This window comes from Triturus cristatus, chromosome 8, assembly GCF_964204655.1.
Source record: "Triturus cristatus chromosome 8, aTriCri1.1, whole genome shotgun sequence".
In the NCBI taxonomy this organism is placed as follows: domain Eukaryota; kingdom Metazoa; phylum Chordata; class Amphibia; order Caudata; family Salamandridae; genus Triturus; species Triturus cristatus.
In genome coordinates, this window is record NC_140591.1 from 992,646,517 (window position 1) to 992,934,874 (window position 288,358).

A 288,358-nucleotide genomic window follows, 5' to 3' on the forward strand; every position below is an offset into this window, starting at 1 on the left:
TTACCATTGCTGACCTTCTGAAGAAAGTTCGACAGGTCACGGGTCATCGTTTTTCATCGGAAAATTGATTTTTTGGACTGTAGAAAAATTGATTGAAAATGTCATTTGGATTGTGCCTCATGTTGAATAACTACTTTTCAATGCCTCAATGTGACCAAAATAGCCATTTTTACAGACTTTTTCTCCTACTCAGAAGCTTCTATTTCGACCAATTTCAGGCATTAAAATGACTCTAAACACACTTATTTTAGTTCCAAACATGATAATTCACATGCAATAGTCATTTACAGTCAAAAAACTTAAACATTAAAAAATTACCATTTCTGACCATCTGAAGAAAGTTCGACAGGTCACGGGTCATCGTTTTTCATCAGATAATTGATTTTTTGGACTGTAGAAAAATTGATTCAAAATTTCATTTGGATTGTGCCTCATGTTGAATAACTACTTTTCAATGCCTCAATGTGACCAAAATAGCCATTTTTACAGACTTTTTCTCCTACTCAGAAGCTTCTATTTTGACCAATTTCAGGCATTAAAACGACTCTAAAAACACTTATTTTAGTTCCAAACATGATCATTCACATGCAATAGTCATTTACAGTCAAAAAATTAAACATTAAAAAATTACCATTGCTGACCTTCTGAAGAAAGTTCGACAGGTCACGGGTCATCGTTTTTCATCGGAAAATTGATTTTTTGGACTGTAGAAAAATTGATTGAAAATGTCATTTGGATTGTGCCTCATGTTGAATAACTACTTTTCAATGCCTCAATGTGACCAAAATAGCCATTTTTACAGACTTTTTCTCCTACTCAGAAGCTTCTATTTCGACCAATTTCAGGCATTAAAATGACTCTAAACACACTTATTTTAGTTCCAAACATGATAATTCACATGCAATAGTCATTTACAGTCAAAAAACTTAAACACTAAAAAATTACCATTTCTGACCATCTGAAGAAAGTTCGACAGGTCACGGGTCATCGTTTTTCATCAGATAATTGATTTTTTGGACTGTAGAAAAATTGATTCAAAATTTCATTTGGATTGTGCCTCATGTTGAATAACTACTTTTCAATGCCTCAATGTGACCAAAATAGCCATTTTTACAGACTTTTTCTCCTACTCAGAAGCTTCTATTTCGACCAATTTCAGGCATTAAAACGACTCTAAAAACACTTATTTTAGTTCCAAACATGATCATTCACATGCAATAGTCATTTACAGTCAAAAAATTAAACATTAAAAAATTACCATTGCTGACCTTCTGAAGAAAGTTCGACAGGTCACGGGTCATCGTTTTTCATCAGAAAATTGATTTTTTGGACTGTAGAAAAATTGATTCAAAATGTCATTTGGATTGTGCCTCATGTTGAATAACTACTTTTCAATGCCTCAATATGACCAAAATAGCCATTTTTACAGACTTTTTCTCCTACTCAGAAGCTTCTATTTCGACCAATTTCAGGCATTAAAATGACTCTAACCACACTTATTTTAGTTCCAAACATGATAATTCACATGCAATAGTCATTTACAGTCAAAAAATTAAACATTAAAAAATTACCATTGCTGACCTTCTGAAGAAAGTTCGACAGGTCACGGGTCATCGTTTTTTATCAGAAAATTGATTTTTTTGGACTGTAGAAAAATTGATTCAAAATTTCATTTGGATTGTGCCTCATGTTGAATAACTACTTTTCCATGCCTCAATGTGACCAAAATAGCCATTTTTAGAGACTTTTTTCTCCTACTCAGAAGCTTCTATTTCGACCAATTTCAGGCATTAAAATGACTCTAAAAACACTTATTTTAGTTCCAAACATGATAATTCACATGCAATAGTCTTTTACAGTCAAAAAATTAAACATTAAAAAATTACCATTGCTGACCTTCTGAAGAAAGTTCGACAGGTCACGGGTCATCGTTTTTCATCAGAAAATTGATTTTTTTGACTGTAGAAAAATTGATTCAAAATGTCATTTGGATTGTGCCTCATGTTGAATAACTACTTTTCAATGCCTCAATATGACCAAAATAGCCATTTTTATACAGACTTTTTTTCCTACTCAGAAGCTTCTATTTCGACCAATTTCAGGCATTAAAATGACTCTGAACACACTTATTTTAGTTCCAAACATGATAATTCACATGCAATAGTCATTTACAGTCAAAAAATTGAACATTAAAAAATTAACATTTCTGACCATATGGAGAAAATTCGACAGGTCACGGGTCATCGTTTTTCATCAGAAAATTGATTTTTTGGACTGTAGAAAAATTGATTCAAAATTTCATTTGGATTGAGCCTCATGTTGAATAACTACTTTTCCATGCCTCAATGTGACCAAAATTGCCATTTTTATACAGACTTTTTTTCCTACTCAGAAGCTTCTATTTCGACCAATTTCAGGCATTAAAATGACTCTAAACACACTTATTTTAGTTCCAATCATGATAATTCACATGCAATAGTCATTTACAGTCAAAAAATTCAACATTAAAAAATTACCATTTCTGACCATCTGGAGAAAGTTCGACAGGTCACGGGTCATCGTATTTCATCAGAAAATTGATTTTTTGGACTGTAAAAAAATTGATTTAAAATGTCATTTGGATTGTGCCTCATGTTGAATAACTACTTTTCAATGCCTCAATATGACTAAAATAGCCATTTTTATACAGACTTTTTTTCCTACTCAGAAGCTTCTATTTCGACCAATTTCAGGCATTAAAATGACTCTGAACACACTTATTTTAGTTCCAAACATGATAATTCACATGCAATAGTCATTTACAGTCAAAAAATTGAACATTAAAAAATTAACATTTCTGACCATATGGAGAAAATTCGACAGGTCACGGGTCATCGTTTTTCATCAGAAAATTGATTTTTTGGACTGTAGAAAAATTGATTGAAAATGTCATTTGGATTGTGCCTCATGTTGAATAACTAGTTTTTAAGGCCTCAATATGACCAAAATTGCCATTTTTACAGACTTTTTCTCCTACTCAGAAGCTTCTATTTCGACCAATTTCAGGCATTAAAATGACTCTAAAAACACTTATTTTAGTTCCAAACATGATCATTCACATGCAATAGTCATTTACAGTCAAAAAATTAAACATTAAAAAATTACCATTGCTGACCTTCTGAAGAAAGTTCGACAGGTCACGGGTCATCGTTTTTCATCGGAAAATAGATTTTTTGGACTGTAGAAAAATTGATTGAAAATGTCATTTGGATTGTGCCTCATGTTGAATAACTACTTTTCAATGCCTCAATGTGACCAAAATAGCCATTTTTACAGACTTTTTCTCCTACTCAGAAGCTTCTATTTCGACCAATTTCAGGCATTAAAATGACTCTAAACACACTTATTTTAGTTCCAAACATGATAATTCACATGCAATAGTCATTTACAGTCAAAAAACTTAAACATTAAAAAATTACCATTTCTGACCATCTGAAGAAAGTTCGACAGGTCACGGGTCATCGTTTTTCATCAGATAATTGATTTTTTGGACTGTAGAAAAATTGATTCAAAATTTCATTTGGATTGTGCCTCATGTTGAATAACTACTTTTCAATGCCTCAATGTGACCAAAATAGCCATTTTTACAGACTTTTTCTCCTACTCAGAAGCTTCTATTTCGACCAATTTCAGGCATTAAAACGACTCTAAAAACACTTATTTTAGTTCCAAACATGATCATTCACATGCAATAGTCATTTACAGTCAAAAAATTAAACATTAAAAAATTACCATTGCTGACCTTCTGAAGAAAGTTCGACAGGTCACGGGTCATCGTTTTTCATCGGAAAATTGATTTTTTGGACTGTAGAAAAATTGATTGAAAATGTCATTTGGATTGTGCCTCATGTTGAATAACTACTTTTCAATGCCTCAATGTGACCAAAATAGCCATTTTTACAGACTTTTTCTCCTACTCAGAAGCTTCTATTTCGACCAATTTCAGGCATTAAAATGACTCTAAACACACTTATTTTAGTTCCAAACATGATAATTCACATGCAATAGTCATTTACAGTCAAAAAATTAAACATTAAAAAATTACCATTGCTGACCATCTGAAGAAAGTTCAACAGGTCACGGGTCATCGTTTTTCATCAGATAATTGATTTTTTGGACTGTAGAACAATTGATTCAAAATTTCATTTGGATTGTGCCTCATGTTGAATAACTACTTTTCCATGCCTCAATGTGACCAAAATTGCCATTTTTACAGACTTTTTCTCCTACTCAGAAGCTTCTATTGCGTCCAATTTCAGGCATTAAAATGACCCTAAACACACTTATTTTAGCTCCAAACATGATAATTCACATGCAATAGTCATTTACAGTCAAAAAATTAAACATTAAAAAATTACCATTGCTGACCTTCTGAAGAAAGTTCGACAGGTCACGGGTCATCGTTTTTCATCAGAAAATTGATTTTTTGGACTGTATAAAAATTGATTCAAAATATAATTTGGATTGTGCCTCATGTTGAATAACTACTTTTCAATGCCTCAATGTGACCAAAATAGCCATTTTTACAGACTTTTTCTCCTACTCAGAAGCTTCTATTTCGACCAATTTCAGGCATTAAAATGACTCTAAACACACTTATTTTAGTTCCAAACATGATAATTCACATGCAATAGTCATTTACAGTCAAAAAACTTAAACATTAAAAAATTACCATTTCTGACCATCTGAAGAAAGTTCGACAGGTCACGGGTCATCGTTTTTCATCAGATAATTGATTTTTTGGACTGTAGAAAAATTGATTCAAAATTTCATTTGGATTGTGCCTCATGTTGAATAACTACTTTTCAATGCCTCAATGTGACCAAAATAGCCATTTTTACAGACTTTTTCTCCTACTCAGAAGCTTCTATTTCGACCAATTTCAGGCATTAAAACGACTCTAAAAACACCTATTTTAGTTCCAAACATGATCATTCACATGCAATAGTCATTTACAGTCAAAAAATTACACATTAAAAAATTACCATTGCTGACCTTCTGAAGAAAATTCGACAGGTCACGGGTCATCGTTTTTCATCAGAAAATTGATTTTTTGGACTGTAGAAAAATTGATTCAAAATGTCATTTGGATTGTGCCTCATGTTGAATAACTACTTTTCCATGCCTCAATGTGACCAAAATAGCCATTTTTAGAGACTTTTTCTCCTACTCAGAAGCTTCTATTTCGACCAAATTCAGGCATTAAAATGACTCTAAAAACACTTATTTTAGTTCCAAACATGATAATTCACATGCAATAGTCATTTACAGTCAAAAAATTAAACATTAAAAAATTACCATTGCTGACCTTCTGAAGAAAGTTCGACAGGTCACGGGTCATCGTTTTTCATCAGAAAATTGATTTTTTTGACTGTAGAAAAATTGATTCAAAATGTCATTTGGATTGTGCCTCATGTTGAATAACTACTTTTCAATGCCTCAATGTGACCAAAATAGCCATTTTTACAGACTTTTTCTCCTACTCAGAAGCTTCTATTTCGACCAATTTCAGGCAATTAAATGACTCTGAACACACTTATTTTAGTTCCAAACATGATAATTCACATGCAATAGTCATTTACAGTCAAAAAATTGAACATTAAAAAATTAACATTTCTGACCATATGGAGAAAATTCGACAGGTCACGGGTCATCGTTTTTCATCAGAAAATTGATTTTTTGGACTGTAGAAAAATTGATTCAAAATTTCATTTGGATTGAGCCTCATGTTGAATAACTACTTTTCCATGCCTCAATGTGACCAAAATTGCCATTTTTATACAGACTTTTTTTCCTACTCAGAAGCTTCTATTTCGACCAATTTCAGGCATTAAAATGACTCTAAACACACTTATTTTAGTTCCAATCATGATAATTCACATGCAATAGTCATTTACAGTCAAAAAATTCAACATTAAAAAATTACCATTTCTGACCATCTGGAGAAAGTTCGACAGGTCACGGGTCATCGTATTTCATCAGAAAATTGATTTTTTGGACTGTAAAAAAATTGATTTAAAATGTCATTTGGATTGTGCCTCATGTTGAATAAATACTTTTCAATGCCTCAATGTGACCAAAATAGCCATTTTTACAGACTTTTTCTCCTACTCAGAAGCGTCTATTTCGACCAATTTCAGGAATTAAAATGACTCTAAAAACACTTATTTTAGTTCCAAACATGATCATTCACATGCAATAGTCATTTACAGTCAAAAAATTAAACATTAAAAAATTACCATTGCTGACCTTCTGAAGAAAGTTCGACAGGTCACGGGTCATCGTTTTTCATCAGAAAATTGATTTTTTGGACTGTAGAAAAATTGATTCAAAATGTCATTTGGATTGTTCCTCATGTTGAATAACTACTTTTCAATGCCTCAATGTGACCAAAATAGCCATTTTTACAGACTTTTTCTCCTACTCAGAAGCTTCTATTTCGACCAATTTCAGGCATTAAAATGACTCTAAACACACTTATTTTAGTTCCAAACATGATAATTCACATGCAATAGTCATTTACAGTAAAAAAACTTAAACATTAAAAAATTACCATTTCTGACCATCTGAAGAAAGTTCCACAGGTCACGGGTCATCGTTTTTCATCAGATAATTGATTTTTTGGACTGTAGAAAAATTGATTCAAAATATAATTTGGATTGTGCCTCATGTTGAATAACTACTATTCAATGCCTCAATGTGACCAAAATAGCCCTTTTTACAGACTTTTTCTCCTACTCAGAAGCTTCTATTTCGACCAATTTCAGGCATTAAAATGACTCTAAACATACTTATTTTAGTTCCAAACATGATAATTCACATGCAATAGTCATTTACAGTCAAAAAATTCAACATTAAAAAAGTTACCATTTCTGACCATCTGGAGAAAGTTCGACAGGTCACGGGTCATCGTTTTTCATAAGAAAACTGATTTTTTCGGACTGTAGAAAAATTGATTGAAAATGTCATTTGGATTGTGCCTCATGTTGAATAACTAGTTTTTAAGGCCTCAATGTGACCAAAATTGCCATTTTTACAGACTTTTTCTCCTACTCAGAAGCTTCTATTTCGACCAATTTCAGGCATTAACATGACTCTAAACACACTTCTTTTAGTTCCAAACATGATAATTCACATGCAATAGTAATTTACAGTCAAAAAATTAAACATTAAAAAATTACCATTTCTGACCATCTGAAGAAAGTTCGACAGGTCACGGGTCATCGTTTTTCATCAGATAATTGATTTTTTGGACTGTAGAAAAATTGATTGAAAATGTCATTTGGATTGTGCCTCATGTTGAATAACTACTTTTCAAGGCCTCAATGTGACCAAAATAGCCATTTTTACAGACTTTTTCTCCTACTCAGAAGCTTCTATTGCGACCAATTTCAGGCATTAAAATGACTCTAAACACACTTATTTTAGTTCCAAACATGATAATTCACATGCAATAGTCATTTACAGTCAAAAAATTAAACATTAAAAAATTAACATTTCTGACCATATGGAGAAAGTTCAACAGGTCACGGGTCATCGTTTTTCATCAGAAAATTGATTTTTTGGACTGTAGAAAAATTGATTCAAAATTTCATTTGGATTGTGCCTCATGTTGAATAACTACTTTTCCATGCCTCAATGTGACCAAAATAGCCATTTTTAGAGACTTTTTCTCCTACTCAGAAGCTTCTATTTCGACCAATTTCAGGCAATAAAATGACTCTAAACACTCTTATTTTAGTTCCAAACATGATCATTCACATGCAATAGTCATTTACAGTAAAAAAATTCAACATTAAAAAATTACCATTTCTGACCATCTGGAGAAAGTTCGACAGGTCACGGGTCATCGTTTTTCATCAGATAATTGATTTTTTGGACTGTAGAAAAATTGATTGAAAATGTCATTTGGATTGTGCCTCATGTTGAATAACTACTTTTCAATGCCTCAATATGACCAAAATAGCCATTTTTACAGACTTTTTCTCCTACTCAGAAGCTTCTATTTCGACCAATTTCAGGCATTAAAATGACTCTAAAAACACGTATTTTAGTTCCAAACATGATAATTCACATGCAATAGTCATTTACAGTCAAAAAATTAAACATTAAAAAATTACCATTGCTGACCTTCTGAAGAAAGTTCGACAGGTCACGGGTCATCGTTTTTCATCAGAAAATTGATTTTTTGGACTGTAGAAAAATTGATTCAAAATGTCATTTGGATTGTGCCTCATGTTGAATAACTACTTTTCAATGCCTCAATATGACCAAAATAGCCATTTTTATACAGACTTTTTTTCCTACTCAGAAGCTTCTATTTCGACCAATTTCAGGCATTAAAATGACTCTAAACACACTTATTTTAGTTCCAAACATGATAATTCACATGCAATAGTCATTTACAGTCAAAAAATTGAACATTAAAAAATTAACATTTCTTACCATATGGAGAAAATTCGACAGGTCACGGGTCATCGTTTTTCATCAGAAAATTGATTTTTTGGACTGTAGAAAAATTGATTCAAAATTTCATTTGGATTGAGCCTCAAGTTGAATAACTACTTTTCCATGCCTCAATGTGACCAAAATTGCCATTTTTATACAGACTTTTTTTCCTACTCAGAAGCTTCTATTTCGACCAATTTCAGGCATTAAAATGACTCTAAACACACTTATTTTAGTTCCAATCATGATAATTCACATGCAATAGTCATTTACAGTCAAAAAATGCAACATTAAAAAATTACCATTTCTGACCATCTGGAGAAAGTTCGACAGGTCACGGGTCATTGTATTTCATCAGAAAATTGATTTTTTGGACTGTAAAAAAAATTGATTTAAAATGTCATTTGGATTGTGCCTCATGTTGAATAAATACTTTTCAATGCCTCAATCTGACCAAAATAGCCATTTTTACAGACTTTTTCTCCTTCTCAGAAGCTTCTATTTCGACCAATTTCAGGCATTAAAATGACTCTAAAAACACTTATTTTAGTTCCAAACATGATCATTCACATGCAATAGTCATTTACAGTCACAAAATTAAACATTAAAAAATTACCATTGCTGACCTTCTGAAGAAAGTTCGACAGGTCACGGGTCATCGTTTTTCATCAGAAAATTGATTTTTTGGACTGTAGAAAAATTGATTCAAAATGTCATTTGGATTGTGCCTCATGTTGAATAACTACTTTTCAATGCCTCAATGTGACCAAAATAGCCATTTTTACAGACTTTTTCTCCTACTCAGAAGCTTCTATTTCGACCAATTTCAGGCATTAAAATGACTCTAAACACACTTATTTTAGTTCCAAACATGATAATTCACATGCAATAGTCATTTAGAGTAAAAAAATTAAACATTAAAAAAATTACCATTGCTGACCTTCTGAAGAAAGTTCGACAGGTCACGGGTCATCGTTTTTCATCAGAAAATTGATTTTTTGGACTGTATAAAAATTGATTCAAAATATAATTTGGATTGTGCCTCATGTTGAATAACTACTTTTCAATGCCTCAATGTGACCAAAATAGCCATTTTTACAGACTTTTTCTCCTACTCAGAAGCTTCTATTTCGACCAATTTCAGGCATTAAAATGACTCTAAGCACACTTATTTTAGTTCCAAACATGATAATTCACATGCAATAGTCATTTACAGTCAAAAAAATCAACGTTAAAAAAGTTACCATTTCTGACCATCTGGAGAAAGTTCGACAGGTCACGGGTCATCGTTTTTCATAAGAAAACTGATTTTTTCAGACTGTAGAAAAATTGATTGAAAATGTCATTTGGATTGTGCCTCATGTTGAATAACTAGTTTTTAAGGCCTCAATGTGACCAAAATTGCCATTTTTACAGACTTTTTCTCCTACTCAGAAGCTTCTATTTCGAGCAATTTCAGGCATTAAAATGACTCTAAAAACACTTATTTTAGTTCCAAACATGATCATTCACATGCAATAGTCATTTACAGTCAAAAAATTAAACATTAAAAAATTACCATTGCTGACCTTCTGAAGAAAGTTCGACAGGTCACGGGTCATCGTTTTTCATCGGAAAATAGATTTTTTGGACTGTAGAAAAATTGATTGAAAATGTCATTTGGATTGTGCCTCATGTTGAATAACTACTTTTCAATGCCTCAATGTGACCAAAATAGCCATTTTTACAGACTTTTTCTCATACTCAGAAGCTTCTATTTCGACCAATTTCAGGCATTAAAATGACTCTAAACACACTTATTTTAGTTCCAAACATGATAATTCACATGCAATAGTCATTTACAGTCAAAAAATTAAACATTAAAAAATTACCATTGCTGACCTTCTGAAGAAAGTTCGACAGGTCACGGGTCAACGTTTTTCATCAGAAAATTGATTTTTTGGACTGTAGAAAAATTGATTCAAAATTTCATTTGGATTGTGCCTCATGTTGAATAACTACTTTTCCATGCCTCAATGTGACCAAAATAGCCATTTTTAGAGACTTTTTCTCCTACTCAGAAGCTTCTATTTCGACCAAATTCAGGCATTAAAATGACTCTAAAAACACTTATTTTAGTTCCAAACATGATAATTCACATGCAATAGTCATTTACAGTCAAAAAATTAAACATTAAAAAATTACCATTGCTGACCTTCTGAAGAAAGTTCGACAGGTCACGGGGTCATCGTTTTTCATCAGAAAATTGATTTTTTGGACTGTATAAAAATTGATTCAAAATATAATTTGGATTGTGCCTCATGTTGAATAACTACTTTTCAATGCCTCAATGTGACCAAAATAGCCATTTTTACAGACTTTTTCTCCTACTCAGAAGCTTCTATTTCGACCAATTTCAGGCATTAAAATGACTCTAAGCACACTTATTTTAGTTCCAAACATGATAATTCACATGCAATAGTCATTTACAGTCAAAAAAATCAACGTTAAAAAAGTTACCATTTCTGACCATCTGGAGAAAGTTCGACAGGTCACGGGTCATCGTTTTTCATAAGAAAACTGATTTTTTCAGACTGTAGAAAAATTGATTGAAAATGTCATTTGGATTGTGCCTCATGTTGAATAACTAGTTTTTAAGGCCTCAATGTGACCAAAATTGCCATTTTTACAGACTTTTTCTCCTACTCAGAAGCTTCTATTTCGAGCAATTTCAGGCATTAAAATGACTCTAAAAACACTTATTTTAGTTCCAAACATGATCATTCACATGCAATAGTCATTTACAGTCAAAAAATTAAACATTAAAAAATTACCATTGCTGACCTTCTGAAGAAAGTTCGACAGGTCACGGGTCATCGTTTTTCATCGGAAAATAGATTTTTTGGACTGTAGAAAAATTGATTGAAAATGTCATTTGGATTGTGCCTCATGTTGAATAACTACTTTTCAATGCCTCAATGTGACCAAAATAGCCATTTTTACAGACTTTTTCTCATACTCAGAAGCTTCTATTTCGACCAATTTCAGGCATTAAAATGACTCTAAACACACTTATTTTAGTTCCAAACATGATAATTCACATGCAATAGTCATTTACAGTCAAAAAATTAAACATTAAAAAATTACCATTGCTGACCTTCTGAAGAAAGTTCGACAGGTCACGGGTCAACGTTTTTCATCAGAAAATTGATTTTTTGGACTGTAGAAAAATTGATTCAAAATTTCATTTGGATTGTGCCTCATGTTGAATAACTACTTTTCCATGCCTCAATGTGACCAAAATAGCCATTTTTAGAGACTTTTTCTCCTACTCAGAAGCTTCTATTTCGACCAAATTCAGGCATTAAAATGACTCTAAAAACACTTATTTTAGTTCCAAACATGATAATTCACATGCAATAGTCATTTACAGTCAAAAAATTAAACATTAAAAAATTACCATTGCTGACCTTCTGAAGAAAGTTCGACAGGTCACGGGGTCATCGTTTTTCATCAGAAAATTGATTTTTTTGACTGTAGAAAAATTGATTCAAAATGTCATTTGGATTGTGCCTCATGTTGAATAACTACTTTTCAATGCCTCAATGTGACCAAAATAGCCATTTTTACAGACTTTTTCTCCTACTCAGAAGCTTCTATTTCGACCAATTTCAGGCAATTAAATGACTCTGAACACACTTATTTTAGTTCCAAACATGATAATTCACATGCAATAGTCATTTACAGTCAAAAAATTGAACATTAAAAAATTAACATTTCTGACCATATGGAGAAAATTCGACAGGTCACGGGTCATCGTTTTTCATCAGAAAATTGATTTTTTGGACTGTAGAAAAATTGATTCAAAATTTCATTTGGATTGAGCCTCATGTTGAATAACTACTTTTCCATGCCTCAATGTGACCAAAATTGCCATTTTTATACAGACTTTTTTTCCTACTCAGAAGCTTCTATTTCGACCAATTTCAGGCATTAAAATGACTCTAAACACACTTATTTTAGTTCCAATCATGATAATTCACATGCAATAGTCATTTACAGTCAAAAAATTCAACATTAAAAAATTACCATTTCTGACCATCTGGAGAAAGTTCGACAGGTCACGGGTCATCGTATTTCATCAGAAAATTGATTTTTTGGACTGTAAAAAAATTGATTTAAAATGTCATTTGGATTGTGCCTCATGTTGAATAAATACTTTTCAATGCCTCAATGTGACCAAAATAGCCATTTTTACAGACTTTTTCTCCTACTCAGAAGCGTCTATTTCGACCAATTTCAGGAATTAAAATGACTCTAAAAACACTTATTTTAGTTCCAAACATGATCATTCACATGCAATAGTCATTTACAGTCAAAAAATTAAACATTAAAAAATTACCATTGCTGACCTTCTGAAGAAAGTTCGACAGGTCACGGGTCATCGTTTTTCATCAGAAAATTGATTTTTTGGACTGTAGAAAAATTGATTCAAAATGTCATTTGGATTGTTCCTCATGTTGAATAACTACTTTTCAATGCCTCAATGTGACCAAAATAGCCATTTTTACAGACTTTTTCTCCTACTCAGAAGCTTCTATTTCGACCAATTTCAGGCATTAAAATGACTCTAAACACACTTATTTTAGTTCCAAACATGATAATTCACATGCAATAGTCATTTACAGTAAAAAAACTTAAACATTAAAAAATTACCATTTCTGACCATCTGAAGAAAGTTCCACAGGTCACGGGTCATCGTTTTTCATCAGATAATTGATTTTTTGGACTGTAGAAAAATTGATTCAAAATATAATTTGGATTGTGCCTCATGTTGAATAACTACTATTCAATGCCTCAATGTGACCAAAATAGCCCTTTTTACAGACTTTTTCTCCTACTCAGAAGCTTCTATTTCGACCAATTTCAGGCATTAAAATGACTCTAAACATACTTATTTTAGTTCCAAACATGATAATTCACATGCAATAGTCATTTACAGTCAAAAAATTCAACATTAAAAAAGTTACCATTTCTGACCATCTGGAGAAAGTTCGACAGGTCACGGGTCATCGTTTTTCATAAGAAAACTGATTTTTTCGGACTGTAGAAAAATTGATTGAAAATGTCATTTGGATTGTGCCTCATGTTGAATAACTAGTTTTTAAGGCCTCAATGTGACCAAAATTGCCATTTTTACAGACTTTTTCTCCTACTCAGAAGCTTCTATTTCGACCAATTTCAGGCATTAACATGACTCTAAACACACTTCTTTTAGTTCCAAACATGATAATTCACATGCAATAGTAATTTACAGTCAAAAAATTAAACATTAAAAAATTACCATTTCTGACCATCTGAAGAAAGTTCGACAGGTCACGGGTCATCGTTTTTCATCAGATAATTGATTTTTTGGACTGTAGAAAAATTGATTGAAAATGTCATTTGGATTGTGCCTCATGTTGAATAACTACTTTTCAAGGCCTCAATGTGACCAAAATAGCCATTTTTACAGACTTTTTCTCCTACTCAGAAGCTTCTATTGCGACCAATTTCAGGCATTAAAATGACTCTAAACACACTTATTTTAGTTCCAAACATGATAATTCACATGCAATAGTCATTTACAGTCAAAAAATTAAACATTAAAAAATTAACATTTCTGACCATATGGAGAAAGTTCAACAGGTCACGGGTCATCGTTTTTCATCAGAAAATTGATTTTTTGGACTGTAGAAAAATTGATTCAAAATTTCATTTGGATTGTGCCTCATGTTGAATAACTACTTTTCCATGCCTCAATGTGACCAAAATAGCCATTTTTAGAGACTTTTTCTACTACTCAGAAGCTTCTATTTCGACCAATTTCAGGCATTAAAATGACTCTAAACACTCTTATTTTAGTTCCAAACATGATCATTCACATGCAATAGTCATTTACAGTAAAAAAATTCAACATTAAAAAATTACCATTTCTGACCATCTGGAGAAAGTTCGACAGGTCACGGGTCATCGTTTTTCATCAGATAATTGATTTTTTGGACTGTAGAAAAATTGATTGAAAATGTCATTTGGATTGTGCCTCATGTTGAATAACTACTTTTCAATGCCTCAATATGACCAAAATAGCCATTTTTACAGACTTTTTCTCCTACTCAGAAGCTTCTATTTCGACCAATTTCAGGCATTAAAATGACTCTAAAAACACGTATTTTAGTTCCAAACATGATAATTCACATGCAATAGTCATTTACAGTCAAAAAATTAAACATTAAAAAATTACCATTGCTGACCTTCTGAAGAAAGTTCGACAGGTCACGGGTCATCGTTTTTCATCAGAAAATTGATTTTTTGGACTGTAGAAAAATTGATTCAAAATGTCATTTGGATTGTGCCTCATGTTGAATAACTACTTTTCAATGCCTCAATATGACCAAAATAGCCATTTTTATACAGACTTTTTTTCCTACTCAGAAGCTTCTATTTCGACCAATTTCAGGCATTAAAATGACTCTAAACACACTTATTTTAGTTCCAAACATGATAATTCACATGCAATAGTCATTTACAGTCAAAAAATTGAACATTAAAAAATTAACATTTCTTACCATATGGAGAAAATTCGACAGGTCACGGGTCATCGTTTTTCATCAGAAAATTGATTTTTTGGACTGTAGAAAAATTGATTCAAAATTTCATTTGGATTGAGCCTCAAGTTGAATAACTACTTTTCCATGCCTCAATGTGACCAAAATTGCCATTTTTATACAGACTTTTTTTCCTACTCAGAAGCTTCTATTTCGACCAATTTCAGGCATTAAAATGACTCTAAACACACTTATTTTAGTTCCAATCATGATAATTCACATGCAATAGTCATTTACAGTCAAAAAATGCAACATTAAAAAATTACCATTTCTGACCATCTGGAGAAAGTTCGACAGGTCACGGGTCATTGTATTTCATCAGAAAATTGATTTTTTGGACTGTAAAAAAAATTGATTTAAAATGTCATTTGGATTGTGCCTCATGTTGAATAAATACTTTTCAATGCCTCAATCTGACCAAAATAGCCATTTTTACAGACTTTTTCTCCTTCTCAGAAGCTTCTATTTCGACCAATTTCAGGCATTAAAATGACTCTAAAAACACTTATTTTAGTTCCAAACATGATCATTCACATGCAATAGTCATTTACAGTCACAAAATTAAACATTAAAAAATTACCATTGCTGACCTTCTGAAGAAAGTTCGACAGGTCACGGGTCATCGTTTTTCATCAGAAAATTGATTTTTTGGACTGTAGAAAAATTGATTCAAAATGTCATTTGGATTGTGCCTCATGTTGAATAACTACTTTTCAATGCCTCAATGTGACCAAAATAGCCATTTTTACAGACTTTTTCTCCTACTCAGAAGCTTCTATTTCGACCAATTTCAGGCATTAAAATGACTCTAAACACACTTATTTTAGTTCCAAACATGATAATTCACATGCAATAGTCATTTAGAGTAAAAAAATTAAACATTAAAAAAATTACCATTGCTGACCTTCTGAAGAAAGTTCGACAGGTCACGGGTCATCGTTTTTCATCAGAAAATTGATTTTTTGGACTGTATAAAAATTGATTCAAAATATAATTTGGATTGTGCCTCATGTTGAATAACTACTTTTCAATGCCTCAATGTGACCAAAATAGCCATTTTTACAGACTTTTTCTCCTACTCAGAAGCTTCTATTTCGACCAATTTCAGGCATTAAAATGACTCTAAGCACACTTATTTTAGTTCCAAACATGATAATTCACATGCAATAGTCATTTACAGTCAAAAAAATCAACATTAAAAAAGTTACCATTTCTGACCATCTGGAGAAAGTTCGACAGGTCACGGGTCATCGTTTTTCATAAGAAAACTGATTTTTTCAGACTGTAGAAAAATTGATTGAAAATGTCATTTGGATTGTGCCTCATGTTGAATAACTAGTTTTTAAGGCCTCAATGTGACCAAAATTGCCATTTTTACAGACTTTTTCTCCTACTCAGAAGCTTCTATTTCGACCAATTTCAGGCATTAAAATGACTCTAAAAACACTTATTTTAGTTCCAAACATGATCATTCACATGCAATAGTCATTTACAGTCAAAAAATTAAACATTAAAAAATTACCATTGCTGACCTTCTGAAGAAAGTTCGACAGGTCACGGGTCATCGTTTTTCATCGGAAAATAGATTTTTTGGACTGTAGAAAAATTGATTGAAAATGTCATTTGGATTGTGCCTCATGTTGAATAACTACTTTTCAATGCCTCAATGTGACCAAAATAGCCATTTTTACAGACTTTTTCTCATACTCAGAAGCTTCTATTTCGACCAATTTCAGGCATTAAAATGACTCTAAACACACTTATTTTAGTTCCAAACATGATAATTCACATGCAATAGTCATTTACAGTCAAAAAACTTAAACATTAAAAAATTACCATTTCTGACCATCTGAAGAAAGTTCGACAGGTCACGGGTCATCGTTTTTCATCAGATAATTGATTTTTTGGACTGTAGAAAAATTGATTCAAAATTTCATTTGGATTGTGCCTCATGTTGAATAACTACTTTTCAATGCCTCAATGTGACCAAAATAGCCATTTTTACAGACTTTTTCTCCTACTCAGAAGCTTCTATTGCGACCAATTTCAGGCATTAAAATGACTCTAAACACACTTATTTTAGTTCCAAACATGATAATTCACATGCAATTGTCATTTACAGTCAAAAAATTAAACATTAAAAAATTAACATTTCTGACCATATGGAGAAAGTTCAACAGGTCACGGGTCATCGTTTTTCATCAGAAAATTGATTTTTTGGACTGTAGAAAAATTGATTCAAAATTTCATTTGGATTGTGCCTCATGTTGAATAACTACTTTTCCATGCCTCAATGTGACCAAAATTGCCATTTTTACAGACTTTTTCTCCTACTCAGAAGCTTCTATTGCGTCCAATTTCAGGCATTAAAATGACCCTAAACACACTTATTTTAGCTCCAAACATGATAATTCACATGCAATAGTCATTTACAGTCAAAAAATTAAACATTAAAAAATTACCATTGCTGACCTTCTGAAGAAAGTTCGACAGGTCACGGGTCATCGTTTTTCATCAGAAAATTGATTTTTTGGACTGTATAAAAATTGATTCAAAATATAATTTGGATTGTGCCTCATGTTGAATAACTACTTTTCAATGCCTCAATGTGACCAAAATAGCCATTTTTACAGACTTTTTCTCCTACTCAGAAGCTTCTATTTCGACCAATTTCAGGCATTAAAATGACTCTAAGCACACTTATTTTAGTTCCAAACATGATAATTCACATGCAATAGTCATTTACAGTCAAAAAAATCAACATTAAAAAAGTTACCATTTCTGACCATCTGGAGAAAGTTCGACAGGTCACGGGTCATCGTTTTTCATAAGAAAACTGATTTTTTCAGACTGTAGAAAAATTGATTGAAAATGTCATTTGGATTGTGCCTCATGTTGAATAACTAGTTTTTAAGGCCTCAATGTGACCAAAATTGCCATTTTTACAGACTTTTTCTCCTACTCAGAAGCTTCTATTTCGACCAATTTCAGGCATTAAAATGACTCTAAAAATACTTATTTTAGTTCCAAACATGATCATTCACATGCAATAGTCATTTACAGTCAAAAAATTAAACATTAAAAAATTACCATTGCTGACCTTCTGAAGAAAGTTCGACAGGTCACGGGTCATCGTTTTTCATCAGAAAATTGATTTTTTGGACTGTAGAAAAATTGATTCAAAATGTCATTTGGATTGTGCCTCATGTTGAATAACTACTTTTCAATGCCTCAATATGACCAAAATAGCCATTTTTACAGACTTTTTCTCCTACTCAGAAGCTTCTATTTCGACCAATTTCAGGCATTAAAATGACTCTAACCACACTTATTTTAGTTCCAAACATGATAATTCACATGCAATAGTCATTTACAGTCAAAAAATTAAACATTAAAAAATTACCATTGCTGACCTTCTGAAGAAAGTTCGACAGGTCACGGGTCATCGTTTTTCATCAGAAAATTGGTTTTTTGGACTGTAGAAAAATTGATTCAAAATTTCATTTGGATTGTGCCTCATGTTGAATAACTACTTTTCCATGCCTCAATGTGACCAAAATAGCCATTTTTAGAGACTTTTTCTCCTACTCAGAAGCTTCTATTTCGACCAATTTCAGGCATTAAAATGACTCTAAAAACACTTATTTTAGTTCCAAACATGATAATTCACATGCAATAGTCATTTACAGTCAAAAAATTAAACATTAAAAAATTACCATTGCTGACCTTCTGAAGAAAGTTCGACAGGTCACGGGTCATCGTTTTTCATCAGAAAATTGATTTTTTTGACTGTAGAAAAATTGATTCAAAATGTCATTTGGATTGTGCCTCATGTTGAATAACTACTTTTCAATGCCTCAATATGACCAAAATAGCCATTTTTATACAGACTTTTTTTCCTACTCAGAAGCTTCTATTTCGACCAATTTCAGGCATTAAAATGACTCTGAACACACTTATTTTAGTTCCAAACATGATAATTCACATGCAATAGTCATTTACAGTCAAAAAATTGAACATTAAAAAATTAACATTTCTGACCATATGGAGAAAATTCGACAGGTCACGGGTCATCGTTTTTCATCAGAAAATTGATTTTTTGGACTGTAGAAAAATTGATTCAAAATTTCATTTGGATTGAGCCTCATGTTGAATAACTACTTTTCCATGCCTCAATGTGACCAAAATTGCCATTTTTATACAGACTTTTTTTCCTACTCAGAAGCTTCTATTTCGACCAATTTCAGGCATTAAAATGACTCTAAACACACTTATTTTAGTTCCAATCATGATAATTCACATGCAATAGTCATTTACAGTCAAAAAATTCAACATTAAAAAATTACCATTTCTGACCATCTGGAGAAAGTTCGACAGGTCACGGGTCATCGTATTTCATCAGAAAATTGATTTTTTGTACTGTAAAAAAATTGATTTAAAATGTCATTTGGATTGTGCCTCATGTTGAATAAATACTTTTCAATGCCTCAATGTGACCAAAATAGCCATTTTTACAGACTTTTTCTCCTACTCAGAAGCGTCTATTTCGACCAATTTCAGGAATTAAAATGACTCTAAAAACACTTATTTTAGTTCCAAACATGATCATTCACATGCAATAGTCATTTACAGTCAAAAAATTAAACATTAAAAAATTACCATTGCTGACCATCTGAAGAAAGTTCGACAGGTCACGGGTCATCGTTTTTCATCAGAAAATTGATTTTTTGGACTGTAGAAAAATTGATTCAAAATGTCATTTGGATTGTGCCTCATGTTGAATAACTACTTTTCAATGCCTCAATGTGACCAAAATAGCCATTTTTACAGACTTTTTCTCCTACTCAGAAGCGTCTATTTCGACCAATTTCAGGAATTAAAATGACTCTAAAAACACTTATTTTAGTTCCAAACATGATCATTCACATGCAATAGTCATTTACAGTCAAAAAATTAAACATTAAAAAATTACCATTGCTGACCTTCTGAAGAAAGTTCGACAGGTCACGGGTCATCGTTTTTCATCAGAAAATTGATTTTTTGGACTGTAGAAAAATTGATTCAAAATGTCATTTGGATTGTGCCTCATGTTGAATAACTACTTTTCAATGCCTCAATGTGACCAAAATAGCCATTTTTACAGACTTTTTCTCCTACTCAGAAGCTTCTATTTCGAACAATTTCAGGCATTAAAATGACTCTAAACACACTTATTTTAGTTCCAAACATGATAATTCACATGCAATAGTCCTCTTCCCGCGTGAGCCGCGCCCCCTCACAGCGCCACGCCCCCAGCCAAAGCCCTTCAACTACTCGCGGCACCCGCTTCGCGGGTGCCACTCGTAACAGTCTGTCTTTCCTGCGCTGCTTTCGCCACGCTACAGGAGTAGCCCCACTCATCCACCCTGTGTTCTAGGAGCCGCTGGGACGCCGGAACTAATCGTGTAGCAGCAGAGGAGGGTGAGGCGCAGGCCCCGGGACTGCGAGGACCAGCATTCAACAGCTCCAGCTGGTCCTCTTCCCGCGTGAGCCGCGCCCCCTCACAGCGCCACGCCCCCACAATCTACCACACTCTAAAGAGCGCGCTCCGGACCGCGTAACGCGGGACGCGCGCGGGACGCAGCCCGGGGCGAAGACCGGGGCGAAGACCGGGCAAAGAGCGGGCCGTCAAAGAGCGGGCCGTTTGAGGCCGTTCGAGATCGTTAGAGCCCGGCCCGGCCCATCCTCCAAAGCTTTTTATCGAGGACATCCAATTGCAGGTATTTACTACTTCCGTGACTTGCTTCTGCTAATTTTATAGTTGTCCCATAAAATACCTCCTGTACCCATCCCGTCGAAAATGAACACGAGATCCAGCAAGTACAAAAAATCAAAAAAAAACGGGATAGGAGAGAAATTGTTAGGCCCAATGGATGACTTTCTCGCAAAAGCTAATACATTCATAGACCAAAGCTTAAGTCTAATTGAGGGGAGGGTCTCAACAGAACTTGCAATAGCACGTCGATCCTCAATGGGTCTATTAGCAACTGCAAGATCTCCGGTCATACAGCCCCGGATACCTCAAAGGGATACTGCTGCAAACAGACCTAGCCTCCCAAACACCGTAGACCTTTCAGCTTCTCAACTTAGTTTATCCCCTACAGAAAGCGACCTAGAAAAAACCCCAAACATTTTTCTTGATCCAACCCCCGAAGAAGTAAGGCAAAAGAGAGGGAGGAGGGAGGGGGCCATAAAGAAAAGAAACGTTAAGAAAAACTTAAATCAAACTGAAAAAATCAAATCAACTGACCATACAATTTTGGTCGGAGATACAGATTTACTCGAATTGCCCCATGACTCTGTCCCCCTAAATAACAACGTGATAGAAATTCACCAGCCACCACATGCCCTCCAAGATATTTCTACGCCAGATTCCCTAAGCCCACATCATCTAGGCAAAGAAAGAGACCTATCAAAACTAACTAAAGAAATAGCTTCCCTCTTAAATTCTTATATTCGCCCATTAGAAAGTAGACTGACCAACATCGAGAGTCAACTAACAAAAATCTCTGGCTCTATCAAATCTATATCCTCTCAAGCTCTTCTGAAACCAGTCTTAAATCCCACGACTGCTCTTCCTACACTTAACCAACCTGCAACTTTATCTCTTCCATACACCAAAAAACAACCTTTACTAAAACCCCCAACAGTACCAAACATTCTTACTTCACAAAATCCAATTCCCAAACCCTTGATTATCCCCTCACAAACTAATCCCCAACCTTTATCATTACTAAATACCCCAAGCATTAGTACACCTGCCCCCAAAAACCTAGCTACAACAAACACGCAGGCATCAAAAATCAAAGGACCCCTGAAAGGGACCACTGAGCAAAGACCCACCCTAAACATGCCACCTGAGGCATGTCCATATGTGGTAGTCATGACAGGGGTCCCGGAGCTTACAGGTGAGGGGACGGAACCAAACTGGTCATTGAAGAACAAGGTCCAGTATTGGCTGAACACAAACCGTCCGGTTCCGCCACCCTGGAAAGCCAGAATAGTATCAGTCAGTAGGACCTCGTGGGTGGGCCATAGAAAAAAAACTATTCGGGGAGACTGTGTCGTAATTACATTTGAGGACCCCACAATAGCTGAGTACATCTGCTCCTGGGAACATAATAACACCACAGGGGTGATCACTATAAGATCGTTGTCTTATTTTTACCCAAAAAGATCCAGTAATAATAACATCTTATACGACACTGATAATATCTGGCGGAAACCCATTCTACAGCCCTGGGAGTTAGAGGTTGTCGGTCCAAAACTCCCGCTACGACATTGTGACCCTCAAAACTCCTGGTGGCCAGTAAATCAGAATCTCCAGCAAAGAGAAGCCCCATGGCAGACTATGGGCCCACAAAATAGACCCAGAAATTGGGAGCAGTGGGAGAGACCACCCCACCAATTACATGGACTTAATTACAGAGACACCATCAAGGGGCAAAACTGGTTAGGCATACCGACCATGAATCGGTTCAGTGGTCTGGAAATGGTTGATTGACTAATGGCTAAATCTTTGGAGTCCCCACAAACAACCCCGGCACCATTTATCCCTATTTCAGCGGCTGTACAAACAAAAGCTATCGTTCCAGACTGCACTTCTTCACAGCTTTCTGTGATCTTTTGGAATGTGGCGGGTCTCCGAAACAAAACTGAGGACGGTTCTGCAGCAGATTTTTTGAAGGAGGCACAAATCATCTGCTTACAAGAAACCTGGTCAATTACACCTATACACTTCGAGGGATATAAAACATTCACATCCCCTGCCCTTCCTAGCACTTCAGGTAGACCTAAAGGGGGATTGGCCATCTACCTAGCAAACACAATCTCTGACCTGAAGATTACCAAGGTAGACCTCTTCTCAAACTTCCAGCTCCTTACGCTCAAAATAGGGAAAAAGCTCTCCGTAACATTAATCAACATCTATAATAATCTAACGGATGACAACTTTTTGAATGTTCTTTCCCAAATACAAGGAAAAATAAATGAACACAGGCATCCAAAGCAAATTACTGAATATGCTAATATAATTTGGGGTGGTGATTTTAACCTGCATCCCTGCCCCAAAAACGATATTTGTGGAATAGTGGACGAATTCGAGAACCCTTTAGCCCACTTTATCCACTCAAGCGTGGGATCAGCCATGAACAAATTATTTTCCGATCTGGACTTGAAAATTTTGAAAATCCCATTCAACAATCAAATAACAAACTGGAACCTACCTACAGAGGAAGGGGCCACAAGACCACTGTTGACTACATAATAACAACCGAATCCCTCAAAGAACAAATTAACAACTTTAAAATCCTGGAAAACATTTTGAGCGATCATTCCGCTTTAAAAATAAACTTCCAAACAAACCACCTAAGAACACATATGGTAAACATAGCAAAATCCTTAACACAGAACAGGATTGAACTGGGGAAAAAACGGATTTACCATAAAATGGGAAAAACTGGACCCCAATACCATTACAAAACAGTTAGTAGAATCCACTTATAATAACATCTTGATCTGCCTCGATCCCCATGCAGGGACGCACCAAATCGTCGAAAACTACAAGATAATAATAGAGCAAGTGAGAAAACTACTAACTAAAACACCTAAACGAAATAACATAAGCTCTACAGGTTGGTTTAACCAAGATTGTACCAAGGCACACACTAAGTTGAAAAAAGCTCTCGGAAACCCAATCAGAGACATTACTAATATTCAATCTCTTCGACGGGAGTATAACACCGCCAGAAAAATCAGGAAAAAAGAATTGAAACAATCTTTGTGGAAGGCTTTGCACAAAAGTGCATTCCAGAAAAACAGCCAGGCATTCTGGAAAATAGTCAAATCCCCTTTGTTAACGGAAAACAATGGCCCAAAAATAGATGTGGCCATTGACGAGGATGTGTGGGTAAATCATTTCTCAAAAATCTTCAAATTGACATCTACGAGCGAAGAACATCATTCCATTATCAATCCAGTTGTATATCCAATCTTAATGGAGGTCGAGCTGCAGGACATTGATACGGCGCTATCATTAAGTAAGAGTGGGAAAGCTCCAGGTCCTGACGGGGTCCCAGTAGATTTATTTAAACATCTTCCAGATCTCTGGGTACCAATTCTCACCAGAGTTTGCCTAGCAACAATGAAACTTGGGCTGTTAGAGTCATGGTCATCCTCTATCATGGTCCCAATTTTCAAGAAGGGGGACCGACAAGACACCAAGTGCTATAGACCAATTTCGCTCCTAGATTCTGTGGGCAAATTGGTTGGTAGAGTCCTTCTCGAAAAGTTACAGCAATGGGTAGAAGACAAAAACATTCTATCAGACTTACAGTTCGGGTTCAGGGAGGGCTTTGGAACCGTCGAACAAGCCTTAAATCTAAGCCTGTTAATATCAAAATATACCCATGCAAAACCTGGCTCCATTTATATGGTTTATGTGGACCTGTCCTCCGCATTCGACTGCGTCTCGCACGCAAGGCTCTGGTCACTGCTGAGTGAAATGGGGGTAGATCCCCCGCTCTTGGACTTTCTGAGAGAGCTATACAGCGAAGCCACGGCGACAGTGAGGTACGGGACACAAGGAGAACTGACATCACCATTTAGGGTAGAGCGGGGTGTGAGGCAAGGTTGCGTCCTTGCCCCCTTCCTCTTCTCTCTGTACACCAACGGCCTAGAAAAATCTATGCTGAGAGGAGGGAGAGACCTCCCAAGAGCAAAAGGTCGCTCGATCCCCGCTCTGCTCTACGCGGACGATGCAGTTATCTTAGCACGTACCCCCATTGAACTGCAGAAATCTCTATCTAAATATGCAGACTTCATGGGTGCCCTGGACCTCCACATAAATGTTAAAAAAACTTTTGTTATGGTAGTTGGCGGGTCAAGAAAAACAACAAAGTCCATCTTTTTAAAGGAACAAAGAATTGAAAAGACCTCACAGTATCCTTACCTAGGCATCATGATCGACGACGCCCTGAATTGGAAAGCGGCAGTAGAGGCCAGGAGACATCTTTTTAAACGAGCAATTATGGCACTGATGAAATTCTCCAACAAACTCGGCAAAAGACCATCAGTAGAATTGTTACAGATCTATGTTGCGAAATGTCAAGCCACTGCTCTATATGGCGCAGGGCTCTGGGGACATATACCTACCGGCCCCGTCCAAAAAGAGGAGAATATCTTCATGAGGTTCCTTTTATCAACTCCAAGAGGCACTTCCACCTATGCCTCACACATAGAACTTGGAATCCCATATATCGAAGACTTAATAAAAATCCAACCTATTTTGCTCTGGAGGCGAGTATGGGTATCAGAAAAAAACAGTCTGACTAAAACCATCTTACGCGACACTATGGATCTGGACCACGCTCATAAAATAGCCTGGCTCTCCTATGTAAGACACTTCTTCTGCGACCTGGGTCTAGAAAAATATTATCACACGCCGGAAGAAGTGAAGGAAATATCCAAAAAGGAATTGAAACTAGCTGCTTTGAGTCACCTGGAATCCCTTAGACTGACAACAGTGATCGCGAAAAAATCAGCTACTCATGCAATAATGACACAGCAGTCTCTGAAGATCCAGCTATATCTGACCATGGAGCTTACAACTTATGAAAAGATGCTCCTAACAAGGTTCAGAATGAATCTTTTTTTCAGACTAGTTTCATTTCCGGAAAAAAATAATTGGAAAACTCAGATGGAACCATGCCCATGTGACGATCTTTCACAACAGTCTACTATGCATACCCTACTGTTTTGCAAGTTCTTCCATACCCATCGAAAAATTTGGCTAATTCCTCTATTAAAGAAATGGGGCTATAGACAATGTCGTCCAGCTATGCTGGCTCTTCAAACTTTGGACTCTGAATGCACAGTGTATCATGTACTGAATTTTTTAAAGTGTATTATGAGGCACAGAAAAAACTTGTAAAATAGTGAAATAATTCTCATATTACTTAACTATTTACATGCTCTTTTTTAACTGTTTATCTAAACATATTTTTCTTAACAAATTTTACTATGAACATTTGTATGTTATGATATCTTTTATGGTTTTATAATGTCAAAAACCGAATAAAGATTATTATTATTATTATTACATGCAATAGTCATTTACAGTCAAAAAACTTAAACATTAAAAAATTACCATTTCTGACCATCTGAAGAAAGTTCCACAGGTCACGGGTCATCGTTTTTCATCAGATAATTGATTTTTTGGACTGTAGAAAAATTGATTCAAAATTTCATTTGGATTGTGCCTCATGTTGAATAACTACTTTTCAATGCCTCAATGTGACCAAAATAGCCATTTTTACAGACTTTTTCTCCTACTCAGAAGCTTCTATTTCGACCAATTTCAGGCATTAAAATGACTCTAAAAACACGTATTTTAGTTCCAAACATGATAATTCACATGCAATAGTCATTTACAGTCAAAAAATTAAACATTAAAAAATTACCATTGCTGACCTTCTGAAGAAAGTTTGACAGGTCACGGGTCATCGTTTTTCATCAGAAAATTGATTTTTTGGACTGTAGAAAAATTGATTCAAAATGTCATTTGGATTGTGCCTCATGTTGAATAACTACTTTTCAATGCCTCAATATGACCAAAATAGCCATTTTTATACAGACTTTTTTTCCTACTCAGAAGCTTCTATTTCGACCAATTTCAGGCATTAAAATGACTCTAAACACACTTATTTTAGTTCCAAACATGATAATTCACATGCAATAGTCATTTACAGTCAAAAAATTGAACATTAAAAAATTAACATTTCTGACCATATGGAGAAAATTCGACAGGTCACGGGTCATCGTTTTTCATCAGAAAATTGATTTTTTGGACTGTAGAAAAATTGATTCAAAATTTCATTTGGATTGAGCCTCAAGTTGAATAACTACTTTTCCATGCCTCAATGTGACCAAAATTGCCATTTTTATACAGACTTTTTTTCCTTCTCAGAAGCTTCTATTTCGACCAATTTCAGGCATTAAAATGACTCTAAACACACTTATTTTAGTTCCAATCATGATAATTCACATGCAATAGTCATTTACAGTCAAAAAATGCAACATTAAAAAATTACCATTTCTGACCATCTGGAGAAAGTTCGACAGGTCACGGGTCATCGTATTTCATCAGAAAATTGATTTTTTGGACTGTAAAAAAAATTGATTTAAAATGTCATTTGGATTGTGCCTCATGTTGAATAAATACTTTTCAATGCCTCAATGTGACCAAAATAGCCATTTTTACAGACTTTTTCTCCTACTCAGAAGCTTCTATTTCGACCAATTTCAGGCATTAAAATGACTCTAAAAACACTTATTTTAGTTCCAAACATGATCATTCACATGCAATAGTCATTTACAGTCACAAAATTAAACATTAAAAAATTACCATTGCTGACCTTCTGAAGAAAGTTCGACAGGTCACGGGTCATCGTTTTTCATCAGAAAATAGATTTTTTGGACTGTAGAAAAATTGATTCAAAATGTAATTTGGATTGTGCCTCATGTTGAATAACTACTTTTCAATGCCTCAATGTGACCAAAATAGCCATTTTTACAGACTTTTTCTCCTACTCAGAAGCTTCTATTTCGACCAATTTCAGGCATTAAAATGACTCTAAACACACTTATTTTAGTTCCAAACATGATAATTCACATGCAATAGTCATTTAGAGTAAAAAAATTAAACATTAAAAAATTACCATTTCTGACCATCTGAAGAAAGTTCGACAGGTCACGGGTCATCGTTTTTCATCAGAAAATAGATTTTTTGGACTGTAGAAAAATTGATTCAAAATGTAATTTGGATTGTGCCTCATGTTGAATAACTACTTTTCAATGCCTCAATGTGACCAAAATAGCCATTTTTACAGACTTTTTCTCCTACTCAGAAGCTTCTATTGCGACCAATTTCAGGCATTAAAATGACTCTAAACACACTTATTTTAGTTCCAAACATGATAATTCACATGCAATAGTCATTTACAGTCAAAAAATTAAACATTAAAAAATTAACATTTCTGACCATATGGAGAAAGTTCAACAGGTCACGGGTCATCGTTTTTCATCAGAAAATTGATTTTTTGGACTGTAGAAAAATTGATTCAAAATTTCATTTGGATTGTGCCTCATGTTGAATAACTACTTTTCCATGCCTCAATGTGACCAAAATTGCCATTTTTACAGACTTTTTCTCCTACTCAGAAGCTTCTATTGCGTCCAATTTCAGGCATTAAAATGACCCTAAACACACTTATTTTAGCTCCAAACATGATAATTCACATGCAATAGTCATTTACAGTCAAAAAATTAAACATTAAAAAATTACCATTGCTGACCTTCTGAAGAAAGTTCGACAGGTCACGGGTCATCGTTTTTCATCAGAAAATTGATTTTTTGGACTGTATAAAAATTGATTCAAAATATAATTTGGATTGTGCCTCATGTTGAATAACTACTTTTCAATGCCTCAATGTGACCAAAATAGCCATTTTTACAGACTTTTTCTCCTACTCAGAAGCTTCTATTTCGACCAATTTCAGGCATTAAAATGACTCTAAGCACACTTATTTTAGTTCCAAACATGATAATTCACATGCAATAGTCATTTACAGTCAAAAAAATCAACATTAAAAAAGTTACCATTTCTGACCATCTGGAGAAAGTTCGACAGGTCACGGGTCATCGTTTTTCATAAGAAAACTGATTTTTTCAGACTGTAGAAAAATTGATTGAAAATGTCATTTGGATTGTGCCTCATGTTGAATAACTAGTTTTTAAGGCCTCAATGTGACCAAAATTGCCATTTTTACAGACTTTTTCTCCTACTCAGAAGCTTCTATTTCGACCAATTTCAGGCATTAAAATGACTCTAAAAAAACTTATTTTAGTTCCAAACATGATCATTCACATGCAATAGTCATTTACAGTCAAAAAATTAAACATTAAAAAACTTACCATTGCTGACCTTCTGAAGAAAGTTCGACAGGTCACGGGTCATCGTTTTTCATCGGAAAATTGATTTTTTGGACTGTAGAAAAATTGATTGAAAATGTCATTTGGATTGTGCCTCATGTTGAATAACTACTTTTCAATGCCTCAATGTGACCAAAATAGCCATTTTTACAGACTTTTTCTCATACTCAGAAGCTTCTATTTCGACCAATTTCAGGCATTAAAATGACTCTAAACACACTTATTTTAGTTCCAAACATGATAATTCACATGCAATAGTCATTTACAGTCAAAAAACTTAAACATTAAAAAATTACGATTTCTGACCATCTGAAGAAAGTTCGACAGGTCACGGGTCATCGTTTTTCATCAGATAATTGATTTTTTGGACTGTAGAAAAATTGATTCAAAATTTCATTTGGATTGTGCCTCATGTTGAATAACTACTTTTCAATGCCTCAATGTGACCAAAAAAGCCATATTTACAGACTTTGTCTCCTACTCAGAAGCTTCTATTGCGACCAATTTCAGGCATTAAAATGACTCTAAACACACTTATTTTAGTTCCAAACATGATAATTCACATGCAATAGTCATTTACAGTCAAAAAATTAAACATTAAAAAATTAACATTTCTGACCATATGGAGAAAGTTCAACAGGTCACGGGTCATCGTTTTTCATCAGAAAATTGATTTTTTGGACTGTAGAAAAATTGATTCAAAATTTCATTTGGATTGTGCCTCATGTTGAATAACTACTTTTCCATGCCTCAATGTGACCAAAATTGCCATTTTTACAGACTTTTTCTCCTACTCAGAAGCTTCTATTGCGTCCAATTTCAGGCATTAAAATGACCCTAAACACACTTATTTTAGCTCCAAACATGATAATTCACATGCAATAGTCATTTACAGTCAAAAAATTAAACATTAAAAAATTACCATTGCTGACCTTCTGAAGAAAGTTCGACAGGTCACGGGTCATCGTTTTTCATCAGAAAATTGATTTTTTGGACTGTATAAAAATTGATTCAAAATATAATTTGGATTGTGCCTCATGTTGAATAACTACTTTTCAATGCCTCAATGTGACCAAAATAGCCATTTTTACAGACTTTTTCTCCTACTCAGAAGCTTCTATTTCGACCAATTTCAGGCATTAAAATGACTCTAAGCACACTTATTTTAGTTCCAAACATGATAATTCACATGCAATAGTCATTTACAGTCAAAAAAATCAACATTAAAAAAGTTACCATTTCTGACCATCTGGAGAAAGTTCGACAGGTCACGGGTCATCGTTTTTCATAAGAAAACTGATTTTTTCAGACTGTAGAAAAATTGATTGAAAATGTCATTTGGATTGTGCCTCATGTTGAATAACTAGTTTTTAAGGCCTCAATGTGACCAAAATTGCCATTTTTACAGACTTTTTCTCCTACTCAGAAGCTTCTATTTCGACCAATTTCAGGCATTAAAATGACTCTAAAAATACTTATTTTAGTTCCAAACATGATCATTCACATGCAATAGTCATTTACAGTCAAAAAATTAAACATTAAAAAATTACCATTGCTGACCTTCTGAAGAAAGTTCGACAGGTCACGGGTCATCGTTTTTCATCGGAAAATTGATTTTTTGGACTGTAGAAAAATTGATTGAAAATGTCATTTGGATTGTGCCTCATGTTGAATAACTACTTTTCAATGCCTCAATGTGACCAAAATAGCCATTTTTACAGACTTTTTCTCCTACTCAGAAGCTTCTATTTCGACCAATTTCAGGCATTAAAATGACTCTAAACACACTTATTTTAGTTCCAAACATGATAATTCACATGCAATAGTCATTTACAGTCAAAAAACTTAAACATTAAAAAATTACCATTTCTGACCATCTGAAGAAAGTTCGACAGGTCACGGGTCATCGTTTTTCATCAGATAATTGATTTTTTGGACTGTAGAAAAATTGATTCAAAATTTCATTTGGATTGTGCCTCATGTTGAATAACTACTTTTCAATGCCTCAATGTGACCAAAATAGCCATTTTTACAGACTTTTTCTCCTACTCAGAAGCTTCTATTTCGACCAATTTCAGGCATTAAAACGACTCTAAAAACACTTATTTTAGTTCCAAACATGATCATTCACATGCAATAGTCATTTACAGTCAAAAAATTAAACATTAAAAAATTACCATTGCTGACCTTCTGAAGAAAGTTCGACAGGTCACGGGTCATCGTTTTTCATCAGAAAATTGATTTTTTGGACTGTAGAAAAATTGATTCAAAATGTCATTTGGATTGTGCCTCATGTTGAATAACTACTTTTCAATGCCTCAATATGACCAAAATAGCCATTTTTACAGACTTTTTCTCCTACTCAGAAGCTTCTATTTCGACCAATTTCAGGCATTAAAATGACTCTAACCACACTTATTTTAGTTCCAAACATGATAATTCACATGCAATAGTCATTAACAGTCAAAAAATTAAACATTAAAAAATTACCATTGCTGACCTTCTGAAGAAAGTTCGACAGGTCACGGGTCATCGTTTTTCATCAGAAAATTGGTTTTTTGGACTGTAGAAAAATTGATTCAAAATTTCATTTGGATTGTGCCTCATGTTGAATAACTACTTTTCCATGCCTCAATGTGACCAAAATAGCCATTTTTAGAGACTTTTTCTCCTACTCAGAAGCTTCTATTTCGACCAATTTCAGGCATTAAAATGACTCTAAAAACACTTATTTTAGTTCCAAACATGATAATTCACATGCAATAGTCATTTACAGTCAAAAAATTAAACATTAAAAAATTACCATTGCTGACCTTCTGAAGAAAGTTCGACAGGTCACGGGTCATCGTTTTTCATCAGAAAATTGATTTTTTTGACTGTAGAAAAATTGATTCAAAATGTCATTTGGATTGTGCCTCATGTTGAATAACTACTTTTCAATGCCTCAATATGACCAAAATAGCCATTTTTATACAGACTTTTTTTCCTACTCAGAAGCTTCTATTTCGACCAATTTCAGGCATTAAAATGACTCTGAACACACTTATTTTAGTTCCAAACATGATAATTCACATGCAATAGTCATTTACAGTCAAAAAATTGAACATTAAAAAATTAACATTTCTGACCATATGGAGAAAATTCGACAGGTCACGGGTCATCGTTTTTCATCAGAAAATTGATTTTTTGGACTGTAGAAAAATTGATTCAAAATTTCATTTGGATTGAGCCTCATGTTGAATAACTACTTTTCCATGCCTCAATGTGACCAAAATTGCCATTTTTATACAGACTTTTTTTCCTACTCAGAAGCTTCTATTTCGACCAATTTCAGGCATTAAAATGACTCTAAACACACTTATTTTAGTTCCAATCATGATAATTCACATGCAATAGTCATTTACAGTCAAAAAATTCAACATTAAAAAATTACCATTTCTGACCATCTGGAGAAAGTTCGACAGGTCACGGGTCATCGTATTTCATCAGAAAATTGATGTTTTTGTACTGTAAAAAAATTGATTTAAAATGTCATTTGGATTGTGCCTCATGTTGAATAAATACTTTTCAATGCCTCAATGTGACCAAAATAGTCATTTTTACAGACTTTTTCTCCTACTCAGAAGCGTCTATTTCGACCAATTTCAGGAATTAAAATGACTCTAAAAACACTTATTTTAGTTCCAAACATGATCATTCACATGCAATAGTCATTTACAGTCAAAAAATTAAACATTAAAAAATTACCATTGCTGACCTTCTGAAGAAAGTTCGACAGGTCACGGGTCATCGTTTTTCATCAGAAAATTGATTTTTTGGACTGTAGAAAAATTGATTCAAAATGTCATTGGGATTGTGCCTCATGTTGAATAACTACTTTTCAATGCCTCAATGTGACCAAAATAGCCATTTTTACAGACTTTTTCTCCTACTCAGAAGCGTCTATTTCGACCAATTTCAGGAATTAAAATGACTCTAAAAACACTTATTTTAGTTCCAAACATGATCATTCACATGCAATAGTCATTTACAGTCAAAAAATTAAACATTAAAAAATGACCATTGCTGACCTTCTGAAGAAAGTTCGACAGGTCACGGGTCATCGTTTTTCATCAGAAAATTGATTTTTTGGACTGTAGAAAAATTGATTCAAAATGTCATTTGGATTGTGCCTCATGTTGAATAACTACTTTTCAATGCCTCAATGTGACCAAAATAGCCATTTTTACAGACTTTTTCTCCTACTCAGAAGCTTCTATTTCGAACAATTTCAGGCATTAAAATGACTCTAAACACACTTATTTTAGTTCCAAACATGATAATTCACATGCAATAGTCCTCTTCCCGCGTGAGCCGCGCCCCCTCACAGCGCCACGCCCCCAGCCAAAGCCCTTCAACTACTCGCGGCACCCGCTTCGCGGGTGCCACTCGTAACAGTCTGTCTTTCCTGCGCTGCTTTCGCCACACTACAGGAGTAGCCCCACTCATCCACCCTGTGTTCTAGGAGCCGCTGGGACGCCGGAACTAATCGTGTAGCAGCAGAGGAGGGTGAGGCGCAGGCCCCGGGACTGCGAGGACCAGCATTCAACAGCTCCAGCTGGTCCTCTTCCCGCGTGAGCCGCGCCCCCTCACAGCGCCACGCCCCCACAATCTACCACACTCTAAAGAGCGCGCTCCGGACCGCGTAACGCGGGACGCAGCCCGGGGCGAAGACCGGGGCGAAGACCGGGCAAAGAGCGGGCCGTCAAAGAGCGGGCCGTTTGAGGCCGTTCGAGATCGTTAGAGCCCGGCCCATCCTCCAAAGCTGTTTATCGAGGACATCCAATTGCAGGTATTTACTACTTCCGTGACTTGCTTCTGCTAATTTTATAGTTGTCCCATAAAATACCTCCTGTACCCATCCCGTCGAAAATGAACACGAGATCCAGCAAGTACAAAAAATAAAAAAAAAACGGGATAGGAGAGAAATTGTTAGGCCCAATGGATGACTTTCTCGCAAAAGCTAATACATTCATAGACCAAAGCTTAAGTCTAATTGAGAGGAGGGTCTCAACAGAACTTGCAATAGCACGTCGATCCTCAATGGGTCTATTAGCAACTGCAAGATCTCCGGTCATACAGCCCCGGATACCTCAAAGGGATACTGCTGCAAACAGACCTAGCCTCCCAAACACCGTAGACCTTTCAGCTTCTCAACTTAGTTTATCCCCTACAGAAAGCGACCTAGAAAAAACCCCAAACATTTTTCTTGATCCAACCCCCGAAGAAGTAAGGCAAAAGAGAGGGAGGAGGGAGGGGGCCATAAAGAAAAGAAACGTTAAGAAAAACTTAAATCAAACTGAAAAAATCAAATCAACTGACCATACAATTTTGGTCGGAGATACAGATTTACTCGAATTGCCCCATGACTCTGTCCCCCTAAATAACAACGTGATAGAAATTCACCAGCCACCACATGCCCTCCAAGATATTTCTACGCCAGATTCCCTAAGCCCACATCATCTAGGCAAAGAAAGAGACCTATCAAAACTAACTAAAGAAATAGCTTCCCTCTTAAATTCTTATATTCGCCCATTAGAAAGTAGACTGACCAACATCGAGAGTCAACTAACAAAAATCTCTGGCTCTATCAAATCTATATCCTCTCAAGCTCTTCTGAAACCAGTCTTAAATCCCACGACTGCTCTTCCTACACTTAACCAACCTGCAACTTTATCTCTTCCATACACCAAAAAACAACCTTTACTAAAACCCCCAACAGTACCAAACATTCTTACTTCACAAAATCCAATTCCCAAACCCTTGATTATCCCCTCACAAACTAATCCCCAACCTTTATCATTACTAAATACCCCAAGCATTAGTACACCTGCCCCCAAAAACCTAGCTACAACAAACACGCAGGCATCAAAAATCAAAGGACCCCTGAAAGGGACCACTGAGCAAAGACCCACCCTAAACATGCCACCTGAGGCATGTCCATATGTGGTAGTCATGACAGGGGTCCCGGAGCTTACAGGTGAGGGGACGGAACCAAACTGGTCATTGAAGAACAAGGTCCAGTATTGGCTGAACACAAACCGTCCGGTTCCGCCACCCTGGAAAGCCAGAATAGTATCAGTCAGTAGGACCTCGTGGGTGGGCCATAGAAAAAAAACTATTCGGGGAGACTGTGTCGTAATTACATTTGAGGACCCCACAATAGCTGAGTACATCTGCTCCTGGGAACATAATAACACCACAGGGGTGATCACTATAAGATCGTTGTCTTATTTTTACCCAAAAAGATCCAGTAATAATAACATCTTATACGACACTGATAATATCTGGCGGAAACCCATTCTACAGCCCTGGGAGTTAGAGGTTGTCGGTCCAAAACTCCCGCTACGACATTGTGACCCTCAAAACTCCTGGTGGCCAGTAAATCAGAATCTCCAGCAAAGAGAAGCCCCATGGCAGACTATGGGCCCACAAAATAGACCCAGAAATTGGGAGCAGTGGGAGAGACCACCCCACCAATTACATGGACTTAATTACAGAGACACCATCAAGGGGCAAAACTGGTTAGGCATACCGACCATGAATCGGTTCAGTGGTCTGGAAATGGTTGATTGACTAATGGCTAAATCTTTGGAGTCCCCACAAACAACCCCGGCACCATTTATCCCTATTTCAGCGGCTGTACAAACAAAAGCTATCGTTCCAGACTGCACTTCTTCACAGCTTTCTGTGATCTTTTGGAATGTGGCGGGTCTCCGAAACAAAACTGAGGACGGTTCTGCAGCAGATTTTTTGAAGGAGGCACAAATCATCTGCTTACAAGAAACCTGGTCAATTACACCTATACACTTCGAGGGATATAAAACATTCACATCCCCTGCCCTTCCTAGCACTTCAGGTAGACCTAAAGGGGGATTGGCCATCTACCTAGCAAACACAATCTCTGACCTGAAGATTACCAAGGTAGACCTCTTCTCAAACTTCCAGCTCCTTACGCTCAAAATAGGGAAAAAGCTCTCCGTAACATTAATCAACATCTATAATAATCTAACGGATGACAACTTTTTGAATGTTCTTTCCCAAATACAAGGAAAAATAAATGAACACAGGCATCCAAAGCAAATTACTGAATATGCTAATATAATTTGGGGTGGTGATTTTAACCTGCATCCCTGCCCCAAAAACGATATTTGTGGAATAGTGGACGAATTCGAGAACCCTTTAGCCCACTTTATCCACTCAAGCGTGGGATCAGCCATGAACAAATTATTTTCCGATCTGGACTTGAAAATTTTGAAAATCCCATTCAACAATCAAATAACAAACTGGAACCTACCTACAGAGGAAGGGGCCACAAGACCACTGTTGACTACATAATAACAACCGAATCCCTCAAAGAACAAATTAACAACTTTAAAATCCTGGAAAACATTTTGAGCGATCATTCCGCTTTAAAAATAAACTTCCAAACAAACCACCTAAGAACACATATGGTAAACATAGCAAAATCCTTAACACAGAACAGGATTGAACTGGGGAAAAAAACGGATTTACCATAAAATGGGAAAAACTGGACCCCAATACCATTACAAAACAGTTAGTAGAATCCACTTATAATAACATCTTGATCTGCCTCGATCCCCATGCAGGGACGCACCAAATCGTCGAAAACTACAAGATAATAATAGAGCAAGTGAGAAAACTACTAACTAAAACACCTAAACGAAATAACATAAGCTCTACAGGTTGGTTTAACCAAGATTGTACCAAGGCACACACTAAGTTGAAAAAAGCTCTCGGAAACCCAATCAGAGACATTACTAATATTCAATCTCTTCGACGGGAGTATAACACCGCCAGAAAAATCAGGAAAAAAGAATTGAAACAATCTTTGTGGAAGGCTTTGCACAAAAGTGCATTCCAGAAAAACAGCCAGGCATTCTGGAAAATAGTCAAATCCCCTTTGTTAACGGAAAACAATGGCCCAAAAATAGATGTGGCCATTGACGAGGATGTGTGGGTAAATCATTTCTCAAAAATCTTCAAATTGACATCTACGAGCGAAGAACATCATTCCATTATCAATCCAGTTGTATATCCAATCTTAATGGAGGTCGAGCTGCAGGACATTGATACGGCGCTATCATTAAGTAAGAGTGGGAAAGCTCCAGGTCCTGACGGGGTCCCAGTAGATTTATTTAAACATCTTCCAGATCTCTGGGTACCAATTCTCACCAGAGTTTGCCTAGCAACAATGAAACTTGGGCTGTTAGAGTCATGGTCATCCTCTATCATGGTCCCAATTTTCAAGAAGGGGGACCGACAAGACACCAAGTGCTATAGACCAATTTCGCTCCTAGATTCTGTGGGCAAATTGGTTGGTAGAGTCCTTCTCAAAAAGTTACAGCAATGGGTAGAAGACAAAAACATTCTATCAGACTTACAGTTCGGGTTCAGGGAGGGCTTTGGAACCGTCGAACAAGCCTTAAATCTAAGCCTGTTAATATCAAAATATACCCATGCAAAACCTGGCTCCATTTATATGGTTTATGTGGACCTGTCCTCCGCATTCGACTGCGTCTCGCACGCAAGGCTCTGGTCACTGCTGAGTGAAATGGGGGTAGATCCCCCGCTCTTGGACTTTCTGAGAGAGCTATACAGCGAAGCCACGGCGACAGTGAGGTACGGGACACAAGGAGAACTGACATCGCCATTTAGGGTAGAGCGGGGTGTGAGGCAAGGTTGCGTCCTTGCCCCCTTCCTCTTCTCTCTGTACACCAACGGCCTAGAAAAATCTATGCTGAGAGGAGGGAGAGACCTCCCAAGAGCAAAAGGTCGCTCGATCCCCGCTCTGCTCTACGCGGACGATGCAGTTATCTTAGCACGTACCCCCATTGAACTGCAGAAATCTCTATCTAAATATGCAGACTTCATGGGTGCCCTGGACCTCCACATAAATGTTAAAAAAACTTTTGTTATGGTAGTTGGCGGGTCAAGAAAAACAACAAAGTCCATCTTTTTAAAGGAACAAAGAATTGAAAAGACCTCACAGTATCCTTACCTAGGCATCATGATCGACGACGCCCTGAATTGGAAAGCGGCAGTAGAGGCCAGGAGACATCTTTTTAAACGAGCAATTATGGCACTGATGAAATTCTCCAACAAATTCGGCAAAAGACCATCAGTAGAATTGTTACAGATCTATGTTGCGAAATGTCAAGCCACTGCTCTATATGGCGCAGGGCTCTGGGGACATATACCTACCGGCCCCGTCCAAAAAGAGGAGAATATCTTCATGAGGTTCCTTTTATCAACTCCAAGAGGCACTTCCACCTATGCCTCACACATAGAACTTGGAATCCCATATATCGAAGACTTAATAAAAATCCAACCTATTTTGCTCTGGAGGCGAGTATGGGTATCAGAAAAAAACAGTCTGACTAAAACCATCTTACGCGACACTATGGATCTGGACCACGCTCATAAAATAGCCTGGCTCTCCTATGTAAGACACTTCTTCTGCGACCTGGGTCTAGAAAAATATTATCACACGCCGGAAGAAGTGAAGGAAATATCCAAAAAGGAATTGAAACTAGCTGCTTTGAGTCACCTGGAATCCCTTAGACTGACAACAGTGATCGCGAAAAAATCAGCTACTCATGCAATAATGACACAGCAGTCTCTGAAGATCCAGCTATATCTGACCATGGAGCTTACAACTTATGAAAAGATGCTCCTAACAAGGTTCAGAATGAATCTTTTTTTCAGACTAGTTTCATTTCCGGAAAAAAATAATTGGAAAACTCAGATGGAACGATCCATGTGACGATCTTTCACAACAGTCTACTATGCATACCCTACTGTTTTGCAAGTTCTTCCATACCCATCGAAAAATTTGGCTAATTCCTCTATTAAAGAAATGGGGCTATAGACAATGTCGTCCAGCTATGCTGGCTCTTCAAACTTTGGACTCTGAATGCACAGTGTATCATGTACTGAATTTTTTAAAGTGTATTATGAGGCACAGAAAAAACTTGTAAAATAGTGAAATAATTCTCATATTACTTAACTATTTACATGCTCTTTTTTAACTGTTTATCTAAACATATTTTTCTTAACAAATTTTACTATGAACATTTGTATGTTATGATATCTTTTATGGTTTTATAATGTCAAAAACCGAATAAAGATTATTATTATTATTATTACATGCAATAGTCATTTACAGTCAAAAAACTTAAACATTAAAAAATTACCATTTCTGACCATCTGAAGAAAGTTCCACAGGTCACGGGTCATCGTTTTTCATCAGATAATTGATTTTTTGGACTGTAGAAAAATTGATTCAAAATTTCATTTGGATTGTGCCTCATGTTGAATAACTACTTTTCAATGCCTCAATGTGACCAAAATTGCCATTTTTACAGACTTTTTCTCCTACTCAGAAGCTTCTATTGCGACCAATTTCAGGCATTAAAATGACCCTAAACACACTTATTTTAGCTCCAAACATGATAATTCACATGCAATAGTCATTTACAGTCAAAAAATTTAACATTAAAAAATTACCATTGCTGACATTTCTGAAGAAAGTTCGACAGGTCACGGGTCATCGTTTTTCATCAGAAAATTGATTTTTTGGACTGTATAAAAATTGATTCAAAATATAATTTGGATTGTGCCTCATGTTGAATAACTACTTTTCAATGCCTCAATGTGACCAAAATAGCCATTTTTACAGACTTTTTCTCCTACTCAGAAGCTTCTATTTCGACCAATTTCAGGCATTAAAATGACTCTAAACACACTTATTTTAGTTCCAAACATAATAATTCACATGCAATAGTCATTTACAGTCAAAAAATTCAACATTAAAAAAGTTACCATTGCTGACCTTCTGAAGAAAGTTCGACAGGTCACGGGTCATCGTTTTTCATCAGAAAATTGATTTTTTGGACTGTAGAAAAATTGATTCAAAATGTCATTTGGATTGTGCCTCATGTTGAATAACTACTTTTCAATGCCTCAATATGACCAAAATAGACATTTTTACAGACTTTTTCTCCTACTCAGAAGCTTCTAGTTCGACCAATTTCAGGCATTAAAAAGACTCTAACCACACTTATTTTAGTTCCAAACATGATAATTCACATGCAATAGTCATTTACAGTCAAAAAATTAAACATTAAAAAATTAACATTTCTAACCATATGGAGAAAGTTCGACAGGTCACGGGTCATCGTTTTTCATCAGAAAATTGATTTTTTGGACTGTAGAAAAATTGATTCAAAATTTCATTTGGATTGTGCCTCATGTTGAATAACTACTTTTCCATGCCTCAATGTGACCAAAATAGCCATTTTTAGAGACTTTTTCTCCTACTCAGAAGCGTCTATTTCGACCAATTTCAGGAATTAAAATGACTCTAAAAACACTTATTTTAGTTCCAAACATGATAATTCACATGCAATAGTCATTTACAGTCAAAAAACTTAAACATTAAAAAATTACCATTTCTGACCATCTGAAGAAAGTTCCACAGGTCACGGGTCATCGTTTTTCATCAGAAAATTGATTTTTTGGACTGTATAAAAATTGATTCAAAATATAATTTGGATTGTGCCTCATGTTGAATAACTACTTTTCAATGCCTCAATGTGACCAAAATAGCCATTTTTATAGACTTTTTCTCCTACTCAGAAGCTTCTATTTCGACCAATTTCAGGCATTAAAATGACTCTAAACACACTTATTTTAGTTCCAAACATGATAATTCACATGCAATAGTCATTTACAGTCAAAAAATTCAACATTAAAAAAGTTATCATTTCTGACCATCTGGAGAAAGTTCGACAGGTCACGGGTCATCGTTTTTCATAAGAAAACTGATTTTTTCGGACTGTAGAAAAATTGATTGAAAATGTCATTTGGATTGTGCCTCATGTTGAATAACTAGTTTTTAAGGCCTCAATGTGACCAAAATTGCCATTTTTACAGACTTTTTCTCCTACTCAGAAGCTTCTATTTCGACCAATTTCAGGCATTAAAATGACTCTAAACACTCTTCTTTTAGTTCCAAACATGATCATTCACATGCAATAGTCATTTACAGTAAAAAAATTCAACATTAAAAAATTACCATTTCTGACCATCTGGAGAAAGTTCGACAGGTCACGGGTCATCGTTTTTCATCAGATAATTGATTTTTTGGACTGTAGAAAAATTGATTGAAAATGTCATTTGGATTGTGCCTCATGTTGAATAACTACTTTTCAATGCCTCAATGTGACCAAAATAGCCATTTTTACAGACTTTTTCTCCTACTCAGAAGCTTCTATTTCGACCAATTTCAGGCATTAAAATGACTCAAAAAACACGTATTTTAGTTCCAAACATGATAATTCACATGCAATAGTCATTAACAGTCAAAAAATTAAACATTAAAAAATTACCATTGCTGACCTTCTGAAGAAAGTTCGACAGGTCACGGGTCATCGTTTTTCATCAGAAAATTGATTTTTTGGACAGTAGAAAAATTGATTCAAAATGTCATTTGGATTGTGCCTCATGTTGAATAACTACTTTTCAATGCCTCAATATGACCAAAATAGCCATTTTTATACAGACTTTTTTTCCTACTCAGAAGCTTCTATTTCGATCAATTTCAGGCATTAAAATGACTCTAAACACACTTATTTTAGTTCCAAACATGATAATTCACATGCAATAGTCATTTACAGTCAAAAAATTGAACATTAAAAAATTAACATTTCTGACCATATGGAGAAAATTCGACAGGTCACGGGTCATCGTTTTTCATCAGAAAATTGATTTTTTGGACTGTAGAAAAATTGATTCAAAATATAATTTGGATTGTGCCTCATGTTGAATAACTACTTTTCAATGCCTCAATGTGACCAAAATAGCCATTTTTACAGACTTTTTCTCCTACTCAGAAGCTTCTATTTCGACCAATTTCAGGCATTAAAATGACTCTAAACACACTTATTTTAGTTCCAAACATGATAATTCACATGCAATAGTCATTTACAGTCAAAAAATTCAACATTAAAAAAGTTACCATTTCTGACCATCTGGAGAAAGTTCGACAGGTCACGGGTCATCGTTTTTCATCAGATAATTGATTTTTTGGACTGTAGAAAATTGATTCAAAATTTCATTTGGATTGTGCCTCATGTTGAATAACTACTTTTCAATGCCTCAATGTGACCAAAATAGCCATTTTTACAGACTTTTTCTCCTACTCAGAAGCTTCTATTTCGACCAATTTCAGGCATTAAAACGACTCTAAAAACACTTATTTTAGTTCCAAACATGATCATTCACATGCAATAGTCATTTACAGTCAAAAAATTTAACATTAAAAAATTACCATTGCTGACCTTCTGAAGAAAGTTCGACAGGTCACGGGTCATCGTTTTTCATCAGAAAATTGATTTTTTGGACTGTAGAAAAATTTATTCAAAATGTCATTTGGATTGTGCCTCATGTTGAATAACTACTTTTCAATGCCTCAATATGACCAAAATAGCCATTTTTATACAGACTTTTTTTCCTACTCAGAAGCTTCTATTTCGACCAATTTCAGGCATTAAAATGACTCTAAACACACTTATTTTAGTTCCAAACATGATAATTCACATGCAATAGTCATTTACAGTCAAAAAATTGAACATTAAAAAATTAACATTTCTGACCATATGGAGAAAATTCGACAGGTCACGGGTCATCGTTTTTCATCAGAAAATTGATTTTTTGGACTGTAGAAAAATTGATTCAAAATTTCATTTGGATTGAGCCTCATGTTGAATAACTACTTTTCCATGCCTCAATGTGACCAAAATTGCCATTTTCATACAGACTTTTTTTCCTACTCAGAAGCTTCTATTTCGACCAATTTCAGGCATTAAAATGACTCTAAACACACTTATTTTAGTTCCAAACATGATAATTCACATGCAATAGTCATTTACAGTCAAAAAATGCAACATTAAAAAATTACCATTTCTGACCATCTGGAGAAAGTTCGACAGGTCACGGGTCATCGTATTTCATCAGAAAATTGATTTTTTGGACTGTAAAAAAAATTGATTTAAAATGTCATTTGGATTGTGCCTCATGTTGAATAAATACTTTTCAATGCCTCAATGTGACCAAAATAGCCATTTTTACAGACTTTTTCTCCTTCTCAGAAGCTTCTATTTCGACCAATTTCAGGCATTAAAATGACTCTAAAAACACTTATTTTAGTTCCAAACATGATCATTCACATGCAATAGTCATTTACAGTCAAAAAATTAAACATTAAAAAATTACCATTGCTGACCTTCTGAAGAAAGTTCGACAGGTCACGGGTCATCGTTTTTCATCAGAAAATTGATTTTTTGGACTGTAGAAAAATTGATTCAAAATGTCATTTGGATTGTGCCTCATGTTGAATAACTATTTTTCAATGCCTCAATGTGACCAAAATAGCCATTTTTACAGACTTTTTCTCCTACTCAGAAGCTTCTATTTCGACCAATTTCAGGCATTAAAATGACTCTAAACACACTTATTTTAGTTCCAAACATGATAATTCACATGCAATAGTCATTTAGAGTAAAAAAATTAAACATTAAAAAATTACCATTTCTGACCATCTGAAGAAAGTTCGACAGGTCACGGGTCATCGTATTTCATCAGAAAATTGATTTTTTGGACTGTAAAAAAAATTGATTCAAAATGTCATTTGGATTGTGCCTCATGTTGAATAACTACTTTTCAATGCCTCAATATGACCAAAATAGCCATTTTTATACAGACTTTTTTTCCTACTCAGAAGCTTCTATTTCGACCAATTTCAGGCATTAAAATGACTCTAAACACACTTATTTTAGTTCCAAACATGATAATTCACATGCAATAGTCATTTACAGTCAAAAAATTGAACATTAAAAAATTAACATTTCTGACCATATGGAGAAAATTCGACAGGTCACGGGTCATCGTTTTTCATCAGAAAATTGATTTTTTGGACTGTAGAAAAATTGATTCAAAATTTCATTTGGATTGAGCCTCATGTTGAATAACTACTTTTCCATGCCTCAATGTGACCAAAATTGCCATTTTCATACAGACTTTTTTTCCTACTCAGAAGCTTCTATTTCGACCAATTTCAGGCATTAAAATGACTCTAAACACACTTATTTTAGTTCCAAACATGATAATTCACATGCAATAGTCATTTACAGTCAAAAAATGCAACATTAAAAAATTACCATTTCTGACCATCTGGAGAAAGTTCGACAGGTCACGGGTCATCGTATTTCATCAGAAAATTGATTTTTTGGACTGTAAAAAAAATTGATTTAAAATGTCATTTGGATTGTGCCTCATGTTGAATAAATACTTTTCAATGCCTCAATGTGACCAAAATAGCCATTTTTACAGACTTTTTCTCCTTCTCAGAAGCTTCTATTTCGACCAATTTCAGGCATTAAAATGACTCTAAAAACACTTATTTTAGTTCCAAACATGATCATTCACATGCAATAGTCATTTACAGTCAAAAAATTAAACATTAAAAAATTACCATTGCTGACCTTCTGAAGAAAGTTCGACAGGTCACGGGTCATCGTTTTTCATCAGAAAATTGATTTTTTGGACTGTAGAAAAATTGATTCAAAATGTCATTTGGATTGTGCCTCATGTTGAATAACTATTTTTCAATGCCTCAATGTGACCAAAATAGCCATTTTTACAGACTTTTTCTCCTACTCAGAAGCTTCTATTTCGACCAATTTCAGGCATTAAAATGACTCTAAACACACTTATTTTAGTTCCAAACATGATAATTCACATGCAATAGTCATTTAGAGTAAAAAAATTAAACATTAAAAAATTACCATTTCTGACCATCTGAAGAAAGTTCGACAGGTCACGGGTCATCGTTTTTCATCAGAAAATAGATTTTTTGGACTGTAGAAAAATTGATTCAAAATGTAATTTGGATTGTGCCTCATGTTGAATAACTACTTTTCAATGCCTCAATGTGACCAAAATAGCCATTTTTACAGACTTTTTCTCCTACTCAGAAGCTTCTATAGCGACCAATTTCAGGCATTAAAATGACTCTAAACACACTTATTTTAGTTCCAAACATGATAATTCACATGCAATAGTCATTTACAGTCAAAAAATTAAACATTAAAAAATTAACATTTCTGACCATATGGAGAAAGTTCAACAGGTCACGGGTCATCGTTTTTCATCAGAAAATTGATTTTTTGAACTGTAGAAAAATTGATTCAAAATTTCATTTGGATTGTGCCTCATGTTGAATAACTACTTTTCCATGCCTCAATGTGACCAAAATTGCCATTTTTACAGACTTTTTCTCCTACTCAGAAGCTTCTATTGCGTCCAATTTCAGGCATTAAAATTACCCTAAACACACTTATTTTAGCTCCAAACATGATAATTCACATGCAATAGTCATTTACAGTCAAAAAATTAAACATTAAAAAATTACCATTGCTGACCTTCTGAAGAAAGTTCGACAGGTCACGGGTCATCGTTTTTCATCAGAAAATTGATTTTTTGGACTGTATAAAAATTGATTCAAAATATAATTTGGATTGTGCCTCATGTTGAATAACTACTTTTCAATGCCTCAATGTGACCAAAATAGCCATTTTTACAGACTTTTTCTCCTACTCAGAAGCTTCTATTTCGACCAATTTCAGGCATTAAAATGACTCTAAACACACTTATTTTAGTTCCAAACATGATAATTCACATGCAATAGTCATTTACAGTCAAAAAAATCAACATTAAAAAAGTTACCATTTCTGACCATCTGGAGAAAGTTCGACAGGTCACGGGTCATCGTTTTTCATAAGAAAACTGATTTTTTCAGACTGTAGAAAAATTGATTGAAAATGTCATTTGGATTGTGCCTCATGTTGAATAACTAGTTTTTAAGGCCTCAATGTGACCAAAATTGCCATTTTTACAGACTTTTTCTCCTACTCAGAAGCTTCTATTTCGACCAATTTCAGGCATTAAAATGACTCTAAAAACACGTATTTTAGTTCCAAACATGATCATTCACATGCAATAGTCATTTACAGTCAAAAAATTAAACATTAAAAAATTACCATTGCTGACCTTCTGAAGAAAGTTCGACAGGTCACGGGTCATCGTTTTTCATCGGAAAATTGATTTTTTGGACTGTAGAAAAATTGATTGAAAATGTCATTTGGATTGTGCCTCATGTTGAATAACTACTTTTCAATGCCTCAATGTGACCAAAATAGCCATTTTTACAGACTTTTTCTCCTACTCAGAAGCTTCTATTTCGACCAATTTCAGGCATTAAAATGACTCTAAACACACTTATTTTAGTTCCAAACATGATAATTCACATGCAATAGTCATTTACAGTCAAAAAACTTAAACATTAAAAAATAACCATTTCTGACCATCTGAAGAAAGTTCGACAGGTCACGGGTCATCGTTTTTCATCAGATAATTGATTTTTTGGACTGTAGAAAAATTGATTCAAAATTTCATTTGGATTGTGCCTCATGTTGAATAACTACTTTTCAATGCCTCAATGTGACCAAAATAGCTATTTTTACAGACTTTTTCTCCTACTCAGAAGCTTCTATTTCGACCAATTTCAGGCATTAAAACGACTCTAAAAACACTTATTTTAGTTCCAAACATGATCATTCACATGCAATAGTCATTTACAGTCAAAAAATTAAACATTAAAAAATTACCATTGCTGACCTTCTGAAGAAAGTTCGACAGGTCACGGGTCATCGTTTTTCATCAGAAAATTGATTTTTTGGACTGTAGAAAAATTGATTCAAAATGTCATTTGGATTGTGCCTCATGTTGAATAACTATTTTTCAATGCCTCAATATGACCAAAATAGCCATTTTTACAGACTTTTTCTCCTACTCAGAAGCTTCTATTTCGACCAATTTCAGGCATTAAAATGACTCTAACCACACTTATTTTAGTTCCAAACATGATAATTCACATGCAATAGTCATTTACAGTCAAAAAATTGAACATTAAAAAATTTACATTTCTGACCATATGGAGAAAATTCGACAGGTCACGGGTCATCGTTTTTCATCAGAAAATAGATTTTTTGGACTGTAGAAAAATTGATTCAAAATTTCATTTGGATTGAGCCTCATGTTGAATAACTACTTTTCCATGCCTCAATGTGACCAAAATTGCCATTTTTATACAGACTTTTTTTCCTACTCAGAAGCTTCTATTTCGACCAATTTCAGGCATTAAAATGACTCTAAACACACTTATTTTAGTTCCAATCATGATAATTCACATGCAATAGTCATTTACAGTCAAAAAATTCAACATTAAAAAATTACCATTTCTGACCATCTGGAGAAAGTTTGACAGGTCACGGGTCATCGTATTTCATCAGAAAATTGATTTTTTGGACTGTAAAAAAATTGATTTAAAATGTCATTTGGATTGTGCCTCATGTTGAATAAATACTTTTCAATGCCTCAATGTGACCAAAATAGCCATTTTTACAGACTTTTTCTCCTACTCAGAAGCGTCTATTTCGACCAATTTCAGGAATTAAAATGACTCTAAAAACACTTATTTTAGTTCCAAACATGATCATTCACATGCAATAGTCATTTACAGTCAAAAAATTAAACATTAAAAAATTACCATTGCTGACCTTCTGAAGAAAGTTCGACAGGTCACGGGTCATCGTTTTTCATCAGAAAATTGATTTTTTGGACTGTAGAAAAATTGATTCAAAATGTCATTTGGATTGTGCCTCATGTTGAATAACTACTTTTCAATGCCTCAATGTGACCAAAATAGCCATTTTTACAGACTTTTTCTCCTACTCAGAAGCTTCTATTTCGACCAATTTCAGGCATTAAAATGACTCTAAACACACTTATTTTAGTTCCAAACATGATAATTCACATGCAATAGTCATTTACAGTCAAAAAACTTAAACATTAAAAAATTACCATTTCTGACCATCTGAAGAAAGTTCCACAGGTCACGGGTCATCGTTTTTCATCAGATAATTGATTTTTTGGACTGTAGAAAAATTGATTCAAAATTTCATTTGGATTGTGCCTCATGTTGAATAACTACTTTTCAATGCCTCAATGTGACCAAAATGGCCATTTTTACAGACTTTTTCTCCTACTCAGAAGCTTCTATTGCGACCAATTTCAGGCATTAAAATGACCCTAAACACACTTATTTTAGCTCCAAACATGATAATTCACATGCAATAGTCATTTACAGTCAAAAAATTAAACATTAAAAAATTACCATTGCTGACCTTCTGAAGAAAGTTCGACAGGTCACGGGTCATCGTTTTTCATCAGAAAATTGATTTTTTGGACTGTATAAAAATTGATTCAAAATATAATTTGGATTGTGCCTCATGTTGAATAACTACTTTTCAATGCCTCAATGTGACCAAAATAGCCATTTTTACAGACTTTTTCTCCTACTCAGAAGCTTCTATTTCGACCAATTTCAGGCATTAAAATGACTCTAAACACACTTATTTTAGTTCCAAACATGATAATTCACATGCAATAGTCATTTACAGTCAAAAAATTCAACATTAAAAAAGTTACCATTTCTGACCATCTGGAGAAAGTCATCGTTTTTCATAAGAAAACTGATTTTTTCGGACTGTAGAAAAATTGATTGAAAATGTCATTTGGATTGTGCCTCATGTTGAATAACTACTTTTCAATGCCTCAATGTGACCAAAATAGCCATTTTTACAGACTTTTTATCCTACTCAGAAGCTTCTATTGCGACCAATTTCAGGCATTAAAATGACTCTAAACACACTTATTTTAGTTCCAAACATGATAATTCACATGCAATAGTCATTTACAGTCAAAAAATTAAACATTAAAAAATTAACATTTCTGACCATATGGAGAAAGTTCAACAGGTCACGGGTCATCGTTTTTCATCAGAAAATTGATTTTTTGGACTGTAGAAAAATTGATTCAAAATTTCATTTGGATTGTGCCTCATGTTGAATAACTACTTTTCCATGCCTCAATGTGACCAAAATAGTCATTTTTAGAGACTTTTTCTCCTACTCAGAAGCTTCTATTTCGACCAATTTCAGGCATTAAAATGACTCTAAACACTCCTATTTTAGTTCCAAACATGATCATTCACATGCAATAGTCATTTACAGTAAAAAAATTCAACATTAAAAAATTACCATTTCTGACCATCTGGAGAAAGTTCGACAGGTCACGGGTCATCGTTTTTCATCAGATAATTGATTTTTTGGACTGTAGAAAAATTGATTGAAAATGTCATTTGGATTGTGCCTCATGTTGAATAACTACTTTTCAATGCCTCAATATGACCAAAATAGCCATTTTTACAGACTTTTTCTCCTACTCAGAAGCTTCTATTTCGACCAATTTCAGGCATTAAAATGACTCTAAAAACACGTATTTTAGTTCCAAACATGATAATTCACATGCAATAGTCATTTACAGTCAAAAAATTAAACATTAAAAAATTACCATTGCTGACCTTCTGAAGAAAGTTCGACAGGTCACGGGTCATCGTTTTTCATCAGAAAATTGATTTTTTGGACTGTAGAAAAATTGATTCAAAATGTCATTTGGATTGTGCCTCATGTTGAATAACTACTTTTCAATGCCTCAATATGACCAAAATAGCCATTTTTATACAGACTTTTTTTCCTACTCAGAAGCTTCTATTTCGACCAATTTCAGGCATTAAAATGACTCTAAACACACTTATTTTAGTTCCAAACATGATAATTCACATGCAATAGTCATTTACAGTCAAAAAATTGAACATTAAAAAATTAACATTTCTGACCATATGGAGAAAATTCGACAGGTCACGGGTCATCGTTTTTCATTAGAAAATTGATTTTTTGGACTGTAGAAAAATTGATTCATAATTTCATTTGGATTGAGCCTCATGTTGAATAACTACTTTTCCATGCCTCAATGTGACCAAAATTGCCATTTTTATACAGACTTTTTTTCCTACTCAGAAGCTTCTATTTCGACCAATTTCAGGCATTAAAATGACTCTAAACACACTTATTTTAGTTCCAATCATGATAATTCACATGCAATAGTCATTTACAGTCAAAAAATGCAACATTAAAAAATTACCATTTCTGACCATCTGGAGAAAGTTCGACAGGTCACGGGTCATCGTATTTCATCAGAAAATTGATTTTTTGGACTGTAAAAAAAATTGATTTAAAATGTCATTTGGATTGTGCCTCATGTTGAATAAATACTTTTCAATGCCTCAATGTGACCAAAATAGCCATTTTTACAGACTTTTTCTCCTACTCAGAAGCTTCTATTTCGACCAATTTCAGGCATTAAAATGACTCTAAAAACACTTATTTTAGTTCCAAACATGATCATTCACATGCAATAGTCATTTACAGTCAAAAAATTAAACATTAAAAAATTACCATTGCTGACCTTCTAAAGAAAGTTCGACAGGTCACGGGTCATCGTTTTTCATCAGAAAATTGATTTTTTGGACTGTAGAAAAATTGATTCAAAATGTCATTTGGATTGTGCCTCATGTTGAATAACTACTTTTCAATGCCTCAATGTGACCAAAATAGCCATTTTTACAGACTTTTTCTCCTACTCAGAAGCTTCTATTTCGACCAATTTCAGGCATTAAAATGACTCTAAACACACTTATTTTAGTTCCAAACATGATAATTCACATGCAATAGTCATTTAGAGTAAAAAAATTAAACATTAAAAAATTACCATTTCTGACCATCTGAAGAAAGTTCGACAGGTCACGGGTCATCGTTTTTCATCAGAAAATAGATTTTTTGGACTGTAGAGAAATTGATTCAAAATGTAATTTGGATTGTGCCTCATGTTGAATAACTACTTTTCAATGCCTCAATGTGACCAAAATAGCCATTTTTACAGACTTTTTCTCCTACTCAGAAGCTTCTATTGCGACCAATTTCAGGCATTAAAATGACTCTAAACACACTTATTTTAGTTCCAAACATGATAATTCACATGCAATAGTCATTTACAGTCAAAAAATTAAACATTAAAAAATTAACATTTCTGACCATATGGAGAAAGTTCATCAGGTCACGGGTCATCGTTTTTCATCAGAAAATTGATTTTTTGGACTGTAGAAAAATTGATTCAAAATTTCATTTGGATTGTGCCTCATGTTGAATAACTACTTTTCAATGCCTCAATGTGACCAAAATAGCCATTTTTACAGACTTTTTCTCCTACTCAGAAGCTTCTATTTCGACCAATTTCAGGCATTAAAACGACTCTAAAAACACTTATTTTAGTTCCAAACATGATCATTCACATGCAATAGTCATTTACAGTCAAAAAATTAAACATTCAAAAATTACCATTGCTGACCATCTGAAGAAAGTTCGACAGGTCACGGGTCATCGTTTTTCATCAGAAAATTGATTTTTTGGACTGTAGAAAAATTGATTCAAAATGTCATTTGGATTGTGCCTCATGTTGAATAACTACTTTTCAATGCCTCAATATGACCAAAATAGCCATTTTTACAGACTTTTTCTCCTACTCAGAAGCTTCTATTTCGACCAATTTCAGGCATTAAAAAGACTCTAACCACACTTATTTTAGTTCCAAACATGATAATTCACATGCAATAGTCATTTACAGTCAAAAAATTAAACATTAAAAAATTTACATTTCTAACCATATGGAGAAAGTTCGACAGGTCACGGGTCATCGTTTTTCATCAGAAAATTGATTTTTTGGACTGTAGAAAAATTGATTCAAAATGTCATTTGGATTGTGCCTCATGTTGAATAACTACTTTTCAATGCCTCAATGTGACCAAAATTGCCATTTTTATACAGACTTTTTTTCCTACTCAGAAGCTTCTATTTCGACCAATTTCAGGCATTAAAATGACTCTAAACACACTTATTTTAGTTCCAATCATGATAATTCACATGCAATAGTCATTTACAGTCAAAAAATTCAACATTAAAAAATTACCATTTCTGACCATCTGGAGAAAGTTCCACAGGTCACGGGTCATCGTATTTCATCAGAAAATTGATTTTTTGGACTGTAGAAAAATTGATTCAAAATGTCATTTGGATTGTGCCTCATGTTGAATAACTACTTTTCAATGCCTCAATGTGACCAAAATAGCCATTTTTATAGAGACTTTTTTTCCTACTCAGAAGCTTCTATTTCAACCAATTTCAGGCATTAAAATGACTCTAAACACACTTATTTTAGTTCCAAACATGATAATTCACATGCAATAGTCATTTACAGTCAAAAAATTGAACATTAAAAAATTAACATTTCTGACCATATGGAGAAAATTCGACAGGTCACGGGTCATCGTTTTTCATCAGAAAATTGATTTTTTGGACTGTAGAAAAATTGATTCAAAATTTCATTTGGATTGAGCCTCATGTTGAATAACTACTTTTCCATGCCTCAATGTGACCAAAATTGCCAATTTTATACAGACTTTTTTTCCTACTCGGAAGCTTCTATTTCGACCAATTTCAGGCATTAAAATGACTCTAAACACACTTATTTTAGTTCCAATCATGATAATTCACATGCAATAGTCATTTACAGTCAAAAAATTCAACATTAAAAAATTACCATTTCTGACCATCTATAGAAAGTTCGACAGGTCACGGGTCATCGTATTTCATCAGAAAATTGATTTTTTGGACTGTAGAAAAATTGATTCAAAATGTCATTTGGATTGTGCCTCATGTTGAATAACTACTTTTCAATGCCTCAATGTGACCAAAATAGCCATTTTTACAGACTTTTTCTCCTACTCAGAAGCTTCTATTTCGACCAATTTCAGGCATTAAAATGACTCTAAACACACTTATTTCAGTTCCAAACATGATAATTCACATGCAATAGTCATTTACAGTCAAAAAACTTAAACATTAAAAAATTACCATTTCTGATAATCTGAAGAAAGTTCCACAGGTCACGGGTCATCGTTTTTCATCAGATAATTGATTTTTTGGACTGTAGAAAAATTGATTCAAAATTTCATTTGGATTGTGCCTCATGTTGAATAACTACTTTTCAATGCCTCAATGTGACCAAAATTGCCATTTTTACAGACTTTTTCTCCTACTCAGAAGCTTCTATTTCGACCAATTTCAGGCATTAAAATGACTCTAAACACACTTATTTTAGTTCCAAACATGATAATTCACATGCAATAGTCATTTAGAGTCAAAAAATTAAACATTAAAAAATTACCATTTCTGACCATCTGAAGAAAGTTCGACAGGTCACGGGTCATCGTTTTTCATCAGAAAATAGATTTTTTGGACTGTAGAAAAATTGATTCAAAATGTAATTTGGATTGTGCCTCATGTTGAATAACTACTTTTCAATGCCTCAATGTGACCAAAATAGCCATTTTTACAGACTTTTTCTCCTTCTCAGAAGCTTCTATTGCGACCAATTTCAGGCATTAAAATGACTCTAAACACACTTATTTTAGTTCCAAACATGATAATTCACATGCAATAGTCATTTACAGTCAAAAAATTAAACATTAAAAAATTAACATTTCTGACCATATGGAGAAAGTTCATCAGGTCACGGGTCATCGTTTTTCATCAGAAAATTGATTTTTTGGACTGTAGAAAAATTGATTCCAAATTTCATTTGGATTGTGCCTCATGTTGAATAACTACTTTTCCATGCCTCAATGTGACCAAAATTGCCATTTTTACAGACTTTTTCTCCTACTCAGAAGCTTCTATTGCGACCAATTTCAGGCATTAAAATGACTCTAAACACACTTATTTTAGTTCCAAACATGATAATTCACATGCAATAGTCATTTACAGTCAAAAAATTCGACATTAAAAAAGTTACCATTTCTGACCATCTGGAGAAAGTTCGACAGGTCACGGGTCATCGTTTTTCATAAGAAAACTGATTTTTTCGGACTGTAGAAAAATTGATTGAAAATGTCATTTGGATTGTGCCTCATGTTAAATAACTAGTTTTTAAGGCCTCAATGTGACCAAAATTGCCATTTTTACAGACTTTTTCTCCTACTCAGAAGCTTCTATTTCGACCAATTTCAGGCATTAACATGAATCTAAACACACTTCTTTTAGTTCCAAACATGATAATTCACATGCAATAGTAATTTACAGTCAAAAAATTAAACATTAAAAAATTACCATTTCTGACCATCTGAAGAAAGTTCGACAGGTCACGGGTCATCGTTTTTCATCAGATAATTGATTTTTTGGACTGTAGAAAAATTGATTGAAAATGTCATTTGGATTGTGCCTCATGTTGAATAACTACTTTTCAATGCCTCAATGTGACCAAAATAGCCATTTTTACAGACTTTTTCTCCTACTCAGAAGCTTCTATTTCGACCAATTTCAGGCATTAAAATGACTCTAAACACACTTATTTTAGTTCCAAACATGATAATTCACATGCAATAGTCATTTATAGTCAAAAAACTTAAACATTAAAAAATTACCATTTCTGACCATCTGAAGAAAGTTCGACAGGTCACGGGTCATCGTTTTTCATCAGATAATTGATTTTTTGGACTGTAGAAAAATTGATTCAAAATTTCATTTGGATTGTGCCTCATGTTGAATAACTACTTTTCAATGCCTCAATGTGACCAAAATAGCCATTTTTACAGACTTTTTCTCCTACTCAGAAGCTTCTATTTCGACCAATTTCAGGCATTAAAACGACTCTAAAAACACTTATTTTAGTTCCAAACATGATCATTCACATGCAATAGTCATTTACAGTCAAAAAATTAAACATTAAAAAATTACCATTGCTGACCTTCTGAAGAAAGTTCGACAGGTCACGGGTCATCGTTTTTCATCAGAAAATTGATTTTTTGGACTGTAGAAAAATTGATTCAAAATGTCATTTGGATTGTGCCTCATGTTGAATAACTACTTTTCAATGCCTCAATATGACCAAAATAGCCATTTTTACAGACTTTTTCTCCTACTCAGAAGCTTCTATTTCGACCAATTTCAGGCATTAAAATGACTCTAACCACACTTATTTTAGTTCCAAACATGATAATTCACATGCAATAGTCATTTACAGTCAAAAAATTAAACATTAAAAAATTACCATTGCTGACCTTCTGAAGAAAGTTCGACAGGTCACGGGTCATCGTTTTTCATCAGAAAATTGATTTTTTTGACTGTAGAAAAATTGATTCAAAATGTCATTTGGATTGTGCCTCATGTTGAATAACTACTTTTCAATGCCTCAATATGACCAAAATAGCCATTTTTATACAGACTTTTTTTCCTACTCAGAAGCTTCTATTTCGACCAATTTCAGGCATTAAAATGACTCTGAACACACTTATTTTAGTTCCAAACATGATAATTCACATGCAATAGTCATTTACAGTCAAAAAACTTAAACATTAAAAAATTACCATTTCTGACCATCTGGAGAAAGTTCGACAGGTCACGGGTCATCGTATTTCATCAGAAAATTGATTTTTTGGACTGTAAAAAAATTGATTTAAAATGTCATTTGGATTGTGCCTCATGTTGAATAAATACTTTTCAATGCCTCAATGTGACCAAAATAGCCATTTTTACAGACTTTTTCTCCTACTCAGAAGCGTCTATTTCGACCAATTTCAGGAATTAAAATGACTCTAAAAACACTTATTTTAGTTCCAAACATGATCATTCACATGCAATAGTCATTTACAGTCAAAAAATTAAACATTAAAAAATTACCATTGCTGACCTTCTGAAGAAAGTTCGACAGGTCACGGGTCATCGTTTTTCATCAGAAAATTGATTTTTTGGACTGTAGAAAAATTGATTCAAAATGTCATTTGGATTGTGCCTCATGTTGAATAACTACTTTTCAATGCCTCAATGTGACCAAAATAGCCATTTTTACAGACTTTTTCTCCTACTCAGAAGCTTCTATTTCGACCAATTTCAGGCATTAAAATGACTCTAAACACACTTATTTTAGTTCCAAACATGATAATTCACATGCAATAGTCATTTACAGTCAAAAAACTTAAACATTAAAAAATTACCATTTCTGACCATCTGAAGAAAGTTCCACAGGTCACGGGTCATCGTTTTTCATCAGAAAATTGATTTTTTGGACTGTAGAAAAATTGATTCAAAATATAATTTGGATTGTGCCTCATGTTGAATAACTACTTTTCAATGCCTCAATGTGACCAAAATAGCCATTTTTACAGACTTTTTCTCCTACTCAGAAGCTTCTATTTCGACCAATTTCAGGCATTAAAATGACTCTAAACACACTTATTTTAGTTCCAAGCATGATAATTCACATGCAATAGTCATTTACAGTCAAAAAATTAAACATTAAAAAATTACCATTTCTGACCATCTGAAGAAAGTTCGACAGGTCACGGGTCATCGTTTTTCATCAGATAATTGATTTTTTGGACTGTAGAAAAATTGATTGAAAATGTCATTTGGATTGTGCCTCATGTTGAATAACTACTTTTCAATTCCTCAATGTGACCAAAATAGCCATTTTTACAGACTTTTTCTCCTACTCAGAAGCTTCTATTGCGACCAATTTCAGGCATTAAAATGACTCTAAACACACTTATTTTAGTTCCAAACATGATAATTCACATGCAATAGTCATTTACAGTCAAAAAATTAAACATTAAAAAATTAACATTTCTGACCATATGGAGAAAGTTCAACAGGTCACGGGTCATCGTTTTTCATCAGAAAATTGATTTTTTGGACTGTAGAAAAATTGATTAAAAATTTCATTTGGATTGTGCCTCATGTTGAATAACTACTTTTCCATGCCTCAATGTGACCAAAATAGCCATTTTTAGAGACTTTTTCTCCTACTCAGAAGCTTCTATTTCGACCAATTTCAGGCATTAAAATGACTCTAAACACTCTTATTTTTGTTCCAAACATGATCATTCACATGCAATAGTCATTTACAGTTCAACATTAAAAAATTACCATTTCTGACCATCTGGAGAAAGTTCGACAGGTCACGGGTCATCGTTTTTCATCAGATAATTGATTTTTTGGACTGTAGAAAAATTGATTGAAAATGTCATTTGGATTGTGCCTCATGTTGAATAACTACTTTTCAATGCCTCAATGTGACCAAAATAGCCATTTTTACAGACTTTTTCTACTACTCAGAAGCTTCTATTTCGACCAATTTCAGGCATTAAAATGACTCTAAAAACACGTATTTTAGTTCCAAACATGATAATTCACATGCAATAGTCATTTACAGTCAAAAAATTAAACATTAAAAAATTACCATTGCTGACCTTCTGAAGAAAGTTCGACAGGTCACGGGTCATCGTTTTTCATCAGAAAATTGATTTTTTGGACTGTAGAAAAATTGATTCAAAATGTCATTTGGATTGTGCCTCATGTTGAATAACTACTTTTCCATGCCTCAATGTGACCAAAATTGCCATTTTTATACAGACTTTTTTTCCTACTCAGAAGCTTCTATTTCGACCAATTTCAGGCATTAAAATGACTCTAAACACACTTATTTTAGTTCCAATCATGATAATTCACATGCAATAGTCATTTACAGTCAAAAAATGCAACATTAAAAAATTACCATTTCTGACCATCTGGAGAAAGTTCGACAGGTCACGGGTCATCGTATTTCATCAGAAAATTGATTTTTTGGACTGTAAAAAAAATTGATTTAAAATGTCATTTGGATTGTGCCTCATGTTGAATAAATACTTTTCAATGCCTCAATGTGACCAAAATAGCCATTTTTACAGACTTTTTCTCCTACTCAGAAGCTTCTATTTCGACCAATTTCAGGCATTAAAATGACTCTAAAAACACTTATTTTAGTTCCAAACATGATCATTCACATGCAATAGTCATTTACAGTCAAAAAATTAAACATTAAAAAATTACCATTGCTGACCTTCTGAAGAAAGTTCGACTGGTCACGGGTCATCGTTTTTCATCAGAAAATTGATTTTTTGGACTGTATAAAAATTGATTCAAAATGTAATTTGGATTGTGCCTCATGTTGAATAACTACTTTTCAATGCCTCAATGTGACCAAAATAGCCATTTTTACAGACTTTTTCTCCTACTCAGAAGCTTCTATTTCGACCAATTTCAGGCATTAAAATGACTCTAAACACACTTATTTTAGTTCCAAACATGATAATTCACATGCAATAGTCATTTACAGTCAAAAAATTCAACATTAAAAAATTACCATTTCTGACCATCTGGAGAAAGTTCGACAGGTCACGGGTCATCGTTTTTCATAAGAAAACTGATTTTTTCGGACTGTAGAAAAATTGATTGAAAATGTCATTTGGATTGTACCTCATGTTGAATAACTAGTTTTTAAGGTCTCAATGTGACCAAAATTGTCATTTTTACAGACTTTTTCTCCTACTCAGAAGCTTCTATTTCGACCAATTTCAGGCATTAAAATGACTCTAAACACACTTCTTTTAGTTCCAAACATGATAATTCACATGCAATAGTCATTTACAGTCAAAAAATTAAACAATAAAAAATTACCATTTCTGACCATCTGAAGAAAGTTCGACAGGTCACGGGTCATCGTTTTTCATCAGATAATTGATTGTTTGGACTGTAGAAAAATTGATTGAAAATGTCATTTGGATTGTGCCTCATGTTGAATAACTACTTTTCAATGCCTCAATGTGACCAAAATAGCCATTTTTACAGACTTTTTCTCCTACTCAGAAGCTTCTATTTCGACCAATTTCAGGCATTAAAACGACTCTAAAAACACTTATTTTAGTTCCAAACATGATCATTCACATGCAATAGTCATTTACAGTCAAAAAATTAAACATTAAAAAATTACCATTGCTGACCTTCTGAAGAAAGTTCGACAGGTCACGGATCATCGTTTTTCATCAGAAAATTGATTTTTTGGACTGTAGAAAAATTGATTCAAAATGTCATTTGGATTGTGCCTCATGTTGAATAACTACTTTTCAATGCCTCAATATGACCAAAATAGCCATTTTTACAGACTTTTTCTCCTACTCAGAAGCTTCTATTTCGACCAATTTCAGGCATTAAAATGACTCTAAACACACTTATTTTAGTTCCAAACATGATAATTCACATGCAATAGTCATTTACAGTCAAAAAATTGAACATTAAAAAATTAACATTTCTGACCATATGGAGAAAATTCGACAGGTCACGGGTCATCGTTTTTCATCAGAAAATTGATTTTTTGGACTGTAGAAAAATTGATTCAAAATTTCATTTGGATTGAGCCTCATGTTGAATAACTACTTTTCCATGCCTCAATGTGACCAAAATTGCCATTTTTATACAGACTTTTTTTCCTACTCAGAAGCTTCTATTTCGACCAATTTCAGGCATTAAAATGACTCTAAACACACTTATTTTAGTTCCAATCATGATAATTCACATGCAATAGTCATTTACAGTCAAAAAATTCAACATTAAAAAATTACCATTTCTGACCATCTGGAGAAAGTTCGACAGGTCACGGGTCATCGTATTTCATCAGAAAATTGATTTTTTGGACTGTAGAAAAATTGATTCAAAATGTCATTTGGATTGTGCCTCATGTTGAATAACTACTTTTCAATTCCTCAATATGACCAAAATAGCCATTTTTACAGACTTTTTCTCCTACTCAGAAGCTTCTATTTCGACCAATTTCAGGCATTAAAATGACTCTAAACACACTTATTTTAGTTCCAAACATGATAATTCACATGCAATAGTCATTTACAGTCAAAAAACTTAAACATTAAAAAATTACCATTTCTGATAATCTGAAGAAAGTTCCACAGGTCACGGGTCATCGTTTTTCATCAGATAATTGATTTTTTGGACTGTAGAAAAATTGATTCAAAATTTCATTTGGATTGTGCCTCATGTTGAATAACTACTTTTCAATGCCTCAATGTGACCAAAATTGCCATTTTTACAGACTTTTTCTCCTACTCAGAAGCTTCTATTTCGACCAATTTCAGGCATTAAAATGACTCTAAACACACTTATTTTAGTTCCAAACATGATAATTCACATGCAATAGTCATTTAGAGTCAAAAAATTAAACATTAAAAAATTACCATTTCTGACCATCTGAAGAAAGTTCGACAGGTCACGGGTCATCGTTTTTCATCAGAAAATAGATTTTTTGGACTGTAGAAAAATTGATTCAAAATGTAATTTGGATTGTGCCTCATGTTGAATAACTACTTTTCAATGCCTCAATGTGACCAAAATAGCTATTTTTACAGACTTTTTCTCCTTCTCAGAAGCTTCTATTGCGACCAATTTCAGGCATTAAAATGACTCTAAACACACTTATTTTAGTTCCAAACATGATAATTCACATGCAATAGTCATTTACAGTCAAAAAATTAAACATTAAAAAATTAACATTTCTGACCATATGGAGAAAGTTCATCAGGTCACGGGTCATCGTTTTTCATCAGAAAATTGATTTTTTGGACTGTAGAAAAATTGATTCAAAATTTCATTTGGATTGTGCCTCATGTTGAATAACTACTTTTCCATGCCTCAAAGTGACCAAAATTGCCATTTTTACAGACTTTTTCTCCTACTCAGAAGCTTCTATTGCGACCAATTTCAGGCATTAAAATGACTCTAAACACACTTATTTTAGTTCCAAACATGATAATTCACATGCAATAGTCATTTACAGTCAAAAAATTCGACATTAAAAAAGTTACCATTTTTGACCATCTGGAGAAAGTTCGACAGGTCACGGGTCATCGTTTTTCATAAGAAAACTGATTTTTTCGGACTGTAGAAAAATTGATTGAAAATGTCATTTGGATTGTGCCTCATGTTAAATAACTAGTTTTTAAGGCCTCAATGTGACCAAAATTGCCATTTTTACAGACTTTTTCTCCTACTCAGAAGCTTCTATTTCGACCAATTTCAGGCATTAACATGAATCTAAACACACTTCTTTTAGTTCCAAACATGATAATTCACATGCAATAGTAATTTACAGTCAAAAAATTAAACATTAAAAAATTACCATTTCTGACCATCTGAAGAAAGTTCGACAGGTCACGGGTCATCGTTTTTCATCAGATAATTGATTTTTTGGACTGTAGAAAAATTGATTGAAAATGTCATTTGGATTGTGCCTCATGTTGAATAACTACTTTTCAATGCCTCAATGTGACCAAAATAGCCATTTTTACAGACTTTTTCTCCTACTCAGAAGCTTCTATTTCGACCAATTTCAGGCATTAAAATGACTCTAAACACACTTATTTTAGTTCCAAACATGATAATTCACATGCAATAGTCATTTATAGTCAAAAAACTTAAACATTAAAAAATTACCATTTCTGACCATCTGAAGAAAGTTCGACAGGTCACGGGTCATCGTTTTTCATCAGATAATTGATTTTTTGGACTGTAGAAAAATTGATTCAAAATTTCATTTGGATTGTGCCTCATGTTGAATAACTACTTTTCAATGCCTCAATGTGACCAAAATAGCCATTTTTACAGACTTTTTCTCCTACTCAGAAGCTTCTATTTCGACCAATTTCAGGCATTAAAACGACTCTAAAAACACTTATTTTAGTTCCAAACATGATCATTCACATGCAATAGTCATTTACAGTCAAAAAATTAAACATTAAAAAATTACCATTGCTGACCTTCTGAAGAAAGTTCGACAGGTCACGGGTCATCGTTTTTCATCAGAAAATTGATTTTTTGGACTGTAGAAAAATTGATTCAAAATGTCATTTGGATTGTGCCTCATGTTGAATAACTACTTTTCAATGCCTCAATATGACCAAAATAGCCATTTTTACAGACTTTTTCTCCTACTCAGAAGCTTCTATTTCGACCAATTTCAGGCATTAAAATGACTCTAACCACACTTATTTTAGTTCCAAACATGATAATTCACATGCAATAGTCATTTACAGTCAAAAAATTAAACATTAAAAAATTACCATTGCTGACCTTCTGAAGAAAGTTCGACAGGTCACGGGTCATCGTTTTTCATCAGAAAATTGATTTTTTGGACTGTAGAAAAATTGATTCAAAATTTCATTTGGATTGTGCCTCATGTTGAATAACTACTTTTCCATGCCTCAATGTGACCAAAATAGCCATTTTTAGAGACTTTTTCTCCTACTCAGAAGCTTCTATTTCGACCAATTTCATGCATTAAAATGACTCTAAAAACACTTATTTTAGTTCCAAACATGATAATTCACATGCAATAGTCATTTACAGTCAAAAAATTAAACATTAAAAAATTACCATTGCTGACCTTCTGAAGAAAGTTCGACAGGTCACAGGTCATCGTTTTTCATCAGAAAATTGATTTTTTTGACTGTAGAAAAATTGATTCAAAATGTCATTTGGATTGTGCCTCATGTTGAATAACTACTTTTCAATGCCTCAATATGACCAAAATAGCCATTTTTATACAGACTTTTTTTCCTACTCAGAAGCTTCTATTTCGACCAATTTCAGGCATTAAAATGACTCTGAACACACTTATTTTAGTTCCAAACATGATAATTCACATGCAATAGTCATTTACAGTCAAAAAATTGAACATTAAAAAATTAACATTTCTGACCATATGGAGAAAATTCGACAGGTCACGGGGCATCGTTTTTCATCAGAAAATTGATTTTTTGGACTGTAGAAAAATTGATTCAAAATTTCATTTGGATTGAGCCTCATGTTGAATAACTACTTTTCCATGCCTCAATGTGACCAAAATTGCCATTTTTATACAGACTTTTTTTCCTACTCAGAAGCTTCTATTTCGACCAATTTCAGGCATTAAAATGACTCTAAACACACTTATTTTAGTTCCAATCATGATAATTCACATGCAATAGTCATTTACAGTCAAAAAATTCAACATTAAAAAATTACCATGTCTGACCATCTGGAGAAAGTTCGACAGGTCACGGGTCATCGTATTTCATCAGAAAATTGATTTTTTGGACTGTAAAAAAATTGATTTAAAATTTCATTTGGATTGTGCCTCATGTTGAATAAATACTTTTCAATGCCTCAATGTGACCAAAATAGCCATTTTTACAGACTTTTTCTCCTACTCAGAAGCGTCTATTTCGACCAATTTCAGGAATTAAAATGACTCTAAAAACACTTATTTTAGTTCCAAACATGATCATTCACATGCAATAGTCATTTACAGTCAAAAAATTAAACATTAAAAAATTACCATTGCTGACCTTCTGAAGAAAGTTCGACAGGTCACGGGTCATCGTTTTTCATCAGAAAATTGATTTTTTGGACTGTAGAAAAATTGATTCAAAATGTCATTTGGATTGTGCCTCATGTTGAATAACTACTTTTCAATGCCTCAATGTGACCAAAATAGCCATTTTTACAGACTTTTTCACCTACTCAGAAGCTTCTATTTCGACCAATTTCAGGCATTAAAATGACTCTAAACACACTTATTTTAGTTCCAAACATGATAATTCACATGCAATAGTCATTTACAGTCAAAAAACTTAAACATTAAAAAATTACCATTTCTGACCATCTGAAGAAAGTTCCACAGGTCACGGGTCATCGTTTTTCATCAGATAATTGATTTTTTGGACTGTAGAAAAATTGATTCAAAATTTCATTTGGATTGTGCCTCATGTTGAATAACTACTTTTCAATGCCTCAATGTGACCAAAATTGCCATTTTTACAGACTTTTTCTCCTACTCAGAAGCTTCTATTGCGACCAATTTCAGGCATTAAAATGACCCTAAACACACTTATTTTAGCTCCAAACATGATAATTCACATGCAATAGTCATTTACAGTCAAAAAATTAAACATTAAAAAATTACCATTGCTGACCTTCTGAAGACAGTTCGACAGGTCACGGGTCATCGTTTTTCATCAGAAAATTGATTTTTTGGACTGTATAAAAATTGATTCAAAATATAATTTGGATTGTGCCTCATGTTGAATAACTACTTTTCAATGCCTCAATGTGACCAAAATAGCCATTTTTACAGACTTTTTCTCCTACTCAGAAGCTTCTATTTCGACCAATTTCAGGCATTAAAATGACTCTAAACACACTTATTTTAGTTCCAAGCATGATAATTCACATGCAATAGTCATTTACAGTCAAAAAATTCAACATTAAAAAAGTTACCATTTCTGACCATCTGGAGAAAGTTCGACAGGTCACGGGTCATCGTTTTTCATAAGAAAACTGATTTTTTTGGACTGTAGAAAAATTGATTGAAAATGTCATTTGGATTGTGCCTCATGTTGAATAAATACTTTTCAATGCCTCAATGTGACCAAAATAGCCATTTTTACAGACTTTTTCTCCTACTCAGAAGCGTCTATTTCGACCAATTTCAGGAATTAAAATGACTCTAAAAACACTTATTTTAGTTCCAAACATGATCATTCACATGCAATAGTCATTTACAGTCAAAAAATTAAACATTAAAAAATTACCATTGCTGACCTTCTGAAGAAAGTTCGACAGGTCACGGGTCATCGTTTTTCATCAGAAAATTGATTTTTTGGACTGTAGAAAAATTGATTCAAAATGTCATTTGGATTGTGCCTCATGTTGAATAACTACTTTTCAATGCCTCAATGTGACCAAAATAGCCATTTTTACAGACTTTTTCACCTACTCAGAAGCTTCTATTTCGACCAATTTCAGGCATTAAAATGACTCTAAACACACTTATTTTAGTTCCAAACATGATAATTCACATGCAATAGTCATTTACAGTCAAAAAACTTAAACATTAAAAAATTACCATTTCTGACCATCTGAAGAAAGTTCCACAGGTCACGGGTCATCGTTTTTCATCAGATAATTGATTTTTTGGACTGTAGAAAAATTGATTCAAAATTTCATTTGGATTGTGCCTCATGTTGAATAACTACTTTTCAATGCCTCAATGTGACCAAAATTGCCATTTTTACAGACTTTTTCTCCTACTCAGAAGCTTCTATTGCGACCAATTTCAGGCATTAAAATGACCCTAAACACACTTATTTTAGCTCCAAACATGATAATTCACATGCAATAGTCATTTACAGTCAAAAAATTAAACATTAAAAAATTACCATTGCTGACCTTCTGAAGACAGTTCGACAGGTCACGGGTCATCGTTTTTCATCAGAAAATTGATTTTTTGGACTGTATAAAAATTGATTCAAAATATAATTTGGATTGTGCCTCATGTTGAATAACTACTTTTCAATGCCTCAATGTGACCAAAATAGCCATTTTTACAGACTTTTTCTCCTACTCAGAAGCTTCTATTTCGACCAATTTCAGGCATTAAAATGACTCTAAACACACTTATTTTAGTTCCAAGCATGATAATTCACATGCAATAGTCATTTACAGTCAAAAAATTCAACATTAAAAAAGTTACCATTTCTGACCATCTGGAGAAAGTTCGACAGGTCACGGGTCATCGTTTTTCATAAGAAAACTGATTTTTTTGGACTGTAGAAAAATTGATTGAAAATGTCATTTGGATTGTGCCTCATGTTGAATAACTAGTTTTTAAGGCCTCAATGTGACCAAAATTGCCATTTTTACAGACTTTTTCTCCTACTCAGAAGCTTCTATTTCGACCAATTTCAGGCATTAACATGACTCTAAACACACTTCTTTTAGTTCCAAACATGATAATTCACATGCAATAGTAATTTACAGTCAAAAAATTAAACATTAAAAAATTACCATTTCTGACCATCTGAAGAAAGTTCGACAGGTCACGGGTCATCGTTTTTCATCAGATAATTGATTTTTTGGACTGTAGAAAAATTGATTGAAAATGTCATTTGGATTGCACCTCATGTTGAATAACTAGTTTTTAAGGTCTCAATGTGACCAAAATTGCCATTTTTACAGACTTTTTCTCCTACTCAGAAGCTTCTATTTCGACCAATTTCAGGCATTAAAATGACTCTAAACACACTTCTTTTAGTTCCAAACATGATAATTCACATGCAATAGTCATTTACAGTCAAAAAATTAAACATTAAAAAATTACCATTTCTGACCATCTGAAGAAAGTTCAACAGGTCACAGGTCATCGTTTTTCATCAGATAATTGATTTTTTGGACTGTAGAAAAATTGATTGAAAATGTCATTTGGATTGCACCTCATGTTGAATAACTAGTTTTTAAGGTCTCAATGTGACCAAAATTGCCATTTTTACAGACTTTTTCTCCTACTCAGAAGCTTCTATTGCGACCAATTTCAGGCATTAAAATGACTCTAAACACACTTATTTTAGTTCCAAACATGATAATTCACATGCAATAGTCATTTACAGTCAAAAAATTCGACATTAAAAAAGTTACCATTTCTGACCATCTGGAGAAAGTTCGACAGGTCACGGGTCATCGTTTTTCATAAGAAAACTGATTTTTTCGGACTGTAGAAAAATTGATTGAAAATGTCATTTGGATTGTGCCTCATGTTAAATAACTAGTTTTTAAGGCCTCAATGTGACCAAAATTGCCATTTTTACAGACTTTTTCTCCTACTCAGAAGCTTCTATTTCGACCAATTTCAGGCATTAACATGAATCTAAACACACTTCTTTTAGTTCCAAACATGATAATTCACATGCAATAGTAATTTACAGTCAAAAAATTAAACATTAAAAAATTACCATTTCTGACCATCTGAAGAAAGTTCGACAGGTCACGGGTCATCGTTTTTCATCAGATAATTGATTTTTTGGACTGTAGAAAAATTGATTGAAAATGTCATTTGGATTGTGCCTCATGTTGAATAACTACTTTTCAATGCCTCAATGTGACCAAAATAGCCATTTTTACAGACTTTTTCTCCTACTCAGAAGCTTCTATTTCGACCAATTTCAGGCATTAAAATGACTCTAAACACACTTATTTTAGTTCCAAACATGATAATTCACATGCAATAGTCATTTATAGTCAAAAAACTTAAACATTAAAAAATTACCATTTCTGACCATCTGAAGAAAGTTCGACAGGTCACGGGTCATCGTTTTTCATCAGATAATTGATTTTTTGGACTGTAGAAAAATTGATTCAAAATTTCATTTGGATTGTGCCTCATGTTGAATAACTACTTTTCAATGCCTCAATGTGACCAAAATAGCCATTTTTACAGACTTTTTCTCCTACTCAGAAGCTTCTATTTCGACCAATTTCAGGCATTAAAACGACTCTAAAAACACTTATTTTAGTTCCAAACATGATCATTCACATGCAATAGTCATTTACAGTCAAAAAATTAAACATTAAAAAATTACCATTGCTGACCTTCTGAAGAAAGTTCGACAGGTCACGGGTCATCGTTTTTCATCAGAAAATTGATTTTTTGGACTGTAGAAAAATTGATTCAAAATGTCATTTGGATTGTGCCTCATGTTGAATAACTACTTTTCAATGCCTCAATATGACCAAAATAGCCATTTTTACAGACTTTTTCTCCTACTCAGAAGCTTCTATTTCGACCAATTTCAGGCATTAAAATGACTCTAACCACACTTATTTTAGTTCCAAACATGATAATTCACATGCAATAGTCATTTACAGTCAAAAAATTAAACATTAAAAAATTACCATTGCTGACCTTCTGAAGAAAGTTCGACAGGTCACGGGTCATCGTTTTTCATCAGAAAATTGATTTTTTTGACTGTAGAAAAATTGATTCAAAATGTCATTTGGATTGTGCCTCATGTTGAATAACTACTTTTCAATGCCTCAATATGACCAAAATAGCCATTTTTATACAGACTTTTTTTCCTACTCAGAAGCTTCTATTTCGACCAATTTCAGGCATTAAAATGACTCTGAACACACTTATTTTAGTTCCAAACATGATAATTCACATGCAATAGTCATTTACAGTCAAAAAACTTAAACATTAAAAAATTACCATTTCTGACCATCTGGAGAAAGTTCGACAGGTCACGGGTCATCGTATTTCATCAGAAAATTGATTTTTTGGACTGTAAAAAAATTGATTTAAAATGTCATTTGGATTGTGCCTCATGTTGAATAAATACTTTTCAATGCCTCAATGTGACCAAAATAGCCATTTTTACAGACTTTTTCTCCTACTCAGAAGCGTCTATTTCGACCAATTTCAGGAATTAAAATGACTCTAAAAACACTTATTTTAGTTCCAAACATGATCATTCACATGCAATAGTCATTTACAGTCAAAAAATTAAACATTAAAAAATTACCATTGCTGACCTTCTGAAGAAAGTTCGACAGGTCACGGGTCATCGTTTTTCATCAGAAAATTGATTTTTTGGACTGTAGAAAAATTGATTCAAAATGTCATTTGGATTGTGCCTCATGTTGAATAACTACTTTTCAATGCCTCAATGTGACCAAAATAGCCATTTTTACAGACTTTTTCTCCTACTCAGAAGCTTCTATTTCGACCAATTTCAGGCATTAAAATGACTCTAAACACACTTATTTTAGTTCCAAACATGATAATTCACATGCAATAGTCATTTACAGTCAAAAAACTTAAACATTAAAAAATTACCATTTCTGACCATCTGAAGAAAGTTCCACAGGTCACGGGTCATCGTTTTTCATCAGAAAATTGATTTTTTGGACTGTAGAAAAATTGATTCAAAATATAATTTGGATTGTGCCTCATGTTGAATAACTACTTTTCAATGCCTCAATGTGACCAAAATAGCCATTTTTACAGACTTTTTCTCCTACTCAGAAGCTTCTATTTCGACCAATTTCAGGCATTAAAATGACTCTAAACACACTTATTTTAGTTCCAAGCATGATAATTCACATGCAATAGTCATTTACAGTCAAAAAATTAAACATTAAAAAATTACCATTTCTGACCATCTGAAGAAAGTTCGACAGGTCACGGGTCATCGTTTTTCATCAGATAATTGATTTTTTGGACTGTAGAAAAATTGATTGAAAATGTCATTTGGATTGTGCCTCATGTTGAATAACTACTTTTCAATTCCTCAATGTGACCAAAATAGCCATTTTTACAGACTTTTTCTCCTACTCAGAAGCTTCTATTGCGACCAATTTCAGGCATTAAAATGACTCTAAACACACTTATTTTAGTTCCAAACATGATAATTCACATGCAATAGTCATTTACAGTCAAAAAATTAAACATTAAAAAATTAACATTTCTGACCATATGGAGAAAGTTCAACAGGTCACGGGTCATCGTTTTTCATCAGAAAATTGATTTTTTGGACTGTAGAAAAATTGATTAAAAATTTCATTTGGATTGTGCCTCATGTTGAATAACTACTTTTCCATGCCTCAATGTGACCAAAATAGCCATTTTTAGAGACTTTTTCTCCTACTCAGAAGCTTCTATTTCGACCAATTTCAGGCATTAAAATGACTCTAAACACTCTTATTTTTGTTCCAAACATGATCATTCACATGCAATAGTCATTTACAGTTCAACATTAAAAAATTACCATTTCTGACCATCTGGAGAAAGTTCGACAGGTCACGGGTCATCGTTTTTCATCAGATAATTGATTTTTTGGACTGTAGAAAAATTGATTGAAAATGTCATTTGGATTGTGCCTCATGTTGAATAACTACTTTTCAATGCCTCAATGTGACCAAAATAGCCATTTTTACAGACTTTTTCTACTACTCAGAAGCTTCTATTTCGACCAATTTCAGGCATTAAAATGACTCTAAAAACACGTATTTTAGTTCCAAACATGATAATTCACATGCAATAGTCATTTACAGTCAAAAAATTAAACATTAAAAAATTACCATTGCTGACCTTCTGAAGAAAGTTCGACAGGTCACGGGTCATCGTTTTTCATCAGAAAATTGATTTTTTGGACTGTAGAAAAATTGATTCAAAATGTCATTTGGATTGTGCCTCATGTTGAATAACTACTTTTCCATGCCTCAATGTGACCAAAATTGCCATTTTTATACAGACTTTTTTTCCTACTCAGAAGCTTCTATTTCGACCAATTTCAGGCATTAAAATGACTCTAAACACACTTATTTTAGTTCCAATCATGATAATTCACATGCAATAGTCATTTACAGTCAAAAAATGCAACATTAAAAAATTACCATTTCTGACCATCTGGAGAAAGTTCGACAGGTCACGGGTCATCGTATTTCATCAGAAAATTGATTTTTTGGACTGTAAAAAAAATTGATTTAAAATGTCATTTGGATTGTGCCTCATGTTGAATAAATACTTTTCAATGCCTCAATGTGACCAAAATAGCCATTTTTACAGACTTTTTCTCCTACTCAGAAGCTTCTATTTCGACCAATTTCAGGCATTAAAATGACTCTAAAAACACTTATTTTAGTTCCAAACATGATCATTCACATGCAATAGTCATTTACAGTCAAAAAATTAAACATTAAAAAATTACCATTGCTGACCTTCTGAAGAAAGTTCGACTGGTCACGGGTCATCGTTTTTCATCAGAAAATTGATTTTTTGGACTGTATAAAAATTGATTCAAAATGTAATTTGGATTGTGCCTCATGTTGAATAACTACTTTTCAATGCCTCAATGTGACCAAAATAGCCATTTTTACAGACTTTTTCTCCTACTCAGAAGCTTCTATTTCGACCAATTTCAGGCATTAAAATGACTCTAAACACACTTATTTTAGTTCCAAACATGATAATTCACATGCAATAGTCATTTACAGTCAAAAAATTCAACATTAAAAAATTACCATTTCTGACCATCTGGAGAAAGTTCGACAGGTCACGGGTCATCGTTTTTCATAAGAAAACTGATTTTTTCGGACTGTAGAAAAATTGATTGAAAATGTCATTTGGATTGTACCTCATGTTGAATAACTAGTTTTTAAGGTCTCAATGTGACCAAAATTGTCATTTTTACAGACTTTTTCTCCTACTCAGAAGCTTCTATTTCGACCAATTTCAGGCATTAAAATGACTCTAAACACACTTCTTTTAGTTCCAAACATGATAATTCACATGCAATAGTCATTTACAGTCAAAAAATTAAACAATAAAAAATTACCATTTCTGACCATCTGAAGAAAGTTCGACAGGTCACGGGTCATCGTTTTTCATCAGATAATTGATTGTTTGGACTGTAGAAAAATTGATTGAAAATGTCATTTGGATTGTGCCTCATGTTGAATAACTACTTTTCAATGCCTCAATGTGACCAAAATAGCCATTTTTACAGACTTTTTCTCCTACTCAGAAGCTTCTATTTCGACCAATTTCAGGCATTAAAACGACTCTAAAAACACTTATTTTAGTTCCAAACATGATCATTCACATGCAATAGTCATTTACAGTCAAAAAATTAAACATTAAAAAATTACCATTGCTGACCTTCTGAAGAAAGTTCGACAGGTCACGGATCATCGTTTTTCATCAGAAAATTGATTTTTTGGACTGTAGAAAAATTGATTCAAAATGTCATTTGGATTGTGCCTCATGTTGAATAACTACTTTTCAATGCCTCAATATGACCAAAATAGCCATTTTTACAGACTTTTTCTCCTACTCAGAAGCTTCTATTTCGACCAATTTCAGGCATTAAAATGACTCTAAACACACTTATTTTAGTTCCAAACATGATAATTCACATGCAATAGTCATTTACAGTCAAAAAATTGAACATTAAAAAATTAACATTTCTGACCATATGGAGAAAATTCGACAGGTCACGGGTCATCGTTTTTCATCAGAAAATTGATTTTTTGGACTGTAGAAAAATTGATTCAAAATTTCATTTGGATTGAGCCTCATGTTGAATAACTACTTTTCCATGCCTCAATGTGACCAAAATTGCCATTTTTATACAGACTTTTTTTCCTACTCAGAAGCTTCTATTTCGACCAATTTCAGGCATTAAAATGACTCTAAACACACTTATTTTAGTTCCAATCATGATAATTCACATGCAATAGTCATTTACAGTCAAAAAATTCAACATTAAAAAATTACCATTTCTGACCATCTGGAGAAAGTTCGACAGGTCACGGGTCATCGTATTTCATCAGAAAATTGATTTTTTGGACTGTAGAAAAATTGATTCAAAATGTCATTTGGATTGTGCCTCATGTTGAATAACTACTTTTCAATTCCTCAATATGACCAAAATAGCCATTTTTACAGACTTTTTCTCCTACTCAGAAGCTTCTATTTCGACCAATTTCAGGCATTAAAATGACTCTAAACACACTTATTTTAGTTCCAAACATGATAATTCACATGCAATAGTCATTTACAGTCAAAAAACTTAAACATTAAAAAATTACCATTTCTGATAATCTGAAGAAAGTTCCACAGGTCACGGGTCATCGTTTTTCATCAGATAATTGATTTTTTGGACTGTAGAAAAATTGATTCAAAATTTCATTTGGATTGTGCCTCATGTTGAATAACTACTTTTCAATGCCTCAATGTGACCAAAATTGCCATTTTTACAGACTTTTTCTCCTACTCAGAAGCTTCTATTTCGACCAATTTCAGGCATTAAAATGACTCTAAACACACTTATTTTAGTTCCAAACATGATAATTCACATGCAATAGTCATTTAGAGTCAAAAAATTAAACATTAAAAAATTACCATTTCTGACCATCTGAAGAAAGTTCGACAGGTCACGGGTCATCGTTTTTCATCAGAAAATAGATTTTTTGGACTGTAGAAAAATTGATTCAAAATGTAATTTGGATTGTGCCTCATGTTGAATAACTACTTTTCAATGCCTCAATGTGACCAAAATAGCTATTTTTACAGACTTTTTCTCCTTCTCAGAAGCTTCTATTGCGACCAATTTCAGGCATTAAAATGACTCTAAACACACTTATTTTAGTTCCAAACATGATAATTCACATGCAATAGTCATTTACAGTCAAAAAATTAAACATTAAAAAATTAACATTTCTGACCATATGGAGAAAGTTCATCAGGTCACGGGTCATCGTTTTTCATCAGAAAATTGATTTTTTGGACTGTAGAAAAATTGATTCAAAATTTCATTTGGATTGTGCCTCATGTTGAATAACTACTTTTCCATGCCTCAAAGTGACCAAAATTGCCATTTTTACAGACTTTTTCTCCTACTCAGAAGCTTCTATTGCGACCAATTTCAGGCATTAAAATGACTCTAAACACACTTATTTTAGTTCCAAACATGATAATTCACATGCAATAGTCATTTACAGTCAAAAAATTCGACATTAAAAAAGTTACCATTTTTGACCATCTGGAGAAAGTTCGACAGGTCACGGGTCATCGTTTTTCATAAGAAAACTGATTTTTTCGGACTGTAGAAAAATTGATTGAAAATGTCATTTGGATTGTGCCTCATGTTAAATAACTAGTTTTTAAGGCCTCAATGTGACCAAAATTGCCATTTTTACAGACTTTTTCTCCTACTCAGAAGCTTCTATTTCGACCAATTTCAGGCATTAACATGAATCTAAACACACTTCTTTTAGTTCCAAACATGATAATTCACATGCAATAGTAATTTACAGTCAAAAAATTAAACATTAAAAAATTACCATTTCTGACCATCTGAAGAAAGTTCGACAGGTCACGGGTCATCGTTTTTCATCAGATAATTGATTTTTTGGACTGTAGAAAAATTGATTGAAAATGTCATTTGGATTGTGCCTCATGTTGAATAACTACTTTTCAATGCCTCAATGTGACCAAAATAGCCATTTTTACAGACTTTTTCTCCTACTCAGAAGCTTCTATTTCGACCAATTTCAGGCATTAAAATGACTCTAAACACACTTATTTTAGTTCCAAACATGATAATTCACATGCAATAGTCATTTATAGTCAAAAAACTTAAACATTAAAAAATTACCATTTCTGACCATCTGAAGAAAGTTCGACAGGTCACGGGTCATCGTTTTTCATCAGATAATTGATTTTTTGGACTGTAGAAAAATTGATTCAAAATTTCATTTGGATTGTGCCTCATGTTGAATAACTACTTTTCAATGCCTCAATGTGACCAAAATAGCCATTTTTACAGACTTTTTCTCCTACTCAGAAGCTTCTATTTCGACCAATTTCAGGCATTAAAACGACTCTAAAAACACTTATTTTAGTTCCAAACATGATCATTCACATGCAATAGTCATTTACAGTCAAAAAATTAAACATTAAAAAATTACCATTGCTGACCTTCTGAAGAAAGTTCGACAGGTCACGGGTCATCGTTTTTCATCAGAAAATTGATTTTTTGGACTGTAGAAAAATTGATTCAAAATGTCATTTGGATTGTGCCTCATGTTGAATAACTACTTTTCAATGCCTCAATATGACCAAAATAGCCATTTTTACAGACTTTTTCTCCTACTCAGAAGCTTCTATTTCGACCAATTTCAGGCATTAAAATGACTCTAACCACACTTATTTTAGTTCCAAACATGATAATTCACATGCAATAGTCATTTACAGTCAAAAAATTAAACATTAAAAAATTACCATTGCTGACCTTCTGAAGAAAGTTCGACAGGTCACGGGTCATCGTTTTTCATCAGAAAATTGATTTTTTGGACTGTAGAAAAATTGATTCAAAATTTCATTTGGATTGTGCCTCATGTTGAATAACTACTTTTCCATGCCTCAATGTGACCAAAATAGCCATTTTTAGAGACTTTTTCTCCTACTCAGAAGCTTCTATTTCGACCAATTTCAGGCATTAAAATGACTCTAAAAACACTTATTTTAGTTCCAAACATGATAATTCACATGCAATAGTCATTTACAGTCAAAAAATTAAACATTAAAAAATTACCATTGCTGACCTTCTGAAGAAAGTTCGACAGGTCACAGGTCATCGTTTTTCATCAGAAAATTGATTTTTTTGACTGTAGAAAAATTGATTCAAAATGTCATTTGGATTGTGCCTCATGTTGAATAACTACTTTTCAATGCCTCAATATGACCAAAATAGCCATTTTTATACAGACTTTTTTTCCTACTCAGAAGCTTCTATTTCGACCAATTTCAGGCATTAAAATGACTCTGAACACACTTATTTTAGTTCCAAACATGATAATTCACATGCAATAGTCATTTACAGTCAAAAAATTGAACATTAAAAAATTAACATTTCTGACCATATGGAGAAAATTCGACAGGTCACGGGGCATCGTATTTCATCAGAAAATTGATTTTTTGGACTGTAAAAAAATTGATTTAAAATTTCATTTGGATTGTGCCTCATGTTGAATAAATACTTTTCAATGCCTCAATGTGACCAAAATAGCCATTTTTACAGACTTTTTCTCCTACTCAGAAGCGTCTATTTCGACCAATTTCAGGAATTAAAATGACTCTAAAAACACTTATTTTAGTTCCAAACATGATCATTCACATGCAATAGTCATTTACAGTCAAAAAATTAAACATTAAAAAATTACCATTGCTGACCTTCTGAAGAAAGTTCGACAGGTCACGGGTCATCGTTTTTCATCAGAAAATTGATTTTTTGGACTGTAGAAAAATTGATTCAAAATGTCATTTGGATTGTGCCTCATGTTGAATAACTACTTTTCAATGCCTCAATGTGACCAAAATAGCCATTTTTACAGACTTTTTCACCTACTCAGAAGCTTCTATTTCGACCAATTTCAGGCATTAAAATGACTCTAAACACACTTATTTTAGTTCCAAACATGATAATTCACATGCAATAGTCATTTACAGTCAAAAAACTTAAACATTAAAAAATTACCATTTCTGACCATCTGAAGAAAGTTCCACAGGTCACGGGTCATCGTTTTTCATCAGATAATTGATTTTTTGGACTGTAGAAAAATTGATTCAAAATTTCATTTGGATTGTGCCTCATGTTGAATAACTACTTTTCAATGCCTCAATGTGACCAAAATTGCCATTTTTACAGACTTTTTCTCCTACTCAGAAGCTTCTATTGCGACCAATTTCAGGCATTAAAATGACCCTAAACACACTTATTTTAGCTCCAAACATGATAATTCACATGCAATAGTCATTTACAGTCAAAAAATTAAACATTAAAAAATTACCATTGCTGACCTTCTGAAGACAGTTCGACAGGTCACGGGTCATCGTTTTTCATCAGAAAATTGATTTTTTGGACTGTATAAAAATTGATTCAAAATATAATTTGGATTGTGCCTCATGTTGAATAACTACTTTTCAATGCCTCAATGTGACCAAAATAGCCATTTTTACAGACTTTTTCTCCTACTCAGAAGCTTCTATTTCGACCAATTTCAGGCATTAAAATGACTCTAAACACACTTATTTTAGTTCCAAGCATGATAATTCACATGCAATAGTCATTTACAGTCAAAAAATTCAACATTAAAAAAGTTACCATTTCTGACCATCTGGAGAAAGTTCGACAGGTCACGGGTCATCGTTTTTCATAAGAAAACTGATTTTTTTGGACTGTAGAAAAATTGATTGAAAATGTCATTTGGATTGTGCCTCATGTTGAATAAATACTTTTCAATGCCTCAATGTGACCAAAATAGCCATTTTTACAGACTTTTTCTCCTACTCAGAAGCGTCTATTTCGACCAATTTCAGGAATTAAAATGACTCTAAAAACACTTATTTTAGTTCCAAACATGATCATTCACATGCAATAGTCATTTACAGTCAAAAAATTAAACATTAAAAAATTACCATTGCTGACCTTCTGAAGAAAGTTCGACAGGTCACGGGTCATCGTTTTTCATCAGAAAATTGATTTTTTGGACTGTAGAAAAATTGATTCAAAATGTCATTTGGATTGTGCCTCATGTTGAATAACTACTTTTCAATGCCTCAATGTGACCAAAATAGCCATTTTTACAGACTTTTTCACCTACTCAGAAGCTTCTATTTCGACCAATTTCAGGCATTAAAATGACTCTAAACACACTTATTTTAGTTCCAAACATGATAATTCACATGCAATAGTCATTTACAGTCAAAAAACTTAAACATTAAAAAATTACCATTTCTGACCATCTGAAGAAAGTTCCACAGGTCACGGGTCATCGTTTTTCATCAGATAATTGATTTTTTGGACTGTAGAAAAATTGATTCAAAATTTCATTTGGATTGTGCCTCATGTTGAATAACTACTTTTCAATGCCTCAATGTGACCAAAATTGCCATTTTTACAGACTTTTTCTCCTACTCAGAAGCTTCTATTGCGACCAATTTCAGGCATTAAAATGACCCTAAACACACTTATTTTAGCTCCAAACATGATAATTCACATGCAATAGTCATTTACAGTCAAAAAATTAAACATTAAAAAATTACCATTGCTGACCTTCTGAAGACAGTTCGACAGGTCACGGGTCATCGTTTTTCATCAGAAAATTGATTTTTTGGACTGTATAAAAATTGATTCAAAATATAATTTGGATTGTGCCTCATGTTGAATAACTACTTTTCAATGCCTCAATGTGACCAAAATAGCCATTTTTACAGACTTTTTCTCCTACTCAGAAGCTTCTATTTCGACCAATTTCAGGCATTAAAATGACTCTAAACACACTTATTTTAGTTCCAAGCATGATAATTCACATGCAATAGTCATTTACAGTCAAAAAATTCAACATTAAAAAAGTTACCATTTCTGACCATCTGGAGAAAGTTCGACAGGTCACGGGTCATCGTTTTTCATAAGAAAACTGATTTTTTTGGACTGTAGAAAAATTGATTGAAAATGTCATTTGGATTGTGCCTCATGTTGAATAACTAGTTTTTAAGGCCTCAATGTGACCAAAATTGCCATTTTTACAGACTTTTTCTCCTACTCAGAAGCTTCTATTTCGACCAATTTCAGGCATTAACATGACTCTAAACACACTTCTTTTAGTTCCAAACATGATAATTCACATGCAATAGTAATTTACAGTCAAAAAATTAAACATTAAAAAATTACCATTTCTGACCATCTGAAGAAAGTTCGACAGGTCACGGGTCATCGTTTTTCATCAGATAATTGATTTTTTGGACTGTAGAAAAATTGATTGAAAATGTCATTTGGATTGCACCTCATGTTGAATAACTAGTTTTTAAGGTCTCAATGTGACCAAAATTGCCATTTTTACAGACTTTTTCTCCTACTCAGAAGCTTCTATTTCGACCAATTTCAGGCATTAAAATGACTCTAAACACACTTCTTTTAGTTCCAAACATGATAATTCACATGCAATAGTCATTTACAGTCAAAAAATTAAACATTAAAAAATTACCATTTCTGACCATCTGAAGAAAGTTCAACAGGTCACAGGTCATCGTTTTTCATCAGATAATTGATTTTTTGGACTGTAGAAAAATTGATTGAAAATGTCATTTGGATTGCACCTCATGTTGAATAACTAGTTTTTAAGGTCTCAATGTGACCAAAATTGCCATTTTTACAGACTTTTTCTCCTACTCAGAAGCTTCTATTTCGACCAATTTCAGGCATTAAAATGACTCTAAACACACTTCTTTTAGTTCCAAACATGATAATTCACATGCAATAGTCATTTACAGTCAAAAAATTAAACATTAAAAAATTACCATTTCTGACCATCTGAAGAAAGTTCAACAGGTCACAGGTCATCGTTTTTCATCAGATAATTGATTTTTTGGACTGTAGAAAAATTGATTGAAAATGTCATTTGGATTGCACCTCATGTTGAATAACTAGTTTTTAAGGTCTCAATGTGACCAAAATTGCCATTTTTACAGACTTTTTCTCCTACTCAGAAGCTTCTATTTCGACCAATTTCAGGCATTAAAATGACTCTAAACACACTTCTTTTAGTTCCAAACATGATAATTCACATGCAATAGTAATTTACAGTCAAAAAATTAAACATTAAAAAATTACCATTTCTGACCATATGAAGAAAGTTCGACAGGTCACGGGTCATCGTTTTTCATCAGAAAATTGATTTTTTTGGACTGTAGAAAAATTGATTGAAAATGTCATTTGGATTGTGCCTCATGTTGTATAAATACTTTTCAATGCCTCAATGTGACCAAAATAGCCATTTTTACAGACTTTTTCTCCTACTCAGAAGCTTCTATTTCGACCAATTTCAGGCATTAAAACGACTCTAAAAACACTTATTTTAGTTCCAAACATGATCATTCACATGCAATAGTCATTTACAGTCAAAAAATTAAACATTAAAAAATTACCATTGCTGACCTTCTGAAGAAAGTTCGACAGGTCACGGATCATCGTTTTTCATCAGAAAATTGATTTTTTGGACTGTAGAAAAATTGATTCAAAATGTCATTTGGATTGTGCCTCATGTTGAATAACTACTTTTCAATGCCTCAATATGACCAAAATAGCCATTTTTACAGACTTTTTCTCCTACTCAGAAGCTTCTATTTCGACCAATTTCAGGCATTAAAATGACTCTAACCACACTTATTTTAGTTCCAAACATGATAATTCACATGCAATAGTCATTTACAGTCAAAAAATTAACATTAAAAAATTAACATTTCTGACCATATGGAGAAAGTTCGACAGGTGAGGAAATATGAATTTTGTGATCAGTTATGTCCCCTATCGTAGACCCCAACGGTTCCATGTACATGCTATAAGTACATGTATGTTCCCTCCTGCTCCAGTTTTGAAGACGCAAATACATGTGCGTCCACCGTCAACATGTCCTCTTTCAGATCCGCCATGAATGGGTCAGATATTCCATTCCTAAGTATGAAAGGCCACCGACTTTATGTGGTTCACTTTCCACATTTTACAGATTCAGGCGAGTAGGCTCTGAATTCTGTCATCAAGCCTTTTCCTGCCTTCTGCCTCTGAAAGCTTCAGTCTGAGCCTACATCTGTATCCATGAACTTTGTCCTACTCCCTGCGCGGCTAACGGTGCCTGATCCAGCATATTGCTTGCCAAAAACTGTATTTCACCTTCAAGATTATCTCCTCCCTCCTCGTCCGATGCGTTCCTGTCTAGTAGTTTAGGTAAACATTCCTCCAGCTACCGTGCAAAGGGGCCAGGCCTCGCTGTCCTCATGCAAGTAATTCATAGCCCCGTTACCATGGAATATTCCTACCCCCTCGCATCTAGTGTAGACACTTAGACGCTTGTACACGCACTAACAGTCAGTATAGAATAGATTCTATCCTAGAGACCTTTCCTTTTGGATAACACAGTTCTTTAAACATAGGATATTAGATATGATTTGGGATTAGGTTGACATAACCCCAGACTTCTGTCTCCACATGTAGAGCTAAATGTCAAGTCCCCTTCACTCTCTAGTTGCACGTCAATCACACGTCATGCGGCTGCGCGCGCATCTCTGCCAAATATTTCTGCTGACATTGCAGGATTTTTTTATGGATCCACCCACTTATGACATCATGTTTAATGACGTATTTTAGTTACACCCATGTTTACGCCTCTATTAGTTACGTATGTACAGTTTATCTGAATTATCAGCTGTCACGCCTCTTGCATCTGTTTCACTGTAATGTATTTTCTATAAAACTGCCTATCTGCCAATAATATATGCCCCCTTCCTTCCTGAACTTTCGTGGTGATGGAATAGAAGGCCCACAATTCGAATTGTATTCCTTTGTATAGGAATAAAGCCCTTTTAAAACCTCTAATACCACGGATTCTGCCTCTTATTTTTACTGAGTTATTCTCACTAAGACTTTACCGCATAAAAAATAGTACCGGTAACGAAATATTTACCACATAAATTGGCGCCCGAATAGGGACACTTTCTCATCTCACGCGCCGGCGGTGCGTTGCAGGCCCGGTCTCCTGCCACAGCTGAACGGACAAAAACGCGTACCCGCAGGATTTCCTGTATCTCCCTCCGGCCAAGCGGGAGCGACTGAGGCTGCGATCAACACACAGACGAGGCGGTGAGAAGTGCGAAGTATCCCGACCAGAGCCTAGCTGAGAGAGCAAGATCCGAGGTATACAGAGGCCCACCAGGTTCCGAAGTTCCGAGTCCAGTCGAGTCGAGTCCAGTCCGGTCCAGTTTCAGTTCCGTTCCGAGGCCTTCCGTTCCGAGCTACCCGGTGAGTACCATTACCGGGGAGGCATTTTACGTGCACATAGTCTGTGACGGTCGAGACGGGTTTGGGTACACAAATCCGGTCTGCACTGTTTCAGCAGTGTATCTGTACTGTTTAGCAGTATATATAGTATGTCTTGCATATAAATAAGTATTATCTAGTGTCAGTATTATGTCAGTAACTAGTTTTCTATTAGTTATCATTGTTCGTTAAAACTGTTAAATGTTAAAATGTTTTAATACGTTCTATATATTGTGGTGTGAATGACTGTTCATTATTGTGTTCATCGTATAAAGTGTGTTCTAGAAACAAGATCTAAAAATGCCGCTCTTTTCGAAACTAAGACAGATCAAAACTAGAAAAGGTGTACTCGAAGAAGCTGTTCCCATTCCACCTAGGGATACTCCAGGATACTTTATGTATCATAAGCATGGTCTAGATGCCGTATTATTTCTTGATTTATGGGTGGACTACACAAAAGAATTACCAGAGAGTCAGAGATGGCCCGCAGCAGTGACCTGGGATGCAGATTGCATCATGAGAGTAGAAGAAGAATTATGGAAAAAGAAAGCCAGACAGTCACAGAAAGATGTCATTGAATTATGGCGTAAAGAATCATACAGACGTACAGAAAAAGCGCTCAGACAGGAAGAGAAAGGTAGAGAGAATTCAAATAAAACCCGAGAAAATCTATTACTTGAGGAAGGTACCCGAGTAAAATCAGAACAAATAGATAGACAAAGAAACACTCTTACGAATGGTATGTATCCTCTTCTGGCCGAAGGGTTACCTAAGGCTACCCCGGAAATACCAAAAGATTTAACTCCTCCATTGCTCCCGATAAAAGCACATCCCAAAACAGCAAAGGACGTTTTCCTTTCCTCCTATTTAGATGACGTAGCTCCCGAGTATGCTAATGCCATACCACACATACCGCTTGCCGATGGTGTTCAACACCAAGAGCATCCGTCTGTATCCCCGCAACTACAAACTCCTACACAAGTTCCCACAGGTCCGTCCGTTTCTACAGTTTTTCCCGCATCTACAATCTCTATCCTACGCCCAACGAATCCTTTCGTGCCTAGCACCTCAGACGGTGCTACCGGAGGTACGACAGACATGTTTGCCACCCCGCCGCGAAATAAACAGACTCTTAGAGATTTAGCACTCCAACGTACACCCCAATTAGCGACATCCGACATGTTTAAAGAACAGCTTGTGGATTGTAGATACGACCCAGTACCAGGAAGACAGGATAAATTGCTCATATCATCACTACGTATAAGACGAGCTACATTATATTTAATGACGATACCAGGAATGGGTGAACACCTAGACGAAATATATCGCTTTGTCCACACAGGGTGAGGTCCAGAAAGTATTAACGAAGCTATGGAATATCAGAAAGTGGATGTCCAAAGACAGCTACTACGTTTTTTCATAAATTGTGTAATTAGGAATCAAGACAGGCCCGGGGCAGATCACGATACCATGCAAAGACTTGTCAAATGGGGTCAGAACATATCAGAAGAGAAACACGATAGACAGGTGTGTATAATCGCCATGAGTCGAAAGATCCGCAAGGAAGTAGAACGAATACATAAAGAAAGACGAGAAACAGACAGAGTGGAATCAGAAGAGGAGGAGGAGCAAGAATCAGAACAAGTCGAAACAATAGCTTATGTAGGTAGAGGAAGACCCGATAATAATACTAGAGACTTTAACGACCCGATACGTCCAATACGTCCAGAATATAATAGACATTTTCCAAACCCTATGTTAAATACAAAATCCCCCGAACACCTATTCCAAGCCGTTGATAAATTACTCCGAGATCGAAGAGGGTACCATATGCTCGATTCCATGGACGAACAAGAATTAGCTAGGTCAGCAGTACAATGGGCTGACAGTCCTAGCGACTACAATGATGATGTACTTGCACACACGTTTCTGAATCTTGACCCATACGAACAGCGTTTAGCTAGTATATACATGATTCAACACCTCCTTATATTGTATAAAAGCCAACACTCCGATCCAGGACCCTTACCTGACATATTGACAGAACTGCTCACGAATATATGGAGAGGGTCAAGTACTGATTTGATTAAAGAAATTCTAGAATTCCGAAACCAATATTTAAATTTCGTATGCCCAGAACACGTTCCAGTTCCCATCATGGGAAGAAAAATGTATCACATAGATAGACAGAACCCGTTACGCGAAGTGCACCCAATTAGAGGTGCCGGTGATAATTTTACACGCGTATTTGTGTACACGCCTATAACTAAATTAGAATTATTAGAAATGAAGAAAGTAGTACCCAGCCATGACAAGGACCCAGCAGGTTTCCACCGTGAAATAAAGGACATGTTACTCATGGGAGAGTATACCTACCCCGATATTATGAAAATATTAAAGGTCCTATTACCCGCCGGTGTTTATGAGAAACTCAAAGAAAAGGAATGGGAGGTGGGAGACCAAAAGATAGATTGGACAGCATTAGAAAACGAAGAAAGGGCCCGAGCTGCAGGAGCAGGGCTTGGGGAAAAGACTACAGCACTAGCAGGACTACTAGTGCAGGTACTACCACGTTTATTAACTACGAAAAAGGAAGACTGGGGTGCAATCTCAGCCTGTAAACAAAAGCCAGACGAAGACACTAGTGATTTCTATTCCCGATTTGAAAAATGTTTTGGTATAAATAGTGGCATAAAAGCGAGTAGTGAGTCATATCCACATCTGTTCGTGACAAAATTAGTTGAAAATTCTCTGCTACAAGTTAAGAATAGAGTATTGAAATTCGAAAGTACCTGGCAAGGTAATACCCCATCACAGATGTTACAGATGTTTAGAGAAGAACAAGAACATGAACAAAGACGTATGAAAGATACAAAAATGAAAATGCTTGTTGCTCAGTCAGTTCCAGCCGATGGTCATCAAAAGGGTAATTCCGCAGGTCCTACGAAAGGGACATGCAACTATTGTAAACAACCAGGTCATTATATACACGATTGTCCAGTCCTGAAACATAATATTGCTACAGGTAGAACTCAGGAGAGACCACGTCCACCTAGACAGGATCAGAATACACAACAAATCCCTCAGCATGCACAACCTAGGTTAGCTCCGCAACAACTAGCTCCGCAACAGGGAGCTCCACAACAGACCATAGCACCACCACAAGTGCAGCCTGTTTCTGCAACACAAGCAACAACACAACAGATGTATCAGTATGCACAAGCAGATTATCCAGATTATCAGCGATACTCATGAGATAGCCTAGAGAGGGAAGTTGGCTTACCCCTTATTGAGGTTCCTGTAGACCAAGAGGGACCTTATGTACATAGTGAACTATTAGGGGAAGACAGAAAGTTTTTACTTGATACAGGGGCAAACAGAACAACTATAAGACGCAGTGAAGTTCCAGGGGCACCCCTCTCAGGCTCACAGAATATTTCCCTTGGATTCTCAGGAAAACCTATAATAAATGACGTGACACAACCTCTTCCACTTACGATTGGTCCATTGACACGTACTACAGATTTATTGCTTACTAAATCATGTCCAGAAAACTTGTTAGGTATAAAAACATTGAAAGCTCTAGGAGCTATAATATGTTGTTCTCCGGAAGGAGTACGACTATTTCTACGTGACTTTAAAGGTCACTACGTGTCCAGAGACATGGATCACCAACTGCAGAATTTACCTACACATTTATGGGCACAAGGCCCCACTGATGTTGGTTGCATGAATATTACACCATATCGTGTCACACTAAAAACAGGAGTAATATTACCACGAATACGACAATATAAGTTACCACCCAATGCTGTTGTAGCTTTGCTGCAAATCATTGACGAGCTCATTGCACAAGGAGTGGTTGTCGAAACCGACTCCAATGTATGTAATTCCCCGATAATTCCGATTCTTAAAAGAACGGATCCAAAAGCATCACCAGTATATCGATTAGTTATTGATCTGCGCGAATTAAATAAATGTATTGTACCACAATACCCTGTGGTCCCCGATATCTCTTCATTACTAACAGCTATTGACTCAGAAGCAACGTTCTTCACTGTAATTGATCTCAAGAATGCTTTCTTTAGCGTCCCAATAGATCCGGAAAGTCAATACTTGTTCGGGTTCAGTTTAAATGGACAAAGTTTTAAATTCACACGCACACCTCAAGGATTTACAGAAAGCCCCAGCATCTATAGCCAAGCACTGAAACGAGAACTTGACAGTATCCACATGCCAGTTAACACTGCCTTGCTTCAATATGTCGATGATCTGCTGATCACAGCCCGAAGCGAACATGAATGTGAAAAAGCGTCACTGACGGTTTTAAAATTTTTGGCTGACAAGGGGCACAAGGTGTCCCCTTCTAAGCTGCAATTCTGTGTCCAGCGAGTTGTTTACCTTGGGCACTCGCTGTCCAAGGAGGGAAGGCAGCTTACATCCGACCGCATCCAGTTAATCGCTAACATGCCACCACCCAAGACACAAAAGGAGGTACGGGCTTTTATAGGCCTCACTTCATACTGTAGGCAGTGGATCCCTCAATATGCATTTCTAGCAAAACCACTCATCCAGTTGACAACACAGGAGGCAGCCACATCGACTGTCCTCCCTTGGACTCAAGAACATACACACGCCTTTGAAAGTTTAAAGAAAGCTTTATGCCAAGCACCTGTTTTGGCAACACCATGTTACAGCAAACAGTTTACACTCTTTGTTACAGAACGCGAAGGTACTGCCTTGTCAGTACTCACTCAGGAACAAGCAGGATCACACAAACCATGTGCTTATTTCTCTAGTACATTAGATCCAGTAGCTCAGGCTCTTCCTGCGTGCCTGAAATCGGTGGCAGCAACAGCTTTAGCAATCAGACAAAGCGATGCCATAGTGTTAGGACATCAATTGACAGTACAAGTACCACATGCAGTAGAGGTTCTCTTGAACCGCACGCAAACACAACACTTGACTATAGCGAGACTCACCGGTTACAAACTGACATTGTTTCAGCCACACATAGAAATCAGACGTTGCAATACGTTAAATCCTGCCACACTGTTACCCGTGAGCGGAACAGATCCATTGGCACATGATTGTGTCGAAGTCATTACTATCACGACGAAACCCAGACAAGACTTGACAGATATCCCTTTGTCAGATCCAGACTTGACATTGTATGTAGATGGGTCATGTATGAGAACAAGTACAGGAGAGTTAGTGGCTGCTTACGCAGTCACAACAGACACTGAAGTCATTGAAACAAATCGTATTAACACTTTGTCAGCTCAAGCAGCAGAGCTCATCGCTCTGACACAAGCCTGTATTCAAGCCAAAAATAAGAAAGTCAATATATACACAGATTCACGTTATGCATTCGGAGTCGTCCATGACTTCGGCGTACTGTGGCGAGAGAGAGGTTATTTAACTTCTCACGGTGCCCACATCCAACACGGACCCCTCATTCAAGCCCTATTAGATGCGATTCATCTACCCACTACAATATCGATTATGAAATGCAAAGCCCATACAAAAGTTACCGATATCATTTCTCAGGGTAATGACCTAGCTGACAGAACAGCTAAACAGACTGCTCAGAATCAGACTATCACAACTGACATGACAAAGACAATAGTTCCGACACTAACACATTGCATGACAGTTAAGGATCCCGCCCTTGATGTAATTGACATACAGACACATGCTACACCAGAAGAAATAAAGAAATGGACTGAATTAGGAGGGATCCAAACAGATCAGGGATGGATGACGAAGGAAAAATCTATATGGTTTCTTCCCGACTCTATGGTTCAAGTTATCATTAACACAATACATAGTCCAGCGCACCTAGGAGAAAAAGCTATGCTAGACAGCATTCAACACATTTGGTTCAACAAACACTTGCGAGCAGCAGCTAAACAAAAAGTTCGTACCTGTATGATATGTTGTCAGTTTAATCCAGGTAAAAGCATCCCCGTAGAGCAGGGTGGATTTCAAACTCCCGATCATGCTTTTGAAGTCCTCCAGATGGATTATATCCAGATGGAACGATGTCGAGGATTCAAATATGTTCTCGTAGTTGTCTGTGCTCTTTCCCGTTGGACAGAAGCATACCCGGTTTCAGATTACACTGCCCCGACTACTGCCAAACAGTTAGTTCGAGAATTCTTCCCACGGTACGGTTTACCACGTGTTGTCTACTCAGATAACGGCCAGCAGTTCTCATCCGAACTAATGAAACACGTTTCCCTTTTGTTAGGGTACCAATGGAAATTCCACTGTGTCCGGCATCCCGAGGCCGCAGGTCTCGTGGAACGCCATAATCAAACTCTGAAAATTAGATTGTCCAAAATATGTAGGGAAAAAGGTGTCGACTGGATAGTAGCCTTACCAGTTGCGCTCTTTTACATGAGAATGGTAGCACATTCTCGAACTGGGCTATCCCCATACGAGGTGATCTTCGGTAGACCACCAAATATGTGGGGGACGCCTATACCTCGCAAAATAACTGATGTTGACTGTAATATGCTGACAGATTACCTGGCTTCCTTGATGTCTGCACTACAATCTTGTCGTTCACAGGTAACCGCAGCTTTTCCCGATAATACTGAGGTGAAGCCCCATGACGTGGTTCCTGGTGACCTGGTTTTGGTCAGGAATTTCAACCGGAAGACCCAACTGGATCCTAGGTGGAAGTCGCCTAAGTTGGTTCTACTGACTACAAGGACTGCCGTGAAGATTGAGGGTCGCAAAGGGTGGTTGCACTCGAGTCATATCAAGAAATTTTATGGACTACCATCCAGTATAAATACTCAACCTTGTATTCCCTCAAAGACAGACTCAAAGCTCCCCTTGGTTGAATTAACCAAACCAGAACTTTATAAACTAAAATTGAGGTCTAGTAAGTCAGACAATTTGATTGTTTAAGTCCTCTCCAAGGTGAATCGTTTGAATTTGTCTCTGACATGTATCCTCTAGACCAGAATAGAGAAAGAAATTATCAGATGCAGCTCAAAAAGCATGCGTATTGTAAATCACTTCGTAGTCACTGTACAGTAACATTATTAATTTTGTTTTTTCTAAGTCTTCTGATCATTATTTTCAGCATACTATTGCATATGTATTACCCTATTCTTAAGCATGCTTACAATATAACTGCAGAACATTCTTTTAGCGAATTACCTCCGCATGAGTTGTCATATAGATTTGCGCTGCGCAACAACACATTCATTAGTATGTTACATCATTCCCATCAGACCAGCAATGCCACAAATTGTTGGATATGTGGCCGACTCCCTCCCTATCAGAACTATAAGGGAGTTTTGCCCCTCTTTCCATATCCGTTCACACACAATGGCTCCTGTGGAGCATGGTTTAGTTTGATTAATTCCCTAGATTCAAATTCCGCAGTTTATCAAAACAACTGGGTTTGGGGAAACCTGAACCTAGTTTTACTTAAAGTCTGCTACCCTAACAAGGAGGGACTCCCCAAAAGAACAGGAACTGATCTAGAAAATGAAGTATATGGATTAGGTAATTTTACACTTAACCTCATGATCCTGAACGTTGAATCTGAAGCTACACCAATCTTGCCCGCTATGTCAGTATTCCCAGTAAAAGGGGAATTATGTATAAGAAAGAATGGTTCCATACACATGGGCCATAGTAAATGTACCACTGTAATAAAATTCAGTGATCAAGGCAAGGCTACATTTAGAGCTTCCCATCATTCCTACTTCATATGTGGCCAGACCGCATATATATGTCTACCTCTAGATTGGGATGGTACCTGTTACATAGCATTCCTTCTGCCACCTGTTTTCCTAGCTCCTCCTGATTATCATAGAAATACCCATTTAGTACACAATAGACAACAGAGAGATCTCCCAATTGTCGATTACACTGAAACAGCATAGGAAAAATACACAGATTTCAATAAAGGATTCTTTCCCTATATAGGTACAGTCACTAATAGTAAACTGATACGTAGATTAACCAGAACCCTCGAAGCAGTAGTGAATGAGACTATTTCCGCCTTAGGCAATTTAACAGAAGAGCAGTCTGCTATGCGGATTGTTGTGCTTCAAAATCGTCTTGTCCTTGACGTCATCCTGGCCGATAGGGGCGGAGCTTGTAGGGTCATCGGATCAAGTTGTTGCATTTTCATACCAGAAAATTCGCCGTCAGTATATAAAGCCATAACCCGCCTTCATAAGATTATAAGCCAGATACACCAGAGTCCAGGCACCTGGACTTGGTCCGGTTGGTTCTGGGGCGTGTTGTCAGCCTGGGGATGGAGAATCCTATCCTTCCTAGGTATTGGCTTCCTCATACTATTCAGTTGCTGCTTATGTCTACAATGCGGGCCAGCAATTTGTGGTCTGTGTGCCACATCGTGTATCCCACATCCAAGTTTGCACTCAAGATCCCGGAAGAAGAAAGAAGAACAAATGATGCTATATGAACAGATCGATGGATTGATGAAGATCGATATCTCCTGAGGGTCCGTAGTGGACAAGGAGGGAATGAGGAAATATGAATTTTGTGATCAGTTATGTCCCCTATCGTAGACCCCAACGGTTCCATGTACATGCTATAAGTACATGTATGTTCCCTCCTGCTCCAGTTTTGAAGACGCAAATACATGTGCGTCCACCGTCAACATGTCCTCTTTCAGATCCGCCATGAATGGGTCAGATATTCCATTCCTAAGTATGAAAGGCCACCGACTTTATGTGGTTCACTTTCCACATTTTACAGATTCAGGTGAGTAGGCCCTGAATTCTGTCATCAAGCCTTTTCCTGCCTTCTGCCTCTGAAAGCTTCAGTCTGAGCCTACATCTGTATCCATGAACTTTGTCCTACTCCCTGCGCGGCTAACGGTGCCTGATCCAGCATATTGCTTGCCAAAAACTGTATTTCACCTTCAAGATTATCTCCTCCCTCCTCGTCCGATGCATTCCTGTCTAGTAGTTTAGGTAAACATTCCTCCAGCTACCGTGCAAAGGGGCCAGGCCTCGCTGTCCTCATGCAAGTAATTCATAGCCCCGTTACCATGGAATATTCCTACCCCCTCGCATCTAGTGTAGACACTTAGACGCTTGTACACGCACTAACAGTCAGTATAGAATAGATTCTATCCTAGAGACCTTTCCTTTTGGATAACACAGTTCTTTAAACATAGGATATTAGATATGATTTGGGATTAGGTTGACATAACCCCAGACTTCTGTCTTCTGTCTCCACATGTAGAGCTAAATGTCAAGTCCCCTTCACTCTCTAGTTGCACGTCAATCACACGTCATGCGATCCACCCACTTATGACATCATGTTTAATGACGTATTTTAGTTACACCCATGTTTACGCCTCTATTAGTTACGTATGTACAGTTTATCTGAATTATCAGCTGTCACGCCTCTTGCATCTGTTTCACTGTAATGTATTTTCTATAAAACTGCCTATCTGCCAATAATATATGCCCCCTTCCTTCCTGAACTTTCGTGGTGATGGAATAGAAGGCCCACAATTCGAATTGTATTCCTTTGTATAGGAATAAAGCTCTTTTAAAACCTCTAATACCACGGATTCTGCCTCTTATTTTTACTGAGTTATTCTCACTAAGACTTTACCGCATAAAAAATAGTACCGGTAACGAAATATTTACCAAAATTGATTTTTTGGACTGTAGAAAAATTGATTCAAAATTTCATTTGGATTGTGCCTCATGTTGAATAACTACTTTTCCATGCCTCAATGTGACCAAAATAGCCATTTTTAGAGACTTTTTCTCCTACTCAGAAGCTTCTATTTCGACCAATTTCAGGCATTAAAAGGACTCTAAAAACACTTATTTTAGTTCCAAACATGATAATTCACATGCAATAGTCATTTACAGTCAAAAAATTAAACATTAAAAAATTACCATTGCTGACCTTCTGAAGAAAGTTCGACAGGTCACGGGTCATCGTTTTTCATCAGAAAATTGATTTTTTGGACTGTAGAAAAATTGATTCAAAATGTCATTTAGATTGTGCCTCATGTTGAATAACTACTTTTCAATGCCTCAATATGACCAAAATAGCCATTTTTATACAGACTTTTTTTCCTACTCAGAAGCTTCTATTTCGACCAATTTCAGGCATTAAAATGACTCTAAGCACACTTATTTTAGTTCCAAACATGATAATTCACATGCAATAGTCATTTACAGTCAAAAAACTTAAACATTATAAAATTAACATTTCTGACCATATGGAGAAAGTTCGACAGGTCATGGGTCATCGTTTTTCATCAGAAAATTGATTTTTTGGACTGTAGAAAAATTGATTCAAAATTTCATTTGGATTGAGCCTCATGTTGAATAACTACTTTTCCATGCCTCAATGTGACCAAAATTGCCATTTTTATACAGACTTTTTCTCCTACTCAGAAGCTTCTATTTCGACCAATTTCAGGCATTAAAATGACTCTAAACACACTTATTTTAGTTCCAAACATGATAATTCACATGCAATAGTCATTTAGAGTCAAAAAATTCAACATTAAAAAATTACCATTTCTGACCATCTGGAGAAAGTTCGACAGGTCACGGGTCATCGTATTTCATCAGAAAATTGATTTTTTGGACTGTAAAAAAATTGATTTAAAATGTAATTTGGATTGTGCCTCATGTTGAATAACTACTTTTCAATGCCTCAATGTGACCAAAATAGCCATTTTTACAGACTTTTTCTCCTACTCAGAAGCTTCTATTTCGACCAATTTCAGGCATTAAAATGACTCTAAACACACTTATTTTAGTTCCAAACATGATAATTCACATGCAATAGTCATTTACAGTCAAAAAATTGAACATTAAAAAATAACATTTCTGACCATATGGAGAAAGTTCGACAGGTCACGGGTCATCGTTTTTCATCAGAAAATTGATTTTTTGGACTGTAGAAAAATTGATTCAAATTTTCATTTGGATTGTGCCTCATGTTGAATAACTACTTTTCCATGCCTCAATGTGACCAAAATTGCCATTTTTATACAGACTTTTTTTCCTACTCAGAAGCTTCTATTTCGACCAATTTCAGGCATTAAAATGACTCTAAACACACTTATTTTAGTTCCAAGCATGATAATTCACATGCAATAGTCATTTACAGTCAAAAAATTCAACATTAAAAAATTACCATTTCTGACCATCTGGAGAAAGTTCGACAGGTCACGGGTCATCGTATTTCATCAGAAAATTGATTTTTTGGACTGTAAAAAAATTGATTTAAAATGTCATTTGGATTGTGATTCATGTTGAATAAATACTTTTCAATGCCTCAATGTGACCAAAATAGCCATTTTTACAGACTTTTTCTCCTATTCAGAAGCTTCTATTTCAACCAATTTCAGGAATTAAAATCACTCTAAAAACACTTATTTTAGTTCCAAACATGATCATTCACATGCAATAGTCATTTACAGTCAAAAAATTAAACATTACAAAATTACCATTGCTGACCTTCTGAAGAAAGTTCGACAGGTCACGGGTCATCGTTTTTCATCAGAAAATTGATTTTTTGGACTGTAGAAAAAATGATTCAAAATGTCATTTGGATTATGCCTCATGTTGAATAACTACTTTTCAATGCCTCAATGTGACCAAAATAGCCATTTTTATAGACTTTTTCTCCTACTCAGAAGCTTCTATTTTGACCAATTTCAGGCATTAAAATGACTCTAAACACACTTATTTTAGTTCCAAACATGATAATTCACATGCAATAGTCATTTACAGTCAAAAAACTTAAACATTAAAAAATTACCATATCTGACCATCTGAAGAAAGTTCGACAGGTCACGGGTCATCGTTTTTCATCAGATAATTGATTTTTTGGACTGTAGAAAAATTGATTCAAAGTTTCATTTGGATTGTGCCTCATGTTGAATAACTACTTTTCAATGCTTCAATGTGACCAAAATTGCCAATTTTTACAGACTTTTTCTCCTACTCAGAAGCTTCTATTTCGACCAATTTCAGGCATTAAAATGACTCTAAACACACTTATTGTAGTTCCAAACATGATAATTCACATGCAATAGTCATTTAGAGTCAAAAAATTAAACATTAAAAAATTACCATTTCTGACCATCTGAATAAAGTTCGACACGTCACGGGTCATCGTTTTTCATCAGAAAATTGATTTTTTGGACTGTAGAAAAATTGATTCAAAATGTAATTTGGATTGTGCCTCATGTTGAATAACTACTTTTCAATGCCTGAATGTGACCAAAATAGCCATTTTTACAGACTTTTTCTCCTACTCAGAAGCTTCTATTTCGACCAATTTCAGGCATTAAAATGACTCTAAACACACTTATTTTAGTTCCAAACATGATAATTCACATGCAATAGTCATTTACAGTCAAAAAATTAAACATTAAATAATTAACATTTCTGACCATATGGGGAAAGTTCAACAGGTTACGGGTCATCGTTTTTCATCAGAAAATTGATTTTTTGGACTGTAGAAAAATTGATTCAAAATTTCATTTGGATTGTGCCTCATGTTGAATAACTACTTTTCAATGCCTCAATGTGACCAAAATAGCCATTTTTACAGACTTTTTCTCCTACTCAGAAGCTTCTATTTCGACCAATTTCAGGCATTAAAATGACTCTAAACACACGTATTTTAGTTCCAAACATGATAATTCACATGCAATAGTCATTTACAGTCAAAAAATTCAACATTAAAAAAGTTACCATTTCTGACCATCTGGAGAAAGTTCGACAGGTCACGGGTCATCGTTTTTCATAAGAAAACTGATTTTTTCGGACTGTAGAAAAATTGATTGAAAATGTCATTTGGATTGCACCTCATGTTGAATAACTAGTTTTTAAGGTCTCAATGTGACCAAAATTGCCATTTTTACAGACTTTTTCTCCTACTCAGAAGCTTCTATTTCGACCAATTTCAGGCATTAAAATGACTCTAAACACACTTCTTTTAGTTCCAAACATGATAATTCACATGCAATAGTCATTTACAGTCAAAAAATTAAACATTAAAAAATTACCATTCCTGACCATCTGAAGAAAGTTCAACAGGTCACGGGTCATCGTTTTTCATCAGATAATTGATTTTTTGGACTGTAGAAAAATTGATTGAAAATGTCATTTGGATTGTGCCTCATGTTGAATAACTACTTTTCAATGCCTCAATGTGACCAAAATAGCCATTTTTACAGACTTTTTCTCCTACTCAGAAGCTTCTATTTCGACCAATTTCAGGCATTAAAACGACTCTAAAAACACTTATTTTAGTTCCAAACATGATCATTCACATGCAATAGTCATTTACAGTCAAAAAATTAAACATTAAAAAATTACCATTGCTGACCTTCTGAAGAAAGTTCGACAGGTCATGGGTCATCGTTTTTCATCAGAAAATTGATTTTTTGGACTGTAGAAAAATTGATTCAAAATGTCATTTGGATTGTGCCTCATGTTGAATAACTACTTTTCAATGCCTCAATATGACCAAAATAGCCATTTTTACAGACTTTTTCTCCTACTCAGAAGCTTCTATTTCGACCAATTTCAGGCATTAAAATGACTCTAACCACACTTATTTTAGTTCCAAACATGATAATTCACATGCAATAGTCATTTAGAGTCAAAAAATTAAACATTAAAAAATTACCATTTCTGACCATCTGAAGAAAGTTCGACACGTCACGGGTCATCGTTTTTCATCAGAAAATTGATTTTTTGGACTGTAGAAAAATTGATTCAAAATGTAATTTGGATTGTGCCTCATGTTGAATAACTACTTTTCAATGCCTGAATGTGACCAAAATAGCCATTTTTACAGACTTTTTCTCCTACTCAGAAGCTTCTATTTCGACTAATTTCAGGCATTAAAATGACTCTAAACACACTTATTTTAGTTCCAAACATGATAATTCACATGCAATAGTCATTTACAGTCAAAAAATTAAACATTAAATAATTAACATTTCTGACCATATGGGGAAAGTTCAACAGGTCACGGGTCATCGTTTTTCATCAGAAAATAGATTTTTTGGACTGTAGAAAAATTGATTCAAAATTTCATTTGGATTGTGCCTCATGTTGAATAACTACTTTCCATGCCTCAATGTGACCAAAATTGCCATTTTTACAGACTTTTTCTCCTAATCAGAAGCTTCTATTGCGACCAATTTCAGGCAATAAAATGACCCTAAACACACTTATGTTAGCTCCAAACATGATAATTCACATGCAATAGTCATTTACAGTCAAAAAATTAAACATTAAAAAATTACCATTGCTGACCTTCTGAAGAAAGTTCGACAGGTCACGGGTCATCGTTTTTCATCAGAAAATTGATTTTTTGGACTGTATAAAAATTGATTCAAAATGTAATTTGGATTGTGCCTCATGTTGAATAACTACTTTTCAATGCCTCAATGTGACCAAAATAGCCATTTTTACAGACTTTTTCTCCTACTCAGAAGCTTGTATTTCGACCAATTTCAGGCATTAAAATGACTCTAAACACACTTATTTTAGTTCCAAACATGATAATTCACATGCAATAGTCATTTACAGTCAAAAAATTCAACATTAGAAAAGTTACCATTTCTGACCATCTGGAGAAAGTTCGACAGGTCACGGGTCATCGTTTTTCATAAGAAAACTGATTTTTTCGGACTCTTGAAAAAAAGATTGAAAATGTCATTTGGATTGTGCCTCATGTTGAATAACTAGTTTTTAAGGCCTCAATGTGACCAAAATTGCCATTTTTACAGACTTTTTCTCCTACTCAGAAGCTTCTATTTGGACCAATTTCAGGCATTAACATGACTCTAAACACACTTCTTTTAGTTCCAAACATGATAATTCACATGCAATAGTAATTTACAGTCAAAAAATTAAACATTAAAAAATTACCATTTCTGACCATATGAAGAAAGTTCGACAGGTCACGGGTCATCGTTTTTCATCAGAAAATTGATTTTTTGGACTGTAGAAAAATTGATTGAAAATGTCATTTGGATTGTGCCTCATGTTGTATAAATACTTTTCAATGCCTCAATGTGACCACAATAGCCATTTTTACAGACTTTTTCTCCTACTCAGAAGCTTCTATTTCGACCAATTTCAGGAATTAAAATGACTCTAAAAACACTTATTTTAGTTCCAAACATGATCATTCACATGCAATAGTCATTTACAGTCAAAAAATTAAACATTAAAAAATTACCATTGCTGACCTTCTGAAGAAAGTTCGACAGGTCACGGGTCATCGTTTTTCATCAGAAAATTGATTTTTTGGACTGTAGAAAAATTGATTCAAAATGTCATTTGGATTGTGCCTCATGTTGAATAACTACTTTTCAATGCCTCAATGTGACCAAAATAGCCATTTTTACAGACTTTTTCTCCTACTCAGAAGCTTCTATTTCGACCAATTTCAGGCATTAAAATGACTCTAAACACACTTATTTTAGTTCCAAACATGATAATTCACATGCAATAGTCATTTACAGTCAAAAAACTTAAACATTAAAAAATTACCATTTCTGACCATCTGAAGAAAGTTCGACAGGTCACGGGTCATCGTTTTTCATCAGATAATTGATTTTTTGGACTGTAGAAAAATTGATTCAAAATTTCATTTGGATTGTGCCTCATGTTGAATAACTACTTTTCAATGCCTCAATGTGACCAAAATTGCCATTTTTACAAACTTTTTCTCCTACTCAGAAGCTTCTATTTCGACCAATTTCAGGCATTAAAATGACTCTAAACACACTTATTTTAGTTCCAAACATGATAATTCACATGCAATAGTCATAAAGAGTCAAAAAATTAAACATTAAAAAATTTCCATTTCTGACCATCTGAAGAAAGTTCGACACGTCACGGGTCATCGTTTTTCATCAGAAAATTGATTTTTTGGACTGTAGAAAAATTGATTCAAAATGTAATTTGGATTGTGCCTCATGTTGAATAACTACTTTTCAATGCCTCAATGTGACCAAAATAGCCATTTTTACAGACTTTTTCTCCTACTCAGAAGCTTCTATTTCCACCAATTTCAGGCATTAAAATGACTCTAAACACACGTATTTTAGTTCCAAACATGATAATTCACATGCAATAGTCATTTACAGTCAAAAAATTGAACATTAAAAAATAACATTTCTGACCATATGGAGAAAGTTCGACAGGTCACGGGTCATCGTTTTTCATCAGAAAATTGATTTTTTGGACTGTAGAAAAATTGATTCAAATTTTCATTTGGATTGTGCCTCATGTTGAATAACTACTTTTCCATGCCTCAATGTGACCAAAATTGCCATTTTTATACAGACTTTTTTTCCTACTCAGAAGCTTCTATTTCGACCAATTTCAGGCATTAAAATGACTCTAAACACACTTATTTTAGTTCCAAGCATGATAATTCACATGCAATAGTCATTTACAGTCAAAAAATTCAACATTAAAAAATTACCATTTCTGACCATCTGGAGAAAGTTCGACAGGTCACGGGTCATCGTATTTCATCAGAAAATTGATTTTTTGGACTGTAAAAAAATTGATTTAAAATGTCATTTGGATTGTGCCTCATGTTGAATAACTACTTTTTAAAGCCTCAATGTGACCAAAATTGCCATTTTTACAGACTTTTTATCCTACTCAGAAGCTTCTATTTCGACCAATTACAGGCATTAAAATGACTCTAAAAACACTTATTTTAGTTCCAAACATGATCATTCACATGCAATAGTCATTTACAGTCAAAAAATTCAACATTAAAAAATTACCATTTCTGACCATCTGGAGAAAGTTCGACAGGTCACGGATCATCGTATTTCATCAGAAAATTGATTTTTTGGACTGTAAAAAAATTGATTTAAAATGTCATTTGGATTGTGCCTCATGTTGAATAAATACTTTTCAATGCCTCAATGTGACCAAAATAGCCATTTTTACAGACTTTTTCTCCTATTCAGAAGCTTCTATTTCGACCAATTTCAGGAATTAAAATGACTCTAAAAACACTTATTTTAGTTCCAAACATGATCATTCACATGCAATAGTCATTTACAGTCAAAAAATTAAACATTAAAAAATTACCATTGCTGACCTTCTGAAGAAAGTTCGACAGGTCACGGGTCATCGTTTTTCATCAGAAAATTGATTTTTTGGACTGTAGAAAAATTGATTCAAAATGTCATTTGGATTGTGCCTCATGTTGAATAACTACTTTTCAATGCCTCAATGTGACCAAAATAGCCATTTTTATAGACTTTTTCTCCTACTCAGAAGCTTCTATTTCGACCAATTTCAGGCATTAAAATGACTCTAAACACACTTATTTTAGTTCCAAACATGATAATTCACATGCAATAGTCATTTACAGTCAAAAAACTTAAACATTAAAAAATCACCATATCTGACCATCTGAAGAAAGTTCGACAGGTCACGGGTCATCGTTTTTCATCAGATAATTGATTTTTTGGACTGTAGAAAAATTGATTCAAAATTTCATTTGGATTGTGCCTCATGTTGAATAACTACTTTTCAATGCCTCAATGTGACCAAAATTGCCAATTTTTACAGACTTTTTCTCCTACTCAGAAGCTTCTATTTCGACCAATTTCCGGCATTAAAATGACTCTAAACACACTTATTTTAGTTCCAAACATGATAATTCACTTGCAATAGTCATTTAGAGTCAAAAAATTAAGCATTAAAAAATTACCATTTCTGACCATCTGAAGAAAGTTCGACATGTCACGGGTCATCGTTTTTCATCAGAAAATTGATTTTTTGGACTGTAGAAAAATTGATTCAAAATGTAATTTGGATTGTGCCTCATGTTGAATAACTACTTTTCAATGCCTGAATGTGACCAAAATAGCAATTTTTACAGACTTTTTCTCCTACTCAGAAGATTCTATTTCGACCAATTTCAGGCATTAAAATGACTCTAACCACACTTATTGTAGTTCCAAACATGATAATTCACATGCAATAGTCATTTAGAGTCAAAAAATTAAACATTAAAAAATTACCATTTCTGACCATCTGAAGAAAGTTTGACACGTCACGGGTCATCGTTTTTCATCAGAAAATTGATTTTTTGGACTGTAGAAAAATTGATTCAAAATGTAATTTGGATTGTGCCTCATGTTGAATAACTACTTTTCAATGCCTGAATGTGACCAAAATAGCCATTTTTATAGACTTTTTCTCCTACTCAGAAGCTTCTATTTCGACTAATTTCAGGCATTAAAATGACTCTAAACACACTTATTTTAGTTTCAAACATGATAATTCACATGCAATAGTCATTTACAGTCAAAAAATTAAACATTAAATAATTAACATTTCTGACCATATGGGGAAAGTTCAACAGGTCACGGGTCATCGTTTTTCATCAGAAAATTGATTTTTTGGACTGTAGAAAAATTGATTCAAAATTTCATTTGGATTGTGCCTCATGTTGAATAACTACTTTCCATGCCTCAATGTGACCAAAATTGCCATTTTTACAGACTTTTTCTCCTAATCAGAAGCTTCTATTGCGACCAATTTCAGGCAATAAGATGACCCTAAACACACTTATTTTAGCTCCAAACATGATAATTCACATGCAATAGTCATTTACAGTCAAAAAATTAAACATTAAAAAATTACCATTGCTGACCTTCTGAAGAAAGTTCGACAGGTCACGGGTCATCGTTTTTCATCAGATAATTGATTTTTTGGACTGTAGAAAAATTGATTCAAAATTTCATTTGGATTGTGCCTCATGTTGAATAACTACTTTTCAATGCCTCAATGTGACCAAAATAGCCATTTTTACAGACTTTTTCTCCTACTCAGAAGCTTCTATTTCGACCAATTTCAGGCATTAAAATGACTCTAAACACACTTATTTTAGTTCCAAACATGATAATTCACATGCAATAGTCATTTACAGTCAAAAAATTCAACATTAAAAAAGTTACCATTTCTGACCATCTGGAGAAAGTTCGACAGGTCACGGGTCATCGTTTTTCATAAGAAAACTGATTTTTTCGGACTGTAGAAAAATTGATTGAAAATGTCATTTGGATTGTACCTCATGTTGAATAACTAGTTTTTAAGGTCTCAATGTGACCAAAATTGCCATTTTTACAGACTTTTTCTCCTACTCAGAAGCTTCTATTTCGACCAATTTCAGGCATTAAAATGACTCTAAACACACTTCTTTTAGTTCCAAACATGATAATTCACATGCAATAGTCATTTACAGTCAAAAAATTAAACATTAAAAAATTACCATTTCTGACCATCTGAAGAAAGTTCGACAGGTCACGGGTCATCGTTTTTCATCAGATAATTGATTTTTTGGACTGTAGAAAAATTGATTGAAAATGTCATTTGGATTGTGCCTCATGTTGAATAACTACTTTTCAATGCCTCAATGTGACCAAAATAGCCATTTTTACAGACTTTTTCTCCTACTCAGAAGCTTCTATTTCGACCAATTTCAGGCATTAAAACGACTGTAAAAACACTTATTTTAGTTCCAAACATGATCATTCACATGCAATAGTCATTTACAGTAAAAAAACTTAAACATTAAAAAATTACCATTGCTGACCTTCTGAAGAAAGTTCGACAGGTCATGGGTCATCGTTTTTCATCAGAAAATTGATTTTTTGGACTGTAGAAAAATTGATTCAAAATGTCATTTGGATTGTGCCTCATGTTGAATAACTACTTTTCAATGCCTCAATATGACCAAAATAGCCATTTTTACAGACTTTTTCTCCTACTCAGAAGCTTCTATTTCGACCAATTTCAGGCATTAAAATGACTCTAACCACACTTATTTTAGTTCCAAACATGATAATTCACATGCAATAGTCATTTACAGTCAAAAAATTCAACATTAAAAAATTACCATTTATGACCATCTGGAGAAAGTTCGACAGGTCACGGGTCATCGTATTTCATCAGAAAATTGATTTTTTGGACTGTAAAAAAATTGATTTAAAATGTCATTTGGATTGTGCCTCATGTTGAATAAATACTTTTCAATGCCTCAATGTGACCTAAATTGCCATTTTTACAGACTTTTTCTCCTACTCAGAAGCTTGTATTTTGACCAATTTCAGGCATTAAAATGACTCTAAACACACTTATTTTAGTTCCAAACATGATAATTCACATGCAATAGTCATTTACAGTCAAAAAATTCAACATTAAAAAAGTTACCATTTCTGACCATCTGGAGAAAGTTCGACAGGTCACGGGTCATCGTTTTTCATAAGAAAACAGATTTTTTCGGACTGTTGAAAGATTGATTGAAAATGTCATTTGGATTGTGCCTCATGTTGAATAACTAGTTTTTAAGGCCTCAATGTGACCAAAATTGCCATTTTTACAGACTTTTTGTCCTACTCAGAAGCTTCTATTTCGACCAATTTCAGGCATTAACATGACTCTAAACACACTTCTTTTAGTTCCAAACATGATAATTCACATGCAATAGTAATTTACAGTCAAAAAATTAAACATTAAAAAATTACCATTTATGACCTTCTGAAGAAAGTTCGACAGGTCACGGGTCATCGTTTTTCATCAGATAATTGATTTTTTGGACTGTAGAAAAATTGATTGAAAATGTCATTTGGATTGTGCCTCATGTTGTATAAATACTTTTCAATGCCTCAATGTGACCAAAGTAGCCATTTTTACAGACTTTTTCTCCTACTCAGAAGCTTCTATTTCGACCAATTTCAGGAATTAAAATGACTCTAAAAACACTTATTTTAGTTCCAAACATGATCATTCACATGCAATAGTCATTTACAGTCAAAAAATTAAACATTAAAAAATTACCATTGCTGACCTTCTGAAGAAAGTTCGACAGGTCACCGGTCATCGTTTTTCATCAGAAAATTGATTTTTTGGACTGTAGAAAAATTGATTCAAAATGTCATTTGGATTGTGCCTCATGTTGAATAACTACTTTTCAATGCCTCAATGTGACCAAAATAGCCATTTTTACAGACTTTTTCTCCTACTCAGAAGCTTCTATTTCGACCAATTTCAGGCATTAAAATGTCTCTAAACACACTTATTTTAGTTCCAAACATGATAATTCACATGCAATAGTCATTTACAGTCAAAAAACTTAAACATTAAAAAATTACCATTTCTGACCATCTGAAGAAAGTTCGACAGGTCACGGGTCATCGTTTTTCATCAGATAATTGATTTTTTGGACTGTAGAAAAATTGATTCAAAATTTCATTTGGATTGTGCCTCATGTTGAATAACTACTTTTCAATGCCTCAATGTGTCCAAAATTGCCATTTTTACAAACTTTTTCTCCTACTCAGAAGCTTCTATTTCGACCAATTTCAGGCATTAAAATGACTCTAAACACACTTATTTTAGTTCCAAACATGATAATTCACATGCAATAGTCATTTAGAGTCAAAAAATTAAACATTAAAAAATTACCATTTCTGACCATCTGAAGAAAGTTCGACACGTCACGGGTCATCGTTTTTCATCAGAAAATTGATTTTTTGGACTGTAGAAAAATTGATTCAAAATGTAATTTGGATTGTGCCTCATGTTGAATAACTACTTTTCAATGCCTCAATGTGACCAAAATAGCCATTTTTACAGACTTTTTCTCCTACTCAGAAGCTTCTATTTCGAACAATTTCAGGCATTAAAATGACTCTAAACACACTTATTTTAGTTCCAAACATGATAATTCACATGCAATAGTCATTTACAGTCAAAAAACTTAAACATTCAAAAATTACCATATCTGACCATCTGAAGAAAGTTCGACAGGTCACGGGTCATCGTTTTTCATCAGATAATTGATTTTTTGGACTGTAGAAAAATTGATTCAAAATTTCATTTGGATTGTGCCTCATGTTGAATAACTACTTTTCAATGCCTCAATGTGACCAAAATTGCCAATTTTTACAGACTTTTTCTCCTACTCAGAAGCTTCTATTTCGACCAATTTCAGGCATTAAAATGACTCTAAACACACTTATTTTAGTTCCAAACATGATAATTCACATGCAATAGTCATTTAGAGTCAAAAAATTAAACATTAAAAAATTACCATTTCTGACCATCTGAAGAAAGTTCGACATGTCACGGGTCATCGTTTTTCATCAGAAAATTGATTTTTTGGACTGTAGAAAAATTGATTCAAAATGTAATTTGGATTGTGCCTCATGTTGAATAACTACTTTTCAATGCCTGAATGTGACCAAAATAGCAATTTTTACAGACTTTTTCTCCTACTCAGAAGCTTCTATTTCGACCAATTTCAGGCATTAAAATGACTCTAACCACACTTATTGTAGTTCCAAACATGATAATTCACATGCAATAGTCATTTAGAGTCAAAAAATTAAACATTAAAAAATTACCATTTCTGACCATCTGAAGAAAGTTCGACACGTCACGGGTCATCGTTTTTCATCAGAAAATTGATTTTTTGGACTGTGGAAAAATTGATTCAAAATTTCATTTGGATTGTGCCTCATGTTGAATAACTACTTTTCAATGCCTCAATGTGTCCAAAATTGCCATTTTTACAAACTTTTTCTCCTACTCAGAAGCTTCTATTTCGACCAATTTCAGGCATTAAAATGACTCTAAACACACTTATTTTAGTTCCAAACATGATAATTCACATGCAATAGTCATTTAGAGTCAAAAAATTAAACATTAAAAAATTACCATTTCTGACCATCTGAAGAAAGTTCGACACGTCACGGGTCATCGTTTTTCATCAGAAAATTGATTTTTTGGACTGTAGAAAAATTGATTCAAAATGTAATTTGGATTGTGCCTCATGTTGAATAACTACTTTTCAATGCCTCAATGTGACCAAAATAGCCATTTTTACAGACTTTTTCTCCTACTCAGAAGCTTCTATTTCGAACAATTTCAGGCATTAAAATGACTCTAAACACACTTATTTTAGTTCCAAACATGATAATTCACATGCAATAGTCATTTACAGTCAAAAAACTTAAACATTCAAAAATTACCATATCTGACCATCTGAAGAAAGTTCGACAGGTCACGGGTCATCGTTTTTCATCAGATAATTGATTTTTTGGACTGTAGAAAAATTGATTCAAAATTTCATTTGGATTGTGCCTCATGTTGAATAACTACTTTTCAATGCCTCAATGTGACCAAAATTGCCAATTTTTACAGACTTTTTCTCCTACTCAGAAGCTTCTATTTCGACCAATTTCAGGCATTAAAATGACTCTAAACACACTTATTTTAGTTCCAAACATGATAATTCACATGCAATAGTCATTTAGAGTCAAAAAATTAAACATTAAAAAATTACCATTTCTGACCATCTGAAGAAAGTTCGACATGTCACGGGTCATCGTTTTTCATCAGAAAATTGATTTTTTGGACTGTAGAAAAATTGATTCAAAATGTAATTTGGATTGTGCCTCATGTTGAATAACTACTTTTCAATGCCTGAATGTGACCAAAATAGCAATTTTTACAGACTTTTTCTCCTACTCAGAAGCTTCTATTTCGACCAATTTCAGGCATTAAAATGACTCTAACCACACTTATTGTAGTTCCAAACATGATAATTCACATGCAATAGTCATTTAGAGTCAAAAAATTAAACATTAAAAAATTACCATTTCTGACCATCTGAAGAAAGTTCGACACGTCACGGGTCATCGTTTTTCATCAGAAAATTGATTTTTTGGACTGTGGAAAAATTGATTCAAAATGTAATTTGGATTGTGCCTCATGTTGAATAACTACTTTTCAATGCCTGAATGTGACCAAAATAGCCATTTTTATAGACTTTTTCTCCTACTCAGAAGCTTCTATTTCGACTAATTTCAGGCATTAAAATGACTCTAAACACACTTATTTTAGTTCCAAACATGATAATTCACATGCAATAGTCATTTACAGTCAAAAAATTAAACATTAAATAATTAACATTTCTGACCATATGGGGAAAGTTCAACAGGTCACGGGTCATCGTTTTTCATCAGAGAATTGATTTTTTGGACTGTAGAAAAATTGATTCAAAATTTCATTTGGATTGTGCCTCATGTTGAATAACTACTTTCCATGCCTCAATGTGACCAAAATTGCCATTTTTACAGACTTTTTCTCCTAATCACAAGCTTCTATTGCGACCAATTTCAGGCAATAAAATGACCCTAAACACACTTATTTTAGCTCCAAACATGATAATTCACATGCAATAGTCATTTACAGTCAAAAAATTAAACATTAAAAAATTACCATTGCTGACCTTCTGAAGAAAGTTCGACAGGTCACGGGTCATCGTTTTTCATCAGAAAATTGATTTTTTGGACTGTATAAAAAAAGATTCAAAATGTCATTTGGATTGTGCCTCATGTTGAATAACTACTTTTCAATGCCTCAATGTGACCAAAATAGCCATTTTTACAGACTTTTTCTCCTACTCAGAAGCTTCTATTTCGACCAATTTCAGGCATTAAAATGTCTCTAAACACACTTATTTTAGTTCCAAACATGATAATTCACATGCAATAGTCATTTACAGTCAAAAAACTTAAACATTAAAAAATTACCATTTCTGACCATCTGAAGAAAGTTCGACAGGTCACGGGTCATCGTTTTTCATCAGATAATTGATTTTTTGGACTGTAGAAAAATTGATTCAAAATTTCATTTGGATTGTGCCTCATGTTGAATAACTACTTTTCAATGCCTCAATGTGTCCAAAATTGCCATTTTTACAAACTTTTTCTCCTACTCAGAAGCTTCTATTTCGACCAATTTCAGGCATTAAAATGACTCTAAACACACTTATTTTAGTTCCAAACATGATAATTCACATGCAATAGTCATTTAGAGTCAAAAAATTAAACATTAAAAAATTACCATTTCTGACCATCTGAAGAAAGTTCGACACGTCACGGGTCATCGTTTTTCATCAGAAAATTGATTTTTTGGACTGTAGAAAAATTGATTCAAAATGTAATTTGGATTGTGCCTCATGTTGAATAACTACTTTTCAATGCCTCAATGTGACCAAAATAGCCATTTTTACAGACTTTTTCTCCTACTCAGAAGCTTCTATTTCGAACAATTTCAGGCATTAAAATGACTCTAAACACACTTATTTTAGTTCCAAACATGATAATTCACATGCAATAGTCATTTACAGTCAAAAAACTTAAACATTCAAAAATTACCATATCTGACCATCTGAAGAAAGTTCGACAGGTCACGGGTCATCGTTTTTCATCAGATAATTGATTTTTTGGACTGTAGAAAAATTGATTCAAAATTTCATTTGGATTGTGCCTCATGTTGAATAACTACTTTTCAATGCCTCAATGTGACCAAAATTGCCAATTTTTACAGACTTTTTCTCCTACTCAGAAGCTTCTATTTCGACCAATTTCAGGCATTAAAATGACTCTAAACACACTTATTTTAGTTCCAAACATGATAATTCACATGCAATAGTCATTTAGAGTCAAAAAATTAAACATTAAAAAATTACCATTTCTGACCATCTGAAGAAAGTTCGACATGTCACGGGTCATCGTTTTTCATCAGAAAATTGATTTTTTGGACTGTAGAAAAATTGATTCAAAATGTAATTTGGATTGTGCCTCATGTTGAATAACTACTTTTCAATGCCTGAATGTGACCAAAATAGCAATTTTTACAGACTTTTTCTCCTACTCAGAAGCTTCTATTTCGACCAATTTCAGGCATTAAAATGACTCTAACCACACTTATTGTAGTTCCAAACATGATAATTCACATGCAATAGTCATTTAGAGTCAAAAAATTAAACATTAAAAAATTACCATTTCTGACCATCTGAAGAAAGTTCGACACGTCACGGGTCATCGTTTTTCATCAGAAAATTGATTTTTTGGACTGTGGAAAAATTGATTCAAAATGTAATTTGGATTGTGCCTCATGTTGAATAACTACTTTTCAATGCCTGAATGTGACCAAAATAGCCATTTTTATAGACTTTTTCTCCTACTCAGAAGCTTCTATTTCGACTAATTTCAGGCATTAAAATGACTCTAAACACACTTATTTTAGTTCCAAACATGATAATTCACATGCAATAGTCATTTACAGTCAAAAAATTAAACATTAAATAATTAACATTTCTGACCATATGGGGAAAGTTCAACAGGTCACGGGTCATCGTTTTTCATCAGAGAATTGATTTTTTGGACTGTAGAAAAATTGATTCAAAATTTCATTTGGATTGTGCCTCATGTTGAATAACTACTTTCCATGCCTCAATGTGACCAAAATTGCCATTTTTACAGACTTTTTCTCCTAATCACAAGCTTCTATTGCGACCAATTTCAGGCAATAAAATGACCCTAAACACACTTATTTTAGCTCCAAACATGATAATTCACATGCAATAGTCATTTACAGTCAAAAAATTAAACATTAAAAAATTACCATTGCTGACCTTCTGAAGAAAGTTCGACAGGTCACGGGTCATCGTTTTTCATCAGAAAATTGATTTTTTGGACTGTATAAAAAAAGATTCAAAATGTAATTTGGATTGTGCCTCATGTTGAATAACTACTTTTCAATGCCTCAATGTGACCAAAATAGCCATTTTTACAGACTTTTTCTCCTATTCAGAAGCTTCTATTTCGACCAATTTCAGGCATTAAAATGACTCTAAACACACTTATTTTAGTTCCAAACATGATAATTCACATGCAATAGTCATTTACAGTCAAAAAACTTAAACATTAAAAAATTACCATATCTGACCATCTGAAGAAAGTTCGACAGGTCACGGGTCATCGTTTTTCATCAGATAATTGATTTTTTGGACTGTAGAAAAATTGATTCAAAATTTCATTTGGATTGTGCCTCATGTTGAATAACTACTTTTCAATGCCTCAATGTGACCAAAATTGCCAATTTTTACAGACTTTTTCTCCTACTCAGAAGCTTCTATTTCGACCAATTTCAGGCATTAAAATGACTCTAAACACACTTATTTTAGTTCCAAACATGATAATTCACATGCAATAGTCATTTAGAGTCAAAAAATTAAACATTAAAAAATTACCATTTCTGACCATCTGAAGAAAGTTCGACATGTCACGGGTCATCGTTTTTCATCAGAAAATTGATTTTTTGGACTGTAGAAAAATTGATTCAAAATGTAATTTGGATTGTGCCTCATGTTGAATAACTACTTTTCAATGCCTGAATGTGACCAAAATAGCAATTTTTACAGACTTTTTCTCCTACTCAGAAGCTTTTATTTCGACCAATTTCAGGCATTAAAATGACTCTAACCACACTTATTGTAGTCCCAAACATGATAATTCACATGCAATAGTCATTTAGAGTCAAAAAATTAAACATTAAAAAATTACCATTTCTGACCATCTGAAGAAAGTTCGACACGTCACGGGTCATCGTTTTTCATCAGCAAATTGATTTTTTGGACTGTAGAAAAATTGATTCAAAATGTAATTTGGATTGTGCCTCATGTTGAATAACTACTTTTCAATGCCTGAATGTGACCAAAATAGCCATTTTTATAGACTTTTTCTCCTACTCAGAAGCTTCTATTTCGACCAATTTCAGGCATTAAAATGACTCTAAACACACTTATTTTAGTTCCAAACATGATAATTCACATGCAATAGTCATTTACAGTCAAAAAATTCAACATTAAAAAAGTTACCATTTCTGACCATCTGGAGAAAGTTCGACAGGTCACGGGTCATCGTTTTTCATAAGAAAACTGATTTTTTCGGACTGTTGAAAAATTGATTGAAAATGTCATTTGGATTGTGCCTCATGTTGAATAACTAGTTTTTAAGGCCTCAATGTGACCAAAATTGCCATTTTTACAGACTTTTTGTCCTACTCAGAAGCTTCTATTTCGACCAATTTCAGGCATTAACATGACTCTAAACACAATTCACATGCAATAGTAATTTACAGTCAAAAAATTAAACATTAAAAAATTACCATTTATGACCTTCTGAAGAAAGTTCGACAGGTCACGGGTCATCGTTTTTCATCAGATAATTGATTTTTTGGACTGTAGAAAAATTGATTGAAAATGTCATTTGGATTGTGCCTCATGTTGTATAAATACTTTTCAATGCCTCAATGTGACCAAAGTAGCCATTTTTACAGACTTTTTCTCCTACTCAGAAGCTTCTATTTCGACCAATTTCAGGAATTAAAATGACTCTAAAAACACTTATTTTAGTTCCAAACATGATCATTCACATGCAATAGTCATTTACAGTCAAAAAATTAAACATTAAAAAATTACCATTGCTGACCTTCTGAAGAAAGTTGGACAGGTCACCGGTCATCGTTTTTCATCAGAAAATTGATTTTTTGGACTGTAGAAAAATTGATTCAAAATGTCATTTGGATTGTGCCTCATGTTGAATAACTACTTTTCAATGCCTCAATGTGACCAAAATAGCCATTTTTACAGACTTTTTCTCCTACTCAGAAGCTTCTATTTCGACCAATTTCAGGCATTAAAATGACTCTAAACACACTTATTTTAGTTCCAAACATGATAATTCACATGCAATAGTCATTTACAGTCAAAAAACTTAAACATTAAAAAATTACCATTTCTGACCATCTGAAGAAAGTTCGACAGGTCACGGGTCATCGTTTTTCATCAGATAATTGATTTTTTGGACTGTAGAAAAATTGATTCAAAATTTCATTTGGATTGTGCCTCATGTTGAATAACTACTTTTCAATGCCTCAATGTGTCCAAAATTGCCATTTTTACAAACTTTTTCTCCTACTCAGAAGCTTCTATTTCGACCAATTTCAGGCATTAAATGACTCTAAACACACTTATTCTAGTTCCAAACATGATAATTCACATGCAATAGTCATTTACAGTCAAAAAATTAAACATTAAAAAATTACCATTGCTGACCTTCTGAAGAAAGTTCGACAGGTCACGGGTCATCGTTTTTCATCAGAAAATTGATTTTTTGGACTGTATAAAAATTGATTCAAAATGTAATTTGGATTGTGCCTCATGTTGAATAACTACTTTTCAATGCCTCAATGTGACCAAAATAGCCATTTTTACAGACTTTTTCTCCTACTCAGAAGCTTCTATTTCGACCAATTTCAGGCATTAAAATGACTCTAAACACACTTATTTTAGTTCCAAACATGATAATTCACATGCAATAGTCATTTACAGTCAAAAAATTGAACATTAAAAAATAACATTTCTGACCATATGGAGAAAGTTCGACAGGTCACGGGTCATCGTTTTTCATCAGAAAATTGATTTTTTTGGACTGTAGAAAAATTGATTCAAATTTTCATTTGGATTGTGGCTCATGTTGAATAAATACTTTTCAATGCCTCAATGTGACCAAAATAGCCATTTTTACAGACTTTTTCTCCTATTCAGAAGCTTCTATTTCGACCAATTTCAGGAATTAAAATGACTCTAAAAACACTTATTTTAGTTCCAAACATGATCATTCACATGCAATAGTCATTTACAGTCAAAAAATTAAACATTAAAAAATTACCATTGCTGATCTTCTGAAGAAAGTTCGACAGGTCACGGGTCATCGTTTTTCATCAGAAAATTGATTTTTTGGACTGTAGAAAAATTGATTCAAAATGTCATTTGGATTGTGCCTCATGTTGAATAACTACTTTTCAATGCCTCAATGTGACCAAAATAGCCATTTTTATAGACTTTTTCTCCTACTCAGAAGCTTCTATTTCGACCAATTTCAGGCATTAAAATGACTCTAAACACACTTATTTTAGTTCCAAACATGATAATTCACATGCAATAGTCATTTACAGTCAAAAAACTTAAACATTAAAAAATTACCATATCTGACCATCTGAAGAAAGTTCGACAGGTCACGGGTCATCGTTTTTCATCAGATAATTGATTTTTTGGACTGTAGAAAAATTGATTCAAAATTTCATTTGGATTGTGCCTCATGTTGAATAACTACTTTTCAATGCCTCAATGTGACCAAAATTGCCAATTTTTACAGACTTTTTCTCCTACTCAGAAGCTTCTATTTCGACCAATTTCAGGCATTAAAATGACTCTAAACACACTTATTTTAGTTCCAAACATGATAATTCACATGCAATAGTCATTTAGAGTCAAAAAATTAAACATTAAAAAATTACCATTTCTGACCATCTGAAGAAAGTTCGACATGTCACGGGTCATCGTTTTTCATCAGAAAATTGATTTTTTGGACTGTAGAAAAATTGATTCAAAATGTAATTTGGATTGTGCCTCATGTTGAATAACTACTTTTCAATGCCTGAATGTGACCAAAATAGCCATTTTTATAGACTTTTTCTCCTACTCAGAAGCTTCTATTTCGACTAATTTCAGGCATTAAAATGACTCTAAACACACTTATTTTAGTTCCAAACATGATAATTCACATGCAATAGTCATTTACAGTCAAAAAATTAAACATTAAATAATTAACATTTCTGACCATATGGGGAAAGTTCAACAGGTCACGGGTCATCGTTTTTCATCAGAAAATTGATTTTTTGGACTGTAGAAAAATTGATTCAAAATTTCATTTGGATTGTGCCTCATGTTGAATAACTACTTTCCATGCCTCAATGTGACCAAAATTGCCATTTTTACAGACTTTTTCTCCTAATCAGAAGCTTCTATTGCGACCAATTTCAGGCAATAAAATGACCCTAAACACACTTATTTTAGCTCCAAACATGATAATTCACATGCAATAGTCATTTACAGTCAAAAAATTAAACATTAAAAAATTACCATTGCTGACCTTCTGAAGAAAGTTCGACAGGTCACGGGTCATCGTTTTTCATCAGAAAATTGATTTTTTGGACTGTATAAAAATTGATTCAAAATGTAATTTGGATTGTGCCTCATGTTGAATAACTACTTTTCAATGCCTCAATGTGACCAAAATAGCCATTTTTACAGACTTTTTCTCCTACTCAGAAGCTTCTATTTCGACCAATTTCAGGCATTAAAATGACTCTAAACACACTTATTTTAGTTCCAAACATGATAATTCACATGCAATAGTCATTTACAGTCAAAAAATTCAACATTAAAAAAGTTACCATTTCTGACCATCTGGAGAAAGTTCGACAGGTCACGGGTCATCGTTTTTCATAAGAAAACTGATTTTTTCGGACTGTAGAAAAATTGATTGAAAATGTCATTTGGATTGTACCTCATGTTGAATAACTAGTTTTTAAGGTCTCAATGTGACCAAAATTGCCATTTTTACAGACTTTTTCTCCTACTCAGAAGCTTCTATTTCGACCAATTTCAGGCATTAAAATGACTCTAAACACACTTCTTTTAGTTCCAAACATGATAATTCACATGCAATAGTCATTTACAGTCAAAAAATTAAACATTAAAAAATTACCATTTCTGACCATCTGAAGAAAGTTCGACAGGTCACGGGTCATCGTTTTTCATCAGATAATTGATTTTTTGGACTATAGAAAAATTGATTGAAAATGTCATTTGGATTGTGCCTCATGTTGAATAACTACTTTTCAATGCCTCAATGTGACCAAAATAGCCATTTTTACAGACTTTTTCTCCTACTCAGAAGCTTCTATTTCGACCAATTTCAGGCATTAAAACGACTCTAAAAACACTTATTTTAGTTCCAAACATGATCATTCACATGCAATAGTCATTTACAGTCAAAAAATTAAACATTAAAAAATTACCATTGCTGACCTTCTGAAGAAAGTTCGACAGGTCATGGGTCACCGTTTTTCATCAGAAAATTGATTTTTTGGACTGTAGAAAAATTGATTCAAAATGTCATTTGGATTGTGCCTCATGTTGAATAACTACTTTTCAATGCCTCAATATGACCAAAATAGCCATTTTTACAGACTTTTTCTCCTACTCAGAAGCTTCTATTTCGACCAATTTCAGGCATTAAAATGACTCTAACCACACTTATTTTAGTTCCAAACATGATAATTCACATGCAATAGTCATTTACAGTCAAAAAATGCAACATTAAAAAATTACCATTTCTGACCATCTGGAGAAAGTTCGACAGGTCACGGGTCATCGTATTTCATCAGAAAATTGATTTTTTGGACTGTAAAAAAATTGATTTAAAATGTCATTTGGATTGTGCCTCATGTTGAATAAATACTTTTCAATGCCTCAATGTGACCAAAATAGCCATTTTTACAGACTTTTTCTCCTACTCAGAAGCTTGTATTTCGACCAATTTCAGGCATTAAAATGACTCTAAACACACTTATTTTAGTTCCAAACATGATAATTCACATGCAATAGTCATTTACAGTCAAAAAATTCAACATTAAAAAAGTTACCATTTCTGACCATCTGGAGAAAGTTCGACAGGTCACGGGTCATCGTTTTTCATAAGAAAACTGATTTTTTCGGACTGTTGAAAAATTGATTGAAAATGTCATTTGGATTGTGCCTCATGTTGAATAACTAGTTTTTAAGGCCTCAATGTGACCAAAATTGCCATTTTTACAGACTTTTTGTCCTACTCAGAAGCTTCTATTTCGACCAATTTCAGGCATTAACATGACTCTAAACACACTTCTTTTAGTTCCAAACATGATAATTCACATGCAATAGTAATTTACAGTCAAAAAATTAAACATTAAAAAATTACCATTTATGACCTTCTGAAGAAAGTTCGACAGGTCACGGGTCATCGTTTTTCATCAGATAATTGATTTTTTGGACTGTAGAAAAATTGATTGAAAATGTCATTTGGATTGTGCCTCATGTTGTATAAATACTTTTCAATGCCTCAATGTGACCAAAGTAGCCATTTTTACAGACTTTTTCTCCTACTCAGAAGCTTCTATTTCGACCAATTTCAGGAATTAAAATGACTCTAAAAACACTTATTTTAGTTCCAAACATGATCATTCACATGCAATAGTCATTTACAGTCAAAAAATTAAACATTAAAAAATTACCATTGCTGACCTTCTGAAGAAAGTTCGACAGGTCACCGGTCATCGTTTTTCATCAGAAAATTGATTTTTTGGACTGTAGAAAAATTGATTCAAAATGTCATTTGGATTGTGCCTCATGTTGAATAACTACTTTTCAATGCCTCAATGTGACCAAAATAGCCATTTTTACAGACTTTTTCTCCTACTCAGAAGCTTCTATTTCGACCAATTTCAGGCATTAAAATGACTCTAAACACACTTATTTTAGTTCCAAACATGATAATTCACATGCAATAGTCATTTACAGTCAAAAAACTTAAACATTAAAAAATTACCATTTCTGACCATCTGAAGAAAGTTCGACAGGTCACGGGTCATCGTTTTTCATCAGATAATTGATTTTTTGGACTGTAGAAAAATTGATTCAAAATTTCATTTGGATTGTGCCTCATGTTGAATAACTACTTTTCAATGCCTCAATGTGTCCAAAATTGCCATTTTTACAAACTTTTTCTCCTACTCAGAAGCTTCTATTTCGACCAATTTCAGGCATTAAAATGACTCTAAACACACTTATTTTAGTTCCAAACATGATAATTCACATGCAATAGTCATTTACAGTCAAAAAACTTAAACATTAAAAAATTACCATTGCTGACCTTCTGAAGAAAGTTCGACAGGTCACGGGTCATCGTTTTTCATCAGAAAATTGATTTTTTGGACTGTATAAAAATTGATTCAAAATGTAATTTGGATTGTGCCTCATGTTGAATAACTACTTTTCAATGCCTCAATGTGACCAAAATTGCCATTAATACAGACTTTTTCTCCTACTCAGAAGCTTCTATTTCGACCAATTTCAGGCATTAAAATGACTCTAAACACACTTATTTTAGTTCCAAACATGATAATTCACATGCAATAGTCATTTACAGTCAAAAAATTCAACATTAAAAAAGTTACCATTTCTGACCATCTGGAGAAAGTTCAACAGGTCACGGGTCATCGTTTTTCATGAGAAAACTGCTTTTTTCGGACTGTAGAAAAATTGATTGAAAATGTCATTTGGATTGTACCTCATGTTGAATAACTAGTTTTTAAGGTCTCAATGTGACCAAAATTGCCATTTTTACAGACTTTTTCTCCTACTCAGAAGCTTCTATTTCGACCAATTTCAGGCATTAAAATGACTCTAAACACACTTCTTTTAGTTCCAAACATGATAATTCACATGCAATAGTCATTTACAGTCAAAAAATTAAATATTAAAAAATTACCATATCTGACCATCTGAAGAAAGTTCGACAGGTCACGGGTCATCGTTTTTCATCAGATAATTGATTTTTTGGACTGTAGAAAAATTGATTGAAAATGTCATTTGGATTGTGCCTCATGTTGAATAACTACTTTTCAATGCCTCAATGTGACCAAAATAGCCATTTTTACAGACTTTTTCTCCTACTCAGAAGCTTCTATTTCGACCAATTTCAGGAATTAAAATGACTCTAAAAACACTTATTTTAGTTCCAAACATGATCATTCACATGCAATAGTCATTTACAGTCAAAAAATTAAACATTCAAAAATTACCATTGCTGACCTTCTGAAGAAAGTTCGACAGGTCACCGGTCATCGTTTTTCATCAGAAAATTGATTTTTTGGACTGTAGAAAAATTGATTCAAAATGTCATTTGGATTGTGCCTCATGTTGAATAACTACTTTTCAATGCCTCAATGTGACCAAAATAGCCATTTTTACAGACTTTTTCTCCTACTCAGAAGCTTCTATTTCGACCAATTTCAGGCATTAAAATGACTCTAAACACACTTATTTTAGTTCCAAACATGATAATTCACATGCAATAGTCATTTACAGTCAAAAAACTTAAACATTAAAAAATTACCATTTCTGACCATCTGAAGAAAGTTCGACAGGTCACGGGTCATCGTTTTTCATCAGATAATTGATTTTTTGGACTGTAGAAAAATTGATTCAAAATTTCATTTGGATTGTGCCTCATGTTGAATAACTACTTTTCAATGCCTCAATGTGTCCAAAATTGCCATTTTTACAAACTTTTTCTCCTACTCAGAAGCTTCTATTTCGACCAATTTCAGGCATTAAAATGACTCTAAACACACTTATTTTAGTTCCAAACATGATAATTCACATGCAATAGTCATTTACAGTCAAAAAACTTAAACATTAAAAAATTACCATTGCTGACCTTCTGAAGAAAGTTCGACAGGTCACAGGTCATCGTTTTTCATCAGAAAATTGATTTTTTGGACTGTATAAAAATTGATTCAAAATGTAATTTGGATTGTGCCTCATGTTGAATAACTACTTTTCAATGCCTCAATGTGACCAAAATTGCCATTAATACAGACTTTTTCTCCTACTCAGAAGCTTCTATTTCGACCAATTTCAGGCATTAAAATGACTCTAAACACACTTATTTTAGTTCCAAACATGATAATTCACATGCGATAGTCATTTACAGTCAAAAAATTCAACATTAAAAAAGTTACCATTTCTGACCATCTGGAGAAAGTTCGACAGGTCACGGGTCATCGTTTTTCATAAGAAAACTGATTTTTTCGGACTGTAGAAAAATTGATTGAAAATGTCATTTGGATTGTACCTCATGTTGAATAACTAGTTTTTAAGGTCTCAATGTGACCAAAATTGCCATTAATACAGACTTTTTCTCCTACTCAGAAGCTTCTATTTCGACCAATTTCAGGCATTAAAATGACTCTAAACACACTTATTTTAGTTCCAAACATGATAATTCACATGCGATAGTCATTTACAGTCAAAAAATTCAACATTAAAAAAGTTACCATTTCTAACCATCTGGAGAAAGTTCAACAGGTCACGGGTCATCGTTTTTCATGAGAAAACTGCTTTTTTCGGACTGTAGAAAAATTGATTGAAAATGTCATTTGGATTGTACCTCATGTTGAATAACTAGTTTTTAAGGTCTCAATGTGACCAAAATTGCCATTTTTACAGACTTTTTCTCCTACTCAGAAGCTTCTATTTCGATCAATTTCAGGCATTAAAATGACTCTAAACACACTTCTTTTAGTTCCAAACATGATAATTCACATGCAATAGTCATTTACAGTCAAAAAATTAAATATTAAAAAATTACCATTGCTGACCTTCTGAAGAAAGTTCGACAGGTCATGGGTCACCGTTTTTCATCAGAAAATTGATGTTTTGGACTGTAGAAAAATTGATTGAAAATGTCATTTGGATTGTGCCTCATGTTGAATAACTACTTTTCAATGCCTCAATGTGACCAAAATAGCCATTTTTACAGACTTTTTCTCCTACTCAGAAGCTTCTATTTCGACCAATTTCAGGCATTAAAACGACTCTAAAAACACTTATTTTAGTTCCAAACATGATCATTCACATGCAATAGTCATTTACAGTCAAAAAATTAAACATTAAAAAATTACCATTGCTGACCTTCTGAAGAAAGTTCGACAGGTCACGGGTCATCGTTTTTCATCAGAAAATTGATTTTTTAGACTGTAGAAAAATTGATTCAAAATGTCATTTGGATTGTGCCTCATGTTGAATAACTACTTTTCAATGCCTCAATATGACCAAAATAGCCATTTTTACAGACTTTTTCTCCTACTCAGAAGCTTCTATTTCAACCAATTTCAGGCATTAAAATGACTCTAACCACACTTATTTTAGTTCCAAACATGATAATTCACATGCAATAGTCATTTACAGTCAAAAAATTAAACATTAAAAAATTAACATTTCTGACCATATGGAGAAAGTTCGACAGGTCACGGGTAATCGTTTTTCATCAGAAAATTGATTTTTTGGACTGTAGAAAAATTGATTCAAAATTTCATTTGGATTGTGCCTCATGTTGAATAACTACTTTTCCATGCCTCAATGTGACCAAAATAGCCATTTTTAGAGACTTTTTCTCCTACTCAGAAGCTTCTATTTCGACCAATTTCAGGCATTAAAATGACTCTAAACACTCTTATTTTAGTTCCAAACATGATCATTCACATGCAATAGTCATTTACAGTAAAAAAATTCAACATTAAAAAATTACCATTTCTGACCATATGGAGAAAATTCGACAGGTCACGGGTCATCGTTTTTCATCAGAAAATTGATTTTTTGGACTGTAGAAAAATTGATTCAAAATTTCATTTGGATTGAGCCTCATGTTGAATAACTACTTTTCCATGCCTCAATGTGACCAAAATTGCCATTTTTATACAGACTTTTTTTCTTACTCAGAAGCTTCTATTTCGACCAATTTCAGGCATTAAAATGACTCTAAACACACTTATTTTAGTTCCAAACATGATAATTCACATGCAATAGTCATTTACAGTCAAAAAATTCAACATTAAAAAATTACCATTTCTGACCATCTGGAGAAAGTTCGACAGGTCACGGGTCATCGTATTTCATCAGAAAATTGATTTTTTGGACTGTAAAAAAATTGATTTAAAATGTCATTTGGATTGTGCCTCATGTTGAATAAATACTTTTCAATGCCTCAATGTGACCAAAATAGCCATTTTTACAGACTTTTTCTCCTACTCAGAAGCTTCTATTTCGACCAATTTCAGGAATTAAAATGACCCTAAACACACTTATTTTAGCTCCAAACATGATAATTCACATGCAATAGTCATTTACAGTCAAAAAATTCAACATTAAAAAAGTTACCATTTCTGACCATCTGGAGAAAGTTCAACAGGTCACGGGTCATCGTTTTTCATGAGAAAACTGCTTTTTTCGGACTGTAGAAAAATTGATTGAAAATGTCATTTGGATTGTACCTCATGTTGAATAACTAGTTTTTAAGGTCTCAATGTGACCAAAATTGCCATTTTTACAGACTTTTTCTCCTACTCAGAAGCTTCTATTTCGACCAATTTCAGGCATTAAAATGACTCTAAACACACTTCTTTTAGTTCCAAACATGATAATTCACATGCAATAGTCATTTACAGTCAAAAAATAAAACATTAAAAAATTACCATTTCTGACCATCTGGAGAAAGTTCGACAGGTCACGGGTCATCGTTTTTCATCAGAAAATTGATTTTTTGGACTGTATAAAAATTGATTCAAAATGTAATTTGGATTGTGCCTCATGTTGAATAACTACTTTTCAATGCCTCAATGTGACCAAAATTGCCATTAATACAGACTTTTTCTCCTACTCAGAAGCTTCTATTTCGACCAATTTCAGGCATTAAAATGACTCTAAACACACTTATTTTAGTTCCAAACATGATAATTCACATGCAATAGTCATTTACAGTCAAAAAATTCAACATTAAAAAAGTTACCATTTCTGACCATCTGGAGAAAGTTCAACAGGTCACGGGTCATCGTTTTTCATGAGAAAACTGCTTTTTTCGGACTGTAGAAAAATTGATTGAAAATGTCATTTGGATTGTACCTCATGTTGAATAACTAGTTTTTAAGGTCTCAATGTGACCAAAATTGCCATTTTTACAGACTTTTTCTCCTACTCAGAAGCTTCTATTTCGACCAATTTCAGGCATTAAAATGACTCTAAACACACTTCTTTTAGTTCCAAACATGATAATTCACATGCAATAGTCATTTAAAGTCAAAAAATTAAATATTAAAAAATTACCATTTCTGACCATCTGAAGAAAGTTCGACAGGTCACGGGTCATCGTTTTTCATCAGATAATTGATTTTTTGGACTGTAGAAAAATTGATTGAAAATGTCATTTGGATTGTGCCTCATGTTGAATAACTACTTTTCAATGCCTCAATGTGACCAAAATAGCCATTTTTACAGACTTTTTCTCCTACTCAGAAGCTTCTATTTCGACCAATTTCAGGCATTAAAATGACTCTAAAAACACTTATTTTAGTTCCAAACATGATAATTCACATGCAATAGTCATTTACAGTCAAAAAACTTGAACATTAAAACATTAACATTTCTGACCATATGGAGAAAATTCGACAGGTCACGGGTCATCGTTTTTCATCAGAAAATTGATTTTTTGGACTGTAGAAAAATTGATTCAAAATTTCATTTGGATTGAGCCTCATGTTGAATAACTACTTTTCCATGCCTCAATGTGACCAAAATTGCCATTTTTATACAGACTTTTTTTCTTACTCAGAAGCTTCTATTTCGACCAATTTCAGGCATTAAAATGACTCTAAACACACTTATTTTAGTTCCAAACATGATAATTCACATGCAATAGTCATTTACAGTCAAAAAATTCAACATTAAAAAATTACCATTTCTGACCATCTGGAGAAAGTTCGACAGGTCACGGGTCATCGTATTTCATCAGAAAATTGATTTTTTGGACTGTAAAAAAATTGATTTAAAATGTCATTTGGATTGTGCCTCATGTTGAATAAATACTTTTCAATGCCTCAATGTGACCAAAATAGCCATTTTTACAGACTTTTTCTCCTACTCAGAAGCTTCTATTTCGACCAATTTCAGGAATTAAAATGACCCTAAACACACTTATTTTAGCTCCAAACATGATAATTCACATGCAATAGTCATTTACAGTCAAAAAATTCAACATTAAAAAAGTTACCATTTCTGACCATCTGGAGAAAGTTCAACAGGTCACGGGTCATCGTTTTTCATGAGAAAACTGCTTTTTTCGGACTGTAGAAAAATTGATTGAAAATGTCATTTGGATTGTACCTCATGTTGAATAACTAGTTTTTAAGGTCTCAATGTGACCAAAATTGCCATTTTTACAGACTTTTTCTCCTACTCAGAAGCTTCTATTTCGACCAATTTCAGGCATTAAAATGACTCTAAACACACTTCTTTTAGTTCCAAACATGATAATTCACATGCAATAGTCATTTACAGTCAAAAAATAAAACATTAAAAAATTACCATTTCTGACCATCTGGAGAAAGTTCGACAGGTCACGGGTCATCGTTTTTCATCAGAAAATTGATTTTTTGGACTGTATAAAAATTGATTCAAAATGTAATTTGGATTGTGCCTCATGTTGAATAACTACTTTTCAATGCCTCAATGTGACCAAAATTGCCATTAATACAGACTTTTTCTCCTACTCAGAAGCTTCTATTTCGACCAATTTCAGGCATTAAAATGACTCTAAACACACTTATTTTAGTTCCAAACATGATAATTCACATGCAATAGTCATTTACAGTCAAAAAATTCAACATTAAAAAAGTTACCATTTCTGACCATCTGGAGAAAGTTCAACAGGTCACGGGTCATCGTTTTTCATGAGAAAACTGCTTTTTTCGGACTGTAGAAAAATTGATTGAAAATGTCATTTGGATTGTACCTCATGTTGAATAACTAGTTTTTAAGGTCTCAATGTGACCAAAATTGCCATTTTTACAGACTTTTTCTCCTACTCAGAAGCTTCTATTTCGACCAATTTCAGGCATTAAAATGACTCTAAACACACTTCTTTTAGTTCCAAACATGATAATTCACATGCAATGGTCATTTAAAGTCAAAAAATTAAATATTAAAAAATTACCATTTCTGACCATCTGAAGAAAGTTCGACAGGTCACGGGTCATCGTTTTTCATCAGATAATTGATTTTTTGGACTGTAGAAAAATTGATTGAAAATGTCATTTGGATTGTGCCTCATGTTGAATAACTACTTTTCAATGCCTCAATGTGACCAAAATAGCCATTTTTACAGACTTTTTCTCCTACTCAGAAGCTTCTATTTCGACCAATTTCAGGCATTAAAACGACTCTAAAAACACTTATTTTAGTTCCAAACATGATCATTCACATGCAATAGTCATTTACAGTCAAAAAATTAAACATTAAAAAATTACCATTGCTGACCTTCTGAAGAAAGTTCGACAGGTCACGGGTCATCGTTTTTCATCAGAAAATTGATTTTTTAGACTGTAGAAAAATTGATTCAAAATGTCATTTGGATTGTGCCTCATGTTGAATAACTACTTTTCAATGCCTCAATATGACCAAAATAGCCATTTTTACAGACTTTTTCTCCTACTCAGAAGCTTCTATTTCAACCAATTTCAGGCATTAAAATGACTCTAACCACACTTATTTTAGTTCCAAACATGATAATTCACATGCAATAGTCATTTACAGTCAAAAAATTAAACATTAAAAAATTAACATTTCTGACCATATGGAGAAAGTTCGACAGGTCACGGGTCATCGTTTTTCATCAGAAAATTGATTTTTTGGACTGTAGAAAAATTGATTCAAAATTTCATTTGGATTGTGCCTCATGTTGAATAACTACTTTTCCATGCCTCAATGTGACCAAAATAGCCATTTTTAGAGACTTTTTCTCCTACTCAGAAGCTTCTATTTCGACCAATTTCAGGCATTAAAATGACTCTAAAAACACCTATTTTAGTTCCAAACATGATAATTCACATGCAATAGTCATTTACAGTCAAAAAACTTGAACATTAAAAAATTAACATTTCTGACCATATGGAGAAAATTCGACAGGTCACGGGTCATCGTTTTTCATCAGAAAATTGATTTTTTGGACTGTAGAAAAATTGATTCAAAATTTCATTTGGATTGAGCCTCATGTTGAATAACTACTTTTCCATGCCTCAATGTGACCAAAATTGCCATTTTTATACAGACTTTTTTTCTTACTCAGAAGCTTCTATTTCGACCAATTTCAGGCATTAAAATGACTCTAAACACACTTATTTTAGTTCCAAACATGATAATTCACATGCAATAGTCATTTACAGTCAAAAAATTCAACATTAAAAAATTACCATTTCTGACCATCTGGAGAAAGTTCGACAGGTCACGGGTCATCGTATTTCATCAGAAAATTGATTTTTTGGACTGTAAAAAAATTGATTTAAAATGTCATTTGGATTGTGCCTCATGTTGAATAAATACTTTTCAATGCCTCAATGTGACCAAAATAGCCATTTTTACAGACTTTTTCTCCTACTCAGAAGCTTCTATTTCGACCAATTTCAGGAATTAAAATGACCCTAAACACACTTATTTTAGCTCCAAACATGATAATTCACATGCAATAGTCATTTACAGTCAAAAAATTAAACATTAAAAAATTACCATTGCTGACCTTCTGAAGAAAGTTCGACAGGTCACGGGTCATCGTTTTTCATCAGAAAATTGATTTTTTGGACTGTAGAAAAATTGATTCAAAATGTCATTTGGATTGTGCCTCATGTTGAATAACTACTTTTCAATGCCTCAATGTGACCAAAATAGCCATTTTTACAGACTTTTTCTCCTACTCAGAAGCTTCTATTTCGACCAATTTCAGGCATTAAAATGACTCTAAACACACTTATTTTAGTTCCAAACATGATAATTCACATGCAATAGTCATTTACAGTCAAAAAATTCAACATTAAAAAAGTTACCATTTCTGACCATCTGGAGAAAGTTCAAAGGGTCACGGGTCATCGTTTTTCATAAGAAAACTGATTTTTTCGGACTGTAGAAAAATTGATTGAAAATGTCATTTGGATTGTACCTCATGTTGAATAACTAGTTTTTAAGGTCTCAATGTGACCAAAATTGCCATTTTTACAGACTTTTTCTCCTACTCAGAAGCTTCTATTTCGACCAATTTCAGGCATTAAAATGACTCTAAACACACTTCTTTTAGTTCCAAACATGATAATTCACATGTAATAGTCATTTACAGTCAAAAAATTAAACATTAAAAAATTACCATTGCTGACCTTCTGAAGAAAGTTCGACAGGTCACGGGTCATCGTTTTTCATCAGAAAATTGATTTTTTAGACTGTAGAAAAATTGATTCAAAATGTCATTTGGATTGTGCCTCATGTTGAATAACTACTTTTCAATGCCTCAATATGACCAAAATAGCCATTTTTACAGACTTTTTCTCCTACTCAGAAGCTTCTATTTCAACCAATTTCAGGCATTAAAATGACTCTAACCACACTTATTTTAGTTCCAAACATGATAATTCACATGCAATAGTCATTTACAGTCAAAAAATTAAACATTAAAAAATTAACATTTCTGACCATATGGAGAAAGTTCGACAGGTCACGGGTCATCGTTTTTCATCAGAAAATTGATTTTTTGGACTGTAGAAAAATTGATTCAAAATTTCATTTGGATTGTGCCTCATGTTGAATAACTACTTTTCCATGCCTCAATGTGACCAAAATAGCCATTTTTAGAGACTTTTTCTCCTACTCAGAAGCTTCTATTTCGACCAATTTCAGGCATTAAAATGACTCTAAACACTCTTATTTTAGTTCCAAACATGATCATTCACATGCAATAGTCATTTACAGTAAACAAAATTCAACATTAAAAAATTACCATTTCTGACCATCTGGAGAAAGTTCGACAGGTCACGGGTCATCGTTTTTCATCAGATAATTGATTTTTTGGACTGTAGAAAAATTGATTGAAAATGTCATTTGGATTGTGCCTCATGTTGAATAACTACTTTTCAATGCCTCAATGTGACCAAAATAGCCATTTTTACAGACTTTTTCTCCTACTCAGAAGCTTCTATTTCGACCAATTTCAGGCATTAAAATGACTCTAAAAACACTTATTTTAGTTCCAAACATGATAATTCACATGCAATAGTCATTTACAGTCAAAAAACTTGAACATTAAAAAATTAACATTTCTGACCATATAGAGAAAATTCGACAGGTCACGGGTCATCGTTTTTCATCAGAAAATTGATTTTTTGGACTGTAGAAAAATTGATTCAAAATTTCATTTGGATTGAGCCTCATGTTGAATAACTACTTTTCCATGCCTCAATGTGACCAAAATTGCCATTTTTATACAGACTTTTTTTCCTACTCAGAAGCTTCTATTTCGACCAATTTCAGGCATTAAAATGACTCTAAACACACTTATTTTAGTTCCAAACATGATAATTCACATGCAATAGTCATTTACAGTCAAAAAATTCAACATTAAAAAATTACCATTTCTGACCATCTGGAGAAAGTTCGACAGGTCACGGGTCATCGTATTTCATCAGAAAATTGATTTTTTGGACTGTAAAAAAATTGATTTAAAATGTCATTTGGATTGTGCCTCATGTTGAATAAATACTTTTCAATGCCTCAATGTGACCAAAATAGCCATTTTTACAGACTTTTTCTCCTACTCAGAAGCTTCTATTTCGACCAATTTCAGGCATTAAAATGACTCTAAACACACTTATTTTAGTTCCAAACATGATAATTCACATGCAATAGTCATTTACAGTCAAAAAATTTAAACATTAAAAAATTACCATTTCTGACCATCTGAAGAAAGTTCGACATGTCACGGGTCATCGTTTTTCATCAGAAAATTGATTTTTTGGACTGTAGAAAAATTGATTCAAAATGTAATTTGGATTGTGCCTCATGTTGAATAACTACTTTTCAATGCCTGAATGTGACCAAAATAGCAATTTTTACAGACATTTCTCCTACTCAGAAGCTTCTATTTCGACCAATTTCAGGCATTAAAATGACTCTAACCACACTTATTGTAGTTCCAAACATGATAATTCACATGCAATAGTCATTTAGAGTCAAAAAATTAAACATTAAAAAATTACCATTTCTGACCATCTGAAGAAAGTTCGACACGTCACGGGTCATCGTTTTTCATCAGAAAATTGATTTTTTGGACTGTAGAAAAATTGATTCAAAATGTAATTTGGATTGTGCCTCATGTTGAATAACTACTTTTCAATGCCTGAATGTGACCAAAATAGCCATTTTTATAGACTTTTTCTCCTACTCAGAAGCTTCTATTTCGACTAATTTCAGGCATTAAAATGACTCTAAACACACTTATTTTAGTTCCAAACATGATAATTCACATGCAATAGTCATTTACAGTCAAAAAATTAAACATTAAATAATTAACATTTCTGACCATATGGGGAAAGTTCAACAGGTCACGGGTCATCGTTTTTCATCAGAAAATTGATTTTTTGGACTGTAGAAAAATTGATTCAAAATTTCATTTGGATTGTGCCTCATGTTGAATAACTACTTTCCATGCCTCAATGTGACCAAAATTGCCATTTTTACAGACTTTTTCTCCTAATCAGAAGCTTCTATTGCGACCAATTTCAGGCAATAAAATGACCCTAAACACACTTATTTTAGCTCCAAACATGATAATTCACATGCAATAGTCATTTACAGTCAAAAAATTAAACATTAAAAAATTACCATTGCTGACCTTCTGAAGAAAGTTCGACAGGTCACGGGTCATCGTTTTTCATCAGAAAATTGATTTTTTGGACTGTATAAAAATTGATTCAAAATGTAATTTGGATTGTGCCTCATGTTGAATAACTACTTTTCAATGCCTCAATGTGACCAAAATAGCCATTTTTACAGACTTTTTCTCCTACTCAGAAGCTTCTATTTCGACCAATTTCAGGCATTAAAATGACTCTAAACACTCTTATTTTAGTTCCAAACATGATAATTCACATGCAATAGTCATTTACAGTCAAAAAATTCAACATTAAAAAAGTTACCATTTCTGACCATCTGGAGAAAGTTCGACAGGTCACGGGTCATCGTTTTTCATAAGAAAACTGATTTTTTCGGACTGTAGAAAAATTGATTGAAAATGTCATTTGGATTGTACCTCATGTTGAATAACTAGTTTTTAAGGTCTCAATGTGACCAAAATTGCCATTTTTACAGACTTTTTCTCCTACTCAGAAGCTTCTATTTCGACCAATTTCAGGCATTAAAATGACTCTAAACACACTTCTTTTAGTTCCAAACATGATAATTCACATGCAATAGTCATTTACAGTCAAAAAATTAAACATTAAAAAATTACCATTTCTGACCATCTGAAGAAAGTTCGACAGGTCACGGGTCATCGTTTTTCATCAGATAATTGATTTTTTGGACTGTAGAAAAATTGATTGAAAATGTCATTTGGATTGTGCCTCATGTTGAATAACTACTTTTCAATGCCTCAATGTGACCAAAATAGCCATTTTTACAGACTTTTTCTCCTATTCAGAAGCTTCTATTTCGACCAATTTCAGGAATTAAAATGACTCTAAAAACACTTATTTTAGTTCCAAACATGATCATTCACATGCAATAGTCATTTACAGTCAAAAAATTAAACATTAAAAAATTACCATTGCTGACCTTCTGAAGAAAGTTCGACAGGTCACGGGTCATCGTTTTTCATCAGAAAATTGATTTTTTGGACTGTAGAAAAATTGATTCAAAATGTCATTTGGATTGTGCCTCATGTTGAATAACTACTTTTCAATGCCTCAATGTGACCAAAATAGCCATTTTTATAGACTTTTTCTCCTACTCAGAAGCTTCTATTTCGACCAATTTCAGGCATTAAAATGACTCTAAACACACTTATTTTAGTTCCAAACATGATAATTCACATGCAATAGTCATTTACAGTCAAAAAATTAAACATTAAATAATTAACATTTCTGACCATATGGGGAAAGTTCAACAGGTCACGGGTCATCGTTTTTCATCAGAAAATTGATTTTTTGGACTGTAGAAAAATTGATTCAAAATTTCATTTGGATTGTGCCTCATGTTGAATAACTACTTTCCATGCCTCAATGTGACCAAAATAGCCATTTTTACAGACTTTTTCTCCTAATCAGAAGCTTCTATTGCGGCCAATTTCAGGCAATAAAATGACCCTAAACACACTTATTTTAGTTCCAAACATGATAATTCACATGCAATAGTCATTTACAGTCAAAAAACTTAAACATTCAAAAATTACCATATCTGACCATCTGAAGAAAGTTCGACAGGTCACGGGTCATCGTTTTTCATCAGATAATTGATTTTTTGGACTGTAGAAAAATTGATTCAAAATTTCATTTGGATTGTGCCTCATGTTGAATAACTACTTTTCAATGCCTCAATGTGACCAAAATTGCCAATTTTTACAGACTTTTTCTCCTACTCAGAAGCTTCTATTTCGACCAATTTCAGGCATTAAAATGACTCTAAACACACTTCTTTTAGTTCCAAACAGGATAATTCACATGCAATAGTCATTTACAGTCAAAAAATTAAACATTAAAAAATTACCATTTCTGACCATCTGAAGAAAGTTCGACAGGTCACGGGTCATCGTTTTTCATCAGATAATTGATTTTTTGGACTGTAGAAAAATTGATTCAAAATGTCATTTGGATTGTGCCTCATGTTGAATAACTACTTTTCAATGCCTCAATGTGACCAAAATAGCCATTTTTATAGACTTTTTCTCCTACTCAGAAGCTTCTATTTCGACCAATTTCAGGCATTAAAATGACTCTAAACACACTTATTTTAGTTCCAAACATGATAATTCACATGCAATAGTCATTTACAGTCAAAAAACTTAAACATTAAAAAATTACCATATCTGACCATCTGAAGAAAGTTCGACAGGTCACGGGTCATCGTTTTTCATCAGATAATTGATTTTTTGGACTGTAGAAAAATTGATTCAAAATTTCATTTGGATTGTGCCTCATGCTGAATAACTACTTTTCAATGCCTCAATGTGACCAAAATTGCCAATTTTTACAGACTTTTTCTCCTACTCAGAAGCTTCTATTTCGACCAATTTCAGGCATTAAAATGACTCTAAACACACTTATTTTAGTTCCAAACATGATAATTCACATGCAATAGTCATTTAGAGTCAAAAAATTAAACATTAAAAAATTACCATTTCTGACCATCTGAAGAAAGTTCGACATGTCACGGGTCATCGTTTTTCATCAGAAAATTGATTTTTTGGACTGTAGAAAAATTGATTCAAAATGTAATTTGGATTGTGCCTCATGTTGAATAACTACTTTTCAATGCCTGAATGTGACCAAAATAGCAATTTTTACAGACTTTTTCTCCTACTCAGAAGCTTCTATTTCGACCAATTTCAGGCATTAAAATGACTCTAACCACACTTATTGTAGTTCCAAACATGATAATTCACATGCAATAGTCATTTAGAGTCAAAAAATTAAACATTAAAAAATTACCATTTCTGACCATCTGAAGAAAGTTCGACACGTCACGGGTCATCGTTTTTCATCAGAAAATTGATTTTTTGGACTGTAGAAAAATTGATTCAAAATGTAATTTGGATTGTGCCTCATGTTGAATAACTACTTTTCAATGCCTGAATGTGACCAAAATAGCCATTTTTATAGACTTTTTCTCCTACTCAGAAGCTTCTATTTCAACTAATTTCAGGCATTAAAATGACTCTAAACACACTTCTTTTAGTTCCAAACATGATAATTCACATGCAATAGTCATTTACAGTCAAAAAATTAAACATTAAATAATTAACATTTCTGACCATATGGGGAAAGTTCAACAGGTCACGGGTCATCGTTTTTCATCAGAAAATTGATTTTTTGGACTGTAGAAAAATTGATTCAAAATTTCATTTGGATTGTGCCTCATGTTGAATAACTACTTTCCATGCCTCAATGTGACCAAAATTGCCATTTTTACAGACTTTTTCTCCTAATCAGAAGCTTCTATTGCGACCAATTTCAGGCAATAAAATGACCCTAAACACACTTATTTTAGCTCCAAACATGATAATTCACATGCAATAGTCATTTACAGTCAAAAAATTAAACATTAAAAAATTACCATTGCTGTCCTTCTGAAGAAAGTTCGACAGGTCACGGGTCATAGTTTTTCATCAGAAAATTGATTTTTTGGACTGTATAAAAATTGATTCAAAATGTAATTTGGATTGTGCCTCATGTTGAATAACTACTTTTCAATGCCTCAATGTGACCAAAATAGCCATTTTTACAGACTTTTTCTCCTACTCAGAAGCTTCTATTTCGACCAATTTCAGGCATTAAAATGACTCTAAACACACTTATTTTAGTTCCAAACATGATAATTCACATGCAATAGTCATTTACAGTCAAAAAATTCAACATTAAAAAAGTTACCATTTCTGACCATCTGGAGAAAGTTCGACAGGTCACGGGTCATCGTTTTTCATAAGGAAACTGATTTTTTCGGACTGTAGAAAAATTGATTGAAAATGTCATTTGGATTGTACCTCATGTTGAATAACTAGTTTTTAAGGTCTCAATGTGACCAAAATTGCCATTTTTACAGACTTTTTCTCCTACTCAGAAGCTTCTATTTCGACCAATTTCAGGCATTAAAATGACTCTAAACACACTTCTTTTAGTTCCAAACATGATAATTCACATGCAATAGTCATTTACAGTCAAAAAATTAAACATTAAAAAATTACCATTTCTGACCATCTGAAGAAAGTTCGACAGGTCACGGGTCATTGTTTTTCATCAGATAATTGATTTTTTGGACTGTAGAAAAATTGATTGAAAATGTCATTTGGATTGTGCCTCATGTTGAATAACTACTTTTCAATGCCTCAATGTGACCAAAATAGCCATTTTTACAGACTTTTTCTCCTACTCAGAAGCTTCTATTTCGACCAATTTCAGGCATTAAAACGACTCTAAAAACACTTATTTTAGTTCCAAACATGATCATTCACATGCAATAGTCATTTACAGTCAAAAAATTAAACATTAAAAAATTACCATTGCTGACCTTCTGAAGAAAGTTCGACAGGTCATGGGTCACCGTTTTTCATCAGAAAATTGATTTTTTGGACTGTAGAAAAATTGATTCAAAATGTCATTTGGATTGTGCCTCATGTTGAATAACTACTTTTCAATGCCTCAATATGACCAAAATAGCCATTTTTACAGACTTTTTCTCCTACTCAGAAGCTTCTATTTCGACCAATTTCAGGCATTAAAATGACTCTAACCACACTTATTTTAGTTCCAAACATGATAATTCACATGCAATAGTCATTTACAGTCAAAAAATTCAACATTAAAAAATTACCATTTCTGACCATCTGGAGAAAGTTCGACAGGTCACGGGTCATCGTATTTCATCAGAAAATTGATTTTTTGGACTGTAAAAAAATTGATTTAAAATGTCATTTGGATTGTGCCTCATGTTGAATAAATACTTTTCAATGCCTCAATGTGACCAAAATAGCCATTTTTACAGACTTTTTCTCCTACTCAGAAGCTTGTATTTCGACCAATTTCAGGCATTAAAATGACTCTAAACACACTTATTTTAGTTCCAAACATGATAATTCACATGCAATAGTCATTTACAGTCAAAAAATTCAACATTAAAAAAGTTACCATTTCTGACCATCTGGAGAAAGTTCGACAGGTCACGGGTCATCGTTTTTCATAAGAAAACTGATTTTTTCGGACTGTTGAAAAATTGATTGAAAATGTCATTTGGATTGTGCCTCATGTTGAATAACTAGTTTTTAAGGCCTCAATGTGACCAAAATTGCCATTTTTACAGACTTTTTGTCCTACTCAGAAGCTTCTATTTCGACCAATTTCAGGCATTAACATGACTCTAAACACACTTCTTTTAGTTCCAAACATGATAATTCACATGCAATAGTAATTTACAGTCAAAAAATTAAACATTAAAAAATTACCATTTATGACCTTCTGAAGAAAGTTCGACAGGTCACGGGTCATCGTTTTTCATCAGATAATTGATTTTTTGGACTGTAGAAAAATTGATTGAAAATGTCATTTGGATTGTGCCTCATGTTGTATAAATACTTTTCAATGCCTCAATGTGACCAAAGTAGCCATTTTTACAGACTTTTTCTCCTACTCAGAAGCTTCTATTTCGACCAATTTCAGGAATTAAAATGACTCTAAAAACACTTATTTTAGTTCCAAACATGATAATTCACATGCAATAGTCATTTACAGTCAAAAAATTAAACATTAAAAAATTACCATTTCTGACCATCTGAAGAAAGTTCGACAGGTCACGGGTCATCGTTTTTCATCAGATAATTGATTTTTTGGACTGTAGAAAAATTGATTCAAAATTTCATTTGGATTGTGCCTCATGTTGAATAACTACTTTTCAATGCCTCAATGTGTCCAAAATTGCCATTTTTACAAACTTTTTCTCCTACTCAGAAGCTTCTATTTCGACCAATTTCAGGCATTAAAATGACTCTAAACACACTTATTTTAGTTCCAAACATGATAATTCACATGCAATAGTCATTTACAGTCAAAAAACTTAAACATTAAAAAATTACCATTGCTGACCTTCTGAAGAAAGTTCGACAGGTCACGGGTCATCGTTTTTCATCAGAAAATTGATTTTTTGGACTGTATAAAAATTGATTCAAAATGTAATTTGGATTGTGCCTCATGTTGAATAACTACTTTTCAATGCCTCAATGTGACCAAAATTGCCATTAATACAGACTTTTTCTCCTACTCAGAAGCTTCTATTTCGACCAATTTCAGGCATTAAAATGACTCTAAACACACTTATTTTAGTTCCAAACATGATAATTCACATGCAATAGTCATTTACAGTCAAAAAATTCAACATTAAAAAAGTTACCATTTCTGACCATCTGGAGAAAGTTCAACAGGTCACGGGTCATCGTTTTTCATGAGAAAACTGCTTTTTTCGGACTGTAGAAAAATTGATTGAAAATGTCATTTGGATTGTACCTCATATTGAATAACTAGTTTTTAAGGTCTCAATGTGACCAAAATTGCCATTTTTACAGACTTTTTCTCCTACTCAGAAGCTTCTATTTCGACCAATTTCAGGCATTAAAATGACTCTAAACACACTTCTTTTAGTTCCAAACATGATAATTCACATGCAATAGTCATTTACAGTCAAAAAATTAAACATTAAAAAATTACCATTTCTGACCATCTGAAGAAAGTTCGACAGGTCACGGGTCATCGTTTTTCATCAGATAATTGATTTTTTGGACTGTAGAAAAATTGATTGAAAATGTCATTTGGATTGTACCTCATGTTGAATAACTACTTTTCAATGCCTCAATGTGACCAAAATAGCCATTTTTACAGACTTTTTCTCCTACTCAGAAGCTTCTATTTCGACCAATTTCAGGCATTAAAACGACTCTAAAAACACTTATTTTAGTTCCAAACATGATCATTCACATGCAATAGTCATTTACAGTCAAAAAATTAAACATTAAAAAATTACCATTGCTGACCTTCTGAAGAAAGTTCGACAGGTCACGGGTCATCGTTTTTCATCAGAAAATTGATTTTTTAGACTGTAGAAAAATTGATTCAAAATGTCATTTGGATTGTGCCTCATGTTGAATAACTACTTTTCAATGCCTCAATATGACCAAAATAGCCATTTTTACAGACTTTTTCTCCTACTCAGAAGCTTCTATTTCAACCAATTTCAGGCATTAAAATGACTCTAACCACACTTATTTTAGTTCCAAACATGATAATTCACATGCAATAGTCATTTACAGTCAAAAAATTAAACATTAAAAAATTAACATTTCTGACCATATGGAGAAAGTTCGACAGGTCACGGGTCATCGTTTTTCATCAGAAAATTGATTTTTTGGACTGTAGAAAAATTGATTCAAAATTTCATTTGGATTGTGCCTCATGTTGAATAATTACTTTTCCATGCCTCAATGTGACCAAAATAGCCATTTTTAGAGACTTTTTCTCCTACTCAGAAGCTTCTATTTCGACCAATTTCAGGCATTAAAATGACTCTAAACACTCTTATTTTAGTTCCAAACATGATCATTCACATGCAATAGTCATTTACAGTAAAAAAATTCAACATTAAAAAATTACCATTTCTGACCATCTGGAGAAAGTTCGACAGGTCACGGGTCATCGTTTTTCATAAGAAAACTGATTTTTTCGGACTGTAGAAAAATTGATTGAAAATGTCATTTGGATTGTACCTCACGTTGAATAACTAGTTTTTAAGGTCTCAATGTGACCAAAATTGCCATTTTTACAGACTTTTTCTCCTACTCAGAAGCTTCTATTTCGACCAATTTCAGGCATTAAAATGACTCTAAACACACTTCTTTTAGTTCCAAACATGATAATTCACATGCAATAGTCATTTACAGTCAAAAAATTAAACATTAAAAAATTACCATTTCTGACCATCTGAAGAAAGTTCGACAGGTCACGGGTCATCGTTTTTCATCAGATAATTGATTTTTTGGACTGTAGAAAAATTGATTGAAAATGTCATTTGGATTGTGCCTCATGTTGAATAACTACTTTTCAATGCCTCAATGTGACCAAAATAGCCATTTTTACAGACTTTTTCTCCTATTCAGAAGCTTCTATTTCGACCAATTTCAGGCATTAAAACGACTCTAAAAACACTTATTTTAGTTCCAAACATGATCATTCACATGCAATAGTCATTTACAGTCAAAAAATTAAACATTAAAAAATTACCATTTATGACCTTCTGAAGAAAGTTCGACAGGTCACGGGTCATCGTTTTTCATCAGATAATTGATTTTTTGGACTGTAGAAAAATTGATTGAAAATGTCATTTGGATTGTGCCTCATGTTGTATAAATACTTTTCAATGCCTCAATGTGACCAAAGTAGCCATTTTTACAGACTTTTTCTCCTACTCAGAAGCTTCTATTTCGACCAATTTCAGGAATTAAAATGACTCTAAAAACACTTATTTTAGTTCCAAACATGATAATTCACATGCAATAGTCATTTACAGTCAAAAAATTAAACATTAAAAAATTACCATTTCTGACCATCTGAAGAAAGTTCGACAGGTCACGGGTCATCGTTTTTCATCAGATAATTGATTTTTTGGACTGTAGAAAAATTGATTCAAAATTTCATTTGGATTGTGCCTCATGTTGAATAACTACTTTTCAATGCCTCAATGTGTCCAAAATTGCCATTTTTACAAACTTTTTCTCCTACTCAGAAGCTTCTATTTCGACCAATTTCAGGCATTAAAATGACTCTAAACACACTTATTTTAGTTCCAAACATGATAATTCACATGCAATAGTCATTTACAGTCAAAAAACTTAAACATTAAAAAATTACCATTGCTGACCTTCTGAAGAAAGTTCGACAGGTCACGGGTCATCGTTTTTCATCAGAAAATTGATTTTTTGGACTGTATAAAAATTGATTCAAAATGTAATTTGGATTGTGCCTCATGTTGAATAACTACTTTTCAATGCCTCAATGTGACCAAAATTGCCATTAATACAGACTTTTTCTCCTACTCAGAAGCTTCTATTTCGACCAATTTCAGGCATTAAAATGACTCTAAACACACTTATTTTAGTTCCAAACATGATAATTCACATGCAATAGTCATTTACAGTCAAAAAATTCAACATTAAAAAAGTTACCATTTCTGACCATCTGGAGAAAGTTCAACAGGTCACGGGTCATCGTTTTTCATGAGAAAACTGCTTTTTTCGGACTGTAGAAAAATTGATTGAAAATGTCATTTGGATTGTACCTCATGTTGAATAACTAGTTTTTAAGGTCTCAATGTGACCAAAATTGCCATTTTTACAGACTTTTTCTCCTACTCAGAAGCTTCTATTTCGACCAATTTCAGGCATTAAAATGACTCTAAACACACTTCTTTTAGTTCCAAACATGATAATTCACATGCAATAGTCATTTACAGTCAAAAAATTAAACATTAAAAAATTACCATTTCTGACCATCTGAAGAAAGTTCGACAGGTCACGGGTCATCGTTTTTCATCAGATAATTGATTTTTTGGACTGTAGAAAAATTGATTGAAAATGTCATTTGGATTGTACCTCATGTTGAATAACTACTTTTCAATGCCTCAATGTGACCAAAATAGCCATTTTTACAGACTTTTTCTCCTACTCAGAAGCTTCTATTTCGACCAATTTCAGGCATTAAAACGACTCTAAAAACACTTATTTTAGTTCCAAACATGATCATTCACATGCAATAGTCATTTACAGTCAAAAAATTAAACATTAAAAAATTACCATTGCTGACCTTCTGAAGAAAGTTCGACAGGTCACGGGTCATCGTTTTTCATCAGAAAATTGATTTTTTAGACTGTAGAAAAATTGATTCAAAATGTCATTTGGATTGTGCCTCATGTTGAATAACTACTTTTCAATGCCTCAATATGACCAAAATAGCCATTTTTACAGACTTTTTCTCCTACTCAGAAGCTTCTATTTCAACCAATTTCAGGCATTAAAATGACTCTAACCACACTTATTTTAGTTCCAAACATGATAATTCACATGCAATAGTCATTTACAGTCAAAAAATTAAACATTAAAAAATTAACATTTCTGACCATATGGAGAAAGTTCGACAGGTCACGGGTCATCGTTTTTCATCAGAAAATTGATTTTTTGGACTGTAGAAAAATTGATTCAAAATTTCATTTGGATTGTGCCTCATGTTGAATAATTACTTTTCCATGCCTCAATGTGACCAAAATAGCCATTTTTAGAGACTTTTTCTCCTACTCAGAAGCTTCTATTTCGACCAATTTCAGGCATTAAAATGACTCTAAACACTCTTATTTTAGTTCCAAACATGATCATTCACATGCAATAGTCATTTACAGTAAAAAAATTCAACATTAAAAAATTACCATTTCTGACCATCTGGAGAAAGTTCGACAGGTCACGGGTCATCGTTTTTCATAAGAAAACTGATTTTTTCGGACTGTAGAAAAATTGATTGAAAATGTCATTTGGATTGTACCTCACGTTGAATAACTAGTTTTTAAGGTCTCAATGTGACCAAAATTGCCATTTTTACAGACTTTTCTCCTACTCAGAAGCTTCTATTTCGACCAATTTCAGGCATTAAAATGACTCTAAACACACTTCTTTTAGTTCCAAACATGATAATTCACATGCAATAGTCATTTACAGTCAAAAAATTAAACATTAAAAAATTACCATTTCTGACCATCTGAAGAAAGTTCGACAGGTCACGGGTCATCGTTTTTCATCAGATAATTGATTTTTTGGACTGTAGAAAAATTGATTGAAAATGTCATTTGGATTGTGCCTCATGTTGAATAACTACTTTTCAATGCCTCAATGTGACCAAAATAGCCATTTTTACAGACTTTTTCTCCTATTCAGAAGCTTCTATTTCGACCAATTTCAGGCATTAAAACGACTCTAAAAACACTTATTTTAGTTCCAAACATGATCATTCACATGCAATAGTCATTTACAGTCAAAAAATTAAACATTAAAAAATTACCATTGCTGACCTTCTGAAGAAAGTTCGACAGGTCACGGGTCATCGTTTTTCATCAGAAAATTGATTTTTTGGACTGTAGAAAAATTGATTCAAAATGTCATTTGGATTGTGCCTCATGTTGAATAACTACTTTTCAATGCCTCAATATGACCAAAATAGCCATTTTTACAGACTTTTTCTCCTACTCAGAAGCTTCTATTTCGACCAATTTCAGGCATTAAAATGACTCTAACCACACTTATTTTAGTTCCAAACATGATAATTCACATGCAATAGTCATTTACAGTCAAAAAATTCAACATTAAAAAATTACCATTTCTGACCATCTGGAGAAAGTTCGACAGGTCACGGGTCATCGTATTTCATCAGAAAATTGATTTTTTGGACTGTTAAAAAATTGATTTAAAATGTCATTTGGATTGTGCCTCATGTTGAATAAATACTTTTCAATGCCTCAATGTGACCAAAATAGCCATTTTTACAGACTTTTTCTCCTACTCAGAAGCTTGTATTTCGACCAATTTCAGGCATTAAAATGACTCTAAACACACTTATTTTAGTTCCAAACATGATAATTCACATGCAATAGTCATTTACAGTCAAAAAATTCAACATTAAAAAAGTTACCATTTCTGACCATCTGGAGAAAGTTCGACAGGTCACGGGTCATCGTTTTTCATAAGAAAACTGATTTTTTCGGACTGTTGAAAAATTGATTGAAAATGTCATTTGGATTGTGCCTCATGTTGAATAACTACTTTTCAATGCCTCAATGTGACCAAAATAGCCATTTTTACAGACTTTTTCTCCTACTCAGAAGCTTCTATTTCGACCAATTTCAGGCATTAAAACGACTCTAAAAACACTTATTTTAGTTCCAAACATGATCATTCACATGCAATAGTCATTTACAGTCAAAAAATTAAACATTAAAAAATTACCATTGCTGACCTTCTGAAGAAAGTTCGACAGGTCATGGGTCACCGTTTTTCATCAGAAAATTGATTTTTTGGACTGTAGAAAAATTGATTCAAAATGTCATTTGGATTGTGCCTCATGTTGAATAACTACTTTTCAATGCCTCAATATGACCAAAATAGCCATTTTTACAGACTTTTTCTCCTACTCAGAAGCTTCTATTTCGACCAATTTCAGGCATTAAAATGACTCTAACCACACTTATTTTAGTTCCAAACATGATAATTCACATGCAATAGTCATTTACAGTCAAAAAATTCAACATTAAAAAATTACCATTTCTGACCATCTGGAGAAAGTTCGACAGGTCACGGGTCATCGTATTTCATCAGAAAATTGATTTTTTGGACTGTAAAAAAATTGATTTAAAATGTCATTTGGATTGTGCCTCATGTTGAATAAATACTTTTCAATGCCTCAATGTGACCAAAATAGCCATTTTTATAGACTTTTTCTCCTACTCAGAAGCTTCTATTTCGACTAATTTCAGGCATTAAAATGACTCTAAACACACTTATTTTAGTTCCAAACATGATAATTCACATGCAATAGTCATTTACAGTCAAAAAATTAAACATTAAATAATTAACATTTCTGACCATATGGGGAAAGTTCGACAGGTCACGGGTCATCGTTTTTCATAAGAAAACTGATTTTTTCGGACTGTAGAAAAATTGATTGAAAATGTCATTTGGATTGTACCTCATGTTGAATAACTAGTTTTTAAGGTCTCAATGTGACCAAAATTGCCATTTTTACAGACTTTTTCTCCTTCTCAGAAGCTTCTATTTCGACCAATTTCAGGCATTAAAATGACTCTAAACACACTTCTTTTAGTTCCAAACATGATAATTCACATGCAATAGTCATTTACAGTCAAAAAATTAAACATTAAAAAATTACCATTTCTGACCATCTGAAGAAAGTTCGACAGGTCACGGGTCATCGTTTTTCATCAGATAATTGATTTTTTGGACTGTAGAAAAATTGATTGAAAATGTCATTTGGATTGTGCCTCATGTTGAATAACTACTTTTCAATGCCTCAATGTGACCAAAATAGCCATTTTTACAGACTTTTTCTCCTATTCAGAAGCTTCTATTTCGACCAATTTCAGGAATTAAAATGACTCTAAAAACACTTATTTTAGTTCCAAACATGATCATTCACATGCAATAGTCATTTACAGTCAAAAAATTAAACATTAAAAAATTACCATTGCTGACCTTCTGAAGAAAGTTCGACAGGTCACGGGTCATCGTTTTTCATCAGAAAATTGATTTTTTGGACTGTAGAAAAATTGATTCAAAATGTCATTTGGATTGTGCCTCATGTTGAATAACTACTTTTCAATGCCTCAATGTGACCAAAATAGCCATTTTTATAGACTTTTTCTCCTACTCAGAAGCTTCTATTTCGACCAATTTCAGGCATTAAAATGACTCTAAACACACTTATTGTAGTTCCAAACATGATAATTCACATGCAATAGTCATTTACAGTCAAAAAACTTAAACATTAAAAAATTACCATATCTGACCATCTGAAGAAAGTTCGACAGGTCACGGGTCATCGTTTTTCATCAGATAATTGATTTTTTGGACTGTAGAAAAATTGATTCAAAATTTCATTTGGATTGTGCCTCATGTTGAATAACTACTTTTCAATGCCTCAATGTGACCAAAATTGCCAATTTTTACAGACTTTTTCTCCTACTCAGAAGCTTCTATTTCGACCAATTTCAGGCATTAAAATGACTCTAAACACACTTATTTTAGTTCCAAACATGATAATTCACATGCAATAGTCATTTAGAGTCAAAAAATTAAACATTAATAAATTACCATTTCTGACCATCTGAAGAAAGTTCGACATGTCACGGGTCATCGTTTTTCATCAAAAAATTGATTTTTTGGACTGTAGAAAAATTGATTCAAAATGTAATTTGGATTGTGCCTCATGTTGAATAACTACTTTTCAATGCCTGAATGTGACCAAAATAGCCATTTTTATAGACTTTTTCTCCTACTCAGAAGCTTCTATTTCGACTAATTTCAGGCATTAAAATGACTCTAAACACACTTATTTTAGTTCCAAACATGATAATTCACATGCAATAGTCATTTACAGTCAAAAAATTAAACATTAAATAATTAACATTTCTGACCATATGGGGAAAGTTCAACAGGTCACGGGTCATCGTTTTTCATCAGAAAATTGATTTTTTGGACTGTAGAAAAATTGATTCAAAATTTCATTTGGATTGTGCCTCATGTTGAATAACTACTTTCCATGCCTCAATGTGACCAAAATAGCCATTTTTACAGACTTTTTCTCCTAATCAGAAGCTTCTATTGCGGCCAATTTCAGGCAATAAAATGACCCTAAACACACTTATTTTAGTTCCAAACATGATAATTCACATGCAATAGTCATTTACAGTCAAAAAACTTAAACATTCAAAAATTACCATATCTGACCATCTGAAGAAAGTTCGACAGGTCACGGGTCATCGTTTTTCATCAGATAATTGATTTTTTGGACTGTAGAAAAATTGATTCAAAATTTCATTTGGATTGTGCCTCATGTTGAATAACTACTTTTCAATGCCTCAATGTGACCAAAATTGCCAATTTTTACAGACTTTTTCTCCTACTCAGAAGCTTCTATTTCGACCAATTTCAGGCATTAAAATGACTCTAAACACACTTCTTTTAGTTCCAAACAGGATAATTCACATGCAATAGTCATTTACAGTCAAAAAATTAAACATTAAAAAATTACCATTTCTGACCATCTGAAGAAAGTTCGACAGGTCACGGGTCATCGTTTTTCATCAGATAATTGATTTTTTGGACTGTAGAAAAATTGATTCAAAATGTCATTTGGATTGTGCCTCATGTTGAATAACTACTTTTCAATGCCTCAATGTGACCAAAATAGCCATTTTTATAGACTTTTTCTCCTACTCAGAAGCTTCTATTTCGACCAATTTCAGGCATTAAAATGACTCTAAACACACTTATTTTAGTTCCAAACATGATAATTCACATGCAATAGTCATTTACAGTCAAAAAACTTAAACATTAAAAAATTACCATATCTGACCATCTGAAGAAAGTTCGACAGGTCACGGGTCATCGTTTTTCATCAGATAATTGATTTTTTGGACTGTAGAAAAATTGATTCAAAATTTCATTTGGATTGTGCCTCATGCTGAATAACTACTTTTCAATGCCTCAATGTGACCAAAATTGCCAATTTTTACAGACTTTTTCTCCTACTCAGAAGCTTCTATTTCGACCAATTTCAGGCATTAAAATGACTCTAAACACACTTATTTTAGTTCCAAACATGATAATTCACATGCAATAGTCATTTAGAGTCAAAAAATTAAACATTAAAAAATTACCATTTCTGACCATCTGAAGAAAGTTCGACATGTCACGGGTCATCGTTTTTCATCAGAAAATTGATTTTTTGGACTGTAGAAAAATTGATTCAAAATGTAATTTGGATTGTGCCTCATGTTGAATAACTACTTTTCAATGCCTGAATGTGACCAAAATAGCAATTTTTACAGACTTTTTCTCCTACTCAGAAGCTTCTATTTCGACCAATTTCAGGCATTAAAATGACTCTAACCACACTTATTTTAGTTCCAAACATGATAATTCACATGCAATAGTCATTTACAGTCAAAAAATTCAACATTAAAAAAGTTACCATTTCTGACCATCTGGAGAAAGTTCGACAGGTCACGGGTCATCGTTTTTCATAAGGAAACTGATTTTTTCGGACTGTAGAAAAATTGATTGAAAATGTCATTTGGATTGTACCTCATGTTGAATAACTAGTTTTTAGGTCTCAATGTGACCAAAATTGCCATTTTTACAGACTTTTTCTCCTACTCAGAAGCTTCTATTTCGACCAATTTCAGGCATTAAAATGACTCTAAACACACTTCTTTTAGTTCCAAACATGATAATTCACATGCAATAGTCATTTACAGTCAAAAAATTAAACATTAAAAAATTACCATTTCTGACCATCTGAAGAAAGTTCGACAGGTCACGGGTCATTGTTTTTCATCAGATAATTGATTTTTTGGACTGTAGAAAAATTGATTGAAAATGTCATTTGGATTGTGCCTCATGTTGAATAACTACTTTTCAATGCCTCAATGTGACCAAAATAGCCATTTTTACAGACTTTTTCTCCTACTCAGAAGCTTCTATTTCGACCAATTTCAGGCATTAAAACGACTCTAAAAACACTTATTTTAGTTCCAAACATGATCATTCACATGCAATAGTCATTTACAGTCAAAAAATTAAACATTAAAAAATTACCATTGCTGACCTTCTGAAGAAAGTTCGACAGGTCATGGGTCACCGTTTTTCATCAGAAAATTGATTTTTTGGACTGTAGAAAAATTGATTCAAAATGTCATTTGGATTGTGCCTCATGTTGAATAACTACTTTTCAATGCCTCAATATGACCAAAATAGCCATTTTTACAGACTTTTTCTCCTACTCAGAAGCTTCTATTTCGACCAATTTCAGGCATTAAAATGACTCTAACCACACTTATTTTAGTTCCAAACATGATAATTCACATGCAATAGTCATTTACAGTCAAAAAATTCAACATTAAAAAATTACCATTTCTGACCATCTGGAGAAAGTTCGACAGGTCACGGGTCATCGTATTTCATCAGAAAATTGATTTTTTGGACTGTAGAAAAATTGATTGAAAATGTCATTTGGATTGTGCCTCATGTTGTATAAATACTTTTCAATGCCTCAATGTGACCAAAGTAGCCATTTTTACAGACTTTTTCTCCTACTCAGAAGCTTCTATTTCGACCAATTTCAGGAATTAAAATGACTCTAAAAACACTTATTTTAGTTCCAAACATGATAATTCACATGCAATAGTCATTTACAGTCAAAAAATTAAACATTAAAAAATTACCATTTCTGACCATCTGAAGAAAGTTCGACAGGTCACGGGTCATCGTTTTTCATCAGATAATTGATTTTTTGGACTGTAGAAAAATTGATTCAAAATTTCATTTGGATTGTGCCTCATGTTGAATAACTACTTTTCAATGCCTCAATGTGTCCAAAATTGCCATTTTTACAAACTTTTTCTCCTACTCAGAAGCTTCTATTTCGACCAATTTCAGGCATTAAAATGACTCTAAACACACTTATTTTAGTTCCAAACATGATAATTCACATGCAATAGTCATTTACAGTCAAAAAACTTAAACATTAAAAAATTACCATTGCTGACCTTCTGAAGAAAGTTCGACAGGTCACGGGTCATCGTTTTTCATCAGAAAATTGATTTTTTGGACTGTATAAAAATTGATTCAAAATGTAATTTGGATTGTGCCTCATGTTGAATAACTACTTTTCAATGCCTCAATGTGACCAAAATTGCCATTAATACAGACTTTTTCTCCTACTCAGAAGCTTCTATTTCGACCAATTTCAGGCATTAAAATGACTCTAAACACACTTATTTTAGTTCCAAACATGATAATTCACATGCAATAGTCATTTACAGTCAAAAAATTCAACATTAAAAAAGTTACCATTTCTGACCATCTGGAGAAAGTTCAACAGGTCACGGGTCATCGTTTTTCATGAGAAAACTGCTTTTTTCGGACTGTAGAAAAATTGATTGAAAATGTCATTTGGATTGTACCTCATGTTGAATAACTAGTTTTTAAGGTCTCAATGTGACCAAAATTGCCATTTTTACAGACTTTTTCTCCTACTCAGAAGCTTCTATTTCGACCAATTTCAGGCATTAAAATGACTCTAAACACACTTCTTTTAGTTCCAAACATGATAATTCACATGCAATAGTCATTTACAGTCAAAAAATTAAACATTAAAAAATTACCATTTCTGACCATCTGAAGAAAGTTCGACAGGTCACGGGTCATCGTTTTTCATCAGATAATTGATTTTTTGGACTGTAGAAAAATTGATTGAAAATGTCATTTGGATTGTACCTCATGTTGAATAACTACTTTTCAATGCCTCAATGTGACCAAAATAGCCATTTTTACAGACTTTTTCTCCTACTCAGAAGCTTCTATTTCGACCAATTTCAGGCATTAAAACGACTCTAAAAACACTTATTTTAGTTCCAAACATGATCATTCACATGCAATAGTCATTTACAGTCAAAAAATTAAACATTAAAAAATTACCATTGCTGACCTTCTGAAGAAAGTTCGACAGGTCACGGGTCATCGTTTTTCATCAGAAAATTGATTTTTTAGACTGTAGAAAAATTGATTCAAAATGTCATTTGGATTGTGCCTCATGTTGAATAACTACTTTTCAATGCCTCAATATGACCAAAATAGCCATTTTTACAGACTTTTTCTCCTACTCAGAAGCTTCTATTTCAACCAATTTCAGGCATTAAAATGACTCTAACCACACTTATTTTAGTTCCAAACATGATAATTCACATGCAATAGTCATTTACAGTCAAAAAATTAAACATTAAAAAATTAACATTTCTGACCATATGGAGAAAGTTCGACAGGTCACGGGTCATCGTTTTTCATCAGAAAATTGATTTTTTGGACTGTAGAAAAATTGATTCAAAATTTCATTTGGATTGTGCCTCATGTTGAATAATTACTTTTCCATGCCTCAATGTGACCAAAATAGCCATTTTTAGAGACTTTTTCTCCTACTCAGAAGCTTCTATTTCGACCAATTTCAGGCATTAAAATGACTCTAAACACTCTTATTTTAGTTCCAAACATGATCATTCACATGCAATAGTCATTTACAGTAAAAAAATTCAACATTAAAAAATTACCATTTCTGACCATCTGGAGAAAGTTCGACAGGTCACGGGTCATCGTTTTTCATAAGAAAACTGATTTTTTCGGACTGTAGAAAAATTGATTGAAAATGTCATTTGGATTGTACCTCACGTTGAATAACTAGTTTTTAAGGTCTCAATGTGACCAAAATTGCCATTTTTACAGACTTTTTCTCCTACTCAGAAGCTTCTATTTCGACCAATTTCAGGCATTAAAATGACTCTAAACACACTTCTTTTAGTTCCAAACATGATAATTCACATGCAATAGTCATTTACAGTCAAAAAATTAAACATTAAAAAATTACCATTTCTGACCATCTGAAGAAAGTTCGACAGGTCACGGGTCATCGTTTTTCATCAGATAATTGATTTTTTGGACTGTAGAAAAATTGATTGAAAATGTCATTTGGATTGTGCCTCATGTTGAATAACTACTTTTCAATGCCTCAATGTGACCAAAATAGCCATTTTTACAGACTTTTTCTCCTATTCAGAAGCTTCTATTTCGACCAATTTCAGGCATTAAAACGACTCTAAAAACACTTATTTTAGTTCCAAACATGATCATTCACATGCAATAGTCATTTACAGTCAAAAAATTAAACATTAAAAAATTACCATTGCTGACCTTCTGAAGAAAGTTCGACAGGTCACGGGTCATCGTTTTTCATCAGAAAATTGATTTTTTGGACTGTAGAAAAATTGATTCAAAATGTCATTTGGATTGTGCCTCATGTTGAATAACTACTTTTCAATGCCTCAATATGACCAAAATAGCCATTTTTACAGACTTTTTCTCCTACTCAGAAGCTTCTATTTCGACCAATTTCAGGCATTAAAATGACTCTAACCACACTTATTTTAGTTCCAAACATGATAATTCACATGCAATAGTCATTTACAGTCAAAAAATTCAACATTAAAAAATTACCATTTCTGACCATCTGGAGAAAGTTCGACAGGTCACGGGTCATCGTATTTCATCAGAAAATTGATTTTTTGGACTGTTAAAAAATTGATTTAAAATGTCATTTGGATTGTGCCTCATGTTGAATAAATACTTTTCAATGCCTCAATGTGACCAAAATAGCCATTTTTACAGACTTTTTCTCCTACTCAGAAGCTTGTATTTCGACCAATTTCAGGCATTAAAATGACTCTAAACACACTTATTTTAGTTCCAAACATGATAATTCACATGCAATAGTCATTTACAGTCAAAAAATTCAACATTAAAAAAGTTACCATTTCTGACCATCTGGAGAAAGTTCGACAGGTCACGGGTCATCGTTTTTCATAAGAAAACTGATTTTTTCGGACTGTTGAAAAATTGATTGAAAATGTCATTTGGATTGTGCCTCATGTTGAATAACTACTTTTCAATGCCTCAATGTGACCAAAATAGCCATTTTTACAGACTTTTTCTCCTACTCAGAAGCTTCTATTTCGACCAATTTCAGGCATTAAAACGACTCTAAAAACACTTATTTTAGTTCCAAACATGATAATTCACATGCAATAGTCATTTACAGTCAAAAAATTCAACATTAAAAAAGTTACCATTTCTGACCATCTGGAGAAAGTTCGACAGGTCACGGGTCATCGTTTTTCATAAGAAAACTGATTTTTTCGGACTGTTGAAAAATTGATTGAAAATGTCATTTGGATTGTGCCTCATGTTGAATAACTAGTTTTTAAGGCCTCAATGTGACCAAAATTGCCATTTTTACAGACTTTTTGTCCTACTCAGAAGCTTCTATTTCGACCAATTTCAGGCATTAACATGACTCTAAACACACTTCTTTTAGTTCCAAACATGATAATTCACATGCAATAGTAATTTACAGTCAAAAAATTAAACATTAAAAAATTACCATTTATGACCTTCTGAAGAAAGTTCGACAGGTCACGGGTCATCGTTTTTCATCAGATAATTGATTTTTTGGACTGTAGAAAAATTGATTGAAAATGTCATTTGGATTGTGCCTCATGTTGTATAAATACTTTTCAATGCCTCAATGTGACCAAAGTAGCCATTTTTACAGACTTTTTCTCCTACTCAGAAGCTTCTATTTCGACCAATTTCAGGAATTAAAATGACTCTAAAAACACTTATTTTAGTTCCAAACATGATAATTCACATGCAATAGTCATTTACAGTCAAAAAATTAAACATTAAAAAATTACCATTTCTGACCATCTGAAGAAAGTTCGACAGGTCACGGGTCATCGTTTTTCATCAGATAATTGATTTTTTGGACTGTAGAAAAATTGATTCAAAATTTCATTTGGATTGTGCCTCATGTTGAATAACTACTTTTCAATGCCTCAATGTGTCCAAAATTGCCATTTTTACAAACTTTTTCTCCTACTCAGAAGCTTCTATTTCGACCAATTTCAGGCATTAAAATGACTCTAAACACACTTATTTTAGTTCCAAACATGATAATTCACATGCAATAGTCATTTACAGTCAAAAAACTTAAACATTAAAAAATTACCATTGCTGACCTTCTGAAGAAAGTTCGACAGGTCACGGGTCATCGTTTTTCATCAGAAAATTGATTTTTTGGACTGTATAAAAATTGATTCAAAATGTAATTTGGATTGTGCCTCATGTTGAATAACTACTTTTCAATGCCTCAATGTGACCAAAATTGCCATTAATACAGACTTTTTCTCCTACTCAGAAGCTTCTATTTCGACCAATTTCAGGCATTAAAATGACTCTAAACACACTTATTTTAGTTCCAAACATGATAATTCACATGCAATAGTCATTTACAGTAAAAAAATTCAACATTAAAAAAGTTACCATTTCTGACCATCTGGAGAAAGTTCAACAGGTCACGGGTCATCTTTTTTCATGAGAAAACTGCTTTTTTCGGACTGTAGAAAAATTGATTGAAAATGTCATTTGGATTGTACCTCATGTTGAATAACTAGTTTTTAAGGTCTCAATGTGACCAAAATTGCCATTTTTACAGACTTTTTCTCCTACTCAGAAGCTTCTATTTCGACCAATTTCAGGCATTAAAATGACTCTAAACACACTTCTTTTAGTTCCAAACATGATAATTCACATGCAATAGTCATTTACAGTCAAAAAATTAAACATTAAAAAATTACCATTTCTGACCATCTGAAGAAAGTTCGACAGGTCACGGGTCATCGTTTTTCATCAGATAATTGATTTTTTGGACTGTAGAAAAATTGATTGAAAATGTCATTTGGATTGTACCTCATGTTGAATAACTACTTTTCAATGCCTCAATGTGACCAAAATAGCCATTTTTACAGACTTTTTCTCCTACTCAGAAGCTTCTATTTCGACCAATTTCAGGCATTAAAACGACTCTAAAAACACTTATTTTAGTTCCAAACATGATCATTCACATGCAATAGTCATTTACAGTCAAAAAATTAAACATTAAAAAATTACCATTGCTGACCTTCTGAAGAAAGTTCGACAGGTCACGGGTCATCGTTTTTCATCAGAAAATTGATTTTTTAGACTGTAGAAAAATTGATTCAAAATGTCATTTGGATTGTGCCTCATGTTGAATAACTACTTTTCAATGCCTCAATATGACCAAAATAGCCATTTTTACAGACTTTTTCTCCTACTCAGAAGCTTCTATTTCAACCAATTTCAGGCATTAAAATGACTCTAACCACACTTATTTTAGTTCCAAACATGATAATTCACATGCAATAGTCATTTACAGTCAAAAAATTAAACATTAAAAAATTAACATTTCTGACCATATGGAGAAAGTTCGACAGGTCACGGGTCATCGTTTTTCATCAGAAAATTGATTTTTTGGACTGTAGAAAAATTGATTCAAAATTTCATTTGGATTGTGCCTCATGTTGAATAATTACTTTTCCATGCCTCAATGTGACCAAAATAGCCATTTTTAGAGACTTTTTCTCCTACTCAGAAGCTTCTATTTCGACCAATTTCAGGCATTAAAATGACTCTAAACACTCTTATTTTAGTTCCAAACATGATCATTCACATGCAATAGTCATTTACAGTAAAAAAATTCAACATTAAAAAATTACCATTTCTGACCATCTGGAGAAAGTTCGACAGGTCACGGGTCATCGTTTTTCATAAGAAAACTGATTTTTTCGGACTGTAGAAAAATTGATTGAAAATGTCATTTGGATTGTACCTCACGTTGAATAACTAGTTTTTAAGGTCTCAATGTGACCAAAATTGCCATTTTTACAGACTTTTTCTCCTACTCAGAAGCTTCTATTTCGACCAATTTCAGGCATTAAAATGATTTTAAACACACTTCTTTTAGTTCCAAACATGATAATTCACATGCAATAGTCATTTACAGTCAAAAAATTAAACATTAAAAAATTACCATTTCTGACCATCTGAAGAAAGTTCGACAGGTCACGGGTCATCGTTTTTCATCAGATAATTGATTTTTTGGACTGTAGAAAAATTGATTGAAAATGTCATTTGGATTGTGCCTCATGTTGAATAACTACTTTTCAATGCCTCAATGTGACCAAAATAGCCATTTTTACAGACTTTTTCTCCTATTCAGAAGCTTCTATTTCGACCAATTTCAGGCATTAAAACGACTCTAAAAACACTTATTTTAGTTCCAAACATGATCATTCACATGCAATAGTCATTTACAGTCAAAAAATTAAACATTAAAAAATTACCATTGCTGACCTTCTGAAGAAAGTTCGACAGGTCACGGGTCATCGTTTTTCATCAGAAAATTGATTTTTTGGACTGTAGAAAAATTGATTCAAAATGTCATTTGGATTGTGCCTCATGTTGAATAACTACTTTTCAATGCCTCAATATGACCAAAATAGCCATTTTTACAGACTTTTTCTCCTACTCAGAAGCTTCTATTTCGACCAATTTCAGGCATTAAAATGACTCTAACCACACTTATTTTAGTTCCAAACATGATAATTCACATGCAATAGTCATTTACAGTCAAAAAATTCAACATTAAAAAATTACCATTTCTGACCATCTGGAGAAAGTTCGACAGGTCACGGGTCATCGTATTTCATCAGAAAATTGATTTTTTGGACTGTAAAAAAATTGATTTAAAATGTCATTTGGATTGTGCCTCATGTTGAATAAATACTTTTCAATGCCTCAATGTGACCAAAATAGCCATTTTTACAGACTTTTTCTCCTACTCAGAAGCTTGTATTTCGACCAATTTCAGGCATTAAAATGACTCTAAACACACTTATTTTAGTTCCAAACATGATAATTCACATGCAATAGTCATTTACAGTCAAAAAATTCAACATTAAAAAAGTTACCATTTCTGACCATCTGGAGAAAGTTCGACAGGTCACGGGTCATCGTTTTTCATAAGAAAACTGATTTTTTCGGACTGTTGAAAAATTGATTGAAAATGTCATTTGGATTGTGCCTCATGTTGAATAACTAGTTTTTAAGGCCTCAATGTGACCAAAATTGCCATTTTTACAGACTTTTTCTCCTACTCAGAAGCTTCTATTTCGACCAATTTCAGGCATTAAAACGACTCTAAAAACACTTATTTTAGTTCCAAACATGATCATTCACATGCAATAGTCATTTACAGTCAAAAAATTAAACATTAAAAAATTACCATTGCTGACCTTCTGAAGAAAGTTCGACAGGTCACGGGTCATCATTTTTCATCAGAAAATTGATTTTTTAGACTGTAGAAAAATTGATTCAAAATGTCATTTGGATTGTGCCTCATGTTGAATAACTACTTTTCAATGCCTCAATATGACCAAAATAGCCATTTTTACAGACTTTTTCTCCTACTCAGAAGCTTCTATTTCAACCAATTTCAGGCATTAAAATGACTCTAACCACACTTATTTTAGTTCCAAACATGATAATTCACATGCAATAGTCATTTACAGTCAAAAAATTAAACATTAAAAAATTAACATTTCTGACCATATGGAGAAAGTTCGACAGGTCATGGGTCATCGTTTTTCATCAGAAAATTGATTTTTTGGACTGTAGAAAAATTGATTCAAAATTTCATTTGGATTGTGCCTCATGTTGAATAATTACTTTTCCATGCCTCAATGTGACCAAAATAGCCATTTTTAGAGACTTTTTCTCCTACTCAGAAGCTTCTATTTCGACCAATTTCAGGCATTAAAATGACTCTAAACACTCTTATTTTAGTTCCAAACATGATCATTCACATGCAATAGTCATTTACAGTAAAAAAATTCAACATTAAAAAATTACCATTTCTGACCATCTGGAGAAAGTTCGACAGGTCACGGGTCATCGTTTTTCATAAGAAAACTGATTTTTTCGGACTGTAGAAAAATTGATTGAAAATGTCATTTGGATTGTACCTCATGTTGAATAACTAGTTTTTAAGGTCTCAATGTGACCAAAATTGCCATTTTTACAGACTTTTTCTCCTACTCAGAAGCTTCTATTTCGACCAATTTCAGGCATTAAAATGACTCTAAACACACTTCTTTTAGTTCCAAACATGATAATTCACATGCAATAGTCATTTACAGTCAAAAAATTAAACATTAAAAAATTACCATTTCAGACCATCTGAAGAAAGTTCGACAGGTCACGGGTCATCGTTTTTCATCAGATAATTGATTTTTTGGACTGTAGAAAAATTGATTGAAAATGTCATTTGGATTGTGCCTCATGTTGAATAACTACTTTTCAATGCCTCAATGTGACCAAAATAGCCATTTTTACAGACTTTTTCTCCTACTCAGAAGCTTCTATTTCGACCAATTTCAGGCATTAAAACGACTCTAAAAACACTTATTTTAGTTCCAAACATGATCATTCACATGCAATAGTCATTTACAGTCAAAAAATTAAACATTAAAAAATTACCATTGCTGACCTTCTGAAGAAAGTTCGACAGGTCATGGGTCACCGTTTTTCATCAGAAAATTGATTTTTTGGATGTAGAAAAATTGATTCAAAATGTCATTTGGATTGTGCCTCATGTTGAATAACTACTTTTCAATGCCTCAATATGACCAAAATAGCCATTTTTACAGACTTTTTCTCCTACTCAGAAGCTTCTATTTCGACCAATTTCAGGCATTAAAATGACTCTAACCACACTTATTTTAGTTCCAAACATGATAATTCACATGCAATAGTCATTTACAGTCAAAAAATTCAACATTAAAAAATTACCATTTCTGACCATCTGGAGAAAGTTCGACAGGTCACGGGTCATCGTATTTCATCAGAAAATTGATTTTTTGGACTGTAAAAAAATTGATTTAAAATGTCATTTGGATTGTGCCTCATGTTGAATAAATACTTTTCAATGCCTCAATGTGACCAAAATAGCCATTTTTACAGACTTTTTCTCCTACTCAGAAGCTTGTATTTCGACCAATTTCAGGCATTAAAATGACTCTAAACACACTTATTTTAGTTCCAAACATGATAATTCACATGCAATAGTCATTTACAGTCAAAAAATTCAACATTAAAAAAGTTACCATTTCTGACCATCTGGAGAAAGTTCGACAGGTCACGGGTCATCGTTTTTCATAAGAAAACTGATTTTTTCGGACTGTTGAAAAATTGATTGAAAATGTCATTTGGATTGTGCCTCATGTTGAATAACTAGTTTTTAAGGCCTCAATGTGACCAAAATTGCCATTTTTACAGACTTTTTGTCCTACTCAGAAGCTTCTATTTCGACCAATTTCAGGCATTAACATGACTCTAAACACACTTCTTTTAGTTCCAAACATGATAATTCACATGCAATAGTAATTTACAGTCAAAAAATTAAACATTAAAAAATTACCATTTATGACCTTCTGAAGAAAGTTCGACAGGTCACGGGTCATCGTTTTTCATCAGATAATTGATTTTTTGGACTGTAGAAAAATTGATTGAAAATGTCATTTGGATTGTGCCTCATGTTGTATAAATACTTTTCAATGCCTCAATGTGACCAAAGTAGCCATTTTTACAGACTTTTTCTCCTACTCAGAAGCTTCTATTTCGACCAATTTCAGGAATTAAAATGACTCTAAAAACACTTATTTTAGTTCCAAACATGATAATTCACATGCAATAGTCATTTACAGTCAAAAAATTAAACATTAAAAAATTACCATTTCTGACCATCTGAAGAAAGTTCGACAGGTCACGGGTCATCGTTTTTCATCAGATAATTGATTTTTTGGACTGTAGAAAAATTGATTCAAAATTTCATTTGGATTGTGCCTCATGTTGAATAACTACTTTTCAATGCCTCAATGTGTCCAAAATTGCCATTTTTACAAACTTTTTCTCCTACTCAGAAGCTTCTATTTCGACCAATTTCAGGCATTAAAATGACTCTAAACACACTTATTTTAGTTCCAAACATGATAATTCACATGCAATAGTCATTTACAGTCAAAAAACTTAAACATTAAAAAATTACCATTGCTGACCTTCTGAAGAAAGTTCGACAGGTCACGGGTCATCGTTTTTCATCAGAAAATTGATTTTTTGGACTGTATAAAAATTGATTCAAAATGTAATTTGGATTGTGCCTCATGTTGAATAACTACTTTTCAATGCCTCAATGTGACCAAAATTGCCATTAATACAGACTTTTTCTCCTACTCAGAAGCTTCTATTTCGACCAATTTCAGGCATTAAAATGACTCTAAACACACTTATTTTAGTTCCAAACATGATAATTCACATGCAATAGTCATTTACAGTCAAAAAATTCAACATTAAAAAAGTTACCATTTCTGACCATCTGGAGAAAGTTCAACAGGTCACGGGTCATCGTTTTTCATGAGAAAACTGCTTTTTTCGGACTGTAGAAAAATTGATTGAAAATGTCATTTGGATTGTACCTCATGTTGAATAACTAGTTTTTAAGGTCTCAATGTGACCAAAATTGCCATTTTTACAGACTTTTTCTCCTACTCAGAAGCTTCTATTTCGACCAATTTCAGGCATTAAAATGACTCTAAACACACTTCTTTTAGTTCCAAACATGATAATTCACATGCAATAGTCATTTACAGTCAAAAAATTAAACATTAAAAAATTACCATTTCTGACCATCTGAAGAAAGTTCGACAGGTCACGGGTCATCGTTTTTCATCAGATAATTGATTTTTTGGACTGTAGAAAAATTGATTGAAAATGTCATTTGGATTGTACCTCATGTTGAATAACTACTTTTCAATGCCTCAATGTGACCAAAATAGCCATTTTTACAGACTTTTTCTCCTACTCAGAAGCTTCTATTTCGACCAATTTCAGGCATTAAAACGACTCTAAAAACACTTATTTTAGTTCCAAACATGATCATTCACATGCAATAGTCATTTACAGTCAAAAAATTAAACATTAAAAAATTACCATTGCTGACCTTCTGAAGAAAGTTCGACAGGTCACGGGTCATCGTTTTTCATCAGAAAATTGATTTTTTAGACTGTAGAAAAATTGATTCAAAATGTCATTTGGATTGTGCCTCATGTTGAATAACTACTTTTCAATGCCTCAATATGACCAAAATAGCCATTTTTACAGACTTTTTCTCCTACTCAGAAGCTTCTATTTCAACCAATTTCAGGCATTAAAATGACTCTAACCACACTTATTTTAGTTCCAAACATGATAATTCACATGCAATAGTCATTTACAGTCAAAAAATTAAACATTAAAAAATTAACATTTCTGACCATATGGAGAAAGTTCGACAGGTCACGGGTCATCGTTTTTCATCAGAAAATTGATTTTTTGGACTGTAGAAAAATTGATTCAAAATTTCATTTGGATTGTGCCTCATGTTGAATAATTACTTTTCCATGCCTCAATGTGACCAAAATAGCCATTTTTAGAGACTTTTTCTCCTACTCAGAAGCTTCTATTTCGACCAATTTCAGGCATTAAAATGACTCTAAACACTCTTATTTTAGTTCCAAACATGATCATTCACATGCAATAGTCATTTACAGTAAAAAAATTCAACATTAAAAAATTACCATTTCTGACCATCTGGAGAAAGTTCGACAGGTCACGGGTCATCGTTTTTCATAAGAAAACTGATTTTTTCGGACTGTAGAAAAATTGATTGAAAATGTCATTTGGATTGTACCTCATGTTGAATAACTAGTTTTTAAGGTCTCAATGTGACCAAAATTGCCATTTTTACAGACTTTTTCTCCTACTCAGAAGCTTCTATTTCGACCAATTTCAGGCATTAAAATGACTCTAAACACACTTCTTTTAGTTCCAAACATGATAATTCACATGCAATAGTCATTTACAGTCAAAAAATTAAACATTAAAAAATTACCATTTCTGACCATCTGAAGAAAGTTCGACAGGTCACGGGTCATCGTTTTTCATCAGATAATTGATTTTTTGGACTGTAGAAAAATTGATTGAAAATGTCATTTGGATTGTGCCTCATGTTGAATAACTACTTTTCAATGCCTCAATGTGACCAAAATAGCCATTTTTACAGACTTTTTCTCCTATTCAGAAGCTTCTATTTCGACCAATTTCAGGAATTAAAATGACTCTAAAAACACTTATTTTAGTTCCAAACATGATCATTCACATGCAATAGTCATTTACAGTCAAAAAACTTAAACATTAAAAAATTACCATATCTGACCATCTGAAGAAAGTTCGACAGGTCACGGGTCATCGTTTTTCATCAGATAATTGATTTTTTGGACTGTAGAAAAATTGATTCAAAATTTCATTTGGATTGTGCCTCATGTTGAATAACTACTTTTCAATGCCTCAATGTGACCAAAATTGCCCATTTTTACAGACTTTTTCTCCTACTCAGAAGCTTCTATTTCGACCAATTTCAGGCATTAAAATGACTCTAAACACACTTATTTTAGTTCCAAACATGATAATTCACATGCAATAGTCATTTAGAGTCAAAAAATTAAACATTAAAAAATTACCATTTCTGACCATCTGAAGAAAGTTCGACATGTCACGGGTCATCGTTTTTCATCAGAAAATTGATTTTTTGGACTGTAGAAAAATTGATTCAAAATGTAATTTGGATTGTGCCTCATGTTGAATAACTACTTTTCAATGCCTGAATGTGACCAAAATAGCAATTTTTACAGACTTTTTCTCCTACTCAGAAGCTTCCATTTCGACCAATTTCAGGCATTAAAATGACTCTAAACACACTTATTTTAGTTCCAAACATGATAATTCACATGCAATAGTCATTTACAGTCAAAAAATTCAACATTAAAAAAGTTACCATTTCTGACCATCTGGAGAAAGTTCAACAGGTCACGGGTCATCGTTTTTCATGAGAAAACTGCTTTTTTCGGACTGTAGAAAAATTGATTGAAAATGTCATTTGGATTGTACCTCATGTTGAATAACTAGTTTTTAAGGTCTCAATGTGACCAAAATTGCCATTTTTACAGACTTTTTCTCCTACTCAGAAGCTTCTATTTCGACCAATTTCAGGCATTAAAATGACTCTAAACACACTTCTTTTAGTTCCAAACATGATAATTCACATGCAATAGTCATTTACAGTCAAAAAATTAAACATTAAAAAATTACCATTTCTGACCATCTGAAGAAAGTTCGACAGGTCACGGGTCATCGTTTTTCATCAGATAATTGATTTTTTGGACTGTAGAAAAATTGATTGAAAATGTCATTTGGATTGTACCTCATGTTGAATAACTACTTTTCAATGCCTCAATGTGACCAAAATAGCCATTTTTACAGACTTTTTCTCCTACTCAGAAGCTTCTATTTCGACCAATTTCAGGCATTAAAACGACTCTAAAAACACTTATTTTAGTTCCAAACATGATCATTCACATGCAATAGTCATTTACAGTCAAAAAATTAAACATTAAAAAATTACCATTGCTGACCTTCTGAAGAAAGTTCGACAGGTCACGGGTCATCGTTTTTCATCAGAAAATTGATTTTTTAGACTGTAGAAAAATTGATTCAAAATGTCATTTGGATTGTGCCTCATGTTGAATAACTACTTTTCAATGCCTCAATATGACCAAAATAGCCATTTTTACAGACTTTTTCTCCTACTCAGAAGCTTCTATTTCAACCAATTTCAGGCATTAAAATGACTCTAACCACACTTATTTTAGTTCCAAACATGATAATTCACATGCAATAGTCATTTACAGTCAAAAAATTAAACATTAAAAAATTAACATTTCTGACCATATGGAGAAAGTTCGACAGGTCACGGGTCATCGTTTTTCATCAGAAAATAGATTTTTTGGACTGTAGAAAAATTGATTCAAAATTTCATTTGGATTGTGCCTCATGTTGAATAATTACTTTTCCATGCCTCAATGTGACCAAAATAGCCATTTTTAGAGACTTTTTCTCCTACTCAGAAGCTTCTATTTCGACCAATTTCAGGCATTAAAATGACTCTAAACACTCTTATTTTAGTTCCAAACATGATCATTCACATGCAATAGTCATTTACAGTAAAAAAATTCAACATTAAAAAAATACCATTTCTGACCATCTGGAGAAAGTTCGACAGGTCACGGGTCATCGTTTTTCATAAGAAAACTGATTTTTTCGGACTGTAGAAAAATTGATTGAAAATGTCATTTGGATTGTACCTCATGTTGAATAACTAGTTTTTAAGGTCTCAATGTGACCAAAATTGCCATTTTTACAGACTTTTTCTCCTACTCAGAAGCTTCTATTTCGACCAATTTCAGGCATTAAAATGACTCTAAACACACTTCTTTTAGTTCCAAACATGATAATTCACATGCAATAGTCATTTACAGTCAAAAAATTAAACATTAAAAAATTACCATTTCTGACCATCTGAAGAAAGTTCGACAGGTCACGGGTCATCGTTTTTCATCAGATAATTGATTTTTTGGACTGTAGAAAAATTGATTGAAAATGTCATTTGGATTGTGCCTCATGTTGAATAACTACTTTTCAATGCCTCAATGTGACCAAAATAGCCATTTTTACAGACTTTTTCTCCTATTCAGAAGCTTCTATTTCGACCAATTTCAGGCATTAAAACGACTCTAAAAACACTTATTTTAGTTCCAAACATGATCATTCACATGCAATAGTCATTTACAGTCAAAAAATTAAACATTAAAAAATTACCATTGCTGACCTTCTGAAGAAAGTTCGACAGGTCACGGGTCATCGTTTTTCATCAGAAAATTGATTTTTTGGACTGTAGAAAAATTGATTCAAAATGTCATTTGGATTGTGCCTCATGTTGAATAACTACTTTTCAATGCCTCAATATGACCAAAATAGCCATTTTTACAGACTTTTTCTCCTACTCAGAAGCTTCTATTTCGACCAATTTCAGGCATTAAAATGACTCTAACCACACTTATTTTAGTTCCAAACATGATAATTCACATGCAATAGTCATTTACAGTCAAAAAATTCAACATTAAAAAATTACCATTGCTGACCTTCTGAAGAAAGTTCGACAGGTCACGGGTCATCGTTTTTCATCAGAAAATTGATTTTTTGGACTGTATAAAAATTGATTCAAAATGTAATTTGGATTGTGCCTCATGTTGAATAACTACTTTTCAATGCCTCAATGTGACCAAAATTGCCATTAATACAGACTTTTTCTCCTACTCAGAAGCTTCTATTTCGACCAATTTCAGGCATTAAAATGACTCTAAACACACTTATTTTAGTTCCAAACATGATAATTCACATGCAATAGTCATTTACAGTCAAAAAATTCAACATTAAAAAAGTTACCATTTCTGACCATCTGGAGAAAGTTCAACAGGTCACGGGTCATCGTTTTTCATGAGAAAACTGCTTTTTTCGGACTGTAGAAAAATTGATTGAAAATGTCATTTGGATTGTACCTCATGTTGAATAACTAGTTTTTAAGGTCTCAATGTGACCAAAATTGCCATTTTTACAGACTTTTTCTCCTACTCAGAAGCTTCTATTTCGACCAATTTCAGGCATTAAAATGACTCTAAACACACTTCTTTTAGTTCCAAACATGATAATTCACATGCAATAGTCATTTACAGTCAAAAAATTAAACATTAAAAAATTACCATTTCTGACCATCTGAAGAAAGTTCGACAGGTCACGGGTCATCGTTTTTCATCAGATAATTGATTTTTTGGACTGTAGAAAAATTGATTGAAAATGTCATTTGGATTGTACCTCATGTTGAATAACTACTTTTCAATGCCTCAATGTGACCAAAATAGCCATTTTTACAGACTTTTTCTCCTACTCAGAAGCTTCTATTTCGACCAATTTCAGGCATTAAAACGACTCTAAAAACACTTATTTTAGTTCCAAACATGATCATTCACATGCAATAGTCATTTACAGTCAAAAAATTAAACATTAAAAAATTACCATTGCTGACCTTCTGAAGAAAGTTCGACAGGTCACGGGTCATCGTTTTTCATCAGAAAATTGATTTTTTAGACTGTAGAAAAATTGATTCAAAATGTCATTTGGATTGTGCCTCATGTTGAATAACTACTTTTCAATGCCTCAATATGACCAAAATAGCCATTTTTACAGACTTTTTCTCCTACTCAGAAGCTTCTATTTCAACCAATTTCAGGCATTAAAATGACTCTAACCACACTTATTTTAGTTCCAAACATGATAATTCACATGCAATAGTCATTTACAGTCAAAAAATTAAACATTAAAAAATTAACATTTCTGACCATATGGAGAAAGTTCGACAGGTCACGGGTCATCGTTTTTCATCAGAAAATTGATTTTTTGGACTGTAGAAAAATTGATTCAAAATTTCATTTGGATTGTGCCTCATGTTGAATAATTACTTTTCCATGCCTCAATGTGACCAAAATAGCCATTTTTAGAGACTTTTTCTCCTACTCAGAAGCTTCTATTTCGACCAATTTCAGGCATTAAAATGACTCTAAACACTCTTATTTTAGTTCCAAACATGATCATTCACATGCAATAGTCATTTACAGTAAAAAAATTCAACATTAAAAAATTACCATTTCTGACCATCTGGAGAAAGTTCGACAGGTCACGGGTCATCGTTTTTCATAAGAAAACTGATTTTTTCGGACTGTAGAAAAATTGATTGAAAATGTCATTTGGATTGTACCTCACGTTGAATAACTAGTTTTTAAGGTCTCAATGTGACCAAAATTGCCATTTTTACAGACTTTTTCTCCTACTCAGAAGCTTCTATTTCGACCAATTTCAGGCATTAAAATGACTCTAAACACACTTCTTTTAGTTCCAAACATGATAATTCACATGCAATAGTCATTTACAGTCAAAAAATTAAACATTAAAAAATTACCATTTCTGACCATCTGAAGAAAGTTCGACAGGTCACGGGTCATCGTTTTTCATCAGATAATTGATTTTTTGGACTGTAGAAAAATTGATTGAAAATGTCATTTGGATTGTGCCTCATGTTGAATAACTACTTTTCAATGCCTCAATGTGACCAAAATAGCCATTTTTACAGACTTTTTCTCCTATTCAGAAGCTTCTATTTCGACCAATTTCAGGCCTTAAAACGACTCTAAAAACACCTATTTTAGTTCCAAACATGATCATTCACATGCAATAGTCATTTACAGTCAAAAAATTAAACATTAAAAAATTACCATTGCTGACCTTCTGAAGAAAGTTCGACAGGTCACGGGTCATCGTTTTTCATCAGAAAATTGATTTTTTGGACTGTAGAAAAATTGATTCAAAATGTCATTTGGATTGTGCCTCATGTTGAATAACTACTTTTCAATGCCTCAATATGACCAAAATAGCCATTTTTACAGACTTTTTCTCCTACTCAGAAGCTTCTATTTCGACCAATTTCAGGCATTAAAATGACTCTAACCACACTTATTTTAGTTCCAAACATGATAATTCACATGCAATAGTCATTTACAGTCAAAAAATTCAACATTAAAAAATTACCATTTCTGACCATCTGGAGAAAGTTCGACAGGTCACGGGTCATCGTATTTCATCAGAAAATTGATTTTTTGGACTGTAAAAAAATTGATTTAAAATGTCATTTGGATTGTGCCTCATGTTGAATAAATACTTTTCAATGCCTCAATGTGACCAAAATAGCCATTTTTACAGACTTTTTCTCCTACTCAGAAGCTTGTATTTCGACCAATTTCAGGCATTAAAATGACTCTAAACACACTTATTTTAGTTCCAAACATGATAATTCACATGCAATAGTCATTTACAGTCAAAAAATTCAACAATAAAAAAGTTACCATTTCTGACCATCTGGAGAAAGTTCGACAGGTCACGGGTCATCGTTTTTCATAAGAAAACTGATTTTTTCGGACTGTTGAAAAATTGATTGAAAATGTCATTTGGATTGTGCCTCATGTTGAATAACTAGTTTTTAAGGCCTCAATGTGACCAAAATTGCCATTTTTACAGACTTTTTCTCCTACTCAGAAGCTTCTATTTCGACCAATTTCAGGCATTAAAACGACTCTAAAAACACTTATTTTAGTTCCAAACATGATCATTCACATGCAATAGTCATTTACAGTCAAAAAATTAAACATTAAAAAATTACCATTGCTGACCTTCTGAAGAAAGTTCGACAGGTCACGGGTCATCATTTTTCATCAGAAAATTGATTTTTTAGACTGTAGAAAAATTGATTCAAAATGTCATTTGGATTGTGCCTCATGTTGAATAACTACTTTTCAATGCCTCAATATGACCAAAATAGCCATTTTTACAGACTTTTTCTCCTACTCAGAAGCTTCTATTTCAACCAATTTCAGGCATTAAAATGACTCTAACCACACTTATTTTAGTTCCAAACATGATAATTCACATGCAATAGTCATTTACAGTCAAAAAATTAAACATTAAAAAATTAACATTTCTGACCATATGGAGAAAGTTCGACAGGTCACGGGTCATCGTTTTTCATCAGAAAATTGATTTTTTGGACTGTAGAAAAATTGATTCAAAATTTCATTTGGATTGTGCCTCATGTTGAATAATTACTTTTCCATGCCTCAATGTGACCAAAATAGCCATTTTTAGAGACTTTTTCTCCTACTCAGAAGCTTCTATTTCGACCAATTTCAGGCATTAAAATGACTCTAAACACTCTTATTTTAGTTCCAAACATGATCATTCACATGCAATAGTCATTTACAGTAAAAAAATTCAACATTAAAAAATTACCATTTCTGACCATCTGGAGAAAGTTCGACAGGTCACGGGTCATCGTTTTTCATAAGAAAACTGATTTTTTCGGACTGTAGAAAAATTGATTGAAAATGTCATTTGGATTGTACCTCATGTTGAATAACTAGTTTTTAAGGTCTCAATGTGACCAAAATTGCCATTTTTACAGACTTTTTCTCCTACTCAGAAGCTTCTATTTCGACCAATTTCAGGCATTAAAATGACTCTAAACACACTTCTTTTAGTTCCAAACATGATAATTCACATGCAATAGTCATTTACAGTCAAAAAATTAAACATTAAAAAATTACCATTTCAGACCATCTGAAGAAAGTTCGACAGGTCACGGGTCATCGTTTTTCATCAGATAATTGATTTTTTGGACTGTAGAAAAATTGATTGAAAATGTCATTTGGATTGTGCCTCATGTTGAATAACTACTTTTCAATGCCTCAATGTGACCAAAATAGCCATTTTTACAGACTTTTTCTCCTACTCAGAAGCTTCTATTTCGACCAATTTCAGGCATTAAAACGACTCTAAAAACACTTATTTTAGTTCCAAACATGATCATTCACATGCAATAGTCATTTACAGTCAAAAAATTAAACATTAAAAAATTACCATTGCTGACCTTCTGAAGAAAGTTCGACAGGTCATGGGTCACCGTTTTTCATCAGAAAATTGATTTTTTGGACTGTAGAAAAATTGATTCAAAATGTCATTTGGATTGTGCCTCATGTTGAATAACTACTTTTCAATGCCTCAATATGACCAAAATAGCCATTTTTACAGACTTTTTCTCCTACTCAGAAGCTTCTATTTCGACCAATTTCAGGCATTAAAATGACTCTAACCACACTTATTTTAGTTCCAAACATGATCATTCACATGCAATAGTCATTTACAGTCAAAAAATTCAACATTAAAAAATTACCATTTCTGACCATCTGGAGAAAGTTCGACAGGTCACGGGTCATCGTATTTCATCAGAAAATTGATTTTTTGGACTGTAAAAAAATTGATTTAAAATGTCATTTGGATTGTGCCTCATGTTGAATAAATACTTTTCAATGCCTCAATGTGACCAAAATAGCCATTTTTACAGACTTTTTCTCCTACTCAGAAGCTTGTATTTCGACCAATTTCAGGCATTAAAATTACTCTAAACACACTTATTTTAGTTCCAAACATGATAATTCACATGCAATAGTCATTTACAGTCAAAAAATTCAACATTAAAAAAGTTACCATTTCTGACCATCTGGAGAAAGTTCGACAGGTCACGGGTCATCGTTTTTCATAAGAAAACTGATTTTTTCGGACTGTTGAAAAATTGATTGAAAATGTCATTTGGATTGTGCCTCATGTTGAATAACTAGTTTTTAAGGCCTCAATGTGACCAAAATTGCCATTTTTACAGACTTTTTGTCCTACTCAGAAGCTTCTATTTCGACCAATTTCAGGCATTAACATGACTCTAAACACACTTCTTTTAGTTCCAAACATGATAATTCACATGCAATAGTAATTTACAGTCAAAAAATTAAACATTAAAAAATTACCATTTATGACCTTCTGAAGAAAGTTCGACAGGTCACGGGTCATCGTTTTTCATCAGATAATTGATTTTTTGGACTGTAGAAAAATTGATTGAAAATGTCATTTGGATTGTGCCTCATGTTGTATAAATACTTTTCAATGCCTCAATGTGACCAAAGTAGCCATTTTTACAGACTTTTTCTCCTACTCAGAAGCTTCTATTTCGACCAATTTCAGGAATTAAAATGACTCTAAAAACACTTATTTTAGTTCCAAACATGATAATTCACATGCAATAGTCATTTACAGTCAAAAAATTAAACATTAAAAAATTACCATTTCTGACCATCTGAAGAAAGTTCGACAGGTCACGGGTCATCGTTTTTCATCAGATAATTGATTTTTTGGACTGTAGAAAAATTGATTCAAAATTTCATTTGGATTGTGCCTCATGTTGAATAACTACTTTTCAATGCCTCAATGTGTCCAAAATTGCCATTTTTACAAACTTTTTCTCCTACTCAGAAGCTTCTATTTCGACCAATTTCAGGCATTAAAATGACTCTAAACACACTTATTTTAGTTCCAAACATGATAATTCACATGCAATAGTCATTTACAGTCAAAAAACTTAAACATTAAAAAATTACCATTGCTGACCTTCTGAAGAAAGTTCGACAGGTCACGGGTCATCGTTTTTCATCAGAAAATTGATTTTTTGGACTGTATAAAAATTGATTCAAAATGTAATTTGGATTGTGCCTCATGTTGAATAACTACTTTTCAATGCCTCAATGTGACCAAAATTGCCATTAATACAGACTTTTTCTCCTACTCAGAAGCTTCTATTTCGACCAATTTCAGGCATTAAAATGACTCTAAACACACTTATTTTAGTTCCAAACATGATAATTCACATGCAATAGTCATTTACAGTCAAAAAATTCAACATTAAAAAAGTTACCATTTCTGACCATCTTGAGAAAGTTCAACAGGTCACGGGTCATCGTTTTTCATGAGAAAACTGCTTTTTTCGGACTGTAGAAAAATTGATTGCAAATGTCATTTGGATTGTACCTCATGTTGAATAACTAGTTTTTAAGGTCTCAATGTGACCAAAATTGCCATTTTTACAGACTTTTTCTCCTACTCAGAAGCTTCTATTTCGACCAATTTCAGGCATTAAAATGACTCTAAACACACTTCTTTTAGTTCCAAACATGATAATTCACATGCAATAGTCATTTACAGTCAAAAAATTAAACATTAAAAAATTACCATTTCTGACCATCTGAAGAAAGTTCGACAGGTCACGGGTCATCGTTTTTCATCAGATAATTGATTTTTTGGACTGTAGAAAAATTGATTGAAAATGTCATTTGGATTGTACCTCATGTTGAATAACTACTTTTCAATGCCTCAATGTGACCAAAATAGCCATTTTTACAGACTTTTTCTCCTACTCAGAAGCTTCTATTTCGACCAATTTCAGGCATTAAAACGACTCTAAAAACACTTATTTTAGTTCCAAACATGATCATTCACATGCAATAGTCATTTACAGTCAAAAAATTAAACATTAAAAAATTACCATTGCTGACCTTCTGAAGAAAGTTCGACAGGTCACGGGTCATCGTTTTTCATCAGAAAATTGATTTTTTAGACTGTAGAAAAATTGATTCAAAATGTCATTTGGATTGTGCCTCATGTTGAATAACTACTTTTCAATGCCTCAATATGACCAAAATAGCCATTTTTACAGACTTTTTCTCCTACTCAGAAGCTTCTATTTCAACCAATTTCAGGCATTAAAATGACTCTAACCACACTTATTTTAGTTCCAAACATGATAATTCACATGCAATAGTCATTTACAGTCAAAAAATTAAACATTAAAAAATTAACATTTCTGACCATATGGAGAAAGTTCGACAGGTCACGGGTCATCGTTTTTCATCAGAAAATTGATTTTTTGGACTGTAGAAAAATTGATTCAAAATTTCATTTGGATTGTGCCTCATGTTGAATAATTACTTTTCCATGCCTCAATGTGACCAAAATAGCCATTTTTAGAGACTTTTTCTCCTACTCAGAAGCTTCTATTTCGACCAATTTCAGGCATTAAAATGACTCTAAACACTCTTATTTTAGTTCCAAACATGATCATTCACATGCAATAGTCATTTACAGTAAAAAAATTCAACATTAAAAAATTACCATTTCTGACCATCTGGAGAAAGTTCGACAGGTCACGGGTCATCGTTTTTCATAAGAAAACTGATTTTTTCGGACTGTAGAAAAATTGATTGAAAATGTCATTTGGATTGTACCTCATGTTGAATAACTAGTTTTTAAGGTCTCAATGTGACCAAAATTGCCATTTTTACAGACTTTTTCTCCTACTCAGAAGCTTCTATTTCGACCAATTTCAGGCATTAAAATGACTCTAAACACACTTCTTTTAGTTCCAAACATGATAATTCACATGCAATAGTCATTTACAGTCAAAAAATTAAACATTAAAAAATTACCATTTCTGACCATCTGAAGAAAGTTCGACAGGTCACGGATCATCGTTTTTCATCAGAAAATTGATTTTTTGGACTGTAGAAAAATTGATTCAAAATGTCATTTGGATTGTGCCTCATGTTGAATAACTACTTTTCAATGCCTCAATGTGACCAAAATAGCCATTTTTATAGACTTTTTCTCCTACTCAGAAGCTTCTATTTCGACCAATTTCAGGCATTAAAATGACTCTAAACACACTTATTTTAGTTCCAAACATGATAATTCACATGCAATAGTCATTTACAGTCAAAAAACTTAAACATTAAAAAATTACCATATCTGACCATCTGAAGAAAGTTCGACAGGTCACGGGTCATCGTTTTTCATCAGATAATTGATTTTTTGGACTGTAGAAAAATTGATTCAAAATTTCATTTGGATTGTGCCTCATGTTGAATAACTACTTTTCAATGCCTCAATGTGACCAAAATTGCCCATTTTTACAGACTTTTTCTCCTACTCAGAAGCTTCTATTTCGACCAATTTCAGGCATTAAAATGACTCTAAACACACTTATTTTAGTTCCAAACATGATAATTCACATGCAATAGTCATTTAGAGTCAAAAAATTAAACATTAAAAAATTACCATTTCTGACCATCTGAAGAAAGTTCGACATGTCACGGGTCATCGTTTTTCATCAGAAAATTGATTTTTTGGACTGTAGAAAAATTGATTCAAAATGTAATTTGGATTGTGCCTCATGTTGAATAACTACTTTTCAATGCCTGAATGTGACCAAAATAGCAATTTTTACAGACTTTTTCTCCTACTCAGAAGCTTCCATTTCGACCAATTTCAGGCATTAAAATGACTCTAAACACACTTATTTTAGTTCCAAACATGATAATTCACATGCAATAGTCATTTACAGTCAAAAAATTCAACATTAAAAAAGTTACCATTTCTGACCATCTGGAGAAAGTTCAACAGGTCACGGGTCATCGTTTTTCATGAGAAAACTGCTTTTTTCGGACTGTAGAAAAATTGATTGAAAATGTCATTTGGATTGTACCTCATGTTGAATAACTAGTTTTTAAGGTCTCAATGTGACCAAAATTGCCATTTTTACAGACTTTTTCTCCTACTCAGAAGCTTCTATTTCGACCAATTTCAGGCATTAAAATGACTCTAAACACACTTCTTTTAGTTCCAAACATGATAATTCACATGCAATAGTCATTTACAGTCCAAAAATTAAACATTAAAAAATTACCATTTCTGACCATCTGAAGAAAGTTCGACAGGTCACGGGTCATCGTTTTTCATCAGATAATTGATTTTTTGGACTGTAGAAAAATTGATTGAAAATGTCATTTGGATTGTACCTCATGTTGAATAACTACTTTTCAATGCCTCAATGTGACCAAAATAGCCATTTTTACAGACTTTTTCTCCTACTCAGAAGCTTCTATTTCGACCAATTTCAGGCATTAAAACGACTCTAAAAACACTTATTTTAGTTCCAAACATGATCATTCACATGCAATAGTCATTTACAGTCAAAAAATTAAACATTAAAAAATTACCATTGCTGACCTTCTGAAGAAAGTTCGACAGGTCACGGGTCATCGTTTTTCATCAGAAAATTGATTTTTTAGACTGTAGAAAAATTGATTCAAAATGTCATTTGGATTGTGCCTCATGTTGAATAACTACTTTTCAATGCCTCAATATGACCAAAATAGCCATTTTTACAGACTTTTTCTCCTACTCAGAAGCTTCTATTTCAACCAATTTCAGGCATTAAAATGACTCTAACCACACGTATTTTAGTTCCAAACATGATAATTCACATGCAATAGTCATTTACAGTCAAAAAATTAAACATTAAAAAATTAACATTTCTGACCATATGGAGAAAGTTCGACAGGTCACGGGTCATCGTTTTTCATCAGAAAATAGATTTTTTGGACTGTAGAAAAATTGATTCAAAATTTCATTTGGATTGTGCCTCATGTTGAATAATTACTTTTCCATGCCTCAATGTGACCAAAATAGCCATTTTTAGAGACTTTTTCTCCTACTCAGAAGCTTCTATTTCGACCAATTTCAGGCATTAAAATGACTCTAAACACTCTTATTTTAGTTCCAAACATGATCATTCACATGCAATAGTCATTTACAGTAAAAAAATTCAACATTAAAAAATTACCATTTCTGACCATCTGGAGAAAGTTCGACAGGTCACGGGTCATCGTTTTTCATAAGAAAACTGATTTTTTCGGACTGTAGAAAAATTGATTGAAAATGTCATTTGGATTGTACCTCATGTTGAATAACTAGTTTTTAAGGTCTCAATGTGACCAAAATTGCCATTTTTACAGACTTTTTCTCCTACTCAGAAGCTTCTATTTCGACCAATTTCAGGCATTAAAATGACTCTAAACACACTTCTTTTAGTTCCAAACATGATAATTCACATGCAATAGTCATTTACAGTCAAAAAATTAAACATTAAAAAATTACCATTTCTGACCATCTGAAGAAAGTTCGACAGGTCACGGGTCATCGTTTTTCATCAGATAATTGATTTTTTGGACTGTAGAAAAATTGATTGAAAATGTCATTTGGATTGTGCCTCATGTTGAATAACTACTTTTCAATGCCTCAATGTGACCAAAATAGCCATTTTTACAGACTTTTTCTCCTATTCAGAAGCTTCTATTTCGACCAATTTCAGGCATTAAAACGACTCTAAAAACACTTATTTTAGTTCCAAACATGATCATTCACATGCAATAGTCATTTACAGTCAAAAAATTAAACATTAAAAAATTACCATTGCTGACCTTCTGAAGAAAGTTCGACAGGTCACGGGTCATCGTTTTTCATCAGAAAATTGATTTTTTGGACTGTAGAAAAATTGATTCAAAATGTCATTTGGATTGTGCCTCATGTTGAATAACTACTTTTCAATGCCTCAATATGACCAAAATAGCCATTTTTACAGACTTTTTCTCCTACTCAGAAGCTTCTATTTCGACCAATTTCAGGCATTAAAATGACTCTAACCACACTTATTTTAGTTCCAAACATGATAATTCACATGCAATAGTCATTTACAGTCAAAAAATTCAACATTAAAAAATTACCATTTCTGACCATCTGGAGAAAGTTCGACAGGTCACGGGTCATCGTATTTCATCAGAAAATTGATTTTTTGGACTGTAAAAAAATTGATTTAAAATGTCATTTGGATTGTGCCTCATGTTGAATAAATACTTTTCAATGCCTCAATGTGACCAAAATAGCCATTTTTACAGACTTTTTCTCCTACTCAGAAGCTTGTATTTCGACCAATTTCAGGCATTAAAATGACTCTAAACACACTTATTTTAGTTCCAAACATGATAATTCACATGCAATAGTCATTTACAGTCAAAAAATTCAACATTAAAAAAGTTACCATTTCTGACCATCTGGAGAAAGTTCGACAGGTCACGGGTCATCGTTTTTCATAAGAAAACTGATTTTTTCGGACTGTTGAAAAATTGATTGAAAATGTCATTTGGATTGTGCCTCATGTTGAATAACTAGTTTTTAAGGCCTCAATGTGACCAAAATTGCCATTTTTACAGACTTTTTCTCCTACTCAGAAGCTTCTATTTCGACCAATTTCAGGCATTAAAACGACTCTAAAAACACTTATTTTAGTTCCAAACATGATCATTCACATGCAATAGTCATTTACAGTCAAAAAATTAAACATTAAAAAATTACCATTGCTGACCTTCTGAAGAAAGTTCGACAGGTCACGGGTCATCATTTTTCATCAGAAAATTGATTTTTTAGACTGTAGAAAAATTGATTCAAAATGTCATTTGGATTGTGCCTCATGTTGAATAACTACTTTTCAATGCCTCAATATGACCAAAATAGCCATTTTTACAGACTTTTTCTCCTACTCAGAAGCTTCTATTTCAACCAATTTCAGGCATTAAAATGACTCTAACCACACTTATTTTAGTTCCAAACATGATAATTCACATGCAATAGTCATTTACAGTCAAAAAATTAAACATTAAAAAATTAACATTTCTGACCATATGGAGAAAGTTCGACAGGTCACGGGTCATCGTTTTTCATCAGAAAATTGATTTTTTGGACTGTAGAAAAATTGATTCAAAATTTCATTTGGATTGTGCCTCATGTTGAATAATTACTTTTCCATGCCTCAATGTGACCAAAATAGCCATTTTTAGAGACTTTTTCTCCTACTCAGAAGCTTCTATTTCGACCAATTTCAGGCATTAAAATGACTCTAAACACTCTTATTTTAGTTCCAAACATGATCATTCACATGCAATAGTCATTTACAGTAAAAAAATTCAACATTAAAAAATTACCATTTCTGACCATCTGGAGAAAGTTCGACAGGTCACGGGTCATCGTTTTTCATAAGAAAACTGATTTTTTCGGACTGTAGAAAAATTGATTGAAAATGTCATTTGGATTGTACCTCATGTTGAATAACTAGTTTTTAAGGTCTCAATGTGACCAAAATTGCCATTTTTACAGACTTTTTCTCCTACTCAGAAGCTTCTATTTCGACCAATTTCAGGCATTAAAATGACTCTAAACACACTTCTTTTAGTTCCAAACATGATAATTCACATGCAATAGTCATTTACAGTCAAAAAATTAAACATTAAAAAATTACCATTTCTGACCATCTGAAGAAAGTTCGACAGGTCACGGGTCATCGTTTTTCATCAGATAATTGATTTTTTGGACTGTAGAAAAATTGATTGAAAATGTCATTTGGATTGTGCCTCATGTTGAATAACTACTTTTCAATGCCTCAATGTGACCAAAATAGCCATTTTTACAGACTTTTTCTCCTACTCAGAAGCTTCTATTTCGACCAATTTCAGGCATTAAAACGACTCTAAAAACACTTATTTTAGTTCCAAACATGATCATTCACATGCAATAGTCATTTACAGTCAAAAAATTAAACATTAAAAAATTACCATTGCTGACCTTCTGAAGAAAGTTCGACAGGTCATGGGTCACCGTTTTTCATCAGAAAATTGATTTTTTGGACTGTAGAAAAATTGATTCAAAATGTCATTTGGATTGTGCCTCATGTTGAATAACTACTTTTCAATGCCTCAATATGACCAAAATAGCCATTTTAACAGACTTTTTCTCCTACTCAGAAGCTTCTATTTCGACCAATTTCAGGCATTAAAATGACTCTAACCACACTTATTTTAGTTCCAAACATGATAATTCACATGCAATAGTCATTTACAGTCAAAAAATTCAACATTAAAAAATTACCATTTCTGACCATCTGGAGAAAGTTCGACAGGTCACGGGTCATCGTATTTCATCAGAAAATTGATTTTTTGGACTGTAAAAAAATTGATTTAAAATGTCATTTGGATTGTGCCTCATGTTGAATAAATACTTTTCAATGCCTCAATGTGACCAAAATAGCCATTTTTACAGACTTTTTCTCCTACTCAGAAGCTTGTATTTCGACCAATTTCAGGCATTAAAATGACTCTAAACACACTTATTTTAGTTCCAAACATGATAATTCACATGCAATAGTCATTTACAGTCAAAAAATTCAACATTAAAAAAGTTACCGTTTCTGACCATCTGGAGAAAGTTCGACAGGTCACGGGTCATCGTTTTTCATAAGAAAATTGATTTTTTCGGACTGTTGAAAAATTGATTGAAAATGTCATTTGGATTGTGCCTCATGTTGAATAACTAGTTTTTAAGGCCTCAATGTGACCAAAATTGCCATTTTTACAGACTTTTTGTCCTACTCAGAAGCTTCTATTTCGACCAATTTCAGGCATTAACATGACTCTAAACACACTTCTTTTAGTTCCAAACATGATAATTCACATGCAATAGTAATTTACAGTCAAAAAATTAAACATTAAAAAATTACCATTTATGACCTTCTGAAGAAAGTTCGACAGGTCACGGGTCATCGTTTTTCATCAGATAATTGATTTTTTGGACTGTAGAAAAATTGATTGAAAATGTCATTTGGATTGTGCCTCATGTTGTATAAATACTTTTCAATGCCTCAATGTGACCAAAGTAGCCATTTTTACAGACTTTTTCTCCTACTCAGAAGCTTCTATTTCGACCAATTTCAAGAATTAAAATGACTCTAAAAACACTTATTTTAGTTCCAAACATGATAATTCACATGCAATAGTCATTTACAGTCAAAAAACTTAAACATTAAAAAATTACCATTGCTGACCTTCTGAAGAAAGTTCGACAGGTCACGGGTCATCGTTTTTCATCAGAAAATTGATTTTTTGGACTGTATAAAAATTGATTCAAAATGTAATTTGGATTGTGCCTCATGTTGAATAACTACTTTTCAATGCCTCAATGTGACCAAAATTGCCATTAATACAGACTTTTTCTCCTACTCAGAAGCTTCTATTTCGACCAATTTCAGGCATTAAAATGACTCTAAACACACTTATTTTAGTTCCAAACATGATAATTCACATGCAATAGTCATTTACAGTCAAAAAATTCAACATTAAAAAAGTTACCATTTCTGACCATCTGGAGAAAGTTCAACAGGTCACGGGTCATCGTTTTTCATGAGAAAACTGCTTTTTTCGGACTGTAGAAAAATTGATTGAAAATGTCATTTGGATTGTACCTCATGTTGAATAACTAGTTTTTAAGGTCTCAATGTGACCAAAATTGCCATTTTTACAGACTTTTTCTCCTACTCAGAAGCTTCTATTTCGACCAATTTCAGGCATTAAAATGACTCTAAACACACTTCTTTTAGTTCCAAACATGATAATTCACATGCAATAGTCATTTACAGTCAAAAAATTAAACATTAAAAAATTACCATTTCTGACCATCTGAAGAAAGTTCGACAGGTCACGGGTCATCGTTTTTCATCAGATAATTGATTTTTTGGACTGTAGAAAAATTGATTGAAAATGTCATTTGGATTGTACCTCATGTTGAATAACTACTTTTCAATGCCTCAATGTGACCAAAATAGCCATTTTTACAGACTTTTTCTCCTACTCAGAAGCTTCTATTTCGACCAATTTCAGGCATTAAAACGACTCTAAAAACACTTATTTTAGTTCCAAACATGATCATTCACATGCAATAGTCATTTACAGTCAAAAAATTAAACATTAAAAAATTACCATTGCTGACCTTCTGAAGAAAGTTCGACAGGTCACGGGTCATCGTTTTTCATCAGAAAATTGATTTTTTAGACTGTAGAAAAATTGATTCAAAATGTCATTTGGATTGTGCCTCATGTTGAATAACTACTTTTCAATGCCTCAATATGACCAAAATAGCCATTTTTACAGACTTTTTCTCCTACTCAGAAGCTTCTATTTCAACCAATTTCAGGCATTAAAATGACTCTAACCACACTTATTTTAGTTCCAAACATGATAATTCACATGCAATAGTCATTTACAGTCAAAAAATTAAACATTAAAAAATTAACATTTCTGACCATATGGAGAAAGTTCGACAGGTCACGGGTCATCGTTTTTCATCAGAAAATTGATTTTTTGGACTGTAGAAAAATTGATTCAAAATTTCATTTGGATTGTGCCTCATGTTGAATAATTACTTTTCCATGCCTCAATGTGACCAAAATAGCCATTTTTAGAGACTTTTTCTCCTACTCAGAAGCTTCTATTTCGACCAATTTCAGGCATTAAAATGACTCTAAACACTCTTATTTTAGTTCCAAACATGATCATTCACATGCAATAGTCATTTACAGTAAAAAAATTCAACATTAAAAAATTACCATTTCTGACCATCTGGAGAAAGTTCGACAGGTCACGGGTCATCGTTTTTCATAAGAAAACTGATTTTTTCGGACTGTAGAAAAATTGATTGAAAATGTCATTTGGATTGTACCTCATGTTGAATAACTAGTTTTTAAGGTCTCAATGTGACCAAAATTGCCATTTTTACAGACTTTTTCTCCTACTCAGAAGCTTCTATTTCGACCAATTTCAGGCATTAAAATGACTCTAAACACACTTCTTTTAGTTCCAAACATGATAATTCACATGCAATAGTCATTTACAGTCAAAAAATTAAACATTAAAAAATTACCATTTCTGACCATCTGAAGAAAGTTCGACAGGTCACGGGTCATCGTTTTTCATCAGATAATTGATTTTTTGGACTGTAGAAAACTTGATTGAAAATTTCATTTGGATTGTGCCTCATGTTGAATAACTACTTTTCAATGCCTCAATGTGACCAAAATAGCCATTTTTACAGACTTTTTCTCCTATTCAGAAGCTTCTATTTCGACCAATTTCAGGAATTAAAATGACTCTAAAAACACTTATTTTAGTTCCAAACATGATCATTCACATGCAATAGTCATTTACAGTCAAAAAATTAAACATTAAAAAATTACCATTGCTGACCTTCTGAAGAAAGTCCGACAGGTCACGGGTCATCGTTTTTCATCAGAAAATTGATTTTTTGGACTGTAGAAAAATTGATTCAAAATGTCATTTGGATTGTGCCTCATGTTGAATAACTACTTTTCAATGCCTCAATGTGACCAAAATAGCCATTTTTATAGACTTTTTCTCCTACTCAGAAGCTTCTATTTCGACCAATTTCAGGCATTAAAATGACTCTAAACACACTTATTTTAGTTCCAAACATGATAATTCACATGCAATAGTCATTTACAGTCAAAAAACTTAAACATTAAAAAATTACCATATCTGACCATCTGAAGAAAGTTCGACAGGTCACGGGTCATCGTTTTTCATCAGATAATTGATTTTTTGGACTGTAGAAAAATTGATTCAAAATTTCATTTGGATTGTGCCTCATGTTGAATAACTACTTTTCAATGCCTCAATGTGACCAAAATTGCCAATTTTTACAGACTTTTTCTCCTACTCAGAAGCTTCTATTTCGACCAATTTCAGGCATTAAAATGACTCTAAACACACTTATTTTAGTTCCAAACATGATAATTCACATGCAATAGTCATTTAGAGTCAAAAAATTAAACATTAAAAAATTACCATTTCTGACCATCTGAAGAAAGTTCGACATGTCACGGGTCATCGTTTTTCATCAGAAAATTGATTTTTTGGACTGTAGAAAAATTGATTCAAAATGTAATTTGGATTGTGCCTCATGTTGAATAACTACTTTTCAATGCCTGAATGTGACCAAAATAGCAATTTTTACAGACTTTTTCTCCTACTCAGAAGCTTCCATTTCGACCAATTTCAGGCATTAAAATGACTCTAACCACACTTATTGTAGTTCCAAACATGATAATTCACATGCAATAGTCATTTAGAGTCAAAAAATTAAACATTAAAAAATTACCATTTCTGACCATCTGAAGAAAGTTCGACACGTCACGGGTCATCGTTTTTCATCAGAAAATTGATTTTTTGGACTGTAGAAAAATTGATTCAAAATGTAATTTGGATTGTGCCTCATGTTGAATAACTACTTTTCAATGCCTGAATGTGACCAAAATAGCCATTTTTATAGACTTTTTCTCCTACTCAGAAGCTTCTATTTCGACTAATTTCAGGCATTAAAATGACTCTAAACACACTTCTTTTAGTTCCAAACATGATAATTCACATGCAATAGTCATTTACAGTCAAAAAATTAAACATTAAATAATTAACATTTCTGACCATATGGGGAAAGTTCAACAGGTCACGGGTCATCGTTTTTCATCAGAAAATTGATTTTTTGGACTGTAGAAAAATTGATTCAAAATTTCATTTGGATTGTGCCTCATGTTGAATAACTACTTTCCATGCCTCAATGTGACCAAAATTGCCATTTTTACAGACTTTTTCTCCTAATCAGAAGCTTCTATTGCGACCAATTTCAGGCAATAAAAGGACCCTAAACACACTTATTTTAGCTCCAAACATGATAATTCACATGCAATAGTCATTTACAGTCAAAAAATTAAACATTAAAAAATTACCATTGCTGACCTTCTGAAGAAAGTTCGACAGGTCACGGGTCATCGTTTTTCATCAGAAAATTGATTTTTTGGACTGTATAAAAATTGATTCAAAATGTAATTTGGATTGTGCCTCATGTTGAATAACTACTTTTCAATGCCTCAATGTGACCAAAATAGCCATTTTTACAGACTTTTTCTCCTACTCAGAAGCTTCTATTTCGACCAATTTCAGGCATTAAAATGACTCTAAACACACTTATTTTAGTTCCAAACATGATAATTCACATGCAATAGTCATTTACAGTCAAAAAATTCAACATTAAAAAAGTTACCATTTCTGACCATCTGAAGAAAGTTCGACAGGTCACGGGTCATCGTTTTTCATAAGAAAACTGATTTTTTCGGACTGTAGAAAAATTGATTGAAAATGTCATTTGGATTGTACCTCATGTTGAATAACTAGTTTTTAAGGTCTCAATGTGACCAAAATTGCCATTTTTACAGACTTTTTCTCCTACTCAGAAGCTTCTATTTCGACCAATTTCAGGCATTAAAATGACTCTAAACACACTTCTTTTAGTTCCAAACATGATAATTCACATGCAATAGTCATTTACAGTCAAAAAATTAAACATTAAAAAATTACCATTTCTGACCATCTGAAGAAAGTTCGACAGGTCACGGGTCATCGTTTTTCATCAGATAATTGATTTTTTGGACTGTAGAAAAATTGATTGAAAATGTCATTTGGATTGTGCCTCATGTTGAATAACTACTTTTCAATGCCTCAATGTGACCAAAATAGCCATTTTTACAGACTTTTTCTCCTATTCAGAAGCTTCTATTTCGACCAATTTCAGGAATTAAAATGACTCTAAAAACACTTATTTTAGTTCCAAACATGATCATTCACATGCAATAGTCATTTACAGTCAAAAAATTAAACATTAAAAAATTACCATTGCTGACCTTCTGAAGAAAGTTCGACAGGTCACGGGTCATCGTTTTTCATCAGAAAATTGATTTTTTGGACTGTAGAAAAATTGATTCAAAATGTCATTTGGATTGTGCCTCATGTTGAATAACTACTTTTCAATGCCTCAATGTGACCAAAATAGCCATTTTTATAGACTTTTTCTCCTACTCAGAAGCTTCTATTTCGACCAATTTCAGGCATTAAAATGACTCTAAACACACTTATTTTAGTTCCAAACATGATAATTCACATGCAATAGTCATTTACAGTCAAAAAACTTAAACATTAAAAAATTACCATATCTGACCATCTGAAGAAAGTTCGACAGGTCACGGGTCATCGTTTTTCATCAGATAATTGATTTTTTGGACTGTAGAAAAATTGATTCAAAATTTCATTTGGATTGTGCCTCATGTTGAATAACTACTTTTCAATGCCTCAATGTGACCAAAATTGCCATTCATACAGACTTTTTCTCCTACTCAGAAGCTTCTATTTCGACCAATTTCAGGCATTAAAATGACTCTAAACACACTTATTTTAGTTCCAAACATGATAATTCACATGCAATAGTCATTTACAGTCAAAAAATTCAACATTAAAAAAGTTACCATTTCTGACCATCTGGAGAAAGTTCAACAGGTCACGGGTCATCGTTTTTCATGAGAAAACTGCTTTTTTCGGACTGTAGAAAAATTGATTGAAAATGTCATTTGGATTGTACCTCATGTTGAATAACTAGTTTTTAAGGTCTCAATGTGACCAAAATTGCCATTTTTACAGACTTTTTCTCCTACTCAGAAGCTTCTATTTCGACCAATTTCAGGCATTAAAATGACTCTAAACACACTTCTTTTAGTTCCAAACATGATAATTCACATGCAATAGTCATTTACAGTCAAAAAATTAAACATTAAAAAATTACCATTTCTGACCATCTGAAGAAAGTTCGACAGGTCACGGGTCATCGTTTTTCATCAGATAATTGATTTTTTGGACTGTAGAAAAATTGATTGAAAATGTCATTTGGATTGTACCTCATGTTGAATAACTACTTTTCAATGCCTCAATGTGACCAAAATAGCCATTTTTACAGACTTTTTCTCCTACTCAGAAGCTTCTATTTCGACCAATTTCAGGCATTAAAACGACTCTAAAAACACTTATTTTAGTTCCAAACATGATCATTCACATGCAATAGTCATTTACAGTCAAAAAATTAAACATTAAAAAATTACCATTGCTGACCTTCTGAAGAAAGTTCGACAGGTCACGGGTCATCGTTTTTCATCAGAAAATTGATTTTTTAGACTGTAGAAAAATTGATTAAAAATGTCATTTGGAATATGCCTCATGTTGAATAACTACTTTTCAATGCCTCAATATGACCAAAATAGCCATTTTTACAGACTTTTTCTCCTACTCAGAAGCTTCTATTTCGACCAATTTCAGGCATTAAAATGACTCTAAACACACTTATTTTAGTTCCAAACATGATAATTCACATGCAATAGTCATTTACAGTCAAAAAATTCAACATTAAAAAAGTTACCATTTCTGACCATCTGAAGAAAGTTCGACAGGTCACGGGTCATCGTTTTTCATAAGAAAACTGATTTTTTCGGACTGTAGAAAAATTGATTGAAAATGTCATTTGGATTGTACCTCATGTTGAATAACTAGTTTTTAAGGTCTCAATGTGACCAAAATTGCCATTTTTACAGACTTTTTCTCCTACTCAGAAGCTTCTATTTCGACCAATTTCAGGCATTAAAATGACTCTAAACACACTTCTTTTAGTTCCAAACATGATAATTCACATGCAATAGTCATTTACAGTCAAAAAATTAAACATTAAAAAATTACCATTTCTGACCATCTGAAGAAAGTTCGACAGGTCACGGGTCATCGTTTTTCATCAGATAATTGATTTTTTGGACTGTAGAAAAATTGATTGAAAATGTCATTTGGATTGTGCCTCATGTTGAATAACTACTTTTCAATGCCTCAATGTGACCAAAATAGCCATTTTTACAGACTTTTTCTCCTATTCAGAAGCTTCTATTTCGACCAATTTCAGGCATTAAAATGACTCTAAACACACTTATTTTAGTTCCAAACATGATAATTCACATGCAATAGTCATTTACAGTCAAAAAACTTAAACATTAAAAAATTACCATATCTGACCATCTGAAGAAAGTTCGACAGGTCACGGGTCATCGTTTTTCATCAGATAATTGATTTTTTGGACTGTAGAAAAATTGATTCAAAATTTCATTTGGATTGTGCCTCATGTTGAATAACTACTTTTCAATGCCTCAATGTGACCAAAATTGCCATTCATACAGACTTTTTCTCCTACTCAGAAGCTTCTATTTCGACCAATTTCAGGCATTAAAATGACTCTAAACACACTTATTTTAGTTCCAAACATGATAATTCACATGCAATAGTCATTTACAGTCAAAAAATTCAACATTAAAAAAGTTACCATTTCTGACCATCTGGAGAAAGTTCAACAGGTCACGGGTCATCGTTTTTCATGAGAAAACTGCTTTTTTCGGACTGTAGAAAAATTGATTGAAAATGTCATTTGGATTGTACCTCATGTTGAATAACTAGTTTTTAAGGTCTCAATGTGACCAAAATTGCCATTTTTACAGACTTTTTCTCCTACTCAGAAGCTTCTATTTCGACCAATTTCAGGCATTAAAATGACTCTAAACACACTTCTTTTAGTTCCAAACATGATAATTCACATGCAATAGTCATTTACAGTCAAAAAATTAAACATTAAAAAATTACCATTTCTGACCATCTGAAGAAAGTTCGACAGGTCACGGGTCATCGTTTTTCATCAGATAATTGATTTTTTGGACTGTAGAAAAATTGATTGAAAATGTCATTTGGATTGTACCTCATGTTGAATAACTACTTTTCAATGCCTCAATGTGACCAAAATAGCCATTTTTACAGACTTTTTCTCCTACTCAGAAGCTTCTATTTCGACCAATTTCAGGCATTAAAACGACTCTAAAAACACTTATTTTAGTTCCAAACATGATCATTCACATGCAATAGTCATTTACAGTCAAAAAATTAAACATTAAAAAATTACCATTGCTGACCTTCTGAAGAAAGTTCGACAGGTCACGGGTCATCGTTTTTCATCAGAAAATTGATTTTTTAGACTGTAGAAAAATTGATTAAAAATGTCATTTGGAATATGCCTCATGTTGAATAACTACTTTTCAATGCCTCAATATGACCAAAATAGCCATTTTTACAGACTTTTTCTCCTACTCAGAAGCTTCTATTTCGACCAATTTCAGGCATTAAAATGACTCTAAACACACTTATTTTAGTTCCAAACATGATAATTCACATGCAATAGTCATTTACAGTCAAAAAATTCAACATTAAAAAAGTTACCATTTCTGACCATCTGAAGAAAGTTCGACAGGTCACGGGTCATCGTTTTTCATAAGAAAACTGATTTTTTCGGACTGTAGAAAAATTGATTGAAAATGTCATTTGGATTGTACCTCATGTTGAATAACTAGTTTTTAAGGTCTCAATGTGACCAAAATTGCCATTTTTACAGACTTTTTCTCCTACTCAGAAGCTTCTATTTCGACCAATTTCAGGCATTAAAATGACTCTAAACACACTTCTTTTAGTTCCAAACATGATAATTCACATGCAATAGTCATTTACAGTCAAAAAATTAAACATTAAAAAATTACCATTTCTGACCATCTGAAGAAAGTTCGACAGGTCACGGGTCATCGTTTTTCATCAGATAATTGATTTTTTGGACTGTAGAAAAATTGATTGAAAATGTCATTTGGATTGTGCCTCATGTTGAATAACTACTTTTCAATGCCTCAATGTGACCAAAATAGCCATTTTTACAGACTTTTTCTCCTATTCAGAAGCTTCTATTTCGACCAATTTCAGGAATTAAAATGACTCTAAAAACACTTATTTTAGTTCCAAACATGATCATTCACATGCAATAGTCATTTACAGTCAAAAAATTAAACATTAAAAAATTACCATTGCTGACCTTCTGAAGAAAGTTCGACAGGTCACGGGTCATCGTTTTTCATCAGAAAATTGATTTTTTGGACTGTAGAAAAATTGATTCAAAATGTCATTTGGATTGTGCCTCATGTTGAATAACTACTTTTCAATGCCTCAATGTGACCAAAATAGCCATTTTTATAGACTTTTTCTCCTACTCAGAAGCTTCTATTTCGACCAATTTCAGGCATTAAAATGACTCTAAACACACTTATTTTAGTTCCAAACATGATAATTCACATGCAATAGTCATTTACAGTCAAAAAACTTAAACATTAAAAAATTACCATATCTGACCATCTGAAGAAAGTTCGACAGGTCACGGGTCATCGTTTTTCATCAGATAATTGATTTTTTGGACTGTAGAAAAATTGATTCAAAATTTCATTTGGATTGTGCCTCATGTTGAATAACTACTTTTCAATGCCTCAATGTGACCAAAATTGCCATTCATACAGACTTTTTCTCCTACTCAGAAGCTTCTATTTCGACCAATTTCAGGCATTAAAATGACTCTAAACACACTTATTTTAGTTCCAAACATGATAATTCACATGCAATAGTCATTTACAGTCAAAAAATTCAACATTAAAAAAGTTACCATTTCTGACCATCTGGAGAAAGTTCAACAGGTCACGGGTCATCGTTTTTCATGAGAAAACTGCTTTTTTCGGACTGTAGAAAAATTGATTGAAAATGTCATTTGGATTGTACCTCATGTTGAATAACTAGTTTTTAAGGTCTCAATGTGACCAAAATTGCCATTTTTACAGACTTTTTCTCCTACTCAGAAGCTTCTATTTCGACCAATTTCAGGCATTAAAATGACTCTAAACACACTTCTTTTAGTTCCAAACATGATAATTCACATGCAATAGTCATTTACAGTCAAAAAATTAAACATTAAAAAATTACCATTTCTGACCATCTGAAGAAAGTTCGACAGGTCACGGGTCATCGTTTTTCATCAGATAATTGATTTTTTGGACTGTAGAAAAATTGATTGAAAATGTCATTTGGATTGTACCTCATGTTGAATAACTACTTTTCAATGCCTCAATGTGACCAAAATAGCCATTTTTACAGACTTTTTCTCCTACTCAGAAGCTTCTATTTCGACCAATTTCAGGCATTAAAACGACTCTAAAAACACTTATTTTAGTTCCAAACATGATCATTCACATGCAATAGTCATTTACAGTCAAAAAATTAAACATTAAAAAATTACCATTGCTGACCTTCTGAAGAAAGTTCGACAGGTCACGGGTCATCGTTTTTCATCAGAAAATTGATTTTTTAGACTGTAGAAAAATTGATTAAAAATGTCATTTGGAATATGCCTCATGTTGAATAACTACTTTTCAATGCCTCAATATGACCAAAATAGCCATTTTTACAGACTTTTTCTCCTACTCAGAAGCTTCTATTTCAACCAATTTCAGGCATTAAAATGACTCTAACCACACTTATTTTAGTTCCAAACATGATAATTCACATGCAATAGTCATTTACAGTCAAAAAATTAAACATTAAAAAATTAACATTTCTGACCATATGGAGAAAGTTCGACAGGTCACGGGTCATCGTTTTTCATCAGAAAATTGATTTTTTGGACTGTAGAAAAATTGATTCAAAATTTCATTTGGATTGTGCCTCATGTTGAATAATTACTTTTCCATGCCTCAATGTGACCAAAATAGCCATTTTTAGAGACTTTTTCTCCTACTCAGAAGCTTCTATTTCGACCAATTTCAGGCATTAAAATGACTCTAAACACTCTTATTTTAGTTCCAAACATGATCATTCACATGCAATAGTCATTTACAGTAAAAAAATTCAACATTAAAAAATTACCATTTCTGACCATCTGGAGAAAGTTCGACAGGTCACGGGTCATCGTTTTTCATCAGATAATTGATTTTTTGGACTGTAGAAAAAATTAATTGAAAATGTCATTTGGATTGTGCCTCATGTTGAATAACTACTTTTCAATGCCTCAATGTGACCAAAATAGCCATTTTTACAGACTTTTTCTCCTACTCAGAAGCTTCTATTTCGACCAATTTCAGGCATTAAAATGACTCTAAAAACACTTATTTTAGTTCCAAACATGATAATTCACATGCAATAGTCATTTACAGTCAAAAAACTTGAACATTAAAAAATTAACATTTCTGACCATATGGAGAAAATTCGACAGGTCACGGGTCATCGTTTTTCATCAGAAAATTGATTTTTTGGACTGTAGAAAAATTGATTCAAAATTTCATTTGGATTGAGCCTCATGTTGAATAACTACTTTTCCATGCCTCAATGTGACCAAAATTGCCATTTTTATACAGACTTTTTTCTTACTCAGAAGCTTCTATTTCGACCAATTTCAGGCATTAAAATGACTCTAAACACACTTATTTTAGTTCCAAACATGATAATTCACATGCAGTAGTCATTTACAGTCAAAAAATTCAACATTAAAAAATTACCATTTCTGACCATCTGGAGAAAGTTCGACAGGTCACGGGTCATCGTATTTCATCAGAAAATTGATTTTTTGGACTGTAAAAAAATTGATTTAAAATGTCATTTGGATTGTGCCTCATGTTGAATAAATACTTTTCAATGCCTCAATGTGACCAAAATAGCCATTTTTACAGACTTTTTCTCCTACTCAGAAGCTTCTATTTCGACCAATTTCAGGCATTAAAATGACTCTAAACACTCTTATTTTAGTTCCAAACATGATCATTCACATGCAATAGTCATTTACAGTAAAAAAATTCAACATTAAAAAATTACCATTTCTGACCATCTGGAGAAAGTTCGACAGGTCACGGGTCATCGTTTTTCATCAGATAATTGATTTTTTGGACTGTAGAAAAAATTAATTGAAAATGTCATTTGGATTGTGCCTCATGTTGAATAACTACTTTTCAATGCCTCAATGTGACCAAAATAGCCATTTTTACAGACTTTTTCTCCTACTCAGAAGCTTCTATTTCGACCAATTTCAGGCATTAAAATGACTCTAAAAACACTTATTTTAGTTCCAAACATGATAATTCACATGCAATAGTCATTTACAGTCAAAAAACTTGAACATTAAAAAATTAACATTTCTGACCATATGGAGAAAATTCGACAGGTCACGGGGTCATCGTTTTTCATCAGATAATTGATTTTTTGGACTGTAGAAAAATTGATTGAAAATGTCATTTGGATTGTACCTCATGTTGAATAACTACTTTTAAATGCCTCAATGTGACCAAAATAGCCATTTTTACAGACTTTTTCTCCTACTCAGAAGCTTCTATTTCGACCAATTTCAGGCATTAAAACGACTCTAAAAACACTTATTTTAGTTCCAAACATGATCATTCACATGCAATAGTCATTTACAGTCAAAAAATTAAACATTAAAAAATTACCATTGCTGACCTTCTGAAGAAAGTTCGACAGGTCACGGGTCATCGTTTTTCATCAGAAAATTGATTTTTTAGACTGTAGAAAAATTGATTCAAAATGTCATTTGGATTGTGCCTCATGTTGAATAACTACTTTTCAATGCCTCAATATGACCAAAATAGCCATTTTTACAGACTTTTTCTCCTACTCAGAAGCTTCTATTTCAACCAATTTCAGGCATTAAAATGACTCTAACCACACTTATTTTAGTTCCAAACATGATAATTCACATGCAATAGTCATTTACAGTCAAAAAATTGAACATTAAAAAATTAACATTTCTGACCATATGGAGAAAGTTCGACAGGTCACGGGTCATCGTTTTTCATAAGAAAACTGATTTTTTCGGACTGTAGAAAAATTGATTGAAAATGTCATTTGGATTGTACCTCATGTTGAATAACTAGTTTTTAAGGTCTCAATGTGACCAAAATTGCCATTTTTACAGACTTTTTCTCCTACTCAGAAGCTTCTATTTCGACCAATTTCAGGCATTAAAATGACTCTAAACACACTTCTTTTAGTTCCAAACATGATAATTCACATGCAATAGTCATTTACAGTCAAAAAATTAAACATTAAAAAATTACCATTTCTGACCATCTGAAGAAAGTTCGACAGGTCACGGGTCATCGTTTTTCATCAGATAATTGATTTTTTGGACTGTAGAAAAATTGATTGAAAATGTCATTTGGATTGTGCCTCATGTTGAATAACTACTTTTCAATGCCTCAATGTGACCAAAATAGCCATTTTTACAGACTTTTTCTCCTATTCAGAAGCTTCTATTTCGACCAATTTCAGGAATTAAAATGACTCTAAAAACACTTATTTTAGTTCCAAACATGATCATTCACATGCAATAGTCATTTACAGTCAAAAAATTAAACATTAAAAAATTACCATTGCTGACCTTCTGAAGAAAGTTCGACAGGTCACGGGTCATCGTTTTTCATCAGAAAATTGATTTTTTGGACTGTAGAAAAATTGATTCAAAATGTCATTTGGATTGTGCCTCATGTTGAATAACTACTTTTCAATGCCTCAATGTGACCAAAATAGCCATTTTTATAGACTTTTTCTCCTACTCAGAAGCTTCTATTTCGACCAATTTCAGGCATTAAAATGACTCTAAACACACTTATTTTAGTTCCAAACATGATAATTCGCATGCAATAGTCATTTACAGTCAAAAAACTTAAACATTAAAAAATTACCATATCTGACCATCTGAAAAAAGTTCGACAGGTCACGGGTCATCGTTTTTCATCAGATAATTGATTTTTTGGACTGTAGAAAAATTGATTCAAAATTTCATTTGGATTGTGCCTCATGTTGAATAACTACTTTTCAATGCCTCAATGTGACCAAAATTGCCAATTTTTACAGACTTTTTCTCCTACTCAGAAGCTTCTATTTCGACCAATTTCAGGCATTAAAATGACTCTAAACACACTTATTTTAGTTCCAAACATGATAATTCACATGCAATAGTCATTTAGAGTCAAAAAATTAAACATTAAAAAATTACCATTTCTGACCATCTGAAGAAAGTTCGACATGTCACGGGTCATCGTTTTTCATCAGAAAATTGATTTTTTGGACTGTAGAAAAATTGATTCAAAATGTAATTTGGATTGTGCCTCATGTTGAATAACTACTTTTCAATGCCTGAATGTGACCAAAATAGCAATTTTTACAGACTTTTTCTCCTACTCAGAAGCTTCCATTTCGACCAATTTCAGGCATTAAAATGACTCTAACCACACTTATTGTAGTTCCAAACATGATAATTCACATGCAATAGTCATTTAGAGTCAAAAAATTAAACATTAAAAAATTACCATTTCTGACCATCTGAAGAAAGTTCGACACGTCACGGGTCATCGTTTTTCATCAGAAAATTGATTTTTTGGACTGTAGAAAAATTGATTCAAAATGTAATTTGGATTGTGCCTCATGTTGAATAACTACTTTTCAATGCCTGAATGTGACCAAAATAGCCATTTTTATAGACTTTTTCTCCTACTCAGAAGCTTCTATTTCGACTAATTTCAGGCATTAAAATGACTCTAAACACACTTCTTTTAGTTCCAAACATGATAATTCACATGCAATAGTCATTTACAGTCAAAAAATTAAACATTAAATAATTAACATTTCTGACCATATGGGGAAAGTTCAACAGGTCACGGGTCATCGTTTTTCATCAGAAAATTGATTTTTTGGACTGTAGAAAAATTGATTCAAAATTTCATTTGGATTGTGCCTCATGTTGAATAACTACTTTCCATGCCTCAATGTGACCAAAATTGCCATTTTTACAGACTTTTTCTCCTAATCAGAAGCTTCTATTGCGACCAATTTCAGGCAATAAAATGACCCTAAACACACTTATTTTAGCTCCAAACATGATAATTCACATGCAATAGTCATTTACAGTCAAAAAATTAAACATTAAAAAATTACCATTGCTGACCTTCTGAAGAAAGTTCGACAGGTCACGGGTCATCGTTTTTCATCAGAAAATTGATTTTTTGGACTGTATAAAAATTGATTCAAAATGTAATTTGGATTGTGCCTCATGTTGAATAACTACTTTTCAATGCCTCAATGTGACCAAAATAGCCATTTTTACAGACTTTTTCTCCTACTCAGAAGCTTCTATTTCGACCAATTTCAGGCATTAAAATGACTCTAAACACACTTATTTTAGTTCCAAACATGATAATTCACATGCAATAGTCATTTACAGTCAAAAAATTCAACATTAAAAAAGTTACCATTTCTGACCATCTGGAGAAAGTTCTACAGGTCACGGGTCATCGTTTTTCATAAGAAAACTGATTTTTTCGGACTGTAGAAAAATTGATTGAAAATGTCATTTGGATTGTACCTCATGTTGAATAACTAGTTTTTAAGGTCTCAATGTGACCAAAATTGCCATTTTTACAGACTTTTTCTCCTACTCAGAAGCTTCTATTTCGACCAATTTCAGGCATTAAAATGACTCTAAACACACTTCTTTTAGTTCCAAACATGATAATTCACATGCAATAGTCATTTACAGTCAAAAAATTAAACATTAAAAAATTACCATTTCTGACCATCTGAAGAAAGTTCGACAGGTCACGGGTCATCGTTTTTCATCAGATAATTGATTTTTTGGACTGTAGAAAAATTGATTGAAAATGTCATTTGGATTGTGCCTCATGTTGAATAACTACTTTTCAATGCCTCAATGTGACCAAAATAGCCATTTTTACAGACTTTTTCTCCTATTCAGAAGCTTCTATTTCGACCAATTTCAGGAATTAAAATGACTCTAAAAACACTTATTTTAGTTCCAAACATGATCATTCACATGCAATAGTCATTTACAGTCAAAAAATTAAACATTAAAAAATTACCATTGCTGACCTTCTGAAGAAAGTTCGACAGGTCACGGGTCATCGTTTTTCATCAGAAAATTGATTTTTTGGACTGTAGAAAAATTGATTCAAAATGTCATTTGGATTGTGCCTCATGTTGAATAACTACTTTTCAATGCCTCAATGTGACCAAAATAGCCATTTTTATAGACTTTTTTCTCCTACTCAGAAGCTTCTATTTCGACCAATTTCAGGCATTAAAATGACTCTAAACACACTTATTTTAGTTCCAAACATGATAATTCACATGCAATAGTCATTTACAGTCAAAAAACTTAAACATTAAAAAATTACCATATCTGACCATCTGAAGAAAGTTCGACAGGTCACGGGTCATCGTTTTTCATCAGATAATTGATTTTTTGGACTGTAGAAAAATTGATTCAAAATTTCATTTGGATTGTGCCTCATGTTGAATAACTACTTTTCAATGCCTCAATGTGACCAAAATTGCCATTCATACAGACTTTTTCTCCTACTCAGAAGCTTCTATTTCGACCAATTTCAGGCATTAAAATGACTCTAAACACACTTATTTTAGTTCCAAACATGATAATTCACATGCAATAGTCATTTACAGTCAAAAAATTCAACATTAAAAAAGTTACCATTTCTGACCATCTGGAGAAAGTTCAACAGGTCACGGGTCATCGTTTTTCATGAGAAAACTGCTTTTTTCGGACTGTAGAAAAATTGATTGAAAATGTCATTTGGATTGTACCTCATGTTGAATAACTAGTTTTTAAGGTCTCAATGTGACCAAAATTGCCATTTTTACAGACTTTTTCTCCTACTCAGAAGCTTCTATTTCGACCAATTTCAGGCATTAAAATGACTCTAAACACACTTCTTTTAGTTCCAAACATGATAATTCACATGCAATAGTCATTTACAGTCAAAAAATTAAACATTAAAAAATTACCATTTCTGACCATCTGAAGAAAGTTCGACAGGTCACGGGTCATCGTTTTTCATCAGATAATTGATTTTTTGGACTGTAGAAAAATTGATTGAAAATGTCATTTGGATTGTACCTCATGTTGAATAACTACTTTTCAATGCCTCAATGTGACCAAAATAGCCATTTTTACAGACTTTTTCTCCTACTCAGAAGCTTCTATTTCGACCAATTTCAGGCATTAAAACGACTCTAAAAACACTTATTTTAGTTCCAAACATGATCATTCACATGCAATAGTCATTTACAGTCAAAAAATTAAACATTAAAAAATTACCATTGCTGACCTTCTGAAGAAAGTTCGACAGGTCACGGGTCATCGTTTTTCATCAGAAAATTGATTTTTTAGACTGTAGAAAAATTGATTAAAAATGTCATTTGGATTGTGCCTCATGTTGAATAACTACTTTTCAATGCCTCAATATGACCAAAATAGCCATTTTTACAGACTTTTTCTCCTACTCAGAAGCTTCTATTTCAACCAATTTCAGGCATTAAAATGACTCTAACCACACTTATTTTAGTTCCAAACATGATAATTCACATGCAATAGTCATTTACAGTCAAAAAATTAAACATTAAAAAATTAACATTTCTGACCATATGGAGAAAGTTCGACAGGTCACGGGTCATCGTTTTTCATCAGAAAATTGATTTTTTGGACTGTAGAAAAATTGATTCAAAATTTCATTTGGATTGTGCCTCATGTTGAATAATTACTTTTCCATGCCTCAATGTGACCAAAATAGCCATTTTTAGAGACTTTTTCTCCTACTCAGAAGCTTCTATTTCGACCAATTTCAGGCATTAAAATGACTCTAAACACTCTTATTTTAGTTCCAAACATGATCATTCACATGCAATAGTCATTTACAGTAAAAAAATTCAACATTAAAAAATTACCATTTCTGACCATCTGGAGAAAGTTCGACAGGTCACGGGTCATCGTTTTTCATCAGATAATTGATTTTTTGGACTGTAGAAAAAATTAATTGAAAATGTCATTTGGATTGTGCCTCATGTTGAATAACTACTTTTCCATGCCTCAATGTGACCAAAATTGCCATCTTTATACAGACTTTTTTTCTTACTCAGAAGCTTCTATTTCGACCAATTTCAGGCATTAAAATGACTCTAAACACACTTATTTTAGTTCCAAACATGATAATTCACATGCAGTAGTCATTTACAGTAAAAAAATTCAACATTAAAAAATTACCATTTCTGACCATCTGGAGAAAGTTCGACAGGTCACGGGTCATCGTATTTCATCAGAAAATTGATTTTTTGGACTGTAAAAAAATTGATTTAAAATGTCATTTGGATTGTGCCTCATGTTGAATAAATACTTTTCAATGCCTCAATGTGACCAAAATAGCCATTTTTACAGACTTTTTCTCCTACTCAGAAGCTTCTATTTCGACCAATTTCAGGAATTAAAATGACTCTAAAAACACGTATTTTAGTTCCAAACATGATAATTCACATGCAATAGTCATTTACAGTCAAAAAATTAAACATTAAAAAATTACCATTGCTGACCTTCTGAAGAAAGTTCGACAGGTCACGGGTCATCGTTTTTCATCAGAAAATTGATTTTTTGGACTGTAGAAAAATTGATTCAAAATGTCATTTGGATTGTGCCTCATGTTGAATAACTACTTTTCAATGCCTCAATGTGACCAAAATAGCCATTTTTACAGACTTTTTCTCCTACTCAGAAGCTTCTATTTCGACCAATTTCAGGCATTAAAATGACTCTAAACACACTTATTTTAGTTCCAAACATGATAATTCACATGCAATAGTCATTTACAGTCAAAAAATTCAACATTAAAAAAGTTACCATTTCTGACCATCTGGAGAAAGTTCAAAGGGTCACGGGTCATCGTTTTTCATAAGAAAACTGATTTTTTCGGACTGTAGAAAAATTGATTGAAAATGTCATTTGGATTGTACCTCATGTTGAATAACTAGTTTTTAAGGTCTCAATGTGACCAAAATTGCAATTTTTACAGACTTTTTCTCCTACTCAGAAGCTTCTATTTCGACCAATTTCAGGCATTAAAATGACTCTAAACACACTTCTTTTAGTTCCAAACATGATAATTCACATGCAATAGTCATTTACAGTCAAAAAATTAAACATTAAAAAATTACCATTTCTGACCATCTGAAGAAAGTTCGACAGGTCACGGGTCATCGTGTTTCATCAGATAATTGATTTTTTGGACTGTAGAAAAATTGATTGAAAATGTCATTTGGATTGTGCCTCATGTTGAATAACTACTTTTCAATGCCTCAATGTGACCAAAATAGCCATTTTTACAGACTTTTTCTCCTACTCAGAAGCTTCTATTTCGACCAATTTCAGGCATTAAAATGACTCTAAACACACTTATTTTAGTTCCAAACATGATAATTCACATGCAATAGTCATTTACAGTCAAAAAACTTAAACATTAAAAAATTACCATATCTGACCATCTGAAGAAAGTTCGACAGGTCACGGGTCATCGTTTTTCATCAGATAATTGATTTTTTGGACTGTAGAAAAATTGATTCAAAATTTCATTTGGATTGTGCCTCATGTTGAATAACTACTTTTCAATGCCTCAATGTGACCAAAATTGCCAATTTTTACAGACTTTTTCTCCTACTCAGAAGCTTCTATTTCGACCAATTTCAGGCATTAAAATGACTCTAAACACACTTATTTTAGTTCCAAACATGATAATTCACATGCAATAGTCATTTAGAGTCAAAAAATTAAACATTAAAAAATTACCATTTCTGACCATCTGAAGAAAGTTCGACATGTCACGGGTCATCGTTTTTCATCAGAAAATTGATTTTTTGGACTGTAGAAAAATTGATTCAAAATGTAATTTGGATTGTGCCTCATGTTGAATAACTACTTTTCAATGCCTGAATGTGACCAAAATAGCAATTTTTACAGACTTTTTCTCCTACTCAGAAGCTTCCATTTCGACCAATTTCAGGCATTAAAATGACTCTAACCACACTTATTGTAGTTCCAAACATGATAATTCACATGCAATAGTCATTTAGAGTCAAAAAATTAAACATTAAAAAATTACCATTTCTGACCATCTGAAGAAAGTTCGACACGTCACGGGTCATCGTTTTTCATCAGAAAATTGATTTTTTGGACTGTAGAAAAATTGATTCAAAATGTAATTTGGATTGTGCCTCATGTTGAATAACTACTTTTCAATGCCTGAATGTGACCAAAATAGCCATTTTTATAGACTTTTTCTCCTACTCAGAAGCTTCTATTTCGACTAATTTCAGGCATTAAAATGACTCTAAACACACTTCTTTTAGTTCCAAACATGATAATTCACATGCAATAGTCATTTACAGTCAAAAAATTAAACATTAAATAATTAACATTTCTGACCATATGGGGAAAGTTCAACAGGTCACGGGTCATCGTTTTTCATCAGAAAATTGATTTTTTGGACTGTAGAAAAATTGATTCAAAATTTCATTTGGATTGTGCCTCATGTTGAATAACTACTTTCCATGCCTCAATGTGACCAAAATTGCCATTTTTACAGACTTTTTCTCCTAATCAGAAGCTTCTATTGCGACCAATTTCAGGCAATAAAATGACCCTAAACACACTTATTTTAGCTCCAAACATGATAATTCACATGCAATAGTCATTTACAGTCAAAAAATTAAACATTAAAAAATTACCATTGCTGACCTTCTGAAGAAAGTTCCACAGGTCACGGGTCATCGTTTTTCATCAGATAATTGATTTTTTGGACTGTAGAAAAATTGATTCAAAATTTCATTTGGATTGTGCCTCATGTTGAATAACTACTTTTCAATGCCTCAATGTGACCAAAATTGCCATTTTTACAGACTTTTTCTCCTACTCAGAAGCTTCTATTTCGACCAATTTCAGGCATTAAAATGACTCTAAACACACTTCTTTTAGTTCCAAACATGATAATTCACATGCAATAGTCATTTACAGTCAAAAAATTAAACATTAAAAAATTACCATTTCTGACCATCTGAAGAAAGTTCGACAGGTCACGGGTCATCGTTTTTCATCAGATAATTGATTTTTTGGACTGTAGAAAAATTGATTGAAAATGTCATTTGGATTGTGCCTCATGTTGAATAACTACTTTTCAATGCCTCAATGTGACCAAAATAGCCATTTTTACAGACTTTTTCTCCTATTCAGAAGCTTCTATTTCCACCAATTTCAGGAATTAAAATGACTCTAAAAACACTTATTTTAGTTCCAAACATGATCATTCACATGCAATAGTCATTTACAGTCAAAAAATTTAACATTAAAAAATTACCATTGCTGACCTTCTGAAGAAAGTTCGACAGGTCACGGGTCATCGTTTTTCATCAGAAAATTGATTTTTTGGACTGTAGAAAAATTGATTCAAAATGTCATTTGGATTGTGCCTCATGTTGAATAACTACTTTTCAATGCCTCAATGTGACCAAAATAGCCATTTTTACAGACTTTTTCTCCTACTCAGAAGCTTCTATTTCGACCAATTTCAGGCATTAAAATGACTCTAAACACACTTATTTTAGTTCCAAACATGATAATTCACATGCAATAGTCATTTACAGTCAAAAAATTCAACATTAAAAAAGTTACCATTTCTGACCATCTGGAGAAAGTTCAAAGGGTCACGGGTCATCGTTTTTCATAAGAAAACTGATTTTTTCGGACTGTAGAAAAATTGATTGAAAATGTCATTTGGATTGTACCTCATGTTGAATAACTAGTTTTTAAGGTCTCAATGTGACCAAAATTGCAATTTTTACAGACTTTTTCTCCTACTCAGAAGCTTCTATTTCGACCAATTTCAGGCATTAAAATGACTCTAAACACACTTCTTTTAGTTCCAAACATGATAATTCACATGCAATAGTCATTTACAGTCAAAAAATTAAACATTAAAAATTACCATTTCTGACCATCTGAAGAAAGTTCGACAGGTCACGGGTCATCGTTTTTCATCAGATAATTGATTTTTTGGACTGTAGAAAAATTGATTGAAAATGTCATTTGGATTGTGCCTCATGTTGAATAACTACTTTTCAATGCCTCAATGTGACCAAAATAGCCATTTTTACAGACTTTTTCTCCTACTCAGAAGCTTCTATTTCGACCAATTTCAGGCATTAAAATGACTCTAAAAACACTTATTTTAGTTCCAAACATGATAATTCACATGCAATAGTCATTTACAGTCAAAAAACTTGAACATTAAAAAATTAACATTTCTGACCATATGGAGAAAATTCGACAGGTCACGGGTCATCGTTTTTCATCAGAAAATTGATTTTTTGGACTGTAGAAAAATTGATTCAAAATTTCATTTGGATTGAGCCTCATGTTGAATAACTACTTTTCCATGCCTCAATGTGACCAAAATTGCCATTTTTATACAGACTTTTTTTCCTACTCAGAAGCTTCTATTTCGACCAATTTCAGGCATTAAAATGACTCTAAACACACTTATTTTAGTTCCAAACATGATAATTCACATGCAATAGTCATTTACAGTCAAAAAATTCAACATTAAAAAATTACCATTTCTGACCATCTGGAGAAAGTTCGACAGGTCACGGGTCATCGTATTTCATCAGAAAATTGATTTTTTGGACTGTAAAAAAATTGATTTAAAATGTCATTTGGATTGTGCCTCATGTTGAATAAATACTTTTCAATGCCTCAATGTGACCAAAATAGCCATTTTTAGAGACTTTTTCTCCTACTCAGAAGCTTCTATTTCGACCAATTTCAGGCATTAAAATGACTCTAAACACTCTTATTTTAGTTCCAAACATGATCATTCACATGCAATAGTCATTTACAGTAAAAAAAATTCAACATTAAAAAATTACCATTTCTGACCATCTGGAGAAAGTTCGACAGGTCACGGGTCATCGTTTTTCATCAGATAATTGATTTTTTGGACTGTAGAAAAATTGATTGAAAATGTCATTTGGATTGTGCCTCATGTTGAATAACTACTTTTCAATGCCTCAATGTGACCAAAATAGCCATTTTTACAGACTTTTTCTCCTACTCAGAAGCTTCTATTTCGACCAATTTCAGGCATTAAAATGACTCTAAAAACACTTATTTTAGTTCCAAACATGATAATTCACATGCAATAGTCATTTACAGTCAAAAAACTTGAACATTAAAAAATTAACATTTCTGACCATATGGAGAAAATTCGACAGGTCACGGGTCATCGTTTTTCATCAGAAAATTGATTTTTTGGACTGTAGAAAAATTGATTCAAAATTTCATTTGGATTGAGCCTCATGTTGAATAACTACTTTTCCATGCCTCAATGTGACCAAAATTGCCATTTTTATACAGACTTTTTTTCCTACTCAGAAGCTTCTATTTCGACCAATTTCAGGCATTAAAATGACTCTAAACACACTTATTTTAGTTCCAAACATGATAATTCACATGCAATAGTCATTTACAGTCAAAAAATTCAACATTAAAAAATTACCATTTCTGACCATCTGGAGAAAGTTCGACAGGTCACGGGTCATCGTATTTCATCAGAAAATTGATTTTTTGGACTGTAAAAAAATTGATTTAAAATGTCATTTGGATTGTGCCTCATGTTGAATAAATACTTTTCAATGCCTCAATGTGACCAAAATAGCCATTTTTAGAGACTTTTTCTCCTACTCAGAAGCTTCTATTTCGACCAATTTCAGGCATTAAAATGACTCTAAACACTCTTATTTTAGTTCCAAACATGATCATTCACATGCAATAGTCATTTACAGTAACAAAAATTCAACATTAAAAAATTACCATTTCTGACCATCTGGAGAAAGTTCGACAGGTCACGGGTCATCGTTTTTCATCAGATAATTGATTTTTTGGACTGTAGAAAAATTGATTGAAAATGTCATTTGGATTGTGCCTCATGTTGAATAACTACTTTTCAATGCCTCAATGTGACCAAAATAGCCATTTTTACAGACTTTTTCTCCTACTCAGAAGCTTCTATTTCGACCAATTTCAGGCATTAAAATGACTCTAAAAACACTTATTTTAGTTCCAAACATGATAATTCACATGCAATAGTCATTTACAGTCAAAAAACTTGAACATTAAAAAATTAACATTTCTGACCATATGGAGAAAATTCGACAGGTCACGGGTCATCGTTTTTCATCAGAAAATTGATTTTTTTGGACTGTAGAAAAATTGATTCAAAATTTCATTTGGATTGAGCCTCATGTTGAATAACTACTTTTCCATGCCTCAATGTGACCAAAATTGCCATTTTTATACAGACTTTTTTTCCTACTCAGAAGCTTCTATTTCGACCAATTTCAGGCATTAAAATGACTCTAAACACACTTATTTTAGTTCCAAACATGATAATTCACATGCAATAGTCATTTACAGTCAAAAAATTCAACATTAAAAAATTACCGATTCTGACCATCTGGAGAAAGTTCGACAGGTCACGGGTCATCGTATTTCATCAGAAAATTGATTTTTTGGACTGTAGAAAAATTGATTCAAAATGTCATTTGGATTGTGCCTCATGTTGAATAACTACTTTTCAATGCCTCAATGTGACCAAAATCGCCATTTTTTACAGACTTTTTCTCCTACTCAGAAGCTTCTATTTCGACCAATTTCAGGCATTAAAATGACTCTAAACACACTTATTTTAGTTCCAAACATGATAATTCACATGCAATAGTCATTTAGAGTCAAAAAATTAAACATTAAAAAATTACCATTTCTGACCATCTGAAGAAAGTTCGACATGTCACGGGTCATCGTTTTTCATCAGAAAATTGATTTTTTGGACTGTAGAAAAATTGATTCAAAATGTAATTTGGATTGTGCCTCATGTTGAATAACTACTTTTCAATGCCTGAATGTGACCAAAATAGCAATTTTTACAGACTTTTTCTCCTACTCAGAAGCTTCTATTTCGACCAATTTCAGGCATTAAAATGACTCTAACCACACTTATTGTAGTTCCAAACATGATAATTCACATGCAATAGTCATTTAGAGTCAAAAAATTAAACATTAAAAAATTACCATTTCTGACCATCTGAAGAAAGTTCGACACGTCACGGGTCATCGTTTTTCATCAGAAAATTGATTTTTTGGACTGTAGAAAAATTGATTCAAAATGTAATTTGGATTGTGCCTCATGTTGAATAACTACTTTTCAATGCCTGAATGTGACCAAAATAGCCATTTTTATAGACTTTTTCTCCTACTCAGAAGCTTCTATTTCGACTAATTTCAGGCATTAAAATGACTCTAAACACACTTATTTTAGTTCCAAACATGATAATTCACATGCAATAGTCATTTACAGTCAAAAACTTAAACATTAAATAATTAACATTTCTGACCATATGGGGAAAGTTCAACAGGTCACGGGTCATCATTTTTCATCAGAAAATTGATTTTTTGGACTGTAGAAAAATTGATTCAAAATTTCATTTGGATTGTGCCTCATGTTGAATAACTACTTTCCATGCCTCAATGTGACCAAAATTGCCATTTTTACAGACTTTTTCTCCTAATCAGAAGCTTCTATTGCGACCAATTTCAGGCAATAAAATGACCCTAAACACACTTATTTTAGCTCCAAACATGATAATTCACATGCAATAGTCATTTACAGTCAAAAAATTAAACATTAAAAAATTACCATTGCTGACCTTCTGAAGAAAGTTCGACAGGTCACGGGTCATCGTTTTTCATCAGAAAATTGATTTTTTGGACTGTATAAAAATTGATTCGAAATGTAATTTGGATTGTGCCTCATGTTGAATAACTACTTTTCAATGCCTCAATGTGACCAAAATAGCCATTTTTACAGACTTTTTCTCCTACTCAGAAGCTTCTATTTCGACCAATTTCAGGCATTAAAATGACTCTAAACACACTTATTTTAGTTCCAAACATGATAATTCACATGCAATAGTCATTTACAGTCAAAAAATTCAACATTAAAAAAGTTACCATTTCTGACCATCTGGAGAAAGTTCGACAGGTCACGGGTCATCGTTTTTCATAAGAAAACTGATTTTTTCGGACTGTAGAAAAATTGATTGAAAATGTCATTTGGATTGTACCTCATGTTGAATAACTAGTTTTTAAGGTCTCAATGTGACCAAAATTGCCATTTTTACAGACTTTTTCTCCTACTCAGAAGCTTCTATTTCGACCAATTTCAGGCATTAAAATGACTCTAAACACACTTCTTTTAGTTCCAAACATGATAATTCACATGCAATAGTCATTTACAGTCAAAAAATTAAACATTAAAAAATTACCATTTCTGACCATCTGAAGAAAGTTCGACAGGTCACGGGTCATCGTTTTTCATCAGATAATTGATTTTTTGGACTGTAGAAAAATTGATTGAAAATGTCATTTGGATTGTGCCTCATGTTGAATAACTACTTTTCAATGCCTCAATGTGACCAAAATAGCCATTTTTACAGACTTTTTCTCCTATTCAGAAGCTTCTATTTCGACCAATTTCAGGAATTAAAATGACTCTAAAAACACTTATTTTAGTTCCAAACATGATCATTCACATGCAATAGTCATTTACAGTCAAAAAATTAAACATTAAAAAATTACCATTGCTGACCTTCTGAAGAAAGTTCGACAGGTCACGGGTCATCGTTTTTCATCAGAAAATTGATTTTTTGGACTGTAGAAAAATTGATTCAAAATGTCATTTGGATTGTGCCTCATGTTGAATAACTACTTTTCAATGCCTCAATGTGACCAAAATAGCCATTTTTATAGACTTTTTCTCCTACTCAGAAGCTTCTATTTCGACCAATTTCAGGCATTAAAATGACTCTAAACACACTTATTTTAGTTCCAAACATGATAATTCACATGCAATAGTCATTTACAGTCAAAAAACTTAAACATTAAAAAATTACCATATCTGACCATCTGAAGAAAGTTCGACAGGTCACGGGTCATCGTTTTTCATCAGATAATTGATTTTTTGGACTGTAGAAAAATTGATTCAAAATTTCATTTGGATTGTGCCTCATGTTGAATAACTACTTTTCAATGCCTCAATGTGACCAAAATTGCCAATTTTTACAGACTTTTTCTCCTACTCAGAAGCTTCTATTTCGACCAATTTCAGGCATTAAAATGACTCTAAACACACTTATTTTAGTTCCAAACATGATAATTCACATGCAATAGTCATTTAGAGTCAAAAAATTAAACATTAAAAAATTACCATTTCTGACCATCTGAAGAAAGTTCGACATGTCACGGGTCATCGTTTTTCATCAGAAAATTGATTTTTTGGACTGTAGAAAAATTGATTCAAAATGTAATTTGGATTGTGCCTCATGTTGAATAACTACTTTTCAATGCCTGAATGTGACCAAAATAGCAATTTTTACAGACTTTTTCTCCTACTCAGAAGCTTCTATTTCGACCAATTTCAGGCATTAAAATGACTCTAACCACACTTATTGTAGTTCCAAACATGATAATTCACATGCAATAGTCATTTAGAGTCAAAAAATTAAACATTAAAAAATTACCATTTCTGACCATCTGAAGAAAGTTCGACACGTCACAGGTCATCGTTTTTCATCAGAAAATTGATTTTTTGGACTGTAGAAAAATTGATTCAAAATGTAATTTGGATTGTGCCTCATGTTGAATAACTACTTTTCAATGCCTGAATGTGACCAAAATAGCCATTTTTATAGACTTTTTCTCCTACTCAGAAGCTTCTATTTCGACTAATTTCAGGCATTAAAATGACTCTAAACACACTTATTTTAGTTCCAAACATGATAATTCACATGCAATAGTCATTTACAGTCAAAAAATTAAATATTAAAAAATTACCATTGCTGACCTTCTGAAGAAAGTTCGACAGGTCACGGGTCATCGTTTTTCATCAGAAAATTGATTTTTTGGACTGTATAAAAATTGATTCAAAATGTAATTTGGATTGTGCCTCATGTTGAATAACTACTTTTCAATGCCTCAATGTGACCAAAATAGCCATTTTTACAGACTTTTTCTCCTACTCAGAAGCTTCTATTTCGACCAATTTCAGGCATTAAAATGACTCTAAACACACTTATTTTAGTTCCAAACATGATAATTCACATGCAATAGTCATTTACAGTCAAAAAATTCAACATTAAAAAAGTTACCATTTCTGACCATCTGGAGAAAGTTCGACAGGTCACGGGTCATCGTTTTTCATAAGAAAACTGATTTTTTCGGACTGTAGAAAAATTGATTGAAAATGTCATTTGGATTGTACCTCATGTTGAATAACTAGTTTTTAAGGTCTCAATGTGACCAAAATTGCCATTTTTACAGACTTTTTCTCCTACTCAGAAGCTTCTATTTCGACCAATTTCAGGCATTAAAATGACTCTAAACACACTTCTTTTAGTTCCAAACATGATAATTCACATGCAATAGTCATTTACAGTCAAAAAATTAAACATTAAAAAATTACCATTTCTGACCATCTGAAGAAAGTTCGACAGGTCACGGGTCATCGTTTTTCATCAGATAATTGATTTTTTGGACTGTAGAAAAATTGATTGAAAATGTCATTTGGATTGTGCCTCATGTTGAATAACTACTTTTCAATGCCTCAATGTGACCAAAATAGCCATTTTTACAGACTTTTTCTCCTATTCAGAAGCTTCTATTTCGACCAATTTCAGGAATTAAAATGACTCTAAAAACACTTATTTTAGTTCCAAACATGATCATTCACATGCAATAGTCATTTACAGTCAAAAAATTAAACATTAAAAAATTACCATTGCTGACCTTCTGAAGAAAGTTCGACAGGTCACGGGTCATCGTTTTTCATCAGAAAATTGATTTTTTGGACTGTAGAAAAATTGATTCAAAATGTCATTTGGATTGTGCCTCATGTTGAATAACTACTTTTCAATGCCTCAATGTGACCAAAATAGCCATTTTTATAGACTTTTTCTCCTACTCAGAAGCTTCTATTTCGACCAATTTCAGGCATTAAAATGACTCTAAACACACTTATTTTAGTTCCAAACATGATAATTCACATGCAATAGTCATTTACAGTCAAAAAACTTAAACATTAAAAAATTACCATATCTGACCATCTGAAGAAAGTTCGACAGGTCACGGGTCATCGTCTTTCATCAGATAATTGATTTTTTGGACTGTAGAAAAATTGATTCAAAATTTCATTTGGATTGTGCCTCATGTTGAATAACTACTTTTCAATGCCTCAATGTGACCAAAATTGCCAATTTTTACAGACTTTTTCTCCTACTCAGAAGCTTCTATTTCGACCAATTTCAGGCATTAAAATGACTCTAAACACACTTATTTTAGTTCCAAACATGATAATTCACATGCAATAGTCATTTAGAGTCAAAAAATTAAACATTAAAAAATTACCATTTCTGACCATCTGAAGAAAGTTCGACATGTCACGGGTCATCGTTTTTCATCAGAAAATTGATTTTTTGGACTGTAGAAAAATTGATTCAAAATGTAATTTGGATTGTGCCTCATGTTGAATAACTACTTTTCAATGCCTGAATGTGACCAAAATAGCAATTTTTACAGACTTTTTCTCCTACTCAGAAGCTTCTATTTCGACCAATTTCAGGCATTAAAATGACTCTAACCACACTTATTGTAGTTCCAAACATGATAATTCACATGCAATAGTCATTTAGAGTCAAAAAATTAAACATTAAAAAATTACCATTTCTGACCATCTGAAGAAAGTTCGACACGTCACGGGTCATCGTTTTTCATCAGAAAATTGATTTTTTGGACTCTAGAAAAATTGATTCAAAATGTAATTTGGATTGTGCCTCATGTTGAATAACTACTTTTCAATGCCTGAATGTGACCAAAATAGCCATTTTTATAGACTTTTTCTCCTACTCAGAAGCTTCTATTTCGACTAATTTCAGGCATTAAAATGACTCTAAACACACTTATTTTAGTTCCAAACATGATAATTCACATTCAATAGTCATTTACAGTCAAAAAATTAAACATTAAATAATTAACATTTCTGACCATATGGGGAAAGTTCAACAGGTCACGGGTCATCGTTTTTCATCAGAAAATTGATTTTTTGGACTGTAGAAAAATTGATTCAAAATTTCATTTGGATTGTGCCTCATGTTGAATAACTACTTTCCATGCCTCAATGTGACCAAAAAATGTGACCAAAATTGCCATTTTTACAGACTTTTTCTCCTAATCAGAAGCTTCTATTGCGACCAATTTCAGGCAATAAAATGACCCTAAACACACTTATTTTAGCTCCAAACATGATAATTCACATGCAATAGTCATTTACAGTCAAAAAATTAAATATTAAAAAATTACCATTGCTGACCTTCTGAAGAAAGTTCGACAGGTCACGGGTCATCGTTTTTCATCAGAAAATTGATTTTTTGGACTGTATAAAAATTGATTCAAAATGTAATTTGGATTGTGCCTCATGTTGAATAACTACTTTTCAATGCCTCAATGTGACCAAAATAGCCATTTTTACAGACTTTTTCTCCTACTCAGAAGCTTCTATTTCGACCAATTTCAGGCATTAAAATGACTCTAAAAACACTTATTTTAGTTCCAAACATGATAATTCACATGCAATAGTCATTTACAGTCAAAAAACTTGAACATTAAAAAATTAACATTTCTGACCATATGGAGAAAATTCGACAGGTCACGGGTCATCGTTTTTCATCAGAAAATTGATTTTTTGGACTGTAGAAAAATTGATTCAAAATTTCATTTGGATTGAGCCTCATGTTGAATAACTACTTTTCCATGCCTCAATGTCACCAAAATTGCCATTTTTATACAGACTTTTTTTCCTACTCAGAAGCTTCTATTTCGACCAATTTCAGGCATTAAAATGACTCTAAACACACTTATTTTAGTTCCAAACATGATAATTCACATGCAATAGTCATTTACAGTCAAAAAATTCAACATTAAAAAATTACCATTTCTGACCATCTGGAGAAAGTTCGACAGGTCACGGGTCATCGTATTTCATCAGAAAATTGATTTTTTGGACTGTAGAAAAATTGATTCAAAATGTCATTTGGATTGTGCCTCATGTTGAATAACTACTTTTCAATGCCTGAATGTGACCAAAATAGCAATTTTTACAGACTTTTTCTCCTACTCAGAAGCTTCTATTTCGACCAATTTCAGGCATTAAAATGACTCTAACCACACTTATTGTAGTTCCAAACATGATAATTCACATGCAATAGTCATTTAGAGTCAAAAAATTAAACATTAAAAAATTACCATTTCTGACCATCTGAAGAAAGTTCGACACGTCACGGGTCATCGTTTTTCATCAGAAAATTGATTTTTTGGACTGTAGAAAAATTGATTCAAAATGTAATTTGGATTGTGCCTCATGTTGTATAACTACTTTTCAATGCCTGAATGTGACCAAAATAGCCATTTTTATAGACTTTTTCTCCTACTCAGAAGCTTCTATTTCGACTAATTTCAGGCATTAAAATGACTCTAAACACACTTATTTTAGTTCCAAACATGATAATTCACATGCAATAGTCATTTACAGTCAAAAACTTAAACATTAAATAATTAACATTTCTGACCATATGGGGAAAGTTCAACAGGTCACGGGTCATCATTTTTCATCAGAAAATTGATTTTTTGGACTGTAGAAAAATTGATTCAAAATTTCATTTGGATTGTGCCTCATGTTGAATAACTACTTTCCATGCCTCAATGTGACCAAAATTGCCATTTTTACAGACTTTTTCTCCTAATCAGAAGCTTCTATTGCGACCAATTTCAGGCAATAAAATGACCCTAAACACACTTATTTTAGCTCCAAACATGATAATTCACATGCAATAGTCATTTACAGTCAAAAAATTAAACATTAAAAAATTACCATTGCTGACCTTCTGAAGAAAGTTCGACAGGTCACGGGTCATCGTTTTTCATCAGAAAATTGATTTTTTGGACTGTATAAAAATTGATTCGAAATGTAATTTGGATTGTGCCTCATGTTGAATAACTACTTTTCAATGCCTCAATGTGACCAAAATAGCCATTTTTACAGACTTTTTCTCCTACTCAGAAGCTTCTATTTCGACCAATTTCAGGCATTAAAATGACTCTAAACACACTTATTTTAGTTCCAAACATGATAATTCACATGCAATAGTCATTTACAGTCAAAAAATTCAACATTAAAAAAGTTACCATTTCTGACCATCTGGAGAAAGTTCGACAGGTCACGGGTCATCGTTTTTCATAAGAAAACTGATTTTTTCGGACTGTAGAAAAATTGATTGAAAATGTCATTTGGATTGTACCTCATGTTGAATAACTAGTTTTTAAGGTCTCAATGTGACCAAAATTGCCATTTTTACAGACTTTTTCTCCTACTCAGAAGCTTCTATTTCGACCAATTTCAGGCATTAAAATGACTCTAAACACACTTCTTTTAGTTCCAAACATGATAATTCACATGCAATAGTCATTTACAGTCAAAAAATTAAACATTAAAAAATTACCATTTCTGACCATCTGAAGAAAGTTCGACAGGTCACGGGTCATCGTTTTTCATCAGATAATTGATTTTTTGGACTGTAGAAAAATTGATTGAAAATGTCATTTGGATTGTGCCTCATGTTGAATAACTACTTTTCAATGCCTCAATGTGACCAAAATAGCCATTTTTACAGACTTTTTCTCCTATTCAGAAGCTTCTATTTCGACCAATTTCAGGAATTAAAATGACTCTAAAAACACTTATTTTAGTTCCAAACATGATCATTCACATGCAATAGTCATTTACAGTCAAAAAATTAAACATTAAAAAATTACCATTGCTGACCTTCTGAAGAAAGTTCGACAGGTCACGGGTCATCGTTTTTCATCAGAAAATTGATTTTTTGGACTGTAGAAAAATTGATTCAAAATGTCATTTGGATTGTGCCTCATGTTGAATAACTACTTTTCAATGCCTCAATGTGACCAAAATAGCCATTTTTATAGACTTTTTCTCCTACTCAGAAGCTTCTATTTCGACCAATTTCAGGCATTAAAATGACTCTAAACACACTTATTTTAGTTCCAAACATGATAATTCACATGCAATAGTCATTTACAGTCAAAAAACTTAAACATTAAAAAATTACCATATCTGACCATCTGAAGAAAGTTCGACAGGTCACGGGTCATCGTTTTTCATCAGATAATTGATTTTTTGGACTGTAGAAAAATTGATTCAAAATTTCATTTGGATTGTGCCTCATGTTGAATAACTACTTTTCAATGCCTCAATGTGACCAAAATTGCCAATTTTTACAGACTTTTTCTCCTACTCAGAAGCTTCTATTTCGACCAATTTCAGGCATTAAAATGACTCTAAACACACTTATTTTAGTTCCAAACATGATAATTCACATGCAATAGTCATTTAGAGTCAAAAAATTAAACATTAAAAAATTACCATTTCTGACCATCTGAAGAAAGTTCGACATGTCACGGGTCATCGTTTTTCATCAGAAAATTGATTTTTTGGACTGTAGAAAAATTGATTCAAAATGTAATTTGGATTGTGCCTCATGTTGAATAACTACTTTTCAATGCCTGAATGTGACCAAAATAGCAATTTTTACAGACTTTTTCTCCTACTCAGAAGCTTCTATTTCGACCAATTTCAGGCATTAAAATGACTCTAACCACACTTATTGTAGTTCCAAACATGATAATTCACATGCAATAGTCATTTAGAGTCAAAAAATTAAACATTAAAAAATTACCATTTCTGACCATCTGAAGAAAGTTCGACACGTCACGGGTCATCGTTTTTCATCAGAAAATTGATTTTTTGGACTGTAGAAAAATTGATTCAAAATGTAATTTGGATTGTGCCTCATGTTGAATAACTACTTTTCAATGCCTGAATGTGACCAAAATAGCCATTTTTATAGACTTTTTCTCCTACTCAGAAGCTTCTATTTCGACTAATTTCAGGCATTAAAATGACTCTAAACACACTTATTTTAGTTCCAAACATGATAATTCACATTCAATAGTCATTTACAGTCAAAAAATTAAACATTAAATAATTAACATTTCTGACCATATGGGGAAAGTTCAACAGGTCACGGGTCATCGTTTTTCATCAGAAAATTGATTTTTTGGACTGTAGAAAAATTTATTCAAAATTTCATTTGGATTGTGCCTCATGTTGAATAACTACTTTCCATGCCTCAATGTGACCAAAATTGCCATTTTTACAGACTTTTTCTCCTAATCAGAAGCTTCTATTGCGACCAATTTCAGGCAATAAAATGACCCTAAACACACTTATTTTAGCTCCAAACATGATAATTCACATGCAATAGTCATTTACAGTCAAAAAATTAAATATTAAAAAATTACCATTGCTGACCTTCTGAAGAAAGTTCGACAGGTCACGGGTCATCGTTTTTCATCAGAAAATTGATTTTTTGGACTGTATAAAAATTGATTCAAAATGTAATTTGGATTGTGCCTCATGTTGAATAACTACTTTTCAATGCCTCAATGTGACCAAAATAGCCATTTTTACAGACTTTTTCTCCTACTCAGAAGCTTCTATTTCGACCAATTTCAGGCATTAAAATGACTCTAAACACACTTATTTTAGTTCCAAACATGATAATTCACATGCAATAGTCATTTACAGTCAAAAAATTCAACATTAAAAAAGTTACCATTTCAGACCATCTGGAGAAAGTTCGACAGGTCACGGGTCATCGTTTTTCATAAGAAAACTGATTTTTTCGGACTGTAGAAAAATTGATTGAAAATGTCATTTGGATTGTACCTCATGTTGAATAACTAGTTTTTAAGGTCTCAATGTGACCAAAATTGCCATTTTTACAGACTTTTTCTCCTACTCAGAAGCTTCTATTTCGACCAATTTCAGGCATTAAAATGACTCTAAACACACTTCTTTTAGTTCCAAACATGATAATTCACATGCAATAGTCATTTACAGTCAAAAAATTAAACATTAAAAAATTACCATTTCTGACCATCTGAAGAAAGTTCGACAGGTCACGGGTCATCGTTTTTCATCAGATAATTGATTTTTTGGACTGTAGAAAAATTGATTGAAAATGTCATTTGGATTGTGCCTCATGTTGAATAACTACTTTTCAATGCCTCAATGTGACCAAAATAGCCATTTTTACAGACTTTTTCTCCTATTCAGAAGCTTCTATTTCGACCAATTTCAGGAATTAAAATGACTCTAAAAACACTTATTTTAGTTCCAAACATGATCATTCACATGCAATAGTCATTTACAGTCAAAAAATTAAACATTAAAAAATTACCATTGCTGACCTTCTGAAGAAAGTTCGACAGGTCACGGGTCATCGTTTTTCATCAGAAAATTGATTTTTTGGACTGTAGAAAAATTGATTCAAAATGTCATTTGGATTGTGCCTCATGTTGAATAACTACTTTTCAATGCCTCAATGTGACCAAAATAGCCATTTTTATAGACTTTTTCTCCTACTCAGAAGCTTCTATTTCGACCAATTTCAGGCATTAAAATGACTCTAAACACACTTATTTTAGTTCCAAACATGATAATTCACATGCAATAGTCATTTACAGTCAAAAAACTTAAACATTAAAAAATTACCATATCTGACCATCTGAAGAAAGTTCGACAGGTCACGGGTCATCATTTTTCATCAGATAATTGATTTTTTGGACTGTAGAAAAATTGATTCAAAATTTCATTTGGATTGTGCCTCATGTTGAATAACTACTTTTCAATGCCTCAATGTGACCAAAATTGCCAATTTTTACAGACTTTTTCTCCTACTCAGAAGCTTCTATTTCGACCAATTTCAGGCATTAAAATGACTCTAAACACACTTATTTTAGTTCCAAACATGATAATTCACATGCAATAGTCATTTAGAGTCAAAAAATTAAACATTAAAAAATTACCATTTCTGACCATCTGAAGAAAGTTCGACATGTCACGGGTCATCGTTTTTCATCAGAAAATTGATTTTTTGGACTGTAGAAAAATTGATTCAAAATGTAATTTGGATTGTGCCTCATGTTGAATAACTACTTTTCAATGCCTGAATGTGACCAAAATAGCAATTTTTACAGACTTTTTCTCCTACTCAGAAGCTTCTATTTCGACCAATTTCAGGCATTAAAATGACTCTAACCACACTTATTGTAGTTCCAAACATGATAATTCACATGCAATAGTCATTTAGAGTCAAAAAATTAAACATTAAAAAATTACCATTTCTGACCATCTGAAGAAAGTTCGACACGTCACGGGTCATCGTTTTTCATCAGAAAATTGATTTTTTGGACTGTAGAAAAATTGATTCAAAATGTAATTTGGATTGTGCCTCATGTTGAATAACTACTTTTCAATGCCTGAATGTGACCAAAATAGCCATTTTTATAGACTTTTTCTCCTACTCAGAAGCTTCTATTTCGACTAATTTCAGGCATTAAAATGACTCTAAACACACTTATTTTAGTTCCAAACATGATAATTCACATTCAATAGTCATTTACAGTCAAAAAATTAAACATTAAATAATTAACATTTCTGATCATATGGGGAAAGTTCAACAGGTCACGGGTCATCGTTTTTCATCAGAAAATTGATTTTTTGGACTGTAGAAAAATTGATTCAAAATTTCATTTGGATTGTGCCTCATGTTGAATAACTACTTTCCATGCCTCAATGTGACCAAAAAATGTGACCAAAATTGCCATTTTTACAGACTTTTTCTCCTAATCAGAAGCTTCTATTGCGACCAATTTCAGGCAATAAAATGACCCTAAACACACTTATTTTAGCTCCAAACATGATAATTCACATGCAATAGTCATTTACAGTCAAAAAATTAAATATTAAAAAATTACCATTGCTGACCTTCTGAAGAAAGTTCGACAGGTCACGGGTCATCGTTTTTCATCAGAAAATTGATTTTTTGGACTGTATAAAAATTGATTCAAAATGTAATTTGGATTGTGCCTCATGTTGAATAACTACTTTTCAATGCCTGAATGTGACCAAAATAGCAATTTTTACAGACTTTTTCTCCTACTCAGAAGCTTCTATTTCGACCAATTTCAGGCATTAAAATGACTCTAACCACACTTATTGTAGTTCCAAACATGATAATTCACATGCAATAGTCATTTAGAGTCAAAAAATTAAACATTAAAAAATTACCATTTCTGACCATCTGAAGAAAGTTCGACACGTCACGGGTCATCGTTTTTCATCAGAAAATTGATTTTTTGGACTGTAGAAAAATTGATTCAAAATGTAATTTGGATTGTGCCTCATGTTGAATAACTACTTTTCAATGCCTGAATGTGACCAAAATAGCCATTTTTATAGACTTTTTCTCCTACTCAGAAGCTTCTATTTCGACTAATTTCAGGCATTAAAATGACTCTAAACACACTTATTTTAGTTCCAAACATGATAATTCACATTCAATAGTCATTTACAGTCAAAAAATTAAACATTAAATAATTAACATTTCTGACCATATGGGGAAAGTTCAACAGGTCACGGGTCATCGTTTTTCATCAGAAAATTGATTTTTTGGACTGTAGAAAAATTTATTCAAAATTTCATTTGGATTGTGCCTCATGTTGAATAACTACTTTCCATGCCTCAATGTGACCAAAATTGCCATTTTTACAGACTTTTTCTCCTAATCAGAAGCTTCTATTGCGACCAATTTCAGGCAATAAAATGACCCTAAACACACTTATTTTAGCTCCAAACATGATAATTCACATGCAATAGTCATTTACAGTCAAAAAATTAAATATTAAAAAATTACCATTGCTGACCTTCTGAAGAAAGTTCGACAGGTCACGGGTCATCGTTTTTCATCAGAAAATTGATTTTTTGGACTGTATAAAAATTGATTCAAAATGTAATTTGGATTGTGCCTCATGTTGAATAACTACTTTTCAATGCCTCAATGTGACCAAAATAGCCATTTTTACAGACTTTTTCTCCTACTCAGAAGCTTCTATTTCGACCAATTTCAGGCATTAAAATGACTCTAAACACACTTATTTTAGTTCCAAACATGATAATTCACATGCAATAGTCATTTACAGTCAAAAAATTCAACATTAAAAAAGTTACCATTTCTGACCATCTGGAGAAAGTTCGACAGGTCACGGGTCATCGTTTTTCATAAGAAAACTGATTTTTTCGGACTGTAGAAAAATTGATTGAAAATGTCATTTGGATTGTACCTCATGTTGAATAACTAGTTTTTAAGGTCTCAATGTGACCAAAATTGCCATTTTTACAGACTTTTTCTCCTACTCAGAAGCTTCTATTTCGACCAATTTCAGGCATTAAAATGACTCTAAACACACTTCTTTTAGTTCCAAACATGATAATTCACATGCAATAGTCATTTACAGTCAAAAAATTAAACATTAAAAAATTACCATTTCTGACCATCTGAAGAAAGTTCGACAGGTCACGGGTCATCGTTTTTCATCAGATAATTGATTTTTTGGACTGTAGAAAAATTGATTGAAAATGTCATTTGGATTGTGCCTCATGTTGAATAACTACTTTTCAATGCCTCAATGTGACCAAAATAGCCATTTTTACAGACTTTTTCTCCTATTCAGAAGCTTCTATTTCGACCAATTTCAGGAATTAAAATGACTCTAAAAACACTTATTTTAGTTCCAAACATGATCATTCACATGCAATAGTCATTTACAGTCAAAAAATTAAACATTAAAAAATTACCATTGCTGACCTTCTGAAGAAAGTTCGACAGGTCACGGGTCATCGTTTTTCATCAGAAAATTGATTTTTTGGACTGTAGAAAAATTGATTCAAAATGTCATTTGGATTGTGCCTCATGTTGAATAACTACTTTTCAATGCCTCAATGTGACCAAAATAGCCATTTTTATAGACTTTTTCTCCTACTCAGAAGCTTCTATTTCGACCAATTTCAGGCATTAAAATGACTCTAAACACACTTATTTTAGTTCCAAACATGATAATTCACATGCAATAGTCATTTACAGTCAAAAAACTTAAACATTAAAAAATTACCATATCTGACCATCTGAAGAAAGTTCGACAGGTCACGGGTCATCGTTTTTCATCAGATAATTGATTTTTTGGACTGTAGAAAAATTGATTCAAAATTTCATTTGGATTGTGCCTCATGTTGAATAACTACTTTTCAATGCCTCAATGTGACCAAAATTGCCAATTTTTACAGACTTTTTCTCCTACTCAGAAGCTTCTATTTCGACCAATTTCAGGCATTAAAATGACTCTAAACACACTTATTTTAGTTCCAAACATGATAATTCACATGCAATAGTCATTTAGAGTCAAAAAATTAAACATTAAAAAATTACCATTTCTGACCATCTGAAGAAAGTTCGACATGTCACGGGTCATCGTTTTTCATCAGAAAATTGATTTTTTGGACTGTAGAAAAATTGATTCAAAATGTAATTTGGATTGTGCCTCATGTTGAATAACTACTTTTCAATGCCTGAATGTGACCAAAATAGCAATTTTTACAGACTTTTTCTCCTACTCAGAAGCTTCTATTTCGACCAATTTCAGGCATTAAAATGACTCTAACCACACTTATTGTAGTTCCAAACATGATAATTCACATGCAATAGTCATTTAGAGTCAAAAAATTAAACATTAAAAAATTACCATTTCTGACCATCTGAAGAAAGTTCGACACGTCACGGGTCATCGTTTTTCATCAGAAAATTGATTTTTTGGACTGTAGAAAAATTGATTCAAAATGTAATTTGGATTGTTCCTCATGTTGAATAACTACTTTTCAATGCCTGAATGTGACCAAAATAGCCATTTTTATAGACTTTTTCTCCTACTCAGAAGCTTCTATTTCGACTAATTTCAGGCATTAAAATGACTCTAAACACACTTATTTTAGTTCCAAACATGATAATTCACATTCAATAGTCATTTACAGTCAAAAAATTAAACATTAAATAATTAACATTTCTGACCATATGGGGAAAGTTCAACAGGTCACGGGTCATCGTTTTTCATCAGAAAATTGATTTTTTGGACTGTAGAAAAATTGATTCAAAATTTCATTTGGATTGTGCCTCATGTTGAATAACTACTTTCCATGCCTCAATGTGACCAAAAAATGTGACCAAAATTGCCATTTTTACAGACTTTTTCTCCTAATCAGAAGCTTCTATTGCGACCAATTTCAGGCAATAAAATGACCCTAAACACACTTATTTTAGCTCCAAACATGATAATTCACATGCAATAGTCATTTACAGTCAAAAAATTAAATATTAAAAAATTACCATTGCTGACCTTCTGAAGAAAGTTCGACAGGTCACGGGTCATCGTTTTTCATCAGAAAATTGATTTTTTGGACTGTATAAAAATTGATTCAAAATGTAATTTGGATTGTGCCTCATGTTGAATAACTACTTTTCAATGCCTCAATGTGACCAAAATAGCCATTTTTACAGACTTTTTCTCCTACTCAGAAGCTTCTATTTCGACCAATTTCAGGCATTAAAATGACTCTAAACACACTTATTTTAGTTCCAAACATGATAATTCACATGCAATAGTCATTTACAGTCAAAAAATTCAACATTAAAAAAGTTACCATTTCTGACCATCTGGAGAAAGTTCGACAGGTCACGGGTCATCGTTTTTCATAAGAAAACTGATTTTTTCGGACTGTAGAAAAATTGATTGAAAATGTCATTTGGATTGTACCTCATGTTGAATAACTAGTTTTTAAGGTCTCAATGTGACCAAAATTGCCATTTTTACAGACTTTTTCTCCTACTCAGAAGCTTCTATTTCGACCAATTTCAGGCATTAAAATGACTCTAAACACACTTCTTTTAGTTCCAAACATGATAATTCACATGCAATAGTCATTTACAGTCAAAAAATTAAACATTAAAAAATTACCATTTCTGACCATCTGAAGAAAGTTCGACAGGTCACGGGTCATCGTTTTTCATCAGATAATTGATTTTTTGGACTGTAGAAAAATTGATTGAAAATGTCATTTGGATTGTGCCTCATGTTGAATAACTACTTTTCAATGCCTCAATGTGACCAAAATAGCCATTTTTACAGACTTTTTCTCCTACTCAGAAGCTTCTATTTCGACCAATTTCAGGCATTAAAACGACTCTAAAAACACTTATTTTAGTTCCAAACATGATCATTCATATGCAATAGTCATTTACAGTCAAAAAATTAAACATTAAAAAATTACCATTGCTGACCTTCTGAAGAAAGTTCGACAGGTCATGGGTCACCGTTTTTCATCAGAAAATTGATTTTTTGGACTGTAGAAAAATTGATTCAAAATGTCATTTGGATTGTGCCTCATGTTGAGTAACTACTTTTCAATGCCTCAATATGACCAAAATAGCCATTTTTACAGACTTTTTCTCCTACTCAGAAGCTTCTATTTCGACCAATTTCAGGCATTAAAATGACTCTAACCACACTTATTTTAGTTCCAAACATGATAATTCACATGCAATAGTCATTTACAGTCAAAAAATTCAACATTAAAAAATTACCATTTCTGACCATCTGGAGAAAGTTCGACAGGTCACGGGTCATCGTATTTCATCAGAAAATTGATTTTTTGGACTGTAAAAAAATTGATTTAAAATGTCATTTGGATTGTGCCTCATGTTGAATAAATACTTTTCAATGCCTCAATGTGACCAAAATAGCCATTTTTACAGACTTTTTCTCCTACTCAGAAGCTTGTATTTCGACCAATTTCAGGCATTAAAATGACTCTAAACACACTTATTTTAGTTCCAAACATGATAATTCACATGCAATAGTCATTTACAGTCAAAAAATTCAACATTAAAAAAGTTACCATTTCTGACCATCTGGAGAAAGTTCGACAGGTCACGGGTCATCGTTTTTCATAAGAAAACTGATTTTTTCGGACTGTTGAAAAATTGATTGAAAATGTCATTTGGATTGTGCCTCATGTTGAATAACTAGTTTTTAAGGCCTCAATGTGACCAAAATTGCCATTTTTACAGACTTTTTGTCCTACTCAGAAGCTTCTATTTCGACCAATTTCAGGCATTAACATGACTCTAAACCCACTAATTTTAGTTCCAAACATGATAATTCACATGCAATAGTAATTTACAGTCAAAAAATTAAACATTAAAAAATTACCATTTATGACCTTCTGAAGAAAGTTCGACAGGTCACGGGTCATCGTTTTTCATCAGATAATTGATTTTTTGGACTGTAGAAAAATTGATTGAAAATGTCATTTGGATTGTGCCTCATGTTGTATAAATACTTTTCAATGCCTCAATGTGACCAAAGTAGCCATTTTTACAGACTTTTTCTCCTACTCAGAAGCTTCTATTTCGACCAATTTCAGGAATTAAAATGACTCTAAAAACACTTATTTTAGTTCCAAACATGATAATTCACATGCAATAGTCATTTACAGTCAAAAAATTAAACATTAAAAAATTACCATTTCTGACCATCTGAAGAAAGTTCGACAGGTCACGGGTCATCGTTTTTCATCAGATAATTGATTTTTTGGACTGTAGAAAAATTGATTCAAAATTTCATTTGGATTGTGCCTCATGTTGAATAACTACTTTTCAATGCCTCAATGTGTCCAAAATTGCCATTTTTACAAACTTTTTCTCCTACTCAGAAGCTTCTATTTCGACCAATTTCAGGCATTAAAATGACTCTAAACACACTTATTTTAGTTCCAAACATGATAATTCACATGCAATAGTCATTTACAGTCAAAAAACTTAAACATTAAAAAATTACCATTGCTGACCTTCTGAAGAAAGTTCGACAGGTCACGGGTCATCGTTTTTCATCAGAAAATTGATTTTTTGGACTGTATAAAAATTGATTCAAAATGTAATTTGGATTGTGCCTCATGTTGAATAACTACTTTTCAATGCCTCAATGTGACCAAAATTGCCATTAATACAGACTTTTTCTCCTACTCAGAAGCTTCTATTTCGACCAATTTCAGGCATTAAAATGACTCTAAACACACTTATTTTAGTTCCAAACATGATAATTCACATGCAATAGTCATTTACAGTCAAGAAATTCAACATTAAAAAAGTTACCATTTCTGACCATCTGGAGAAAGTTCAACAGGTCACGGGTCATCGTTTTTCATGAGAAAACTGCTTTTTTCGGACTGTAGAAAAATTGATTGAAAATGTCATTTGGATTGTACCTCATGTTGAATAACTAGTTTTTAAGGTCTCAATGTGACCAAAATTGCCATTTTTACAGACTTTTTCTCCTACTCAGAAGCTTCTATTTCGACCAATTTCAGGCATTAAAATGACTCTAAACACACTTCTTTTAGTTCCAAACATGATAATTCACATGCAATAGTCATTTACAGTCAAAAAATTAAACATTAAAAAATTACCATTTCTGACCATCTGAAGAAAGTTCGACAGGTCACGGGTCATCGTTTTTCATCAGATAATTGATTTTTTGGACTGTAGAAAAATTGATTGAAAATGTCATTTGGATTGTACCTCATGTTGAATAACTACTTTTCAATGCCTCAATGTGACCATAATAGCCATTTTTACAGACTTTTTCTCCTACTCAGAAGCTTCTATTTCGACCAATTTCAGGCATTAAAACGACTCTAAAAACACTTATTTTAGTTCCAAACATGATCATTCACATGCAATAGTCATTTACAGTCAAAAAATTAAACATTAAAAAATTACCATTGCTGACCTTCTGAAGAAAGTTCGACAGGTCACGGGTCATCGTTTTTCATCAGAAAATTGATTTTTTAGACTGTAGAAAAATTGATTCAAAATGTCATTTGGATTGTGCCTCATGTTGAATAACTACTTTTCAATGCCTCAATATGACCAAAATAGCCATTTTTACAGACTTTTTCTCCTACTCAGAAGCTTCTATTTCAACCAATTTCAGGCATTAAAATGACTCTAACCACACTTATTTTAGTTCCAAACATGATAATTCACATGCAATAGTCATTTACAGTCAAAAAATTAAACATTAAAAAATTAACATTTCTGACCATATGGAGAAAGTTCGACAGGTCACGGGTCATCGTTTTTCATCAGAAAATTGATTTTTTGGACTGTAGAAAAATTGATTCAAAATTTCATTTGGATTGTGCCTCATGTTGAATAATTACTTTTCCATGCCTCAATGTGACCAAAATAGCCATTTTTAGAGACTTTTTCTCCTACTCAGAAGCTTCTATTTCGACCAATTTCAGGCATTAAAATGACTCTAAACACTCTTATTTTAGTTCCAAACATGATCATTCACATGCAATAGTCATTTACAGTAAAAAAATTCAACATTAAAAAATTACCATTTCTGACCATCTGGAGAAAGTTCGACAGGTCACGGGTCATCGTTTTTCATCAGATAATTGATTTTTTGGACTGTAGAAAAAATTAATTGAAAATGTCATTTGGATTGCGCCTCATGTTGAATAACTACTTTTCAATGCCTCAATGTGACCAAAATAGCCATTTTTACAGACTTTTTCTCCTACTCAGAAGCTTCTATTTCGACCAATTTCAGGCATTAAAATGACTCTAAAAACACTTATTTTAGTTCCAAACATGATAATTCACATGCAATAGTCATTTACAGTCAAAAAACTTGAACATTAAAAAATTTACATTTCTGACCATATGGAGAAAATTCGACAGGTCACGGGTCATCGTTTTTCATCAGAAAATTGATTTTTTGGACTGTAGAAAAATTGATTCAAAATTTCATTTGGATTGAGCCTCATGTTGAATAACTACTTTTCCATGCCTCAATGTGACCAAAATTGCCATTTTTATACAGACTTTTTTTCTTACTCAGAAGCTTCTATTTCGACCAATTTCAGGCATTAAAATGACTCTAAACACACTTATTTTAGTTCCAAACATGATAATTCACATGCAGTAGTCATTTACAGTCAAAAAATTCAACATTAAAAAATTACCATTTCTGACCATCTGGAGAAAGTTCGACAGGTCACGGGTCATCGTATTTCATCAGAAAATTGATTTTTTGGACTGTAAAAAAATTGATTTAAAATGTCATTTGGATTGTGCCTCATGTTGAATAAATACTTTTCAATGCCTCAATGTGACCAAAATAGCCATTTTTACAGACTTTTTCTCCTACTCAGAAGCTTCTATTTCGACCAATTTCAGGAATTAAAATGACTCTAAAAACACGTATTTTAGTTCCAAACATGATAATTCACATGCAATAGTCATTTACAGTCAAAAAATTAAACATTAAAAAATTACCATTGCTGACCTTCTGAAGAAAGTTCGACAGGTCACGGGTCATCGTTTTTCATCAGAAAATTGATTTTTTGGACTGTAGAAAAATTGATTCAAAATGTCATTTGGATTGTGCCTCATGTTGAATAACTACTTTTCAATGCCTCAATGTGACCAAAATAGCCATTTTTACAGACTTTTTCTCCTACTCAGAAGCTTCTATTTCAACCAATTTCAGGCATTAAAATGACTCTAAACACACTTATTTTAGTTCCAAACATGATAATTCACATGCAATAGTCATTTACAGTCAAAAAATTCAACATTAAAAAAGTTACCATTTCTGACCATCTGGAGAAAGTTCAAAGGGTCACGGGTCATCGTTTTTCATAAGAAAACTGATTTTTTCGGACTGTAGAAAAATTGATTGAAAATGTCATTTGGATTGTACCTCATGTTGAATAACTAGTTTTTAAGGTCTCAATGTGACCAAAATTGCCATTTTTACAGACTTTTTCTCCTACTCAGAAGCTTCTATTTCGACCAATTTCAGGCATTAAAATGACTCTAAACACACTTCTATTAGTTCCAAAGATGATAATTCACATGCAATAGTCATTTACAGTCAAAAAATTAAACATTAAAAAATTACCATTTCTGACCATCTGAAGAAAGTTCGACAGGTCGCGGGTCATCGTTTTTCATCAGATAATTGATTTTTTGGACTGTAGAAAAATTGATTGAAAATGTCATTTGGATTGTGCCTCATGTTGAATAACTACTTTTCAATGCCTCAATGTGACCAAAATAGCCATTTTTACAGACTTTTTCTCCTACTCAGAAGCTTCTATTTCGACCAATTTCAGGCATTAAAACGACTCTAAAAACACTTATTTTAGTTCCAAACATGATCATTCACATGCAATAGTCATTTACAGTCAAAAAATTAAACATTAAAAAATTACCATTGCTGACCTTCTGAAGAAAGTTCGACAGGTCACGGGTCATCGTTTTTCATCAGAAAATTGATTTTTTAGACTGTAGAAAAATTGATTCAAAATGTCATTTGGATTGTGCCTCATGTTGAATAACTACTTTTCAATGCCTCAATATGACCAAAATAGCCATTTTTACAGACTTTTTCTCCTACTCAGAAGCTTCTATTTCAACCAATTTCAGGCATTAAAATGACTCTAACCACACTTATTTTAGTTCCAAACATGATAATTCACATGCAATAGTCATTTACAGTCAAAAAATTAAACATTAAAAAATTAACATTTCTGACCATATGGAGAAAGTTCGACAGGTCACGGGTCATCGTTTTTCATCAGAAAATTGATTTTTTGGACTGTAGAAAAATTGATTCAAAATTTCATTTGGATTGTGCCTCATGTTGAATAACTACTTTTCCATGCCTCAATGTGACCAAAATAGCCATTTTTAGAGACTTTTTCTCCTACTCAGAAGCTTCTATTTCGACCAATTTCAGGCATTAAAATGACTCTAAACACACTTATTTTAGTTCCAAACATGATAATTCACATGCAATAGTCATTTACAGTCAAAAAATTCAACATTAAAGAATTACCATTTCTGACCATCTGGAGAAAGTTCGACAGGTCACGGGTCATCGTATTTCATCAGAAAATTGATTTTTTGGACTGTAAAAAAATTGATTTAAAATGTCATTTGGATTGTGCCTCATGTTGAATAAATACTTTTCAATGCCTCAATGTGACCAAAATAGCCATTTTTACAGACTTTTTCTCCTACTCAGAAGCTTCTATTTCGACCAATTTCAGGAATTAAAATGACTCTAAAAACACGTATTTTAGTTCCAAACATGATAATTCACATGCAATAGTCATTTACAGTCAAAAAATTAAACATTAAAAAATTACCATTGCTGACCTTCTGAAGAAAGTTCGACAGGTCACGGGTCATCGTTTTTTATCAGAAAATTGATTTTTTGGACTGTAGAAAAATTGATTCAAAATGTCATTTGGATTGTGCCTCATGTTGAATAACTACTTTTCAATGCCTCAATGTGACCAAAATCGCCATTTTTTACAGACTTTTTCTCCTACTCAGAAGCTTCTATTTCGACCAATTTCAGGCATTAAAATGACTCTAAACACACTTATTTTAGTTCCAAACATGATAATTCACATGCAATAGTCATTTACAGTCAAAAAACTTAAACATTAAAAAATTACCATTTCTGACCATCTGAAGAAAGTTCCACAGGTCACGGGTCATCGTTTTTCATCAGATAATTGATTTTTTGGACTGTAGAAAAATTGATTGAAAATGTCATTTGGATTGTGCCTCATGTTGAATAACTACTTTTCAATGCCTCAATGTGACCAAAATAGCCATTTTTACAGACTTTTTCTCCTACTCAGATGCTTCTATTGCGACCAATTTCAGGCATTAAAATGACTCTAAAAACACTTATTTTAGTTCCAAACATGATAATTCACATGCAATAGTCATTTACAGTCAAAAAATTAAACATTAAAAAATTAACATTTCTGACCATATGGAGAAAGTTCAACAGGTCACGGGTCATCGTTTTTCATCAGAAAATTGATTTTTTGGACTGTAGAAAAATTGATTCAAAATTTCATTTGGATTGTGCCTCATGTTGAATAACTACTTTTCCATGCCTCAATGTGACCAAAATTGCCATTTTTACAGACTTTTTCTCCTACTCAGAAGCTTCTATTGCGACCAATTTCAGGCATTAAAATGACCCTAAACACACTTATTTTAGCTCCAAACATGATAATTCACATGCAATAGTCATTTACAGTCAAAAAATTAAACATTAAAAAATTACCATTGCTGACCTTCTGAAGAAAGTTCGACAGGTCACGGGTCATCGTTTTTCATCAGAAAATTGATTTTTTGGACTGTATAAAAATTGATTCAAAATATAATTTGGATTGTGCCTCATGTTGAATAACTACTTTTCAATGCCTCAATGTGATCAAAATAGCCATTTTTACAGACTTTTTCTCCTACTCAGAAGCTTCTATTTCGACCAATTTCAGGCATTAAAATGACTCTAAACACACTTATTTTAGTTCCAAACATGATAATTCACATGCAATAGTCATTTACAGTCAAAAAATTCAACATTAAAAAAGTTACCATTTCTGACCATCTGGAGAAAGTTCGACAGGTCACGGGTCATCGTTTTTCATAAGAAAACTGATTTTTTTCGGACTGTAGAAAAATTGATTGAAAATGTCATTTGGATTGTGCCTCATGTTGAATAACTAGTTTTTAAGGCCTCAATGTGACCAAAATTGCCATTTTTACAGACTTTTTCTCCTACTCAGAAGCTTCTATTTCGACCAATTTCAGGCATTAACATGACTCTAAACACACTTCTTTTAGTTCCAAACATGATAATTCTCATGCAATAGTAATTTACAGTCAAAAAATTAAACATTAAAAAATTACCATTTCTGACCATCTGAAGAAAGTTCGACAGGTCACGGGTCATCGTTTTTCATCAGATAATTGATTTTTTGGACTGTAGAAAAATTGATTGAAAATGTCATTTGGATTGTGCCTCATGTTGTATAAATACTTTTCAATGCCTCAATGTGACCAAAATAGCCATTTTTACAGACTTTTTCTCCTACTCAGAAGCTTCTATTTCGAGCAATTTCAGGAATTAAAATGACTCTAAAAACACTTATTTTAGTTCCAAACATGATCATTCACATGCAATAGTCATTTACAGTCAAAAAATTAAACATTAAAAAATTACCATTTCTGACCATCTGAAAAAAGTTCGACACGTCACGGGTCATCGTTTTTCATCAGAAAATTGATTTTTTGGACTGTAGAAAAATTGATTCAAAATGTAATTTGGATTATGCCTCATGTTGAATAACTACTTTTCAATGCCTCAATGTGACCAAAATAGCCATTTTTACAGACTTTTTCTCCTACACAGAAGCTTCTATTTCGACCAATTTCAGGCATTAAAATGACTCTAAACACACTTATTTTAGTTCCAAACATGATAATTCACATGCAATAGTCATTTACAGTAAAAAAATTAAACATTAAATAATTAACATTTCTGACCATATGGAGAAAGTTCAACAGGTCACGGGTCATCGTTTTTCATCAGAAAATTGATTTTTTGGACTGTAGAAAAATTGATTCAAAATTTCATTTGGATTGTGCCTCATGTTGAATAACTACTTTTCCATGCCTCAATGTGACCAAAATTGCCATTTTTACAGACTTTTTCTCCTACTCAGAAGCTTCTATTGCGACCAATTTCAGGCAATAAAATGACCCTAAACACACTTATTTTAGCTCCAAACATGATAATTCACATGCAATAGTCATTTACAGTCAAAAAATTAAACATTAAAAAATTACCATTGCTGACCTTCTGAAGAAAGTTCGACAGGTCACGGGTCATCGTTTTTCATCAGAAAATTGATTTTTTGGACTGTATAAAAAGTGATTCAAAATGTAATTTGGATTGTGCCTCATGTTGAATAACTACTTTTCAATGCCTCAATGTGACCGAAATAGCCATTTTTACAGACTTTTTCTCCTACTCAGAAGCTTCTATTTCGACCAATTTCAGGCATTAAAATGACTCTAAACACACTTATTTTAGTTCTAAACATGATAATTCACATGCAATAGTCATTTACAGTCAAAAAATTAAACATTAAAAAATTACCATTGCTGACCTTCTGAAGAAAGTTCGACAGGTCACGGGTCATCGTTTTTCATCAGAAAATTGATTTTTTGGACTGTAGAAAAATTGAATCAAAATGTCATTTCGATTGTGCCTCATGTTGAATAACTACTTTTCAATGCCTCAATATGACCAAAATAGCCATTTTTATACAGACTTTTTTTCCTACTCAGAAGCTTCTATTTCGACCAATTTCAGGCATTAAAATGACACTAAACACACTTATTTTAGTTCCAAACATGATAATTCACATGCAATAGTCATTTACAGTCAAAAAACTTGAACATTAAAAAATTAACATTTCTGACCATATGGAGAAAATTCGACAGGTCACGGGTCATCGTTTTTCATCAGAAAATTGATTTTTTGGACTGTAGAAAAATTGATTCAAAATTTCATTTGGATTGAGCCTCATGTTGAATAACTACTTTTCCATGCCTCAATGTGACCAAAATTGCCATTTTTATACAGACTTTTTTTCCTTCTCAGAAGCTTCTATTTCGACCAATTTCAGGCATTAAAATGACTCTAAACACACTTATTTTAGTTCCAAACATGATAATTCACATGCAATAGTCATTTACAGTCAAAAAATTCAACATTAAAAAATTACCATTTCTGACCATCTGGAGAAAGTTCGACAGGTCACGGGTCATCGTATTTCATCAGAAAATTGATTTTTTGGACTGTAAAAAAATTGATTTAAAATGTCATTTGGATTGTGCCTCATGTTGAATAAATACTTTTCAATGCCTCAATGTGACCAAAATAGCCATTTTTACAGACTTTTTCTCCTACTCAGAAGCTTCTATTTCGACCAATTTCAGGCATTAAAATGACTCTAAACACACTTCTTTTAGTTCCAAACATGATAATTCACATGCAATAGTCATTTACAGTCAAAAAACTTAAACATTAAAAAATTACCATATCTGACCATCTGAAGAAAGTTCGACAGGTCACGGGTCATCGTTTTTCATCAGATAATTGATTTTTTGGACTGTAGAAAAATTGATTCAAAATTTCATTTGGATTGTGCCTCATGTTGAATAACTACTTTTCAATGCCTCAATGTGACCAAAATTGCCAATTTTTACAGACTTTTTCTCCTACTCAGAAGCTTCTATTTCGACCAATTTCAGGCATTAAAATGACTCTAAACACACTTATTTTAGTTCCAAACATGATAATTCACATGCAATAGTCATTTAGAGTCAAAAAATTAAACATTAAAAAATTACCATTTCTGACCATCTGAAGAAAGTTCGACATGTCACGGGTCATCGTTTTTCATCAGAAAATTGATTTTTTGGACTGTAGAAAAATTGATTCAAAATGTAATTTGGATTGTGCCTCATGTTGAATAACTACTTTTCAATGCCTGAATGTGACCAAAATAGCAATTTTTACAGACTTTTTCTCCTACTCAGAAGCTTCTATTTCGACCAATTTCAGGCATTAAAATGACTCTAACCACACTTATTGTAGTTCCAAACATGATAATTCACATGCAATAGTCATTTAGAGTCAAAAAATTAAACATTAAAAAATTACCATTTCTGACCATCTGAAGAAAGTTCGACACGTCACGGGTCATCGTTTTTCATCAGAAAATTGATTTTTTGGACTGTAGAAAAATTGATTCAAAATGTAATTTGGATTGTGCCTCATGTTGAATAACTACTTTTCAATGCCTGAATGTGACCAAAATAGCCATTTTTATAGACTTTTTCTCCTACTCAGAAGCTTCTATTTCGACTAATTTCAGGCATTAAAATGACTCTAAACACACTTATTTTAGTTCCAAACATGATAATTCACATTCAATAGTCATTTACAGTCAAAAAATTAAACATTAAATAATTAACATTTCTGACCATATGGGGAAAGTTCAACAGGTCACGGGTCATCGTTTTTCATCAGAAAATTGATTTTTTGGACTGTAGAAAAATTTATTCAAAATTTCATTTGGATTGTGCCTCATGTTGAATAACTACTTTCCATGCCTCAATGTGACCAAAATTGCCATTTTTACAGACTTTTTCTCCTAATCAGAAGCTTCTATTGCGACCAATTTCAGGCAATAAAATGACCCTAAACACACTTATTTTAGCTCCAAACATGATAATTCACATGCAATAGTCATTTACAGTCAAAAAATTAAATATTAAAAAATTACCATTGCTGACCTTCTGAAGAAAGTTCGACAGGTCACGGGTCATCGTTTTTCATCAGAAAATTGATTTTTTGGACTGTATAAAAATTGATTCAAAATGTAATTTGGATTGTGCCTCATGTTGAATAACTACTTTTCAATGCCTCAATGTGACCAAAATAGCCATTTTTACAGACTTTTTCTCCTACTCAGAAGCTTCTATTTCGACCAATTTCAGGCATTAAAATGACTCTAAACACACTTATTTTAGTTCCAAACATGATAATTCACATGCAATAGTCATTTACAGTCAAAAAATTCAACATTAAAAAAGTTACCATTTCAGACCATCTGGAGAAAGTTCGACAGGTCACGGGTCATCGTTTTTCATAAGAAAACTGATTTTTTCGGACTGTAGAAAAATTGATTGAAAATGTCATTTGGATTGTACCTCATGTTGAATAACTAGTTTTTAAGGTCTCAATGTGACCAAAATTGCCATTTTTACAGACTTTTTCTCCTACTCAGAAGCTTCTATTTCGACCAATTTCAGGCATTAAAATGACTCTAAACACACTTCTTTTAGTTCCAAACATGATAATTCACATGCAATAGTCATTTACAGTCAAAAAATTAAACATTAAAAAATTACCATTTCTGACCATCTGAAGAAAGTTCGACAGGTCACGGGTCATCGTTTTTCATCAGATAATTGATTTTTTGGACTGTAGAAAAATTGATTGAAAATGTCATTTGGATTGTGCCTCATGTTGAATAACTACTTTTCAATGCCTCAATGTGACCAAAATAGCCATTTTTACAGACTTTTTCTCCTATTCAGAAGCTTCTATTTCGACCAATTTCAGGAATTAAAATGACTCTAAAAACACTTATTTTAGTTCCAAACATGATCATTCACATGCAATAGTCATTTACAGTCAAAAAATTAAACATTAAAAAATTACCATTGCTGACCTTCTGAAGAAAGTTCGACAGGTCACGGGTCATCGTTTTTCATCAGAAAATTGATTTTTTGGACTGTAGAAAAATTGATTCAAAATGTCATTTGGATTGTGCCTCATGTTGAATAACTACTTTTCAATGCCTCAATGTGACCAAAATAGCCATTTTTATAGACTTTTTCTCCTACTCAGAAGCTTCTATTTCGACCAATTTCAGGCATTAAAATGACTCTAAACACACTTATTTTAGTTCCAAACATGATAATTCACATGCAATAGTCATTTACAGTCAAAAAACTTAAACATTAAAAAATTACCATATCTGACCATCTGAAGAAAGTTCGACAGGTCACGGGTCATCATTTTTCATCAGATAATTGATTTTTTGGACTGTAGAAAAATTGATTCAAAATTTCATTTGGATTGTGCCTCATGTTGAATAACTACTTTTCAATGCCTCAATGTGACCAAAATTGCCAATTTTTACAGACTTTTTCTCCTACTCAGAAGCTTCTATTTCGACCAATTTCAGGCATTAAAATGACTCTAAACACACTTATTTTAGTTCCAAACATGATAATTCACATGCAATAGTCATTTAGAGTCAAAAAATTAAACATTAAAAAATTACCATTTCTGACCATCTGAAGAAAGTTCGACATGTCACGGGTCATCGTTTTTCATCAGAAAATTGATTTTTTGGACTGTAGAAAAATTGATTCAAAATGTAATTTGGATTGTGCCTCATGTTGAATAACTACTTTTCAATGCCTGAATGTGACCAAAATAGCAATTTTTACAGACTTTTTCTCCTACTCAGAAGCTTCTATTTCGACCAATTTCAGGCATTAAAATGACTCTAACCACACTTATTGTAGTTCCAAACATGATAATTCACATGCAATAGTCATTTAGAGTCAAAAAATTAAACATTAAAAAATTACCATTTCTGACCATCTGAAGAAAGTTCGACACGTCACGGGTCATCGTTTTTCATCAGAAAATTGATTTTTTGGACTGTAGAAAAATTGATTCAAAATGTAATTTGGATTGTGCCTCATGTTGAATAACTACTTTTCAATGCCTGAATGTGACCAAAATAGCCATTTTTATAGACTTTTTCTCCTACTCAGAAGCTTCTATTTCGACTAATTTCAGGCATTAAAATGACTCTAAACACACTTATTTTAGTTCCAAACATGATAATTCACATTCAATAGTCATTTACAGTCAAAAAATTAAACATTAAATAATTAACATTTCTGATCATATGGGGAAAGTTCAACAGGTCACGGGTCATCGTTTTTCATCAGAAAATTGATTTTTTGGACTGTAGAAAAATTGATTCAAAATTTCATTTGGATTGTGCCTCATGTTGAATAACTACTTTCCATGCCTCAATGTGACCAAAAAATGTGACCAAAATTGCCATTTTTACAGACTTTTTCTCCTAATCAGAAGCTTCTATTGCGACCAATTTCAGGCAATAAAATGACCCTAAACACACTTATTTTAGCTCCAAACATGATAATTCACATGCAATAGTCATTTACAGTCAAAAAATTAAATATTAAAAAATTACCATTGCTGACCTTCTGAAGAAAGTTCGACAGGTCACGGGTCATCGTTTTTCATCAGAAAATTGATTTTTTGGACTGTATAAAAATTGATTCAAAATGTAATTTGGATTGTGCCTCATGTTGAATAACTACTTTTCAATGCCTGAATGTGACCAAAATAGCAATTTTTACAGACTTTTTCTCCTACTCAGAAGCTTCTATTTCGACCAATTTCAGGCATTAAAATGACTCTAACCACACTTATTGTAGTTCCAAACATGATAATTCACATGCAATAGTCATTTAGAGTCAAAAAATTAAACATTAAAAAATTACCATTTCTGACCATCTGAAGAAAGTTCGACACGTCACGGGTCATCGTTTTTCATCAGAAAATTGATTTTTTGGACTGTAGAAAAATTGATTCAAAATGTAATTTGGATTGTGCCTCATGTTGAATAACTACTTTTCAATGCCTGAATGTGACCAAAATAGCCATTTTTATAGACTTTTTCTCCTACTCAGAAGCTTCTATTTCGACTAATTTCAGGCATTAAAATGACTCTAAACACACTTATTTTAGTTCCAAACATGATAATTCACATTCAATAGTCATTTACAGTCAAAAAATTAAACATTAAATAATTAACATTTCTGACCATATGGGGAAAGTTCAACAGGTCACGGGTCATCGTTTTTCATCAGAAAATTGATTTTTTGGACTGTAGAAAAATTTATTCAAAATTTCATTTGGATTGTGCCTCATGTTGAATAACTACTTTCCATGCCTCAATGTGACCAAAATTGCCATTTTTACAGACTTTTTCTCCTAATCAGAAGCTTCTATTGCGACCAATTTCAGGCAATAAAATGACCCTAAACACACTTATTTTAGCTCCAAACATGATAATTCACATGCAATAGTCATTTACAGTCAAAAAATTAAATATTAAAAAATTACCATTGCTGACCTTCTGAAGAAAGTTCGACAGGTCACGGGTCATCGTTTTTCATCAGAAAATTGATTTTTTGGACTGTATAAAAATTGATTCAAAATGTAATTTGGATTGTGCCTCATGTTGAATAACTACTTTTCAATGCCTCAATGTGACCAAAATAGCCATTTTTACAGACTTTTTCTCCTACTCAGAAGCTTCTATTTCGACCAATTTCAGGCATTAAAATGACTCTAAACACACTTATTTTAGTTCCAAACATGATAATTCACATGCAATAGTCATTTACAGTCAAAAAATTCAACATTAAAAAAGTTACCATTTCTGACCATCTGGAGAAAGTTCGACAGGTCACGGGTCATCGTTTTTCATAAGAAAACTGATTTTTTCGGACTGTAGAAAAATTGATTGAAAATGTCATTTGGATTGTACCTCATGTTGAATAACTAGTTTTTAAGGTCTCAATGTGACCAAAATTGCCATTTTTACAGACTTTTTCTCCTACTCAGAAGCTTCTATTTCGACCAATTTCAGGCATTAAAATGACTCTAAACACACTTCTTTTAGTTCCAAACATGATAATTCACATGCAATAGTCATTTACAGTCAAAAAATTAAACATTAAAAAATTACCATTTCTGACCATCTGAAGAAAGTTCGACAGGTCACGGGTCATCGTTTTTCATCAGATAATTGATTTTTTGGACTGTAGAAAAATTGATTGAAAATGTCATTTGGATTGTGCCTCATGTTGAATAACTACTTTTCAATGCCTCAATGTGACCAAAATAGCCATTTTTACAGACTTTTTCTCCTATTCAGAAGCTTCTATTTCGACCAATTTCAGGAATTAAAATGACTCTAAAAACACTTATTTTAGTTCCAAACATGATCATTCACATGCAATAGTCATTTACAGTCAAAAAATTAAACATTAAAAAATTACCATTGCTGACCTTCTGAAGAAAGTTCGACAGGTCACGGGTCATCGTTTTTCATCAGAAAATTGATTTTTTTGACTGTAGAAAAATTGATTCAAAATGTCATTTGGATTGTGCCTCATGTTGAATAACTACTTTTCAATGCCTCAATGTGACCAAAATAGCCATTTTTATAGACTTTTTCTCCTACTCAGAAGCTTCTATTTCGACCAATTTCAGGCATTAAAATGACTCTAAACACACTTATTTTAGTTCCAAACATGATAATTCACATGCAATAGTCATTTACAGTCAAAAAACTTAAACATTAAAAAATTACCATATCTGACCATCTGAAGAAAGTTCGACAGGTCACGGGTCATCGTTTTTCATCAGATAATTGATTTTTTGGACTGTAGAAAAATTGATTCAAAATTTCATTTGGATTGTGCCTCATGTTGAATAACTACTTTTCAATGCCTCAATGTGACCAAAATTGCCAATTTTTACAGACTTTTTCTCCTACTCAGAAGCTTCTATTTCGACCAATTTCAGGCATTAAAATGACTCTAAACACACTTATTTTAGTTCCAAACATGATAATTCACATGCAATAGTCATTTAGAGTCAAAAAATTAAACATTAAAAAATTACCATTTCTGACCATCTGAAGAAAGTTCGACATGTCACGGGTCATCGTTTTTCATCAGAAAATTGATTTTTTGGACTGTAGAAAAATTGATTCAAAATGTAATTTGGATTGTGCCTCATGTTGAATAACTACTTTTCAATGCCTGAATGTGACCAAAATAGCAATTTTTACAGACTTTTTCTCCTACTCAGAAGCTTCTATTTCGACCAATTTCAGGCATTAAAATGACTCTAACCACACTTATTGTAGTTCCAAACATGATAATTCACATGCAATAGTCATTTAGAGTCAAAAAATTAAACATTAAAAAATTACCATTTCTGACCATCTGAAGAAAGTTCGACACGTCACGGGTCATCGTTTTTCATCAGAAAATTGATTTTTTGGACTGTAGAAAAATTGATTCAAAATGTAATTTGGATTGTGCCTCATGTTGAATAACTACTTTTCAATGCCTGAATGTGACCAAAATAGCCATTTTTATAGACTTTTTCTCCTACTCAGAAGCTTCTATTTCGACTAATTTCAGGCATTAAAATGACTCTAAACACACTTATTTTAGTTCCAAACATGATAATTCACATTCAATAGTCATTTACAGTCAAAAAATTAAACATTAAATAATTAACATTTCTGACCATATGGGGAAAGTTCAACAGGTCACGGGTCATCGTTTTTCATCAGAAAATTGATTTTTTGGACTGTAGAAAAATTGATTCAAAATTTCATTTGGATTGTGCCTCATGTTGAATAACTACTTTCCATGCCTCAATGTGACCAAAAAATGTGACCAAAATTGCCATTTTTACAGACTTTTTCTCCTAATCAGAAGCTTCTATTGCGACCAATTTCAGGCAATAAAATGACCCTAAACACACTTATTTTAGCTCCAAACATGATAATTCACATGCAATAGTCATTTACAGTCAAAAAATTAAATATTAAAAAATTACCATTGCTGACCTTCTGAAGAAAGTTCGACAGGTCACGGGTCATCGTTTTTCATCAGAAAATTGATTTTTTGGACTGTATAAAAATTGATTCAAAATGTAATTTGGATTGTGCCTCATGTTGAATAACTACTTTTCAATGCCTCAATGTGACCAAAATAGCCATTTTTACAGACTTTTTCTCCTACTCAGAAGCTTCTATTTCGACCAATTTCAGGCATTAAAATGACTCTAAACACACTTATTTTAGTTCCAAACATGATAATTCACATGCAATAGTCATTTACAGTCAAAAAATTCAACATTAAAAAAGTTACCATTTCTGACCATCTGGAGAAAGTTCGACAGGTCACGGGTCATCGTTTTTCATAAGAAAACTGATTTTTTCGGACTGTAGAAAAATTGATTGAAAATGTCATTTGGATTGTACCTCATGTTGAATAACTAGTTTTTAAGGTCTCAATGTGACCAAAATTGCCATTTTTACAGACTTTTTCTCCTACTCAGAAGCTTCTATTTCGACCAATTTCAGGCATTAAAATGACTCTAAACACACTTCTTTTAGTTCCAAACATGATAATTCACATGCAATAGTCATTTACAGTCAAAAAATTAAACATTAAAAAATTACCATTTCTGACCATCTGAAGAAAGTTCGACAGGTCACGGGTCATCGTTTTTCATCAGATAATTGATTTTTTGGACTGTAGAAAAATTGATTGAAAATGTCATTTGGATTGTGCCTCATGTTGAATAACTACTTTTCAATGCCTCAATGTGACCAAAATAGCCATTTTTACAGACTTTTTCTCCTACTCAGAAGCTTCTATTTCGACCAATTTCAGGCATTAAAACGACTCTAAAAACACTTATTTTAGTTCCAAACATGATCATTCACATGCAATAGTCATTTACAGTCAAAAAATTAAACATTAAAAAATTACCATTGCTGACCTTCTGAAGAAAGTTCGACAGGTCATGGGTCACCGTTTTTCATCAGAAAATTGATTTTTTGGACTGTAGAAAAATTGATTCAAAATGTCATTTGGATTGTGCCTCATGTTGAGTAACTACTTTTCAATGCCTCAATATGACCAAAATAGCCATTTTTACAGACTTTTTCTCCTACTCAGAAGCTTCTATTTCGACCAATTTCAGGCATTAAAATGACTCTAACCACACTTATTTTAGTTCCAAACATGATAATTCACATGCAATAGTCATTTACAGTCAAAAAATTCAACATTAAAAAATTACCATTTCTGACCATCTGGAGAAAGTTCGACAGGTCACGGGTCATCGTATTTCATCAGAAAATTGATTTTTTGGACTGTAAAAAAATTGATTTAAAATGTCATTTGGATTGTGCCTCATGTTGAATAAATACTTTTCAATGCCTCAATGTGACCAAAATAGCCATTTTTACAGACTTTTTCTCCTACTCAGAAGCTTGTATTTCGACCAATTTCAGGCATTAAAATGACTCTAAACACACTTATTTTAGTTCCAAACATGATAATTCACATGCAATAGTCATTTACAGTCAAAAAATTCAACATTAAAAAAGTTACCATTTCTGACCATCTGGAGAAAGTTCGACAGGTCACGGGTCATCGTTTTTCATAAGAAAACTGATTTTTTCGGACTGTTGAAAAATTGATTGAAAATGTCATTTGGATTGTGCCTCATGTTGAATAACTAGTTTTTAAGGCCTCAATGTGACCAAAATTGCCATTTTTACAGACTTTTTGTCCTACTCAGAAGCTTCTATTTCGACCAATTTCAGGCATTAACATGACTCTAAACCCACTAATTTTAGTTCCAAACATGATAATTCACATGCAATAGTAATTTACAGTCAAAAAATTAAACATTAAAAAATTACCATTTATGACCTTCTGAAGAAAGTTCGACAGGTCACGGGTCATCGTTTTTCATCAGATAATTGATTTTTTGGACTGTAGAAAAATTGATTGAAAATGTCATTTGGATTGTGCCTCATGTTGTATAAATACTTTTCAATGCCTCAATGTGACCAAAGTAGCCATTTTTACAGACTTTTTCTCCTACTCAGAAGCTTCTATTTCGACCAATTTCAGGAATTAAAATGACTCTAAAAACACTTATTTTAGTTCCAAACATGATAATTCACATGCAATAGTCATTTACAGTCAAAAAATTAAACATTAAAAAATTACCATTTCTGACCATCTGAAGAAAGTTCGACAGGTCACGGGTCATCGTTTTTCATCAGATAATTGATTTTTTGGACTGTAGAAAAATTGATTCAAAATTTCATTTGGATTGTGCCTCATGTTGAATAACTACTTTTCAATGCCTCAATGTGTCCAAAATTGCCATTTTTACAAACTTTTTCTCCTACTCAGAAGCTTCTATTTCGACCAATTTCAGGCATTAAAATGACTCTAAACACACTTATTTTAGTTCCAAACATGATAATTCACATGCAATAGTCATTTACAGTCAAAAAACTTAAACATTAAAAAATTACCATTGCTGACCTTCTGAAGAAAGTTCGACAGGTCACGGGTCATCGTTTTTCATCAGAAAATTGATTTTTTGGACTGTATAAAAATTGATTCAAAATGTAATTTGGATTGTGCCTCATGTTGAATAACTACTTTTCAATGCCTCAATGTGACCAAAATTGCCATTAATACAGACTTTTTCTCCTACTCAGAAGCTTCTATTTCGACCAATTTCAGGCATTAAAATGACTCTAAACACACTTATTTTAGTTCCAAACATGATAATTCACATGCAATAGTCATTTACAGTCAAGAAATTCAACATTAAAAAAGTTACCATTTCTGACCATCTGGAGAAAGTTCAACAGGTCACGGGTCATCGTTTTTCATGAGAAAACTGCTTTTTTCGGACTGTAGAAAAATTGATTGAAAATGTCATTTGGATTGTACCTCATGTTGAATAACTAGTTTTTAAGGTCTCAATGTGACCAAAATTGCCATTTTTACAGACTTTTTCTCCTACTCAGAAGCTTCTATTTCGACCAATTTCAGGCATTAAAATGACTCTAAACACACTTCTTTTAGTTCCAAACATGATAATTCACATGCAATAGTCATTTACAGTCAAAAAATTAAACATTAAAAAATTACCATTTCTGACCATCTGAAGAAAGTTCGACAGGTCACGGGTCATCGTTTTTCATCAGATAATTGATTTTTTGGACTGTAGAAAAATTGATTGAAAATGTCATTTGGATTGTACCTCATGTTGAATAACTACTTTTCAATGCCTCAATGTGACCATAATAGCCATTTTTACAGACTTTTTCTCCTACTCAGAAGCTTCTATTTCGACCAATTTCAGGCATTAAAACGACTCTAAAAACACTTATTTTAGTTCCAAACATGATCATTCACATGCAATAGTCATTTACAGTCAAAAAATTAAACATTAAAAAATTACCATTGCTGACCTTCTGAAGAAAGTTCGACAGGTCACGGGTCATCGTTTTTCATCAGAAAATTGATTTTTTAGACTGTAGAAAAATTGATTCAAAATGTCATTTGGATTGTGCCTCATGTTGAATAACTACTTTTCAATGCCTCAATATGACCAAAATAGCCATTTTTACAGACTTTTTCTCCTACTCAGAAGCTTCTATTTCAACCAATTTCAGGCATTAAAATGACTCTAACCACACTTATTTTAGTTCCAAACATGATAATTCACATGCAATAGTCATTTACAGTCAAAAAATTAAACATTAAAAAATTAACATTTCTGACCATATGGAGAAAGTTCGACAGGTCACGGGTCATCGTTTTTCATCAGAAAATTGATTTTTTGGACTGTAGAAAAATTGATTCAAAATTTCATTTGGATTGTGCCTCATGTTGAATAATTACTTTTCCATGCCTCAATGTGACCAAAATAGCCATTTTTAGAGACTTTTTCTCCTACTCAGAAGCTTCTATTTCGACCAATTTCAGGCATTAAAATGACTCTAAACACTCTTATTTTAGTTCCAAACATGATCATTCACATGCAATAGTCATTTACAGTAAAAAAATTCAACATTAAAAAATTACCATTTCTGACCATCTGGAGAAAGTTCGACAGGTCACGGGTCATCGTTTTTCATCAGATAATTGATTTTTTGGACTGTAGAAAAAATTAATTGAAAATGTCATTTGGATTGCGCCTCATGTTGAATAACTACTTTTCAATGCCTCAATGTGACCAAAATAGCCATTTTTACAGACTTTTTCTCCTACTCAGAAGCTTCTATTTCGACCAATTTCAGGCATTAAAATGACTCTAAAAACACTTATTTTAGTTCCAAACATGATAATTCACATGCAATAGTCATTTACAGTCAAAAAACTTGAACATTAAAAAATTTACATTTCTGACCATATGGAGAAAATTCGACAGGTCACGGGTCATCGTTTTTCATCAGAAAATTGATTTTTTGGACTGTAGAAAAATTGATTCAAAATTTCATTTGGATTGAGCCTCATGTTGAATAACTACTTTTCCATGCCTCAATGTGACCAAAATTGCCATTTTTATACAGACTTTTTTTCTTACTCAGAAGCTTCTATTTCGACCAATTTCAGGCATTAAAATGACTCTAAACACACTTATTTTAGTTCCAAACATGATAATTCACATGCAGTAGTCATTTACAGTCAAAAAATTCAACATTAAAAAATTACCATTTCTGACCATCTGGAGAAAGTTCGACAGGTCACGGGTCATCGTATTTCATCAGAAAATTGATTTTTTGGACTGTAAAAAAATTGATTTAAAATGTCATTTGGATTGTGCCTCATGTTGAATAAATACTTTTCAATGCCTCAATGTGACCAAAATAGCCATTTTTACAGACTTTTTCTCCTACTCAGAAGCTTCTATTTCGACCAATTTCAGGAATTAAAATGACTCTAAAAACACGTATTTTAGTTCCAAACATGATAATTCACATGCAATAGTCATTTACAGTCAAAAAATTAAACATTAAAAAATTACCATTGCTGACCTTCTGAAGAAAGTTCGACAGGTCACGGGTCATCGTTTTTCATCAGAAAATTGATTTTTTGGACTGTAGAAAAATTGATTCAAAATGTCATTTGGATTGTGCCTCATGTTGAATAACTACTTTTCAATGCCTCAATGTGACCAAAATAGCCATTTTTACAGACTTTTTCTCCTACTCAGAAGCTTCTATTTCGACCAATTTCAGGCATTAAAACGACTCTAAAAACACCTATTTTAGTTCCAAACATGATAATTCACATGCAATAGTCATTTACAGTCAAAAAATTAAACATTAAAAAATTAACATTTCTGACCATATGGAGAAAGTTCGACAGGTCACGGGTCATCGTTTTTCATCAGAAAATTGATTTTTTGGACTGTAGAAAAATTGATTCAAAATTTCATTTGGATTGTGCCTCATGTTGAATAACTACTTTTCCATGCCTCAATGTGACCAAAATAGCCATTTTTAGAGACTTTTTCTCCTACTCAGAAGCTTCTATTTCGACCAATTTCAGGCATTAAAATGACTCTAAACACACTTATTTTAGTTCCAAACATGATAATTCACATGCAATAGTCATTTACAGTCAAAAAATTCAACATTAAAGAATTACCATTTCTGACCATCTGGAGAAAGTTCGACAGGTCACGGGTCATCGTATTTCATCAGAAAATTGATTTTTTGGACTGTAAAAAAATTGATTTAAAATGTCATTTGGATTGTGCCTCATGTTGAATAAATACTTTTCAATGCCTCAATGTGACCAAAATAGCCATTTTTACAGACTTTTTCTCCTACTCAGAAGCTTCTATTTCGACCAATTTCAGGAATTAAAATGACTCTAAAAACACGTATTTTAGTTCCAAACATGATAATTCACATGCAATAGTCATTTACAGTCAAAAAATTAAACATTAAAAAATTACCATTGCTGACCTTCTGAAGAAAGTTCGACAGGTCACGGGTCATCGTTTTTTATCAGAAAATTGATTTTTTGGACTGTAGAAAAATTGATTCAAAATGTCATTTGGATTGTGCCTCATGTTGAATAACTACTTTTCAATGCCTCAATGTGACCAAAATCGCCATTTTTTACAGACTTTTTCTCCTACTCAGAAGCTTCTATTTCGACCAATTTCAGGCATTAAAATGACTCTAAACACACTTATTTTAGTTCCAAACATGATAATTCACATGCAATAGTCATTTACAGTCAAAAAACTTAAACATTAAAAAATTACCATTTCTGACCATCTGAAGAAAGTTCCACAGGTCACGGGTCATCGTTTTTCATCAGATAATTGATTTTTTGGACTGTAGAAAAATTGATTGAAAATGTCATTTGGATTGTGCCTCATGTTGAATAACTACTTTTCAATGCCTCAATGTGACCAAAATAGCCATTTTTACAGACTTTTTCTCCTACTCAGATGCTTCTATTGCGACCAATTTCAGGCATTAAAATGACTCTAAAAACACTTATTTTAGTTCCAAACATGATAATTCACATGCAATAGTCATTTACAGTCAAAAAATTAAACATTAAAAAATTAACATTTCTGACCATATGGAGAAAGTTCAACAGGTCACGGGTCATCGTTTTTCATCAGAAAATTGATTTTTTGGACTGTAGAAAAATTGATTCAAAATTTCATTTGGATTGTGCCTCATGTTGAATAACTACTTTTCCATGCCTCAATGTGACCAAAATTGCCATTTTTACAGACTTTTTCTCCTACTCAGAAGCTTCTATTGCGACCAATTTCAGGCATTAAAATGACCCTAAACACACTTATTTTAGCTCCAAACATGATAATTCACATGCAATAGTCATTTACAGTCAAAAAATTAAACATTAAAAAATTACCATTGCTGACCTTCTGAAGAAAGTTCGACAGGTCACGGGTCATCGTTTTTCATCAGAAAATTGATTTTTTGGACTGTATAAAAATTGATTCAAAATATAATTTGGATTGTGCCTCATGTTGAATAACTACTTTTCAATGCCTCAATGTGATCAAAATAGCCATTTTTACAGACTTTTTCTCCTACTCAGAAGCTTCTATTTCGACCAATTTCAGGCATTAAAATGACTCTAAACACACTTATTTTAGTTCCAAACATGATAATTCACATGCAATAGTCATTTACAGTCAAAAAATTCAACATTAAAAAAGTTACCATTTCTGACCATCTGGAGAAAGTTCGACAGGTCACGGGTCATCGTTTTTCATAAGAAAACTGATTTTTTTCGGACTGTAGAAAAATTGATTGAAAATGTCATTTGGATTGTGCCTCATGTTGAATAACTAGTTTTTAAGGCCTCAATGTGACCAAAATTGCCATTTTTACAGACTTTTTCTCCTACTCAGAAGCTTCTATTTCGACCAATTTCAGGCATTAACATGACTCTAAACACACTTCTTTTAGTTCCAAACATGATAATTCTCATGCAATAGTAATTTACAGTCAAAAAATTAAACATTAAAAAATTACCATTTCTGACCATCTGAAGAAAGTTCGACAGGTCACGGGTCATCGTTTTTCATCAGATAATTGATTTTTTGGACTGTAGAAAAATTGATTGAAAATGTCATTTGGATTGTGCCTCATGTTGTATAAATACTTTTCAATGCCTCAATGTGACCAAAATAGCCATTTTTACAGACTTTTTCTCCTACTCAGAAGCTTCTATTTCGAGCAATTTCAGGAATTAAAATGACTCTAAAAACACTTATTTTAGTTCCAAACATGATCATTCACATGCAATAGTCATTTACAGTCAAAAAATTAAACATTAAAAAATTACCATTTCTGACCATCTGAAAAAAGTTCGACACGTCACGGGTCATCGTTTTTCATCAGAAAATTGATTTTTTGGACTGTAGAAAAATTGATTCAAAATGTAATTTGGATTATGCCTCATGTTGAATAACTACTTTTCAATGCCTCAATGTGACCAAAATAGCCATTTTTACAGACTTTTTCTCCTACACAGAAGCTTCTATTTCGACCAATTTCAGGCATTAAAATGACTCTAAACACACTTATTTTAGTTCCAAACATGATAATTCACATGCAATAGTCATTTACAGTAAAAAAATTAAACATTAAATAATTAACATTTCTGACCATATGGAGAAAGTTCAACAGGTCACGGGTCATCGTTTTTCATCAGAAAATTGATTTTTTGGACTGTAGAAAAATTGATTCAAAATTTCATTTGGATTGTGCCTCATGTTGAATAACTACTTTTCCATGCCTCAATGTGACCAAAATTGCCATTTTTACAGACTTTTTCTCCTACTCAGAAGCTTCTATTGCGACCAATTTCAGGCAATAAAATGACCCTAAACACACTTATTTTAGCTCCAAACATGATAATTCACATGCAATAGTCATTTACAGTCAAAAAATTAAACATTAAAAAATTACCATTGCTGACCTTCTGAAGAAAGTTCGACAGGTCACGGGTCATCGTTTTTCATCAGAAAATTGATTTTTTTGGACTGTATAAAAAGTGATTCAAAATGTAATTTGGATTGTGCCTCATGTTGAATAACTACTTTTCAATGCCTCAATGTGACCGAAATAGCCATTTTTACAGACTTTTTCTCCTACTCAGAAGCTTCTATTTCGACCAATTTCAGGCATTAAAATGACTCTAAACACACTTATTTTAGTTCTAAACATGATAATTCACATGCAATAGTCATTTACAGTCAAAAAATTAAACATTAAAAAATTACCATTGCTGACCTTCTGAAGAAAGTTCGACAGGTCACGGGTCATCGTTTTTCATCAGAAAATTGATTTTTTGGACTGTAGAAAAATTGAATCAAAATGTCATTTCGATTGTGCCTCATGTTGAATAACTACTTTTCAATGCCTCAATATGACCAAAATAGCCATTTTTATACAGACTTTTTTTCCTACTCAGAAGCTTCTATTTCGACCAATTTCAGGCATTAAAATGACACTAAACACACTTATTTTAGTTCCAAACATGATAATTCACATGCAATAGTCATTTACAGTCAAAAAACTTGAACATTAAAAAATTAACATTTCTGACCATATGGAGAAAATTCGACAGGTCACGGGTCATCGTTTTTCATCAGAAAATTGATTTTTTGGACTGTAGAAAAATTGATTCAAAATTTCATTTGGATTGAGCCTCATGTTGAATAACTACTTTTCCATGCCTCAATGTGACCAAAATTGCCATTTTTATACAGACTTTTTTTCCTTCTCAGAAGCTTCTATTTCGACCAATTTCAGGCATTAAAATGACTCTAAACACACTTATTTTAGTTCCAAACATGATAATTCACATGCAATAGTCATTTACAGTCAAAAAATTCAACATTAAAAAATTACCATTTCTGACCATCTGGAGAAAGTTCGACAGGTCACGGGTCATCGTATTTCATCAGAAAATTGATTTTTTGGACTGTAAAAAAATTGATTTAAAATGTCATTTGGATTGTGCCTCATGTTGAATTAATACTTTTCAATGCCTCAATGTGACCAAAATAGCCATTTTTACAGACTTTTTCTCCTACTCAGAAGCTTCTATTTCGACCAATTTCAGGAATTAAAATGACTCTAAAAACACTTATTTTAGTTCTAAACATGATCATTCACATGCAATAGTCATTTACAGTCAAAAAATTAAACATTAAAAAATTACCATTGCTGACCTTCTGAAGAAAGTTCGACAGGTCACGGGTCATCGTTTTTCATCAGAAAATTGATTTTTTGGACTGTAGAAAAATTGATTCAAAATGTCATTTGGATTGTGCCTCATGTTGAATAACTACTTTTCAATGCCTCAATGTGACCAAAATCGCCATTTTTTACAGACTTTTTCTCCTACTCAGAAGCTTCTATTTCGACCAATTTCAGGCATTAAAATGACTCTAAACACACTTATTTTAGTTCCAAACATGATAATTCACATGCAATAGTCATTTACAGTCAAAAAACTTAAACATTAAAAAATTACCATTTCTGACCATCTGAAGAAAGTTCCACAGGTCACGGGTCATCGTTTTTCATCAGATAATTGATTTTTTGGACTGTAGAAAAATTGATTGAAAATGTCATTTGGATTGTGCCTCATGTTGAATAACTACTTTTCAATGCCTCAATGTGACCAAAATAGCCATTTTTACAGACTTTTTCTCCTACTCAGATGCTTCTATTGCGACCAATTTCAGGCATTAAAATGACTCTAAAAACACTTATTTTAGTTCCAAACATGATAATTCACATGCAATAGTCATTTACAGTCAAAAAATTAAACATTAAAAAATTACCATTTCTGACCATATGGAGAAAGTTCAACAGGTCACGGGTCATCGTTTTTCATCAGAAAATTGATTTTTTGGACTGTAGAAAAATTGATTCAAAATGTAATTTGGATTGTGCCTCATGTTGAATAACTACTTTTCCATGCCTCAATGTGACCAAAATTGCCATTTTTACAGACTTTTTCTCCTACTCAGAAGCTTCTATTGCGATCAATTTCAGGCATTAAAATGACCCTAAACACACTTATTTTAGCTCCAAACATGATAATTCACATGCAATAGTCATTTACAGTCAAAAAATTAAACATTAAAAAATTACCATTGCTGACCTTCTGAAGAAAGTTCGACAGGTCACGGGTCATCGTTTTTCATCAGAAAATTGATTTTTTGGACTGTATAAAAATTGATTGAAAATGTCATTTGGATTGTGCCTCATGTTGAATAACTAGTTTTTAAGGCCTCAATGTGACCAAAATTGCCATTTTTACAGACTTTTTCTCCTACTCAGAAGCTTCTATTTCGACCAATTTCAGGCATTAACATGACTCTAAACACACTTCTTTTAGTTCCAAACATGATAATTCTCATGCAATAGTAATTTACAGTCAAAAAATTAAACATTAAAAAATTACCATTTCTGACCATCTGAAGAAAGTTCGACAGGTCACGGGTCATCGTTTTTCATCAGATAATTGATTTTTTGGACTGTAGAAAAATTTATTGAAAATGTCATTTGGATTGTGCCTCATGTTGTATAAATACTTTTCAATGCCTCAATGTGACCAAAATAGCCATTTTTACAGACTTTTTCTCCTACTCAGAAGCTTCTATTTCGAGCAATTTCAGGAATTAAAATGACTCTAAAAACCCTTATTTTAGTTCCAAACATGATCATTCACATGCAATAGTCATTTACAGTCAAAAAATTAAACATTAAAAAATTACCATTTCTGACCATCTGAAAAAAGTTCGACACGTCACGGGTCATCGTTTTTCATCAGAAAATTGATTTTTTGGACTGTAGAAAAATTGATTCAAAATGTAATTTGGATTATGCCTCATGTTGAATAACTACTTTTCAATGCCTCAATGTGACCAAAATAGCCATTTTTACAGACTTTTTCTCCTACACAGAAGCTTCTATTTCGACCAATTTCAGGCATTAAAATGACTCTAAACACACTTATTTTAGTTCCAAACATGATAATTCACATGCAATAGTCATTTACAGTAAAAAAATTAAACATTAAATAATTAACATTTCTGACCATATGGAGAAAGTTCAACAGGTCACGGGTCATCGTTTTTCATCAGAAAATTGATTTTTTGGACTGTAGAAAAATTGATTCAAAATTTCATTTGGATTGTGCCTCATGTTGAATAACTACTTTTCCATGCCTCAATGTGACCAAAATTGCCATTTTTACAGACTTTTTCTCCTACTCAGAAGCTTCTATTGCGACCAATTTCAGGCAATAAAATGACCCTAAACACACTTATTTTAGCTCCAAACATGATAATTCACATGCAATAGTCATTTACAGTCAAAAAATTAAACATTAAAAAATTACCATTGCTGACCTTCTGAAGAAAGTTCGACAGGTCACGGGTCATCGTTTTTCATCAGAAAATTGATTTTTTGGACTGTATAAAAAGTGATTCAAAATGTAATTTGGATTGTGCCTCATGTTGAATAACTACTTTTCAATGCCTCAATGTGACCGAAATAGCCATTTTTACAGACTTTTTCTCCTACTCAGAAGCTTCTATTTCGACCAATTTCAGGCATTAAAATGACTCTAAACACACTTATTTTAGTTCCAAACATGATAATTCACATGCAATAGTCATTTACAGTCAAAAAATTAAACATTAAAAAATTACCATTGCTGACCTTCTGAAGAAAGTTCGACAGGTCACGGGTCATCGTTTTTCATCAGAAAATTGATTTTTTGGACTGTAGAAAAATTGAATCAAAATGTCATTTCGATTGTGCCTCATGTTGAATAACTACTTTTCAATGCCTCAATATGACCAAAATAGCCATTTTTATACAGACTTTTTTTCCTACTCAGAAGCTTCTATTTCGACCAATTTCAGGCATTAAAATGACACTAAACACACTTATTTTAGTTCCAAACATGATAATTCACATGCAATAGTCATTTACAGTCAAAAAACTTGAACATTAAAAAATTAACATTTCTGACCATATGGAGAAAATTCGACAGGTCACGGGTCATCGTTTTTCATCAGAAAATTGATTTTTTGGACTGTAGAAAAATTGATTCAAAATTTCATTTGGATTGAGCCTCATGTTGAATAACTACTTTTCCATGCCTCAATGTGACCAAAATTGCCATTTTTATACAGACTTTTTTTCCTTCTCAGAAGCTTCTATTTCGACCAATTTCAGGCATTAAAATGACTCTAAACACACTTATTTTAGTTCCAAACATGATAATTCACATGCAATAGTCATTTACAGTCAAAAAATTCAACATTAAAAAATTACCATTTCTGACCATCTGGAGAAAGTTCGACAGGTCACGGGTCATCGTATTTCATCAGAAAATTGATTTTTTGGACTGTAAAAAAATTGATTTAAAATGTCATTTGGATTGTGCCTCATGTTGAATAAATACTTTTCAATGCCTCAATGTGACCAAAATAGCCATTTTTACAGACTTTTTCTCCTACTCAGAAGCTTCTATTTCGACCAATTTCAGGAATTAAAATGACTCTAAAAACACTTATTTTAGTTCTAAACATGATCATTCACATGCAATAGTCATTTACAGTCAAAAAATTAAACATTAAAAAATTACCATTGCTGACCTTCTGAAGAAAGTTCGACAGGTCACGGGTCATCGTTTTTCATCAGAAAATTGATTTTTTGGACTGTAGAAAAATTGATTCAAAATGTCATTTGGATTGTGCCTCATGTTGAATAACTACTTTTCAATGCCTCAATGTGACCAAAATCGCCATTTTTACAGACTTTTTCTCCTACTCAGAAGCTTCTATTTCGACCAATTTCAGGCATTAAAATGACTCTAAACACACTTATTTTAGTTCCAAACATGATAATTCACATGCAATAGTCATTTACAGTAAAAAAACTTAAACATTAAAAAATTACCATTTCTGACCATCTGAAGAAAGTTCCACAGGTCACGGGTCATCGTTTTTCATCAGATAATTGATTTTTTGGACTGTAGAAAAATTGATTGAAAATGTCATTTGGATTGTGCCTCATGTTGAATAACTACTTTTCAATGCCTCAATGTGACCAAAATAGCCATTTTTACAGACTTTTTCTCCTACTCAGAAGCTTCTATTGCGACCAATTTCAGGCATTAAAATGACTCTAAACACACTTATTTTAGTTCCAAACATGATAATTCACATGCAATAGTCATTTACAGTCAAAAAATTAAACATTAAAAAATTAACATTTCTGACCATATGGAGAAAGTTCAACAGGTCACGGGTCATCGTTTTTCATCAGAAAATTGATTTTTTGGACTGTAGAAAAATTGATTCAAAATGTCATTTGGATTGTGCCTCATGTTGAATAACTACTTTTCCATGCCTCAATGTGACCAAAATTGCCATTTTTACAGACTTTTTCTCCTACTCAGAAGCTTCTATTGCGACCAATTTCAGGCATTAAAATGACTCTAAACACACTTATTTTAGCTCCAAACATGATAATTCACATGCAATAGTCATTTATAGTCAAAAAATTAAACATTAAAAAATTACCATTTCTGACCATCTGAAGAAAGTTCGACAGGTCACGGGTCATCGTTTTTCATCAGATAATTGATTTTTTGGACTGTAGAAAAATTGATTCAAAATTTCATTTGGATTGTGCCTCATGTTGAATAACTACTTTTCAATGCCTCAATGTGTCCAAAATTGCCATTTTTACAAACTTTTTCTCCTACTCAGAAGCTTCTATTACGACCAATTTCAGGCATTAAAATGACTCTAAACACACTTATTTTAGTTCCAAACATGATAATTCACATGCAATAGTCATTTAGAGTCAAAAAATTAAACATTAAAAAATTACCATTTCTGACCATCTGAAGAAAGTTCGACACGTCACGGGTCATCGTTTTTCATCAGAAAATTGATTTTTTGGACTGTAGAAAAATTGATTCAAAATGTAATTTGGATTGTGCCTCATGTTGAATAACTACTTTTCAATGCCTCAATGTGACCAAAATAGCCATTTTTACAGACTTTTTCTCCTACTCAGAAGCTTCTATTTCGACCAATTTCAGGCATTAAAATGACTCTAAACACACTTATTTTAGTTCCAAACATGATAATTCACATGCAATAGTCATTTACAGTAAAAAAAATTAACATTAAATAATTAACATTTCTGACCATATGGAGAAAGTTCAACAGGTCACGGGTCATCGTTTTTCATCAGAAAATTGATTTTTTGGACTGTAGAAAAATTGATTCAAAATTTCATTTGGATTGTGCCTCATGTTGAATAACTACTTTTCCATGCCTCAATGTGACCAAAATTGCCATTTTTACAGACTTTTTCTCCTACTCAGAAGCTTCTATTGCGACCAATTTCAGGCATTAAAATGACTCTAAACACACTTATTTTAGTTCCAAACATGATAATTCACATGCAATAGTCATTTACAGTCAAAAAATTAAACATTAAAAAATTAACATTTCTGACCATATGGAGAAAGTTCAACAGGTCACGGGTCATCGTTTTTCATCAGAAAATTGATTTTTTGGACTGTAGAAAAATTGATTCAAAATGTCATTTGGATTGTGCCTCATGTTGAATAACTACTTTTCAATGCCTCAATGTGATCAAAATAGCCATTTTTACAGACTTTTTCTCCTACTCAGAAGCTTCTATTGCGACCAATTTCAGGCATTAAAATGACTCTAAACACACTTATTTTAGCTCCAAACATGATAATTCACATGCAATAGTCATTTATAGTCAAAAAATTAAACATTAAAAAATTACCATTTCTGACCATCTGAAGAAAGTTCGACAGGTCACGGGTCATCGTTTTTCATCAGATAATTGATTTTTTGGACTGTAGAAAAATTGATTCAAAATTTCATTTGGATTGTGCCTCATGTTGAATAACTACTTTTCAATGCCTCAATGTGTCCAAAATTGCCATTTTTACAAACTTTTTCTCCTACTCAGAAGCTTCTATTACGACCAATTTCAGGCATTAAAATGACTCTAAACACACTTATTTTAGTTCCAAACATGATAATTCACATGCAATAGTCATTTAGAGTCAAAAAATTAAACATTAAAAAATTACCATTTCTGACCATCTGAAGAAAGTTCGACACGTCACGGGTCATCGTTTTTCATCAGAAAATTGATTTTTTGGACTGTAGAAAAATTGATTCAAAATGTAATTTGGATTGTGCCTCATGTTGAATAACTACTTTTCAATGCCTCAATGTGACCAAAATAGCCATTTTTACAGACTTTTTCTCCTACTCAGAAGCTTCTATTTCGACCAATTTCAGGCATTAAAATGACTCTAAACACACTTATTTTAGTTCCAAACATGATAATTCACATGCAATAGTCATTTACAGTAAAAAAAATTAACATTAAATAATTAACATTTCTGACCATATGGAGAAAGTTCAACAGGTCACGGGTCATCGTTTTTCATCAGAAAATTGATTTTTTGGACTGTAGAAAAATTGATTCAAAATTTCATTTGGATTGTGCCTCATGTTGAATAACTACTTTTCCATGCCTCAATGTGACCAAAATTGCCATTTTTACAGACTTTTTCTCCTACTCAGAAGCTTCTATTGCTTCCAATTTCAGGCATTAAAATGACTCTAAACACACTTATTTTAGTTCCAAACATGATAATTCACATGCAATAGTCATTTAGTGTCAAAAAATTAAACATTAAAAAATTACCATTTCTGACCATCTGAAGAAAGTTCGACATGTCACGGGTCATCGTTTTTCATCAGAAAATTGATTTTTTGGACTGTAGAAAAATTGATTCAAAATGTAATTTGGATTGTGCCTCATGTTGAATAACTACTTTTCAATGCCTCAATGTGACCAAAATAGCCATTTTTACAGACTTTTTCTCCTACTCAGAAGCTTCTATTTCGACCAATTTCAGGCATTAAAATGACTCTAAACACACTTATTTTAGTTCCAAACATGATAATTCACATGCAATAGTCATTTACAGTAAAAAAAATTAACATTAAATAATTAACATTTCTGACCATATGGAGAAAGTTCAACAGGTCACGGGTCATCGTTTTTCATCAGAAAATTGATTTTTTGGACTGTAGAAAAATTGATTCAAAATTTCATTTGGATTGTGCCTCATGTTGAATAACTACTTTTCCATGCCTCAATGTGACCAAAATTGCCATTTTTACAGACTTTTTCTCCTACTCAGAAGCTTCTATTGCGACCAATTTCAGGCAATAAAATGACCCTAAACACACTTATTTTAGCTCCAAACATGATAATTCACATGCAATAGTCATTTACAGTCAAAAAATTAAACATTAAAAAATTACCATTGCTGACCTTCTGAAGAAAGTTCGACAGGTCACGGGTCATCGTTTTTCATCAGAAAATTGATTTTTTGGACTGTAGAAAAATTGATTCAAAATGTCATTTGGATTGTGCCTCATGTTGAATAACTACTTTTCCATGCCTCAATGTGACCAAAATTGCCATTTTTACAGACTTTTTCTCCTACTCAGAAGCTTCTATTGCGACCAATTTCAGGCATTAAAATGACTCTAAACACACTTATTTTAGCTCCAAACATGATAATTCACATGCAATAGTCATTTATAGTCAAAAAATTAAACATTAAAAAATTACCATTTCTGACCATCTGAAGAAAGTTCGACAGGTCACGGGTCATCGTTTTTCATCAGAAAATTGATTTTTTGGACTGTAGAAAAATTGATTCAAAATGTAATTTGGATTGTGCCTCATGTTGAATAAATACTTTTCAATGCCTCAATGTGACCAAAATAGCCATTTTTACAGACTTTTTCTCCTACTCAGAAGCTTCTATTTCGACCAATTTCAGGAATTAAAATGACTCTAAAAACACTTATTTTAGTTCTAAACATGATCATTCACATGCAATAGTCATTTACAGTCAAAAAATTAAACATTAAAAAATTACCATTGCTGACCTTCTGAAGAAAGTTCGACAGGTCACGGGTCATCGTTTTTCATCAGAAAATTGATTTTTTGGACTGTAGAAAAATTGATTCAAAATGTCATTTGGATTGTGCCTCATGTTGAATAACTACTTTTCAATGCCTCAATGTGACCAAAATCGCCATTTTTACGGACTTTTTCTCCTACTCAGAAGCTTCTATTTCGACCAATTTCAGGCATTAAAATGACTCTAAACACACTTATTTTAGTTCCAAACATGATAATTCACATGCAATAGTCATTTACAGTCAAAAAACTTAAACATTAAAAAATTACCATTTCTGACCATCTGAAGAAAGTTCCACAGGTCACGGGTCATCGTTTTTCATCAGATAATTGATTTTTTGGACTGTAGAAAAATTGATTGAAAATGTCATTTGGATTGTGCCTCATGTTGAATAACTACTTTTCAATGCCTCAATGTGACCAAAATAGCCATTTTTACAGACTTTTTCTCCTACTCAGAAGCTTCTATTGCGACCAATTTCAGGCATTAAAATGACTCTAAACACACTTATTTTAGTTCCAAACATGATAATTCACATGCAATAGTCATTTACAGTCAAAAAATTAAACATTAAAAAATTAACATTTCTGACCATATGGAGAAAGTTCAACAGGTCACGGGTCATCGTTTTTCATCAGAAAATTGATTTTTTGGACTGTAGAAAAATTGATTCAAAATGTCATTTGGATTGTGCCTCATGTTGAATAACTACTTTTCCATGCCTCAATGTGACCAAAATTGCCATTTTTACAGACTTTTTCTCCTACTCAGAAGCTTCTATTGCGACCAATTTCAGGCATTAAAATGACTCTAAACACACTTATTTTAGCTCCAAACATGATAATTCACATGCAATAGTCATTTATAGTCAAAAAATTAAACATTAAAAAATTACCATTTCTGACCATCTGAAGAAAGTTCGACAGGTCACGGGTCATCGTTTTTCATCAGATAATTGATTTTTTGGACTGTAGAAAAATTGATTCAAAATTTCATTTGGATTGTGCCTCATGTTGAATAACTACTTTTCAATGCCTCAATGTGTCCAAAATTGCCATTTTTACAAACTTTTTCTCCTACTCAGAAGCTTCTATTTCGACCAATTTCAGGCATTAAAATGACTCTAAACACACTTATTTGAGTTCCAAACATGATAATTCACATGCAATAGTCATTTACAGTCAAAAAATTCAACATTAAAAAATTACCATTGCTGACCTTCTGAAGAAAGTTCGACAGGTCACGGGTCATCGTTTTTCATCAGAAAATTGATTTTTTGGACTGTAGAAAAATTGATTCAAAATGTCATTTGGATTGTGCCTCATGTTGAATAACTAGTTTTTAAGGTCTCAATGTGACCAAAATAGCCATTTTTAGAGACTTTTTCTCCTACTCAGAAGCTTCTATTTCGACCAATTTCAGGCATTAAAATGACTCTAAACACTCTTATTTTAGTTCCAAACATGATCATTCACATGCAATAGTCATTTACAGTCAAAAAATTCAACATTAAAAAATTACCATTTCTGACCATCTGGAGAAAGTTCGACAGGTCACGGGTCATCGTTTTTCATAAGAAAACTGATTTTTTCGGACTGTGGAAAAATTGTTTGAAAATGTCATTTGGATTGTACCTCATGTTGAATAACTAGTTTTTAAGGTCTCAATGTGACCAAAATAGCCATTTTTAGAGACTTTTTCTCCTACTCAGAAGCTTCTATTTCGACCAATTTCAGGCATTAAAATGACTCTAAACACTCTTATTTTAGTTCCAAACATGATCATTCACATGCAATAGTCATTTACAGTCAAAAAATTCAACATTAAAAAATTACCATTTCTGACCATCTGGAGAAAGTTCGACAGGTCACGGGTCATCGTTTTTCATCAGATAATTGATTTTTTGGACTGTAGAAAAATTGATTGAAAATGTCATTTGGATTGTGCCTCATGTTGAATAACTACTTTTCAATGCCTTAATGTGACCAAAATAGCCATTTTTACAGACTTTTTCTCCTACTCAGAAGCTTCTATTTCGACCAATTTCAGGCATTAAAATGACTCTAAAAACACTTATTTTAGTTCCAAACATGATAATTCACATGCAATAGTCATTTACAGTCAAAAAATTAAACATTAAAAAATTACCATTGCTGACCTTCTGAAGAAAGTTCGACAGGTCACGGGTCATCGTTTTTCATCAGAAAATTGATTTTTTGGACTGTAGAAAAATTGATTCAAAATGTCATTTGGATTGTGCCTCATGTTGAATAACTACTTTTCAATGCCTCAATATGACCAAAATAGCCATTTTTATACAGACTTTTTTCCTACTCAGAAGCTTCTATTTCGACCAATTTCAGGCATTAAAATGACTCTAAACACACTTATTTTAGTTCCAAACATGATAATTCACATGCAATAGTCATTTACAGTCAAAAAACTTAAACATTAAAAAATTACCATTTCTGACCATCTGAAGAAAGTTCGACAGGTCACGGGTCATCGTTTTTCATCAGATAATTGATTTTTTTGGACTGTAGAAAAATTGATTCAAAATTTCATTTGGATTGTGCCTCATGTTGAATAACTACTTTTCAATGCCTCAATGTGACCAAAATTGCCATTTTTACAAACTTTTTCTCCTACTCAGAAGCTTCTATTTCGACCAATTTCAGGCATTAAAATGACTCTAAACACACTTATTTTAGTTCCAAACATGATAATTCACATGCAATAGTCATTTAGAGTCAAAAAATTAAACATTAAAAAATTACCATTTCTGACCTTCTGAAGAAAGTTCGACACGTCACGGGTCATCGTTTTTCATCAGAAAATTGATTTTTTGGACTGTAGAAAAATTGATTCAAAATGTAATTTGGATTGTGCCTCATGTTGAATAACTACTTTTCAATGCCTCAATGTGACCAAAATAGCCATTTTTACAGACTTTTTCTCCTACTCAGAAGCTTCTATTTCGACCAATTTCAGGCATTAAAATGACTCTAAACACACTTATTTTAGTTCCAAACATGATAATTCACATGCAATAGTCATTTACAGTAAAAAAATTAAACATTAAATACTTAACATTTCTGACCATATGGAGAAAGTTCAACAGGTCACGGGTCATCGTTTTTCATCAGAAAATTGATTTTTTGGACTGTAGAAAAATTGATTCAAAATTTCATTTGGATTGTGCCTCATGTTGAATAACTACTTTTCCATGCCTCAATGTGACCAAAATTGCCATTTTTACAGACTTTTTCTCCTACTCAGAAGCTTCTATTGCGACCAATTTCAGGCAATAAAATGACCCTAAACACACTTATTTTAGCTCCAAACATGATAATTCACATGCAATAGTCATTTACAGTCAAAAAATTCAACATTAAAAAAGTTACCATTTCTGACCATCTGGAGAAAGTTCGACAGGTCACGGGTCATCGTTTTTCATAAGAAAACTGATTTTTTCGGACTGTAGAAAAATTGATTGAAAATGTCATTTGTTTTGTACCTCATGTTGAATAACTAGTTTTTAAGGTCTCAATGTGACCAAAATTGCCATTTTTACAGACTTTTTCTCCTACTCAGAAGCTTCTATTTCGACCAATTTCAGGCATTAAAATGACTCTAAACACACTTCTTTTAGTTCCAAACATGATAATTCACATGCAATAGTCATTTACAGTCAAAAAATTAAACATTAAAAAATTACCATTTCTGACCATCTGAAGAAAGTTCGACAGGTCACGGGTCATCGTTTTTCATCAGATAATTGATTTTTTGGACTGTAGAAAAATTGATTGAAAATGTCATTTGGATTGTGCCTCATGTCGAATAACTACTTTTCAATGCCTCAATGTGACCAAAATAGCCATTTTTACAGACTTTTTCTCTCCTACTCAGAAGCTTCTATTTCGACCAATTTCAGGCATTAAAACGACTCTAAAAACACTTATTTTAGTTCCAAACATGATCATTCACATGCAATAGTCATTTACAGTCAAAAAATTAAACATTAAAAAATTACCATTGCTGACCTTCTGAAGAAAGTTCGACAGGTCACGGATCATCGTTTTTCATCAGAAAATTGATTTTTTGGACTGTAGAAAAATTGATTCAAAATGTCATTTGGATTGTGCCTCATGTTGAATAACTACTTTTCAATGCCTCAATAAGACCAAAATAGCCATTTTTACAGACTTTTTCTCCTACTCAGAAGCTTCTATTTCGACCAATTTCAGGCATTAAAATGACTCTAACCACACTTATTTTAGTTCCAAACATGATAATTCACATGCAATAGTCATTTACAGTCAAAAAATTAAACATTAAAAAATTAACATTTCTGACCATATGGAGAAAGTTCGACAGGTTACGGGTCATCGTTTTTCATCAGAAAATTGATTTTTTGGACTGTAGAAAAATTGATTCAAAATTTCATTTGGATTGTGCCTCATGTTGAATAACTACTTTTCAATGCCTCAATGTGACCAAAATAGCCATTTTTACAGACTTTTTCTCCTACTCAGAAGCTTCTATTTCGAGCAATTTCAGGCATTAAAATGACTCTAAACACACGTATTTTAGTTCCAAACATGATAATTCACATGCAATAGTCATTTACAGTCAAAAAATTAAACATTAAAAAATTAACATTTCTGACCATCTGGAGAAAGTTCGACAGGTCACGGGTCATCGTTTTTCATCAGATAATTGATTTTTTGGACTGTAGAAAAATTGATTGAAAATGTCATTTGGATTGTGCCTCATTTTGAATAACTACTTTTCAATGCCTCAATATGACCAAAATAGCCATTTTTATACAGACTTTTTTTCCTACTCAGAAGCTTTTATTTCGACCAATTTCAGGCATTAAAATGACTCTAAACACACTTATTTTAGTTCCAAACATGATAATTCACATGCAATAGTCATTTACAGTCAAAAAATTGAACGTTAAAAAATTAACATTTCTGACCATATGGAGAAAATTCGACAGGTCACGGGTCATCGTTTTTCATCAGAAAATTGATTTTTTGGACTGTAGAAAAATTGATTCAAAATTTCATTTGGATTGAGCCTCATGTTGAATAACTACTTTTCCATGCCTCAATGTGACCAAAATTGCCATTTTTATACAGACTTTTTTTCCTACTCAGAAGCTTCTATTTCAACCAATATCAGGCATTAAAATGACTCTAAACACACTTATTTTAGTTCCAAACATGATAATTCACATGCAATAGTCATTTACAGTCAAAAAACTTAAACATTAAAAAATTACCATTTCTGACCATCTGAAGAAAGTTAGACAGGTCACGGGTCATCGTTTTACATCAGATAATTGATTTTTTGGACTGTAGAAAAATTGATTCAAAATTTCATTTGGATTGTGCCTCATGTTGAATAACTACTTTTCAATGCCTCAATGTGACCAAAATTGCCATTTTTACAAACTTTTTCTCCTACTCAGAAGCTTCTATTTCGACCAATTTCAGGCATTAAAATGACTCTAAACACACTTATTTTAGTTCCAAACATGATAATTCACATGCAATAGTCATTTAGAGTCAAAAAATTAAACATTAAAAAATTACCATTTCTGACCATCTGAAGAAAGTTCGACACGTCACGGGTCATCGTTTTTCATCAGAAAATTGATTTTTTGGACTGTAGAAAAATTGATTCAAAATGTAATTTGGATTGTGCCTCATGTTGAATAACTACTTTTCAATGCCTCAATGTGACCAAAATAGCCATTTTTACAGACTTTTTCTCCTACTCAGAAGCTTCTATTTCGACCAATTTCAGGCATTAAAATGACTCTAAACACACTTATTTTAGTTCCAAACATGATAATTCACATGCAATAGTCATTTACAGTAAAACAATTAAACATTAAATAATTAACATTTCTGACCATATGGAGAAAGTTCAACAGGTCACGGGTCATCGTTTTTCATCAGAAAATTGATTTTTTGGACTGTAGAAAAATTGATTCAAAATTTCATTTGGATTGTGCCTCATGTTGAATAACTACTTTTCCATGCCTCAATGTGACCAAAATTGCAATTTTTACAGACTTTTTCTCTTACTAAGAAGCTTCTATTGCGACCAATTTCAGGCAATAAAATGACCCTAAACACACTTATTTTAGCTCCAAACATGATAATTCACATGCAATAGTCATTTACAGTCAAAAAATTAAACATTAAAAAATTACCATTGCTGACCTTCTGAAGAAAGTTCGACAGGTCACGGGTCATCGTTTTTCATCAGAAAATTGATTTTTTGGACTGTATAAAAATTGATTCAAAATGTCATTTGGATTGTGCCTCATGTTGAATAACTACTTTTCAATGCCTCAATATGACCAAAATAGCCATTTTTATACAGACTTTTTTCCTACTCAGAAGCTTCTATTTCGACCAATTTCAGGCATTAAAATGACTCTAAACACACTTATTTTAGTTCCAAACATGATAATTCACATGCAATAGTCATTTACAGTCAAAAAACTTAAACATTAAAAAATTACCATTTCTGACCATCTGAAGAAAGTTCGACAGGTCACGGGTCATCGTTTTTCATCAGATAATTGATTTTTTTGGACTGTAGAAAAATTGATTCAAAATTTCATTTGGATTGTGCCTCATGTTGAATAACTACTTTTCAATGCCTCAATGTGACCAAAATTGCCATTTTTACAAACTTTTTCTCCTACTCAGAAGCTTCTATTTCGACCAATTTCAGGCATTAAAATGACTCTAAACACACTTATTTTAGTTCCAAACATGATAATTCACATGCAATAGTCATTTAGAGTCAAAAAATTAAACATTAAAAAATTACCATTTCTGACCTTCTGAAGAAAGTTCGACACGTCACGGGTCATCGTTTTTCATCAGAAAATTGATTTTTTGGACTGTAGAAAAATTGATTCAAAATGTAATTTGGATTGTGCCTCATGTTGAATAACTACTTTTCAATGCCTCAATGTGACCAAAATAGCCATTTTTACAGACTTTTTCTCCTACTCAGAAGCTTCTATTTCGACCAATTTCAGGCATTAAAATGACTCTAAACACACTTATTTTAGTTCCAAACATGATAATTCACATGCAATAGTCATTTACAGTAAAAAAATTAAACATTAAATACTTAACATTTCTGACCATATGGAGAAAGTTCAACAGGTCACGGGTCATCGTTTTTCATCAGAAAATTGATTTTTTGGACTGTAGAAAAATTGATTCAAAATTTCATTTGGATTGTGCCTCATGTTGAATAACTACTTTTCCATGCCTCAATGTGACCAAAATTGCCATTTTTACAGACTTTTTCTCCTACTCAGAAGCTTCTATTGCGACCAATTTCAGGCAATAAAATGACCCTAAACACACTTATTTTAGCTCCAAACATGATAATTCACATGCAATAGTCATTTACAGTCAAAAAATTCAACATTAAAAAAGTTACCATTTCTGACCATCTGGAGAAAGTTCGACAGGTCACGGGTCATCGTTTTTCATAAGAAAACTGATTTTTTCGGACTGTAGAAAAATTGATTGAAAATGTCATTTGTTTTGTACCTCATGTTGAATAACTAGTTTTTAAGGTCTCAATGTGACCAAAATTGCCATTTTTACAGACTTTTTCTCCTACTCAGAAGCTTCTATTTCGACCAATTTCAGGCATTAAAATGACTCTAAACACACTTCTTTTAGTTCCAAACATGATAATTCACATGCAATAGTCATTTACAGTCAAAAAATTAAACATTAAAAAATTACCATTTTTGACCATCTGAAGAAAGTTCGACAGGTCACGGGTCATCGTTTTTCATCAGATAATTGATTTTTTGGACTGTAGAAAAATTGATTGAAAATGTCATTTGGATTGTGCCTCATGTTGAATAACTACTTTTCAATGCCTCAATGTGACCAAAATAGCCATTTTTACAGACTTTTTCTCTCCTACTCAGAAGCTTCTATTTCGACCAATTTCAGGCATTAAAACGACTCTAAAAACACTTATTTTAGTTCCAAACATGATCATTCACATGCAATAGTCATTTACAGTCAAAAAATTAAACATTAAAAAATTACCATTGCTGACCTTCTGAAGAAAGTTCGACAGGTCACGGATCATCGTTTTTCATCAGAAAATTGATTTTTTGGACTGTAGAAAAATTGATTCAAAATGTCATTTGGATTGTGCCTCATGTTGAATAACTACTTTTCAATGCCTCAATAAGACCAAAATAGCCATTTTTACAGACTTTTTCTCCTACTCAGAAGCTTCTATTTCGACCAATTTCAGGCATTAAAATGACTCTAACCACACTTATTTTAGTTCCAAACATGATAATTCACATGCAATAGTCATTTACAGTCAAAAAATTAAACATTAAAAAATTAACATTTCTGACCATATGGAGAAAGTTCGACAGGTTACGGGTCATCGTTTTTCATCAGAAAATTGATTTTTTGGACTGTAGAAAAATTGATTCAAAATTTCATTTGGATTGTGCCTCATGTTGAATAACTACTTTTCAATGCCTCAATGTGACCAAAATAGCCATTTTTACAGACTTTTTCTCCTACTCAGAAGCTTCTATTTCGAGCAATTTCAGGCATTAAAATGACTCTAAACACACGTATTTTAGTTCCAAACATGATAATTCACATGCAATAGTCATTTACAGTCAAAAAATTAAACATTAAAAAATTAACATTTCTGACCATCTGGAGAAAGTTCGACAGGTCACGGGTCATCGTTTTTCATCAGATAATTGATTTTTTGGACTGTAGAAAAATTGATTGAAAATGTCATTTGGATTGTGCCTCATTTTGAATAACTACTTTTCAATGCCTCAATATGACCAAAATAGCCATTTTTATACAGACTTTTTTTCCTACTCAGAAGCTTTTATTTCGACCAATTTCAGGCATTAAAATGACTCTAAACACACTTATTTTAGTTCCAAACATGATAATTCACATGCAATAGTCATTTACAGTCAAAAAATTGAACGTTAAAAAATTAACATTTCTGACCATATGGAGAAAATTCGACAGGTCACGGGTCATCGTTTTTCATCAGAAAATTGATTTTTTGGACTGTAGAAAAATTGATTCAAAATTTCATTTGGATTGAGCCTCATGTTGAATAACTACTTTTCCATGCCTCAATGTGACCAAAATTGCCATTTTTATACAGACTTTTTTTCCTACTCAGAAGCTTCTATTTCAACCAATATCAGGCATTAAAATGACTCTAAACACACTTATTTTAGTTCCAAACATGATAATTCACATGCAATAGTCATTTACAGTCAAAAAACTTAAACATTAAAAAATTACCATTTCTGACCATCTGAAGAAAGTTAGACAGGTCACGGGTCATCGTTTTACATCAGATAAATGATTTTTTGGACTGTAGAAAAATTGATTCAAAATTTCATTTGGATTGTGCCTCATGTTGAATAACTACTTTTCAATGCCTCAATGTGACCAAAATTGCCATTTTTACAAACTTTTTCTCCTACTCAGAAGCTTCTATTTCGACCAATTTCAGGCATTAAAATGACTCTAAACACACTTATTTTAGTTCCAAACATGATAATTCACATGCAATAGTCATTTAGAGTCAAAAAATTAAACATTAAAAAATTACCATTTCTGACCATCTGAAGAAAGTTCGACACGTCACGGGTCATCGTTTTTCATCAGAAAATTGATTTTTTGGACTGTAGAAAAATTGATTCAAAATGTAATTTGGATTGTGCCTCATGTTGAATAACTACTTTTCAATGCCTCAATGTGACCAAAATAGCCATTTTTACAGACTTTTTCTCCTACTCAGAAGCTTCTATTTCGACCAATTTCAGGCATTAAAATGACTCTAAACACACTTATTTTAGTTCCAAACATGATAATTCACATGCAATAGTCATTTACAGTAAAACAATTAAACATTAAATAATTAACATTTCTGACCATATGGAGAAAGTTCAACAGGTCACGGGTCATCGTTTTTCATCAGAAAATTGATTTTTTGGACTGTAGAAAAATTGATTCAAAATTTCATTTGGATTGTGCCTCATGTTGAATAACTACTTTTCCATGCCTCAATGTGACCAAAATTGCAATTTTTACAGACTTTTTCTCTTACTAAGAAGCTTCTATTGCGACCAATTTCAGGCAATAAAATGACCCTAAACACACTTATTTTAGCTCCAAACATGATAATTCACATGCAATAGTCATTTACAGTCAAAAAATTAAACATTAAAAAATTACCATTGCTGACCTTCTGAAGAAAGTTCGACAGGTCACGGGTCATCGTTTTTCATCAGAAAATTGATTTTTTGGACTGTATAAAAATTGATTCAAAATGTAATTTGGATTGTGCCTCATGTTGAATAACTTCTTTTCAATGCCTCAATGTGACCAAAATAGCCATTTTTACAGACTTTTTCTCCTACTCAGAAGCTTCTATTTCGACCAATTTCAGGCATTAAAATGACTCTAAACACACTTATTTTAGTTCCAAACATGATAATTCACATGCAATAGTAATTTACAGTCAAAAAATTCAACATTAAAAAAGTTACCATTTCTGACCATCTGGAGAAAGTTCGACAGGTCACGGGTCATCGTTTTTCATAAGAAAACTGATTTTTTCGGACTGTGGAAAAATTGTTTGAAAATGTCATTTGGATTGTACCTCATGTTGAATAACTAGTTTTTAAGGTCTCAATGTGACCAAAATAGCCATTTTTAGAGACTTTTTCTCCTACTCAGAAGCTTCTATTTCGACCAATTTCAGGCATTAAAATGACTCTAAACACTCTTATTTTAGTTCCAAACATGATCATTCACATGCAATAGTCATTTACAGTCAAAAAATTCAACATTAAAAAATTACCATTTCTGACCATCTGGAGAAAGTTCGACAGGTCACGGGTCATCGTTTTTCATCAGATAATTGATTTTTTGGACTGTAGAAAAATTGATTGAAAATGTCATTTGGATTGTGCCTCATGTTGAATAACTACTTTTCAATGCCTCAATGTGACCAAAATAGCCATTTTTACAGACTTTTTCTCCTACTCAGAAGCTTCTATTTCGACCAATTTCAGGCATTAAAATGACTCTAAAAACACTTATTTTAGTTCCAAACATGATAATTCACATGCAATAGTCATTTACAGTCAAAAAATTAAACATTAAAAAATTACCATTGCTGACCTTCTGAAGAAAGTTCGACAGGTCACGGGTCATCGTTTTTCATCAGAAAATTGATTTTTTGGACTGTAGAAAAATTGATTCAAAATGTCATTTGGATTGTGCCTCATGTTGAATAACTACTTTTCAATGCCTCAATATGACCAAAATAGCCATTTTTATACAGACTTTTTTTCCTACTCAGAAGCTTCTATTTCGACCAATTTCAGGCATTAAAATGACTCTAAACACACTTATTTTAGTTCCAAACATGATAATTCACATGCAATAGTCATTTACAGTCAAAAAACTGAACATTAAAAAATTAACATTTCTGACCATATGGAGAAAATTCGACAGGTCACGGGTCATCGTTTTTCATCAGAAAATTGATTTTTTGGACTGTAGAAAAATTGATTCAAAATTTCATTTGGATTGAGCCTCATGTTGAATAACTACTTTTCCATGCCTCAATGTGACAAAAATTGTCATTTTTATACAGACTTTTTTTCCTACTCAGAAGCTTCTATTTCGACCAATATCAGGCATTAAAATGACTCTAAACACACTTATTTTAGTTCCAAACATGATAATTCACATGCAATAGTCATTTACAGTCAAAAAACTTAAACATTAAAAAATTACCATTTCTGACCATCTGAAGAAAGTTCGACAGGTCACGGGTCATCGTTTTTCATCAGATAATTGATTTTTTTGGACTGTAGAAAAATTGATTCAAAATTTCATTTGGATTGTGCCTCATGTTGAATAACTACTTTTCAATGCCTCAATGTGACCAAAATTGCCATTTTTACAAACTTTTTCTCCTACTCAGAAGCTTCTATTTCGACCAATTTCAGGCATTAAAATGACTCTAAACACACTTATTTTAGTTCCAAACATGATAATTCACATGCAATAGTCATTTAGAGTCAAAAAATTAAACATTAAAAAATTACCATTTCTGACCATCTGAAGAAAGTTCGACACGTCACGGGTCATCGTTTTTCATCAGAAAATTGATTTTTTGGACTGTAGAAAAATTGATTCAAAATGTAATTTGGATTGTGCCTCATGTTGAATAACTACTTTTCAATGCCTCAATGTGACCAAAATAGCCATTTTTACAGACTTTTTCTCCTACTCAGAAGCTTCTATTTCGACCAATTTCAGGCATTAAAATGACTCTAAACACACTTATTTTAGTTCCAAACATGATAATTCACATGCAATAGTCATTTACAGTAAAAAAATTAAACATTAAATACTTAACATTTCTGACCATATGGAGAAAGTTCAACAGGTCACGGGTCATCGTTTTTCATCAGAAAATTGATTTTTTGGACTGTAGAAAAATTGATTCAAAATTTCATTTGGATTGTGCCTCATGTTGAATAACTACTTTTCCATGCCTCAATGTGACCAAAATTGCCATTTTTACAGACTTTTTCTCCTACTCAGAAGCTTCTATTGCGACCAATTTCAGGCAATAAAATGACCCTAAACACACTTATTTTAGCTCCAAACATGATAATTCACATGCAATAGTCATTTACAGTCAAAAAATTCAACATTAAAAAAGTTACCATTTCTGACCATCTGGAGAAAGTTCGACAGGTCACGGGTCATCGTTTTTCATAAGAAAACTGATTTTTTCGGACTGTAGAAAAAATGATTGAAAATGTCATTTGTTTTGTACCTCATGTTGAATAACTAGTTTTTAAGGTCTCAATGTGACCAAAATTGCCATTTTTACAGACTTTTTCTCCTACTCAGAAGCTTCTATTTCGACCAATTTCAGGCATTAAAATGACTCTAAACACACTTCTTTTAGTTCCAAACATGATAATTCACATGCAATAGTCATTTACAGTCAAAAAATTAAACATTAAAAAATTACCATTTCTGACCATCTGAAGAAAGTTCGACAGGTCACGGGTCATCGTTTTTCATCAGATAATTGATTTTTTGGACTGTAGAAAAATTGATTGAAAATGTCATTTGGATTGTGCCTCATGTTGAATAACTACTTTTCAATGCCTCAATGTGACCAAAATAGCCATTTTTACAGACTTTTTCTCTCCTACTCAGAAGCTTCTATTTCGACCAATTTCAGGCATTAAAACGACTCTAAAAAGACTTATTTTAGTTCCAAACATGATCATTCACATGCAATAGTCATTTACAGTCAAAAAATTAAACATTAAAAAATTACCATTGCTGACCTTCTGAAGAAAGTTCGACAGGTCACGGATCATCGTTTTTCATCAGAAAATTGATTTTTTGGACTGTAGAAAAATTGATTCAAAATGTCATTTGGATTGTGCCTCATGTTGAATAACTACTTTTCAATGCCTCAATAAGACCAAAATAGCCATTTTTACAGACTTTTTCTCCTACTCAGAAGCTTCTATTTCGACCAATTTCAGGCATTAAAATGACTCTAACCACACTTATTTTAGTTCCAAACATGATAATTCACATGCAATAGTCATTTACAGTCAAAAAATTAAACATTAAAAAATTAACATTTCTGACCATATGGAGAAAGTTCGACAGGTTACGGGGTCATCGTTTTTCATCAGAAAATTGATTTTTTGGACTGTAGAAAAATTGATTCAAAATTTCATTTGGATTGTGCCTCATGTTGAATAACTACTTTTCAATGCCTCAATGTGACCAAAATAGCCATTTTTACAGACTTTTTCTCCTACTCAGAAGCTTCTATTTCGAGCAATTTCAGGCATTAAAATGACTCTAAACACACGTATTTTAGTTCCAAACATGATAATTCACATGCAATAGTCATTTACAGTCAAAAAATTAAACATTAAAAAATTAACATTTCTGACCATCTGGAGAAAGTTCGACAGGTCACGGGTCATCGTTTTTCATCAGATAATTGATTTTTTGGACTGTAGAAAAATTGATTGAAAATGTCATTTGGATTGTGCCTCATGTTGAATAACTACTTTTCAATGCCTCAATATGACCAAAATAGCCATTTTTATACAGACTTTTTTTCCTACTCAGAAGCTTTTATTTCGACCAATTTCAGGCATTAAAATGACTCTAAAAACACTTATTTTAGTTCCAAACATGATCATTCACATGCAATAGTCAATTACAGTCAAAAAATTAAACATTAAAAAATTACCATTTCTGACCATCTGAAGAAAGTTCGACAGGTCACGGGTCATCGTTTTTCATCAGATAATTGATTTTTTGGACTGTAGAAAAATTGATTGAAAATGTCATTTGGATTGTGCCTCATGTTGAATAACTACTTTTCAATGCCTCAATGTGACCAAAATAGCCATTTTTACAGACTTTTTCTCTCCTACTCAGAAGCTTCTATTTCGACCAATTTCAGGCATTAAAACGACTCTAAAAACACTTATTTTAGTTCCAAACATGATCATTCACATGCAATAGTCATTTACAGTCAAAAAATTAAACATTAAAAAATTACCATTGCTGACCTTCTGAAGAAAGTTCGACAGGTCACGGATCATCGTTTTTCATCAGAAAATTGATTTTTTGGACTGTAGAAAAATTGATTCAAAATGTCATTTGGATTGTGCCTCATGTTGAATAACTACTTTTCAATGCCTCAATAAGACCAAAATAGCCATTTTTACAGACTTTTTCTCCTACTCAGAAGCTTCTATTTCGACCAATTTCAGGCATTAAAATGACTCTAACCACACTTATTTTAGTTCCAAACATGATAATTCACATGCAATAGTCATTTACAGTCAAAAAATTAAACATTAAAAAATTAACATTTCTGACCATATGGAGAAAGTTCGTCAGGTTACGGGTCATCGTTTTTCATCAGAAAATTGATTTTTTGGACTGTAGAAAAATTGATTCAAAATTTCATTTGGATTGTGCCTCATGTTGAATAACTACTTTTCAATGCCTCAATGTGACCAAAATAGCCATTTTTACAGGCTTTTTCTCCTACTCAGAAGCTTCTATTTCGAGCAATTTCAGGCATTAAAATGACTCTAAACACACGTATTTTAGTTCCAAACATGATAATTCACATGCAATAGTCATTTACAGTCAAAAAATTAAACATTAAAAAATTAACATTTCTGACCATCTGGAGAAAGTTCGACAGGTCACGGGTCATCGTTTTTCATCAGATAATTGATTTTTTGGACTGTAGAAAAATTGATTGAAAATGTCATTTGGATTGTGCCTCATGTTGAATAACTACTTTTCAATGCCTCAATATGACCAAAATAGCCATTTTTATACAGACTTTTTTTCCTACTCAGAAGCTTTTATTTCGACCAATTTCAGGCATTAAAATGACTCTAAACACACGTATTTTAGTTCCAAACATGATAATTCACATGCAATAGTCATTTACAGTCAAAAAATTGAACGTTAAAAAATTAACATTTCTGACCATATGGAGAAAATTCGACAGGTCACGGGTCATCGTTTTTCATCAGAAAATTGATTTTTTGGACTGTAGAAAAATTGATTCAAAATTTCATTTGGATTGAGCCTCATGTTGAATAACTACTTTTCATGCCTCAATGTGACCAAAATTGCCATTTTTATACAGACTTTTTTTCCTACTCAGAAGCTTCTATTTCAACCAATATCAGGCATTAAAATGACTCTAAACACACTTATTTTAGTTCCAAACATGATAATTCACATGCAATAGTCATTTACAGTCAAAAAACTTAAACATTAAAAAATTACCATTTCTGACCATCTGAAGAAAGTTAGACAGGTCACGGGTCATCGTTTTTCATCAGATAATTGATTTTTTGGACTGTAGAAAAATTGATTCAAAATTTCATTTGGATTGTGCCTCATGTTGAATAACTACTTTTCAATGCCTCAATGTGACCAAAATTGCCATTTTTACAAACTTTTTCTCCTACTCAGAAGCTTCTATTTCGACCAATTTCAGGCATTAAAATGACTCTAAACACACTTATTTTAGTTCCAAACATGATAATTCACATGCAATAGTCATTTAGAGTCAAAAAATTAAACATTAAAAAATTACCATTTCTGACCATCTGAAGAAAGTTCGACACGTCACGGGTCATCGTTTTTCATCAGAAAATTGATTTTTTGGACTGTAGAAAAATTGATTCAAAATGTAATTTGGATTGTGCCTCATGTTGAATAACTACTTTTCAATGCCTCAATGTGACCAAAATAGCCATTTTTACAGACTTTTTCTCCTACTCAGAAGCTTCTATTTCGACCAATTTCAGGCATTAAAATGACTCTAAACACACTTATTTTAGTTCCAAACATGATAATTCACATGCAATAGTCATTTACAGTAAAAAAATTAAACATTAAATACTTAACATTTCTGACCATATGGAGAAAGTTCAACAGGTCACGGGTCATCGTTTTTCATCAGAAAATTGATTTTTTGGACTGTAGAAAAATTGATTCAAAATTTCATTTGGATTGTGCCTCATGTTGAATAACTACTTTTCCATGCCTCAATGTGACCAAAATTGCCATTTTTACAGACTTTTTCTCCTACTCAGAAGCTTCTATTGCGACCAATTTCAGGCAATAAAATGACCCTAAACACACTTATTTTAGCTCCAAACATGATAATTCACATGCAATAGTCATTTACAGTCAAAAAATTCAACATTAAAAAAGTTACCATTTCTGACCATCTGGAGAAAGTTCGACAGGTCACGGGTCATCGTTTTTCATAAGAAAACTGATTTTTTCGGACTGTAGAAAAAATGATTGAAAATGTCATTTGTTTTGTACCTCATGTTGAATAACTAGTTTTTAAGGTCTCAATGTGACCAAAATTGCCATTTTTACAGACTTTTTCTCCTACTCAGAAGCTTCTATTTCGACCAATTTCAGGCATTAAAATGACTCTAAACACACTTCTTTTAGTTCCAAACATGATAATTCACATGCAATAGTCATTTACAGTCAAAAAATTAAACATTAAAAAATTACCATTTCTGACCATCTGAAGAAAGTTCGACAGGTCACGGGTCATCGTTTTTCATCAGATAATTGATTTTTTGGACTGTAGAAAAATTGATTGAAAATGTCATTTGGATTGTGCCTCATGTTGAATAACTACTTTTCAATGCCTCAATGTGACCAAAATAGCCATTTTTACAGACTTTTTCTCTCCTACTCAGAAGCTTCTATTTCGACCAATTTCAGGCATTAAAACGACTCTAAAAAGACTTATTTTAGTTCCAAACATGATCATTCACATGCAATAGTCATTTACAGTCAAAAAATTAAACATTAAAAAATTACCATTGCTGACCTTCTGAAGAAAGTTCGACAGGTCACGGATCATCGTTTTTCATCAGAAAATTGATTTTTTGGACTGTAGAAAAATTGATTCAAAATGTCATTTGGATTGTGCCTCATGTTGAATAACTACTTTTCAATGCCTCAATAAGACCAAAATAGCCATTTTTACAGACTTTTTCTCCTACTCAGAAGCTTCTATTTCGACCAATTTCAGGCATTAAAATGACTCTAACCACACTTATTTTAGTTCCAAACATGATAATTCACATGCAATAGTCATTTACAGTCAAAAAATTAAACATTAAAAAATTAACATTTCTGACCATATGGAGAAAGTTCTACAGGTTACGGGTCATCGTTTTTCATCAGAAAATTGATTTTTTGGACTGTAGAAAAATTGATTCAAAATTTCATTTGGATTGTGCCTCATGTTGAATAACTACTTTTCAATGCCTCAATGTGACCAAAATAGCCATTTTTACAGACTTTTTCTCCTACTCAGAAGCTTCTATTTCGAGCAATTTCAGGCATTAAAATGACTCTAAACACACGTATTTTAGTTCCAAACATGATAATTCACATGCAATAGTCATTTACAGTCAAAAAATTAAACATTAAAAAATTAACATTTCTGACCATCTGGAGAAAGTTCGACAGGTCACGGGTCATCGTTTTTCATCAGATAATTGATTTTTTGGACTGTAGAAAAATTGATTGAAAATGTCATTTGGATTGTGCCTCATGTTGAATAACTACTTTTCAATGCCTCAATATGACCAAAATAGCCATTTTTATACAGACTTTTTTTCCTACTCAGAAGCTTTTATTTCGACCAATTTCAGGCATTAAAATGACTCTAAAAACACTTATTTTAGTTCCAAACATGATCATTCACATGCAATAGTCAATTACAGTCAAAAAATTAAACATTAAAAAATTACCATTTCTGACCATCTGAAGAAAGTTCGACAGGTCACGGGTCATCGTTTTTCATCAGATAATTGATTTTTTGGACTGTAGAAAAATTGATTGAAAATGTCATTTGGATTGTGCCTCATGTTGAATAACTACTTTTCAATGCCTCAATGTGACCAAAATAGCCATTTTTACAGACTTTTTCTCTCCTACTCAGAAGCTTCTATTTCGACCAATTTCAGGCATTAAAACGACTCTAAAAACACTTATTTTAGTTCCAAACATGATCATTCACATGCAATAGTCATTTACAGTCAAAAAATTAAACATTAAAAAATTACCATTGCTGACCTTCTGAAGAAAGTTCGACAGGTCACGGATCATCGTTTTTCATCAGAAAATTGATTTTTTGGACTGTAGAAAAATTGATTCAAAATGTCATTTGGATTGTGCCTCATGTTGAATAACTACTTTTCAATGCCTCAATAAGACCAAAATAGCCATTTTTACAGACTTTTTCTCCTACTCAGAAGCTTCTATTTCGACCAATTTCAGGCATTAAAATGACTCTAACCACACTTATTTTAGTTCCAAACATGATAATTCACATGCAATAGTCATTTACAGTCAAAAAATTAAACATTAAAAAATTAACATTTCTGACCATATGGAGAAAGTTCGTCAGGTTACGGGTCATCGTTTTTCATCAGAAAATTGATTTTTTGGACTGTAGAAAAATTGATTCAAAATTTCATTTGGATTGTGCCTCATGTTGAATAACTACTTTTCAATGCCTCAATGTGACCAAAATAGCCATTTTTACAGGCTTTTTCTCCTACTCAGAAGCTTCTATTTCGAGCAATTTCAGGCATTAAAATGACTCTAAACACACGTATTTTAGTTCCAAACATGATAATTCACATGCAATAGTCATTTACAGTCAAAAAATTAAACATTAAAAAATTAACATTTCTGACCATCTGGAGAAAGTTCGACAGGTCACGGGTCATCGTTTTTCATCAGATAATTGATTTTTTGGACTGTAGAAAAATTGATTGAAAATGTCATTTGGATTGTGCCTCATGTTGAATAACTACTTTTCAATGCCTCAATATGACCAAAATAGCCATTTTTATACAGACTTTTTTTCCTACTCAGAAGCTTTTATTTCGACCAATTTCAGGCATTAAAATGACTCTAAACACACGTATTTTAGTTCCAAACATGATAATTCACATGCAATAGTCATTTACAGTCAAAAAATTGAACGTTAAAAAATTAACATTTCTGACCATATGGAGAAAATTCGACAGGTCACGGGTCATCGTTTTTCATCAGAAAATTGATTTTTTGGACTGTAGAAAAATTGATTCAAAATTTCATTTGGATTGAGCCTCATGTTGAATAACTACTTTTCATGCCTCAATGTGACCAAAATTGCCATTTTTATACAGACTTTTTTTCCTACTCAGAAGCTTCTATTTCAACCAATATCAGGCATTAAAATGACTCTAAACACACTTATTTTAGTTCCAAACATGATAATTCACATGCAATAGTCATTTACAGTCAAAAAACTTAAACATTAAAAAATTACCATTTCTGACCATCTGAAGAAAGTTAGACAGGTCACGGGTCATCGTTTTTCATCAGATAATTGATTTTTTGGACTGTAGAAAAATTGATTCAAAATTTCATTTGGATTGTGCCTCATGTTGAATAACTACTTTTCAATGCCTCAATGTGACCAAAATTGCCATTTTTACAAACTTTTTCTCCTACTCAGAAGCTTCTATTTCGACCAATTTCAGGCATTAAAATGACTCTAAACACACTTATTTTAGTTCCAAACATGATAATTCACATGCAATAGTCATTTAGAGTCAAAAAATTAAACATTAAAAAATTACCATTTCTGACCATCTGAAGAAAGTTCGACACGTCACGGGTCATCGTTTTTCATCAGAAAATTGATTTTTTGGACTGTAGAAAAATTGATTCAAAATGTAATTTGGATTGTGCCTCATGTTGAATAACTACTTTTCAATGCCTCAATGTGACCAAAATAGCCATTTTTACAGACTTTTTCTCCTACTCAGAAGCTTCTATTTCGACCAATTTCAGGCATTAAAATGACTCTAAACACACTTATTTTAGTTCCAAACATGATAATTCACATGCAATAGTCATTTACAGTAAAACAATTAAACATTAAATAATTAACATTTCTGACCATATGGAGAAAGTTCAACAGGTCACGGGTCATCGTTTTTCATCAGAAAATTGATTTTTTGGACTGTAGAAAAATTGATTCAAAATTTCATTTGGATTGTGCCTCATGTTGAATAACTACTTTTCCATGCCTCAATGTGACCAAAATTGCAATTTTTACAGACTTTTTCTCTTACTCAGAAGCTTCTATTGCGACCAATTTCAGGCAATAAAATGACCCTAAACACACTTATTTTAGCTCCAAACATGATAATTCACATGCAATAGTCATTTACAGTCAAAAAATTAAACATTAAAAAATTACCATTGCTGACCTTCTGAAGAAAGTTCGACAGGTCACGGGTCATCGTTTTTCATCAGAAAATTGATTTTTTGGACTGTATAAAAATTGATTCAAAATGTAATTTGGATTGTGCCTCATGTTGAATAACTTCTTTTCAATGCCTCAATGTGACCAAAATAGCCATTTTTACAGACTTTTTCTCCTATTCAGAAGCTTCTATTTCGACCAATTTCAGGAATTAAAATGACTCTAAAAACACTTATTTTAGTTCCAAACATGATCATTCACATGCAATAGTCATTTACAGTCAAAAAATTCAACATTAAAAAATTACCATTTCTGACCATCTGGAGAAAGTTCGACAGGTCACGGATCATCGTATTTCATCAGAAAATTGATTTTTTGGACTGTAAAAAAATTGATTTAAAATGTCATTTGGATTGTGCCTCATGTTGAATAAATACTTTTCAATGCCTCAATGTGACCAAAATAGCCATTTTTACAGACTTTTTCTCCTATTCAGAAGCTTCTATTTCGACCAATTTCAGGAATTAAAATGACTCTAAAAACACTTATTTTAGTTCCAAACATGATCATTCACATGCAATAGTCATTTACAGTCAAAAAATTAAACATTAAAAAATTACCATTGCTGACCTTCTGAAGAAAGTTCGACAGGTCACGGATCATCGTTTTTCATCAGAAAATTGATTTTTTGGACTGTAGAAAAATTGATTCAAAATGTCATTTGGATTGTGCCTCATGTTGAATAACTACTTTTCAATGCCTCAATAAGACCAAAATAGCCATTTTTACAGACTTTTTCTCCTACTCAGAAGCTTCTATTTCGACCAATTTCAGGCATTAAAATGACTCTAACCACACTTATTTTAGTTCCAAACATGATAATTCACATGCAATAGTCATTTACAGTCAAAAAATTAAACATTAAAAAATTAACATTTCTGACCATATGGAGAAAGTTCGACAGGTTACGGGTCATCGTTTTTCATCAGAAAATTGATTTTTTGGACTGTAGAAAAATTGATTCAAAATTTCATTTGGATTGTGCCTCATGTTGAATAACTACTTTTCAATGCCTCAATGTGACCAAAATAGCCATTTTTACAGACTTTTTCTCCTACTCAGAAGCTTCTATTTCGAGCAATTTCAGGCATTAAAATGACTCTAAACACACGTATTTTAGTTCCAAACATGATAATTCACATGCAATAGTCATTTACAGTCAAAAAATTAAACATTAAAAAATTAACATTTCTGACCATCTGGAGAAAGTTCGACAGGTCACGGGTCATCGTTTTTCATCAGATAATTGATTTTTTGGACTGTAGAAAAATTGATTGAAAATGTCATTTGGATTGTGCCTCATGTTGAATAACTACTTTTCAATGCCTCAATATGACCAAAATAGCCATTTTTATACAGACTTTTTTTCCTACTCAGAAGCTTTTATTTCGACCAATTTCAGGCATTAAAATGACTCTAAACACACTTATTTTAGTTCCAAACATGATAATTCACATGCAATAGTCATTTACAGTCAAAAAATTGAACGTTAAAAAATTAACATTTCTGACCATATGGAGAAAATTCGACAGGTCACGGGTCATCGTTTTTCATCAGAAAATTGATTTTTTGGACTGTAGAAAAATTGATTCAAAATTTCATTTGGATTGAGCCTCATGTTGAATAACTACTTTTCCATGCCTCAATGTGACCAAAATTGCCATTTTTATGCAGACTTTTTTTCCTACTCAGAAGCTTCTATTTCAACCAATATCAGGCATTAAAATGACTCTAAACACACTTATTTTAGTTCCAAACATGATAATTCACATGCAATAGTCATTTACAGTCAAAAAACTTAAACATTAAAAAATTACCATTTCTGACCATCTGAAGAAAGTTAGACAGGTCACGGGTCATCGTTTTTCATCAGATAATTGATTTTTTGGACTGTAGAAAAATTGATTCAAAATTTCATTTGGATTGTGCCTCATGTTGAATAACTACTTTTCAATGCCTCAATGTGACCAAAATTGCCATTTTTACAAACTTTTTCTCCTACTCAGAAGCTTCTATTTCGACCAATTTCAGGCATTAAAATGACTCTAAACACACTTATTTTAGTTCCAAACATGATAATTCACATGCAATAGTCATTTAGAGTCAAAAAATTAAACATTAAAAAATTACCATTTCTGACCATCTGAAGAAAGTTCGACACGTCACGGGTCATCGTTTTTCATCAGAAAATTGATTTTTTGGACTGTAGAAAAATTGATTCAAAATGTAATTTGGATTGTGCCTCATGTTGAATAACTACTTTTCAATGCCTCAATGTGACCAAAATAGCCATTTTTACAGACTTTTTCTCCTACTCAGAAGCTTCTATTTCGACCAATTTCAGGCATTAAAATGACTCTAAACACACTTATTTTAGTTCCAAACATGATAATTCACATGCAATAGTCATTTACAGTAAAACAATTAAACATTAAATAATTAACATTTCTGACCATATGGAGAAAGTTCAACAGGTCACGGGTCATCGTTTTTCATCAGAAAATTGATTTTTTGGACTGTAGAAAAATTGATTCAAAATTTCATTTGGATTGTGCCTCATGTTGAATAACTACTTTTCCATGCCTCAATGTGACCAAAATTGCAATTTTTACAGACTTTTTCTCTTACTCAGAAGCTTCTATTGCGACCAATTTCAGGCAATAAAATGACCCTAAACACACTTATTTTAGCTCCAAACATGATAATTCACATGCAATAGTCATTTACAGTCAAAAAATTAAACATTAAAAAATTACCATTGCTGACCTTCTGAAGAAAGTTCGACAGGTCACGGATCATCGTTTTTCATCAGAAAATTGATTTTTTGGACTGTATAAAAATTGATTCAAAATGTAATTTGGATTGTGCCTCATGTTGAATAACTTCTTTTCAATGCCTCAATGTGACCAAAATAGCCATTTTTACAGACTTTTTCTCCTACTCAGAAGCTTCTATTTCGACCAATTTCAGGCATTAAAATGACTCTAAACACACTTATTTTAGTTCCAAACATGATAATTCACATGCAATAGTAATTTACAGTCAAAAAATTCAACATTAAAAAAGTTACCATTTCTGACCATCTGGAGAAAGTTCGACAGGTCACGGGTCATCGTTTTTCATAAGAAAACTGATTTTTTCGGACTGTGGAAAAATTGTTTGAAAATGTCATTTGGATTGTACCTCATGTTGAATAACTAGTTTTTAAGGTCTCAATGTGACCAAAATAGCCATTTTTAGAGACTTTTTCTCCTACTCAGAAGCTTCTATTTCGACCAATTTCAGGCATTAAAATGACTCTAAACACTCTTATTTTAGTTCCAAACATGATCATTCACATGCAATAGTCATTTACAGTCAAAAAATTCAACATTAAAAAATTACCATTTCTGACCATCTGGAGAAAGTTCGACAGGTCACGGGTCATCGTTTTTCATCAGATAATTGATTTTTTGGACTGTAGAAAAATTGATTGAAAATGTCATTTGGATTGTGCCTCATGTTGAATAACTACTTTTCAATGCCTCAATGTGACCAAAATAGCCATTTTTACAGACTTTTTCTCCTACTCAGAAGCTTCTATTTTGACCAATTTCAGGCATTAAAATGACTCTAAAAACACTTATTTTAGTTCCAAACATGATAATTCACATGCAATAGTCATTTACAGTCAAAAAATTAAACATTAAAAAATTACCATTGCTGACCTTCTGAAGAAAGTTCGACAGGTCACGGGTCATTGTTTTTCATCAGAAAATTGATTTTTTGGACTGTAGAAAAATTGATTCAAAATGTCATTTGGATTGAGCCTCATGTTGAATAACTACTTTTCCATGCCTCAATGTGACAAAAATTGTCATTTTTATACAGACTTTTTTTCCTACTCAGAAGCTTCTATTTCGACCAATATCAGGCATTAAAATGACTCTAAACACACTTATTTTAGTTCCAAACATGATAATTCACATGCAATAGTCATTTACAGTCAAAAAACTTAAACATTAAAAAATTACCATTTCTGACCATCTGAAGAAAGTTCGACAGGTCACGGGTCATCGTTTTTCATCAGATAATTGATTTTTTTGGACTGTAGAAAAATTGATTCAAAATTTCATTTGGATTGTGCCTCATGTTGAATAACTACTTTTCAATGCCTCAATGTGACCAAAATTGCCATTTTTACAAACTTTTTCTCCTACTCAGAAGCTTCTATTTCGACCAATTTCAGGCATTAAAATGACTCTAAACACACTTATTTTAGTTCCAAACATGATAATTCACATGCAATAGTCATTTAGAGTCAAAAAATTAAACATTAAAAAATTACCATTTCTGACCATCTGAAGAAAGTTCGACACGTCACGGGTCATCGTTTTTCATCAGAAAATTGATTTTTTGGACTGTAGAAAAATTGATTCAAAATGTAATTTGGATTGTGCCTCATGTTGAATAACTACTTTTCAATGCCTCAATGTGACCAAAATAGCCATTTTTACAGACTTTTTCTCCTACTCAGAAGCTTCTATTTCGACCAATTTCAGGCATTAAAATGACTCTAAACACACTTATTTTAGTTCCAAACATGATAATTCACATGCAATAGTCATTTACAGTAAAAAAATTAAACATTAAATACTTAACATTTCTGACCATATGGAGAAAGTTCAACAGGTCACGGGTCATTGTTTTTCATCAGAAAATTGATTTTTTGGACTGTAGAAAAATTGATTCAAAATTTCATTTGGATTGTGCCTCATGTTGAATAACTACTTTTCCATGCCTCAATGTGACCAAAATTGCCATTTTTACAGACTTTTTCTCCTACTAAGAAGCTTCTATTGCGACCAATTTTAGGCAATAAAATGACCCTAAACACACTTATTTTAGCTCCAAACATGATAATTCACATGCAATAGTCATTTACAGTCAAAAAATTCAACATTAAAAAAGTTACCATTTCTGACCATCTGGAGAAAGTTCGACAGGTCACGGGTCATCGTTTTTCATAAGAAAACGGATTTTTTCGGACTGTAGAAAAATTGATTGAAAATGTCATTTGTTTTGTACCTCATGTTGAATAACTAGTTTTTAAGGTCTCAATGTGACCAAAATTGCCATTTTTACAGACTTTTTCTCCTACTCAGAAGCTTCTATTTCGACCAATTTCAGGCATTAAAATGACTCTAAACACACTTCTTTTAGTTCCAAACATGATAATTCACATGCAATAGTCATTTACAGTCAAAAAATTAAACATTAAAAAATTACCATTTCTGACCATCTGAAGAAAGTTCGACAGGTCACGGGTCATCGTTTTTCATCAGATAATTGATTTTTTGGACTGTAGAAAAATTGATTGAAAATGTCATTTGGATTGTGCCTCATGTTGAATAACTACTTTTCAATGCCTCAATGTGACCAAAATAGCCATTTTTACAGACTTTTTCTCTCCTACTCAGAAGCTTCTATTTCGACCAATTTCAGGCATTAAAACGACTCTAAAAACACTTATTTTAGTTCCAAACATGATCATTCACATGCAATAGTCATTTACAGTCAAAAAATTAAACATTAAAAAATTACCATTGCTGACCTTCTGAAGAAAGTTCGACAGGTCACGGATCATCGTTTTTCATCAGAAAATTGATTTTTTGGACTGTAGAAAAATTGATTCAAAATGTCATTTGGATTGTGCCTTATGTTGAATAACTACTTTTCAATGCCTCAATAAGACCAAAATAGCCATTTTTACAGACTTTTTCTCCTACTCAGAAGCTTCTATTTCGACCAATTTCAGGCATTAAAATGACTCTAACCACACTTATTTTAGTTCCAAACATGATAATTCACATGCAATAGTCATTTACAGTCAAAAAATTAAACATTAAAAAATTAACATTTCTGACCATATGGAGAAAGTTCGACAGGTTACGGGTCATCGTTTTTCATCAGAAAATTGATTTTTTGGACTGTAGAAAAATTGATTCAAAATTTCATTTGGATTGTGCCTCATGTTGAATACCTACTTTTCAATGCCTCAATGTGACCAAAATATCCATTTTTACAGACTTTTTCTCCTACTCAGAAGCTTCTATTTCGAGCAATTTCAGGCATTAAAATGACTCTAAACACACGTATTTTAGTTCCAAACATGATAATTCACATGCAATAGTCATTTACAGTCAAAAAATTAAACATTAAAAAATTAACATTTCTGACCATCTGGAGAAAGTTCGACAGGTCACGGGTCATCGTTTTTCATCAGATAATTGATTTTTTGGACTGTAGAAAAATTGATTGAAAATGTCATTTGGATTGTGCCTCATGTTGAATAACTACTTTTCAATGCCTCAATATGACCAAAATAGCCATTTTTATACAGACTTTTTTTCCTACTCAGAAGCTTTTATTTCGACCAATTTCAGGCATTAAAATGACTCTAAACACACTTATTTTAGTTCCAAACATGATAATTCACATGCAATAGTCATTTACAGTCAAAAAATTGAACGTTAAAAAATTAACATTTCTGACCATATGGAGAAAATTCGACAGGTCACGGGTCATCGTTTTTCATCAGAAAATTGATTTTTTGGACTGTAGAAAAATTGATTTAAAATGTCATTTGGATTGTGCCTCATGTTGAATAACTACTTTTCCATGCCTCAATGTGACCAAAATTGCCATTTTTATACAGACTTTTTTTCCTACTCAGAAGCTTCTATTTCGACCAATTTCAGGCATTAAAATGACTCTAAACACACTTATTTTAGTTCCAAACATGATAATTCACATGCAATAGTCATTTACAGTCAAAAAATTCAACATTAAAAAATTAACATTTCTGACCATCTGGAGAAAGTTCGACAGGTCACGGGTCATCGTATTTCATCAGAAAATTGATTTTTTGGACTGTAAAAAAACTTGATTTAAAATGTCATTTGGATTGTGCCTCATGTTGAATAAATACTTTTCAATGCCTCAATGTGACCAAAATAGCCATTTTTACAGACTTTTTGTCCTACTCAGAAACTTCTATTTCGACCAATTTCAGGCATTAAAATGACTCTAAACACACTTATTTTAGTTCCAAACATGATAATTCACATGCAATAGTCATTTACAGTCAAAAAACTTAAACATTAAAAAATTACCATTTCTGACCATCTGAAGAAAGTTCCACAGGTCACGGGTCATCGTTTTTCATCAGATAATTGATTTTTTGGACTGTAGAAAAATTGATTGAAAATGTCATTTGGATTGTGCCTCATGTTGAATAACTACTTTTCAATGCCTCAATGTGACCAAAATAGCCATTTTTACAGACTTTTTCTCCTACTCAGAAGCTTCTATTGCGACCAATTTCAGGCATTAAAATGACTCTAAACACACTTATTTTAGTTCCAAACATGATAATTCACATGCAATAGTCATTTACAGTCAAAAAATTAAACATTAAAAAATTTACATTTCTGACCATATGGAGAAAGTTCAACAGGTCACGGGTCATCGTTTTTCATCAGAAAATTGATTTTTTGGACTGTAGAAAAATTGATTCAAAATGTCATTTGGATTGTGCCTCATGTTGAATAACTACTTTTCAATGCCTCAATGTGACCAAAATTGCCATTTTTACAGACTTTTTCTCCTACTCAGAAGCTTCTATTGCGACCAATTTCAGGCATTAAAATGACTCTAAACACACTTATTTTAGTTCCAAACATGATAATTCACATGCAATAGTCATTTACAGTCAAAAAATTAAACATTAAAAAATTTACATTTCTGACCATATGGAGAAAGTTCAACAGGTCACGGGTCATCGTTTTTCATCAGAAAATTGATTTTTTGGACTGTAGAAAAATTGATTCAAAATGTCATTTGGATTGTGCCTCATGTTGAATAACTACTTTTCCATGCCTCAATGTGACCAAAATTGCCATTTTTACAGACTTTTTCTCCTACTCAGAAGCTTCTATTGCGACCAATTTCAGGCATTAAAATGACTCTAAACACACTTATTTTAGTTCCAAACATGATAATTCACATGCAATAGTCATTTACAGTCAAAAAATTAAACATTAAAAAATTACCATTTCTGACCATCTGAAGAAAGTTCCACAGGTCACGGGTCATCGTTTTTCATCAGATAATTGATTTTTTGGACTGTAGAAAAATTGATTCAAAATTTCATTTGGATTGTGCCTCATGTTGAATAACTACTTTTCAATGCCTCAATGTGACCAAAATTGCCATTTTTACAAACTTTTTCTCCTACTCAGAAGCTTCTATTTCGACCAATTTCAGGCATTAAAATGACTCTAAACACACTTATTTTAGTTCCAAACATGATAATTCACATGCAATAGTCATTTAGAGTCAAAAAATTAAACATTAAAAAATTACCATTTCTGACCATCTGAAGAAAGTTCGACACGTCACTGGTCATCGTTTTTCATCAGAAAATTGATTTTTTGGACTGTAGAAAAATTGATTCAAAATGTAATTTGGATTGTGCCTCATGTTGAATAACTACTTTTCAATGCCTCAATGTGACCAAAATAGCCATTTTTACAGACTTTTTCTCCTACTCAGAAGCTTCTATTTCGACCAATTTCAGGCATTAAAATGACTCTAAACACACTTATTTTAGTTCCAAACATGATAATTCACATGCAATAGTCATTTACAGTCAAAAAATTAAACATTAAAAAATTAACATTTCTGACCATATGGAGAAAGTTCAACAGGTCACGGGTCATCGTTTTTCATCAGAAAATTGATTTTTTGGACTGTAGAAAAATTGATTCAAAATTTCATTTGGATTGTGCCTCATGTTGAATAACTACTTTTCCATGCCTCAATGTGACCAAAATTGCCATTTTTACAGACTTTTTCTCCTACTCAGAAGCTTCTATTGCGACCAATTTCAGGCAATAAAATGACCCTAAACACACTTATTTTAGCTCCAAACATGATAATTCACATGCAATAGTCATTTACAGTCAAAAAATTAAACATTAAAAAATTACCATTGCTGACCTTCTGAAGAAAGTTCGACAGCTCACGGGTCATCGTTTTTCATCAGAAAATTGATTTTTTGGACTGTATAAAAATTGATTCAAAATGTAATTTGGATTGTGCCTCATGTTGAATAACTACTTTTCAATGCCTCAATGTGACCAAAATAGCCATTTTTACAGACTTTTTCTCCTACTCAGAAGCTTCTATTTCGACCAATTTCAGGCATTAAAATGACTCTAAACACTCTTATTTTAGTTCCAAACATGATCATTCACATGCAATAGTCATTTACAGTAAAAAAATTCAACATTAAAAAATTACCATTTCTGACCATCTGGAGAAAGTTCGACAGGTCACGGGTCATCGTTTTTCATCAGATAATTGATTTTTTGGACTGTAGAAAAATTGATTGAAAATGTCATTTGGATTGTGCCTCATGTTGAATAACTACTTTTCAATGCCTCAATGTGACCAAAATAGCCATTTTTACAGACTTTTTCTCCTACTCAGAAGCTTCTATTTCGACCAATTTCAGGAATTAAAATGACTCTAAAAACACTTATTTTAGTTCCAAACATGATAATTCACATGCAATAGTCATTTACAGTCAAAAAATTCAACATTAAAAAATTACCATTGCTGGCCTTCTGAAGAAAGTTCGACAGGTCACGGGTCATCGTTTTTCATCAGAAAATTGATTTTTTGGACTGTAGAAAAATTGATTCAAAATGTCATTTGGATTGTGCCTCATGTTGAATAACTACTTTTCAATGCCTCAATGTGACCAAAATTGCCATTTTTATACAGACTTTTTTTCCTACTCAGAAGCTTCTATTTCGACCAATTTCAGGCATTAAAATGACTATAAACACACTTATTTTAGTTCCAAACATGATAATTCACATGCAATAGTCATTTACAGTCAAAAAATTCAACATTAAAAAATTACCATTTCTGACCATCTGGAGAAAGTTCGACAGGTCACGGGTCATCGTATTTCATCAGAAAATTGATTTTTTGGACTGTAAAAAAATTGATTTAAAATGTCATTTGGATTGTGCCTCATGTTGAATAAATACTTTTCAATGCCTCAATGTGACCAAAATAGCCATTTTTACAGACTTTTTCTCCTACTCAGAAGCTTCTATTTCGACCAATTTCAGGAATTAAAATGACTCTAAAAACACTTATTTTAGTTCCAAACATGATCATTCATATGCAATAGTCATTTACAGTCAAAAAATTAAACATTAAAAAATTACCATTGCTGACCTTCTGAAGAAAGTTCGACAGGTCACGGGTCATCGTTTTTCATCAGAAAATTGATTTTTTGGACTGTAGAAAAATTGATTCAAAATGTCATTTGGATTGTGCCTCATGTTGAATAACTACTTTTCAATGCCTCAATGTGACCAAAATAGCCATTTTTACAGACTTTTTCTCCTACTCAGAAGCTTCTATTTCGACCAATTTCAGGCATTAAAATGACTCTAAACACACTTATTTTAGTTCCAAACATGATAATTCACATGCAATAGTCATTTACAGTCAAAAAACTTAAACATTAAAAAATTACCATTTCTGACCATCTGAAGAAAGTTCCACAGGTCACGGGTCATCGTTTTTCATCAGATAATTGATTTTTTGGACTGTAGAAAAATTGATTGAAAATGTCATTTGGATTGTGCCTCATGTTGAATAACTACTTTTCAATGCCTCAATGTGACCAAAATAGCCATTTTTACAGACTTTTTCTCCTACTCAGAAGCTTCTATTGCGACCAATTTCAGGCATTAAAATGACTCTAAACACACTTATTTTCGTTCCAAACATGATAATTCACATGCAATAGTCATTTACAGTCAAAAAATTAAACATTAAAAAATTAACATTTCTGACCATATGGAGAAAGTTCAACAGGTCACGGGGTCATCGTTTTTCATCAGAAAATTGATTTTTTGGACTGTAGAAAAATTGATTCAAAATTTCATTTGGATTGTGCCTCGTGTTGAATAACTACTTTTCCATGCCTCAATATGACCAAAATTGCCATTTTTACAGACTTTTTCTCCTACTCAGAAGCTTCTATTGCGAACAATTTCAGGCATTAAAATGACCCTAAACACACTTATTTTAGCTCCAAACATGATAATTCACATGCAATAGTCATTTACAGTCAAAAAATTAAACATTAAAAAATTACCATTGCTGACCTTCTGAAGAAAGTTCGACAGGTCACGGGTCATCGTTTTTCATCAGAAAATTGATTTTTTGGACTGTATAAAAATTGATTCAAAATATAATTTGGATTGTGCCTCATGTTGAATAACTACTTTTCAATGCCTCAATGTGACCAAAATAGCCATTTTTACAGACTTTTTCTCCTACTCAGAAGCTTCTATTTCGACCAATTTCAGGCATTAAAATGACTCTAAACACACTTATTTTAGTTCCAAACATGATAATTCACATGCAATAGTCATTTACAGTCAAAAAATTCAACATTAAAAAAGTTACCATTTCTGACCATCTGGAGAAAGTTCGACAGGGCACGGGTCATCGTTTTTCATAAGAAAACTGATTTTTTTCGGACTGTAGAAAAATTGATTGAAAATGTCATTTGGATTGTGCCTCATGTTGAATAACTAGTTTTTAAGGCCTCAATGTGACCAAAATTGCCATTTTTACAGACTTTTTCTCCTACTCAGAAGCTTCTATTTCGACCAATTTCAGGCATTAACATGACTCTAAACACACTTCTTTTAGTTCCAAACATGATAATTCACATGCAATAGTAATTTACAGTAAAAAAAATTAAACATTAAAAAATTACCATTTCTGACCATCTGAAGAAAGTTCGACAGGTCACGGGTCATCGTTTTTCATCAGATAATTGATTTTTTGGACTGTAGAAAAATTGATTCAAAATGTAATTTGGGTTGTGCCTCATGTTGAATAACTACTTTTCAATGCCTCAATGTGACCAAAATAGCCATTTTTACAGACTTTTTCTCCTACTCAGAAGCTTCTATTTCGACCAATTTCAGGCATTAAAATGACTCTAAACACACTTATTTTAGTTCCAAACATGATAATTCACATGCAATAGTCATTTACAGTAAAAAAATTAAACATTAAATAATTAACATTTCTGACCATATGGAGAAAGTTCAACAGGTCACGGGTCATCGTTTTTCATCAGAAAATTGATTTTTTGGACTGTAGAAAATTTGATTCAAAATTTCATTTGGATTGTGCCTCATGTTAAATAACTACTTTTCCATGCCTCAATGTGACCAAAATTGCCATTTTTACAGACTTTTTCTCCTACTCAGAAGCTTCTATTTCGACCAATTTCAGGCATTATAATGACTCTAAACACACTTATTTTAGTTCCAAACATGATAATTCACATGCAATAGTCATTTACAGTCAAAAAATTCAACATTAAAAAAGTTACCATTTCTGACCATCTGGAGAAAGTTCGACAGGTCACGGGTCATCGTTTTTCATAAGAAAACTGATTTTTTCGGACTGTAGAAAAATTGATTGAAAATGTCATTTGGATTGTACCTCATGTTGAATAACTAGTTTTTAAGGTCTCAATGTGACCAAAATTACCAATTTTACAGACTTTTTCTCCTACTCAGAAGCTTCTATTTCGACCAATTTCAGGCATTAAAATGACTCTAAACACACTTCTTTTAGTTCCAAACATGATAATTCACATGCAATAGTCATTTACAGTCAAAAAATTAAACATTAAAAAATTACCATTTCTGACCATCTGAAGAAAGTTCGACAGGTCACGGGTCATCGTTTTTCATCAGATAATTGATTTTTTGGACTGTAGAAAAATTGATTGAAAATGTCATTTGGATTGTGCCTCATGTTGAATAACTACATTTCAATGCCTCAATGTGACCAAAATAGCCATTTTTACAGACTTTTTCTCTCCTACTCAGAAGCTTCTATTTCGACCAATTTCAGGCATTAAAACGTCTCTAAAAACACTTATTTTAGTTCCAAACATGATCATTCACATGCAATAGTCATTTAGAGTCAAAAAATTAAACATTAAAAAATTACCATTGCTGACCTTCTGAAGAAAGTTCGACAGGTCACGGGTCATCGTTTTTCATCAGAAAATTGATTTTTTGGACTGTAGAAAAATTGATTCAAAATGTCATTTGGATTGTGCCTCATGTTGAATAACTACTTTTCAATGCCTCAATATGACCAAAATAGCCATTTTTATACAGACTTTTTTTCCTACTCAGAAGCTTCTATTTCGACCAATTTCAGGCATTAAAATGACTCTAAACACACTTATTTTAGTTCCAAACATGATAATTCACATGCAATAGTCATTTACAGTCAAAAAACTTGAACATTAAAAAATTAACATTTCTGACCATATGGAGAAAATTCGACAGGTCACGGGTCATCGTTTTTCATCAGAAAATTGATTTTTTGGACTGTAGAAAAATTGATTCAAAATTTCATTTGGATTGAGCCTCATGTTGAATAACTACTTTTCCATGCCTCAATGTGACCAAAATTGCCATTTTTATACAGACTTTTTTTCCTACTCAGAAGCTTCTATTTCGACCAATTTCAGGCATTAAAATGACTCTAAACACACTTATTTTAGTTCCAAACATGATAATTCACATGCAATAGTCATTTACAGTCAAAAAATTCAACATTAAAAAATTACCATTTCTGACCATCTGGAGAAAGTTCGACAGGTCACGGGTCATCGTATTTCATCAGAAAATTGATTTTTTGGACTGTAAAAAAATTGATTTAAAATGTCATTTGGATTGTGCCTCATGTTGAATAAATACTTTTCAATGCCTCAATGTGACCAAAATAGCCATTTTTACAGACTTTTTCTCCTACTCAGAAGCTTCTATTTCGACCAATTACAGGAATTAAAATGACTCTAAAAACACTTATTTTAGTTCCAAACATGATCATTCACATGCAATAGTCATTTACAGTCAAAAAACTTAAACATTAAAAAATTACCATTTCTGACCATCTGAAGAAAGTTCCACAGGTCACGGGTCATCGTTTTTCATCAGATAATTGATTTTTTGGACTGTAGAAAAATTGATTGAAAATGTCATTTGGATTGTGCCTCATGTTGAATAACTACTTTTCAATGCCTCAATGTGACCAAAATAGCCATTTTTACAGACTTTTTCTCCTACTCAGAAGCTTCTATTGCGACCAATTTCAGGCATTAAAATGACTCTAAACACACTTATTTTAGTTCCAAACATGATAATTCACATGCAATAGTCATTTACAGTCAAAAAATTAAACATTAAAAAATTTACATTTCTGACCATATGGAGAAAGTTCAACAGGTCACGGGTCATCGTTTTTCATCAGAAAATTGATTTTTTGGACTGTAGAAAAATTGATTCAAAATGTCATTTGGATTGTGCCTCATGTTGAATAACTACTTTTCCATGCCTCAATGTGACCAAAATTGCCATTTTTACAGACTTTTTCTCCTACTCAGAAGCTTCTATTGCGACCAATTTCAGGCATTAAAATGACTCTAAACACACTTATTTTAGCTCCAAACATGATAATTCACATGCAATAGTCATTTACAGTCAAAAAATTAAACATTAAAAAATTACCATTTCTGACCATCTGAAGAAAGTTCCACAGGTCACGGGTCATCGTTTTTCATCAGATAATTGATTTTTTGGACTGTAGAAAAATTGATTCAAAATTTCATTTGGATTGTGCCTCATGTTGAATAACTACTTTTCAATGCCTCAATGTGACCAAAATTGCCATTTTTACAAACTTTTTCTCCTACTCAGAAGCTTCTATTTCGACCAATTTCAGGCATTAAAATGACTCTAAACACACTTATTTTAGTTCCAAACATGATAATTCACATGCAATAGTCATTTAGAGTCAAAAAATTAAACATTAAATAATTAACATTTCTGACCATATGGAGAAAGTTCAACAGGTCACGGGTCATTGTTTTTCATCAGAAAATTGATTTTTTGGACTGTATAAAAATTGATTCAAAATGTAATTTGGATTGTGCCTCATGTTGAATAACTACTTTTCAATGCCTCAATGTGACCAAAATAGCCATTTTTACAGACTTTTTCTCCTACTCAGAAGCTTCTATTTCGACCAATTTCAGGCATTAAAATGACTCTAAACACACTTATTTTAGTTCCAAACATGATAATTCACATGCAATAGTCATTTACAGTAAAAAAATTAAACATTAAATAATTAACATTTCTGACCATATGGAGAAAGTTCAACAGGTCACGGGTCATCGTTTTTCATCAGAAAATTGATTTTTTGGACTGTAGAAAAATTGATTCAAAATTTCATTTGGATTGTGCCTCATGTTGAATAACTACTTTTCCATGCCTCAATGTGACCAAAATTGCCATTTTTACAGACTTTTTCTCCTACTCAGAAGCTTCTATTTCGACCAATTTCAGGCATTAAAATGACTCTAAACACACTTATTTTAGTTCCAAACATGATAATTCACATGCAATAGTCATTTACAGTCAAAAAATTAAACATTAAAAAATTACCATTGCTGACCTTCTGAAGAAAGTTCGACAGGTCACGGGTCATCGTTTTTCATCAGAAAATTGATTTTTTGGACTGTATAAAAATTGATTCAAAATGTAATTTGGATTGTGCCTCATGTTGAATAACTACTTTTCAATGCCTCAATGTGACCAAAATAGCCATTTTTACAGACTTTTTCTCCTACTCAGAAGCTTCTATTTCGACCAATTTCAGGCATTAAAATGACTCTAAACACACTTATTTTAGTTCCAAACATGATAATTCACATGCAATAGTCATTTACAGTCAAAAAACTTGAACATTAAAAAATTAACATTTCTGACCATATGGAGAAAATTCGACAGGTCACGGGTCATCGTTTTTCATCAGAAAATTGATTTTTTGGACTGTAGAAAAATTGATTCAAAATTTCATTTGGATTGAGCCTCATGTTGAATAACTACTTTTCCATGCCTCAATGTGACCAAAATTGCCATTTTTACAGACTTTTTCTCCTACTCAGAAGCTTCTATTTCGACCAATTTCAGGCATTAAAATGACTCTAAACACACTTATTTTAGTTCCAAACATGATAATTCACATGCAATAGTCATTTACAGTCAAAAAATTAAACATTAAAAAATTACCATTGCTGACCTTCTGAAGAAAGTTCGACAGGTCACGGGTCATCGTTTTTCATCAGAAAATTGATTTTTTGGACTGTATAAAAATTGATTCAAAATGTAATTTGGATTGTGCCTCATGTTGAATAACTACTTTTCAATGCCTCAATGTGACCAAAATAGCCATTTTTACAGACTTTTTCTCCTACTCAGAAGCTTCTATTTCGACCAATTTCAGGCATTAAAATGACTCTAACCACACTTATTTTAGTTCCAAACATGATCATTCACATGCAATAGTCATTTACAGTAAAAAAATTCAACATTAAAAAATTACCATTTCTGACCATCTGGAGAAAGTTCGACAGGTCACGTGTCATCGTTTTTCATCAGAAAATTGATTTTTTGGACTGTAGACAAATTGATTCAAAATTTCATTTGGATTGTGCCTCATGTTGAATAACTACTTTTCCATGCCTCAATGTGACCAAAATAGCCATTTTTAGAGACTTTTTCTCCTACTCAGAAGCTTCTATTTCGTCCAATTTCAGGCATTAAAATGACTCTAAACACTCTTATTTTAGTTCCAAACATGATCATTCACATGCAATAGTCATTTACAGTAAAAAAATTCAACATTAAAAAATGACCATTTCTGACCATCTGGAGAAAGTTCGACAGGTCACGGGTCATCGTTTTTCATCAGATAATTGATTTTTTGGACTGTAGAAAAATTGATTGAAAATGTCATTTGGATTGTGCCTCATGTTGAATAACTACTTTTCAATGCCTCAATGTGACCAAAATAGCCATTTTTACAGACTTTTTCTCCTACTCAGAAGCTTCTATTTCGACCAATTTCAGGCATTAAAATGACTCTAAAAACACTTATTTTAGTTCCAAACATGATAATTCACATGCAATAGTCATTTACAGTCAAAAAATTCAACATTAAAAAATTACCATTGCTGACCTTCTGAAGAAAGTTCGACAGGTCACGGGTCATCGTTTTTCATCAGAAAATTGATTTTTTGGACTGTAGAAAAATTGATTCAAAATGTCATTTGGATTGTGCCTCATGTTGAATAACTATTTTTCAATGCCTCAATGTGACCAAAATAGCCATTTTTATACAGACTTTTTTTCCTACTCAGAAGCTTCTATTTCGACCAATTTCAGGCATTAAAATGACTCTAAACACACTTATTTTAGTTCCAAACATGATAATTCACATGCAATAGTCATTTACAGTCAAAAAACTTGAACATTAAAAAATTAACATTTCTGACCATATGGAGAAAATTCGACAGGTCACGGGTCATCGTTTTTCATCAGAAAATTGATTTTTTGGACTGTAGAAAAATTGATTCAAAATTTCATTTGGATTGAGCCTCATGTTGAATAACTACTTTTCCATGCCTCAATGTGACCAAAATTGCCATTTTTATACAGACTTTTTTTCCTACTCAGAAGCTTCTATTTCGACCAATTTCAGGCATTAAAATGACTCTAAACACACTTATTTTAGTTCCAAACATGATAATTCACATGCAATAGTCATTTACAGTCAAAAAATTCAACAATAAAAAATTACCATTTCTGACCATCTGGAGAAAGTTCGACAGGTCACGGGTCATCGTATTTCATCAGAAGATTGATTTTTTGGACTGTAAAAAAATTGATTTAAAATGTCATTTGGATGGTGCCTCATGTTCAATAAATACTTTTCAATGCCTCAATGTGACCAAAATAGCCATTTTTACAGACTTTTTCTCCTACTCAGAAGCTTCTATTTCGACCAATTTCAGGCATTAAAATGACTCTAAAAACACTTATTTTAGTTCCAAACATGATCATTCACATGCAATAGTCATTTAGAGTCAAAAAATTAAACATTAAATAATTAACATTTCTGACCATATGGAGAAAGTTCAACAGGTCACGGGTCATCGTTTTTCATCAGAAAATTGATTTTTTGGACTGTATAAAAATTGATTCAAAATGTAATTTGGATTGTGCCTCATGTTGAATAACTACTTTTCAATGCCTCAATGTGACCAAAATAGCCATTTTTACAGACTTTTTCTCCTACTCAGAAGCTTCTATTTCGACCAATTTCAGGCATTAAAATGACTCTAAACACACTTATTTTAGTTCCAAACATGATAATTCACATGCAATAGTCATTTACAGTAAAAAAATTAAACATTAAATAATTAACATTTCTGACCATATGGAGAAAGTTCAACAGGTCACGGGTCATCGTTTTTCATCAGAAAATT